Source organism: Pinus tabuliformis, chromosome X, assembly GCF_031772625.1.
Source record: "Pinus tabuliformis cultivar Carrire ecotype Pingquan chromosome X, CPIR1, whole genome shotgun sequence".
Taxonomy (NCBI): Eukaryota; Viridiplantae; Streptophyta; class Pinopsida; order Pinales; family Pinaceae; genus Pinus; species Pinus tabuliformis.
This window is the reverse complement of record NC_142308.1, coordinates 296,464,262-296,752,619: the sequence shown is the minus strand read 5'-3', so window position 1 is coordinate 296,752,619 and position 288,358 is coordinate 296,464,262.

The following is a 288,358-nucleotide window of genomic DNA, read 5'->3' as shown; positions in this document are numbered from 1 at the left end:
AATTCTTATCATTACCCATCCCTATGAGTATCTTGAGATCTTTCTCCTCCAAAGTATTTAACAAACTTTTGTCACCGGTCATGTGGAAAGAAGCTCCACTGTCAAGAAACCAACCACTTCCCACCATGGATGAAACCATGCATGCAAAGAGTGTGAAATCCAACTCAAACTGTGAAGCAAGTGCCTCACCTTCAGATCCTTCCCTGGATCCCTTCTTGGATTTCCTCCGTGGGCAATTTGCAGCATAATGGCCCACCTCATGACAACAAAAGCATCACACTTTCGATTTGTTAACCTTCTTCCCATCATTGGAAGAACTGGATTCAGAAAGAGAACCCTTCTCCTTCCCCTTCTTCACCTTACTCGCCAAGGCACAATTCTCCTCATCATGCATGGATGAAGAATTGTCTTTGGTGCTCCATCTAATCTCCTCTTGCACAAGATTCAACCAAAGTCTCTCCCATCCTGGCAATTTCTCCCGACCATTGATAGAGTCCTGATAGGAATGCCAACTCTTCGGAAGAACAAGGAGAGCCAAGCTCACCAAGTCCTCATCATCAACAGTCACCCCCACACTTCCCAGCTCATCTCGGCACTGGGTGAACTTCGTGAGATACCTGGGCATACTGTCTCCGTTCTCACACTTAATGTTTCTGAGTTTATCCTTGAGTGCCAACTTCCTCTGATCGATCTTACTTTGGAATAGATCTGTCAACGCTTTCCACATCAAGTATGGAGAAGCCTTTCCATGCAGGCTGGACACAATGTGATCCTTCACGCCCTCCAACAGAATCCTTCAACAATTTGCTGTCTTCTTTTTCCAAACCACAACTTGAGCAATATCAGTAGGCTTTGGGACCTCAGCCTCTATGAACTCCTTCAGCCCATTATCATCTAACACCGCCTCCATCCTATCTTTCCATGCAATATAATTCGAGCTGCCCTCAAGAGCATACTCCAATCGCAATCTGTTGAAAGACATTGCAACGTTGACACCAAGAAAACACTGCTGCAAATTTGAATTCCACCAGTTCAAAACTCAACCGCTTCTTATCTAGAATTCCTGAGAACAAAGTATTTCTCGTACAGAGATTGACTGTATGGGATTTTACCGGATATCTCACCTTCCAAACGAAGGATGAATCCAGAGGCTACCTGACCCGATTACAGACTCTGCTTGAAGAAATAAAATGTAAACACTTTCTGAATAATAGATCTGATGATCAACATCTCTAATACCATGTAGAAATTTTGAATAATATGACACTTATTCACAGATATTATCCCGATTATACACTATTGCGGAATACATGCATAATACATAACCTCCTCTACGTTGATCATCAATTTAGCAGCATTAAAAGCATTGAAACATCAATCGCATGCACACATTAACACAGTATGTAACCCGGGGAAAGCATACAGCTGAAAACCCCACACTATCTGTATATTATAATGATTGAGAACATGTAACAATACATAGTACATTACTCCTCACAAGTACTCAGTACTATCTCCACCTGTTACACACAAAACTAGCTTAGATCCGAACAAGTCGCAGCTTCAAATCTCCACCGCTGATTTTCCTACCTCCACTGCAGAATGCAAAGTGAAAATCACGTGAGCACAGGCTACAATTACCTTGGTATTGGCCGACACTGTGCAGTCCTCATTGGCATAACTCAATCCCATTGATTGTGCAAGAACTCATGCACAACTATAGTCACAACTGATAGCAATCTCAACCTCTAACACCTGTCTCCACTTAACTGTACATGCATTGAGTTAACTGATGTATTCTTCAGTTGCTTTATGAGTTAATAATTAGTGAATTAATTAATAATTAATTCACACAACTCATCACTAGTGTATTCTTTAGTTAGACTAAAATACAACTAGTTTAACCAAGTCAAACTGAACACAACTCCATCAACTCCACAATCAACTCCACCAAACTCAACCACATGAGTTCTAACTGAAGTCCTGCATGAAATAGCTCAACTGACCGACAACGAAAAGCGTATTTCCTTCTAACAGCTGCATGTGCCAAATCCGTAGCTCAAACTGAAGTGCTCCAAGAGGATAAGATAAAGTTTATAGTCCAAATATTATTATGAGCTAATAATATTCGATTGTTCTATTTTTAGCTTGGCAGTCTAAAAATAGAAACTGCCCATATGTCTAAAAAGAGAAGTCCATCTATTTTTACCAACATGACCAATCATCCACAAATAGCATGCTGCAACTCATAGACCATGATCCATATGTCTAAAAATAAACATAGTCTAAAATTAGACTTTGCGCCAAAAATAGCCTGCAGGCCCACTTAGTGAAAGCGACTCCTTTCCACTAAGATCCATCATCTTGTTGCATTTTCAACACTCCCTCTCAAAAAGATATGGATTATCTGCAACCCCTATCCTACAACTCTGGAATTTTCTGCATGCAACACACTTGCCCGGTTCATTTGCTCCAACAACACTTGGAACAAAAACACTCCCAACTGACCACTCTGTTGGGCTAGGAACATACTCTGATGCTGAATCTCTACCTGTTGCTCACAAGTGCTCCCTCTCTAACATCTGCACTACTAAAACATCTCCATGCATCTCGCACCATTGCACACTTCTCTGTGCCACCTAGCACTATGCAAAACACTTGTGCCTCTCGCATTGCTGCAACCTGGTAGCTATGCACTGTCCTGGGATTCCCTAAACTGTCGCTCTCTCTGCCACTCCATCCGCATCTATCTCTACCCAATCAGTTAGTTCCTGCTACTCCACATCGGGGCTCCCATAGCAAGGTCTCATCCAAGAGGTTGGGTACCTCAAGGATCCTGCCCCTCCTCCTTGGAATGATCAATCCACATTACCCCACCTCCTACCTGGAGGTATGGCTGCATGCGATCCCTCAACCCACCTGGCTCAAAGTTTCCCCCTATTGGAGGTCTCCGCATGATTAGATGTCTCTACTCTATCTCCTTTCAACTTCCCTTGTTGTGGCTACTCCACAACCTCCTGAAGCTGCTGCACCAATCGTGGCTCCTCCACAATTGTCTGAGAATTCTTCTCGCTCTGCATGTTGAGAGATAATATACGCTCCCTCTCAACCACCAAGTCTCCATCAGTTGCCTCACTGCTCAAGGCTTTGCATGCATCTTGAACCTAAAGAGCATACAGGTTCTTGACCCATGAACCAATCTGCTTCACCTGTCTAGTGATGATGTGTCTAAGGAAAACCTTTCCCTTACTGAAGACTACATCATAGCCTCTGTCTTCCAACATCGCGATCGACACCAAGTTTCTCTTCAGTCCTGGTACATACTTGACATAGGTCAAGGTAAGGCGAGCTCCATGCTCCCTCTAAAAAATAACCGTGCCTACACCTGAGACACTATACTTCTCATCATTACCCATCCCTATGAGTATCTGGAGATCTTTCTCCTCCAAAGTATTGAACAAACTTTTGTCACCGGTCATGTGGAAAGAAGCTCCAATATCAAGAAACCAACCACTTCCCACCATGGATGAAACCATGCATGCAAAGAGTGTGAAATCCAACTCAAACTATGACGCAAGTTCCGCACCTTCAGATCCTTCCCTGGAACCCTTCTTGGATTTCCTCCGTGGGCAATTTGCAGCATAATGGCCCACCTCATGACAACGAAAGCATCACACTTTCAATTTGTCAACCTTCTTCCCATCATTGGAAGAACTGGATTCAAAAAGAGAACCCTTCTCCTTCCCCTTATTCACCTTACTCGCCAAGGCACAGTTCTCCTCATCATGCATGGATGAAGAACTGTCTCTGGTGCTCTGTCTGATCTCCTCTTGCACAAGATTCGATCAAAGTCTCTCCCATCCAGGCAATTTCTCCCGACCATTGACAGAGTCCTGATAGCAATGCCAACTCTTCGGAAGACCAAGGAGAGCCAAGCTCACCAAGTCCTCATCATCAACAGTCACCCCCACACTTCCCAGCTCATCTCGGCACTGGGTGAACTTCATGAGATACCTGGGCATACTGTCTCCATTCTCACACTTAATGTTTCTGAGTTTATCCTTGAGCGCCAACTTCCTCTGATCGCTCTTTCTTTGGAATAGATCTGTCAATGCTTTCCACATCAAGTATGGAGAAGCCTTTCCATGCAGGTTGGACACAATGTGATCCTTCATGCCCTCCAACAGAATCCTTCAACACTTTGCTGTCTTCTTTTTCCAAACCACAACTTGAGCAGTATCAGTAGGCTTTGGGACCTCAGCCTCTATGAACTCCTTCAGCCCATTATCATCTAACACTACCTCCATCCTATCTTTCCATGCAATATAATTCGAGCTTCCCTCAAGAGCATACTCCAATCGCAATCCGTTGAAAGACATTGCAACGTTGACACCAATAAAACACTGCTGCAAATTCGAATTCCACCAATTCAAAACTCAACCGCTTCTGATCTAGAATTCATGAGAATAAATTATTTCTCGTACAGAGATTGACTGTATGGGCTTCTACCGAATATCTCACCTTCCAAAGGAAGGATGAATCCAGAGGCTACCTGGCTCGATTACAGACTCTGCTTAAAGAAATAAAATATAAACACTTTTTGAATAATAGATCTGATGATCAACATCTCTGATACCATGTAGAAATTTTGAATAATATGACACTTATTCACAGATATTATCCTGATTATACACTATTGCGGAATACATGCATAATACATAACCTCCTCTACGTTGATCATCAATTTAGCAGCATTAAAAACAATGAAACATCAATCACATGCGCACATTAACACAGTATGTAACCCGGGGAAAGCATACAGTTGAAAAACCCACACTATTTGTATATTATAATGATTGAGAACATGTAACAATACATAGTACAATACTCCTTACAAGTACTCAGTACTATCTGCACCTGTTACACACAAAACTAGCTCAGATCCGAACAAGTCACAGGTTCAAATCACCACCACTGCTTTTCCTACCTCCACTGCACAATGCAAAGTGAAAATCATGTGAGACAGGCTACAATTACCTTGGTATTGGCCCACACTATGCAATCCTCATTGGCATAATTCAATCCCATTGATTGTGCAAGATCTCATCTACAACTATAGTCACAACTGATAGCAATCTCAACCTCTAATACCTGTCTCCACTGAACTGTACATGCACTGAGTTAACTAATGTATTCTTCAGTTTCTTTATGAGTTAATAGTTAGTGAATTAATTAATAATTAATTCACACAACTAATCACTAGTGCATTCTTTAGTTAGACTAAAATACAACTAGTTTAACCAAGTCAAATTGAACACAACTCCATCAACTCCACAATCAACTCCACCAAACTCAACCACATGAGTTCTAACTGAAGTCCTGCATGCAATAGCTCAACTGACCCACAAAGAAAAGCATATTTCCTTCTGACAGCTGCATGTGCCACATCCGTAGCTCAAACTGAAGTGCTCCAAGAGGATAAGATAAAGTTTATAGTCCAAATATTATTATGAGCTATTAATATTCGACTGTTCTATTTTTAGCCTGGCAGTCTAAAAATAGAAACCGCCCATATGTATAAAAATAGAAGTCCATCTATTTTTACCAACATGACCAATCATCCACAAATAGCATACTGCAACTTATAGACCATTATCCATATTTCTAAAAATAGACTTTGCGCCAAAAATAGCCTGCGGGCCCACTTAGTGAAGGCGAATCCTTATGTCAATGGGTTATCCATGGTCATGTGTGATGTTAAAGTTTGACTCCATGCTTGAGGTGAAGGCACTAATATGTTGTTCTTAGTGCTCTTTCTTTTTAAAAAAACTATCCCCAGGTGGAGCCAGATGTTGTAACCTGTTTCCAATTTAATGTTCTGTACATATTAAATAAAATTGTAAAAGGAAAAAAATCAAATATTGAAAAGAGAAAAGAAAAAATGTGAAATACTTCTCATTATTTGATTAAACTAAAGTTACTTTGAGTTATCAAACTTTTTTAATACTAATATCTTGTCACTATAAAGTGTCTTGTAATTATTAAAGACAGATGGTTGACCTTGCGGTGACAGTCGGAAATGTTAAAGTGTGGGGAAGTCGGTGTTGAGTGAAAGGCAATGGAGATGGGACCCGCCTGATGGAGAAAACTGGACGACACAAGTAAGTTGAAGGATAACATGAGCAGTGCCCCCACAAATGCTTTTGTCCAACCTTTTGAATTTTGGATGAATGGCGCAAATTTACTATGGAGGTGTTGAGTGATAAAAAGGGTCTTTTTAACCTCTATTTACCCTACATTAATTATCAATCTAGGTACAATTTTTTATCTCAAGAGTGTACTCAGTCTGAGGTGGTCACTTGTTCAAGAGTAGTGCTTGCAGTATAGTGCTTTACAAAGGTAAATAAATGCTGGAAACAAACTCTAATTGTAATGGAAAGAAACTTAAATGCTTTGTAACTAGATCATTCGCTCAAGAAACTATAGCAATCATCAGTGAAGGATGTAGTAATGTTAACTCTTTCCCCTATAAACTGATGTAAATTAAAATCAATCAAAGACAAGATCTCCAATCTGAGAACTAGACAGCAATAATCAATGTTCATACAGTTCTATTCACACCAAAGCAAATACTGGAAATAATAATTCAATTAACAGAAAAGGAACAACAACTAATCTATTGAAGAGATCGAACAACAAAGCCTAATCTACAAGAATGAATTAAGCAACAATTTTAACCAAAAGGAATTGAACAACAATCTTTAACTAATAAAGGAATTGAACAACAATCTAAGAAAGGAACAACAAACCAAAGTAAATCTACAGAAATGGGATAGCAAACTTAATTAAGTATAAACACACAATGACTATAGAATTAGTAATCTTACTCTAGAAAAATGGGCATTAACCATAGTTATAAAGGAACGACAATTGCAGTTATAATGGAACAGTAATTGAATGAACAACAATCGCAATTGTAAGTAAACCGTAGCTAAATGAATAGCAATACCAATCAGTAAATGAACAACAATATCAATCTGTAAATGAACAACAATATCCGAATTAGATAGTGCGATATTATTTTAGAATGAACAACATAACATTTTCAGTTGCAAATAATAATCTTGCTATTTAATTACGAATTCGATATAACAGAGCAAGTCAATGAAATGTTCAGGAATAGAAGACTACTGAATAAAGCAAGTCAAGGAAATGCAAAGGAAATCAAACCACACACGACTGTAATCATAAAATAATGATATGGAAAGCAAGTAATCCACTAGGGTCGGGCCCTTAGCCACCAGGGAAGCACTGCTGTGCCTACTCTAGGATCAGATAATGGAACAACAACTGAGTTATATATTAATCATAAAGGCAGAGTTACAGCTATCGCTCTTTAAAGAGAGTCGATGATCAAAGTTCAAATTACAACAATAAGTTTTGCAAATCGAAAACAATATCCCCCCTTGGGCTAGCAGCGTTGTCCCTTTTTATAATGGTCAGGTAGAAGTATCAAAAATACAGATAATTCTTGAAGCAAAAATCCCTCAGGATCAAAGGATTGTGAGGGATTTGCCATATCTTTGGCCTTCAGTTATCTTTTTGTCCTCTTGTGCTGATGCCGCGTTTCCTCTTCCTTTTCCTAGTCCATGCGCTTTGATCTTGATTTCCTCGTCTGGAGGCGGTTTCCTGTCAAAGGGACAACTGTTGCTTCTGCTTTGTCTTTTCCTTCGGAATAGTGATTTTCCATTTTCTTCGCTTTCTGCATAGAAAAAGACAATAATTAATCATTTTACATCAATCACAAATCTCCTTAATTCTATCATAATCCTTTAACATATTACCATCTTAGAATGTAAAGGAGTTATGATTTAAAGGAAAAGATAAAGAAATAACTGGTAAATACATAACTTTTCTAATGCTCAACACACCCCCCTGCTTACCCTTTTTCATGCCCTCATGAAAACATTGTAATTGACATGCAAGGCAGTTAGGGAATAAGCTGGAGAGGGATTTTCATGCAATGGTCTAAAACCATGATTTCTAGCTAAGACTCCAAAACTATGCCCTGTCTGACCTTCAGGAAATTCATATAGTGCTCTATACCCTGGTGTAGGATACCAGATGATTGGAATTCGAAACCTACAGCCTAACCAAAACGGGCCCTCTCTCAGTATGAGGTTACTATAGGTAACTAGGCGATCAACAACTAGCTTAAAATTTTTCGTAATTGAATGGCTCTCTGTTTTGAACATTCCGATTGGAAGTCTTGTATTGGAGTTTGGCTACTGCTATGGCAAGGTCTTTGATGGCTAGGAAGTATTCTACCACTTGCTGGACAACTACTATGTGAATAGGTCCCAATGTCTGGATCACACCCTTCTTTCTCATTAAGCTTCTATGCTTATTCCACAATTGCAATGGGTTTCTAGGTTCATCCCTTACCCACAGATCTAACCGGTTCTCCTATCTCTGGAAGGTATTGTGGGCTTTAAGCCACTTTATCTAGTTAACAGCAAAAGAGATGAATGCGTGAAGTTGGATATCACCCACAAAAGGGCTAGGGTTCTTTTATGTTCCACTGTCCAATACAAGATTATGCAAATAAAACTCACATAGCAATCGCTGGACTTTCACCCCATAATTCTTACAACAGTTTATGAAATCATCAATAGTTTTTAGCTCTATAGGCACCCCTACCTTGACAGCCTTAATTTTCAATTGTAAATACCTTTCCATAAAAAACAAAGCATAGTTTTTGGCAGGTGCCCTACATGCTAGAACATCAGTATATAGAGAACATAAGGTATCCATTTGACTCATAATTGTGTCTAGTCTATTGGTTACCTTTTTAACTTTTTCCTCTACCCTTCGCCATCTATCGAAGGCCTCGCTCTCCGATGCATTGATGTTCTTTACCTGCTGCTGTAACTTCTGATATTTCTCCTGAGGAACAATTTCCTCTGTGAGCTTTTCTATCGTTTGTTGGGCCTGTGCCAGATCCTTTTGAAGTTTCACTATCCTCATATCATATCCATCATGACATTTTTGGGCTGGAGATCTACCTGGATCTCCTTATTGCGACATATTGTTCTTATAGTCTGTGTTTCCTTCTCATGAACTATCCTGTCGATTGTGATGCTAGAGGACAATGCCTCTGTCTGGACGTCCTTATTACAGACTGGTGTGTTTTCTATTTGTGCTTCTGCATTTGTAACAGCCACATGCTGTTCCTTGCAGTTGTGAATAATAATGGGTTTGACTTGAGTCCTTTTGGTCTTCATTTTATGGGGTTTCGCTTGGGTGGTTGCATGCTTTGCTCTAGTGGTTCTTTTTGAGATTTTCCCCATTTTTAGGACCCTTATTTGTTGTCTTAGTTGTTTAATTACATTTAGTAGTCTTTGATGTTCCTTTCCCAACTTTTTGATTTCATTTGTTTTCTTCAAAGGAACAACTGTTTCTTTTCTTGGGATTGGGTTTTGCTCTTCAGGGATTGTACCCTCGCCCTGGCTTATTTCCATGTTTTCTGATTAGATTTTTCAGGGGAGGAAACTTTGGTTTGATCTACTGTTTCCTGGCCGGCTTCTGCTTCTACTTCTTCTTCGACATTCATTTTTTTGGATGCACTCTTATTGTGAGCAGAGTGTTCCTGAGATTGTCCTTATTCTTCTTCCTCATCACACATCTCCTCAGATGCACTCTTACTGTGAGTAGAGTGTTCCTGTGATTGTCCTGCCTCGATATTGGGGTTGATTGGGTTGTGGGGCTGGACATACTCACCCATATTAGCCAAAATTTGTGCTAATTCATCTTCTTGTAGAGGGTTTTGTAATGGGCTTTCGCTGGGTTGCTCTGCTTCCTCCCCTTCTTCCTTGCCGGAGTGCTCAATTCCCTCTTCTGGTTTCTCTTCTTCATTTTCTTCTAATTCTTATTCTTCATTTTCCCCTCCTTCAAGTTGTGGGGGTTGCTCGTCCTCTGAGTCATGTATTTCTAATGGTTGGCTACTGTTTCCTTGGGGATTTCCAAACATTCCTCTGCTTCTCCCCAATCTAGTAGACTATCTTCGTTTCTGTGGTCTAATTGATGTGCTAGCAGTGCATTTTCATTTTGGGGCTGGCAAGGCCAATCCCCCATCTATTGAGAAAACCAATTCTTCCCAACTACTTTGCTGTTGGGCGAGACTGTAATTGACTATTAGCCGAATTAAACTGTGATGACTTACTACTGATTCTACATGACGATATTTTCTTATACTTTGGGCAGCATCATGCAATAAAAAATTTAAGTACGCGGGCAAATTCACAACACATTTTTGTTTTAATACAACAAATAGTTTGAGATGGCATGGTCTTACCACGTCTTTTCTACCATCACAGGTGATGTAGCTTTGCACAATTCTGGCTAATTCTGCCCAAGGCTCTCCCAGGGTTGCCAGCAGGACTCCTTTTCCTTTTATAGTAAGGCTTTGTCCTTTATCCCAGAAGATGGTTATAGCGTCTTGAAGTCTCATTTTTTTTCAGGATCCATACTGGTTCAACAGCTGGCAATCTAGAAACTTCAGCAATTATTGCATATGTTACTGTTATTTGCCTTCCCCTCACCATGGAATGATTTTCCTGCAAATTCTGCAAAAATTCAATTGCCACCATCTCGTTAGACTGCTGTAGTCGGTTAAGGTAGACAATCCATCCTGCTCTTGCTAAAATTTCGCGTGCAACGTCAAAGACCATTAACACCTGTGGTTTGCTGCGTATTGATCTGCCTCCCATTTTGTTCAAGCTTAGCACACTGTTAAAAAAAAACACAGAGATGACGATGGAACAACAAGCTGTTCAAGCTTTAGCTCACTATTAATTTTTACAGAGAAAAAACACAGAAATGGCGATGGAACAACAAGCTGTGCATATTGGGAAATACAATACCGTTAAACTTGCTATTCCCGAGTTTTGATGGAGTCATAATACCTCCAAATAAGGAGTTGACACGTATGCCAGTGCATTATGGAGGTCACCCGCACCCCCCTGAAATGTGATAGGCCATCCTCGGCCGGCAAATAAAGGAGTAACATGCTAGATTGCAGTCGTACAATAGAATAAAGGAATGACAGATAGATCCATGACATGTTTACAAAAATCAGCGGATTACTAAAATCGAGGCTTATGATGGAAATCGCAAATAAATATGGAAATGCCGTGATATGATGCGAAAAATAGAGCATAGGACAGCTAACATAAGTAAAAGTTCTTATGCGGTCATTATCCACTTTAGCCATTATGATTGATTTATAAATTATTTTCATGTATAAAAGGTTCAAAAGAGTTATATAACATAATCTCATTTGAAATCAATATAAAGATATAAGAAGAAGGGTCTATAATGACTATTGGTGTATGAAAAATATGACTTCAATACCATCAATAGAGCTCTATTGACCACAGGTGTCCATAACCTTGACAGAGTTGCTTATTTCACCCTTGGAACCATAATCCTTTGTGTATGCCTAGGAAAGTTTTGCGCAATGTCAGAATGAAGGCCATTGTGCTGGCTTGGTAACCAGATGAATCATAATGCTATTCACCAGGAAGGAGTGAAAGATGGGCACGCCGGCTCGTGATGAGACCTCTTGTTCCAAGGACTTTTTATTTTTCTGATATGCCTCTTGGATCATATCCCTAGTGTGGTGTCCATAGTGGGAATGCCACTTCACTTTCTTCCTTATGATCATGGTAGGCTGGCTCTTGGTGAGACCCCCTATCCTTCATCTAAAAAATCATGTTAGTAATCATATAGATATTTATTTTTCTTTTTCTTTTTTTCTTTTCTTTTATATAGCACTTTCCTATTTATATACAGAGGATGGCTCATCACTCCTTAAGAGTAGGGATGGTGGAAGAAGTATGAACATCTGAATAGAGAAAAATATGCCCTTATTCTTATTCAATAATAATGATCAAAGAGAATTATGAAGATTTAGAAAGAACCAACATGATAAAAATAATCAATCAAATTGGTTTTAGTGAAAATAAAGATAGCAAAGTGATATAAATAGTTGTGTCCTTTCCTCTTTTCTCTTATCGATTCAAAGCAATTTCTCTAAAGATAACGATTTTTCTTTGATTTGCTGATTTCAGTATCCTCTAGTTTTTGTATTCTTGCATAAATGTATAGTTATGCCCTAAATGAACCATCATTCACAAAAATCCTCTTAATGATGAAACACACATACACAAAAAACAAAAAAAATGCACTCAAAAAGTGTTGTTCCTTAAATGGAACAGCTGTTGTTCCTTAAGAGAGACAGCAAAAGAACATCTAATGCAAAAACCAAGGTTCCTTTAAGAGGATCCGCAAGAAAATGAAAAAAATACACTCGAAACTACTATTCCTTAAGAGGAACAACAACTATTCCTTAAACAGAACAACAAATAAAGGAAGCACGAAATAAAATACCAGTCCTTTGGTGGAACAACCTAAGATTATCTGAAGCCAAATGTGTTGTTCCTTTGGAAGGAACAATAGAAAGGGGAAAAAATGTGAAGAAGGGTTGTTCCTTAAAAAGGAACGTCAAAATAATCTACCGGAAGTGCTGTTCTTTCAGAAAGGAACGACAAAAATGAAAGTCCTGTTCCTTCAGAAAGGAACAGGAAAAATGAAAAAATGTTGTTCCTTCAAAAAGGAACAACAAAAACGAAAGTGTTGTTCCTTCAGAAAGAACAACAAAAAACGAAAGTGTTGTTCCTTCGAAAAGGAACAACAAAAAACGAAAGTGTTGTTCCTTTGGAAAGGAACAACAAAAAGGCGGAAATGTTGTTCTTTCGGAAAGGAACGACAAAATGTAAAAGTGTTGTTCCTTAGGAAACAAACAGCAAAAAGGTAGAAATGCTGTTTCTTCGGAAAGGAACAACAAAATGAAAAAGTGTTGTTCCTTTGGAAAGGAACAACAAAAAGGTGGAAATGTTGTTCCTTCGGAAAGGAACAACAAAATGCAAAAATGTTGTTCCTTTGGAAAGGAACAGCAAAAAGGAAGAAATATTGTTCCTTCGGAAAGGAACAACAAAAAGGCGAAAATGTTGTTCCTTCGAAAGGAACAGTGAAATGCAAAAGTGTTGTTCCTTCGGAAATGAACAGCAAAAAGGCGGAAATGTTGTTCCTTTGGAAAGGAACAACGAAATGCAAAAGTGTTGTTCCTTCGGAAAGGAACAGCAAAAAGGCGGGAATTTTGTTCCTTTGGAAAGGAACAACAAAATGCAAAAAATGCAGAAATGCGAAAAAAAATTGTACAGAAAGTAATTTATACAAGCAGAAAAGAAAAACTTATGTAAAAAATTTAAGAATAATGAAATTATTTAGTGAACCAATGCCGAGGAAGGATTATTTTCCTCAGCAAGAATCTGCATATCCGAATCTTCCCAGAGCTGCTGGTAAAAGGATTCCTGAGTAAGCGGTTTATGGTACAGTCGCACTCAGTGGCCATTTGCTTTAAAGGTATGTCCAGATCTGTCAATAGTAGTCAAAGTAATGGTGCCATTGTCATGCACTTTCTGGATTTCATACGGTCCAAGCCATTGAGTCTGAAGTTTTCCAGGAAAATCCTGAAACTTGGAGTCATATAGGAGTGCCCAATCTCCTTCGTGGAAGATTTTCTTTTTGATAAGGGCGTTGTGCCATTTTTCTCTTTGTTGTTAGATTAATGCTGTGTGTTGAAGAGCTGAGAGCTTGATTTCATCGAGTTTGTTAATTTTCTGTAATCTTTAGTTTGGGCTCATTTAAATCTAGACTGATATCTCGTGTTGTTCTTAATGTTTATTTTTCGAACTCTATTGGAAAGATGGGTTCCTTTCCAAATACTAGTTGATATGGTGAATAATCGGTGGTGTTTCTCCACATTGTTCGGTATGTCTACAAGGCCTCCGGCAATCTTGAAGCCCAATCATGCCTGTGTGATGCAATATGGTTTTTGTCAATATTGCCTCTATCACTTTATTCGTGCTCTTTACTTGGCCATTTGCCTGTGGGTGATACTGAGTGGTAATTTTGTGCTGAATGTCATAGTTTTTAAATGTTGCAGCGATTTTATTACCTACAAACTGTGGTCCTCCATCTGTGATTATGTCCCTTGGGAGGCCATGTTGCACAAATATTTGGAACATGAAATGAATCACAGAGTCCTCTGTAGCTCTTGGAAGTGCCTCTGCTTCAACCCATTTGGTAACATACTCTGTTGATACAAGAATATATGTTTTCTGATTTGATGATGGGTTGATCGGACCAACAAAATCGAGCGCCCAACGCTCAAATGGTTTGATTACTAGCTGTGGGTTTAAAGGCATTTTGTCAGACTGTCCAGGGCGTCCTGCTCTTTGGCAACTGTCACAAGCTTGAACAAATTTCTTAGCATCTTTAAAGATTGTGGGCTAGTAATAACCTGTTTGCAAAACCTTGTGACTAGTCCTTCGATCTGCGAAATGTCCGCCACATGGTCCATCATGACAAGCTTTCAGAATGTCAAATATTTCGTCTTCACGGACGCATCTTCTGATGTGCATATCTGCCCCTGTATGAAATAGGTAGCCCCCAATCCAAGAAAATCAGGTACTATGTTGCACAATCTATTTTCGTTCATTGGGGGTCAGATGCTTTGGTAATTTGCCTACTGCTAAATAATTTGCAACATCAGCATACCAGGGTGTCTTGACAGTAACAACAAATAAATGTTCATCTGGGAATTGATCTTTGACTGTTGTTGTGTCCACTGGCTTCAGCATTCATGAGAGAAAATCAGCTACAGGATTCTCTTTCCCTGGTCGATCTTTTATTGTGATGTCAAATTCCTGCAATAAAATCAACCATCTTGTTACTCTACCATTTGTAATAGGTTTATTTGCTAAATATTTTATGGTAGAGTGATCTGTATATAAAAGAACAGGATATCCAGTGATATAATGCCTAAATTTATTTACAACATGTATTACAGCTAAAAACTCTTTTTTAGTTACAGTATAGTTTAGCTCAGCGGGAGACAAATTCTTGCTAATATAATAGATTTCATATGGATTTTTGTCTTCTTCTTGCCCAAGGACTGCTCCAATAGCCGTGTCTGAAGAATTTGATGAAATTTGAAATGGAAGGTCCCAATTTGGGCCTCTGAGCACTAGGGCTGTTGACACAAGCTTTTTCAGATCCTCAAAAGCACGGTCGTATTTATCTGTCCAAACAAAATCAACATTCCCTGTCAGTGCGTATAGAGGTGCATCTATTTGAGAAAAATGTTCTATAAATATCCTATAATAACTAGAAAATCCAAGAAAACTGCGTACCTCTATCTGTGTGGTAGGAGTAGGTATTACAAAAATTATTTGAATTTTGGCCGGATCTACCTGTATTCTAGTCGCTGAGATATAATGACCTAGGATGAGCCCTTCAGTCATCATCATATATCACTTTTCATGGCTCAAGCAGAGCCTGGTGGCAATACATCATTGCAGTACCTTTTCCAATGTGTCTAATGCTGGCTCAAAATCATCTCCGTATGGTGTGAAATCATCCATATATAATTCGAGCCATTCATTTATTAAATCTTAAAAGATGCTGAGGATGGCCCTCTGAAATGTTGCAGGGGCATTGCATAGGCCAAAGGGTAGGACTCTATAAGAAAATGTTCCCCAAGGACAGGTAAAAGTAGTTTTGTCGTGGTCTTCAGGGGCAATCTAAATCTGATTGTATCCATTGAAGCCATTCAAGAAAGAAAATAATTTCTTTCATGCTAATGTGTCTAATACCTTATCAATGAATGGAAGGGGAAAGTGGTCTTTCTGGGTTTCTTTGTTTAATTTTCTGTAATCTACACAAATCCTCCACTTTCCATTCTTCTTTGGCACCACTACTAGTGGAGAGACCCACTTGCTATCAGAGATTGGATAAATAAAATTTACATCCAAAAGTTTTTGTAATTCAGCTTTCACAATATCTTTCAGGTGAGGGTTGAGTCTCCGTTGGGGTTGGCGAACGGGTCTAACATCCTTTTCTATATAAATGTGGTGCATACACAACTGGGGATCAATTCCCTTCATGTCCAGATAATCCCATGCAAAAGCTTCCTTATATTTTCTCAGTAGTTGGACCAGCTTTCCTTCTTGTTCAGGAGTCAGGTTATTGTTAATGTTCAAGGTTTTTCCTGGCTCAAAATCTATATTTTTGCTATTTGAAACAGAGGTGGTGGGTATTGATTGGTCATGAGTGCCTTTGAGGGGATCTTCTTCTAGTTCATAATCAAATGCTACCTCTATCATGTGACATTGTACATGGGATCTGGATTCAGATTGGTTAATGAAGTTGTTAATAACATCATCCTCTATTTGATCTTTAAAATCGAGGGCATCTTCTATGGTTAATGGGACCTAATTTTTTCGGTGAGGTATGATATAGGTTGTTTGTTAGTTTTTATTATTGTTACACTTGGTTGGGCTGGAGGGTATAGAGCTAGCTTATTGATATTACTCCATCTAGTTATGGTCATATTGCCTTGTCGGCAGCCAATGTAAGCATCAGTAGTCACAAGCCAAGGTCTACCTAAGATTAACGGGTTTCCATTGACTTGGGTTTTGGGGTTTAATATCAGAAAGTCGGCAGGGTATTCCCAAGAATCTACTGATACCATTACATCATGTAGTGTACCTTCTGGCCTAACTACTGAACGGTTAGCCAGTTCTAATAAGGTGGAGGTTGGTTCTACTGATGTAATGCCCAGTTTTTGACAAGTGGTGGTTGTTACAATATTAATTGTAGCTCCTAAATCAACTAGGGAATTTGAAAAGGTTAGTCCATTGATTTGCACGGTCACTATCGGATTCCCGGGATCTTCATATTTGACAGGTGCTTCTCTTCCCAATAATAGATCAGATAGGGTGCCAACTACTTGGACTGTTGGGTTAGTTGTTATTCTCTTCTTTGGCTTCCTTATACATAACTCTTTGATGGTTTTTGCATATATTGGGATATCTTGGATAGCTTGGAGGAGTGGGATTTTTATACACAAATTTCTAAGTTCTCCCAGAATATCAAAGTCAAGATGTTCTATAGGGTGTGGTATGATTAATCGTTCTGGGAATGGGGGAGAAGACGTGGTTGCTTGATCGTGAGTTTGTTGTCTGACCACATCCTCTTCTTGTAGTGGTTGTTCTGTGGGTAACTGATTTTCAACTTGAACATTTTTATCTCCCTCAATTTCTATTATGCACCCAAACCTTAATTGAAGGTCATTGCACTCCCTTAGATCAGTTTCTAGTTCTGGTGTTTCAATTATTTGAACAGATTGAACTGGTCTATTATTTGGGTTCGGGTTGGGTTGGGTTGGGAGTTGCGGTCTTAAGTTCGTCTGAGGATTTTGTTGTAGTGTATATGGCACTGGCAATGTGGGTTGAGGGAGTGGAATGGTTCCTACTGGTTGATTCATGGGTCTTTGCCAGTTTGTCTACCAGGCTCGACTCTACGAAGTGGGAGGGGACCATTGTGTTGGATATGCATTGTTTTGCCAAAATGGTGAAGAATAGGGAAAATTTAGCCAATTAGGTTGGCTTGTTTGATTTGGCCATGGTGATGAAGGAAATGGTTGTTGTGACCAGTTTGAAAAGGGAGGCTGATTTTGCCACATTGTATTATATTACTGAGCATGATATTACGGAGGCTGGAAAGAAGAAGATGGATCGGAGGGCATACCTGGTTGTCATGGCTGCCATTGACGGTGCTGATTGAGTAGGTACACTGGTTTTGATTCTTCTTCTACTTCTTTGTACACTGCTTTCAAACCCGAGATTGAGGGGCAATTCTCTGTGGAGTGATCTTTTGTACAAATAGCACAGACTTGAACTGCATCTAGTGGGCGCTCTTTATGGCTGTGTTTCTTTCTGCATCTAGGGCAGAATATTGCCAAGTTTTGCTCTGCTTCTGCTTGTTTCTATTTAGCTTGCATAATATCAAGCTGCATTGTCAGAGTCCCCAATATATCAGTTTTGAAATTCTCCAGTAAATTTTTGATTTCTGCACGGGTTACTCCTTCATCGGAGATCTTGTTGTCCCTTGTGAACCTGCCACGTTCCGCTGCTTTTAGTCTTGTACTGCCTCGTGAACTCCTGATGCACAAATCAATAATGTCACCAAAATTTTCTTGATAGATGCCACCTTTTCCGATAATATTTAGTGTTTCAACCCATTGTTCCTTCATTTCTTTAATTAATGTCACTTTTAATACATTGTAAGGTAAGGGTAATGATGCATAAGGAGATCTCTAAAGATTATACTGAAAACATTCAACATATTCTTCTAGTGTCTCATTAGGTCTAGCTACCATCTAATATATTTCATCCTTTAACTCTCTAGACCTACAATAATCCTGATATTTTTTTAGGAAAGCACCTTTCATCTGATCCCAGTTGTTTATGACACCTCCACCTAACCCCATAAACCATTGTAAAGATGCTCCTTTTAATGTGGAGGGAAATAATTTTAGCTTTTAGGGATAGGTGGTGTAGTCATATCCCCTGCACAATACATCGAATTAAAACAAAAATGTGTCTGGATCTTCCGATGTTAGGCCATGGAATGTAGGAATATGATGAAGAGGAATGGCCTTCATAGGTGCATTAACTGTAGTATCTACAATGGGATATTGTAGTGTGGAGGTTTGAGGTGTTTGCTGGTTCTAGGCCATTTGGTCAAATATGTGCCAATATCCTTCTGGCATTTCTAGGGGTGTATTCCTATGCTGGTTAGAAGGAGCAGGAATGGCCTTAACAACACTTCCTTTGTCTGGGATGATGAGAGTTCCTAGATAAACTAATGTCTGGGGGGATCTTAGCCCTTCAGGTTCTTCAGCTTTGTTTTGGATGATTTTGACAAAACTTCCCTTATCTGGGTTGCTTAATGGCTGAACTATTCCAAGAGGAAATCTTGGTTCTTCAGTTTCCCCTATTTCTCCTCCTCCTTTGCAGAGATTACTAAGGTTCCCTTCTTGTAACGATTTTGGGCTAGAATTCTCAATCTCTTGAAAATCTTTTTCCTCTGTTTGGCTGTGCACCTCAGCAAAGGCTACAGATGGTGATTCTATGGCATGAAGGGAACTAGTAGGTTGTCTAGAAGCAGCTTTTCTAGGTCCTACTGATGGCTGAGATTCTACTTTTTTAAGGATTTCGTCTATAAAGGTCGATCAGCCAAGGGTCACTGGCCCCTTAGCTTTATCAGGCTTGGGTAGTGGTTTAAGATTCTTTTCAGGATTTTTCTGCTTAGTCATGCACACAAATCAAATACTTATTTCTACCCAAAATAACAACAAATATGTAGGAAAGTGGGCAGGGGAGCAGGACTGTTACATGCTCCGTACACAGGTTCTTACCTTCCGTTTTTAAAACCCAACTCTCTCCTAGCAGGTACTTACACTGCTCTCTTGTCAAAAGAAATAAATGGCTATACACTCCCCGGCAATGGCACCAAAATGTTGAGCGATAAAAAGGGTCTTTTTAACCTATATTTACCCTACATTAATTATCAATCCAAGTACGATTTTTTATCTCAAGAGCGTACTGAGTCTAAGGCGGTCACTTGTTCAAGAGTAATACTTGCAATGTAGTGCTTTACAAAGGTAAATAAATGTTGGAAACAAACTCTAATTGTAATTGCAAGAAACTTAAATGCTTTGTAACTAGATCATTCACTCAAGAAACGATCGCAATCATCAGTGAAGGATGTAGTAATGATAACTCTTTCCCCTATAAACTGATGTAAATGAAAATTAATCAAAGACAAGATCTCCAATCTAAGAACTAGACAACAGTAGTCAATGTTCTCTATAGTTGTAGATATTTCTATTCACACCAAAGAAAATACTGGAAATAACAATTCAATTAACAAAAAAGGAACAACAACTAATGTATTGAAGAGATCGAACAACAAAGCTTAATCTACAAGAATGAATTAAGCAGCAATCTTAAATGAAAGGAATTGAACAAAAATCTTTAACCAATAAGGAATTGAACAACAATCTAAGAAAGGAACAACAAACCGAAGTAAATCTACAGAAATGAGACAACACACTTAATTAAGTGTAAACACACAACGACTATAGAATCAGTAATCTTACTCTAGCATAATGGGCATTAACAATAGTTATAAAGGAATGGCAATTGTAGTTGTAATAGAATAGTAATCGAATGAACAACAATTGCAAATGTAAGTAAACCGTAGCCAAACGAATCACAATACCAATCAGTAAATGAACAACAATATCAATCTGTAAATGAACAACAATATCAATCTGTAAATGAACAACAATATCCAAATTACACAGTGCAATATTATTTCAGAATGAACAACATAAAATTTCTAGTTTCAAATAATAATCTTGCTATTCAATTATGAATACGATATAACAGAGCAAGTCAATGAAATGTTCAGGAACAGAAGATTACTGAATAAAGCAAGTCAAGGAAATGCAAAGGAAATCAAACCACACACGACTGTAATCATAAAATATTGATACAGAACACAAGTGATCCACTAGGGCCAGGCCCTTAGCCACCAGGGAAGCACTGCTGCATCTACTCTAGGATCAGATAATGGAACAAAAACTAAGTTATATATTAATCATAAAGGCAGAGTTACAACTATCGCTCTTTAAAGAGAGTCGATGATGAAAGTTTAGATTACAACAATAAGTTATGCAAATTGACAACAATATCCCCCTTGGGCTAGCAACGCTGTCCCTTTTTATAATGGTTAGGCGGAAGTATCAAAAATATAGATAAGTCTTGAAGCAGTGATCCCTCAGGATCAAAGGATCCTGAGGGATTCAGCATATCTTTGGTCTTTAGTTATCATTTTGTCTTCTTGTGCTGATGTCGCATTTCCTCTTCCTTTTCCTAGTCCATGCACTCCGATCTTGATTTCCTCGTCTGGATGCAGTTTCTTGTCAAAGGGACAGCAGTTGCTTCTGCTTTGTCTTTTCCTTCGGAATAGTGATTTTCCATTTTCTTCGCTTTCTGCATAGAAGAAGACAATAATTAATAATTTTACATCAATCACAAATCTCCTTAATTCTATCATAATCCTTTAAAATATTACCATCTTAGAATGTAAAGGAGTTATGATTTAAAGGAAAAGATAAAGAAATCAATGGTAAATACATACCTTTTCCAATGCTCAATAGGAGGCGCCACTCGAGAATTAGTCTTGTACAAAGCAATCCCCCCACAGTGACGTTGGCAAGTGAGCCAATTCATTTTGTTTTCATTCACCATGTCACACGCCTTTATCTAGCTATCCCTCGAAATGTCAAATCCCTCATTAAAGTTGGTCATTTCCCCCACGATAGTACTTAATGCCATTTTCCCTCTTATATTTTCTCATTCTGTTGTAAAAAATTCTCTTGGTTTTTTCCTTAGTACATTATCCTATTTCTCGCTATTGAGAAATTCAAAGTCCAACTCATGTTTGAGTCATCCTCATGACCAATACCTGAGTCTTATTTGTCTTTTTCCAAAGAATCATGACTTTGTATTTTGAACATTTATCCCAACCAAAATGTGTTGTAATTCTCTTGTATTTGATGACTAAGGAGAAACGATTCCCTATATATTCCACTCATTTTTCCTTGGATATCGTTTCTCAATATGTAAGACCAATTCTTCAGGTGTTGGCAAGAATTTTAGGGAAAGAAGAAATTACAGTAATTGACAAAGAAGTTCTAGGAATGTTCGCTCTAATGATGAAACCGAAGTTGTATTGGATATACCAACATATTGGTAAAAAGTTATTAATGTCGAGTTCATGAATTTCACTCTTAGAGGTTGTTTTAGGTTTCCTTCTCTCATGACCTATCTATTCTTGTACTACAATGTTGAAAAATTCATTCATCTAGGGTTGAATATCATGGACACTCTCAAGCATAAATAATCAATGTTCTTCTAGACTGATGTAGTAAGAATTGTTCCTAAAAATGTGAGTCTGTCCTATTTTTCATACTCTTTCCCTTCACTTGTGTATTCATCATAAACAACGCACTTGCACTAGCTTGACTTCCTAAACCATAATCTTTCCTTCAAGTGATTCAAGATGTAAAGGTTGGAGATTGGTTTTCTTTCCAAGATCATGTTGAAATAAGATTGTATAGAGCTGAGGCCGAGGCTTACATATTACCAAATTTTGTTCCTATGAGAATTCTTGCTCTGGAATTCATTAGGAAGAGTCTAAATGTGGAATAGGTTCATTTTGTACCTACAAAGAAGGGACTCTTTTCGGCTTTCCTAGGATTGTTGGACCATTCATTGTGAATACTAGGCAAGCAGTAGATGAAGTCCATAAATGGTTAGAAGGAATGAATTTATTACTGGAGGAGAAATGGGCTTATTGTCCATATAATATAATTTCAAAGAGAAGAATATAAAATGGCTCTGCACCTTTTATGCATGAATCAAAACCAGAAATAGAGAAGTTGTCAAATGGAGGACCATCATCTCCCTTGGGAAATATAAAAATTGAGACCCCTCTTGCTACTAAAAAGAACTTGAGAAGAGGTAGATCACAAGTAGTTGATCTAGAGGAAGAATAAGACAGAGAGCAAAGAGGGCAAATATATCTAAAGAGACTAGTACATTAGCAGCTCCTGGTATACAATTGTAGTTGGGGGGAACTTTTTGTACTCCTTCTCCAATTTTAGGAGAATCTTCTCAATATTCAGTTTCCATGATTAAAAAAATATAATAGTATATAAAATATTGAATCATAATTAGAATGCCAGGTATCTTCTGAATATTAGACAAGGCTGCAGCAGCTATGGATCTAGGGAAAAGTCAGTTGAAATTTTCTCTCTCTCATCCATCAACAATGTCAGTGACATCTGCAGTAGGGTTCAAGACTATTAATTTAACAGTAGATGCAAAGGGGATTCCATTACTTGATAATATTAATTTACATATGAAGACTGGTTAATTAATCTTCCATGATTTATATAAATCTGCTTCAGCTACTCCTAAAGTTGAAAATATGCTAGAGAAAGTGGTAAACCAAATGAATATGGAGAAAGAAAATTCCAGAGCTCTTGATACCCAAAATGAAGAGTTGAAGAAAATAATTGTAAATATTGGTGTGAATCCAAAAGATAGGTCTTCAGTTTAGAAGTTACTACTGAGTCTTCAGATATAAATTTAGGTACTAAAGAAGAAATCGAAATTTCCCTCTGCAAAGCATCCCATGGATTAAAAGGTAGTGGGGGTTGAAAAGAGAAAGAGTTACTCGTCCAAGAGCTTCTACAAAGGGATGAATAAATAATGAAGTTGAAAGAGATGAATCTTTATTTACAACAAAAGATTGATTCACATGTATGCATGATTGTAGTGGAAACAAATTCAGATGAACCTACTCAGAAACTGACTCAAGTTAGGACTGAATTTCACATTTCTAAAAATGATTTGAAGGAGAAGCAAATAGATTTGGACAATGCTGTGAAAATTATCAAGGCAACTGAGCATGAGGTGTTTATGACCAAGGAAACTACAAAAAAATATAGAAGGGATTTCCAGGCTACTCAGCAAGAAATTTAAGAATTAAAGGAGAAAGTGAAAGGAAACATGTCTCTAGTACAAGCAAGAGAAATCTTGTGGAATGACATAATTAATACAGTAAAGAAAAATATAGAAGGGATTTCCATGTTGCACAACAAGAAATTAAAGAATTAGAGAAAATGAAAGGAAACATGTCTCTAGTAGAAGCAAGAGAAATCTTGTGGAATGACATAATTAAAACAATAAATAATGTCTGGGAATTCCTGGTTATCATTGAAATGGAGAAGATTATTATCAGAGATTTAGAAGAATTCATCCTTAGTAATAAACATAAGCTACATAATAGAGCCTAGGTTGCTAAGAAATTGATTGACTTCTTAAGCTCAAAGTTTTCACATGAAATAAAGAAGTTTGGAATAGAAGACAAGACTAAACATGTGATAGAAATAAACAAAATGATATTGAAAAATTCCAATACAAAAGAAGCAAAGAAGAAATTGATGTAGGAAGCAATGATGAAGTTCGATATCATTTCTAATAAAAGAACAAGGGTTGGTTTACCATCTCGTTGGGATCAACAAAATAATTTGTTATCCTGGGAACTTTATGAAACATTACTAGTGGAAGAAAAAAGTAAGATTAATTGTACACATGAAAAGACTGCATCATTAAAGGGAGATACAATTGTCAATTATCTTCATAAATATTTTCAACTTGTTTGGATGATGAAAACGCTTTTTATTGAGAATCCTACATATAGCAAATTCACATATTTTAGGACAGCACATGTTAAATTTATAAATTCCCCAAGTAAAAGTACATAAATATATAGGGAATACCAAGGAATGAATGTTGCCACAAGCTTCTGCAACAAAAGGAGAACCCTTTACTACTCAACAATTTGAGATTTATTTAGGATGAAATGTTTATTTTTAAAAGTTATTACATTTTTCAAGTCATGTAATTTTTATGTTTCTTTTAGACACATACATGAAGGAGGAAAAATATGAATGATAAACATGATCTTGCATATCTTATTCACAATGATACATATTTATAATACATAGGAGTGACCCTTGGTTTCATATTCCAAGTGGTCCCTTAGACTCCCTTTGCCTATTTAGCTTCCACACCAACCCTTAGAGGATTAGGTGTCCAACATTCCCCCCCTTAATCTGAAGGGGTATGTATGAGTAGAAGAAGAGATCTATAATACAAAATGTGCAAAAATGCATGGCAACAGTAGGCTGAATGTGCTCTCTAAAATTTTGGTTTAAAGGGAGGCGGTTTAAGGATGATCGCCAACATTGGAAAGCTTAGTGAAGTTCCTAGAACTCTTCCAAGTTTGGCAAGAAATTGAGGTCTTCTACTAAAGGAAGTGTTCGTGATCTCTTGAGGAGGGAAACCTTCAACCTTGAAATGGAGGTCTTACCCCACATTAAAAGGGAGAACCTAAACTTGTAAAGGGAGGTCTCAACCTATGATGGTTTAAGGATGACCGCAAACTCTGAAATACTTAATGCAATTCCTAAAACTCTTCCAAAACTGACAAGAAGCCGAAGTCTTCTGCTAGAGGAGGTGTCCCCAATTCTTTGAAGAGGCATCACCAACTGAAGGCATGCTCAGGGGCATCTTTGTCTCTTGCTACAACTCTGAATCTATTATGGCAAGTTGTGGCTTAGGCTTGCTTGATGTGGCTTTGAAGATTGTATATGACCATCACTTTCCCCCTTGTCGGATACAAGGTGATAAGATAGAAAAAATCAACTGCAAGACTACTCAACACTCTAGAAAAATTTCTAACATATTACTGAAATATCTTCTTGGATGTTGAGGCCTATTGCCAAGAAGCAATCCATCAAAGGTGAATCTTTGTTCTTGCAAGCAGTTTGTTTTTGAAGCATTTGTTTGAAGAATGAGTAGTTTTATGACAATGCTCACATGGATGAAGATCAAAACAATGATATTTTAGATGGCTAACTCTATCACAATGTTTGCATTTAACAATCTATTTTTGTAGAGGAGGAGGAGCAGGTGAAGATGAATCGTCCTAAAGAAATCCATCACTTTGAAATTAGATTGGCTTGGAGTAGTATGGAATATCAAAGGACAACTCCTTATCATATCCAAGACTTCTTCTGTCATTGTTGTGGACAAGCTCTTCCCAAGCTATAATCATGGGCTTGGGAAGTGTAGGCTGGACTTCTAAATCTGCATGCACATCTGCTCTTGAATCATCCTCAAATTTACTGTCTTGATTAGTTTCTCATGTTGACGGGAGTCAATTTTTTACTCAAAAAGAGAATTTTTCTGAACATAAACAAGTTTAGAATGATGACTACATTTTTGTAACTCCTCTTGCTGTAGTTGTGATTCAAGTTGAAAAAATCTATCTTTTCATGTGCATTTTTCAGAGAAGTTTGAATGTCTGAAAGAGAGGCTTTGCTAATTTTGATTGTGTTGTTAGTAGTGGACCTGATTAGAGTTTTCAGTAACTCTAATAAGCAATGAATTTTCACCATTATTCAACCAACTCAAGTCAACAAATTACCACAAATATAATTGCGCTAGCGACTTACAGTTTTAGAATGCCACTACAGAAAATTGAATTAGATAATTTGACTAGTTCACGTATTTATTGTTGAAATGCCCAAATATTTTATATTTTTCTTATTTGTGCTACATACATGAGTGTAACATATGTTCCAAGCACTCCATCTACTACAACACTTCTCGAAAGATTCACAGATTTTATTAGACTGACGAGAAGATTTACAAGACACCAAATAGCCTGTAGAACCTAGCTTATGGATCTGGAAAATCAATGGATCAATCTCCACCTGTAAGAGGATTGATCTCGGCCCAAATAGAGACTTTGGAATCTTCAATAAACAACCTTCCGAAATTGATAAACATGTCCCTCTTAAAAAAAATTCTCAAAACGTCGATTCCCAAAAACATGAATGTGATGACTCTGAAAGATAACACTACACAGCATATAGATTGCAGAAGCCTCAAATCAATAATTTTCAACCTGTACAGGAGGGAGAAATTACAAGAAGTTTGTTTATTAGAACGATTCAGATCACTAATCCTGGTGATGAACCACAAAGGTTGGTTCGAAACGTCGATTCCAACAAACATGCATGCGATGACTCTGGAAGATAACACTACATAGAATATAGATCGCAGAAGCCTCAAATCAATAAAATTATGCTCTTTTGAGATTAAATCAGCCTCTTGAAAATATCACTAATCCTTGGTGAACTTGACTGCCTTTCAATAGATAAATCTATCCTCAAACAATTCAGGAAAAGATAAACAAATTTCGTAGTCCAACCTTTACGATTCAGACCTTTCAACAAGTGTTATTGATCCTCCAAGAAAGTGTCCTCTTCCTTCAAGGAGATAGGATCTTGAACCCTTCAGAAAACATAGGTCTGATTTGTTAATATGGATAGAATACGACCTCTGGCAGAAGATTAATTTCGACCTCCTTGGTACCTGTTTTTTTAGCAATCTTGGTCCCTCTCTACAATGTGAATACAACCTCAAGAATAGTTATCCTAGCATAGAGAAATGGATCTTTGGATAGAGTGTTAACTCAAGAATTCCATCCTCGTGTTATAGATCAATGGTATAAACTCCATATGTTGAAAACGATGTGAGATATCTATTCAAGTGTTGGCCACCATATGTATAATTCGGCCCTTAATCAATGATCTCTTCCACCTCTAAACAATAATTAGTTTCTATCCTCCCAAATATCATGGACCAGATCCAACAAAATGGAAATTTGGACTGCTAAGCCAAATTTAAGGAAACTCCGCTTCTAGACACAAGCAATTCAACCCTCAAAACCAGTGAAACTTGCCTTGCTTCAGTGGGTGGTGGAGGTGCACCTAATTCTGCAACTGATGGTGTTATGCACCAGGCATGGTCAAGTTCTCTTAAGCCATGTTGTCTTTTCTCTAGTCTCCGTGATACATCTCATCCACACTCTTGTCATATTGATCCTACAAAGGTTAGATGCGAACTTGTTGATTCACATCATTCATCAATAGGGGCGTGAGAATCTTCACAAATATCAAGAGAACAATCAAAAAGGCTGAATATAAGTCAATCTGATTTGAGATATAGTCCTAGGAAGTTTGGGAAATCATGCACAACTGGAACGTTGAGGAACCTCATAGAGCTCCGAGAACAAGGACTATCTGTGGTCATTTTTAGCATATCGTAGGAACAACATTAGCGTCAGTTGGCCTTATCATCCTCTTGTGTAACAAAATAATTATTCAAGGTTGTTGAAATCGTTGTGTTGAATGCAATATTGAGGAAACGATGAAACTTGGGCTTGAAACTGGTCACACCTCACGAACCAATAGTCGGACAAAGTAATTTTCTTCCACTCAAATTGCATCCAGTGCTTCAATCTTCCACATCAACCAAATCATCTCTCAAAAAATCCCACAATGTTTCAAGCCTATCAAACTAGAGGCATATTACGAGTGTGCGTTCTACATTCCAGACTGTGTACATCCATGTGGATTGATTATATATGACAAAGACTATGAATGAATCGATTAGGAGTGGGCTTAGTCAAACCATGTCTAGTGGTTTTGATGGAGGAGCAGCTAACATGTGTTGGGAAATATAGAAAGCTCATAAAAAATTATAGGGAAATGCTCAGATAAACCAAGACATAGAGATTTGGATACCAATTGACAATCTTTGTACAGTATTACAAATAGTGTTCTGACATGATTATATTGAATAGGTTTCATTCGAAACGCTTACAACTGTGTCAGATTCTAAGTCGCTCCGTTGAAATGTTACAGTATTAATGGAATTAAATCTCAGTGATGGAAGAGCTAGATGGAGCTCAAGTGCATAGGGAGGATTATAGCTGCACTTAATGAATATAGTCTTCAATCTCCTAGTTTCGTTCTTCAATGTAGAATACAACTGCAACAATCGACTAAATGTTTCCACATCACTGATAGTAGATATGGCCACATAAAACAATCGCTCATATCAGGAATTACACATGCAGATCACCATGCACAAGGATGTTCAAAATTTTTAGAATTCGTTTAACCAATGTACAGAGACACAACACAAGGAAAATTGATTTTCCAACCCAAGACGCAGAGATATATGCATTCAAACATTTTGTATTCCTGTGAACTTCACTCAGACTTCAATCTCAATGCTAACACATGAATCAACTAACCAAAAATATCATTGCACCTAGAATTCACAACCCACATAACATTAATGGTCAATGCATAGTTCTGGTGACAGAAACACAACAAAAAGGCACAAGAAAACAGTGACTCAAATATGAGTAGGGCCAAAATTCGCCAGCTTTAATACCATGTTATATACATACATGGTGGAGGCAGAATATGAATGATAAACATGAGATTGCATATGTTATTCACAATGATACATATTTATAATACATAGGAGTGACCCTTGGTTTCAAATTCCAAGTGGTCCCTTGGACTCCCTTTGGTTGTTCGGCTTCCACACCAACCCTTAGAGGTTTAGGTGTCCAATAGTTTCAATGTAATGTTAGAATAGTGGGGTAGTTAGGAGGTTAACAGTTCTGATAACTGCCTTTTGAAAGTTTGTATAAATGTACTTGAGTAAGATGAAAAATTGTTTTGGATTTTTTCATACCTCAAAGAAGACTATTTTTTTACTTTGATCTTCACTTGAATAATGAATAAAGCTTTGCCTTGATTCTAGAAATTGTTGGGTGTGATTTTTTTTCCTTGTGTCATATTATGTATGTATTTATTCATTGAAACAATTGAAGAAAATTTCTCTTTATTTACAGTTAATGGTTATAAGTTTCTATAAATTTTGAGGTTAAAAATCCTTAAACAGTGCTCTTCTTTCAAATTTTCCATTTCTCATCAAACACACTTTCATCTAAGTTTATGGTAAAAGATTATGTGCAGACAACCTTTTATTATGAAAATTTCATGAAAAATACGCACATATTTATATTCATTTGTATCCAAAAGTTAAAGGCCATTTAAATTTATGTTCCATATATTTAAGGTCAAAGGGTTTAAAATTTAATATTCTGGGGTTTGAAAAATGATGAGACAAGAAAACAGTCAATCTATAATATTTAATGAATGTGTTGGGCACTAATTTATACTCATCCAGGAATTGTCTCTCAATGTACAACATTTTTTGGCATTGTTTCCAGGGAACGGAAATCTGAAGTTATTTTTCCCTGGGTTCAATAAGATCATTTCTTTGATTAATGAGCGAAGAAAGAGGTCAGGCTAATATTCTCATAAAAAAATTTAAACCTGGCTCCAAAATTGCCAACACGAGGTTAGACACCTCGCAACAGAGAAGTCCTTCTCTTTTTGATCTAGAAAAGTTGGTTTCCAGGAGAGTTTAGAAACCAAAATCACCAATAACTCCAAATCCCACTTTATCTACTCCTGGTACTAATTCCACACAACAAGTTTTGTCTTTCACTCAGAACAAGTAATAATGAATTTTGGTTTTTCTAAAGAAGTTCCCACCCCCTCTGAGACATTTTTTCCTGAATCATATTTGGAGGAAAAATCTTTCGAGAAAGTTTCATTTTTTCCCTGAATTTCGAGAAAGTCAAAATAACTGACCCTTCATCTACAAGTTCACCTGTTTCCATTGTAAACCAAGCGGTTCCCATATCATCATTTCCTCCACAATCATTTGTCTTTCAAGCATGTAACCCTTCTATAGTTAATTGAAATTTAACTATGGCTATCCTTTCTTTTATGTTGAATAGATATGCTCCCTTGAATCTCCCTCAACCTATGAATCCAATCCCTCAAGATTATCTCAAATTGTTATCTCGTTTCACAGGGGAAGATGAGGTAACTGCAGAGAATCATATTGCCACATTTTGTGCATTTTATGAAAATTTTAATGTAGAGCTTCTAAAAAGGGTGATGAGATTGTTTTTCGAGTCATTGGATGGAGAGGCCAGGAACTGGTTCAAAACCCTTCCTGCAAATTCGATTAATACATGAGAATAATTGGAAAATGCGTTTACACAATGGTGGGGAGATAAGAAAGATCATGGATATTTTCTAACAAAGTTTAATGCCATTAAAAGGAAGTCTAAGGAGAAAGTAGGTGAATTTATAAAAAGATTCAATAAATTATACAATAGTTTGCCTAGAGAAATTAAGCCTCCTCCTATAGGAGCAAAAGTAGTATTTGCATGAGCATTTGATTCTGATTTTGGTTTCACCATGAGGGAGAGTAGGTACCCTTGATTGGTTCAAATACGAATCGATTCTCTTGAAATTGAAGCCAATTTGTCTGCAACTGGAAAAATTAAACCAAAAGAAACTGAACAAGATAAGGGGAAAGGAAAATAAGAAGAAATGAAAATTGTCAGTCAAACACCTGATTATAATGAACAAAAATTAGAAGAAATGACTAAGGTTATTAAAAATTTGTCCAGTAAACTAATAAAGTTGGAGTTGGAAAACAAGAATAGACCTAGAAAATTTCAGTAGGGGAAGAAAGTAAATTTCAATCCTCAATTTAGAAAGCCACCATTGCAGATTTTGCAGAGAGATAGGAAAGATCAAGATTAGATACAACCTCCCTTATACATTGAGGATGAATCAGAGGATGTAGTAGAAGGAACTTCTAAGGAGCATGAAAATAAAATATCATCATTTTATGGGGAGGAGGAAGATGTGATTAGGAGAGAGGATTTGAGTTTTGAATTTCAGGTTTCTCTAGATGATAACGAAATTGATGATTATTGCAGAAAGTTTATTGATTTTATGCAGGCAGAATTGCACAAGAAATATGACCTTAGATCAAGAAAAAGGTAAATAATGCAAGAGGTTACTGATGAAAAATAGGATCCAATGTCTCAACATATGGTGACTCCACAGAAAATCCAAAAACAACGGGACAAAGGGAAGAAACATGGTTATTTAGGCACACAAATTTATTTTTAGCAAGGAGAAAATTCTAAACAAAAATCGGGTATGGGAATTTTGAATAGACCTATTTATGAGAAAGTGGATGATTCAAATGATGTTTCAATGCAGATGAAAAACAGGAAAATAATGGGAAGCAAAATCATTTTTTTAGCCTAACTAAGGAATTAGCGAAGATTAAAATCCAAGTTCCTTTAACAGAATTGACTAAAACTCCAACATATAAAAAATTAATTTATGATTTTATAAATCTCTCTCAAGATGATCGTGTGGTAGATACAGTAACTTTACAAGAGGAGAGAACAGTAGTAATGTTTCGACCCCATGTAGAAGAAGTGGATTCTTCCACTCCACCTTTATGCATATCTTTGTTGGTTCATTCTTTTATTCTGCATAATTGTATGTTGGATTTAGGGTCTTCACATAACTTGATGCCATTGTCAATCATGAAACAATTCAAACTCCAGATTACTAAACCTTATAAGGATATTTATTCATTAAAAAGGTTAAATGTGTAGGAGTAATCAAAGATTTAGTTGTTTCCTTGCCCCATATTCCAACTAGAAGCCTAGTGATGGATGTGGTGGTGGCAGATATTCCTACACACTTTGGAATTATCGTTTCAAGGTCTAGGGGAGCAAAATTTGGTGGTGTACTAAGATTGGATTTTACATATGCAATAATCCCTGTTTTCGGAGGTGAAGAGAGGAGGTTATACAGAGAAACCAGGTTTATTAAAACCATTACAAAGGAGGGTTCTAGTAATTCTCCTGTGTATAGTCAAGAAAATGATGACTTTTCTTGTTTTACGTTACAAGAAGCAGAGGAGATTGCTTAAGACAATAAAGTACAACTCCCTTCAGCAATTAAAAAGTAGGAGCTAATAGTTAGTGGAGTATGAAAACTTTATTTTGATGGTGCTTATTCAATAGATGGAAGTGGAGCAAGTATATTTCTGATTTCTCAAAAAGGTCATTTCTTTCCCTTTCATTATAAGTTGGAATTTGACTCCACGAATAATATCATTGAGTATGAGGCATTAGTTCTGGGATTACAAGTTGCTAAAGGTTTTGAGGTGCAGTGTATTTCTGTTTTTTGCAATTCTGAATTGGTACTAAAGAAGATAAGGAATGAATGTCAAACAAAACATGCAAGGTTAAGAACATATAGACATGAAGTATGGGATTTGATAGATAATTTCTTTGTTGCTTTCAATATAGAGTTTGTACCTAGAGGAGAAAACAGAATGGCTGATTCTTTAGCAGTTGCAGCTAGTACTTTCAAACCACCTTTAAATCCCAGATTGAGGTATGAAATTGAAATCAGGCGCAGACCATCAATGCCAGGTATGAAATTGATTTTTAGACCCAATTCATTTTCTACAAAAGCCTTGAATGTTTCAAAATTTCAAAATTCAAAACATTCTTGTAAATTCATTAATAAATAATACGAAATAATGTTCACCACAAGGAGAATTATTTATCATATGTCCACATAAATCGGTGTGAACAAGTTCAAGGGGTTTACTTGAAGTACCTTCTTTAGCCTTAAAACGAACACTGGATTTCTTGCCAAATTGACTTGATTTACAAATGCTATTTTCAAGTGGAGAAATGTTTGGCAAGTCACGTACTACTCCCATCCTTCTTGATTTGTATAATTGAGAAAATATGAGGTGCCCCAACCTTTTTTCCTAAAGCCAACTTTCTTCATATTTGCTCAAAAAAAATGCTCTGTCCTACCCTCTAGAATATAGACATTGCCTAGAGTTTTGGTTCCCCTGATTATGATACTACTTTATCCAAATTTCTTACCACACAATTATTTGATATGAAAATCGCACATTTGACTAACACTTAACTTGATATGTCCTAGTTATGAAAAAATAAACATTCTCAACCATGACTTTTTTCTTTAAAAGCCTAGATCATTTCCCTTTAATAACAACAGGTGGGTTATTACCAAAATTCACATTCTTTTCTTTCCTAATTTAATTAAAACAAACAAACTTATATCTGTCGCCTATCATATTATTTGAATAACCAATGTCAATGTAGCATAGATTCTCTTGATCTCCTGCATACAATTCTAAGCCACAATTTTATGAGGAAGTAATTTTATTTTTGCATTCCTTAGGTGGTATAGTATTATATTCATGTTGATAAGATGACTTAATCTTTATTCTAGTTTTATTTTATTCATGGCCAAAGTTTTTTTTCTAAGTAAAATTAATTCTATTATAGTAACAATAAAATTACAACGAGGCTCTGGCCTCTGCCGGTCTGGAACGGAGATATAGCAAGTTTAAACATGAAAAAAACTGAGTCAAGACTGCCCAAAGGGGAAACTGGTCCGAAAAACAGTGGAAAAGCCTACCCGAGCAAGGGTGCTATCGTTTAATTCAAAATAGTCCATTATATAAAGTTCCTCAAAATGACCACATATCTTGAGAAAAAAACATTAAAATAAACCATCAAAAAACCGAGCTGGGTGGCGAAACCTGTCTGCATGGATGTGCTAGGTCTCGATAGGCGATGGCGGCTCCTCCACTGTCAAGCATCTATAATCCTCCCAATCATACTCAGCTACCTTCTTGCCACCCGTAGTTTCATCAGTCTTCTTGCCTTTGCCTTTGCTGGTGTCACTGTTACCCGAGGCTTTCGGCTTGCTGGTTGCAGGCTACTCCTGAGCCATCTTCTAAGTGCTGGTGCTCGGCTTCTCCTGTGCAGAGGCAGGAGGTGTTTGAACCTGGGTCTTCACAATGTTGTGGGTTTGGAAAAATTGCGGGTAGGTCTCCTCTTTGAAGTCCACAGAGATGGTGGTTGTTATTGCAGGTATGTTCAAAGTGCAGAGGAAGCAGAATTGAGCATATTGATGAGGCTGATGATGGAGCATAGGGAGATTAACCATCTGGGTAGCAGCAGTGACCCTTTGAGCTTCGTCAAGGGGACCGCGACTTCTTCCGCTACGGGTGGCAGGGTAGTGGCTCGTGGATGGAATGGAGGATGGAGAGGATGAAGGGGAGGCCATTGTAGAGGGAGGTGGAGCAGATGGCTTGGCCTCGATTGCTACCACGCCTACTGCGCATGCGATGGCGGAGCCGCAACATAGTTCTATGGGTGGGGTGGTGCAAGCTGGTGTGGGCCGAGAAGACTAAATTGCTAGCTGTGAGCTGGGAATGGTTGGAAAACTGTACTCTAAGGATACCAGGATGTCCCGAACCAGAGACGGAAATAGGTGCTGAGGAATTAAGTTCCATGGTGCAAAGAACAGTATGGGAGAAGTGAATTCCATTCCCCAAGTTTACACAACTCAGGACACTGCATCACCTTCCTATCGTTGTGCGAAAGCTCAGCTGTCCGGCAACAGGGTGGTAAGAGCAGTTTAATGGAGGTGAAACAAGGTGTTGCAAATGATCCAGATCCATGGTTTTAAAATTGCAGGGGAGGTCTCGACCCACACACCAGATTAATGGTGCCTGCTGGGTGACAGAGGCACAACTTAAATCACTGCGGATGAGAACGTAGGTGATCCTGTAGCCGGGCCACCAACCAGCCTAACGTCTCATCCACATTAATGCGATCTTAAATACCCACAGCCGGGTTATTCATGGCCAAAGTTTTTGCAAATAGAGCATTCAATTTCACTCTCAAGAGGTAAGAAAACATTATAAGAACAATTCTTTATCTTGATTGCATTATGTTGTTTTCTTTCTTCTCTAGTCATAATCGTTTGATAAGCAACACAATGAACTCCTTTGTGACAAATGTTGTGACAAGTGAAGAATTTACCATTGAAGTAAGAATATCTGGGAGTATAATATCTTCTTAAGTAGCTTGCCCTTTCTTCATGGAAAGGTTGTTTCTCATGAGAAAGATTTGATCCTTCATTCTTTTGCTAGGTTCTATAATCCTTATGATTTCTTCCTTTTACCGCATTGACGTAGCTTCTTATACTTGTTTTAGAAGATTTTGTAGGTTTTGTTGTTTCACCATTTGGATTGTATCCTGTTAGAAAATTATATATTACAGTGAAATGGAACACATAGAATATTGCAGAAATATCAACACAAAAAATGCATAAAACAAGATAGACACAGATATACATGGTTCACCCAGTTTGGGCTACGTCCACGGAGAAACAGCCAGTCCTTCCTTTTATATTATCCAACAAACTAAAGAGATACAACCTACATTCAGATCCACTGTAATTCTCTCTTCGCTCTCAATCTCCTCTCTCTTCCTCACTCAGAATACAAATATATATAAATGCAGTACAATTCCCTCATATATAGCAAGGGGTTGCCTTCTAGGGAAGAAAAACCTTAAATTATACATAACTTCTAACGTCAGATCTCCGCCTAATGAACGGCCCAGATTGACTAGAAAAATACAACATTTTACAAGGCAATTTTACATCTATTTTACCCCCCCCCCCCCTCGAACCCCCCTGCAGCGTATATTTTACGGGCGGTGTTGCCACCACATTACGAATCTGGGTCCAATGTGGTGATACCTCTAAATAAATCAGGCTCCACACCCAACATATCCAAGACCCGTCTTGATTAATGGAGAATGTTGTACTTTAATGATTTCTTCTAATTTTTTAGATCCTTTAGCACTAGTACAAAATTGCTATTTAGTTACTAAAAAATGAGTAAATTTTGCATATAAATGACCAATTCTTAATCAGTGACCAATAGTAGCTAATTTATAATATCTTATAATGCAAAAAATGCTTAGTCGTTTTTAGCTTTGCCATTAATTGGTTGTCTCACTTTTATTATCTTTTAGTATATTTAGTCATAAATTTGGTCATAAATTTAGTCATTAATTCTCACAATTAATGACCAAATACCCAACAAAATATACTACTATATGATCACTTGAGAAAAGTAGTTAATGAAAAAATAAATATGACCAAAATGTTAGTTGCATTATAAGATACTATAAATTAGCTACAAATAGTCATATATATGCAAATTTTAGTCGTCATTTGAAACCAAATAATGACCAAAGGAATATGACTAAATTTTGGTCGTGTTATAAGATATTGTAAATTAGTTACTAATAGTCGTATATATGAAAAATTTAGTCATCATTTGTAATCACAAATTTATTATTTACAGTAGTCATTTATCTTTTTTGGTAATTTCATTCTATTGATATAAATGATTGATTTAGTAGTTTATATTCATTTCATTTACTTTCATTAATAACCAAATGTTTAAATGAATAATTTAGTCATTGTATATATATGAATTTTATTTATATTCATCATTAATCAATATAAGATACTAACTCAATAGTTTTATATCCATTTTATGTATTCATTATTAATCAGCATAAATGAATTATTATGATTTTGCGACTATATTGAAAAAATATTATACAATATTCATGCACATATAATATGAAAACACACAACAGAAATGTTCACACTAAAGTTTAATTGTCTCTTTAATTAAAATGGCCACAACCAATTAAAAAATGTCAAATAGTACAAGAGGTGAAAAGCAAGTGACTAAGTGTGATCCTAGGTTTTTGAAATCTAGAACTTTACAATTTGAGAACATCATAGTGATGCACCTAGCCTGTCACTCAATTTCCTACTTAACCAAACAAAGGGATGGGATATATAGAACTTAAAATTTTCAAACATATGTGTACCAAAGCTAACAGTAAAACATAACTCTCTTGAAATTTTCTTTCAGATCTGTTAATGGCTGAACACTTTTTCTTGTACGTACATGAATGCTCTGAGAACCTAAGCTAGATGTAATCATGCGATTACTAGGAACATCACTAGATAAGGAACCATTGTTTGATGTTTCTCGCTTCATATAAAAATGAGCCTAAAATGTAGCCAGATGGGCATAACACGCTTGGGGTAGCTATACATAATAGGAAATAAAATATATGTCAAGGACAATCCCCAAATATATGAACCAAGTATATATTTATGATTTAGCATTAGAGACCTACCTATAGAAATTAAGTGTGTACATATCACATATCTACCACAAACCAATCGATACAAGTCAATAGGAACCCAATAAAATATACAAGGCATTAATTTTTTTTCTAAAATTGTTTCAATTTAAGAACAAAAACCAACTCCCATTTTGGAACAAGATGAGTAAAACCATAATTTTTTCAAAATTGAAAAACAATCTGTGCTCAAGAACTAACATTATTTCAAACATTAATTAATATTTACCTTCAAACTAACTACAACTACATGTCTATTTATATTTTTCCATATAGAACTTCCAACTCTTATCATACTTCTTAAACATGAATTTTGCAACCTAAAACTATAAAATTTTCAATATACAACTCGGAAACCACTAAGCAAAGTAAAGATACAAACTAATAACAAACAGACTAAAAACTAATTATAAGATTTTGAAAATAGGTTATCTAATCTACGCAATGCATTAGTGGTAAAGAGGATGAGGTAGATATCTACGTGTAATGAAGATTGTTGGTTAAGGACTACAATCCATCGGTTGTGAATTTGTTTTCATCCCGAAGAACATGATAGTGGGTATATCTACTAGTTCCCTATAAACATCATAAACAAAGATCGGTTAATCTTCCAGTCAACATGTTAATTTTTGCTAAGTTGGACAACATAATAACATCTTACCCTCAGAATATATCAACCTATTATCCAACCAAATAGAAAATGCAATATCAGTGGTAACTGAGTACCAACATTGCTGCAGAGGTAAAAGTCAAATTCAGTCAGATGGAAAACTTTGGGGTCAACTACAGTGCCTAGCATATAATAGAAAATGACCATAAGCACTAACTCTTTTGTAAAAGAAAAGGAAGCTTACAAAAGAATTATGATCAATAGAGCATTATCATACATAGTATGTGACGACTGCTAGTTGTGTATTCCATAACAATTATCTTCTTATCTGGAAATATGTTTCTACTCTTTTTTTTTAGAATTTCGATTTGGATGGTTGTTTGCAAAGAGTTTGGTATGGTGACGTTTTTGAACCACCACAAAAGTAACTGGAGGTTGATAATTTGGTGTAATAGATGCACAGGCTTGAAGTTACCACCACAAATATTTGTCTCACTGCATGGAGATAGTCCTTTCAACATGGATAAGATGGACACAAGGATGTTCCCACAATTAGAAAATAAATGGTTTTTTAACCATGAATTTTAAATGTAACATTGCAAGGGTTCTCTTATAGTTATAGGTAAACAATGACTTTCTACAAAATAAGGAATAACAAGGATTTTAAGAGGATCTTCCTCAAACGAGAAACAATGAAATTTGATAATTTTCAAAAGGTAACCGTAAAATCATAATTCTCTTTGTGCATATCCATAACCTTATGAGGACACTTATCTCTCTCTAGGCGTTGAATCCAATAAATATTCATATTAATCCTACAATGAAAAAGTATGGTGCTTCCATTAATTACATATGGAATTTGGGGGTTCTTTTCTTGCCATTTTTTCACAAATTATAGTGCATGGTTACTTATTCATTATTTTAGATGGTGCATGAGCATGTAATCATCTATACCCAGCGTAAACAAATATCTCATTGGGCTGGGAAAGTTCATTGGTTTGGAAAGACACTACTAGTTTTGACAATGACAACTTAACGACTAACAATTAACTCTGCTCATGGAAGCTGACAAATTTATAATCTCCCAGCTTTCCCTATATTGTATGATACCTTTATCTCTACAAAATTTATCCTTTTTTAACTCATCTCTACATAAGGAAACCAAATTGCAAGTCATTATACCTTGTCTTGGTATGAGTTATAGACCAGTTCTGTCACAGGTTCCATAGTTATGCCCTCACATGCAGGGAGTATTATATAATTTGTATATTTCTAAAACATAAGTTATTGAATTATCTAGCAAGAATTAAAGAAAATAATAGGTGATACATATCTGAAATTCCATGAAGACTTACATGTCTTTTGGAGCAGTGGACTCATAAAAGTGTCCATACTTAATGAAAAAAAATGCATGACCAGAAAAAATTTGTGGAAGGGCAATTGATACCTCAGCCTAGTTAGTTTTGACTAGAAAAATCATCTTTTGAATATCCACATAAATCAAATTTCAACCTCTAAAGAAATTCAATTATTGAGAAAATATGCCATACCTTGGTTATTTGGAAACTTTGTATTCAACATTTTTGTCATTCTACTCACGAGAAACTTCTCAATAGATCGTAGAGACCAGGGAAAATTTTAGGATGGAAAACTATCTTGAAGTTCAAAAACATTGGCGAATCTCACTAGAACATAATATGCACACTATAAAAAATTTATTGATATATTTTAAAATTATTCAAATTTATAATGATTTTATATATAGTCTCTATGTAATGTTGGTAATTTTTAAGGTAGAATAATTTTATATTGTAAAATTTGGGCGAATCATTTTTAGAACACAATAGAAAATGGCGAATCTTTTTTTTTGGAAAAATCATGGAAAATTAGCCCACTTGTGAATATTAGCCCCTAAAATTTTCCATGCTAGAAACCCTTATAAACTTCCTATGTGAAAAAATCCATTCCCATCTAGACCACCTCCATTACAGGTAGTGAATGGTGCATTGAGTGGCATTGGTGGCTAGAGGAGAACATTTCAATACTAGGAACTCCATAATATTGATTGAAACTCATGTTTCTCATGGATGAGACATCCAATGAGGATGGTTGCATGAACATAGGCACTTCAATGACCCTTTAAACCTGACTAATGTAAACAAATGGGTCAATTTTCACTTGGTTGCTTCAGATGAAGGGCGTAAAAAGCATTGTATCACAGAAACATGTACATACTAAGAAGGAGAATGTAAGCTAGCTTTGAAGTCTTACTTTCCAAAATTTTCAAGTGAAAAACATGTGATTTGGTGTGTAAGTTGAGTAGAGAGCCCACTAGAGACAACACCATGTTTCTTTCTTGTTTTAGGATATGGTTGTTGAATATACAATGAGTATGAGTACACTCTTTCAATAATATTTTCAACACATTATTTTCTATATCATTAAAATTTTGTGAAAACTCAACTGAATGGAATTATGAAAAGCTAGTTCCATGTTAAATGCTCGTTGCAAAAATCAAATGCTTTGCAAAATTCATCTGTTCAACTATGGAAAAATGAAACATAATTAAGGATGGTTGAGTACTTATTAAGCTCCAATCTTGGTGCCTCTACTTTGTAAATAAATAGAGATAGGTGGTTACCTAGTGCCCTTTCCATCACTATGAGGTGATGTTTCTTTTCAAGAAAATGGTTGAATAATATGATGTTCTCTTTTACTTTAAACCATATGGAGTAATTCATGAAAATTTCACGATTTTCCCTCTCAAGTATTTACCACACTATAGAATTCAGTAACGATTTTCATGTCAAGTTTAATGACATAAGCATAACATTTAGGTTTTTTAGAAGACTGGAAATTTAATCGATCATGCCTTAAATGCATTTATCTAACTTGTTACTCATATTATTCATCCACATTAAATACTTTTTCACAAATTTAATCAATAACAAATATATCACTTCCTCAGCTTAAATCATGTTGGTTAAATTATGCACATTCATTACATGTTCTACTAGCCTTCCAATCTGTGTTTATGTTTGTTCCAATAGTTAATTTTTTGTAGGTTAGGTTCTTGTGATACTGAGCCTCATATGAGGTTATGGGAAAAGGAATTCCATATGTGACAAATGAAAAGGGAGTAGAGCTAGAATAGTTAAATGACTATTATCTAGACCAAAATAGATAAGAGATAGTTCAAGTTGTGGATAATTCATTGCACAGGTTAATAGTGTCTTTGTCCAAAACTTGCAAAGCATATTATGTATGAGTGCAAGTGTGTAAGCCTAAAAATTTAAAAAAAAAAAATCTAGAAAAAAATGAGATGATTGACAATTATTAGACATGCCACTTGACTGTGATCAACAAATTGAATATAATCCAAGCATATGCGGATTACATTTCCCAAAAGGAAATTAGTTACAACAGCTCCTCGGTCCATAATATCCAGTTAGAAAAATACATTAAAATCACATCACTTTCACAACTCCATACAAAACCATTACAATATTATAATATCTTCAACTAATTTTTGCAACAATTTCACCTTTATAAACACACCTATTGTTCGGTGCTCTGCTATGAAGATTTATGTTAAAAAATTAGAACATCCCAATTTAGTAAAAATATAATAATGGATATTTTTTCCAAGAAACATCCAAAACATCCATAAAAGAATACTTGTAAAAATGGAAACAACTAAACTCAGATCCCATTTTCCATCTCAAACACTCGATAAATGTACTTACCATCGGGATCGACAATTCTTGCCATAGGAAGGGAATGAAAATTTGACAAATCTGCATTTGCAAGTGAAACGGCTAGAATTATGCATGTTTCATGCTTAATGTATGATAAAATCATTCCTCTAATCTCGGCTTCAATATGAGAAGGTTTATCACTCAATGGAACCTTTGTTATACTAGGAAAGTCCAAAAGAGTTATATTAAGAACATTTGGAAAAGGATGTGTCATGCAACTCCACGAATCTAAAGGATGTGTCATGTAACTCCACGAATATAATGGATGTGTCATGCAACTCCACAAATCTAATGGCAATCTGGTTATAAAAAGGAATCATATGTTTTTACTAAGATTTATTTTTTTGTCGTATTACTTTAACCCTGGCATCATCATCATTGGTTTCGTGTAACTTAATCATAAGTGAAATGAGATTCGGGTCAAGCTTATGCATGCATTCAAGGAGACCTTTTGTACAAAATTTGATTTCAATCATTCCCTTTAGTTGTAGTACACCACCTTTTGTTGTTTTTTCTGCATACATTTTAACTTCATCTGAATTAATATTTCTATTAACTACCACCCATGGTCCTCCCCATAGTTCCCCTATTTTTGGTATGTAAACAAAAATAGGTTGCTTGTATGTGCAGAGATTCTCCACAATGGTAGATCCAACTTGAAGAATTTCTTCAAAAATAACCCTTTGACCAATAGAGAAACCTCTCTAGTTCTCCAAGATAAATAGAGGAAGCTCTTCCTTCTAAAAATATATCAAGGTTTGTGTTGTTTTACATGCTAAATATAGAAATCAGACCTGAACTACTTGAGGTACTACTCTCTCAGCAGAATCAGGTTGACCAGAGTCTACAAGAATCACCTACATCACTGTTTGGGTCTCAACAACAATAACACCCACAGGGATTCCCCCAAGCTTCACTTTCCCAGTAACCACTGTTTTTCCCACACTTCTAATGTATATGTGAAGAACTCTTTGACAAAGATTCCACCAAGCCACCTACCATTATCTTCTACACCACAAATAGTTGCGCAAGGATCACATAAAATGTCTAGATCATATTCAACTAATTATATTTGGAGGATCTAGAGGCTTCCCAATAGGAAGAGGTCCTCCTATATATGGAGGAATATATATAAGCCACTTCAAGATGACCGAGACACCTTCTAAATCATTAGAGATAGTTAGATGAACAAAACCATTTGTTGCCATGATTTTTGGGCCTCCTAATTGCATATGGGAGCTATGCACTTCAAGATTGGACTACTTGAATGGTGAGCACTGATGCTAACTAACGTCTAGGGAAAATTTGGGCAGACTAGCACACCTTCAAATTATTAATTCAATAAAAATGGGAAGGTAAAAGCCCTCATCCAAATGCTAAAAAAATACGAAATGAAGGACCTAAACAAAACCTCACCCATATCAAATACTAAAGAGCTCATTTAATAATCTTACCATTACCTAAAACCAAAAAATTTCCACAACTTTTCAACTAGATTGTATCTCCAACCAACAATGTTTGGAAACACCCATTTTCAAGAGCATATGCCTTAAACAATTTACAACATATGACTTCACAAAACTACATTGCTAATTAAGTCAAGGTGTTGTGCAGCTTTGTGCCTCAACAAAAAACACAGGCACTAAAATAATTATTCTAGAAGGAAAAACTCAAAAATTCAAATCAAAATTTGGCACGAACTTTTGCTTAAATCTATACCAAATAGTGTGTGTCCATGATAGATCCTTCAAGGGTGCAAAACTAGAGATAACCCCATATTTGCATGGTTAATAAAGGCTTTGGTTGCGACCTCACTAGAAAGAGTAACATAACTTTTAGGCCTACACTCATGCTAGAGGAGTGAAACTTCCCTTCCATAATTATTGAGGCACCCCTTAACTGTTGTTAGTGGGTCCAAAGCATGTTCAATGCCTATGGTGAACATATTTTCGTTCCTTGAAAAGTTATGTGATATATCTTCTCCAAAACCAGTCTTTATTAGAGGACTCACAATGTGCAAGTAATATTCCTTCAAGGTATCACCCCTACCAGTTCCACAAAGAATGTGTCACTCTCAATATGACAAAAGAAAACTTTCTATGCAATGCTTCATAAAAAAATTCACAATTGCCCCTATATTTTACCAAAAAACCCACTAAAATTCACTATTTCAGTTTACAAGAATGGAAAGGACCAAGTCTTAGAAGGTCAAATAAGAAACAAAATCAAGCTTTGAAATACTCAAGCCCACATCATATTTCAAGACGTTTCCCAATGTAATGTAAAAAGAAAATTCATCCCGTACAGAAAGATTCTCGTTTACAATTACTCTTGAGAATTGTGTTATTGGAGGTAGAATCAATCCAATGCTTGTACTGACCCTTACATAATCATGCATATATTGAATCTCATCCGGACAAATTTACAATATATAATTTAAGAAAAGTTAAAGTGTAATTCACGTCACAAAAATTTTACAAAAGTACCTTTATCACTATAAAGCATGAATAATGTTGTTAAGGATTGTGTTTATCACAACATACCAACATGAAAATTTACTATGTAGATAACCTTGTGACTATTGATGATCAAAATTAGGTGGCATGTTGAAGCCTGAATAATACGGATCTCTGAGTAAATGTCTACAATATTACAAAGAAAAGGCTCCAAAAAGAAACAAGAACAAGATGTTTTTGTTGCAATGGTTCTCACATATAAAAAACAGTTATTATTTTCATATCCTTCCAAATGGCTTATTTTAGACTGTAGAACTGGAAATTTGATCCCTTCTTAGGTGATACTAAGTTGAATATCACACTACAGATGAAAACTATAATACATTGCAAATATATACATTTATAAAAATGGCACAATTGACACAATTGTCTAATCACCTTAATTGACATGTCTTTCTAAATGGTAAAAAGGAATTCCACAATAAGTGAAAGAGTGTTTTAACTTATAGAATGTAGCAATGTTCCAATTAATAAAAAGAATTGCAGGCTATTACTTTACAAAAAAGAACCTACATTAAGCATGAAAATTGTTCAGAGCTAAATATCATGTCAAAGATAAATCTGATTTTGTAAATCCTACAATTAATAGACACGACACATTGCATAGCTAGGTTTTCTCTCTCAAGTTCTCTATTGTTAGGGGAAACAATGACTTCGCTAAGGAGGGGTGGCTCCCTCTCCTCCTCTAATCCATTCTTTGAGGAAGCCACAAAATATTTCAAATATCTTGTGACAACTTCTTTCTCAAAAGAAAAAGAGCCATAACATCATCCAAAAGATGGTTTGTTAAGAAATGGATTAAATTCTCAAACTCATTCCATCAATCCAAGGAGAAAAAAATTTCATTGCAACCTCTAAAATATGTGCTTCAAAATATAGATTCAATTATCTACTACAAACCCCAAAGTTACTTGAGTACATCACCTATTGTCACCTTGGTGATCATCATTCTCACATAAGGCTATATCTCCTTTAACATAAGGGAGGAATCCATGATAAGCCTATAGATTTGTCCTTCAAATACTAAAAAAATAGATTTGCAGAAGAATATTGCTTTTCCTTTTAAGATTTAAAATGGAAATCTAGGCAATACCCAATGCCTAGTCGTTGGGCTATAGACTCTAAGCAACAAACAAAAATTTAAAATTGATGAATAAGATGTGAATCATGGAAAAACAAACAAACAATAAGTTTTATCAGTCAATAATATATCTAATAAATATGTAACAATGTTATCTCCTAATAGATGGAACATTTGAAGACAATTTGCTCCCCCAACTTGATCTCTTATAAGTCACATAGTTTAAAATTACATTTGAGGTGTGTGATGCAGTGAGCTATATCAAACCAAAGCTAGTGCGAGCCCACTCTAAATGAACCAAGGGGAATCTTAAGGTTGTGCATACAATGTCTATTATTATAGATAGGCCTAACAATAAGAGTCACTTAGCTACATAAAACACTAAAAATAAAAAAATGACATATTCAAGCTAATTATGCCCTAAAGGAGGGAAATCCAAGTGATTTGGATGTAGCTTGAAGAAATCCTCTCTAATATCCTAGGTTAAGTCTTATTTACATAGTATGATATGGCCTACAATTTCTAAAGATTAGCTAAAAAGGGAATTGATAGAAATGGCCACTAACTGAAGCAATTAAGAAGAACCCACAACAATTGCACCAAGGAGGGGTCTATTGAAGTGATCCCCTGAACTCCACCTAGATGATAGATTGAGTAATTGCATGTTTGTAGTAGATGAAGCATCATAATATAAGGGTTTAGAATCTCTATATACTATCCCAATCAACCCAAATAAGCCTAGGTCCCCAGACCTTGAAGCCATAAAGGGTCATGGCTCTAATGATCATGTCCAAAGAGGTGCATCTTGAAAGAGATGTCCAAGAGCACTATCTCTTTATCAAGGAAAACCATATTCCTTATTAAGTTGGGGCTAGAAATCATGCCTCAAGCTAAGATACACGCCAAAGATCTAACCCCCAAGTATGTGTAGGTTGTAGTAATCTCAATCTCATCCCCTCCAACATAAAATGGTAGTCAAAGAGAGCATGTTGAGATATGTTGAAGATCATAACCTTAGTCATATTAAGTTCAAATGTGAACTATCAAAGATCGCAAGATTTGGGTAAGGAATCAATTTGTCTCTATAATCCCTTAGGTGAGGTGCCAAGAGGATCATGTTGTTGAAAACTAAAAGCAATGAGATCAAGGCATTGGGTAGAAGACAATAAACATCGTCCTATATGTGCTCCTAAGAAAGCAGTCCATCTTATTGATATAGAACCCAAATAGAGTTAGTGAGAGAGGGAATTCCTATTTTACCTTTATAATACTCATAAGGTAGTCTAAGAAGACATGGATAGTGAAGAAATGAGCAAGCATAGACTCATATAGTCTCGTTATAGAAACCAATTTCATATCACCTCTAAAACAAGGCCTCTCTCATGACAGAGTCAAATTCCTTACAAAAGTCAACAAATCAACAAAACAGTTTCAAAGAGAAATGATAGGACTCTCCAATAATGGCAGAAAGAGTGAAATATGTGGTTATTAGTTTGGTACCCCTTGTAGAACCCTAGATACATTATATCTCTAGGGTTCCTCCACTTTAGCTCATTTAATAACCATGTGGGGTATTTTACCATAGATCATGGAAAATGTGTGTGCAATCATGATGTTATGATAATTATTTTGGTCGTAAGAAACCCCCAACTTAAAATTAGAGTGGATTGTATGGTGGGCCCATCATAAAGAGAAACATAAACACACAACATGATTAAACAAATAAATGATGTGGGAGTCAAGGGGATGAATACCATTCTTGAGGAACTCAACCTAAGAGGCTTCCCCATCAGCAATGCTACTAGTGCTCATGATCTTGATGACCCTCCCAAGGTTGAACTAGAAAATATATAGCAATAAAAAGGAAGTGAAGCGATGCACACTAGAGGTTTTCCATAGACATCATAGAGGGTGGTAGTATGCAAGAACAAGTAATGACTCATGAGAGCAAACCAGATAGGAAAAAGAGCACTTAGTGGGTGGTGGAGGCCTTCAAGTTGTGAGGAATGGACTGATCATGAAAAATAGAAAAGTGGAGATGTCTATGGAGTTTTCCTTCTTTGTCAGACTAGTAGTTCATGGGGCAGAGGTCAAGAATAGGGATATGGGGTAGTGTTATATGGTGTTGGGGATTGAGGTAAGAGTTAAGGGAACCCTCTTTTTACTCCTAAAAATGGATCTACCTTTTGGGGCATTCATTCCAGCACTGCAGTGATTAGGATATGAACCTTGGAGGTGGAGACCAGGTTGAGATTTTTCAGAGGCTTTTAATGGCATCAAATATGGAATATGAACATGCTAAAATGGCTTCCTATAGGGCTTGATGTAGTGCCTTTGTTGGAGCAGCCAAGCATGCACTTTGAGACTTGTTCCTATCATGCTAGCTAATTATATCTACAGGTCTGAATGACTCCTAAAATGGGTCCAAAATCAAGTTTTTTTTTTCCAGCCCATCGCAGTTGATCAATTGAAGTTGAGTATTTTATGGGGTTGTACCACCAATTGTGCATCGTAGCATTAATTCTGCCAATATATTGTTAAACCATCTTATGAGAGAAACCATGGTAGATTTTGGAATTTCCAAAGAACAAACATTTTATGGTTGGAATTCAAGCCTCAAGGAAACATATGATGATAGTGACACTCACTATATATGTATAAAATTTTACAGGAAAACATGATATATACAAAACAAGATATATACTCCTATGAATATTAAACAACACATAAGTACTTCCTCATGGTGTGGTTTATTCATGATAGGAAAATTTTCCTCTACAACTATTATGTTATATGATGGGAAATCTTAGCTGGTGATCTAATACAAGGTTTTGAGGCCTATTTGGCCTAAAATTATTGCTATTCTAGAATGTAAAATGGAACCTATTGTCATTAGTTAGTATATCCCCTTCTCTAATGTGATACTCATAAAATTAAGAAAGTGTTAAGTGTAGATTTGAAAAGAAACAACCAAGAAGTAGTTTATTATTCATTGTGTTCACCTTCAATTGATTTATTTGTACAAGGAGGGATCTTTTCTAGAGAAGAATTTTATGTCATAAAAGACGTTGCGCCTCATTGTGTAGGGTGAAAACCCTTGCCATGGTCAAGAGGTATGTTTTAAACGGGATTCCACTTGGCACACAATCCTAGGTTGCTTCATTTCCTAACAAATCTAATTTTTTTATTTTTTATTTTGTGGTTGATGCATTTATGGGGGGAGGTAGTTATAGTAACCTAAGTTTATTTATTGCACCCTTAACCATTGTTTCCTATTCTTGGAGAGATAGTTGGGTCATTGGAGAAAGAGCCTTAGTTTCCTTTGCTATTTTGATCTTGTAATTGGTTTGCATTTAGGATGAGTGATGAATCACCTAGGTCGAAGGAGTGCTCCCCTAGTTGGCGCCTTAGCACATTATTTAGGTCACACCATTTGCTAGAGCTTGTTGTAACTTAAAATGGCCAAGTTTACCATCCTGCACACATTTTTAGGGTGTATTCTTAAGGGGTGAATTAGATACCTCGATGGAGAGCAGGGAAAATTTTAAGAACCCCACCTAAATTTATAAGTATAATAAATGGGCGAATCTCCATGGTATATAGGAAAAATGGAAGGCGATTTTATCAATAATATAATATGTATATATAATTTTTTGGCAAATCTCTCACGAGGCATGGCGAATATTTTACTCAATTATAAAATCTTGTAAGATCTTGGTATTACCATGGGTCAATACCATGGGTTATCATAAACTTGGAGCTTAAAAATTACTATTAGTAATTTATAAAAATTAATAAAATTAATAGTTGATTTTTATTTTATTTTTTATTTTAACCAACCTAAAATGTTTAACATACATTAAATTACAACATTTATCTTTACTCTTGACCCACCAAGCCCCGAGAGGGATCAAATATTTTTTCACTCTATGCTAGTTTACATATCACGATATTTGATACCTCTCGGGGGAAGTAGATCCAGAGTAAAGATGGATCTATGATGGTTTAATTCCCCCATTTAAATAGGCTACACTCCAGGTGAATACCATGGGTCAATACCATGTGCCATTTTGGTGAATACCATGGGTCAATACCATGTGCCATTTTGGTGAATACCATGGGTCAATACCATGTGCCATTTTTATTTTTATTAATACTAATATTAGGGTTAATAATGTTTTTTTGCATGGTATTAATAACAATCTAGTCCATGGTATTTGTCCCATAGTATTTTTCCCATAGGTTTCACCTAAATATAATGCATTTTTTGAGTGTTCGTAAATATAAGGTGACTTATGGAGTAAATATAAAAAAATGTTTTATTTGTTTACCATACCTATTGTTTATTTATATTTTTATTAATTTACCATACCTCTTTTACAAATATGGTATTTGGCCCATAGGATTCACTTAAATAAATCCTCTTTCTTGAGCCTTCATAAATAGAACGAGGGTTATGGACTAAATATAAAAAGAGGTTTTATTTATTTACCATATGTCTAGTTTATTAATATTTTTATTTATTTACCATACCTTTTGAGTAAGTATAAAAAGACGTTTTATTTATTTACCATACCTCCACTTTACTTATATTTTTATTTGTTTACACCCTTGCATGTATATAAGGTGACTTATGGAGTAAATATAAAAAATGTTTTATTTATTTACCATTCCTCTCATTTATTTATATCTTTATTAATTTACCATAACTCTTTTATAAATATGGTATTTGGCCCATAGGATTCACTTAAATAAAACCTATTCTTGAAAATGGGCGAATGGATTCACTTAAATAAAACCTATTCTTGAAAATGGGCGAATGGAAGGTTGTAACTCCTAATTTCAAGGGCTAAATTCACCTTTTTTACCCTCTCCCTTAAAATAAGGTGGGCTATTTGTGGTGATTTGTAAAAATGTACTATGATACAAAATATTCGCCCACTAAAAATTTAAAACCCCTTAATTTCCCCAAAGGGCGAACATTCGCCCCTAAAATTTTCTATGATGGAGAGTCTGCGCTAGTTCACCCTAATCTATTGGGGGTATGTCAACTTACTAACAGTGATATGGGTGAGAGTATGGCGAGATAGTTGGGTCACTGGAGAAAGAGCCTTAACTGCCTTTGCTATTTTGAGCTTGTAATTGGTTTTCATTTATGATGAGTGATGAATCACTTAGACCGAAGGAGTACTACCCTAGTTGGAACCTTAGCACATTATTTAAGGTCACTCCATTTTCTAAAGCTTGTTATAACTTACAATGGCCAATTTGACCATCTTGCACACATTTTTAGGGTGTATTCTTAAGGGATGAATTGAATTCTTCCTTGGCTACTTCCAATCTCAATGTCTTGTATGTTTGTGTTACATTATGAATGTTATCCTTTACTATGGTAAGCAACGTGAAACAATATGTTATCTCTTTAATTGTAGTTTATTTGTCTTTCTACTGTGTTCTCATTCATTTCTATATTTATATTATTATAGGAAAGAATTCACTCCTTATGGTGCAATGAAGTTGGTTTCAAAGGATTCATCACCATATAATGTAATATAAATGGGAAGCGAGGACAAGATAGCATCACTATGTGGACCACAACTAGCCCATGCCCTATTTTTATTTTTGATACGTTTTAGAGACATTAGTTGAACATGATAATTGGTTGGATGCCCCAATCCAACTCTAAAGTTAATGCTATGAGATTCATTATATAAAAAGCGTATCCCTACTTCATAGAACTAAGGTTTATCATCAAAATATGCCCATGCACTATCCTTACCCACTTCTACAACAATCTGCCTAGAAGGCTTAGGTACTATCATCTGAGGAAAAATATTTTAAAGAATTAAGACCACATAAAATAGGAAAAGCACATTGAATAGGAATAATTTTCCTATCTTTAAATAAGTTGATATTCCTAGCTTGCTAAATACCCAAGCTAGGATACAGGGAAGTTCTTTGTAATCCTTCACTCAAGATTTCTGACACCAACCTATTCGACCATTTTCAATTGTGCCACCAATTCAAACATTTTTCAACCTATTGAAATGTTTAATATCCCTCTAAAATTTCATAGTGTAGTTATTGTTGCTGCAATAAGAGGACTATTAAAAGAAACCTTAATACCTACATTAGTTATCAAACCAAGGTAAGTCTATTTATTTCAAGAGTGTTCAACATTGTCTATGCAAGTGAATTCTGAGGCTAATTCATAATGAAATGATTTAGAATTGTTGCAATGATTAACATCTAATTATCGAAGTTCAATCCAAAACAATTCTGAAAGAAAACCTTAAAGCATTTTCAAATCTATTTTAATCTATTGTACAAAGAACTGAATTTGAATGCAAGTAAAAAGAATCACTCTTAGCAGATTGACTAGTATCAATAGTAATTCATTCAGGAAGAAAGAAATCTACAACAAATGACCAACAAGCAACTATTCAAACTTTTAACTGAAAGAAATCAACTATACACTCAAGATCTCAGATAACACTACTTCAGAATGAACAACAATCAAATACTTAAACTAATCTAATAAATTCATCAAAGATTAACACGCAACTATAAACATAGAAAGATCTAGATTCTATTTTGAACGAAAAAGGTAAATCATAACAATCAATACGTACAACAATCATAATTATTCTAATTTCATGAAATAACAAGAATAAACAATTGCAAGAGTAAACAGAAATAAGTATGGCATAATAAAAGGAGTAAATCTCCTATCAACCAGGCCCAGAGTCTCCAAAAGTCACTGTCGAAAGATACTCATATTGTGATTACAGGTAAAACACAGGCTTCTTCATTAAACTAAATAAAGATACAACATCACCATAGTGAGGATACTCAGTGTCAAAAGTGAATAGTTACAATCTCTCAATTCCTCACTAACTTAACTTAGTTACATTCTACTTCACCCATTGGATTTATATAATTAATGAGAGATAAATGGATAGGAGTGAATCCTCAGGATCAGGATATCTTGAGGATTTCGCAACTGAGAATCTGATTTCATTACAAAATAAACTTGATTCTCCTGGTCTTCCACTAGTCTTCATGATCGAAACATTGTCCTTTTCTTTTCTTGGTCATTGTTGTTCCATCGTTTGAACAACAATAGTTCGGTTCATGTTCCTGCATATAAGAATAGAGAAAGTTAGCTTTTTATGCCTAGAATTACCCAATTCGTTAAATGATTGATTTTATGTAGCTTCTACAATCGTTTCTTCTATATTGTTTTCTAAAATGAAGATAAACATGTAAATATGAATGATTAATTAAGCTAATATGAGGATAAAACATACCTTTTCTACGACCCAACATACTCCCCTGATTACCTTTTTGCATGTCCTCATGCAATAAGATGATTGATGTGCAGTTGTGTCAAATAATAGGAAGGATAAACTTCTTCCTTATATAGCCTAAAACCAATTTTTTGTTTAAGTATTGAAAAAGCGTGGTTTACATAGTAATATGGGAAATCATAATCACAGTGATACCCTTCAGGGGGTTACTAGAGAATATGACATCTGTAACGACACCCTATCTAGTCAGGACCATATTGTTGTACCTGTGTAGGCGAGCAGCAGCCACTTTAAATTTTCTATACCCAAATGGCTCCCATTTCTTGACATTGTTAGTGGAAGCTTCCCATATTTTCCTTGCTGCCATCAAAGATTCCTCCTTAATTTCTTGAAAGTATTATTTTCCTGCCTGTATGATATCTATATTGAGTGGTCCTAATTGAGCCACGACTCCCTTTCATTTCATAAACTATTCATGTTAGACAGAAAGATGTAAGGGCTTCGTGGGTACTCCTCTGACCCATAAATCTATACCATATTCCATTTTCTGAAAAGTGTTATAGGCTTTAGCCCATTTAAGCTGATTGGTATAAAAAGAGAGGAAATCTTGAAATTGAATGTCCCCAATGAAGGGGCTAGGGTTGCTATCCAGTTCATCCTCCCAGAAACAATTATGCAGGTATAATTCACATAAAAGGCATTGTACTTGCTCATTTTGTTCCTTAAAACATTGGACAAAGTATGGAGTGATCTTGAATTCTGCTTACTTACCTGCCCTAACAACTTTAACTTTCAACAATAGGTAACTTTCCAACAAGAATAATGCATAATTAGTGGCAGGTGACCGGCAAGACAAAGCATCAGAGTAAAGAGAAAAAATAGTTTCAATTTGTTCTTTGGCCTTCTGAAGCTTGGCATGTGCTTTCTCTAATTTCTTCTGCTCATCTTTGAAGCTGGAAAAAGTCTCGTCTTATGTTACAGTAAGTTCATCAAATTTTTTCTGCAACTCCTGGTGTACTTGTAACAGTACTACTTCTTCCTTATGTTAATCCTACTCCTGCTGAGTCTTTATTAATTCATTATGAAATTTCATGATAACAACTTCCCTTACCAGAGGAACACAGTGAAAGGTTTCCTCTGTCTGAGTTTCACTATCATGTGTTGTACTAAATCAGTTTGAACAACAACTTTGGTTGTTTCCTGGGACATACAGTAGTCTACCTGGGCATTCTCCTCACAATCAGTTTGAATAACAACATTGATTGTTTCTTGGGGAATATGGAAGTATGCCTAGGCATTATCCTCAAAATCAGTTTGAAAAAAAACTTCTGTGATAGGAAAGTCTGTTTGGGTCACCATTGAATAAACACAAGGACTTCCAGTCTGAGTCCCAATATTATCCAAAGGACATTGTTCTGTTTGGGTCCCCATTGGACAAACAGAAGGAATTTTACTCTGAGTCTCAATATCCTCCTAAGAACTTTGTTCTATTTGGGTCCCTATAGTTTCCAATTCCACTTTCAATTTTCGAGTCTGAACTGCTTCTTTTAACCACTCTCTCAATAGTTAGACTATTTTCTTTTGTTTCCTTTATTTCTTAATAAACTTCATCAATCTGTCCTTTACGATTTCTTCTTCGTGGGGGTTTCTAATTGGAGATGGAACAGTCATGTTTATTTCATGTTCATGAGGAGTTGTGCCAATATCAGGGTTATGTTCCAATGGAAGAGTATATCCCGATTGATTCCTGTCTTCAAGGTCTTCTTCTACATGGACTTCATTCTCAAGGGATTCCAATGGAACAATATCTCCTAAGTGATTTTCGTCTTCAAGGACTTATTCTGTATGGGCTTCTTTCTCAGGAAAAACATCTCCTGATTGGCATTCATCCTCAAGGTCTTCTTTCATATGGGCTTCTTTCTCAGGGCATTCCAATGGAACATTTTCTCCTAATTGATTTTCACCCTCAAGGGTTCCTTCTGCATGGGCTTCTTCCACTGGAGACTCCAATGGAACAGTATCCCTTGGTTGATTCTCATCCTCAAGGGTTTCTTCTACATGGACTTCCTTTTCTGAAGACTCCACTTGAACAGTATCCCCTGGTTGATTTTCATCCTCATGGGTTTCTTCTACATATTGCCCTCTGGTCCTCCAAGTTATCAACATATGGCAAAGTTTCAGTATGGCTATAATTGTCGGTAGAGGCGGACTGGTTACGGGAATGATTTTTCCCTTCAAAGTTTCTATATGGATCCCTTTCTTCACAGTATGTACCCATATTCTCCAATACTCAAGCCATTTCTTCTTCATACTCCTGCATAAAATCATATTGCAGGCTCAGAGAGGGCATATGAGATGGTCCTGCTTCTTCTGTTGGAATTTGGGTGTGTTGCTGCGATTTTATCCTTACAGAACACCTACGTTTCCCTGTGGTGGAGGCAAAAGAAGGCTTCCTTATTTTTCTTTCCCCTTTTGGACCTATTACCTTTACTCTATGTTGTTCATTCTTTGTGTCATCCATGTTTCTGTCATTTATCTTAGTCTATGCATCTGGTTTTCCTTCTAGTGGGGTTAAGGTGAGATTTACAAGGTTATCCCAAGTTAATTGTTGTTGGGCCAATTCATGAATAATGATCAACTTACTCAAACCATGATGGATGATAACAAAATGTGGATATTTAGCCTTCTTAACCCAACTAGAAATGTCATGCAATCAGGAATTTAAATAGAATGGAAAATTAACCGTAATTTACTGCTTCAGAATAGCTAACAGTTTGAGTTGTCTAGGCTTTACCACATCTTGATGTTTGTCACAAGTGGTGTACCTCTGAAAAATGGTAGCCAATTCTTGCCATGGTTTCTTTAAATATGTGGGGTGAATCCATTTTCCTTTGCGTACCAATTGTTCATGTGGGTCTTGGAATACTGCTACTGTGTCTTGCAGGAGAACATGCTTATCAGTCCATTTTATGCCTTCTGCTGGAAGTCTATAGACTTCAGCTATAACTACTTCAGAAACTATTATATTTCTGCCCTTCATCATCATGCATCCATCCTGTAGATTTTGCAAGAATTCAAGTGTTATTTCATCATGGGATCCCTGTAATTTGGCTAGGCACTGAAGCCAGTTGGCGCACTCAAGAATTTCGCAAGCCTATTCTGATACTCGGAGTACTATAGGTTCACTGTGAATAGCTTTTCCTCCCATGGTTGTTTTTTCTCAGTAGTTGGTTCACTTCGTACTTTTGCATGCACTTTCTCACAAATTCTCAGTTTGGAACAACACAATAAACCATATACAAAATGTTAAAGCTATTAAAAGAGAAATGACATTGATTTAAAGTCGTTATTAATAGGCAATGATGTTGTTTGTCACATCTGCAGTTTTTGGCGTAGCTTAATAATTAATTCGCATGCTATCCATAATGATTACCTTCCCCCCTCCAATCAGAAAATAGTTTAATAATTATTTCACATGTTATTCATGATGCATACCTTCCCTCTCCAATTAGAAAATGGTTTGATAATTGTTACGCACGCTATTTATAATGCAAACCTTCCCCCCTCTAGTCAAAAAAGGGTGTCCACAACCATAATTCATGGGAAAAAAGGAAAGGGTGTTGACGAATCATAAATGCGGTGGTATAATAATTAGAGTGACACAAATACAACAGAAAGACGGTTAGAGCAATACTAGTCGTAAAGATTGGAAATGACCGTAAAAGGAATAAGACAGATAATGGATCATTATGCGAAAAGATATTTGCCTTAGTTGGAAAAAATGTGATGAAAGCATGATCAACAGTAAATGATAATGACTGCTAGTATTGATTGGTCAGACAATATTAATATAATGCATGTAAAAGTATAGTTTACCATGCGTGTTGGTTAATTTAGTTATAAACATTGTTCAAATGGTAAATTCACGTTTAGAAATGGATCAATAGGAAATAATGGGATAAAGAATAATGGGTAATGTAAACATAGAAATTCAATACCACAAGCAAAGCCACTGCTGCCAGCAGGAATTCATAGCCTCAACAAGGTTTCTTTTTAACCCAAAAATGAGCCAGAGTCCTCCATTTAGTATTTAGATGGTTTTCTTTTTCATTGCTATAAAGATACCACTATGTTGGCATGGTAACCAAATAATCATAGTGTCACTCACCAGGATATAGCAAAGTGATCAGGCTGGCACGAGATGAGACCTCATGTCCTTCTGATAGTTTTGACTATCTAGAAGGTCATTACCCTGTTGTGGTGGCCATAATGGAATGTCACTTGTTAACTCCTTATGATCATGGTAGGCTGGCTCGTGATGAGACCCCCTATTCTATTTATGAATATTTTTATTGTATTTTCATATTTTTATTGTAAAGGAAGGGAGGCTCATTTACTCCTTAAGAGTTAGGGATGGCATCATAAATAAAAAAAATAACAATGAAAGTTATGCTTTCATCCCTATGTCATCATACCAAAGGGAATTACCGATTGAGAGTATGAAAGATAAACCAACATGGTATTAAGATAGTGAATCATTTTATGATATTTCCATAGAGAAGATATTCATCCAGTCATTTTATAGATGAACCAGGTTAGTTTTACAATAAATATAACCATCAAAGGTTTTATAAGTCATAATGGCATTGGTCAGTAGAAACCAGTATGTAGGCCTTTGGTTTGATAGCTGATGAAATGGGCCAACAAAATCCAATGCCCATCGTTTGAAAGGTTCTATTACCAATTAGGGTTACAGTGACATTTCATCAAATTGACTAGGATGGGCCATCCTTTGGCAGCTATCACAAGCCTGGACATATTTCTTAGCATCCTTAAAAATGGTGGGCCAATAATAGCCCATCTGTAGTACCTTATGCCCAGTCTTGCAATCTGCGAAGTGTCCTCTGCAAGGCTCATCACAGAAGGCCTTCATGATGTCATATATTTCATCTTCACGAATGCATCTGCATATGCACATATCAAACCTTGTATGAAAAAGGTTTCCACCAATCCAAGAAAACCAGGAGCTGTGTTGGACAATCTGTTTCCTTTCCCTTGATGTTAAGTGTCTGGGCAGCTTTCCTACCGCCAGATAGTTTGCTACATCTACATACCATGGCATTTTAATTGCTATGGAAAACAAATGTTTGTCTAGAAACTCTTCATCCACTGCCAGCAGATAATTTATCTTTGGAACCTGAGACAGAAAATCGTGACTGGGTTTTCCTTCCCTGGACGGTCTTTAATAGTCATATCAAACTCCTACTAAAGTAACAACCAATGAGTCACTCAGTGATTTGTAATTGGTTTATTAACTAAGTATCTAATGGCAGAATGATCAATATATAGAAAAAATTGATAGACAATTATATAACGTCTAAATTTGTTTATGGCTAATGACAGCTAAAAATTCCTTTTCTGTTACTGTATAATTAAGTTCAGCGACAGTAAATTTTTGCTGATATAAGAAATAACATAAGGCTTTATGTTTTCATCTTGGATAAGGACATCACCTATTGTTGCATCTGACGTGTCCCTAGAGATATGAAATGGTGTCATCGAAACTAATTTCTTAAAATATGTAAAAGAATTGTCACATTTATCAGACCATTGAAATTCAACATTTCCTGTTAAAGCATATAAAGGCGCAACAATTTGTGATTTTTTTTTTTATGAACCTGTGATAGTAACTTGCATATACAAGGAAGCTATGTACCTCCGTCTGAGAACAGGGTGTAGGTAGTAGGAGAATTACCTATATCTTTGTTGGATCTACTTGTATCCCAGTCGCATAAATGTGGTGTCCTAGGATTACGCCTTATGTCATCATCCTCTGACACTTGAAGTTACTTAAACACAGCCTGGTGGTGAAGTATGATTCCAAAACCTTCTCTAATGCCTGTCACTCTTGATAAAATTCGTCCCCATACGAGGTAAATTCATCCATGTAAGCTTCACGTCCTTCATTTATCAGATCAACAAAAATATTGAGTATGGCCCTCTGAAATGTAGCTGGGGCATTGCATAAGCCAAACGGTAACACTATGTAAGTAAATATACCCCATGGGGAAGTAAAGGTGGTTTTGAATTAGTCTTTAGGGGAAATTTGGATCTGATTGTAGCCATCAAAGCCATCCAGAAAGGAAAAGAACTATTTTCTTGCCAGTGTATTAAGGACTTGATCAATAAATGGAAGAGGGAAGTGATCTTTCTGCGTGGCCTTGTTCATTTCCCAATAATCCACACAGATGCACCACTTCCCATTTTTCTTGGGAAAAGCTAACAGCGGAGAGACCCAATAACTATCCGAAATGGGATAAATAAAATTCACATCCAACAACGTTTGTAGTTCTTCTTTTACAATGTCTTCGATATGGGGATTTAGTCTCGATTGAGGTTGTCAGATAGGATGAGCATCCCTTTTGGTGTACATATGATGTGTACATAATTTTGGGTCTATTCCATTAATTTCTAGATAGTCCGAAGAAAAATCCCCTTTATATTTTTGCAGAACATGAATGAGATTTTATTGTTGGTCACTGTCCAGACTATCACTGATGTTTAAAATCTTGCCTGGTTTAATTTCAATAGGCTTACTGTTATGAACGACAGTTGTTTGGATATGCTGATCATTAGTATCTTTCAAAGGGTCTTCCAAGGCTTCATTGTCAAGAATTTATTTTAACATTTGACATTTTACATTATTCACAGTGGCTGGCTGATTAATAAAGTTATTAATTACATCGTCTTCAGTTTGATTCTTGAACTCAAGCGCCTCTGCTACTGTAAGTGGTGAACGAATACTTTCTTCCAGGTATGTGGGTGGTTGTTTATGTATTTTCAAAATGGGCAGACTTGGTTTGGCAAGAGGATATAAAACGAGATTCTTTACGACATCTCCCTTAGCAATGGTCATGTTGCCCTCACGGAAACCTATGTAAGCATCGACTATTGCTAACCAAGGTCGGCCCAAAATTAAAGGGTGCCCATCCAATCGAATTTTTGGGTTTATAACTAGAAAATCCACTGGGTACTCCCATGAATCAACAAAAATCATAATGTCCTGTAAAGTTCCCTCTGGGCTTACCACCGAACGGTCAGCAAGTTCTAGCAAGGTGGTGGTTGGTTCTAGAGCTGTGATACCAAGTGTCTCACAAGTTTCTGCTAATAAGATGTTAATGGCTGCGCCCAAATCAACTAGTGTGTTTGGAAAGGAGTGGCCATATATTTGTACTGTAACTATGGGATTCCCTGGATCTTCATATTTATTGGTGTTTCCTCGCCCAAAAGTAAATCAAACAAGGTTCCTATGACATGAATAGTTGGTGAAGCTTTTATTTTCCTCACAGGTTTTTTCACACATAGTTCTTTAATTGTTTTAGCATAAATATGAATACCTTGGATGGCTTGGAGGAGAGGAATTTTAGTGCATACATTTTTAAGTTCCCCTATGAGATCGAAGTCTAGATAAACAAATGGTTTAGGCATTGTTAATATTTCAGGGAACGAGGGAGAAGTAATTATGAGTTTTTCAGGATCTTTCTGCTCAATTGTGTCTTCTCCTTGTTTTATTTTTGTGTCAGTCACAGGCAATGGTATATTTACAGGTGGTGTTTCAAACTCATTTGGTGGTTGGTCTGTATCTTCCTGAGGAGTGGTAATGCATCCTAACCTCAGACTAAGTTCATTGCATTCTTTTTGTTCGGTCTCAAGGTCTGAGTTTTCAACAATTTGCACCAACTGAACTGGTCTGTTATTGGGGTTTCTATTTGGCTAAGCTGGTAGCTGGGGATGCAGAAAGGGCTAAGGATTTATTTGTAATGGATATGGGGCTGATAATGTAGGTTGAGGTTGAGGACCTATCCCCATAGGTGTATTGGTTATCCCTAGAGGTCACCATCAACTCAGAGAGTTGTTCGAAATTTGTGAAGTAGAGGAAGGCCACTGGGATGGGTATGGATTATTTTTCCAAAAAAGAGTAAAAGGAGAATTCAGTAAACCATTGTCTGGAAAGGACTTAGTTGGCCTTGGTGACATAGGAAACGATTGAGGCTTCCAAGTTGAGAATGATGATTGACCTTGCCACATTGTTCCAGAATTCTGCTGTTGATTAAATGGTGAAGAAGGAAATAACTGAGATGGGTCTTATGCCATACTTGTGGGTTGGCCTTTCCACTTTTGACGTTGGTTCATTAAGTATATTGGTTCTATCTCTTCTTTTGCTTCTTTAAAAATAGCTTTCAGCCTAGAAGTGATGGACATTGCTCAGTGGCATGGTCCTTGGTGTAGATAGTGCATGTTTGGCCCATGTCCAATGGACACTCCCCTTCGCTGTGCTTCTTTCGACAGTGTGGGAAAAAAATGACCAAATTATGTTTTGCTAAGGATTGTTTCTATTTGGCCTGTAGGACATCCAACTATGTTGTAAGGGTTGCTAGGATGTCTGTCTTGAATTCCTCGAAGAGGTTACTGATTTTCATTCTTGTTATGCCTCCACTAGGTGGTCTTCTTCCTCTAGTCACAGGATCTCGGCTTCCTGACACGGTGCATGTGCTACATCACGAACACCTGATACACAAGCGAACAATTTCATCATAATCCTCGTGAGAAATGTGTCCCTTCCCCATAAAATTTAATGTTTCTATCCATTCTTCTTTCATTTCTTTAATTAAGATGGCTTTCAGGACTTCTTTTGGTAATGTGGATTGAGGGGACCTATACCATTTTTAGTGAAACCATTCAACATATTCCTCTAGAGTTTCAATATCCTTCACAGACATTTTAATGATTTTGTCTTTTAATCCCATAGTCCTACAATAGTCCTGCTATTTTGTGAGAAAACAAGTTTTCATGTCATCCCAAGAGTTAATAGTGTGTCCGCCTAAACCCATAAACCACCACAAAGTTGCTCCATCTAGAGTAGAATGGGAGAACTTCAATTTGTGAGGATCGGTGGTGTAATCATATCCCCTATAGAGGACATCAAACTTGAACAAGAAGGCATCCGGTTCCTCTATGGTCATCCCATGAAAGGTTGGGAGGTTTTGCAAGGGAATAGCTTTCATCGGGGCATTGGCTCCTGGGTCGACTATGGGATATTCCAACGTCAAGGTCTGACCTTGAGGTTGTTGATTCACCATTTGGTAAAAAATGTGCCAATATCCTTTAGGGACTTCAGCGGGTGCTATCTCAGTAAGTGGCGTATTCTCAATCCGAGGTGGTTTTACAGCACTGCTTAGATCTAGGATCACAGGAGGTCCTAGTTCAGACAACTGTGACTCTGCCTTTGCAGTTCCACTGGTTTCCCCCTATCCTTTTCTTAGACCACACAATTTTCCCTCTTGTGAAGGATCATAATGTAATTTTTTTGTAACCTGAAAGCTCTGTTCAGATCCTCCAGTTTGGCTATGAATCTCAGCATAGGCTGCAGATGGTGAGCCTGCTGCCTGAGGGATTATAGTAGGGCTTTTTCAAATATATTCTGGGGTCCTACTGATGCCTGAGATTATGCTTTTCTTGCGATTTTGTCTATAAAAGTTGATCTTCCAAGGTTCACCGATCCCTTGGGTTTTGTGGATTTGGGTGGGGGGTTCTGATCTTTTTCTATCTTTTTATTCCTAGTCATTCATAAAAACTCCTACTCCTATTTAACCTCTGTGCATTTGTTGAAAATCATGCTTATGAGAAAGCACTTTACTTGTAGGTTACACTAGTTCTTACCTCTCGTTTTTAAAACCCAATTATTTTGCAACAAGAAAAATAAAAAGAAATCAGTTTGAAACACTCTCCCCCGCAAAGGTGCCAAAATGTTGGTGCACTAGGATGACTATTAAAAGAAACCTTAATACCTATATTAGTTATCAAACCAGGGTAATTCTATTTATTTCAAGAGTGTTCAACAATTTCTATGAAATTGAATTCAAAAGCTAATTCATAATGAAATGATTTAGAATTGTTGCAATGATTAATATCTAATTCTCGAAGTTTAATACAAAACAATTCTGGAAGAAAACCTTAGAGCATTTTCAAATCTCTTTTAATCTATTGTGCAAAGAACTAAATCCAAATTCAAGTAAAAAGAATCACTCTTAGAAGATTGACTAGTATCAACAGTAATTCATTTAGCAAGAAAGAAAGCTACAACAAATGAACAACAAGAAACTATTCAAACTTTTAATTGAAAGCAATCACCTGTACACTCAAGATCTTAGATAACACTACTTGAGAATGAACAACAATCTAATACTTAAACTAATCTAATAAATCCATCAAAGATTAGCATGCAATTATCAACATAGAAAGATCTAGATTCTATTTTGAACGGAAAAGGTAAATCATAACAATCAATACTTACAACAATCATAATTATTCTAATTTCATGAAATAACAAGAATAAACAATTGCAAGAGTAAACATAAATAAGTATGGCACAGTTAAAGGAGTAAATCTCCTATCAACTAGGCCCAGAGTCTCTAAAAGTCACTGCCGAAAGATACTCAGAATGTGATTACGGGTAAAACACAGTGTTCTTCATTAAACTCAATAAAGATACAACATCACCGTAGTGAGGATACTCTGTGTCAAAAGTGAATAGTTACAATCTCTCAATTCCTTGCTAGCTTAACTTAGTTACATTCTACTTCACCCATCAAATATATATAATTAATGAGAGACAAACAGATAGGAGTGAATCCTCAGGATCAGGAGATCCTGAGGATTTCGCAACCGACAATTTCATTTCATTACAGAATAAACTCGATTATCCTTGTCTTCCGCTAGTCTTCATGATCGAAGCATTGTCCTTTTCTTTTCTTGGTCATTGTTGTTCCATCATTTGAACAAAAATCATTCAATTCATGTTCGTGCATATAAGAATAGCAAAAGTTAGCTTTTTATGTTGAGAATTACCCAATTCGTTAAATGATCGATTTTATCCATCTTCTACAATCGTTTCTTCTATATTCTTTTCTAAATTGAATATAAACATATAAACATGAATGATTAATTAAGATAAGGTGAGGATAAAACATACCTTTTCTATGGCCCAACAATTACAGTCCATGACAATATGTTTATTTTTATTTTCACATACCTTGCATAAATTGCACATATCGAGTCTTGCTTTATTCCTACTCAGAAGATTATACCAAGTCAATTATTTTTGTTTAGTGAAAACCACATAAAACTTAATCCTTTGAGGGATATTTAAGTATCCAAACTCTCCTCCTTGACCCCACATGATTCCTCTTCTCCCCATCTAAACTAATAGAAATATATCTAGCTTTTGGGGTATAATCCCTAGAGGGGTTCTTTGACCATATGAGCTTGTCTATCTTCTTAGTCAATTTGACATGGCTAGACTTGAGTCTTGCCATAAAAACACCATAGGAATGAGCATCGTTACCTCTAAGATATAACGAAAGCCACCTTTGACCTCCAAATAGAAGTAATATTAGGAACTAAAATATGAGAAACATTAAATTATCTTGTCCATTAACATGTTGAAAAATGTGTAACTAGGTTCGGTTTTCATAAGTATGAATTGTATTCTTGTAAATTATAAAATGAAAAGAAATTTTTATTAATGAAGAATGGGTTTCATGCTCAAATTATTTTATTTTATAGGTCAAGCACCCATTGAGTTCTTCTAGGGTTTTTCCTAGGTTTAAAAGTCGATGTCATACATTGAAGGCCCTATCAACACATTGTATCGTGTAAAGAAAAAGTTGGTTTGTCTTTAAAGTGTCAAAATACCTCCAAGATCAAGTCAGCATAGAAGTTGTCAAGGTTAGCCTACATGAAGAGCCATGTCTACTCTTGAAGAAGCCTAAATATAGAGAGCAACTCGTCCTCCATTAGACACACTCATCTCCTTCTATGTGAAGAAGAGGAAAGAAAATGAATTTGAACAAGAAGGTTGAAAAAGAGAAAAAGGAAGTCAAACTACTTGGGTAAAGTCTCTCTCTCTCTATTGTACAAGTCAAAGCTAGGGTTTATGCATTGGAGCTATATTTGGTTCGACATTAGAGGAAAGAGAGAAATGAAGTCAAGCAAAGGTCACTTAGGGAATCTCAGTAGCCCTAAGTAACAAGGAGAGGCAAGCAAAGGGAAGAGAAGGACATACTAAGAAGATCAAAGTCTTCGAGAGGAGTAGTAGCAATTGAAAGAGTTGTGAGAAGACATAATTTCAAATCCATGGTAGGAGGTCGAATTTCATGCAATAGGAGGCCAAGTTGATCTTAATCTTGGAGGGTATTTGTCTAAATCATTAGGTCATGGCATTCATCAATTCAAGGATCTATAAGAAGAGAAGATATTTAAGGGTTTTCACCTCAAGAGGAGGGGCTTTGGCCCTGGCTTGCAGCCTATATACCGTGTCACTATTCTTATTATTTTGGTAGTTGTTTGATGTATCTCACACTATAATAATAAGGAAAAAGGTAATACAAACAATTATAAAATTAAATAGAATTAACATATTCACTTCCCTACTGAATTCTCAACATGATATCAAAGCTAAGGTCATTTAAGGGCATCCTGAAGATCTCCTCTATAGTAAAGAAGTTCATCAAAAATATTGAAACCCATCTCAAGAAAGGTATCAAGGAAGCATGGAGTTTCCTATTCTCTACAAAAAAGTCCCCAATGAAAGAAAAGGATGAAGGTTTCTTTTCGGCCTGGTGCATCAAGGCACATGACTGGCCACTCCAATCAGTTGAATACCTTATCAAAAGGAAAATACGCTTATTCAGTGGAACATGGAGATAACTAGAGCTATCCCTTGAAAGGTATTGGAACGACCTCCATAAATATGGGAGATGGAAGCAACTTTCTATTTGTTCCAGGTTTGTACAAAAATTCACTTTCCATTTCATGTCTAGAAGAAAAGGGTGATAGGGTAGCTTTCCTTGATGGTAAAGTCATTGTATGGTGTAAAGACTAAAGTATAGATAAAGCTAAAATCACTAGCATTTGAGAAGGAATACTTTACAAACTAATGCCTCTTGTGGCCCAAGCCCTAGTTCACATTGAAATTAACCCATGTGAACTTTGGCATAGAATATTTGGTCATCTACATTTAAAAATCCTTCCAACTCTAAGTTCCGTAATAGACGAAATTCCAAATATGAAAGAAGATCATGGAGAAGTTTGTAAGGGATTTGCATTAGGAAAAAATACCAAGAGACCATTTAGAAGCAGTGCTTCATGGTTAAAATAAATCTTGGATATCATTCACTCTGATGTATGTGGCCCTATGACTCCTAAATCTCTTGGAGGTAACCTATATTATGTTACATTCATCGATGATCATTCAAGAAATACATGGGTTTACCTAATGAAAATCAAGGATGAGGTATTTCCAAAATTTCAAGAATTCAAAGCTGAAGTGGAAAACCTTACAGGAAAAAGGATCAAGATATTAAGATCTGATAATGAAGGAGAATATACATCCAAATAAATTATAGAATTCTATAAATATTCTGGGATTAAGAGGGAGCGAATAGTCCCATATAATCCTAAGAAAAACATAGCTATAGAACGGAAGAATATTGAATAAAGTGTAAGAAAATGATACATGATCAAGACCTTCCTAATTTCCTATGGGGAGAAGCTGTGGAGATCATTGTCTACATTCAGAATTGAAGTCCCCATATATCTATAGGTACAAAAACTCTTAAAGAATTGTTCACTGGAAAGAAGCCATTTGTAGATCATCTCTAGATCTTTGGATGTACTATATATATCCACACACCCAAGGATAAAAGAAAGAATCTGGACCCTTCATGAGTGAGGGGAACATTTTTTTTGGTATAGAAACTCATCAAAATATTATATAATCTACATGAAACATGGCCATCACATAGAAGTTAGTTGTGATGTCATATTTGATGAAAGTATAGCTTTTAAGAAATCAAAGAAACTGTCCATAGACTGATGATGAAGAACTTCCCGTATTTGAAGAGGAAGTGGATAAGGGAGAAGAAGAATCAAACCATGAAGAAGAAGGTCTCAGTGAGCCAATTCAACCCATGGTTATTCCTGAAACAAGAAAAAGACCTAATTGGTTAAAATATACTCTACTTGATGCAAAAGGTTATTAAGCAATGAAAGAATCATTCAGAGAAAGCAAGAAACCCAAAAGATATTTTGGGTATGTTGCATACATGAAAAATCTAATAGAAGAAAAGCCATCCACTTTTGAAGAGGTTGTAAACAATCAAGAATGGAAGGATACCATGAATTGATAATATCACTATATGATTAAGGATGGAGTCTAAGAGATCGTACCTAGGCCTGAGGACAAATCTCTAGTTACTTCCAAGTGGATCTATAATATCAAACATGCAACAGATGGAGGTATAGATAAGCATAAATCAAGATTTGTGGCTAGAGGTTTCTCTCAAGTTGAAGGCATGAACTATGAAGAGACATTTTCTCTAGCAACAAGATATACAATGATTTGATCATTAGTATCTCTCGTAGCATCAATGGGATCGAACATCCATCGAATGGATGTCAAGAATTCATTTATGAATGGAACAATAGATGAAGAAGTATACATAGAACAACCCTTGGGATTTGAAGTTAAATATACGAAGGCATATGTTTTCATATTGAAGAAAGAATTATATAGCCTCAAGTAAGCACCAAGGGCATGGTATGCTAGAATGGATGCATACCTACAAAGAATAGGCTTCATAAAAAGTTTTATTGATCCGAACCTTTATACCAAGCTTGAAGATGAAGAACTTGTAATCGTTCTTCTGTATGTAGATGATATTCTCTTGATAGGTGTAGAATCTTGAATTGAAGAATGTAAGAAGCAACAAGGAGTATAATTTGATATGAAGGATCTTGGGATGATGCAATACTATTTGGGACTAGAAGTCTGGCAAGGATTTGATGAAGTCTATTTGGGTCAACGAAAATATGTGATCAAGATGCTGAAAAGGTTTGACATGATGGATTGCAAACCTGTGACTACTATGATGATCACAAAATTGAAGAGACTAAGGAGTTCTAAATCTAGCCCTGTGGGTCCTTCCAAGTATAGATAACTTATTATCTCATTGCTTTACTTGGTCAATACTCGACCATACATAGGTTTTGCAGTAAATGTTCTCATTCAATTCTAAGTGGAGCCGAATCATGATCATTGGGTAGTAGCAAAACACATTCAGAGATATCTTTGAGGAACCATCCACTACTGTCTAAAGTATGATAGAAGGAATGATGTCCAACTGATTGGATATATAGATTCTAACTGGGAGGCAGTGAGCAATATGGAAGAAGCACTACGGGAAGATGTTCCAGTTTAGGATCCTACATGGTCTCATGGATGAGCATAAAGAAAGACATTGTTTCCTTGAGTAGTGCTGAGGCTGAATATGTTGCATCCTGTAAAGTAACGAGAGAAGCAATATGGCTGAGAAAGCTACTATCCGACTTGTTTGATGGATCGATGAACCCTGCAGTGATACTTTGTGACGACACCAGTTGTATACCTTTTTCTAAAGATCCAATATTTCATGGAAAGACAAAGCATATAAACACCAAGTATCACTACATACGGGAGCTAGTGCAAAATGGTGTGTTGTAGTTATAGTATATCTCCACTGATGAGTATGTAGATGACATACTGACAAAGTCACTTCCCAACAAGAATCTTTTATACTTAAGAGACAAGATTGGGTTGCTTGATGTAGAGTCTCTAATTGAGAGGGAGATATAGACACATTATTCATGTATTCAATTAGGAAGATAGAATAGAGGATTGGGTAATCATTTGGCATCCGGTACCTTTCTAGGATGAGATATGGCATCCAAATTAAGAGGAGTCGTGAATGACCAATGTTATTTGAGGGTTGGCTACTGAAGATAAGAATAGTCCCATGGAAGGTCATACTCAGTGAACACCCGGATGGAGTATGTACCTTGAGATAAAATTGTTATGGTGTTTATACATCGTTGGTCTCGCCACCATTGTGCTCATATCTCGTGGATAGATAGAGTTGTTAGTCAAGGCATTGCTAGGTGACAATGCTTCCTGATATGATGCTATACGAATGGGTTACCGATCCAGCTCTTTTTATGAGATCTCTTCGGATTGAGAATGACCATGTACCGCTTATGAATACTTCCCTAGTTAAGAGGGAGTGTTGAAAAATGTGTAACTAGGTTCGGTCTTCAAAAGTATGAAATGAATTCTTGTAAATTATAAAATTAAAATAAATTTTTATTAATGAGCGTGGGTTTTATGCTCAAGTTCTTTTATTTTATAGGTCAAGCACCCATTGAGTGCTCCTAGGGTCTGTCCTAGGTTTAACATTCATTTTCATACATTGAAGACCCTATGTGTACATTGTATCTTATAAATAAAATTTTGTTTTGTATTTAAAGTGTCGAAATACGTCCAAGATCAAGTTGGCCTAGAAGTTGTCAAAGTTGGCCTACATGAAGAGCCACGTATACCCTTGAAGAAGCCTATATATAGAGAGGAACTCACCCTCCATTAGAAACACTCATCTAATTCTATGAAAATAATAGGAAATCAAAGGAATTTGAAGAAGAAGGATGAAGAACAGAAAAATGAAGTCGAATTTCTTGGGTAAACTCTCTCTCTCTAAATAATAGGAAATCAAAGGAATTTGAAGAAGAAGGATGAAGAACAGAAAAATGAAGTCGAATTTCTTGGGTAGTCTCTCAATCTCTCTCTCTCTCTCTCTCTCTCTCTCTCAATCTCTCTCTCTCTCTCTCTCTCTCTCTCTCTCTCTCTCAGAGAGAGAGAGAGAGAGAGATTGAGAGAGATTGAGAGAGAGAGAGATTGAGAGAGAGAGAGAGAGAGAGAGAGAGAGAGAGAGAGATTGAGAGAGAGAGAGATTGAGAGAGAGAGAGAGATTGAGAGAGATTGAGAGAGATTGAGAGAGAGAGAGAGAGAGAGAGATTGAGAGATTACCCAAGAAATTCGACTTCATTTTTCTGTTCTTCATCCTTCTTCTTCAAAGGAATTTGAAGAAGAAGGATGAAGAACAGAAAAATGAAGTTGAATTTCTTGGGTAATCTCTCAATCTCTCTCTCTCTCAATCTCTCTCTCTCTCTCTCTCTCTCTCTCTCTCTCTCTCTCTCTCTCTCTCTCTCTCAATCTCTCTCAATCTCTCTCTCTCTCTCTCTCTGAGAGAGAGAGAGAGAGAGAGAGAGAGAGAGAGAGAGAGAGAGAGAGAGAGAGAGATTGAGAGAGATTGAGAGAGAGAGAGAGAGAGATTGAGAGATTACCCAAGAAATTTGAAGAAGAAGGATGAAGAACAAAAAAATGAAGTCGAATTTCTTGGGTAATCTCTCAATCTCTCTCTCTCTCAATCTCTCTCTCTCTCTCTCTCAATCTCTCTCTCTCTCTCTCTCTCTCTCTCTCTCTCTCTCTCTCTCTCTGGTATCTCACACAAGAGAAGTCAAGAGAAGTTTTGGCCCTAACTTGCAGCCTATATATTGTGTCACTATTCTTATTGTTTTGGTAGTTGTTTAATGTATCTCACACTATAATAATAAGGAAAATGGTAACACAAATAGTTATCAAATTAAATAGAATTAACATATTCAATTCCCTATTGAATTCTAAAACACCAAAGGAATCATATGGAGTCATGGGTGAAAATGGGTAATTAATCCATAGGGGAGACCCTTGTTTCATTCAAATTAGAAGTTTGATGGTGGTTGAAGAGTTCTTAAATAATATCATGTGGTTGATTCACTTGTTGCATCGCCCTTCATATTTTATCCAATAGTTATCATCTATCCCCATCTTCTAAAAGTCCAATCTGTTGACCCCGAGATCAGTGCTCTTGGAGAGGAATAAAGTTAATAAAACTTTCTCATGACAAGAGGCATCAAAGGAGAAAAAGTGGCACATTCTAGGTTGGAAACATATAGTTGTGCCTAAATTTGAATGAGAAGAAGGGATAAGAAGACCAGTAAACAAAGCTCCATTTGTTTATCTCTGGCATATAGATTAACCTGATATAATAGTTATCAACTATGCCCATCTTCTAAAAGTCCAATATGTTGACCTTTAGGTCAATGCTCTTGGAGAGGGATAAAGTTAATAAAACGTTCTCATGACAAGAGGAATTAATGGAGAAAAAGTGGCACTTGATAGGTTGGAAACAAATAATTATGTCTAAATTGGAATGTGAAGTAGGGGTAAGAAGACCAGTAAGAAAAACTCCATGTTTAAGAGTATATTGGTTCTTTATCTCAGACAAAGAAAGGTCTTTGTGTCAAAATTTTAAGGAAAAACGATACATGGGGAATAGGGAACCTATCCACCTTAAGGAACTCATGACATGATTATTTCCCTAAAGGATAAAAAATAAGGAATAATATGATCAAAAATCATATAACAGATTGTTGGATTTCCCAAGATGTCAAACATGGAGAAAAGGTATAATTTTGGGAGTATGCATGGGTTAGACACTAGCCTCTCGAAAGCACCAAAACTATAGAAAAAATTTGAAAGGTTATGATCAATTTGGGGTCAACCAAAACAAAGGTTTATTGGATCGTCTCAACAAAATCTTCTGAGTCTATCACTAAAATCAAATGGAAATATCCTTTAGCATGGCCGAGAAATGTGTCGTCTCTCAAATGATGAGGCAAAGGTAATCAAGGAGGCTCTATGATTTAGATTCACTAAATTCCAAAGAAAATAAGATGTCTTTTGTCGAAATCCCACATCAAGAGGATCCTAATCACTTAAAGAAGGATATGGCATGGTTATATTACAAGAGAAATATATTCTTAGATTAAATATGGGAAGAAAACATGGAAAACTAATTATATAAGAAAATTTGAAGAGAAGAAGTGTACAATGCCCAACCAGGTATAATGGATCTCAAAGGGATGAAAAAACCTATGATTACATCCTAGCATAATATTTCTTTTCAAAATAAGTATGGGCATCGTGGACGGAAATGTTTAGAACTGTTTCCCCTTTGAAACAATGAGTTTAGGAGTTAATTTTAAAATGACTAGCCCCACATGGAAATCAACAGTTATTAGGAAATTATAGAAATGTATTGCAAACATCATATTATAGGAAGTCAAATGTCAATTTGGTTTATTTCAGGTGGTTAGGAGGAATGATTTTTATCCTCCCTTCCCAGGTTCAATTCCCAAAAGTGATATCATGAGCTCATATCAAGTGTAATTTTGTAATGGCTTCAAGCCTTCTTCTTGAATAGTCTTGAGCCTTGAATAATATCTTACCCTTTCTTACATGCTGGAGGGTGAGATGTTTTTTTACAAGGAAAGAGAATGATGGGAAGTCAAACAATGGAATAAGGAGCCCTAGAAGATGTAGAAGCCTCCTTATTTGAGGGGATAACCCTAATAAAATATTAAGTATTGCAAAGGATTGAAAAATAAGACAGACTCCAAATTTATAATTAACATCTTTCGCATGAATGCCAAAGTATATGCTATATTATGAGGGATTTACAATAAATTGATGTTTCCTTCTAAGTTCCAAGTTCTCACACACAAGGAAGTCACAGAGTAAGTTGGTGGATTGGCTAGCCAACCAAGCCATTGTCACATAATCAAGCCTTGATTTGATTAAGATTATCAATGTGATTAAGGAATTAAAGGGACTTAAGTTCCCCCTCACCTCCTTCATGATGGAATTTATTGTAATGTGAAACAACTCTCTTACAAAGATGAGATTAATAATAAGGGAGATCAATTCACTACAAGGTTGGGATTTCTCATGTAGGGAGAAGGATGGGAGAGGTGATAGACACACACTAGGTAGATGGAGTTCATTAATGGAAAGGGAACCAAGACATATATTAGATGTATAAACCTTTGGATTAATATGATTCAATATCAGTTTGAAGTGGTATGAAAAGAAGAGAAGTCATGAAGTCCTCACCATCATCTCATGGACATCCAATGAAGCTAGAAGGAAATTGTTGCAACTTTCTAGGATTAAAGCTTTTTCATGTTGGGAATCTACAAGAATGTTTGAAAGTGGTATGCACAGTGATAATAAAGCTCAGATAGAGCTGAATTTTGTACATTTTGAAACAAGAAACAGTGCCATAATGCAAAATTTTGAGAAACAAATGGATAAATAGGGGTAGGAAAAATAATGTTAGAAAGGAAATTATCTTATCATAAATGTTGATTCAAATATGTTGGATATATGGCAATATAAATATTCATTCTCTAATAAAAAAAATGGAGAACTGTTTAGTATAGATATATTATGAATTTTCCTCGATTCCAGTAAATGGTAAGTTTAATTGGAAATTTCTCATCAAAGCCATTCAGGCTTTTGGCTTCAATGAGTTAGTGGTGAACTAGACTTTTGAATGCATATTAATTTCTTTCTGTGTACTTTTGGTTAATGAGGAACATTCCAATTTTGACAAAGTTTTAAGAGGATTAAGACATGGTTGCCTTTTGTCCCGAATTTCTTATCATTCTACTAGATACTTTAAAAAATATAATCAAAGAAGTAAGAGAACCAAGTCTCACTTGAGCCTTTTCAATATTTGATATCTTAGGATTTTGATTCTGCCACTCAGCTACAGTTGGGGATTCCATATTCCTATTAGGAGAAGCTAGTGTGATAGAGTCTAAATGATTTATCAATACCATGCAGATTCAAGGGTAGTTTTGGCCTGTCTATAAACAAGGAAAATTCTAGTAATTTTTTATCCTTTAATGTTAGTTTGAGACTAAAAGTAAGAATCTTGAAAGTTTTATCATTCAAAGAAGATGTGCTCCTTGTCTTTCCAGTTATCACTGAAGGAAAAAATTAAAATCACCTGGAATTTCATCAAGAACTTCATGCATGAAAGCTACTCTAATATTAACATTTAACATTCCCAAATTTGCTTTGGGTGATGATACTCATGATATCTAGTTTTTTTGCGTCAATTTCCCACTCTTTTGGGTTCTGGGCTTCTAATTTTTCCCATACCTTGCTCAGATGTTTTTCTAAATTCATCAGATCAATATGATGTGTTATGAAAACACCACTGTTCTTTGGAATCACCTCCTTTCCCATTATTTCGAATTCACAGGACTTCCCATTGTTATTAACACCGCCCTTCTCAGCTTCCTTTTTCTCCTGAGGTTTCAAACCCCTGTCCATTGTTCATAGTATTTCCCTTCTCACCTTCCTTTTGCTCCTGATATTTTGAACCCTTGTCTATCATGAACAATCAATCCACACCTTCCTCCTGAATTTTTTAGTGGAATCCAATGTAGAAAAAGCATCGAAGTCCTCCTAAATTTTGCAACAAAATCAAATATAAAAAGAGCATCGAACTCATCTTGAATTTTGGAGTAGAATCCATTGTACAAAGAGCATCGAAATCTCTCCCAACGTGAGAAGGAAAGGAAAAAGAGTAGTGGGAAAGTAAATTCTAAAAGGGTATTTTTAGATTAGCCAAAAATTTCAATTACCATAGTAGCTTACATTTCCATTATTGCGGTTACTTTTTTTTTATTTGAGCATGTTGTCAATATTGGGGTTAAATTTTATTTTTTAATTTTAATTTTAATTTTTTAGCAAAAAGTTGTCATTGTAAGTAGAGGCTATATATAACAATTTTGAAAACTCGGAGAGTGAACATTTTGGCATGCCACATCAATAAAAATTATTGAAGAACTCCTTAATATAAGCAAGTATACTTATATAAAGAGGGCAAGAGATCATGAGGTTTACACATATGGGTAATATCTACTAATCCTTGAGGAGGTGGAAAATATGTTCAAATATGTCAATAATGTTATCAATAAACTCAAGTAGTTGTAGGTATCCCATTTCTTTTGGGGAACTTCACTTAGAGCTCATTAACATACTATTAGAAGCTAGTCATAGTTTAGTTTAAATTAGTCACTCACATTAGTCATTTTTAGTTGTATTACTTATTAGTTAGTCATATATTTTAGCGTAAGACTAAATTAGTCATTTACGTTAGTCATTTTTAGTTGGGTCACTTAATATTGCTCATTTTTGCTAGTATTTCACTTGGAAAATCTATGGTAGCTAACATTTTTAGTCCGCTAGTCACTAATTACTCATTTTCTACTAGTGTAGAAAATCTAAGATTTAGAGCCTTTGTTTTCTCTATTTCCTTTCTTAGACCCAAAATTTCAAGTTCTAAACTTTCACAGTGCCTCTCCTTTTCTTGGACTTGTTTCTTCAAACATTCTTCAACTACCTTAGTTCATTTTAGATAGATCTTTAGTTGAGTTATTTCTTTAGTAAGGGAGTTTTCCTTATACATACGGATTTCATTTTCTTGATTATTGTTTATGACCTTGATTCTATCAATTTTTTCTAGAGCATCCATAAAGACATCCTCAAATTTATCTATACTATTCTTAAAATTCCATAAGTAATTGAAAATCCTAATCTAATTCATCATCCTGATTATTGGAATAATATTCATTATCTTCATGAGTATAAAAACATTTCTTGCTATCAAAGTTTATTTTAACATTATTCTTTGGAAAATTCTTCCATTTCTCATGATTTTATTTATAAGTACATTTAGCAGCATAGTGACCTACTCTTCCACAGGAAAAACATTTAAAAGGAAGCTTACCTTTGAACCTGCTAGTTCCTACTTAGAGCTTCTTCACAAAATTCACTTCTTCTTCATCTTAAATATAACATGTTTCCTTAAACTATTATTTTTATTCCCCTTTATTTGTAGCTTTGAATGATGCTCCTCTCATACATGATGTAACCTCTTTTCTCATCTCAAAAGTTTTCAAGATCCCATGGAGTTGTTCAACAGTGTAATTCTTCAAATCCTACATTTCTTCAATAAAAGAGATTTTGGAATTGAACTTTGAGGTGAGATATATTAAAATATTTTCAACAATAATTGAATCCTTTATTTCGTTCCCAAGATTTCTCATTGAGTTAACAATATTGTCTGCACTAAGGAAACATCCTACAATAATTTAATCATCATGCATTCTAAGAGTCTCATACTGAATTCTAAACGTTTAAAGTTTAGCTCTTTTTACCTTAGTTCAACTTCATAGCTTTGGACAATATTATCCCATATTTATTTTGTTGTATGCAACTACATGACTATCGCAAAATAAAATTCATCCAAACTTCCCAGGATAGCATTAACATCCTTTGCATTGATCTCATCTTGTTTCTTCCCTGCATCATGTTATCACTTACTACAAAATTATTTGAATGGTGCCAAGTGATGTCAGAAGAATGCAAAAGAGCAGAGAATATTGTAGTAATTTTCCAAGAATTAAAAGGACTCAAAGCCTACATCAGACCCTGTCCATTATAAATTGCTTGGGACAAGCTTTGCAATGATATGTGGAGGTCCAAATACGGACTCCTGGATCAAAAGATATGGTATGCCGAAGCTTCAAGGATTCAAGCCTTAGGAAGGAAAGAATATCAGAGATCACATGTCAGAGGTCCAGAGGTATCAGAGATCGTATATTAGAGGTCTACAGATATCAATGATCACATATTAGAGGTCAAGATGTCAAAGGTCCAACTTATTAGCGACCAAATATCAAAGGTCCTGCATATCGAAACAATGACACATCAGAAGGTCAGCAAATCGGAGGATCAAAACTTCTTAAGATGAAAACCTTTACAAAGTTGCGATATGCATAATGTGTCGATAGTGTCAAAAACCATCAAGGAATGCTGATAAATATTAATAAAGGATTTCATCGCAAAACCAATGGTGGATGGGCCCTTTTCTCTCTCCTCTAGCGGGAAACATGTCAGCACATGATTGGTTCTGATAAAGCTATAGTCACATCCGACGTCAACATGATGTGGTGGTACAATAAGACACGTGGCAGGCAGGTTTGACATTTGGAGGGGCCTAAGGGGATAAATCTAGGTGACATGTGTCACCACTCACGAGGTGCCATGTGGAGTGATGACATCATATCGAAGATCGAATATTGGAGGTTGAGGATGTCGACACTTTATAAAAGTTTGCAACTGGAGACTTCCGATAAGGGAGCTTTGATTTTTGGATGGTGCACAATCATTAATACTTAAGGAACCAAGGGCGCTAAGCACTTAACAATGAAAAATGGCCCCCAACAGGAGCAAAATTCCCTAGCACCTTTAAGGCTAAGAAACAGGCCATAGCCCTCGGTCCTATGATGAAAAATACAAAAAGGGGCTAAACAAAAGGAGCCTAGTGGCATAAAAAATTTACAATTTCAAAAGACTTATAGCAACAACTTCTTTCAGGGGAGCCCAAATTTGCAGAGAAAAGTACTTTCTGTGGTTTCCTATTGCAGAAAGATTCCTGCCAGAAAATTGTTCAATAGAGGAAGATATCCTAAATTTTTCTCATCAGTTCTATTATCCCGTAGCTGAATACATGGCCTCTTTCTTTGGCCCGCAATAGTATATATCAATTCCAAGTCCAATTAGAAGGTTCATGGAGAATATTAAGAGAGTTGACCATCAAATATCATTTTGGGGGTAGTGGTGCATGCATGTTTTGGTAGTTGACTTTCAAGACAACAATGGCATAAGGTCTCGTACTCAGATATTGGGTTGGTCTCATAATGGTTTTCTTTGGACCCCATGTTGAATAACAAGATCCCTCCACAACACCTCTTTATGTTACTCTAGTAGTACATGACCTCCTACTCCATAACTGCATGTTGGACTCACGTGCTTCTCATAATTTAATGCCATTGTAAGTAATGGAGCAACTAGGACTGTAGATAACTAGACCATACAAAGATATCTACTCTTTTGACTCTAAGTGAGTAAAGTGGTTGGGGATGATAAAGGACTTAGTGGTGAATTTGGCCCAGATCCCACTAAAAAGTGTAGTGATGGACATTGTAGTAGCTGCTATCCCTGCAAGGATCGGTATTCTTTTGTCCATGTCTTGGGGATAGAATATTGGAGGTTCCATCAAGATGGATATTGCCTATGCTACCATCCCTATATTTAGGGGAGAAGAAAGGTGACTGTATAGGGAATCAAGGTTCGTTAAAATAGTTATGAAAGTCGATTGCCCAAATAAATTATGCTATTGTGTATGGGAAAGAAAGGGATCTCTCTTGCTTACTACTAGAAGAAGATGATTTTATTCTAGAATAAACATAGGTATAGCTAGCAGCCAAATTAGATCAACAACTCAGAGATTGTAGAAAAGTGTCGAAGTTGTATTTTGATGGCAAAAATTATAAGGAAGTAAATGGAGTAGGAGTGTTGTTGATATCTCCAGAGGGTAGCTTGATTCCCCTCTCATTTAAATTGAAATTTGAGGCAACTAATAATGTGGCATAGTATGAAACATTACTACTAGGCCTACAAGAAGAGAGGAATTTAAACATTGAATTCCTGATTGCATTTGGAGACTCGAAATTTGTGGTAAAAAAAATCAAGAACCAATTTCAAACTCAGCACCCTAGGCTAAGGACTTATATAAATGAGGCTTGGGATTTAATGGAAAAATTCTTAATAGATTTTAATGTCCAATTCTTAGCCAGGGAAGGAAATTTAATGGTCGATTCCTTGGATATAGCTACCAGTAATTTTAAGCCATCGAAAATCCACTTCTTAGATATGAAGTTGAAATTAGGTACAAACACTCAGTGCTCGATAATGTGAGACACTGGCACGTGTTCGAAGATGACAAACAAATCAATAGTTTCATGGAAGTCATTGGGGAATTCTCAAATTCTGTGATCGACCAAGAAGAAGAAGAAGTGAAAGAGGAACAACCAACTGCTTGGGAGGAAACTATCGCAGGGCATATATTTCTATAGTTCAAGTGAAACAACATTCCCCATGGCCTAGTTCCTTTGGAGATATTATTCAAATCCAATGATGTGGCCTCAAAACCTGCTGAATAGGGAGTCGATGAACAGGTTGAGGATTGCAACATCAACTCAAAGAACCAACCTAAGATGATCAAGTTTTCAAAAGGGATCCCCCATCAATATAAAGAAAGGTACTTAAATCTCTTTAAAATCCATAAAGATGTATTTTCTTGGTGTTATGATGATTTGAAGAATTTTGATACAAATTTTATTCAACATAAGATTCCCTTAAATAATGGAATGAAGCCTTGTAAGCAGAAACTCAGACAGATCAATCCCCTTGTACTCCCATCCATTGAGAAGGAAGTAAATAAGTTACTTGAGGCCAATATCATTGTACCCTTGAGGTACTCAGAGTTAGAAAACTTGGTTCCTGTCAAGAAAAAGAATGGAGATATAAGGCTATGTGTGGATTTCAGAAACCTCAACAAATCTTCATTAAAAGACAATTACCCATTTCCAAAAATGGATAGAAGGTATTTGGCTTAGGTCGGATTTCCATGATAGATGGATTTTCAGGGCATAATCAGGTAGCAGTGCATCCTGATGATTAGAAGAAAAATGTTTTCACTACACCCTGGGGGACCTTCATGTATGCCAGAATTCCATTTGGCCTGATAAATGGAAGAGAAACCTTCCAAAGGTAAATGTATATAGAATTCGTGGGAGAACAGGACAAACTTGTAGTGGTCTACTTGGATGATATCACATTTTTCTCTAAAACAAATGAGGAGCACGTTGAACATTTGAGACCCACTTTTGAGAAATGTAAGAAGTATGGAATATCTCTAAATCCAAAGAAATCTCAGTTCACTCTGAGCGAAGGTAAAATGTTGGGACATATAGTAGCACAGGAGGGGGTGAAGATCAATCCCAAGCGTGTGGAAGCCATTAACCACATTTCCCTACCTAGAAATAAAAAATAGGTCCAAGTGTTCTTGGGAAGCATTAACTTCTTGAGGAGATTTATACCCAATTATGTAGAGATAGTGAAGGGTATCACAAAGATGTTGAAGAAGGAGAATGAAGTGAAGTGGAACTGAGACTCCCAGGAATCATTCTATAGGAGCAAGAGAGCTGTTGCAGAAAACTATTTTACATATTTTCTTTTGCCTCCCCTCATACTATAGCCGTTGTGTTATTATAGAAGAATCATGAATGTCAAAATATGCCTATAGCCTTCTTCATCCAGGTGTTGCGGGAGGCTTAATTGAAATATAATATCTTGGAAAAACAGGCTTATGCCCTAGTCAAATATTTGAAGGCGTTCAAGTTTTATGTTTTGCACTCAAACATTGTAGCTTATGTTCCAACAATGGTCGTTAAATACATCCCGGTGCAAGAGGAGAGTGATGGAAAAAGAGTTGAGTGGATTGGCAAAATCTAAGAGCATGACATGGATGTCAATCCCACTAAACTTACAAAAGGACTAGGGTTGGCCAAAATATTATCAACGTATAATTTCTAGGGCTTGGGGATTAACCTATTAATAGAAGAACATGAAGAAGGGATGCAACAACCGATAATCAAGACAGCGATCCAAAAATTCATATCAAATAAGAAACATTTGCCTGGTATAAAGATGTCATCCACTATCTGCTATTCTTGAGGCTCCCAAATTCTCCGTTCTAGAGGCCGGAATTCTGATTTTGCAAGTTCTGAGCTCTGTTTACAGAGAAAGTGGTTCCACTTTGGTTCAATTTTCTTGTTCATGAGGTGCTCGGGCATATACAATGGTTAAATGTGATGGACTGGTGACTTGGACTCCATGTTTAAATATTAATGAAGCATTTTTGTTGATTCCAATCGGAGAAATGCGCAATATGTTTTCCACTTTGTATATCATTTCATGTACATCTTTCCTCTTCTGAAATTGTGTAAGGAAGTTGTCGGTTTCACTTTCTCATGGTTTTATGTATGCTTCTAAGTAGTGAGAAGTACTTGTGTAATCACAAATTTACTTGTGTTATTTGATAACCTACAGTTTTTGTATGTAAGCACATATTTACTTATGCTAATTGGTGACAAATGTATTCATGAGGCATAAAGCTTGAGACCTTAATTCACGCTCCATTTTTTCTACATTTTAACCTCCTCGCTCTTCCATATTTATGCCAAATATTGTTTCTTAGGAATTTGTGTTATGTCTAGCCCTCTACAACGATTTCCCTCCTTTCCTTCCTCTTGTTGATCTATACTATAATAACAATGTTAAACTATGTATTGTGGTGTGCCATCCACTATAACCAATGCATTTGTCTTTGAAATTTTCCATATCTACCAGTGTGTATTTTGATCTATGTGTTTACTTGATTTTACCTTGGTGAAGCGCTATTGAACCAAGCTCTGAATTATCCCTTTCCAATTATGTGACATATGGAGTGCAACAGAAAGCCTTTAGATAATCTTCAAAATAGCTCCTCTTGGATGCCCTAGCCATTGGTGTCCTATCAACCCGAAGGTTGTCTCTAGGAGCCTTCTGCATCTTCTGAAGCAATTGTGTGGCAGGAGATAGAAAAATCCACAACACATCATATGTGGGAATGGATTATGGGTATTGATATCCACCTTCAACAATTGTCCATACATAAGCTCCAAGTTCCCACAAATATGGTCTCTTTCTAACTTTCCAAAATATAAAGTTAGTTCCATTAAACAAAGGTGGCTTAATAGAAGTTACTCCATCTTGACTACTCATATTGATGGATCTCCCTGTAAGAAATCAAGCTTACTCAAAGGGACTTTCTCTAATACCAATTGTTGGGAAAATTATTGAAGGGGGAGGGGGGATCAACCAATATTTTTCATTCAATTTAATCTTCAATTATGTATGCTATTTTTCTTAAAGCAACCTCCTCGTGACATTAGTGAAGGAAAACAACATATATCCATTTTACAAATTTTTCATTTGTTCCATCATATGTTTATCTTTAACCATTGCATGATTATAACTTTCTAGTATGCAGTAAAGAAATAAAAAATCAAAACATATAAGAAACACACATGTAACACCAAGATTTTTGGTGGAAACCCAATGTGGGAGAGAACAACTACTTCCATTGTCTCTGTCTTTCTTCTTATTAAAAGAAATATTCATTACATTTGTGTACTAATACAGACTCTTACCAGTATGCAGGCACCCACCTATAGGAGGATACAACCTCCACTCATTTCCTAGCACCCACTAGAAGGGTGATACAACCCCCTCAACTTATTTACTGGCTCCTACCAGAAGAGAGATTCTACCCCCTTACTAAAGGTTGCAACCCTCAATTCCTTGTGGACCACTTTTTAGAATATTTCAAATTGGATCAACCTATCAAAAAATCGTCAAATAACATGTAGGCCACGTTTCATCAAATTTTCATGCTAGACCCCCACCAACAATACACCCAAACCATCATGACAAACTGAAATATTGAATCTTAATCACAGAAGTACTATAAACTGACTTAATATTTGAAGCATCAGACTATAGAATACATATTCAACCTAAAAAGAAAAAATAAACTTTAGAATATGTACGTGATTGTTCTTAAGAGAACGTACGTATATATGCTCTTCCTGAGCATAAGTCCTGCATACAGATCTCAAATCACTGACTGCTGAAAGTACAGTCAAAATGAATCATTGTGTCAGAAAATGAATCACCATAGATACATAAATATTGTCTCACTGAAAAATCCAATATCATGACTAATCAATATAGCAATGGATAGTACAATGAACCCAACCATTACTACGAGATATAGATCATGCTTATGAAGACAACATTGACAGGCAACAACAAATAGACATCACCAACAATTATCATCAAGAAACATAGCAAAACATACATAGAATATATATATGAAACTAATATTAAGTAGATATGCATATGTATGCACTTATACTTTCCATCACCCACGTACATATCTCAATATATAGAAGAATAAATCTTAGAATATATACATGACTCAAGAGAGATAGATCTACGTATGTACGTGCTTATCCAGAAGAAAACCAACATACATATATTTAAATTATTGAAGCATACATTTGATGCAACCCAAACACATACTACGCATACCCTACATTCAAATCACATATCACTTCATAGCTATTCATCCAAACCTTGCATCACTAGACACTTAAACATGGATACATTAGTCAAGTATAAGCATTAGAACTCAAATGCACTTTCATATCTCTCAGATATGAGCCTCCTCTATGCGCCCTGGTGTACACCTATTTTAGATTATATTCCACATGAATTCACCATTTAATATATATATATATATATATTTCCTTATCCAATACCTTTGTTAAATCCTTTGGTAATGTCGTTATTATTTGTTGAAGGGATCAAATGAACATTGTCGCTCCAATTACTATGGTCCAATACCATGGTACATTAGGGGAGTTTTGAGGTCTAAAATGGGTCTCCTAAGAAAAATTTACAACAAAAATAAACTTTATAAGAACCAATAGGATTGAACATGATTATTTCAACCATGGGGGATGATTCACCATTTTTGGAGTAAAAAGGTAAAAAGGCTAAAAAATAATAAAATAATAAAACTACTTTTCAACTCGTATTTTTAACTTAACTCCCTAAGGTTTTACTCAAATTTCGAGTGAGAGTACTCGTTGGATGCCAAATTTAATTCCTCATACAAGGAGTACCCATGTTGCATAATTGCGATTGACCCTGCTACACGAAAAATGAGAAATACATGAAAAACATGTTTACAGTCACATTTTTAATGTATTTCTCATTTTTCATGTAATAGGGTCCATTAAAAGTTTGCAATATGGGTACTCCTTGGATGACGAATCAAATTTTTCATCCAACAAGTGTTTCCACTCGAAATTTGAGTAAACCCATAGGGAGATAATTTGAAAATACGAGTTGAAAATATAGTTTTTTTATTTTTTCCCTCTAAAATTTAGTGATGTAATCTTCATATTATTTTATTATTTCCACTATTATTTTATAATTTCCTTAGGAGGCCCATTTTAGACCTCAAAAATCCCCTAATGATTACCCCTAGTATCCATATTTCCATGGTTCATATTATGTACGTGACTTTTACTCAAAATCCCTGTGTATGTACTCAACCATTCTTCATACGAACTACGTATACTTTCTCAAACTTCACTTTTGTCACTCATCTGTGACTGAACTTCCATTTCTCTTCCCATATCATTGGTATCAATTATATAATTCTGCATTAGTTCTACATTCATTAATCTTGAAACAAGTACATCTTTATTAAGCAGGTTGGCATCGAGGACAACGATTTAGCCATAATGGCAACACAATTATCATCCAAGAATTTAAAGAAGATAAGGTTCTTAAAAAAGAGACACTTATTGATCAAGAAAAGACTCCTCCAAAGGAGGATATTCCCACTCAATTATATGAAAACCAAATAAATCCAACTCCTACAATTCCTATAGTAGAACAACCTTCTATTTCCCTACAGAATCCTCCTTTTCCTAAAAGACTTAAAATTTATAAGGGAGTAGAAACGAATTTGTTTTTACCAGAATGTGACATGCTAGATGAATTAAAAAATGTTTGCATCAAAGTTCCTTTACTTGAAGATATAAATGAAATACCTATTTCTCTTCTTTGTAGATTCATTCCTGACGATGAGTCTTGTTCTAGACTCGAAACACATAGACATAAAAATGCAGATTGTGGAATATCCGAACTCACAATCTCAAAAACCACACTGCAGAAATATCCAATCCATTATTATTAATAAAGGAGTTGTACATTAGAAACCCATGAAGAAAAATAAGAGATGTTAAAAGAATTCAATTGGTAGGAAAGGTTGTGTTAAAAATATGAAACTACAATCAAATTACACTTTTTACAACTCATGTGATAGAGATAATGATTACATTGAATTAATCTTTTCGAGAGGACCCAAATCGACCTAAATATCACTCAAATAGGGTAAGTGAAAGTATTATTATGAAGAAAATCCCACATGTGCACATTCGTCAAGTTCGGCCTTAACAAATTCAACCACCTTGATAGGATACAAATACAAGTGTCATCTACTTCATTTGAACACAATGATGAGACACTCTTCTATCTTGCTTTTGGCTCACACAAGTCTAAGGCTCATCCGCGGAGGATGAGGTTTAATCTGAGGTGAAATTGTAAGGTCTGAATCTCGCATCTCTGATTTAGGGTTTTGGGCCTTAGTCACAGGCACAAAATAGGAAGGGTTCAACTATAGTCGCACACACAAAAGCCCATCCATGTGATTGGAGCCTTCCATTCGCACATACAACTCTCCATTCATGCGACTAGGGTGTTTAGGGTTTCCCCAGTCTAGATATGACCCTAGTCGCTTGCATGCCAGGCTTAGTGGAGTGACTGGGAAAGCTATAGTTGCTCAGATGACAGCTCCTCCATCCAATCAGGATCTAAAAGATAAAATCTAAGTGTTCCAAAGATTTCTCTTAGTGGTTGTAGCATTTGATAGTTGATTGCATACAGTGACAATTCATTACAGTCTTCAGAATCATAGTTTTGAGCATATACATTGTTGGGTTCATTTCATGGATGTTGTAGTTGTTTTTTTTAATGGATATTATGAGGTTGGAGGAGACCTACAAGAATTCTAGGGGTTTAATATAACCTTAGGAAATTTTTGTATTAGGGTTTGATGGATATTATGAGGTTAGGATTTGAGAGAAACCCTGTTTTATGGAAAGGATATGAGATATGAAATATAGTATGGTCAATGCGAATATGCTCAAGCACTTATGAAAAATTTGATGAAGCCCTAGATGGGATAGTCTCTAGTAGGAATGGTTTATAAAGTTGGTTGAAATAATGAAGGCAACATTGTTATATGGACAATGGAAAATGATGGTTCTTGAAGGTTGGTACAAGAGGGAGAGGATCACCTCCCATTGAAGATAAGTATATCTTGATTTATGATGCTCCTTTATGTCTTTAATTTTGTTTAAGACTTAAAGATATGATTATTGTTTTGACCATTAGTTATAATTCCTGCCTGTATATTTGAGTATTTGGATGTATCTAACCTCCTTGTTGATATGAAATAAGAGTATCCTTCTTGAGGATCATTTGAGATGAAGGAAATAAAATATAGAGCTGGAAAACATAAGGAGTCATTTGATGAAAATATGACAAGGTTCTACAAGCTTCTGATGTCAAATGAAAGGATGCATAGGTATTTGAATACTACATGGTATGCATGGTATATTGTTTCAATGTTATGGCAAGGTAAGTCCTAAGGTATGATGAGAATGTCTCCTTCTCAAATGGTTCATTCATGAATATGAAAGTGATTTGAATTCATGATTCTTATGATGAACTGGTGCACTTGATGTTGAACAAGTGTCTTACATAATGAACTTTTTGATTCTATGAGGCTGCTTAATGTTGATCTTTAATATAGTGGTATACTTGTTGTCTTGCCAACATCTATCATTTTGGATATATTGATTCCATAAAAGGCTAGCACCTTGATTCTAGTATATGGTAACTTGGCACTATTTGTTTGTGAAATGCATGGCAACCATGATGATATAAGTGTAACAATAAGATTGATATTCATGATATTTTTTTGACCATGGTTATGTTTTTATGTGCTTAGTGATTGTGGCATATGGTAATATTGAATTCCCTGACTTATTGGATTGAGTTACGTGACAAATAAGTATTGTTGTGATCATGATTCTTGAAATATAATCCTATTAGCTATTTGACACTAACCTTTGATGAAAGATTGATGTCGTGATATAATGGTGAAGTAATAATGCTAACATATATGACCATGATGAATATGTGGATATGGTATGATTATATGATCTAACAAATATTCTAATGCATGATAGAATTATAGACAGGTTGATCACATGATTGAAGCAGATTCCCATTCAGAGGGAGAATCTCTCCATACGATATCTTCTCCTATTGTCATAAAAATTATATGTATATTATTTACTATTGAAATATGATTTATGGGCATGAATAGACAAATATCTGAAATTATTGATCTGCAGCAAACTTTTGATCTAAGCAGAAAGAGTTTTTGCTTGCTCTAAGCATCAATCGAATGGAAGGAGGCTCACAGGTTCGACTGCAACCTCTTAGCCACATGGAAATGAGGTCAAGGGTACAAATTTAGTCTCCCAAACAGTTATGGGGAAGACCTATGGCTGTGACTATTCCTGTTGAACACAAAAATGAAGTTTTGTGCATGAAATTAGATGTCCAAATGAAGGATGCAAGTCCTACATATGTGGAGCAGACATCAGAAAGAGATGTGAGATGGAAGGTTTCAATGTTTTATATAATATGAATATATATAATGAACCTTTGTTTGCAGGTGACCATGACATGCATACAGATATGCCATTATGTTTAAAGTTTGTGTTACAAGAGTTTGACGTGATTTGGCTGATTGATATAGATGAGGAGTGTTTGGAGTTTTGTCATCATGCTTGATAATGAATTAAGAACTTTGACTTGATGTTGAGATATGTTATAGACTATAGATCTCTCTATGACAAAAAAATTGGGCTTGACCTAATGACTAATGAATTGATTTGACAATTGATGATTTTCCTTGATGAGAATGATATATGAACTTCCAATGACTAATATTGGTATTTGATAATGGTTTTGTATTGGCCTCCTCATTTCTAGCACATTGGTTGAAGTATTAACAGTTGTGATTCAACATGAAGCTATCTCCATGAATGGTTGGAACCTACATGACTTATCCTTGGTGTATGCATTTGCATTTGGTGACTTATACTATGATCATGAGGATGACTTGATGAAATTCGGTTTGATATTTCTTATGACAACTTGTTGCCATGATTATAGATGATTTCATGACTTGATGAGAGCTCTACCTGTCACTTGGTATAAAGAATCTAATATTGTGATATTATGATGATCTTAATATTGGTTCTGATCTGGCATCTAAACTTTGATACGCTCACTTAGTTTATTTCATTGTACAATATTGTTTTTCTCAACATATTAGATTGGAAAAGTATTATGTTTGGAGAGAGCACTATATGAAGCAAGCTCCTCAATCTAGATATGTCCACATTGACATTTATCTGGTGAAATCAAGATGATGTCTTGATCCAAACCTCTACTTTAGATGTGTTCCAAGTTACGAATTTGATTTTGGTTTTGGTTTTATATACCGATGGTCTACTCTTAACAGGAAATGAGCTTCTTATGATCTAAGTAAGATGGAGATGGCTTCTAAATCTCTAAATATTGAACCATTTCATGATGAATCGATTTCTCAAGTTGGGAAAGGTAAATCTATAATGTGAAGATATGGAAGAAGTATTAGAAAGTGGAAATCCAAATACTTAGACTCTCCAATTTAATATCAAGAAGTTGTGAAGAGATATTGTTGAACTTGACTTGGAAATAGACAGTTGATTGAAGCATTAATGTTCCATTTTGACATCCATCTCTATATATACATGATGTGCATAGAACGTGAGTCGATTCATGATTGAGCCACTTCATTCACAATGAGTTGTTTCCGAGAATCCTTAAAATTACTTGCATAGGACGATCCTCCTATGATATGTGACTACTTGAGTGTACCCATGATGATTAGGATCATCATTGATTATATGAGCATGTTTGGATGTTTCCTTAGTATGATATCTGCAATGATATCCTGGATGAGAGGTCCATAGTACGATCGAGGTTGAGTACGATGTGGCTAGCATGGCTAGCTATGACACATGATGAAGAATCTCCTTGGAGATTCATCTAAGAAATATATAGATATGACATGGATACATTAGGATGAGAAAGAGTTGGATCTGTTTGGCAGAGAATCCCATATATAGTTGGCACCGAGATACTCTCATATATTGAGACAATACAACTACATGAGACAAGCTCAGGCTTGTGGTTGGCACCTCCTTTAGAGGGAGGATGGATATGGTATCCTTTTGTGATATATATATATATATATATATATATATATATATATATATATATATATGTTCCAATATGCTATTCGATTTGATGTCCTGTTTGAATAGGCGAAAACTGTTAATGAGATATGATGATTACTAGATATGAGCACGATGATATGTTTTTGATATATAGAGAGCAAGACTGATCGAGAACATTGAGCCAACTCTTCCTCCCCTTTTTGAGCTCCCAAGGTGTGGAATTGAGATAGAGGGCTCCTGGGGTTGAGGGAACTTTGGATAGTAGGGTATCATCCCTATTTTTTACCCATAGGGTTGGAGAAGTAACTCACCCTATCTTGATCTTTGCAAAGTATACCCCCATTCGCATCATACCCACAAGCAGGGCTTGTTGGGATTGTCCCTCCCCATCTAGCCAATGGGTTGAGGAGGCTTAGAGGCATGTGATCCTTACCTCTCGGTAAGTCAAGTATCTCTTCCAAGCTCACAAGTGTTCTACGACATCACTATTGAGGGTAATTGTTGGGAAGATTAGTAGGAAATAGGATGGGTTCAATAGTATCTCCCCTATATCACCTATTCCTTGATATGGGGTCATATTAGTAGCTCCCCCATGAGATTTTTGGTTGAGTAGTAGCTCCTCGATGTGGTTCGAGGTTGAGATGTGTTCCTTAAGGTTATTCTCTCTTACATTGATGTGGGTGATAGATCTGACTCCCTGTCGATATTTCTGAGTAGTAGCCCGAAGAATAGAGGGTGGTAGCTTAGAATCCCCTCCAATGACTCTTCTTCTATATTCAACAATGTTAATCATATGAGCATGGAAAATCAATAGATAAGAAATAATGAGTGAGAGATGAATTGAGATGATTAGTCATGATACGAGATGACGAGATACTTGAGATTGGATATGATTTGATGACAGGATACACATGACATGATGCAGGTGGAATTCTCCCTAGTTGAGTAATTCGAATTAGATCCATAAAAATTATCAAAGTTCTATGACTGTATCAAATCATGACAGACTTCAAAAATTTGTAAACAAAGAGCTATCAGGAAGACATCTGGACAGTGGCAGTTTGTAGCTAGCAAGGAACGACAAGGACCTTGGTCAAAGCGCACTGACCGAGGCCCATGGAGACTGCGCAGGACACAAACTAGCAGTTAGGAAGTCCGAATCAGAAAACGAAGGCTGTTTCTGATGCGCGATTAGCGCTAATCGCGCATCGCTGGGCAAAACCCCTCGAAATGGAAAGGCCCCAAGCGCTCGATCATAAGGGAAGCCAAAAACCATGGGAAAAGTGCTAAACCAAAAGGCGGGTCCCACGCTCCAAAACTGGCGGAATATCGGAGGCGTGTTGGGCGGTAAGCGGAATTGTCAGGAGACCCAGCAATGCCATACAGTGAACGATGTGTGTCCGGTGGATGAGAGAGAAAACCACCTCTCATCGCGGGCTAACATCCGAGCAAGTCAACCACGTGATAAGAGTGAACACCGTAGGATCTGGGGGCTCCAGATATAATGGTGGAGATTGCGCCCAATGAGAAACCAGATCTGGAGGGAGAATTAAGCTGTGGCATATAAAATTCTGAATTCTGATTTGACCGTTGATTTGGTGGATGAATCATTACACAGCGTAACCGAAATACCGAACCGTTTGAGGAAGAGCTGGCACAGTTCATGAGAGGGCAAGTGGCCACTTCCCTGTGAGACATTACATGGTGGCGATGACGTAGAGGCAGGGAACTCCAAGCGAACAACAGCAGGCGATATGAAGGGGTGGAAGAGGAAGAGAACAATCATGAGACAAATTCGCTTTAAGCCATGAACAGAATAGAGAATAGAAGAGAGAGAACAACAAAAAGGAAGAAGGAGATAGTGAAGCAAGAAGCAGAAAACAGAGAGCCGAGCTGACCTGTAAAGTTAAGGTAGCATCGAGCAGAAAAAACCAGCCTTGAGAGGTTCAAGCAATCCCTGTGAGGATATCTTTCGGGAACTGAGTATCAGATTGGACTCATCCCATTAAGACCAATGAGGTCGAGACTTGGTAAGGAAGAGTCTGTGCACTATAGTGGCTTGGCGAATCCAAGGACCACCCTGCTAAGCATTATCTGTTTCAGGAGACTTAAATTGAGCTCCTCACTATAAAAAATCTACTTTAAAGACACAATAAAAGAAGGCCACCATTGAAAGCTGGATCAGAGACATAGCCCAGGAGGATTGGGTGAACTCCTTATTAATTTGTTGTGTTCTTGTATTTTCTTACTTTGTTTCTCTCACTGTTTTCCATTATCCAGTGTCTGTGTATTTTGCAATCTGATCAATCCGTTGCCTAAGATAACATAGACACACACCAGAACATGAGTCTGTAATACCTTCATTCATTAATTAATTAACTAAGATCACTCATGAGTGATTTTTAGATCAAGTGGTATCAGAGCTTTAGGCTACTAAGGTTAGACAAGCTTGTGTTGGGTTTAGCTGTTGAATGCTAACTAGATCAAATCTCAAATTAGGAGAAGGAAAGTTGGTCAAAGCTAATCCTAAAATTGGGAGAGTCTATCCTTAGAAGACAATGTCAGAGGAAGGTTCTATGGGGCCAGACCCTCAATTCATAGATAGTTTCCTAGCCATAAGGTCCATGTTAGAGGAAATGTATAGGGACTTTAGAAAACACAAGGATGAAGATTCATCTGCCTCCAAACAAGATAAAGGAGAAGAGGAGTCTCATTTCCATGACAAATCAAAAGGCAAAGGGAAAGAAGAAATCTTTCTCACACCTCCTAATAGCCCTGAACATAAAAAGAAGGAATCTTTGATTAAACTAGATGTTAAATTTGATTTACCTATATATAATGGAGAGTTGAATGTAGAAAAGCTGGACATTTGGATTAGACAAATTGATGTTTATTGCAGAGTGCAGAGTATCGACTCAGACAAGAGCAAGATTCATCTAGCAAGCCTACACCTTGGAGGCACTGCCTTGGTTTAGTGGGAAGGCAGGACCCAAGATGACATGAAAAGACATGGTAAGACTATCTCTGTCTAAAGTAAATTTGTTTCCGCAATCAAAAAATAGTTCTATCCATTGGTCTACATGCAATAAGCCATGATGAGCTGGAAAACTCTAAAACAGTTGAAAGGGAAAAGTGTACAAGGATGCACCCAAGAATTTAGAAAGAGAGCATTGATTCTAGGAATCTTATTAGACTCACCTGAGACTCTGTTGAAGTACATTGGTGGTCTACACAGCTACATGAGGCACACTATCCTCATGTTTAATCCCACTAGTATAGATGAGGTATCTGTTCAAGCTACTCATCAAGAAGATAGAGAAAAGAATGGAAGTCCAAAAGTTGGGGGATCATCCCAACCCACTGCAAGCAAGAATAAGGAGAAAAGAAAGCAGAAATGGAAAGCAAGGAAGGCTAACACTGCACAGAAGATCAAGTCTTCATGCACCCATTGTAAAAAGGAAGGGTATGATGATGAGCACTGTTGGATTCTGCCTCTGGAGCTGAGACCTAATAAGTTCGAGGGTAAGAAGAAGAAGATTGTTGTAGCTATTCAGAAATATTTGGGGTCAGACTCAGGAGATGAAACAGACATTGCAGCCACAGGTATAAAAGGTAAGAATTCTGAAGCATCTACTAGTAATTCTACACAATCTACTATTGATGAAGAAAATGAGAGAAAAAGGCATGAGCTTTTCCATATTCGAGTTGTTTCCAAACATCAAAAGATTGATACTTTGTTTGATAGTGGCTCACAAGTAAATTTAATTTCTGAAGCAATTGTAAAGAAGTTGGGATTAGTGACTACACATCACAAGAAACCATACCCATTAGGATGGTTAAATGATAAAGCACAACTACAAGTGACTAGACAATGCAAACTCAAGTTTTCTTTTGGGTCAGCATTTGTAGATGAGGTTGAGTTAGACATAATTCCTTTGGATATATGTGGAATTTCTTTAGGAAGTCCTTACTTGTATGACATAAAATCTATTTTCTATAGAGCTGGGAACAAGTGTCTACTTGTTAAAGATGGAATTGAATACTTTGTAAGATCTCATAAGCTGAAGAATAATTATACTCTCATAAACTCAGGGCAGATGAAACGAATGATAAATTCATGCAAACAATTCTTACTGATGGTTGTAAAGGAAAAGAAACCTGATAAAACCAATGTATTTGAGGGTTGTAATGCTAAACAGCAAGATGATTTAGAAAAGGTTGTTTCAGAGTATGATATCTTGTTTCAAGAACCTAAAGGTATGCCACCCAAAAAGGAAATAGTGCATGATATTATTTTGTAGCAAGATGCTCCATTGCCTAACATTGGAATGTATAGGTTGTCCGCTTTAGAGAATGTAGAAATCAAGAAGCAGGTGCAGGAGTTGCTCGAGAAAGGGTCCTTTAGACCTAGCACATCACCATGTGGGTCACCAATCGTTTTGGTGAGAAAGAAAGATGGCTCGTGGATAATGTGAATTGATTATCGAGCATTGAATAAGATAACAATAAAAAATCTTTATCCCCTTCCTCGCATAGATGATCTTTTAGATCAATTGAAAGAAGATATTTATTTTTCCAAGTTAGACTTGCATAGTGGATACCATCAGGTCAGAGTTGCAGAGCAAGATGCATGAAAGACTGCTTTCAAAACAAAGCAAGGATTGTATGAGTGGCTAGTTATGCCTTTTGACTTAACTAATGCTCCTACTACTTTCATGAGATTAATGAATGATGTACTCATACCTTTTCTTGATTATTTTGTTATTGTTTATCTAGATGACATTCTGATATTTAGCAAAACATGGTAAGAACATTTAAAGCATGTTAAGCAGACACTAGATGTTTTGAAAAGAGAAAAACTTCATGTTAAACTCTCAAAATGTGAATTTGGCAAAACATCTTTGAACTATTTGGGTCATATAGTAGGGGGTGGTGAATTGAAGATAGATACCTCTAAGGTGGCAGTCATTGTAAACTGGCCTAAACCCAAATCTACTACAAAAGTTAGGAGATTCTTAGGAGTAGCACAATATTGGAGAAAGTTCATTTCTAACATTTCCTCAATTGCAACTCCCTTACATACTTTAACAGGATTGAATAAGGTGTTTCAATGGGAAGGCAAACAACAGAAAGCCTTCAACACCTTGAAAGAAAAGATCAGTACAATACCTATACTAGCATTGCCTGATCTTCAAAGACCATTTGAGATCCAAACAAATGCCAATGACTATGCCATGGGAGCAGTGTTGACATAGCACGGTAAACCCATATGTTATCATTCTTAGACATTTAATTCTGCAGTATTTAACTATCCTACATATGATAAAGAATTGTATGCATTAGTACAAAGTGTGAAAAAGTGGAAAGATTACTTAATGGGCAAAGAGACAGTAATACATAATGATCATCAACCACTTCAATATCTACACTCCCAAACTAAGTTGCAGCAATCAAGACACTATAGGTGGATGGGTTTTCTACAACAGTTTCATTTAGTCATCAGATATAAAAAGGGCATACACAATAAAGTTGCAGATATGTTATCTAGACCCATTATAATTGCATCTACTATACTTAAGCATAATTCTGTGTTACATGAGAGTTACATTGAACAATATGCTCAAGATATAGATTTCAAAGATGTATATGCAAATTTAAGTCAAGGAAAACGAGTAGAAGAATTGGATTATCATGTAAAGGACCAACTCTTATATCATTGTGGGAAGCTATGCATTCCACAAACTGAAAGAGTAAAGATAATTCGAGAAGTTCACACTTCTCTAATATCAGGTCACTTTGGGATAAGTAAAATAGTTGCATAGCTGCAAAGATTTTGTTCTTGGCCAAAAATGAACGAGACAGTTTCTAGATATGTAAGAGTGTGTACTATGTGTGCTAAAAGCAAGCCCAGCAATAGTAAACTAGGCTTGTACACTCCATTACTAGTTCCTTCTCATCCTTGGGAAAGTGTTTCCATGGATTTTGTTGGAGGATTGCCTAAATCTAGGAAAGGTCATGATTATCTATATGTTGTTGTGGATAGGTTCAACAAAATGTGTATGTTGATACGTTGTAATAAACATATTACAATTGAACAAATTGCAAAGCTATCCTTTCAACATTTATGGGTTCATTTTGGATTACCTACTTCCATTGTATCTGATTGAGACACCCGATTTGTGGGAAAGTTTTGGTCAAGTCTGTGGGAACTAATGGACACCAAACTGAAGAAAAGTACAACTTTTCATCCAAAAACTGATGGTCAAACCGAAGTAGTTAACAGGAAAGTGATCCAGTTACTCAGGGGATATTGTAGCAAGCATCCTAAGCTTTGGGATGAACATTTGTGTTATGTGCAGCATGCTTACAACAAAGCAAAACAATCTTCTACACAGAGATCTCCTTTTGAGACCTGTTTTGGTTTCACACCAAGGTCTCCTTTGGATTTTGTCTTTGGTAAAGACACCACAGTTGAGGGACATAGTGATGTGGATAGGGAAACTAGGTTCATTGAACAAATCCAAGAGATCCACTAGGTAGTACAGGAACAGCTGGAAAAGAGACAAGCCAAATACAAGGCAAGGCATGACAAGCATCAGATGGAGCATAGTTTCCAAGTTGGTGACCAAGTCTAGCTGTATATCAACAAGGACAGGATACAAGGTGAAGGTGAAAAGCTAAAGCCTATCAGGTATGGACCTTTAAGGATACTTGAGAAAGTTGGTGAGAATGATTTTTGCCTTGATCTGCCAGCTTACATGCACATCTACTCAGTCGGGAATGTAGATTGCTTGAGATTGTTTGAACCTTCACTAATTGAGGATCTCGAAGAGTAGAGTGAATTGCCTTCTATTGATGACCTGTTCCCTGAATATCTTAATGAATTGCAAGAAGACACAGTTCTGGACAGGAAGGTGAGGATGACGTGCATGGGAGATGTTGCGTACCTCAAAGTTGGGCTCAAGGGTTGAAAGCCGAGCAGTGCAAAGTGGATAGAGAATGGACAAGTGAGACAATTGTACCCTCACTTAGTCGATGCTTGAAAACTACTTTTGGTGGTCCAAAAGCTTTTTCAGTGGGAAGGCCGTGATCTGAATTGGATCCATAAAAATTATCAAAGTTCTATGACTATATCAAATCATGACATACTTCAAAAATTTGTGAACAAAGAGCTATCAGGAAGACCTCTAGACAGTGGCAGTGTGTAGCCAGCAAGGAAAGACGAGGACCTCGGTCAAAGCGCGCTGACCGAGGCCCATGGAGACCGCGTAGGATGCAAACTAGTAGTTAGGAAGTCCGGATCAGAAAACAGAGGCCGTTTTTTATGCGTGAAACCCCTCGAAATGGAAAGGCCCCAAGCACTCGGTCACAATGGAAGTCGAAAACTGTGGGAAAAGTGCTAAACCAAAAGGCGGGTCCCATGCTCCAAAACTAGTGAAATATCGGAGGCATGTTGGGCAGTAAGCAGAATTGTCAGGAGACCCAGCGATGCCATACAATAAATTATACATGTCCAGAAGATGAGAGAGAAAACCGCCTCTCATCGCAAGCTAACGTCTGAAAAAGTCAACCACACCATAGGATTTGGGGGCTCCGGATCTAATGGCAGAGATTGCATCCTATGAGAAACCCAATATGGAGGGAGAATTAAGTTGCGGCATATAAAAGTCTGAAGTCTGATTTGACCGCTGAGTTGGCGGATGAATCATTACACAGCGTAACTGAAATACCGAACCATTTGAGGAAGAGTTGGTGCAGTTCGTGAGAGGACAAGTGGCCACTTCCTTGTGAGATGTTACACAGTGGAGATGATGCAGAGGCAGGGAACTCCAAGTGAACAACAACAAGTGATCCGAAGGGGTAGAAGAGGAAGCGAGCAGTCATGAGACAAATTGGCTTTAAGCCATGAACATAACAGAGAACAGAACAGAGAGTAGAAGAGAGAGAACAGTGAAACAAAAGAAGGGGACAGTGAAGCAAGAAGCAGAAAACAAAGAGACGAGATGACCTACAAAGTTAATGCAACATCGAGTAGACAGAACCAGGCTTGAGAGGTTCAAGCGATCCCTCTGAGGATATTTGTCGTGAATAGAGTATTAGATTGGACTCATCCCATTAAGACCAGTGAGGTCAAGACTTGGTAAGGAAGAGTCTGTGCACTCTAATGGCTTGGGGAATCCAAGGACCACCCTACTAAGCATTATCTATTTCAGGAGACTCAAATTTAGCTCCTCATTATAAAAACTATGCTTTAAAGACACAATAAAAGAAGACCACCACTAAAAGCTGGACTGGAGATGTAGCCCAGGAGGATTGGGTGAACTCCTTATTAATTTGTTGTGTTGTTGTATTTTCTTACTGTGTTTCTCTTACTATTTTCCATTATCTAGTGTCTATGTATTTTGCAATCTGATCGATCCGTTTCCTAAGATAACATAGACACACACTAGCACATGAGTCTGTAATACCTTCATTAATTAATTAATTAACTGAGATCACTCTCGAGTAATTTTCAGATCATTGAGAGGGAGTGTTAAAAGTGTGAAACTACATTAAAATTACACTTTTGATAGCTCACTTGATAGATATAATGATTTCATTTAATTCCTCTTTTCGAGATGACCAAAATCAACCTAAATATCACTCAAATCGGATAAGGGAAAGTATACTTTGAAGAAAATCCCACATGTGCAAATTCATCAAGGTCGATCCTAACAAATTGGACCATCTTGAAAGGTTATAAATACAAATGCCCTATACCTCATTTGGACACAATGATGAGAGACTCTTTTGTTGGCATTATGTTTCTGGTATGGCTATATGTTACAGATGTTGTACTTGATGGCAACTCCCATGGCAAGGCTCTCAATTTATTGAAAATTAAGAAGTACGTAGGAAATCAGTTCATAAAGTGCGTACCCGCAGGTACACCATGCAGGGACCGCGTCCAGAGACGCAGGCCAGCCGTTCAGGAGGTGCGTCCCCCCAGTGCACACATTTCAAGGCAGAGAAAAGCACACGTGGGGGTTTCTTGTGTTTTACTCTTGGTATCTAGCCGACGGTATTGTGTTATTATGGTGTCGGCTCGTGGTATTGTTCCATGATTTGGGGAGGAGCTTGCCTATATAAAGCAAAGGAGATCACTTGGCTAAGCATCTTTTGCAATTGAATATCTTTAGAGCTGAAATATTCGGTTATGGTCTTAAAAGCTTGATCTATATGAAAAGGAATTTGAAGGCGAGTCTGTGAAGGGTGATCTCTCGAGCGCATGATCAGATCTGAGCATCTGTGCCACTCTAGTGGACTGTCTATTCGGCCCTAATCAGAAGGCCGCAGGTGTTTAACAGAAGAACTGCGTGGGGACGCAGTGCAGTAACAGGCGAACTGTGTGGGGACGCAGAGCAGACTAAGGTTCAGGTGCGTCCCTGCAGTAAAAGTATGCGGCGCGATAGTGTTTTTGGGTGCGTCCCTGAGTAAAAGTACGCGACGCGATAGTGTTTTTGGGTGCGTCCCTGCAGCAACAGGACGCAGTGCAGTTGGAGGAACAGTGCGTGGGCACGCAGCGTAGCAGAAGGATCTCTGCAGGTGGACGCAGGAGAGCAGAAGGTGAACTGCGTCGCGACGTAGGCCACAGAAGGGAAAACTGCGTCTCTGTCTTAAGATGTTCTGTTGATTGAATTTCTCTGTTGATAAGGTGTTCTGGGTTAGTTCTGTTATTGTTGATCTGATAACTGTAGTGGACTGTAACTTTTATGTACTTAATGATCATTTGATGCTTTATGAAAAGAAGTAGGGGGTTGTAGCTCCCTTCCAGGAGAGACTGGAAAACAAGAGAGAGAGAGAGAGTTGTAGCTCTCTGCAGGTTGCAGCCTGCGTACTGGTAAAGGACTGCACCAGTACAAAATCATTGTAAAAGGAGTTTCTAATTTGAAAGAAGATAGAGACATATTGCAGCAGGTGGTTTTCACTCACATTGGGTTTCCACCTTACATCTTGTGTTCTTTGGTGTGACTATCTGTTTTCTTTGTTCATGCTCATTATTTTATGGTACTGACATGCAAAAATAATTCAAAGATCAAATAAGGAAGTTTTGTTTTAAAAGACTTAGATAATACTGATTCACCCCCCCTCTCAGTATTATTTCCAACAATTGGTATCAGAGCAGGTCCTTCAGAGAAGCTTGATCGCTTGAAGGTAGATCGTTCATCATGAGCAACTACGAGAGAGAAGCATCAATCAGGCCACCGGTTTTTGATGGGAAAAACTTCAATTATTGGAAGGTGAGAGTTACTACCTATCTTCAATCTCTTGGTACAGAAGTTTGGGACATTGTAGAAACAGGCTATGCTTTTCCTTCAGCTACTCCTACAGATGCAGCTGAGAAAAAGAAGTATGAAACAAATGCGAAAGCAGTCAGTACTCTATTGGGATGTATATCCCAAACGGAATTCATGAAGGTAATGCACTACAAATCCGCAAAAGAGATATGGGACAAAATTGTCACGAGCTATGAAGGAGATGAACAGGTAAAGCGTGCTAAACTTCAAACTCTCAGGATTCAGTATGAGACTCTCAAGATGTATAATGATGAAAGTGTGGCTAACTATTTTCTTCGGGTAGATGAGATTGTTAATTGTATGAAAAATTTGGGTGAAGAAATAAAAGAGGCTATAGTAGTTGAAAAGGTTCTAAGATCATTGTCCCCCAAGTTTGAATCTAAAGTATCTGCAATAGAAGAAAAGGAAAATCTATGAATTCTCACTATGTCTCAGCTACATGGAATTCTAACTGCTTATGAAATGAGAAAGGGAGGTCCATCAGACAGAAGAGAAGCTGCTTTCAAGGCATCAGGTAAAGAAGATTATTATGAAGCAAACCACGTCCCAGAAGAAGAGGAAGAAGAATCAAATTTTGTCAGAAATCTTCAAAGGGGTTCTGGAAGATTCAGAGGTAAGTTACCTTTTAAATGCTTTGCTTGTGGAAGAGTAGGTCATTATGCTGCAAAATGTCCTTATAAGGATAAAGGAAAGGAACCTGCTAGATGGAACAAGAAACAAAGTGCAAATAAGAAAAGCTACTACACCCATGAAGATAGTGATGGTCTATCGAACAGTGATGAAGATGAACGAGGTAATGAATATAAGTTGTTAATGGCATTTGAAGATGATGATTATATGGATGCTATAGATGTGGATAACCTTTATGAGGAAATTACTAGACTCAAGAGATGTATAGAAGAAAAGAATGTGATCATTGATACTCTACAATTTCAAATTGATGAAAAGGAAAAACATCTTGAAAAACTAGAAGGTGAAATTGTTGGTCTTAGAAAAGAGATTGAGAAAACAAAAGCTATTAATCTTAAGTTTGTCAAAGGATCTGAAACTTTGGATGAGATTATCAATGTGCAGTGGTCTCCTCTAAACAAGACAGGTCTAGGCTATAATGGAGAAACCTCTCAAGCATCCACCTCAAAAAGTTATCTTGATGCGGCAAGAAGAAATGGGCAAAAGAACAATGAAGATCATCAGGTAAAGCAGGGACGAATTACAAACAGAAACTATCAGGGGCAATCCATCTTAAGGGTGAACAAAAGCTACAACCAGCCACAGGTAAAATCTTCTCAATTTGGTTCAAGAATAGATGAAAATAGAAATTACAATCAGTTGGCTGGTAGATTCGATAACCGCAGAAGTTTCTTCAATGGACAATGCTTTTCTTGCCATAACTTTGGTCACAAAGCAGCTCAATGTGTTGCATATAAAACGATCATGACTAGGGAAGCTCAAAAACAAAGAAGTATGACAGGGATTACAAAAAGGACCTATAACAACTTTTCGGTTCTTGAAAATGAAGTTGAATGTTCTATTTGCAATAATTTTGGTCATGAAGACTCTGAACGCAGGAGCAGGTTTCAGCAGAAAAAGGAACAAGCCTCAAGCACCAAAACATGGAGAATAAAGGAACCTCAAACAAAAAGATGTGGAATAGCATTTTATGTAGAGGGACAGGAAAATCTATGGTACATTGACAGTGGATGTTCGAAGCATATGACAGGTGATAAAGAAAAACTTGAATCTTATTCTACTCTAGAAAAGGGAAAGAAAGTCTCTTTTGGAAATGATACTCCTGCAACCATAAAAGGAAAGGGCATTGCTCAGTTAAAAGAAAAAGTCAAGGCTGGAAATGTTTTGTATGTTGATGGATTAAAGCATAATCTTCTAAGTGTCAGCCAGATGTGTGATCAAAGAACCGAGGTTATATTCAGATCAAATGGATGTCTTGTTCGTGATCTTGATACAGGTAAAACAGTGATCAAAGGCAAAAGAACTCCAAATAATCTGTACATATTTGAAGAAGGACAACAACAATGCTATCTGAGCAAGGATGAAGAGCACTGGTTATGGCATCGAAGGTTGGGACATCTAAGCTTCTCACAAATAAGGAAAGCATGCAAATATCAGGCAGTTCGCGATCTTCCAGATATCAAAATTCCTGACAACACCATATGCAAATCATGTCAGTTTGGAAAACAAACCAGAACTAACTTTCCAGAGAAAGAAGGATCAGCTAGCATGCCTCTTGAGCTAGTACATACAGATACATGCGGTCCCTTCAAAAAAAGAACACCTCGAGGAGAAGAATACTTGATATTATTCATTGACGATTTCTCCAGGTTTGTCTGGTTAGGACTTATGAAGCACAAAGATGAAGCATTCGAAAAATTCAAATCCTTCAAAGCCTTGGTTGAAAATGAATCAGGTCACAAAATTAAGTGCCTCAGATCCGACAGAGGTGGGGAATTTACTTCAAATGAATTTTTCGATTTCTGTGAAGAACATGGGATAAGAAGAGAATTCTCTACAGCAAGAACTCCCCAGCAAAATGGAGTTGTGGAAAGAATGAACAGAACAATCCAACAAATGGCTCGTGCTATGCTTGATGAATCAGGAACTCCCGCAACTTTCTGGGGTGACGCTGCACATGCTGCGGTTGTTATTCTCAACAAAACAAATGTCCGGGTAAACAGCACTCAAACTCCTCATGAGCTTTGGAGTGGTAGGACTCCTTCGGTAAAGCACTTCAAAATCTTTGGGAGCAAATGCTATATCAAGAATACTGATGAGCAGCTTGGCAAACTTGAACCTAGAGCAGATGAAGGCATTCTTCTTGGTTACTCTCCATATAGCAAAGCATACAAATGCTACAATAAAAGACTTGGCAGAATTGTTGACAGCATTGATGTAGTGGTTGATGAGAAGGGATACATTCCTAGGCAAATACATCGTGAAGACATCGAAGAAGATGAAGGCTACCCTCAAAGACAGAATGATGAAGAAGAAGAATCTCAAGAAGAACCTCAAGAAGAACCAGAGGAGCAAACAAGAATAGAAGAAAAGACTCCATCCAGATATGTTCAGAAGAACCATCCAGAATCTCAGATTATGGGACAGAAAGAAGCAGGTGTACAAACTAGAAGAACAGTTGCAGAAGCTTCAAGCTATTTGGCATTACTCTCCTCGACTGAACCACAAAATGTGAAAGAGGCATGCAAAGATGAATGTTGGGTGAAAGCAATGGATGAAGAACTTGAGCAGATCGAAAAGAACAACACTTGGGAGCTGGTTCCTAGACCAAAAGATAAGAATGTTATCGGGACAAAATGGGTCTTCAAAAACAAATTGAATGAAAATGGAGAAGTAATTAGAAACAAAGCCAGACTTGTTTGTAAAGGGTATGCGCAGCAAGAAGGAATAGACTTTGAAGAAACCTTTGCTCCTGTTCTAAGACTTGAGGCCATCCGAATGTTTCTTGCTCTCTCAAGTTTTCAAAACTTCAAAGTATTTCAAATGGACGTGAAATCAGCCTTTCTGAATGGAGACTTGGAATAAGAAGTATACATTGAACAACCAGATGGGTTCATTCTTGGAAATTATCCAAACCTTGTATGCAGATTGAAAAAGGACCTCTATGGTCTCAAACAAGCTCCAAGGGCTTGGTACTACTGATTGGACAAATATCTTCATCAACAAGGTTTTTCAAAAGGTTCAGCAGATAGCAATCTTTATATAAAAGTTGAAAATGACAAATTGCTAATACTTGTTGTGTATGTAGATGACATTATTTTTGGCAGCAATGAAGAAGCTATGAGTCAAAGCTTTGCCTTCGTCATGCAGAAAGAATTTGAAATGTCCTTGCTAGGAGAACTGACATATTTCCTTGGTTTGCAAATCCAACAAAAGGAAGGAGGAATCTTTTTATCTCAAACCAAGTATCTCAAACAGATTTTGAAGAAATATGGCATGGAAGATGCAAAACCAGTATGTACACCCATGGTCACAGGATGTAGTCTCAGTGCAAATGATGAATCTGCAGCAGTACATCAACCAACCTACAGATCTATGATTGGAAGTTTACTTTATTTGACAGGTACCCGACCGGACATCATGCATGCAGTTGGAATAGTTGGAAGATTTCAGGCAAATCCGAAGGAGACTCATCTTCAGGCAGTGAAGAGAATTTTCAAATATCTTCAAGGGACTCAAAATTATGGCCTATGGTATCCTAGAGATACAGATCTTACACTTCATGCTTATACAGATGCAGATTGGGCCGGAAGCGTGGATGACAGGAAAAGCACAAGTGGTGGTGCGTTCTTTATGGGTTCCAGACTGGTATCTTGGTTCAGCAAGAAACAGAGTTCGATTGCCTTGTCTACAGCTGAAGCGGAATATGTTGCTGCTGCATCTTGTTGCACCCAACTTCTTTGGATGATGCAGACTTTGCAGGATTTTCAAATCACTTGTACACCACCTATCCCCATCTTATGTGATAACACAAGTGCAATCAGCATCTCAAAGAATCCTGTTATGCATTCAAAAACCAAGCACATACCAATCAAGTATCATTTTCTCCGGGAACAAGTGCTTGAACAGAAGGTCAAGTTGGAGTATGTTCCTTCTAAGGAACAAGTTGCTGATATTCTCACCAAACCATTGCCCAGGGACACGTTTGAATACCTCAGGCAAAAGCTGGGGGTTGTTGATGCATCATCTTATTGTTGAACCTTTTCTGATTGATGGTACAGGTTCAGGGGGAGCATATAATGCATTGTTGGCATTATGGAGGATGGTCAGAAGGAGATCTTGGAAATAGCTGCAATATGTCTCTATTCAGGGGGAGCATGATCTTAGGGGGAGCATACCCCTTTGCCCTTGATGTCAAAGGGGGAGAATGAAGCTGAAGTTTGTGAGGTTGCCATCAAGTCCAAAGGGGGAGATTGTTGGCATTATGTTTCTGGTATGGCTATATGTTACAGATGTTGTACTTGATGGCAACTCCCATGGCAAGGCTCTCAATTTATTGAAAATTAAGAAGTACGCAGGAAATCCGTTCATAAAGTGCGTACCCGCAGGTACACCATGCAGGGACCGCGTCCAGAGACGCAGGCCAGCCGTTCAGGAGGTGCGTCCCCCCAGTGCACACATTTCAAGGCAGAGAAAAGCACACGTGGGGGTTTCTTGTGTTTTACTCTTGGTATCTAGCCGACGGTAATGTGTTATTAAGGTGTCGGCTCGTGGTATTGTTCCATGATTTGAGGAGGAGCTTGCCTATATAAAGCAAAGGAGATCACTTGGCTAAGCATCTTTTGCAATTGAATATCTTTAGATCTGAAATATTCGGTTATGGTCTTAAAAGCTTGATCTATATGAAAAGGAAGTTGAAGGCGAGTCTGTGAAGGGTGATCTCTCGAGCGCATGATCAGATCTGAGCATCTGTGCCACTCTAGTGGACTGTCTATTCGGCCCTAATCAGAAGGCCGTAGGTGTTTAAGAGAAGAACTGCGTGGGGACGCAGTGCAGTAACAGGCGAACTGCGTGGGGACGCAGAGCAGACTAAGGTTTAGGTGCGTCCCTGCAGTAAAAGTACGTGGCGCGATAGTGTTTTTGGGTGCGTCCCTGAGTAAAAGTATGCGGCGCGATAGTGTTTTTGGGTGCGTCCCTGCAGCAATAGGACGTAGTTCAGTTGGAGGAACAGTGCGTGGGCACGCGGCGTAGCAGAAGGATCTCTGCGGGTGGACGCAGGAGAGCAGAAGGTGAACTGCGTCGCGACGCAGGCCACAGAAGGGAAAACTGTGTCTCTGTCTTAAGATGTTCTGTTGATTGAATTTCTCTGTTGATAAGGTGTTCTGGGTTAGTTCTGTTATTGCTGATCTGATAACTGTAGTGGACTGTAACTTTTATGTACTTAATGATCATTTGATGCTTTATGAAAAGAAGTAGGGGGTTGTAGCTCCCTTCCAGGAGAGACTGGAAAACGAGAGAGAGAGAGAGTTGTAGCTCTCTGCAGGTTGCAGCCTGCGTACTGGTAAAGGACTGCACCAGTACAAAATCATTGTAAAAGGAGTTTCTAATTTGAAAGAAGATAGAGACATATTGCAGCAGGTGGTTTTCACCCACATTGGGTTTCCACCTTACATCTTGTGTTCTTTGGTGTGACTATCTGTTTTCTTTGTTCATGCTCATTATTTTATGGTACTGACATGCAAAAATAATTCAAAGATCAAATAAGGAAGTTTTGTTTTAAAAGACTTAGATAATACTGATTCACCCCGCCTCTCAGTATTATTTCCAACATCTTTGACCTTGGTTTTGGCTTGCACAAGTCTAAGGCTCATCGACAGAGGATCGGGTTCACTCTAAGGTGAAATTGTAGTGTCTGAAGCTCACATATCTAATTTAGGGTTTTAGGCCACAATTGTAGGAATAGAACATGAAGGATTTGACTGTAGTCACATGCGTAGAGGCCCATCCATGTGATTTGAGCCTTCCAGTCATGCAAACGACTCTCCATCCATGCAAGTGGGGCATTTATGGTTTCCACAGTACAAATCTGACCCCATTCGCTCGCATGTCAAGCTTAAGGGAATGAATGGGAAAGCTATAGTCATTCACATGACACCTCCTCTATGTAACCATGATCTAAAAAATTAAATCTTAGCCTTCCAAAGATTTCACTCATTGATCGCAGGGTTCAACACTTGAATGCAAATAGTGAAAGATCATTACAGTCGTCAGGATCAGATTTTTGAGCATATACATTCTTGGGTTCATTTAATGGATGTTGTAGTTGTTTTCTTGGTTATTTGCATACATGAAGATACGGATCATTGTACTTTACTCTTCTAAACTATTTGATGACAATCTATGAAGAAGAACTTGCAAGGGTTTTCCCTATAGTGGGTTTTTCCCTGGTCTCCGACCAATCTTGGCGTCTTTATGTGTGAATTCTTTTCTTCTATGGTTCCTTTATGTTTCGTTGCATTGATGATGATGATATTGTTCTTTCCACATAGTTCCATATGATGATGAATAATGATGTGAATCTAAATAATGTTATGATGTTTTGGGGTGAAGTTAATGTGTTAATGAATAAATGCAATTATCTAAGAAAAGAACAATATATCCCTATGAAAAATTAATAGGTTGCAGATATTATGATGGGGGAAAAGATAGTCAACAAATATCTAGATCCTGGTAGCCCTATTGTAAAAACCCACATAATTGGTATTGAAATTCCAAACACTTTGATTGATTTATGAGTAGCCATTAATATTATGAGCAAAAAAGCTATGGATCAATTAAATTTTTATAATCTTCAATATACCCCAACTTTACCACAATTAACAGATAGATTTGTTATCAAATCAGATGGTATATTAGAAGATGTATTAGTATCTTTAGATTCATGGAAGTATCCTATTGATTTTATGATTTTAACCCCCAAGAATAATGTAGGAGGCCATCAATTTATCCTTGGTAGATCTTGGCTCACTATAGCTAATGCATTCATAAGTTGAAGATATGGTGATATGTATATTTTTTATGGTAGCTCTACTAAAAAATTCATATTGTACCCACCTACAAACACAATAACTGAAGTAGAAAGTGAATTTTTGATAAATAATGATAATGAAGTCTTTGATGACATTCAATTATTATTTACTCTTTCACAAACAGATGAAGAGTATCAATCAATAAATTTTATGAATAATAATGATTCTTCTTCATACTATGAGCAATATCAGTGTTTTCAAAATGTTGATGATGTTGGACCCGCCAACATTCAAGGGATCTCCCTGGTATGAATTCCAAACTAGACCTCACATCGTTTCGTGTACGAGTCCAATCGAGTATGATGTCCCGATTGCCATTATCTTAAATGTTTGCCTTAGCTATTTCTTGTCAGAACATGAGAGTGGTCTTCTTTGCCTTCGAACAATGAGGTTCATGTGCCTTGTGAGTGCTATTGTTACTTGTGTCAATGTTCTCTCACCGTAGAGAGAGAGAGTGGAAGTGAGTCTCCAGTTGAAAGGGAAGAGTCCCAACTCTGTGAGAGGCACATAACACAACAGGCCATGCACAGTTTCCGGAGGAGTAGTCCACACAGATGTGGCTGTCACAAACACACAATAAGGGATAACACGTACAACACCCAATAGAGTAGTTAGTGTGAGTGTGACAGTTGTTATAACAAGTTTATGGGAAAGGTTCTTTCTGTTGTCCAGCGAGGCCACCCACATAGGCAAGGTAACGTTAACAACTTATACAACACATTTTCATAAACATATGTATTAGAACAACCAAAAGGTTCAACTGTTTTAACACAGGTTAAAGCAACATGCATTACAAGTGTTCCAAGATTATTCTTACAAACAATTACAATACACGTGAAAAGGTGTTGGCTTGTTATCAGGCTTCTGAATTAAGCGAAAGTTCTAAGACACATAGGTACACCATACATGACTAACAGCGTAAGAGGGGAATTGGAGTCACTGCTCGCTCCTCAAAGAAAATACTACATACTCTCAAGGCTATTTGGGAGGATCCAAGGTGAAAAGTCTTTTTCATGTACAAATGAGGGGTATTTTTAGCCAAGGGTAAGACTGGCCATTGTGACCGTTCGACTTCCCTCATGATTGTTTGACTTATTTGACTTTTCAACTTTACATGACTCTTCATATTACATGTGGGTCTCTTGGACTTCCATGTTACATTAAATTGATTTACAATAATATGGCCCACAGTAGTGATGTGGCCGCGATGACTGATGACATGACTCGACATGACTGTGCTGGTATGTTCATGCTGGTGGTGGTGTCCATGTCAAGTTGCAGTGCTGCTGAGTGATGGATGTGCTCTTGGTGTATCATAGCTTCACCTCTGCATGTTCACTTGATGTCACATGTGCACGTCTCTCCTTCGCTTGTACTTTCGCATGCTTCGCATGTTCGTCCGTTCGCAAAAAATTCTCCTGACATGCATTCTTCATTCATTCGTTCGCGAACAAATCTCCTTGCACGTGCTCTCCTTATTCATCTCGTTCATCATCATGTCATGTCTTATCCATGTACCTATATCTACAGTCACTCATGACAAGATGACATCAAATCCATAAATATCCTAGTCTACCATGATGCATTGTCATTCGATTTCGGATGCTGGTGACTGGGAGAGATGGCAAGGATATGAAACCGAACAAGGTAGATTTCAAGATGGGATACGGGCTCTGGGCACTGCCGGTGAAAATTGCGCATAATTCATTGGGAGATTGAGATGGACAATTCGGATCAGTAGTGACTGTCCGTTGGATCTGGCTCAGATGGAGGCAATATCTGTGTAATTTCTTGAGGGAAGTAGTGCAGGCAGTAGAGGGGGGTTGTTAACAAAGAATGCACAATTCCTCCGGGGAGCTGTGATCCAAATTAGATCCTTAAACTCTCTTAAAGTTTCCCAAACTCTATAAAAACGCATGCCGAAGATTCAAAGTCTTATGGATGTCCAGCTTATCAGAAATAACCTCTAAACAATGGTGATTTGTGGTCAGCGCAGAGCAACGAGGACCCTCGATCAAAGTGCACAGACCATTGGCCCATGGTAACTGCACGGTGGCACAAATTGAGAAACGGGAAGTCAAATCCAGAAATAGAGGTAGTTTCTGATATGCGATTAGCGTTAATCGCGTATCGTACGGTGTCCCCCTCAGTGAAGGAAAGCCCCCAAGCACTCGGTCACGAGAAAAGCATAAAATCGTACGAAAATAGCTGATTCCGTCAGAAGTCGGGTCCTGTGCTAAAACAGGTAGGATATCGAAAAGGCTTCAAGCTGTAAGCAGGTTCGACTGAGTCCTGCCCGATGCCATACACTGGGTGACACGCGTCCGGTAAATGAGAGAGAAAACTGCTCACATTGGACGGGTAAAGGTCATGCTACTTACCCACCCAATATGGACGGAGACCATAGGATCTGGAGGCTCCAGATCAATGGCGGAGAAATGATCCGATGGATGACCGAATTCAATGGGGAAATAGGCTGAGTCATATGAGATTTGAGGTCTGATATGATCGATGAGTTGGCAGAGGAATCAGTTTCAGGAGCAATCTTGGAGCAATGGAAATAACAGCCATTCAAAGAGAACTAACACTCAATTCGTGAGGAAACAAGTGGCCACCTCTCTGTGACGCGTTACACAGTGCTGATGACATAGAGCAAGGGAATTCAAGCAAACAGAGGTAGGAGTTCCAGGGAGCCAAGAAGTGGAAACGAACAATCGGGGATCATATTGGCTTTAAGCCACAAACAGACAGAGAGTAAGACAGAGGAGGCAGAAAGAGAGAGAAGCAAAATTGCAGAGAATAAAGAAGCCGAGCTGACCTGCAGAGCAAAGGCAGCATCAAGCAGACAGAGATAGAGAGAGTCCAAGAGTCTGTGAAATCCAGAGAAGGCTTGAGAGGTTTAAGCAACTCTTCTGTGTATACCTATCAGGTATTGAGTACCAGATGAGACTCATACTGCCGAGACCAGTTGAGGTCGAGATTTTAGTAAGGGGAGTTTGTGTACTCTAGAGACTTGGGGGATCCAAGTACAATCCTATTGATCATCATCTATTAAGTGAGACTCAAATTGAGCTCATTATTGTAAAAAATCTGCTTTTAAGACACAATAGATAGGCCACCACTGAAGGCTGGACCAAGAGACATAGCCTAGGAGGATTGGGTGAACTCCTTATTAAGCTTGTTGTGTTTTACGTGTTTGCTTACTATGTTTCTCTCACTGTTTCAGTGTCTGTGTATTTCGCAATCTTATCAATCCGTTGCATAAAATACACCCCAACACATGAGTCTGTAATACCTTCATTAATTATCTGAGGTCATTTATGGGTGATTTCAAATCAAGTGGTATCAAAGCTTCTAGGTTATTAAGGTTAGACAAAATTGTGCTGGATTTTATGGTTGAATGCTAACTTGATCAAATCTTAGATTAGGAGAAGGAGAGTTGGTTGAAACTAAGCTGGAAATTGGAAGAGTCTATTCCAAGAAGAAAATGTCAGAAGAAAATCCCTTGGAATCAGATTCCCAGTTCATGGATAGTTTTATGACCCTAAAGTCAACGGTGGTGGAAATGTATAGAGACTTTAGGAAACATAAAGATGAAGATTCATCAAGCTCCAAACAAGACAAAGGAGTAGAAGAATCTCTCCTCCATGACAACTCTAAAGGCAAAGGGAAAAAAGAAAAATTTCTCACACCTCCTAATAGCACTGAAAATAAAAAGAAGACATCTTTGATTAAATTAGATGTTAAATTTTATTTACCAATATATGATGGAGAGTTGAATGCAGAGAAACTGGATAATTGGATCATACAGATTGATGTTTATTGCAGAGTGCAAAGCATTGACTTAGACAAAAGCAAGATTCAGCTGGCCAACCTACGCCTAGGAGGCACTGCCTTGGTATGGTGGGAAGGCAGGACGCAAGCTGACATGAAGAAACATGGTAAGATTCTTTCTGTCTAGAGTGAATTTGTTTCTACAATAAAAAAGCAGTTCTATCCACTAGCTGACATGCAGCAAGCCATGATGAGCTGGCAAACTCTTTGCCAATTGAAAGGGCAAAGTGCACAAGGTTACACCCAAGAATTGAGGAAAAGAGCTTTGATTCTAGGAATTTCATTACACTCACCTGAGACTCTGTTGAAGTACATAGGTGGTCTACACAACTACATGAGGCACACCATCCTCATGTTTAATCCCACTAGTATAGATGAGTTATCCATTCAGGCTACACATCTAGAAGCTAGAGGTAAGAATGGGAACCCAGAAGTTGGAGAATCATCCAAACCCACTACAAGCAAAAATAAGGAGAAAATAAAATAGAAATGGAAAGAGAGGAAGACAAACATTGTACAGAAGAGCAAGTCCTCATGCACTCACTGTAAGAAGGATGGGCATGATGATGAGCACTGCTGGATTCTGCATCCAGAGCTGAGACCTAAGAAGTTCGAGGGCAAGAAGAAGAAGACTACTGCAGCTATTCAAAAAGATTTGGGGTCAGACTTAGGAGATGAAGCAACAATCGCAACCACAAGAATAAAAGGTAAAAATTCTGAAGCATCTACTAGTAATTCTACACAACCTACTGATAATGAAGAAAATGAGAAAAAAAGACATGAGCTTTTCCATATTCGAGTTATTTCCAAGCATCAAAAGATTGATACTTTGTTTGATAGTGGCTCACAAGTAAATTTAATTTCTGAAGCAATTGTAAAGAAGCTGTGATTACTGACTACACCTCACAAGAAGCCATATCCATTAGGTTGGTTATGTGATAAAGAACAACTACAAGTGAGTAGAAAATGTAAACTTAAGTTTTATTTTGGGTCAGCATTTGTAGATGAGGTTGAGTTAGATATAGTTCCTCTGGATATATGTGGAATTGTTTTAGGAAGTCCTTACTTGTATGATAGAAAAGCTACTTTCTATAAAGCTGAGAACAAGTATCTACTCATTAAAGATGGAATCGAATATATTGTAAGGGCTCATAAGCTCAAGAATAATTATACACTCATAAACTCAGGGCAGATGAAACGAATTGTAAATTCACACAAACAATTTTTACTGATGGTTGTAAAGGAAAAGAAACCTGATAAAACCAATCTATTTGAGGGATGTGATGCTAAACAGCAAGCTGATTTAGAAAAATTTGTTTCATAATATGATATCTTGTTTCAAGAACCTAAAGGTCTACCACCCAAAAAGGAAATAGTGCATGATATTAATTTGCAGCAAGATTCTCCATTGCCTAACATCAGAATGTACAGTTTGTCTGCTTTAGAGAATACAAAAATCAAGAAGCAGGTGCAGGAGTTGCTCAAGAAGGGGTTCATCAGACATGGCACATCACCATGTGGGTCTCCAATTGTCTTGGTGAGAAAGAAAGATGGCTCGTGGAGAATGTGCATTGATTACCGAGCACTGAATAAGATAACAACAAAAAATCATTATCCTCTTCCTCGCATAGATGATCTATTATATCAATTGAAAGAAGCTGTTTATTTTTCCAAGTTAGACTTGCATAGTGGATATCATCAGTTCAGAGTTGCAGAGAAAGATGCATGGAAGACTGCTTTCAAAACAAAGAAGGGATTATATGAGTGGCTGGTTATGCCTTTTGGCTTAACTAATGCTCCTGCTACTTTCATGAGAGTAATGAATGATGTACTCAGACCTTTTCTTGATGATTTTGTTATTGTATATTTCGATGACATTCTTATATTCAGAAAAACATGGGAAGAACATTTAAATCATGTTAAGCATACCGTAGATGTTTTGAAAAGAGAAATTTTTTATGTTAAACTCTCAAAATGTGAATTTGGCAAAACATATTTGAATTATTTGGGGCATATAGTAGGTGGTGGTGAATTGAAGATAGATCCCTCTAAGGTTGTAGTCATTGTAAACTGGCCTAAACTCAAATCTACTACAGATGTTAGAAGCTTCGTAGGAGCAGCACAATATTGGAGAAATTTTATTTCTACCTTTTCCTGAATTGCAGCTCCCTTACATGCTTTAACAGGATTGAACAAGGTGTTTCAGTGAGGAGGCAAACAGCAGAAAGCCTTCGAAACCTTGAAAGAAAAGATTAATATAGCACCAGTACTAGCATTGCCTGATCTTCAAAGACCATTTGAGATTCAAATGGATGCCAGTGACTATGCCATGGGAGCAGTGTTGATACAACACAGTAAACCCATATGTTATCATTCTAAGACATTTAATTTTGCAATAGCTAACTATCCCACGTATGATAAAGAATTGTATGTATTAGTACAGAGTGTGAAAAAGTGGAAACATTATTTAATGGGAAAAGAGACAGTTATACATACTAGTCATCAACCACTTCAATATCTACACTCCCAAACTAAGTTGCAGCAATCAAGACATTATAGATGGATGGGTTTTCGACAATAGTTTCATTTTGTCATCAGATATAAAAAGGGCATACACAATAAAGTTGCAGATATGTTGTCTAGACCAATTATAAATGCATCTACTATACTTAAGCATAATTCAGTATTGCATGAGAGCTACATTGAACAGTATGCTCAAGATATAGATTTTAAAGATGTATATGCAACTTTAATTCAAGGAAAACAAGTAGAAGAATTGGATTATCATGTTAAGGACCGACTCTTGTATCATCTTGGGAAGCTATGCATTCCAAAAACTGAAAGAGTAAAGATAATTCAAGAAGCACACAATTCTCTAATATCAAGTCACTTCGGTGTAAGTAAAACAATTGCACAGCTGCAAAGATTTTGTTATTGGCCAAAAATGAATGAGACAGTTTCTAGATATGTAAGAGGATGTACCATGTGTGCTAAAAGCAAGCCCAGCAATAAAAAACTAGGCTTGTACACTCCACTACCATTTCCTTCGCATCCTTGGGAAAGTGTTTCCATGGACTTTGTTGGAGGACTGCCTAAATATAGGAAAGGTCATGATTATTTATATGTTGTTGTGGATAGGTTCAACAAAATGTGTATATTGATACCTTGTAACAAGTAGATTACAGCTGAACAAACTGCAAAGTTGTTCTTTCAGCATGTATGGGTTCATTTCAGATTACCCACTTCCATTATATTTGATCGAGACACCCGATTTGTTGGGAAGTTTTTATCGAGTCTGTGGGAATTGATGGACACCAAACTGAAGAAGAGCACAGCCTTTCATCCACGGATAGATGGCCAAACAGAAGTGGTCAACTGGGCAGTGATCCAGTTGGTCAGAGGCTATTGTAGCAAACATCCAAAACTTTGGGATGAATATTTATGTTATGTACAACATGCTTACAACCGAGCTAAACATTCTTCTACACATAGATCTAATTTTGAGACCTATTTTGGTTTCACACCAAGGTCTCCCTTGGATTTTGTCTTTGGTAAAGACATAGCAGTTGATGGACACAGTGATGTGGGCAAGGCAACCAAGTTCATGGAACAAATCCAAGATATTCACCAGGCAGTACAAGAACAACTGGAAAAGAGCAAAGCCAAATCCATGGCAAGGCATGACAAGCATTGGATGGAGCATAGTTTCCAAGTTGGTGATCAAGTCTGGCTGTATATCAGCAAAGACAGAATGCAAGGTGAAGGTAAAAAGCTAAAGCCAATAAGGTATGGACATTTCAAGATACTTGAGAAAATTGGTGAGAATGCTTTTCGCCTTGATTTATCAGCTTACATGCACATCTACTCAGTCGTTAATGTAGACAGCTTAAGACTACTTGAACCTTCATTAATTTAAGATCCCAAAGAGTAGAGTCAATTTCCTTCTATTGATGATTTGTTACCTGAATATCTCAATGAATTGCGGGAAGACACAGTTCTGGACAGGAAGGTGAGGACGACACGCAGGGGAGATGTTGAGTACCTCAGGATTGCACTCAAGGGTTCAAAGCCAAGCAGTGAAAAGTGGATAGAGATTGGACAAGTGAGACAGCTATGCCCTCACTTAGTCGATGCTTGAAAACCCAACTTCTGGTGGTCCAAAAGCTTTTTCAGTGGGAAGGCCATGATCCAAATTGGATCCTTAAACTCTCTTAAAGTTTCTAGAACTCTGTAAAAACTCATGCCGAATTTTCAAAGTCTTATGGATGTTGAGCTTATCATAAATAACCTCTAAACAATGGGGATTTGTGTTCAGCACAGAGCAACGAGGACCCTCGGTTAAAGCGCGCAGACCTTTGGCCCATGGTAACCATGCGCTGGCACAAATTGACAAACGGGAGGTCAAATCCAGAAACAAAGGTAGTTTCTGATATGCAATTAGTGCTAAAGCATTAATCGTGTATCGCAGGGCATCCCCCTCAGTGAAGGAAAGCCCCCAAGCGCTCTGTCATGAGGAAAGCATAAAACTGTATGGAAATCACCGATTCCATTAGAAGGCAGGTCCTACGCTAAAATCGGTAGGATCTCGGAAGGGCTTCAAGCGATAAGCGGGTTCGACCGAGTCCCGCCCAATGCCATACACTGGGTGAGACGTGTCTGGCAGATGAGAGAGAAAACCTCTCACATCAGATGGGTAAAGTTCATGCTACTTACCTGCCCGATATGGATAGAGACCGTAGGATCTGGAGGCTCCAGATCAACGACAGAGAAATGATCTGATGGATGACTGGATTCGACAGGGAAATAGGCTAAGTCATATGAGATTTGAGGTCTGGTATGATCGATGAGTTGGCAGAGGAATCAGTTTCGTGGGCAATCTTGGAGCAACAAAAATAACGGCCATTCAAAGAGAATTGACACAGTTCGTGAGGAAACAGGTGGCCACCTCTCTATGAAGCGTTACACAGTGATTGTGGCGCAGAACAGGGGAATTCAAGTGGACAGAGGCAGGAGGTCTAGGGAGCCGGAAGCAGAAACGAACAGTCAGAGAGCGGATTGGCTTTAAGCGATGAATAGACAAAGAGTAAGATGGAGGAAGCAGAAAGAGAGAGAAGCAAATTTGTAGAGAACAGAGAAGCCGAGCTAACCTACAGAGCAAAGGCAGCATCAAGCAGACAGAGACAGAGAGAGTCCCAGAGTCTGTGAACTCGAAAGAAGGCTTGAGAGGTTCAAGAAACTCTTCTATGTATACCTGTCAGGTATTGAGTACCAAATGAGACTCATACCGCTGAGACTAGTTGAGGTGGAGATTTAGTAAGGGGAGTCTGTGTACTCTAGAGACTTGGGGATCCAAGTATAATCCTATTGATCATCATCTGTTAAGTGAGACTCAAATTGAGCTCATTATTGCAAAAAATTTGCTTTTAAGACACAATAGACAGGCCACCATTGAAGGCTGGACTAGGAGACATAGCCCAGGAAGATTGTGTGAACTCCTTATTAAGCTTGTTGTGTTTTAGGTGTTTGCTTATTGTATTTCTCTTACTGTTTCAGTGTCTGTGTATTTCACAATCCTATCAATTCGTTGCATAAAATAGCATTGGCCACCCTAGCACATGAGTCTGTAATACCTCCATTAATTCTCTGAGGTCATTTACGGGTGATTTCAGATCAAGTTGGTAGTGGGATGTAGGAGGCTTGCCCGGAAAAAATGGACATTTCTTTCAGGGAGCTGGCAGTGGGCTGCGGGAGTGCTGGTGACAAAAAATGCGCAATTGGTGGGAGGATGGCCTGCTGAACATCCTTGTGCAGTTTCTAGGCTAAGATGGATATTGAGAAGCTTGGGGACTACTCATGAAATTTGCACAATTTTCTGGGTGAGCAGCAAGCCAGCTAACTGGGTGACTGGCTGGAAAAACTATGTAATTTTTTTAGGGAGATAGTGACAAACACTAGGTGTCTGACCGACATGTCTACGCAGTTTCTTCAGTCATCAAAGTGGGCATGCTTGGCATATTTTGCGCAAATGTTTAGGGGAGTGAGTCCCGGGGTCACTCCTTGGTCAAACTCTCTGGTTGACTAGTTGGAGGCTTCATTGATGTGCTTGTGGGATGTGCATATTGGAATGGCTTGTTGGGACATTTCTGTGTTGTTCTGGGTGACAGTCGGTTGATTTGATTCTAGGGTGGAGGTCTAGTTGTTGGAGGGTGATCCATTCGTCAGAATTTAAACAAAATGACTAAGTGTGTGAGCGAGTGAGATTGTGTATATGCGACCTTGTGAAAACACACTCAACATGACTCGATGACATGATGCCTCAAACCATCAAGACAACATATACTCAGTGTGACTGACCAACGGTGAAAACAAAAAGTGAGACACTTTTGATAGATCTTTGAATGACCGCAATGATGTTTTCACGATATTGCATACAACTTTGTGTGTGAGTGTGATGCATGTTTACATATCGAATAAAACTTGTCCACATGAAGCGAGACCCTTTGAGTGGCCAGAACATGACTACAAGCATGCCATTGTGACCAACATGAAAAAGATATGTTCATTGAATGGTCAAGCAAGGAGGGTGCAAAGGCTCACTAAGAGATCATAGGATGAGCCCAATGGCTTGTAAACATAAAGGATAAATCTAAGGAAGGCCCCAAAATTGAATGCAGGCCAAAATTTTGGAGGGTATTTTAGCTGCTACAACACTTTCCAACACACTGTTTGAATTCCAAATTCTCTGTTTTGGTCCATTAACAACACAGGGCCTTGGTATTTCAAGGAGTATTGAATCATTGTGTGGGTTACTTCAGTTTCCCCACTTACCCCATGGACATACATGGTTCACCTTTTTCCAATTCGATCGAACACAACAACAAGTTTTAGCTTCATCACAATGTTTCTAAATCGGGAAGGCTAGTTTCGCTCGCGAGTTAAAAAATTTCAGAGTACAATTTTTCATCACTAATGTTGCTCCCCTACTAGTAGGCCTGGACAATACTCCAATGGAGTGACGCAGAAACACACACATTACTCCACTGCGAGTGAGCCTGATCAGTACCCTAGTGGAGTTGCATGCTTCACCTCTCTGCATAAGAAGCTCTTCTATTCTTTTGCCTTTCTATTTTTCAAGAGGTCTATGCATAGGCACTTATTTATTTTTTGTTCGAAAGAGGGATCTTGACATATTGAGAGAAGAAGAGGTTGTTCCTTCAGAGAAGAATGTAAGACATCTAACATAGGTTTTTTCATTTAGATTTTCCCCTTCTCCATTTCTACTAGTTGGATGAGCCTGAACACACAGAGTAGAACGATGAGTACAGGCATGGGGTTTCCTAGTTTGGACATGGGTTCATGGTTGGACCCAAGCTTCCCTTAAAGGCAGCTCATATTTTCCATCAAGACTTCATCAACCGAAGCTTACAACCATGCACAGAGAAGACAAACGCAGGATAGGCCAAGTGCTACAATGTCACAAGATTATTTAGATCTCAAGCACATACTCATTCAAAATCCAGAACTCAGTAATGGAAACACTTATTTACAAAAACAAAAAATATAAGGATACTAAAGAAACAAAACAAAACGAAAAAAAAATAGTAAACAAAAGCGAAAAAGAAAAACAATAAGCAGTAAACCAACCATGTACATAGTGCGGAGTGCAACCCCAACTTACTGAAAATAATGTTTTGTATCTTGTTAATTGACAGGAAGATTGACAATCCTCCCGTCAAGTGATTGCAGATGGTAAGTGTAAGGGAAAATATTATCGTGGACTGTGTACAGACCAATCCACAGGGACTGGAACTTTGTATGGTTTCCTTTGTCTTCATGGGGTCTATCCCATTTGAATACTAAGTCACCAACATTGAAGTTAGATTTCCTTGCAGACTTTTTGTCGAACCATCTCTTGATACACTTCTAGTGGAGTGTAAAATTTTATTTTTCTTTCATTCTTTCTTTGTGTAATTTGTGCAATGTATCCATCCTATGCTGAACTAGCAGACAAGAATTTCCTTGGGATTGTTCAGACAATTGAAGCACAGGCAAGTAGATGTTGGGCAGTAGGATGTCTTCTTTCCCGTAGACCAGGAAGTATGGTGAGGTATTCAGAGAAGTTTTGGATGTTGCGCGGTCAGCCCATAAGGCATTCATCAAGGTAGAGTGCTAGTTACGCTGCTCAGAGTAAACGATATTTTTTATTATATGGATAAGGCTTTTGTTCATGGATTCTACAAGACCATTTCCCTGCGAGTAGTAGTTAGATGAGTGTTTCAACACAACACCATATTGCAACGCAAAATCATAGAGCTTAAATATGACAAGTAAGTTACATTATAAAACAAAAGTTATATCAGGATGCCAAAGTGTGAGATGATGTTCTGTTGGAGGAAGATGATGACCTCCTGGTCATTCACTTGCTTGAGTAGAACTACTTATGTCCAACGCCTAAAGTAATAAGTTGCTGTCAAAATGTAGTGGTGTTGTTTTGACAAATCTGGAAAAATTTCATTGATAATGTCTAGGCCCGATTGTTGGAACAGTTCAGTCACTACAACAGGGTGCAGTGGGGCTACTGACCTTCGTGTTCTGCTGGCGCATCACTGACAGATCGGGCACTTGCAGGTGTAAGCATGTGCGTCCTTGAATAATGTGGGCCAATAGAAGCTAACTCGGATAAATTTGTGTGTAGTGGTATTTCCCGTAAAGTGACCCCCAGCTGGTCTGTGATGCAAATATTGAAAAACCTTCTCTGATTCATGTGCCTCTAGGCACCTGAGAAATATTTCATTACTGTCCTTTCTCTAAAGAACTTTGTGCATGAACTGATAAGCTAAAGCTTTGAGGTGCAGTGCTCTCTTGTGTCTGATGGAGAAGTGAGAGGGTATGGTGCTGTACTCAAGGTACTAGTGCACATATTTGTACCAAGAGTTTCCTCTTGCAGTGGGTGGTGCCCACACTACATCATACATTTTAATTTCCTGCTCCTAGTTGATGAGCTCTGCTTCTTCCTCCTGTGCGTGTACTGTCTTAGCTGCAAGTCTGAAGAGACCATGACCCTTGATAGTGTCAACTGGCTTGATGTCAAGATCATACTCTTGCAAGCCTATCATCTGGTCTTCACGTCGTTCACCCAGCTCTTGTTGTATGAACAGTGAGTGGACCGTTAGGTGAGTTACATACACTATGAAATGGTTCGTGAACAAGTAGGGTTTGAAGTGTTTGACCTCCTTGTATACTGCATATGCTTGTTTGTCAATGGTGGGGTAGTTGAGTTTGGGTCCCTGCATGCTTGCGCTCATGAAGGATATGGGACATTCTTCGTTCAGTTCATCCTTTTCGGTGATTACTAGAGTGAGAAAGTTGACGAAGGCGAAGGTGTACACAAGGAAGTCTTTGTTAAAATCTAGCCTGTAGAGTGTAGGAACTTCTACAATATCCTGCTTGATACAGGTGAATGCGTACTTTTCCCTCTTGCCCCAACTATACATAGCATCCTTCTTGATCATGTCTTGCATTGGTTTACTATCTCTGCATATTCCAAGATGAACTTCTGGAGGAAGTTTATCTTTCCCAAGAAGGATTGCATTTCTTTCCTGTTGGTTGGGTGAGGGATCTCTGTAATAGTCTCTACCTGGTCTGGATCAACCTTGATATCGGTTTTGGCAAGGATGTGCCCAAGGAGGTTCCCCTAAGACACTACAAATATGCTCTTTTAGGGATTTAAGGATATCCCATATTTCCAGCATCGCTTAAAACGTTTCTTCAAATGGCGTATGTGGTCTTCCCGTTTTCTTTAAAACACAATCACATCATCGAGGTACACCACTACACTCTATCTGATGAGTCCACGGAAGGCGATGTCCATGGCACACTGAAAGGTTATCCCTGCATTCACAAGCCCAAACAGCATTTTTCTATATGCAAACATACCCCACTTGGCATGGAAGGTGTTTTTGAGTCGATTAGGTTTTGCTACCAAGACCTGATTGTATCTTGAAAACCCATCATGTAAGGAAAAAATTTGTGCCCCAAATACTGTCTGCAAAATGTTCTCCATAGATGGCATGAGGTAATTATCTTTGTCCGAGGCCCGGTTTAAGTTCTGGAAATCAACACACGAGTGGACTTCCCTGGACTTATTACGTACATGAACGAGATTTGAAACCCATGTGGAATGACGAACTCCATATATGATCCATGCATGCAACAACTTAGTGAGCTCTTTCTGTATGATGGGTTCAAATGATGACTGTATCCTCAGCTTCTGTTGATATGGCTTGAACCCTTCTTTGATCAGAATGATGTGTTGGATTATTCACATGTAAGTTTTTAGATCATCTTATGTCCACGCAAACACATCTTGGTATTGTTTGAACAAGCAGACAAAGGCTTGTCACTCCTGCTTCGCGCAACACATACCGATATTGACAAACTTAAAATATTGTTCTCTTTCCAAGTTAATAAGTTCATCATCATGGTAGAGCTCTAATTTTTTTTGTTCCTTGACCCCTGAAAGCATTCTTGCAAGTCATAAAGCTTTTCCAAAGATACCACACCCTTGGGGATGAGGTTTCCTTTCTTATCATCATCCCTGGCTTGTAGAGATTGTTCATGCTCGTCTTCATCTATCGTTGCATCTTTAAAGACATCATTGTTGGCCACGAAATCCAATATCTATTGATCATCGTCAAACATGCATAAATTACTTATGTTATCCAGGATATAAGGCCTATAAAAAATTTCAACAGTAAATCTATCCCTAAGCGGTGACATTCTAGAAGTTGTGTTTGCTAAAGCATTGGCAGCTACATTATGTGTTCTTGGTACAATAGTGATATTAATTACTTGGAAGTTAGAGATCAATCATCCTACTACTTTCCGGTAACTTTTGAGATGAGGTGATAAACATTGTATGGTGTTATGTATGTGTCGTACCACTATTTTCAAATCACCTACCACTTTGAGCGCTTCTTGGAAGCTAGAGATCAATCGTCATAACTATTGCCGATAACTTTTGATATGAGGTGATAAACATTGTATGGTGTTATGTACCTATCATACCACTATTTTCGAATCACCTACCACTTTGAGCATGACCACATCCAGGCTAATGGATTTTTGCAAGCCCAACATGAGTGCTTCATATTCAACAATATTGTTTGTGCACTCGAACTCCAAGAGGTTTGAAATCAAATGTTTCCTTTTTCTTGGGTTGACCTAGACACACGAAGCTCTAGAGCCATCCTATGTATTTGATCTGTCGAAGTATGTGGTCCACAACTCATCTATACATGGACCGTTCGACACGCTTGTACTACTGCTACTGGTACTAATGTTACAATGCACTGTGCAGGTTTTATTTCCTTCAGTTAGGCAAGGGAGGAGATCCAACTGGGTGTATGGTGGGGTCATAGTTGTGTATGCGAGATAACATCCCAATATTCTTTCCAAGAGGTAGTTTCCGAACATGAGCTCTGTGAAGGCCAATGGTTTGTTATCACCATTGATGGGAGTGACATTGTGCCTCATGTATCTCTTGAATAACACCCAGAATTAATTTCTTTTTCCCTTGTATGGAAGCCACATGTGTGACCAGTCTGTAGCAAATTATTTGTTCAGGTTGCTAGACCAGTCTCTACTGGGTAGTAAGCCATACGCTTCTGGTATGTCCACAAGAACAATGTCTATGAATTGGTGTTACACAAAATTTTGTCACTGTCCCTGTAATCCTCCTTCCTTGATCCTGAAAGACCTCTACAGTGAACCCTATATGCTTTCCCTTCATGAAGAAACTCCCATTGTGTCCGTCCTCATGAGCAAAACAATTCCCTTTTGCACCATTTCCCAAGAATCATATTTTTTTATTAGTTTACAAGACCGGCGCTAATGACCTTTGTCCTCCTCGCATCGATATGCATGGATTAACACTGTCCCTAGCACCGACCAAAGCGACTAAGCCTTATTCCAGTCACGTCGATCCTCTTTTGGAAGGTTTTTTAAATAAGAAGCTGAAGCTTACAACTCTAGACGCTTCGTAACGGAAGTCTGGTAAATGGTTGAGCTAGATGGAGTCGAGGATGTCAGTTTGGGCTCCTTTCCCCTATAAGGATGCAACTACCTCAAGAGATAAGACCTTCTCCCATGAAAAGAGGAACCATCTCCCATCCATTCATGATATATAAACCTCCCTTTTTGCCAAGCACAGGCTATTGTTAGTGTTGAAGTGTTAATGTTGTTGTGCTAGTGCTAATTAAGTTTGGAGTAAACAACAAGCTATTCATAGTTGTAACTCTCTAGTTGTATGAGGGATAAGTGTGAATTTGGTTTAGTGTGAAGCCTAAAGGGAAGAGCCTTAAAACTATTATTGTTGAGGCCATCATGGAATGCTAGTAGAAGTGTGTGGGAACCTAGTTTTGTCGAAGGAGAATGGAAACGTCAAGACAATGATTGTAATCTCTTCTTGATTCAATATATATGCAACTATTGATTGATTTTCTACGCAATGTGTCATCTCACATGTTTATGGCTTAATGTTTCTTGACTTGTTAAATAGGTTGAATTACAATTTGTCTATTATCACGGTTATTGTTTGTTGTTTCTTACTTGTTTTAGGTGTTTGAAAAAGGAAGCGAGAGTCAGATAGCTGGACCGAGCAATAAAGGACATAATCAAATGGGATAAGCGTACTAAGAGGTAGGCCCTCTTAATTGGTTCTAACCTAAGGAAATCTTCCATAGAATGTATCGATTGTGGCTAGACCCATTATCGAGCTAGAGGAATTGTTTGTGTCTGCACTCATAATTTTACTTCAGCACAAATTGGCGACCATACTAGAGAGACCAATCCTTTTGTTTGTTTGAGATTTCATGGTTTTATGTGAACGTTTCTAGTTCCACTTTTTCCCTTTGGTTCTGTTTGTTTTCCTTTGCTTACTGGTCTAAGTTTGAAATTCATAGTACCAAGTCTGGTCCCAGCTTTAAAAAAAATTATTTTTTCTTGGCTTCGTCGCTCAGCATGGTTAACTCACTGATAGTTGCATCAGTCAGTGCGATACACTGAGAAACAATCGCTCCGACCCCCTTCTGGCGCTTGTTGTCAATTAGGAAGTCACGCTAATGCCTGTAAGTGAAGATTAGGGTTTACCCCAAATATTGGCCAATCTTTTTTTGTCTCATGATTTCGACTCTGTAAGATTTTTAGAACGTCTTCTCCCTCACTAGAAAGCTTAATTTAGCTTGGGTTGTGTGCTTGCTTGGTTTACCCCACCCTCTGATGTGTTAAGTCTAGCCCTATGTGAAGTTCTTTTTTATTTTTTCTTTGAATCCCTCGATCAGCACTCTTTTTAGTTAAGCAGTCGCGTCGATCAGGCCATTAGTGCTAGTTGTAGTACTGGTCAGTCGTTCTGGTCGTGCCTATCGACGCTAGTTTTCAGTCAGGCAGTCGCTCCGGTCTCCGAGTTAAGAAAAAATCAGAATTTCTCCCATTCCAGTGCCAGTCTGTCTTGACCCTCGTACTCTCTTCTTCCTCCCAAAAGTGACTAGGATGCTTTGTTTTCTTCATTTTCAATTGAATGAGTGAAAGAATCTTGTTTTTTCTCTTATTTCAAGTGTCTATTTTATTGTTCCAAGCATAGATTACATTGCTTGGTTTGTCGATTGAAGAATTTATGTGATTGGTTTGTTCGATTCAGGGAAGAAGTTCATTTTATTTCATTTATCATGATTTGGATTTGATCGATGCTTGTTTGTTCGGAATTGTGAAATTTTTCATTAAAGTGCTTTATGTGAAAGATTCATTTTGCATTTTATGAAAAGAAGAACAACATTCTAGTTTACTTAAGCAAAAATATTGCATTATTAGTGTTATTGAGAAGCTACAATTGCATCGTCATATGCATGGAAATGAAACGAAACTTCTCTTGTTGTTAAGGGAATATTAATTGCATTTAGGACACGTATTCGTGAAAGTTTTCAGTCTTTGATTGTAGCATTTATTGTGTGCACTCTATCCCTCAATTAATGTTAGCTTTCATTGAACAAAGATCTCTTTTCTCATATAGTTGCATGTAGGAGTTTTGTCAGATGACAACGGTAGGGCCTAGTAATTGAGACCTAATTCAATATCAACCGTTAAAATTTATTGAATTAACCTAAGGAAGCATTGAAACTTAATGCTCACATTTAGTGGTCTAGGCTAGAGATATGTTCCAGCATCTTTAAACCTAGCAGTTGTCGTTAACTTCAGCACTAGACAATGCTAGTATGAACTTGTGCTCCCCATACCATTGTGTATATAAAGGGAGACCCCACTAGGTTTGTGATCCTTTATCCATTGGTAGTTGATTCTGCCGCCTTTTAAACGTGATACACCGAACACAACATTCGTGGAGATTTCCTGCACGTACTTCTCAATCCGTCGAGATGTATTCTATAGTTTACGGTTACTTGGTAATCCTTTATGCCTAGAGTACCCTGAGTAGTCATTTTTGATCTTTACTCACTCTTTAAAGTTGAACAGATCATCGAGAACTTGTCCTTTCAGGATCGTTAACTTCGAAAGTGACTAGAATCACCTATTTCCCTTTTCTCGACTCTTAAAACATGAAAAGACAAAGTTTTTTTTCAATGTTCTAAAATTAACTTCCGACGAAATATTCCTGGTTAAAGTTATATTCCTTAGTGTTTCTTTAACATTTGATTCCAAGGGAAATATTCGCAGAGTCTACTAGTCAAGGGTTCCCCTCGGATGGGAATCTTGGTCCTTTTCCTTCTTTTGGAAATGCTAGTGCTCCTTATATGGCAATGTTGTCCCTCCTTGGGTTAACCATTGGTCTACCTGTGTGGTTTTTTTTTACCTCGATGATCCCAAGTGTACCGACTCCTCTCCAAGCATCTCCTTCATTCGAATCACATCATGCTGATTCTAAGGTTGACTCCTCGCCTTCTTCCCCCATTTCTTCACCCTCCTCTTCTACTTTGCTTGGTGAAAGTTTTAAATCCAATAACCAGGAGGCTAAGAAGAAGAAGAAGAAGTTAGATAAGTGAGAGGCCAACCATGCAGCTATTGCTACAAATGCACTTACTGTCGACAAACCTTCCGATCCTCCATGGAAGGTCAGATTCCCTTGCAAGCTGTGTAAAGGTGAACATTTCCTTCTAGACTGTCCTGGCATTCCTAAAGTCTTAGAGGCATGGTCTCAAAATCTGGATCGACCATCCCCATCGACCTCTGGAGATCATGTCGATGCTACACCCTTGGCTAGTGATGGTAAGAAGAAGGGAAAGATTAGATTCCCCTGAAGGTTATGTGAAGGGAAGAATCTTCTTCACCTTTGTCATCTTATGGATAAAGCTTCCAAAGTTTTGGAAAACCTTACAGTTCCTCAACCCCAACTTCATGTTGGTTATGAGAGGCATTCTTCTGACCCTCTCTCAATTGGTAAAGAGATTGACTTGGATTCATCTCTTTCTCATCATGCTCTTCCTGAGCATGACTCTCTTATGTCTATTCCCGACTGACCATTGGTAGAAAAGAGTGTCGACTTGGCTCTGCCTTCAGTTGTTCACTCTGTTCCCAAAAAGAGTGGTGATCATATTGCCCATGTTCTTCTTGTCTCCTCCAATTCTCATGAATCTAAGAGTTACCCTCCCATTCCAGTTGTTCTCGAGAGTCCTTCGCCTATTCCTGTACAACATGGGGGAAATCATATGATGTCCCCACCAAGTAATTCTGTCATTTCTTTCAATTGGAGTTATTTGACTGCTTTCCACCTCCCATCTTATGTGCCTTTCCAGATCACAGTACAAACCTATAATATGGTAGTACATGGCACTATATTAGATGAAGGCACGTTAGTTAGCATCATGTCTTCTACTACTTGCCAAGCTTTGGGCTCCCCAGAGCTTGTGCCTGTCACCCAGAATCTGTTGGTTTTCAACAGAGGAACCAGTCAACCCTTAGGGATTCTTCCAAAGTCTCCTATTACTTTTAGAGGAAAGACCGTCTATATAGATGTGATGGTAATCCAAGGTCCCTTATATTTCAATATTCTCTTTGGACGCGACTATGTTTATATAATGGGAGCTCTTGTTTCTTCACTTTTCCATGTAATTTGTTTTCCACATGAAGGGATAATTGTGAGTCTTAATCAATTGTCGTTCATTAGTCACCAAGCGCCTCGTTTGCAACCATCATCCCCTATCTTCTCTTGTTTGCAAGCAGTACCTTCCCTACCATAGGTCAATTATGTGGCTACCCATTCTGTCTCCACATCTATTGATGATCACATAGATAGTATAGTACATTATGTACTAGGGGCATTGGAACCCGATCTGTATATGGTACCAATTGACATGTATTCCTTCTAGAGCATGGTTCTTTAGTCTAGTAAAGACATCTTGGGAGCCATGTTCTCGTATGGTTCATGAATAGGGTCATGAGGATAGTTCCTGGTCTTGTGTCAACCTCGTTAAAACATGAAACAAGGAGTCATGAGCATAGTTCCTTGTCTTGTGTGAAGCTCATTAAACAATGAAATAATTGGTCAGAGCATGGTTCCTCGTCTTGTGTCAAGCTCCTTAAAAAATGAAACAAGAAGTTTGAGGATAGTTTCTTCCTCTATCAACCTCATTAAAAATTAAATAGATGTCTGAGGACAGTGCTTTTACTGTGTCAACCTCGTTAAAAACTAAAACAACTCCCTTTTCTAACCTGAGTCTTTGATTACGATCTTGTAAAATCCTAGTAAAGTATTTCCTATATCTCGAGCGTGAACCTTCATTCCATCCACCTAGTTGACTGAAATGAATCTTGGGGGGCATGTACCTCGATTGGGTCATTATGTTGGGGGCATGAAAACTTATAGCAAGCATAGTTTGTCGTTTCAATCTTGTGTAAGCATGAAACCGAATTCAAGCAGAGTTCCCCATGGTTCAAGCTTATGTAAAAATGAACCCATGCCAAATGTACATCTCGTGATTGTTGCTTTTATCAGTTGATTTCTGCTAGATAAGCCTTGGTTGTTTCATTCCCTTGCCACCATCTCTTTGGCCGATCATATGCTTTCACTTGGCTGTTTTTCCTTTCTTGAGGGACCGTAGCAATGAGTGGTTTTGTTAGCTAGCCTCTTGACCATTACATGTTTTGAGAAGTTCTACCATTACCAGAACTAGTTGCTACCCTTTATACCACTCGTTCCTCCAGGATGAGTCACCTTTGAGCTCTTTTGTGACTAGTAAAAAATGAAAATATTGGCAAGTATTTTTCCCTTTTGACTCATAAAAGAGAATAAAATGGGGGGTCCGCTTTCAAGCTCTTTTCCAACCCTTTAAACATGAAAATATTGCCAAGCTCTTGTCATTTTGAACTTGTTAACGGATGTGAAACGTCATGCACCCAATATAAATTTACTCCCTTTTTTGGTTTGGGATGCACTATTTACGAAAAAGGTACTCCTTGACTCAAAATGGTAAAGCGATTCTCTCAAGTATTGTTTTCTACCTTTTCAGGCTCGAGAGACACAAATGTATGAAAAGGGACCATGTGGAGTTTTCTTTGCCATGTATTTTTCAAACTCTCTAAACATGAAAAAGATACCAAGTTATACCTTTGTTAGACTCATTAAAACGTTAAACGACATCAGATTTGTCACCATGACTGTTACAGGGAAAAGTGTCTACACAGAACTGCTTATCCCACTAAGGTGTGATAGTTCCTTAGAAACAAACAAAGTAAAGCTACTTTCGTTTTTCCTTTATGAAGTATAGATGAGAGAAGAAAAAAGAAGACCAACCTCTGTCTTGCGCTAATCTCCTAGTCCGATTCCTCTCTCTCTTGATAGTCTTTCGCTACTTGTTCCCTTGCACGCCCAGCTTCACAGAGTACCTGTAAGATCACAGTAGCATAGCACTATACAAGAACATGGATCTATAATCATAAACAATCTAGGATCAGATGTAAATTGACCATAAAAATGCATAAAACATAAATGACACAAGAGTATGGAGGAAAACTTGAATAACTTTTATTGATAAACAAGAAAGAGCCAAGGGGAGTTACAACCAGTTGTTCTGACCCAGCATCATCCTCTCAACAAGGAAGCCCCTCTTCACCTCATACAAAGGTTAGATCACCCAACAATTTGATGTTGTCTCAAGAAACCAACAATAATTCCTTACAATATGCAAAATTCCAGCCTCTGGATCTCTGGGATGAGGGATCCATATATAGATATCTGTAAGGGAGATGAGTCAGCTTGTGACTTGATTAGTGTCTTGCCTCTGATAGTTCTTGCTTCCACTTGGAGATTGATGATCTCTTACTCATCCTTGGTTGAATTCAGAGAGGCAAGTGTCACAGGAGAAGTTTCTGGAAGTTTCCATGCCTCTCCACCTCGCGGAATGACACTTCCATTTGTCACTTCTCGCTCATTGCACCCCATAGAAGGGCTTTTTGAAATGCAACGCATCCACACAGTGTATTTAGGTGAGATGCAACACACTTTTCCTATTGAGCAGCTGAAATGATCCTGTTTCGACCAGTTCTGAGCAGTTTTTCATGGAGAACTTCTCAGAGAAGCTGTAATCAGTTGACCTTGTTCCTTTAGGGGTTAGAAAAACACTTTTAGGGACTTAAGAGCCCTTGGTTTATGGACATTTCATGCTTGGGGTTGTAGTGCCCAAAAATGTCTATAACAGTTGCCCCCTAAAGCATGAGGTCGTTAATCTTTTAATGTCGGGTGAAATGCTTTATTATCAGGATCCGAAGTTGTTTCAAGCTGGGAGGAGACCTGTAATAAGATACAATACAATACATTATCTTCATAATATTTTCATGATCTAGCTGAGGTGGGCATTCCCATGCTCAGCTTTATAAATTCATTTTCATGTACATAGGACAGACAATCATCTGAGTGTAGACTGATGATTCTGGTAGAGCCATCATCCCTTTGATTGGATGATTATCTGTGCAGCAATGATGTACATTTGATGTCTTTATTTCCCTGAATATATATCGCAGCCCGGATGGATGAAACTAGATATGGGGTCTTCAATCTCGTTCGATCTTCACTCGAAGTACAAGTCTATCCATGTGAGAGATGTTCTGGAGTCGAACACGGAAAGACATCGCCTGATTACTAGCCAATGATGTAAGCTGTTAACAGGGGCCAGAGGAATCACCGATAATGATAATGACCCTCAAGGTACTGCAGTACAATTCACGTGGTGTGAATAAAGGACTTGGCGTCGAACACCATGCAAAATCTTTCGGTCGAAGGCCATTGATGTAAACCTGTTGCCGCAAGTGATAAACTTGCCATTGAGGCATGCAAGCTTCAAAGTACTGAACGGGGTGTTCCTAGATCGACTTCTTGGATAATGAGTTGATGTTGACAAGAAGCGATCCGTCACAGGAGGGCCTTAATGAATCCCACATCAATGACACGGAACGGAGCAAATGATTTTAATGGAGGTGAAAATGATCTGATGACATACGGTTCAGGGTGGAGGTCATGAAAGAATGGAGTGTAAATGTATTGTAGCGGGTGAGACACAGGTGAATTCTCTGAATGACTTCTCTTGAACATATTGGCGACACTGACATGATGGATTGGTAGCATTACCCCAAATGTGGATGGTGTGATGGGACCATGGTGATGTGACCGGTGAATGAAACGACCCAACCCGACTTGGATGCGGAGCGAAAGTGTCATGTTCAAGAGCGACTTGCTACAACAAAGTTTCTTCAAGTTTTCTTCCCAATTTTTCCCTAGTCATTGCTGACCAGTACCTCTTTATTTTTTTCAAGCTTGAGGAGGATAACATATGCTTGTTCTATAATTTTCCCTTCGGCCAAACCCATCGCTATGTTTTAACGAGCCTAGTGATAGTGAAACTCGTTCTTGTCTGCTATGGACAAGTTTGTCGCTATTAAGTTTTAACGAGTTTAACGACAAAGATAAATCGGTCCTTTTCAATTTTAGAGAGTCTGAAAAGGAACGTAAAGGAAACTCCAAAATTCCTTTTTCGTCATCTAATCCCTTAAGTCCGAAAAAGTATAAAACAATACAGAAGGGATGAATTTTCGATACTTTTAACGAGCCGAACAAAACAAGCACTCGATCTTTTTGTGTAATAATCCCTCAAGTCCAAAAAGATTAAAATCTAGAGGAGGGATAGCACTTCTGGTCCCTTTAACGAGCTGGAGAAGCCAATGGCTCGACAATCTTTTCATATTTTACGAGTCAGTTGAAAATAGCTTAAAGGAGACTCATCTTTTGAGGAACGAGTGATAAAATTGGGTAGCAGCTGATTCCAGGTAAGGTTTGGAATGTTCCAATCATGACAGTGTTACAAGGATGGCTAGTGAGATCACTCTTCGCAGCTGTTCCTCAAAAGGGGTAAACAATCAAATGGAGGTGAATGATCGGCCAATACAGAGTGGAGGTGATGATGAGAACACGACCAAGGCTTTTAAAGGCTGAAGTACTACATTCACGATGGTTATTTACCGAGAAATAGTTCATTTTTTAATGAGCTTAAACGCGGGGGGAAACATTTGCTCATGGCTTATGTTTAACGAGCTTGAACTATGTGCTAAAACTGCTTGATACAACGGTCACTTCTTGACTTTACCATAAATAGCTTTGTTCTTTCAAAGATTGTACTGCATTTTCAATTGCTTCATCAAACTAGTCAGAAATGAACAATATATGTTTGAAAAATGAGTTAGAACACTAATATTTTACTTCGAACTACGTAAAAAGTAATGTAAAAGTGCTTTTACCTCTCATTTTACCATTTCATTTGAACTTTGGTTTGTTGGAGCTTTGGAGGTGCTTTCCCCCCTTGATTTTCATCAGCTGATTTTGGGAGATTCTATGGACGATTCTCGGCGCCGTCTGGACTAGGTAGGAGCTAAACTTGAGCTCTTTCATTTCATGCTTTCCATTTTGCATTCTGAGCTTGATTCCTGGTTTTTCTGAGCCTCTGGGGTTTGAAAAACTCGCCCTGGCTTCAGCACACCCTTTGTGTATCGAAAGGTGCATTGGATGTTGGCCTGTCTACTGGCCATCTGACATGCAACGCACCCAGAGCACTACTGTAGGTGCGATGGGCGCAAGGAAGGAATTTTATGCACAATTTTTGATGGAAATTTTGCCTGTTTCTTACCAAAATCAGGATCTAACTCTTCTCTTGTTTGCTTTCAGAGATCTTTGGAGCAAGGTGACTATTACATGGCGAGAACGTGAGCATGAAGAAGAGGACATGCTTGCTTTACATGATTCGATTACAGTGAACGCACTGCGGAACTGTGGCTTGCTGAAGTTTTTCCGCATTTCTAGCATGAGACAACAGATCAATTTGCTGCAGTATTTTCTCGATGCTTGGGACCCTACCAACCAGGTGTTCTATATTAGGGGCAAATCCATCCCCTTGAATGTAATGGACATCTATTTCTTGACTGGCTTGTCGAGGCGGGGTGCCCCATCCCTTTATCAGGTTTGGCCCGAGGAGGTGAATCTGTGAGAGATTATGTTCGCCGGTATTGTAGAGAGGGATCTCAGCCGAGTAAGGACGGCAAGATCATCATCCGTGATGTCACTGACAGGTCTCTCAGGACTATTCTGTTCACTTTTGGTAGGATGGCTGGTGGTGCGGCTCTTCATGTAGCCAACCGATCTTATATGCAGTATGCCTTGGAATGTCTCCAACCGAAGGTGTTCAATTGGTGCGACACATTACTTCTTGTGATGAAAGAACAGTTAACCAAGGTGAAGAGTGGGAGGTTGAAGAACTTTGGTTATGGTTCTATAGTGACCGCCTTTGCCTTGGAAAAGATACCACTGATGCAGCCGCAGTATATTGCACTCGATTTACCTTCACCGACTGAACCATGTATGCAGAGATGGGTCGACCATATGTCTAGGCATGCTGGTCAGTCTCAGATTTCCTTTTCTGATACCTTCTTCGGGTGGTTTGATCGTCAGGAGATGGTTTATTCCGAGTATCCATATGCCGGTATGGACTTCCGGGGTGATCCAGATTTAGTACTGCCGGCTGGTGAACAATGGGGTGCCATTGGTAAATTCTTTGACCATATCCTTGTTTATCGTTTTTCTTTTATAATATCCTTGTGCTTTATTCTGTCAAGAATTAACCAAACTCATGTGTTCATGTAGATGTTGGTCCCGTTCGGCCAGTAGTACGCCTAAGAGTGCCAGCTGCCGCCCCAATAGGAGAGGCTATTGGAAGGGCTATCCTTTGCGACCTCGATGTGGCCGAGACTCTCACAGCATTACAGGAACAGGTTGAGGGCCTCACTCTTGGTATTCCAGAAGTGAGGACTGACGAGCTGCCCTTGTGGTTGCAGCGGCATACTACTGGTGTTCCAAGACGATGGACTCGGCTCTTACGCATGATCGCACAGGCTGTGACTTGCTATCACGAGCATCATTAGACTAGGGTGCCCCCTAGCGTTTTGAGTTTTTGGTCATTTGACCAATTTTGTCTTGGTTACAGAACATTATGTGTAAACCATAAACAGTTATATATATATATATATATATTTTTTATTTTTTTTTTGATTTTCGAAGCTTTATTTTGGTTAAGTTACATGATCCAAATGCAAATATTGATGGTATGCTTCTTTTTATAAATGTTGCAAATGTCTATCTAACACATAATTTGCCAATGAGTCAGTTAATGTGTTTAAGGTTCTGGAAATATGCTGATATTGAATAAAATCAAATTGTCTTTCCAAAATCTTAACCCTTAGGAACATGTGATAAATAGCTGGATTTCGGACAGAGTAGATACCAGTGAGTTGTAGTATGACGAGTTGTGAGTCTAGCCTGACAATCAGTCGGCGTATACCATGTGTGATGGCATCAGAGAGAAGTTCTATCAACGCGCTATATTCAGCGATATTATTCGTTGACCGACCAATACATACCCCTATGAAACTTACTAACTCGCCACTTGGATCAAAAATGGCCCAAGCCGCGAAAGATAGGTTCTGCGAACTATGACTCGCTCCGTCGGCATATCCAACACATGACTCCAATAGGTTTGACATCTGCAATAAATGTAAAAAGTGGATTACTTGACCAAAACAAACACTTTAGCGAAAACAAAAACATAACAAAAGCATACAGGTTACTATACTGAATCACACATAGTAATGCTTGAGGTACAACCCGTTACGAGGTTGTGCCAGTGGAATTCCGTCATAATCCATTAACTCATAGGCTCATTTTGCTAACACTCGCTTAACAATATATGGGCCCATTCATAAAGACTTGAATTTACCTACCCCTAATTTATCGGATTCTTGGTCATAAAGCAAGACCAAGTCACCTTCTGAGAAGACACAGGGTTTGACATTCTTGTCGAACTGCACTTTGACTCATTTCTTATGGGCTTCGTTAGCCAAAGCGGCATCACGACGGGTTTCATCCAAATGGATTAGTTCCAAGAAACGAGCCTCCTCTTCTAAAGTTCCGGGGAGAAGGTCAATTGCGAGTTTGAGGGACGATATTTCACACTGGATTGGTAAGACTGCTTTCAGGCCATATACTAGTTGGAAAGGTGTAAACCCGATCGCATTCCTTACCGATGTTCGGTAAGCCCACAAGGCCGAGTACAGGATTAGGTGCCAACTTCTTTTGTGAACTCCAATCATCCTTTGCAGCATGCGCTTCAGGACCTTGTTGATTGCTTCAACTTGTCCGTTGGCTTGCAGGTAATATGGAGTAGAGTTGTCGTGAGACAACCCTAGTTTGGCAGCTAATTCGACCATCATGTGATTGCGAAAATGTGATCCATGATCTGTGACTATAGTTTGTGGGACGCCGAATCTGGCGACTACATGATTGAAAAAGAAGAGGGCAGCTGTTTCACCAGTATTATCTAATGTAGGCATCGCCTCGGCCCATTTGGTAAAATAGTCAACTGCGACTATGATATACCCATGCCCCCTGGTCGAGGTGGGGTTACATGTCATTAAATCGATGCCCCATTTCGCGAATGGCCCGACAGCAACTATTGGCTACAAAGGTGTGGGTGGTCTTCTGGTTTTGCTATCGAAAATTTGACAAGCATGGCAACTTCTGACTGCGGTTATGCAATCTTTGAACATTGTTGGCCAGAAGTATCCTGCTCGTAAAAATTTTTGCACTGTAGCATAACCGGATTGATGCCCCCCACACGCGCCTAAATGGCAATCATTCAGGACTTTTTCGGCCTCCTCATGGGTGAGGCACCTTCTCAGAACCGTATCGATACCACGGCGGTAAAGTGTATCACCGACGATCATGTTGTCTTTTGCTTGGTATCGAATACGTTTTTGTTCGGAGCGAGAGGTATTTGGACTATATTTTTGGGTTTGGAGATAAATGATTATATCCCCATACCACAGATTTCTTGAAGATATCAGAAACAAATTTTCATCCATGATTGTTTCTTCGGATGTTTCATCGTTGGACGACGATGGGAGATCGCATAATAATTCCGCGAAAACCAGAGCTTTCTTTGACTTGGATTTTACAAATTCCATATCAAACTCTTGTAGAATTGCTATCCATTTTGAATATTTGCCCCCCAGCAACTGTCGTGACAATATATAAGTCATGGGGTTGCAATCTGACAGAATGGTAGTTTTTCGAAAGAGGACATAGTGTCGAAATCTCTGTATCGCTTGAACAGCCGCGAGCGCTAGCTTTTCAACATAAGAATATCTGCTTTCTGTATCATTTAAGTTCTTACTTAAATAATATATAGGATGTTCAATTCCGTTGTCTTCTTGAACTAAAACCATTGCGATGGTTGTATCCGCTGCAGCCAGATACAGGTTAAAGTCTTTTTGATAATCAGGAGCGTACATTAATGATGCTTTCATTAGGGATTCTTTTAAAGCATCAAAGGAAGCTTAAGCAACTTGATCCTAGACAAAGGGTACTTCCTTTTTCAAAATACGCGTATAACCTTTAGCAAGTTCGGCGTAATTTGGAATGAATCTCCTCAGAAAGTTTGCTTTCCCTTGGAGTTTCTGAATCTGAAGAAAATTTGAAGGTGGAGGCAAATTTATGATTGCCTGAACCTTACATGGGTCGAGACGAATCCTGTCTTTTGAGACTACAAAGCCAAGTAAACGACCAGAACTAACACAAAATACACATTTATGTGGATTGTGTCGTATTTTGTAGTGTCGTCCACGTAGAAATATCGCTCTTAAATGCCGCGGATGATCATTCGTGTTCAACGATACTTGAGTCAATGCCTAGCATTTCACTATATGACCAAGCAAAGACATCTCTGAATTCGCAAAAAAGAGCGTTATATATTTCCAGTTCTGAAGGAGAACAACATTTGCCAACATAAATATTCTCTACAACATCTATTTTGGTTGAGATATTTATGGCGATAGTCTCTTCAATGTTGGACAAGTTTCGCTCGGAATCCACCGTGTTTACAGTATTTGATAGAAAATCAAAAACTGAAGGATGATAAAGGTCATTAGGAGTGTTTTCTTCACAATCCGGAAGAAGGGAACGATGGTGGTAATCATCCCATGGTGCCCCTTCAATTACCATTGATTGAACAATTCGTCGGTGACATGCACTCGCGACCAAGGATCTGAAGGGTTACCATATTCCTTAGACCTATGTATCCAAACGCTTGATGAGCGTTGATTTGGGTTTGCCTCCCATGCTAGGAACATTGATTGCTACAATATTTCTGTTGGGCTTGGAGGCAAAACCTGCGCATGATCCATGTCGATACCGTTTTCTGAGATCTTTTTAGAAGATATCATGTTGTAGGTTCCTACCGATGTTACTTCCGCCAAATTGATTGGAGGTGGAAGGGCGAAATTTCCCATTAATATAGGATCTTTTAGTAGGCCTACTCTGATATTTTGAAGCGAATGGGGGCTTCCATGGATCATTGGAATGCTTCCCGTAACTTGAGAACCATTGGGGAGGAAGTTTTGTTGATCGACAATTGTAATCCCTCCTTGAAAGGGAAATGCAGTCTTCCTAAAATAGGTCGACACAATAGCAGCCATGGCATATATCCATGGTCTTCCCAGTAGGATGTTGTAATCGAGATTTCCGTCGATTACCTCAACATCTATTTCTATTGTTTTCCCTCCTAGTTCAACCTTCAAATTACTTAGAATACCATATGGGGTATATGTTCGTCCGTCAAATGCTTTTAATGTCATCGAAGATAGCGACAAGGTTGGAGATCCTAAATTTTTCCAGCAACTCATCGACATAATACATATAGATGCCCCCTCATCAATAATTGTTCGATGAACAGTTTTGTTGAGGGCTTTCACTTGAACGAGGAAAGATAGTTGAGCTGGTAACTGAGGATCATATCCTTTATGATCGAAGGATACAAGATTGGAATCCTTTGGATCTATCCCACCAATGGCTGATAATAAAGCCTGCTTTTGGGATGGGCAATTTTGTAGTACCTCAAGAGTCGACATAGCGGATGGCGATTGGGCCAAATCTTCCACTATATTATAATGTTGTGCCGCTCTAGCGCGGGGATTAAATGTCGACTTGTGTACTACTCCCTTTGGCGGTTTTATTGTCAACTTGGGAATGATGGGTGGCGCAACTTCTGCCGAAGTTGTTGTCGAACTACTAGGTTGATCTTTATCCATGTCGTTCGACAGCTGTGGATTCCCATAATCTTTGTTTCTTGTCGATATCAAAGCATCATTTTGCTGTTTGGAAACCGACAACATTAGCACTTGAGACGGGGAAGCATTTCCACTGTCAACCATATTTGTCCTTAGATTTGGAAACGGATCAGTTAATACTGCCGAGGTTTTCGAATTCTTGAAGAATTTTTTAAGCTCAGCTCTGTGTGGACAATCTGCGGTCCAATGATCCTCATCGCATATAAAGCATGTATTTTTTGGTTTCCTATTTCCAGGAGGGTTTGCAGAAGATTTTTCAGGTGATGATTCTTCCTGTTTCTTCTTCTTCCCTTTGCCTTTCTTCTTGCCCCCTGGTTGCTTGGTTTCTTTGCCTTTATCTGTCGATACGGCATTTACTTCCGAGGCAAGAAGTTCTTCATTTGCATTTTGACCGAAAATCCTACGGGCCTTTTTAGATGTAGCCTTTGTCGATTTCGTGTCTGTTGCACCAATCACGCCATCGCCGGCATGAGAGCCATTGTTTGATTTAGGAGGAGGAGGAACTGAGAATTCCGGTCTAGGAGCGTCAGGTATTTTATCGTAGAGTGTGCCAGACTGAGTGTAAATCAAGTCCAAGTATTGCGCACGAGCGATAACTTGCTATTCGATGACGACTCCCCCTTTTGCCACATCTTCCGTGATGGAAGGTAGTAATGACTTGATAAACCATTCAGCTAAGAGCTGATCGAGAACATACGTTTTCACCATTCTACGACGACGTCACCACTCATGTATATGATCAGATATGTGAGTGGCCGTCATTTGTTTGAAGTTGGTAAGAAGTTCCGTTCCCATTTCGTACCTTATCGGTAACTGAAAATGGGTTAAAAAGGTTGTGGCTAGGGTACTGAAGTTGTCGAATGAAGCTCTAGGCAATTTGATATACCATTTTGCTGCCAGACCAGTTAACATCCTCTGAAAAAAGTGAAGCCTAATTGAATCATCATTTAGGGTGTTTGATGAACACCATAGATGAAAGGTCATCACATGATTCGACGGATCTTCACCCGGATTTCCACTAAATTTAGGAATATCTGATGGAAGTTTATGTGGAATCGCTAGCCACCAAGGGGCGTAAGCGATTGGATCGTTTGTTAACCGATTTAAATCCGGTAACTCTAAAGTTGCCACGAAGGGTAACTGTTGATTCAGGTTAGGTGAAGCATACCCAGGATAAGATGGGATTGCCTGAGTAGTTGGTCTTTGCAGACCAGCATAATGCATTTGATGCTGGTAACTTTGGTAAGGTTGGTGGGCATGACCATTGTAAAATGGTTGATTTTGACCATTTTGAATATATGGTTGCCCACTATTCGCAAAGATTTGTTGTTCAGAACCTTGGTATACTTGTTGGAACTGTGGTTGTTGGTATTGCACTAGCCATGGTTGTGAAGCCATGTGCTGTTGCCCGATACTAACTGTTTCACCAATATGAGGGGTAATTGTACCTGTTTGAACCTATGTTATTCCACCAGTCGGCAATTGTGGTTGAGTTGCAGGGTCAAGGGGCTATTGCATTACAACCTGAGAAACCTGAGGTTGGCATACAACAGGCAGTGCTTGAACTTGCGACACTATCACAATAGCTGGCGTAGTTGGTATACTTGACATAGGAAAGCATTGTTGTATCAAATATACAACTCTTGGTCATTGAGGTAGTATCGGTACCCAACTGCTTGAAGTAATTCTAGCATAACCCGAATTTTGTTTTGAATTGCCGTATGGCTGTCCTCCTGGAGGGGATAATGAAAGGGCATACTGCCCCCCATACGGTGGTAATCCGGTACTTAATGGAATGGTTTTCCCTTGAGGGCTGGACTGCCCAAATTGACCTCCAAATGGATCAATTTGTTGAGACTCAACATAATAGTTTCCGGATATTATTCCGGATGAACAAACAGGAACAGACCATACCGTCGAAATGGCCCCTGAGTGGGCTCCTTCTAGCGATTGAGAGCTAGTTGGGACAGATGGTATACCGGCAAACATTGTTGGAGTGATAGCAGGGAGTTCTGCCGTCACTGTGTCAGACGACACAGTCCCAGATGTTGACGATTGTTCAGACATTTCTTGTCTATCCAAAAGATTACCTAGCGTTTCTACAGGAGCTTCTGCTAGCGATAGACTAACTTCTGATGAAGAAGGATACAGAGTGATCCCAACCCCAAATTGCGATGGAGTACTAGATGGAGGATCTTCCACAATCTCTTCTATAGCAATCAGACCAGGTGGAAGGGGTAGACCGTTAGGTCTGTAGAATATTTCTAGTGCCGAAGAAGGTATGGAATCTGCCGCGACAGATGTTTGGGGAGCAACACTCTCCGAACCGGTTGTAGATGGAACTGGTTTAGTGATACAAGTGTTTACCCTCTGACTAGGATGAATACCACTGTCCTTCTGTGGCTGCTGAACTTCTTCTGTAAAGGCTGGGATACCAGAAATGTTTGGAGTAACCGGAATCTCTGATGTTGTTGGAACACTTCTTCTAACTTTAACAGGAGATTTGGAACCGGTTAAATGAGTTCGCTTTGTCCATACTAGCTTCAATTCCGGAGACAAAGACGGTTGACTCATAAGCCTCCGCGAACGACGGGGTTTCAATTGACTTTCTTCCACGATTGTGGATTACTCGCTCAACTAAAAATAAAGGGGAAGTATGTTTCCGAATTAGATGAATTTTAGACGCTTTGACACAACTTGTTTTTTCAATTTTTAAGAGTTGAGAGAAAACAAAATATGACTCTAGTCGCCTTCGATTTTTAATGAGCCTAAAGTGACAAGTGCTCAGATGGAACTTTTCCGTTAAGGAGTCTGAAAAGGAACGAAAGGGACTGCTCTAGGAATCTAGGTAGAGGGATTACCAAACCAATCGCAAAACTGCAGAATACTTTTTATGGTACGGCAGTCAATCTTCCCGAATGCTGTGTTCAGTGCATTACGATTGATAGGGCCGCAGACACGGCTTCCTATGGATAAAGGATTAAGCCTATTGTGGTCTCCCAAAATATACTCGACGGTACGTGGGAGCACAAGTCCGTACTGGCACTTATCGTCTCAAAGTGGAGGAATCACCCAACCATCAGTGAGAACAACAGTTACCAGGCTTTACGACACCGGAATACGTCTCTAGCCTAGACTTCTAAATGTTGTGCGTTAGGTTCCAAAGCGTTGTTAGATTCATTGAATTTATTTTATAGTTGATCTTGTTTATGAAGTTTTCCTTTCAGGTTCACCGCGAGATGTAGATGTGTAATTCCTAAAATGCAATCTAAGATGATAAACAGTCTTTTATCTTCTTTGTGCAATGAAAATCCTAGCTACTAAGGAAAGAGAGACAATATTCTTTCACAAAGAGCAAAGAGCACACTCTAAATGCACTTTCCTAAATCAAACCAATCAAACAGTCTAAATGCAAATGCACATGCATGTATTTGTTTTCGGCTTTCTTAGTATGTGAATGGAGAAAAGAAAGCTAATGCACAAATCTGAATTACTTTTCAAGCGACAATTACCAACAAGTTTCTTTTCGAAATAAAAAATGGAGACAATCACAACACTTTACGATTTGGAAATGAATACTTGCTTTCGACACTAGAAAAATTACAAATTCAGACCAAATACAATAGTAACAGGATAATCGACTATCTACAACAACCAAACTCTTTCCTATGACTGAAAACAACACTTGCGACACTTTCAAATCAAAGGACAACAGTACGATTACGTTACTTTTGCAAAGGAGAACTGAAAATGACTCAACAAATACACAAAAACATTTACAGTTCTTTTGTACAAAGGAGGCGGAATAACAACAAGGAAAAGGGGTTTCAAACAGAGATATACTGATCACAGGCAGCAAAATTCATGAATAGAACTGGAAAGAATGAATCACAGAAATCAAAACTGAACAATGCCTAGTTTGATCAGCGCACCTGTAACACAGGGAATTTGAAATGCAGCGCACCTACTACACTCGAGAAGTGCGCTGAATTTCAGATTCACAAAACAGTACCTGCGCTGGGCTAGAGACGAGACTTTGCTTGGGTTCTGGGTCACAGTTTGCAGTTTAGTTCATGGGTTTTGGCCGAGCAAATGGTAATTAGTAATGCAACAATCAGGGGTAGATCTAAGGAGCATCTAAGAGCTATCACAAGGGGCAATCAGAGAGTTCGTAAATCAGTTGTTTAATTTATAAACAAATCCCGGAGATTGACTGAAGCGGCATTTATCTACTTTTTATTTGCATAGCAAATGCAGTTCGAAAGCTACCTGGCTCGACTTCAGGCTCCGTCTGGGAAGAATTAGTTTGTTTGTTCATCTTCCTTGTTGTGGAGTCGCCATTTTGTTACAGGGAAACGTTTCTACACAGAACTGTTTATCCCACTAAGGTGTGATAGCTACCTTAGAAACAAACAAAGTAAAGCTACTTTTGTTTTTCCTTTATGAAGTATAGATGAGAGAAGAACAAATAAGACCAACCTCTGTCTCGCGCTAATCTCCTAGTCCAATTCCTCTCTCTCTTGATAATCTTTCACTACTTGTTCCCTTGCACGCCCAGCTTCACAGAGTACCTGTAAGATCACAGTAGCATAGCACTATAAAAGAACATGGATCTATAATCATAAACAATCTAGGATCAGATGTAAATTGACCATACAAATGCATAAAACATAAATGACACAAGAGTATGGAGGAAAAATTGAATAGCTTTTATTGATAAACAAGAAAGAGGCAAAGGGAGTTACAACCAGTTGTTCTGACCAAGCATCATCCTCTCAGCAAGGAAGCCCCTCTTCACCTCATACAAAGCTTAGATCACCCAACAATCTGATGTTTTCTCAAGAAACTAACAACAATTCCTTACAATATGCAAAATTCCAGCCTCTGGATCTCTGGGATGAGGGATCCATATATAGATATCTGTAAGGGAGATGAGTCAGCTTGTGACTTGATTAGTGTCTTCCCTCTGATAGTTCTTGCTTCCACTTGGAGATTGATGATCTCTTACTCATCCTTGGTCGAATTCAGAGAGGCAAGTGTCACAGGAGAAGTTTCTAGAAGTTTCCATGCCTCTCCACCTCGCGGAATGACACTTCCATTTGTCACTTCTCGCTCATCGCGCTCCATAGAAGGGCTTTTTGAAATGCAATGCACCCACATAGTGTATTTAGGTGAGATGCAACGCACTTTGCCTATGGAGCAGCTGAAATGATCTTATTTTGACCAGTTATGAGCAGTGTTTCATGGAGAACTTCTCGGAGAAGTTGTAATCAGTTGACCTTGTTCCTTTAGGGGTTAGAACAACACTTTTAGGGACTTAGGAGACCTTGGTTTATGGACATTTCATTCTTGGGGTTTTAGTGCCCAAAAATGTCTATAACAATGACGAACATGAGCTTCACATTCCTAGGGCTCATTAAACTTACTAGGTCAGATTCTTCCAAAGGATGAACTTACACTGCAAGCATATGCTATACCCTTGAAGCTTGTGATAAAAAATAATTAGGGTACCTGCCAAGACTGGTGGGGGGAAATTTGGAAATCTAATTAGTTATGTCAGTACCTCACTCTTGGACATGACACTTTCTGCTTCGTGTCAGGATGGGATATCCTCCTTTGTATCGTTGACCTCCCTGGGTTGGGCCATTCATTTCTACCTTCCATTTGATCTCTACCATGCCATCATGACCACCAAACCTAAGGATCCAAAAGCTACCAAAATTCCAGTCATGTCGCCGATATGTTCAAGAGTTATCCTTCTACAGTTACAATTATGCTCATTCTCTGTATCATCCAAAATCATTTTTCATTCCTTTATCTAATGTCAATGATCTGGGATACATTATGGCCCTCCTTCGACATGGTTGCTTCTTGTCGACTTCATCTCATTACCCGGGGAGTTGACCGAGAGACTCCCTTCCAGTACCTTAGAGCTTGCATGCCCTAATGGTAGGTTCTTTGCACTCGATGACAAGTTCACATCATTGGCTTTCGATCGGGTGATTTCATGGTGTTCGACTTCATTTCCTCTATTCACATTTCGTGGATTGTGCTGATAGTACCTATTGGAAAATACTGGGGGGGGGGGTGAAACAGTATTCCTTAGAAATTATCACTTTTAAATATTTTAAGATCATTAGTTAATCTTCAATTATCATTAATTTTTATGCAGTAACAACATTGAATAAAAGCACACAGGAGGCAAAAACAATTTAGGTGGAAAACCCCCTCCAGGTCAAAAACCACTGAATGTTTTTCTAATAATTCTTTAATATTCAACTCCAATTGAAAAGAAAGCTCTAACTTCCTAGAATATAGAAAAGAATACTTCTACAGCTCCCACTGGATGGATGCTCCAATGCCCGAGATTCTTCAGTAGTCAACTGAACGGATGCCCCAACACCCAATGAGCTACAACTCACCCTAGGACCACCCTACCACCCTGACGTTTTCACAGGATTGAACCTATTGGTGACTTCATGCACTATCCTAGAACCACCCTATATAATAATAAATGAAGAATGGACTCCTGTACCAGGGAAAATGGTCCACTTTACAATGATATAGAATGATGTAGAAGAAGAAAACACACTAGACCATAACATGAACTATGACACAACCACCTAATGATGATCCTAGACCTCCGACACTGCCTCCTCAACTCTTGGCAGATAGACACTTATACAACTTTTACAAAGATTCTTTTACAATGAATTTGTACAATGATAGTTTTACAATGTTTGTATGCAGTGCTGCCCACTTGAAGACTTCATGTGGTGAACTTCTTGATGTTGTTTTGCACCTTGATTTCTTCTCTTGTCATGCTACCCTTTCTCATTCTTCAGAAAATTATATTATGCATTGAGTATTCTCTTGATGAATATATAATACCTGCAAAATGTCTTCAAGGAAATACCCATGACATGATAATAGCAAAACTTACCTCATCCTGCAGAAAATATGTCAGTGTTAAACCAAAACCACAAATTAGAATAAAAATAAACTAATGCAATTAAGATATGAACATGCATATATAGAAGATACTTACCTATATCTTACCTCTGCTACATCATTTTGTTGCACCTTTCTCTTTGATGTCCTAGAAAGTCTGGTCCTTTGCACCCATTGACAACACTTGATCTAGTTTTTCTTGCCTTCTAAGAGCATGATATTTAATCTGATGTATCTCTGCGATTTCCGATCCCCAACATGTGATATTCGGTCCTGTATAAGCCCTTCGAGTCTTCTTTCCAATGCCATAGGTCTGACCCGATTTGGACTCTTCAAGGCAAAATTATGCCCAATCTCTCACAATGACCTAATTATGGACTAGTTCAGTAGAGAAAACTTGTACGACATGACGCGTGTCACTGTTTCCTCCTTCGGCTCTAAAATTGATACACAGAAAACTAAAATCCATGCACTATCCACCACTTTTTACAGAATTCCAATCCTCTTCTCAGAGAGACATTTATGATGATTGTCCCAAGGTCACTTCTTTGAGATGAAATTCAGCAGCCTACAAAAACCCAAAATTTCATAGATCATATCTCCGATAATATAGCGAACCAAGATCTGAAATTCGGTCACAACGTTCATCAGGATTGCGAGTCAAATGGGTTTTAATTTCAGAATGTAATACTCAGCAGAAATGACGTTATAGTGAAAATGACACAATCACTACATTTGTAGGATATATGAGATTTCTTTTTATAGAGTTGAGAGGGGCTTCTATAGAGAATGTTGGAGGGATTTTAGGGGTGTTACACAAAAATATTATCACCATGATTATTTGCAGTCAGTATGGGTCTATCATCACTTGTACTGTCCTCCTAAGCAAGTCTCAGACCTCAGCTCTTCAAGTCAAGCTTTGAAAATGAGAGAAAGACATTGAAAATCAACAAAGCTCTGGTTTCGCACTTTCTCCCACTATTACCTGCGGTCCCGCACCTTCTGTTTACAAAAACTGCGGACCTACCCGCTCTATCCCTAAAGGTGTGGGTGCGGACCCCTGTGAAAGTCAAAAAGGCGCAAGTTTATTCTAAAAAACTCACTTTGGGTTAATTCTAGATGATTCTAGAAGGAACTTTGACGTGGATTGGCCGCTCTTAGGTGGTTCATGCATCCCAAAAGAGAAGGAGCTAATCCCTTGATGAGAGGAGCTATCCCTTTGAAGGAGGGCTTTATCCCTTTGAAGGAGGACCTAGTAACTTCCCTCCATTGCACTATAAATTAAGGCATTGGGCTGGTTGCTAGAGAGGTTAGAAGCTGAACATTTTTTAGGGTAAATGCTAGTGGAATTGAGACTTCCTAGTTGAGCTTGAGAGAAGAGATCACATACCTTTTTGGCTTCATTGGGAAGATAGTGAAACTTGTCAAAGTAGAGGAGACTTCTTGCTGGACCCTGGGAGGAGCTTGTACAACGTCAAGGCACAGGTTGTAAAGTTCTTCTTTGATTTGAATTAATACAATCAGATTCATTTTTCTCAAAAAATTGTCTTATGTCACTTGTTTCATGAATTCCTTGACTTTCATGTTAAATATGTTTTATGATATTGGCTTTTCAGGTGCTATTTAATTTGTTTGCTTGTTTGTGTTTGCAGATTCGCGACAAGGAAGCTCATTCGGATCAAAGGAGTGAGGCTTCCACAAACTTGCATTGGACCCAAGGTAGGCCTAAAACACTTGTTTGCCTTTGTTTATAAATGCATATTTAGAGAAATATAGTTTGTGATTGGCTTGCTTGTCACTAGGTCTTCTTTAGATTCTAGGAAGGTCTATCTTGTCCACAAGATCGACTCATTCCATGTGACAAGGGGCTTAAAAAATGATTAATTAATGACTATTCAATTACCAAAACCAATTATGAGTGCCATGCCATAACCCCATAGGGTTTTAGCCCAGTAACTGGTGTTACTAACTTCAGACATGAATATCTCTCAAACCGTGAAGAATTACTTGGCATGCCATATATCAATGGAAACATCTCGACGAGTAAAATCTATCTAGAAGATCCTTGACTCAAAATAGAGTAAGTCAAAATTCCCTTGCAAGATCAGGGTAGCCTCTGGTTCTGCTTGGGTTGACATCAATGACAACCTCAAATCATCTTTAGATCAACAATCTCCCCCTTTGGCATTGATGGCAACACAAGTACTCCCCTTGCGATCAGGGCAGCTCTTCCTACTACCTTCTCTCCCACTTTGACATCAATGGCAAAGGGTAACTCCCCTTGACACACAACCATCCTACAGCCATGTACACACTTCCACTCCACCCTTATTTTATGAATAAGGAAAATCTAATGAGAACTTGGGAGAATCCCAAGCTTCTGGTGAAGATATTCAAATGCTTCATGAGGTAAAGGTTTAGTGAAGATATCAGTGATTTGTTCTTCCGTACCAACATATTCAAGTTTGATATTCTTTTCAGCGATTTTTTCTCTAACAAAATGATATTTTATCGAAATGTGTTTTGTTTTTGACTGCATGACAAGATTCTTGGAGATGTTGATGGCATTGGTGTTATCGCAGAAGATGGGAATAGGCTCACTGAATTGTACTTGAAGATCTTGCAAAGTTTGTTTCATCCAAAGGACTTGAGTACAAAAAGTTGTTGATACAATGTATTCTGCTTCTGATGTAGATAACAAGATTGAGGTTTTCTTTGTGCTCAACCATGATACAATACAACCACCTAGATAGAATGCTGCTCCACTAGTACTCTTACGATCATCAATGCTTCCTGTCGAATTTGCATTTGTAAAGGCTTGAATATCGAGCTTCTTTCCCTTGGGATACCACAAGCCATATTATGTTGTGCCCTCTAGATATCGAAGAATTCTTTTGACGGTAATAATATGTGATTCTTTTGGTGCTGCTTGGAATCTTGCTACTTGTCCAACTGCTTGCATAACATCTGGTCAGGAGGCTGTTACATATAGAAGACTACCAATCATAGATCTGTACAACCTCTAATCCACATCCTTAGATGAGTCGTCTATGCTCAATTTGCAACCTGTTACCATCGGAGTAAGGACAGGTTTGCATTTTTCATTTTTGAATTTCTTGAGTATTTCCTTGATGTACTTGGCTTGACAAATAAATATTCCTTTCTCTTGCTGAGATATTTGAAGCCCTAAGATGTATGTCAACTCACCAAGTAAAGACATCTCGAACTCACTTTGCATCTTTGTAGAAAATTTCTTACTTAGTCGATCATCATTTCTACCAAAGGTTATACCATGCACATATACCTCAATGATTGTATCCTTATCTATTTGTACGTAAAGATTGTTATCAACAGTACCTTTCTTGAACCCTTTTTGATGTAGATATCCATCAAGATGAGCATACCATGCTCTGGGAGCCTGCTTGAGACCATAAAAAGCCTTATTTAACCTGCAAACATAGTCTTCTTTTTCTGATAGTAGAAAACCTTCATGTTGTTCGATGTAAACTTCTTCTTCTAATTCTCCATTCAGAAATGCTGACTTAACATCCATTTGGTAGACTTTTATTTTTCTTGAACATGCATAGCTGAGAAACATCCAAATTGCTTTCATTCTGGAAACTGGTGCAAATGTTTCGTCGAAATCAATTCCTTCCACTTGTGCATAGCTTTTGCAAACCAATCTTGCTTTGTTCCTGGTAGCCTGTCCATCTTCATTCAATTTTTTCATGAACACCCATTTAGTCCCAATGACATTTTATATTTTTGTCGTGGAACTAATTCCTAGGTGTTATTCTTCTCGATTTGATCCAATTCTTCATTCGTAGATGCTACCCAATGTTCATTATGGCTGGCTTCCTAAAAACTACTAGGGCTCAAAGGTTTCTAGAAAAGTAATGTGACCTTATTGTAATGAACGAATCTGTCGACCTTTTCTTGTTCCAATTCCTTCATTTATGTCACCAATGATTTGATTTGATGGATGGTTCTCTTGAATCCTTTCTTTTGTTCTCTTTGGACGAGCTTCTTGTTGTTGTTCCTATATATCTTGTTGACCATTATTTATTTCTTCCTGGTTCATAGTTGCTTCTTGTTCTAGAATTTATCTGTACCTTTCTTAGCCTCTATCTCAAGTTTTGAAGATTCTAGGTCCTGATCATTATTCGTTAGAACACTATTTTCGTCAAATGTAACATTTATGCTCTCCACTATATATTTTCGTCTTAGATTATAGCATTTATAGGTCTTTCTTTTATGTGAGTAACCAACAAAGATACCTTCATCAACATGCGATTCAAACTTACCCAACTTTTGATCTTCTCTTTTGATATAACATTTTCTTCCGAAGATTTTGAAATATTTTACATTAGTCGGTTTTCCTTTCCATAATTCATATGGGGTCTTATTGCAGTTATTTCTGAGAAGACTTCTATTGATAATCAAGACTGTCGTATCAATTGCTTGAACCTAGAATTTTTCATCCAATTTTGAGTCCTTCAGCATTGTTCTACCCATTTCCTATACGGTTTTTTCTTTCTTTCAGCAAATCCATTTTGCTGAGGCGTTCGTGCTATTGAAAATTTTCTTTTTATTCCATTTTTGTCACAATATTGCTGAAATAATTTGGAAGTGAATTCTCCGCCATTATCTGATCTTAGATACTTTATTTTTAAATCAATTTCATTTTCGACCAACTCCTTGTAGATCTTAAAGTACTCAAATCCTTCAAATTTTTTCTTTAGGAAACTGACAGCTGTCATCCTGGTATAGCTATCTATCATTAACATGAAATATAATTATCCATCTAAGCCTTTTGTTCCCATAGGACCACATAGATCAGTATGTATCAATTCCAATGGGTGTGATGCAAAGTGTTCTTTTGTTTTAAATCCGCATTTTGTCTACTTGTCATGCCGACAAGCCTCACATAGTGTGTTGGAAGGTTTTGATATTTTCGACATTTATCGTACTGCTTCCTTTTTGCTAATCTTGACAAGATTGTCAAGGTTTATGTGACCCATTTTTTTGTTCCATAACCAGCTTTCATCTTATTTAGCTAGTATACATGCTTTAGTTGCTTCATCCAGAACATATATGTCGTTTGAAGCTCAACTTGTTGTAGCCACAATTTTACCATACCCGCCTTTCCTAATTTCACATTCTGTGGAGTTGAATAACATTTTGTGTCCTTGATCACACATTGTCCAACACTGAGCAGATTGTCATTCATGTTTTCAACCAATAGAACATTCTTTGCTAGAGCATCTTTGCTTCGGAGACTGATGGTACCTGATCCTATAACATTTGAAGATCCATCATTTCCAAAGGACACGGCTCCATCCTTCTTCTCTTTCAGAGATACAATTTTCTTTCTATCTCCAGTAATATGCGTTGAGAAACAACGATCAACATACCACACATATTTGTTGTTTTGAGCCTTGAGAGTGAGAGCACAATTATCAGTGTTCTTCTTCTTCCATGTTCATTCATTCTGTGGCTTCGAAGATTCTTCTGGAGGATTTTCAAGTCTGCAGTCTCTGGCTATGTGTCCAAAGTTTCGACATTTGTAACATTCAATATTACTTCTTAAATGTTCAAATCTATTGATGTTTCATTGAGCCGTGGGAGGTTCATATTTGACAGATCCCCTAGAATTTTATTGGTTCCTAGTGTACATGCGACATTCTACAGCTTTATGACAAAATTTTCCACATGAATAACAATAGCCATGAAAAATATGCTGGTACCTGGATGGAAATCTTCGTCGAGGAATTGTCTTCCAAGGCCGTTCTTGCGAATCTTGTTCAATGAAGTCTACATGCCTGTCAGATCTCATAGGTTCATTGTATTTTGTTGTAGATTGTCCTACTTCTTCTTCTTTGTAACCGCGGCCAGTTCTATCGTTGTAAGATCGTTGATTGTTGATGAGTTCTTCCAATGCCCTTGAGCTGTTGGCATAGTTTTGGATAGTTTTTCCCTTCTTCACTTCCTTATGCAACGAGACTACTTCAGCTTCTAATGATTCCCTTTCTCGGTTTCCTTCTTCCAAATTCTTTTCAAGTGACTCTGTAATACATTTGTGTTCTTCAACTTCAATTTTGAGACCTTGAACTTGTTCTTCAAGAGTATTGGAATAGATCTTCTTAGCTTAGAGATCTTTTATAAGCTTGATTGCCTCCTTAGAAAATTCTTCTATGGTCAACCCTTCTTCTTTGTTGTTTGATACCTATTGTGTATTATGCTTGGCCATAAACAGTACTCTCTCATTGGCTTCTTCTTCACTCTCACTCTCTTCATCGGATGGTGAGCTATCTTCTTTAGAGAGTAAGTTCCTTTTGAATCCTTTCTTCTTGCCTTGCTTGTTGAATTTATTAAATCCTTTCTTTCCTTTTGACTTTCCATCACTTCTGTTCGGACATTTTGCTGCAAAATTCCCAACCTCACCACAACCGAAACATATCAATGGAAGTTTACCTTTGAATTTTCCCTTACTAATTTTTAGTTTTCTCGTAAATTAAGCATATTCTCCATCTAAAAAACCTTCTTCATCATCTTCCTTGTCTTCACACTTGCAGGTGCAGGTGCAGGTCATTTCCTTTGAAGGTGGTCCTTATTGGTTTTCTTAGATGCAGTGAACACAGTTTCTAGATGTGAAGTACCCTCTTCTTCATCAAGTCTCATTTCATATGCTATGAGAACTCCATGTAATTCCTCTTTTTTGAGTTTGTCCATATTTGCACTGTATTCTAAGACCAATACCTTTAGGTTGAATCTTCCTGGTAATTTTCTAAGAATATTTCGTATAATAGTCTTCTCATCAACGAGCTCTCCTAATCCTTCCAGAGTTTTGGTTATTTCATCAACGTGTTGGAAGTATGCAGCAATGTTGTCATCTTCTTTCATTCTGAGTTGCCCAAATTTTTCTCTGTAGATTTTAAGCTTTTCTTCTTTGACATTTGAGTCACCTGCATATATATTTTCAAGCTTGTCCCATACATTTTTGGCAATTTTACAACCCAACACCTTATGATAAGCAAATTCAATAAGTCCACTCATAATAATATTCTTTGCTTTTGCATCATTTACCAAAATTTTCTTACCTTGTTCCTCCGCGGTTGATGTAAAGCCATTTTGAACAGTGTCCCATACTTCGTAACCTTGCACAAAGAGATAGACCTCCATTCTTCCTTTCCAGAGTGCATAATTATTTTCATTGAATAGTGGTACACCATTCTTGGTATGCTCCATGATCCCCTTCCAATTGTTAACTTGCTATTGAAGGAACCAATCTCTGAAACCAATTGTTGGAAAATACTGAAAGGGGGGGGGTGGGTGAATCAATATTCCTTAGCAATTAGCACTTTTAAATATTTTCAGAGAATTAGTTAATATTCATTATTATTAATGTTTATGCAGTAACAACTGTGAATAAAAGAACACAAGAGGCACAACAATTTTAGGTGGAAAACCTCCTTCGAGTCAAAAACCACTGAATGCTTTTCTAATAATTCTTTAATCTTCAACTCCACTTGAAAAGAAATCTCCAACTTCCTAGAATCTATAAAATCATTCTTCTCCAGCTCCCATTGGATGGATGCTCAAATGCCTGAGATTCTTCAGTAGTTAACTGAATGGATGCCTCAACACCCAATGAGCTACAACTCACCCTAGAACCACTCTACCACACTGAAGTTTTCACAGGATTGAACCTGTTGGTGACTTCATGCACCAGCCTAGCACCACCCTACCACCCTATAGAAGAATAAAAGAAGAATGGACTCCCGTACCAAGGAAAATGGTCCACTTTACAATGATATAGAATGATGTAGAAGAAGATGACACACTAGACCATAACCCCAACTATGACACAACCACCTAATGATGATCCTAGACCTCCCGACATTGCCTCTTCAACTCTTAGCAGATAAAAAATTGTACAAATTTTACAAAGATGCTTTTACAATGACTCTGTACAATGATACTTTTACAATGTCCGTATGCACTGTTGCCCACTTGAAGACTTCATGTGGTGAAATTCTTGCTGTTGTTTTGCACCTTGATTGCTGCTCTTGTCATGCTACCATTTCTCATTCTTCATAACATTATATTATTCATGTTAAGAAATTTACTACATAACATAAATACTTACTAAGAGGAATGAATATAAAAATAACCAGCAACGACCATAAACACATAAACAAAAATGTTTATCCAGGAAAAACCCAAATCTGGGGAAAAACCAAACCTAATAAGATCTCATTAGCATTGGCCAAAACCCTGGCCAGTCTGACCAAGTGAGCCTTCACCACTCACCTCCAGGTCATGCATTACAATGAAGTCCTTCCAGCCTTTTATAAGCTCCATTACATATAATACCACGGGCAGAATACCATGGGTGCACAATACCATGTGCCCCAAAACCATCACTGTTTAACCTGGTCAACTTTGACTCTATCCTGAGTCAAGTTTACCTAACAATTCCCCCCTTAAACTTGACTTGGGGTTCCTTGACTCTCTCCAGCCAAACCTGCTAAATGAGACAGTCCCGCTCACTCTAGCTCTTACCCCCCTCAGAGTTTTTACCTGAGGTATTGTTAACCCGACATCCCCCCTATCACCTAGGTCTAACCCAGACTTTACCAGTGATCACTGAGGGGTACACATGCTTTACTAGGTCTTACAGTAGTATGCCCATTTACATGCAATAATTTTGACTTCATTAATTTTTTTTTGTTTATTGCTGCTACGATTCTAATCCATCCTCTCTCAATTTGATTTGCTCAAAAATTTCTATCAAACCGCTCCAACTACGAGCCCGATGAGAACCTCATAGATTCTAGCACCAGTGGCCTCACATAGCAGAAAACAAACAATTTTCGATGCTGCATGAATCCCAAACAATTCGTCAGCATCTTCCAAACCAGTAAATATCGCAAATGCACTGCAATCCATGGAAGTTACAGCACTATCTTCCACACATTCTCCTCAAGGTTCTTCCACGTATGATTGTTCCATCATTATTTTCAAACCCAGATCTGTAAAAAAGGTTGCATTGATCTCATCAGGCACTATAAACCCTTGGTATCAAAGAATCCCTTTGAAGCCAATATCTAGCTCTGATACCAGTTGTTAAGAAATTTACTGTAGAACATAAATACTTACTAAGAGGAATAAATATAAAAATAACCAGCAACAACCATAAACACATAAACACAAATGTTTATCCAGGAAAACCCCAAATCCCGGGAAAAACCAAACCTAATAAGATCTCATTATTATTGGCCAAAACCCTGGCCAATTCGACCAAGTGAGGCTTCACCACTCACCTCCAGGTCATGCATTACAATGAAGTCCTTCTAGCCTTTTATAAGCTCCATTACATATAATACCACCGGCAGAATACCATGGGTGCACAATACCATGTGCCCCAAAACCATCACTGTTTAACCTCGTCAAATTTGACTCTATCCTGAGTCAATTTTACCTAATGATGCATTGAGTCTTCTCTTGATGAATATATAATACCTGCAAAAATTCTTCAAGGAAATACCCATGACATGATAATAGCAAAACTTACCTCATCCTGGAGAGCATATGTCAGTGCTAAACAAAAACAACAAATTAGAATACAAAGAACCTAATGCAATTAAGAGATGAACATGCATATACAGAAGATTCTTACCTGTAGCTTACCTCTTCTACATCATTTTGCTTCACCTTGCTCTTTGTTACCCTAGAAAGTATGGTCCTTTGCACCCCTTGACAACACTTGATCTAGTTTTTCTTGCATTCTAGGAGCAAGATATTTAATCTTATGTATATCTATGATTTCACATCCCCAACATGTGATATTCATTCCTGTAGAATCCCTCTGAGTCTTCTTTCCAATGCCACAGGTCTGACCCAATCTGGACTCTTCAAGGCAAAGTTATTCCCAATCTCTCACAACGACCTAATTATGGACTAGTTCAGTAGAGCGAACTTGTACCACGTGCCACGTGTCACTGTTTCCTCCTTTGGCTTTGATATTCATATACAGAAAACTACAGTCTGTGCACTATCCGCCACTTTTTACAGAATTGCAATCCTCTTCTCAGAGAGAGCGTTATGACGATTTTCCCAAGGTCACTTCTTTGAGATGAAATTCGGCAGCCTGCAAAAACCCTAACTTCGATAGATCATATCTACGAAAATATAGCGAACCAAGATCTGAAAGTTTGTCACAACATTCATTAGGATTGAAAATAAAATGGGTTTTAATTTTAGAATCTAAGACTTCACAGAAATGAAGTTATAGCGAAAATTACATGATCACTACATTTGGAGGATATATGAGATTTTTTTTTATAGACTTGAGAGGGGCTTCTATAGAGAATGTTGGAGGGATGTTAGGAGCTTAAAAAATTATTAATTCATGACTATTCAATGACCAAAACCAATTATGACTGCCATGCCACAACCCCATAGGGTTTTCTCCCACTAACTGGGGTTACTAACTTCAAACATGAATATCTCTGAAACCGTGAAGAATTACTTGGTGTGCAATATATCAACGGAAACATCTTGACGAGTAGAATCTATCTAGAATATCCTTGACTCAAAATAGAGTAAATTTTCAAGTCAAAATTCCCTTGCAAGATCAGGGTAGCCACTGGTTCTACTTGGGTTGATATCAATGACAACCTCAAGTTTTCCTGATCGCAGGGGGAGTACTTGTGTTACCATCAATGATAACCTCAAATCATCTTTAGATCAACAATACCTTGAGGACCATTGTCGGTATTGGTGGTTTCTCTCACACTTGTTAATAGTTTACATCATTGATTGGTAATCAAGCGATTTTCTAGCATGTTCGACGTCGACACATCTATTCACATGTTAGAATTTGTACTTTGATCGGGTCATGTTGGAGCGCAAGATCCACGGCTCAGATTACAAAAGTCTAGGTTGCAAAGCGATGTGAAATGGTTATGTCGACATACATGTCTCTTTTAGATGGAAGGCTATGACCATACCATGAGTTATCATATGTGATCCTTCTCATTATTGGACGGTTGCGACCATACATTGGTTTCGATATGATCCTTTTTACCATATGGCAGTGCCCATGCCTAGATCCATTTACATGATCATTATCTAGATGGTTGCATCCACGCCATGATTCATGTATCATTTGACAGAGCTTTTAGTTATGTATATATATTTGTACTTGCTTGTAGGTTTTCTGACAACAGACTCTGGTTCCCCACACTGATTCATAATCATTTCATCCCTCAATCTAGTTTGGCCTTCATGCTTTGGGGGGCATCTGTTACACATCATTTTGTCACTGTCCTGTACTCCCCATTCCTTGATACTAGAGGACCTCTATAGTGAACCCTATGTGCTTTCCCTTCATGAAGAAACTCCCATTGTGTCCATCTTCATGAGCAGAACAATTCCATTTTGCACCATTTCCCAAGAATCTTCTATTTTTCCCAGTTTACAAGACCAGTGCTAATGACCTTTGTCCTCCTCATGCCGATATGCAAGGATTAACACTGTCCCTAGCACCGACCAGAGTGGTTGAGCCTTGTTCCAGTCGTGCCAATCCTCTTTTGGAATTTTTTTTAAATAAGGAGCCAAATCTTCCAGCTCTAGAAGCTTCGTAATGGAAGTTTGGTAAATGGTTGAGCCGAATGGAGTCGAGGATGTTAGTTTGGCTCCTTTCCCCTATAAGGATGGAACTACCTCAAGAGATAAGACCTTCTCCCATGAAAAGAGGAACCATCTCCCATCCATTCATGCTATATAAACCTCCCTTTTTCCCAAGCACAAGCTAGTGTTAGTGTTGAAGTGTTAATGTTGTTGTGCTAGTGCTAATTAAATTTGGAGTAAACAACAAGCTATTCATAGTTGTAGCTCTCTAGTTGTGTGAGGGATAAGTGTGAATTTGGTTTAGTGTGAAGCCTAAAGGGAAAAGCCTTAAAACTATTATTGTTGAGGCCATCATGGAATGCTAGCATAAGTGTGTGGTACCCTGATTTTGTCGGAGGAGAATGGCAACGTCAAGACAACTGTTGTAATCTCTTCTTGATTCAATATATATGCAACTATCGATTGATTTCCTACATAATGTGTCATATCACATGTTTATGGCTTAATGTTTCTTGACTTGTTCAATAGCTTGAATTACAATTTGTCTATTATCACGGTTGTTGTTTGCTGCTATTTACTTGTCTCAGGTGTTTGAAGAAGGAAGTGAGAGATAGATGAAACAAGCAAGAAAGGACATCATCAAACAGGATAGGTGTACTAAGAGGTAGGCCCTTTTAATTGGTTCTAACCTAAGGAAATCTTCCATAGAATGTATCGGTTGTGGCTAAACCCATTATCGGGCTATAGGAATTGTTTGTGTCCACAATCATAATTTTACTTCACCATAATTGGTGAGCTCGACTGTCATAAGATAGTCGAATGATCACATCCCGAAGTTCACCAATGGCTGGTATGTATTTCCGATCAATTTGTATGATTTGCATGTATGTCTTGCTCCATTGAACATTGATCTTTTTGGAAATTGAGAGCGGCATGACGTTGGATGCCATGCCAGAATCAACCAAACAATTATGAATATTACTATTAAAGATTTCAAATGAAAGTAGGAATGGACGGAAAACATAGTTTTATTCTTCCATTTGGAGTGTGTTTAGCACAGTTTAAAGTGGTCCGGTAAGTGTGGTTACTCCCTTTCTAGTAGAGGTTGTGATGTCTATAGATGTCTACCCCAATGTGTGCAGCAAGATGTCCCGCTGACTCTGAATCTTAGCTAACTCGAACAAACTAATTTTTGTGTGAGATTTCTTCATGTCTTCTAGAATGTTTTCATCCAGAGAGAGTAGACTCACCGAGATTTTCGGGGTGAGACTAGTGTTCGTGTTGTCTGTGAGAGTGTTCTATATTTTTCTTCTCATGGACATACTCTTGTCCATCACTGTGTGCCCTGGCTTGTTTTAGGATTTATACTTTTGGATGGCTAGTGGATCAACCTTCGTCAATAGGTTGAGCCTTTTCCCCAACTGTGGGGGGAGCCCATTGACTCCTAAGATTGTAACGAATATTTTTGCTTTTAGGGCTCCTTCTTGGTGTTTGTCTTCTATGCTACTTGTGGGCACTGATACATTTTAATCACTTGCCCAATGCTTGAGGTCTCATCAAGTGCAAAATCTTCATCACCATCCATGTCTCCCAACTGTCTCTATGCATTGCTCATCATGTTTGGCATGTGATCACATACTGATCCTCCAACTCGTTTCCAGTCCGAACAAGACCCTTCATGGTGCTCATCTTCATGAAATGAGCAAAATTCATTGTTCACGCACTATTCGATCGGGAACACTAAGCTAGAGATTTGTGCTGCTTTAGTCAGGAAGTGATTTCTACCTAATGACCTGCTTCCTTGTCTTTGTCTCGGCGACCGAATGCTCGCAGATGTGTCAACTGTTCGTTGTTTGAGCTCGGACACTTATGCTGTCAAGTTTTTGACCAGACAAGTAATGCTTTCAATATCACTCACTTCGTTGTCTTCACCCTTGCTCGTCGCAACCTGGGGTTTCCTGCTCGTGTCTATGGAGTCCTTCATTGGTTCGTCATCCTTGATGACTCCAATCACGTGCGGATGTTTTTCAACAATGATTAACTCTTCGAAATTTTCTAACAATGTTGGCTTCGCAACTCGCTTGACAAACTGTGCAATGTTGGTTGGCAGTGCAGATGTGTAGTAATTGACAGTGATGGAGTCATGAGGTTTCATGTCCACTGCAAACTTATTCAATATGCGTAGAAAACTATGATTGAAATCTTTTACCTTTTCTTTCCCCTTCATCTTGAGGCTTCCCAATTATTTGAGTAACATGGTTGGGGTCTTGTCATCATAAAACTTTTCTAGAATCAAGCATTTGAATGTACCCCAGTGGGGATGCAGTTGACAGGAAGGCTGTGATACCATACTATTGCGCACGCATATAAGGTACATGGAAACAATCTGCATGAAATGTCGTCATATCATACATCGAGTGTCTGCATCTGTAGGTAGAATTTGTCCAAGTCATCTTCTTCCTTCACTCCTCTGTCAGGTTCGTAGCTTGTGAGAATTCTCTATGAACACTTTGGCATCTTGTGCAAAGCACCTGGGAGAGCCAATGGTCCCTGAGTCATCCATTCCATATTTTTGTCAACCATGTCTACTTCTTCTTTGTCCTCCTCCTCTTCTTTGGAATCTGACGGTTTCGTCTCTAAGTCTATTGGTTTGTCTCTGCCTCCACCTCCTCCTCTGCCTTCCCCTCTGCCTCGTGTACAGGAATGTGCACCCAAGATCATGAGGGTTTCTCATTCTCCTTGTTGGAAGACTGGAGTCTCCTCTCTCTTCTCAATATCTTCTGCCATACCTTCAAGTGTGGAAAGAACTGCTTCTTCCATCGATGATACAAAAACCTCTGTGGGAGTGGTTTTTGGCTTTCTTAACACATGTGGAAGATGTGTATTCTTGGTATCAGTCCAACTGCTTTTGCAAACTGATGAGTGATGGGATGGACAAAGCAGAGGTGTTGATACGAACTTTCACGCTCGTGTATGGGAGGTGAGGAGTAACCAACTTTAGATTACCACGTAGGTGAGAGGGAGTAAAATTTACCACCTTGACCATATGATTGATGTGTGGGGGTGAGAGAACATCAACCATAAACAATTTGCAGCCCTCCTTCTAGCACGAGAAATGTTGATGGTGTTCGACCTGCCAAAATTTAGGGGATCTCCCCAGTATGAAGTCCCAACTAGACCTCACACTGTTTGGTGTAGGAGTCTCATCTGGTATGATGGCTTGGTTACCATTAACTTAGATGCTTTCCTTAGTTCTTGATTTTCATCACATGACAGTGGTCTACTTTGTCTTCGAACAACGAGCTTTGTATGTCTGGTGAGTGCTAGTGTTACTTGCGTCAAGATTCTTTCACCACAGAGAGAGAGGGTCGAAGTGAGTCTCCATTCAAAAGTGAAAAGTCCCAACTCTGTTAGAGACACACAACACAACAGGACATGCGCAACTTCCGAAGGAGTATTCCACACGTATGTGGCTATCACAAACACACAAGAAGGTATAACACGTACAACACCCAATGGAGTATTCCACGCGAGTGCGATGATCGTTATAACAAGTTTATGGGAAAGGTTTTGTTTGATGTCTAGAGAAGCAGCCCACATGGGCAAGACAATGTTAACAATGTATACAACAAATTTTCATAAAAATATGTATTAGAACAACCAAAAGAGTTCAATTTTTTTAACATAGGTTAAAGAAACATGCATTACAAGTGTTCCAAGATTAGTCTTTCAAACAATTACAATACACGTGTGAAAATGTTACGAGCTATTATCAAGCTTCTGAATTAAGTGAAAGTTCCAAGGCACATCGGTATGCCATACATCACTAACCCTATAAGAGGGGATTTGGAGCTACGACTCGCTCCTCAAATAAAAGACTACAGACTCTCAAGGCTATGTGGGAGGAGCCAAGGTGAAATGTATTTTTCATGTACAAATGAGGGGTATTTATAGCGAAGGGTAATAGTGTCCCTTGTGACTGTTCGACTTCCCTCATGACTATTTGAATTATATGACTCTTCAACTTTACATACTCTTCATATTACATGTGGGTCTCTTGGACTTCCATGTTACATTAAATTGATTTACAATAGTATGGCCCACGGTAGTGATATGACCGCGATGACTCATGAAATGACTCAACACGACTGTACTGGTATGTTCATGCTAGTGGTGGTGTCCATGTTGAGCTACAGTGATGCTGAATGATGGATGTGCTCTTCATGTATCATGTAGGTTCTAACCCCATACAAAAATTACCTACATATGAATTCTAAAACAAAGAAAATAAACAATGCGAGAGCATAACACATAAAACACATATACACATAGATTTTCCCTTGGATCCCAAAACCGGGACTAGCAGCTTGATTTTTCATTATGTTTCTTTCAATGTTACAATACATATTTATACATGCCGAAGCATCCAATACCATGGACCAAAAACCATCGCATCCAAAACCATGTGCAAAAATCATGCACAAAAACATAGGTAGGTCCCCCAACCTAACATAGGGTCCAAAACCAAACTTTTTCAGGGCGTTGTCCCAAACCCCCTGTGACCCCCCCCCCCCCCCCCCCCCCCCCCGCTACGCAATCAGCGCAACGAAGGGGGGGCTCCGCCCCCCTTCTAACCCCCTGGTTAACTACATGGACTAGTCGTGGAAAGAATATAACACAACCCAACATTCTCCCACTTGTTGTTTTCTTTCCAAAGGGGGCCACAAGAGAGCTTAGTCATTTATCCAGCCCTGCAACACCCATTGTTTCTCTACACCAAGAGAACTTCTTAGAGCCCACAGATTTTGTCAATGCATCTGTAGTCTTCTTCAAAGTGTCCACCTTTACCGGCAACACCTTTTTGTCTTCTATGATATCCCTCACAAAGTGATACTGAACATCAATGTGCTTTGTCTTTGAATGATATGCAGGGTTCTTTGCCAAGAAAATTGCACTTTGGTTGTCACAATCTATCCTTCTAAGTCCCTGTACTAACCCCATATTTGAACACAATCTCTGCAACCAAATTGCTTCCTTCCTTACATGAGTGGCTGCCATTTATTCTGCCTCTGTAGTTGATAGTACCATTATAGATTGTTTCTTACTCATCCAACTGACTGCACCTCCAAATAGGTTAAACACATACCCACTTGTAGATCTTCTCTAATCTATATCTCCAGGCCAGTCTGCATCAAAAAAGCCACGAATATCCAACACTCTCTCCAATCCTGGTCTTACTTGGTAGCACAAACCATAATCGCTAGTGCCACCCAAATACCTGAAAACCCGCTTCACTACTGTCCGGTGCTCCTTCCCTGGTTCGACATAAACCTGCTCAATACTTCCAGTGCATGTGCAATTTCTAGTATATTACAGACCGCCGCATCCATCAGGCTACCGACTGCACTTGCATATGGAACACAGGACATGTCATCTTCCTCTTCTTGTGTCTTGGGACATTGTTCAACAGATAACTTTACACCTACAGGAATAGGAACCTTCACCCGTTTACTATCCTGCATATTAAACCTCTGCAATATTGTTTCGACATACTTCCTTTGGTTTAACCAGAGCTTCCTCCTTGTCCAATCTCTTTTAATTTCCATGCCCAAAATATAGTTTGCAGCACCAAGATCTTTCATGTCGAATTTGGAGGATAAACGGGTCTTTAAATCCTGGATAATTTCTTTGTCATTTCCAACCAGCAACATATCATCCACATACAAGATCAGATAAATAACATGGTCACCAATTAATTTAAAATACAAATAGTGATCTTCTTTGCTTCTGGTGAAGCCAAGTCCTCGTATAAATGTATCAAATTTATGGTACCACATCCTTGGTGACTGTTTTAACCCATATAGAGACTTCTTTAACATGCATACCAATTCTTTCTTACCCTTCACCGCAAAGCCTTCAGGTTTCTTCATGTAGATCTCCTCTTCTAGATCCCCGTGAATAAATTTTGTCTTCACATCCATCTGTTCTACCTCATAATCAAAAGCAGTAGCAATAGATAAAAGTAATCTAATAGAAATTACCCTGGCAAGAGGAGAAAAAATATCACCAAAATCAATTCCTGGCACTTGGGAATAACTAATTTTGCTACCAACCAAGCTTTGTATTTCTCCACGTTTCCTTCTACATTTGTCTTCTTCTTGAACACCCATTTGCTGCCAATGGGTTTTCTTCCAGCCGACAACTCCACCAGATCCCAAGCCTCATTTTTATGCAAAGATGCCATTTCATCAACCATGGCCTCTTTACAGAGTTTTCCATCCTACTACTTCCTTCACAGTTCTGGGATCATCATCAGTAATAGATAAAGAAAAATTTGAACAGAAAGTAGAGGGACTTTACCTTTCTAGCTTCCTTCTTTCTCGAACTGATCTTCTCACACCCAGAGTTTGTGGCTCCTCAAATTATGATTCCTCCTCTGCTGTAGAGTATGATTCTTCCTCCTTTAGATCAAACTCTATCTTCTCAGGTTCCTTTGGTTGGACTTCATGTTTAATAACATCTTTCACCTCTCTGAACACTACATCTTGGCTGTACACAACCTTCCTTGTTACTGGGTTCGAAAGCTTATAACCCTTTAAACCATCCATATACCTAATAAAGATGCACTTTTCAGATTTACTATCCAACTTGGTTTGTTTCTCCTTTGGAACATGTACATATGCATCCCATCCAAATACCCTCAAATGTGAAAGAGAGGGTTTCTTACCAGTCCATACCTCTTGTGGAGTCTTACCTTCCAACGTTGATGAAGGTGATATGTTGACTAGGTAACATGCTGTCTCCATTGCCTCTACCCAGAATTCTTGTCCTAACCCAGCACAACTTAGCATGCTTCTTTCCCTTTCCATCAACGTTTTTTTCATTCTTTTTGCAACTCCATTTTGCTAAGGTGTACATGGAGTAGTCTTCTGTCATGCTATACATAGTTCTTACAAAATTCTTCAAATTCCTTAAATGAAAAACTCTCCACCGTTATATGTCCTCAGCACCTTTATCTTCTTCTTTGTCTAGTTTTCCACCAGAGCCTTAAATTCTTTAAACTTGTCAAAGACTTCAGATTTCTTCTTAAGGAAATATATCGATGTATTCCTTGAGAAGTCATCTATAAATGATACATATTACACAAACCTACCCACTGATGGAACCTTCACAGGTCCAAACACATCACTGTGCATAAGCTCTAATATTTGTTTTGCCCTCTTACCACTAGAGGGGAAACTCACCCAATTTTTCTTCCCATATACACAATTTTCACGGAAATCAAAATCCAGAGAGCTATTACTCATACCTTCTACCATACCTTTACCATGAAGTATTCGAAGGCCCTTCTCTCTAATATGTTCAAGCCTTTGATGCCACAACATGATCTTCTCTCCAGAGACCACTAGATTTTCTGCTCCACATTCAGGAACCATAGAACTATTGCACCAATCAACAACAATGCTACCTTACAACATGTACAAAGTTCCAATCTGAACAACCCGCATCAATACTAGTTCTCCCGAACCATCTCGCAGGTATCCTTCTCGAACACTATTTTTACACCTGCATCATCCAACTTGCTCACAGAAATCATATTTTTTCCCAATGCAGGAATATGAAGGACACTCAAAAGTGTTCTAACCCTTCCACATTGCAACTTCAACTTTACTTTTCTACGACCAACGATTCTAGCCTTCCTATCATCCCCTAAGAAGACATCACCACCATCGTATTTCTCATCCTCATAAAACCACTCTCTATGGGGAGTGAAGTGAAAGGATGCACCTAAGTCAATCAACCATGCCTCATGATCTACATGTGTACTTAAAGAAGCCAAGTACACATCCCCACCTTCATCTGAGGTGGTTTTCGCCTCTGTAGAAGGAGCATCATCAGATCCCTTTCCTCTGTTAGGAAATTTAGATTTATAGTCCCTTTTGTAGTGCCCTTCCTTTTCGCATTTCCAGCACACCACCTTTACATTTTTTCCTGTATATTTAGATCTCCCACTCGATGACTTATGTTTCTATTCTGGGACCGTCCTCATATAGACAAGGCATCACCATTCTGGCTCTCCATATTTTTCTATCTCATCTGCTCCGTCAACAAGGATGAGACTATTTCATCAAACTGCAAGGCAGTTGCATTGCTACCTATTGCAATAACCAGACTATCCCACGAATCTAGTAGAGAACACAACAAACTAATTCACTTATCTTCATCTAAAATTTTGATATCAACAGATGATAACTGACTTACCATAGTATTAAACGCATTCAGATGCTTTATCACCGAGTCTCCATCTTTCATCCTCAGGTTATACAGCTTTTTCCGTAGGAACAGTTTATTCACCAAAGACTTAGATTGGTACAAAGTCCCTAACTTGTCCCACAAAGCCTTCATCATAGCTTCCCCTGATACATTCAATAATACTGAATCTGAGACACACAATTCTATCATGCTCTTTTCCTTCTGATCCAACTTCTTCCATTCTTCATTGGACACTCCCATTGGTTTAATACTTGGATCTACTACGATACACTGATCTTTATCCACCAACAGATCCTCCATCTTGAGCTTCCACAACTCAAAACTCTGACCATTAAATTTCTTGATCTCTATCTTTCCACTGCTTGCCATCTTCTTTCACCACCAGAATCGATCTCGCAGATCTTCCACTGAACAGGGTCTACCACAGGCCTAAGCAAAACCCCTCATCAACAAAGGAGTCCCCTTGAAGCCAAAATAGCTCTAATACCAAATGTAGGTTTTAAGCCCGTACAGAAATTACCTAAATACGAATTCTAAAACACAAAAAATAAACAATGCGAGAGCATAACACGTAAAACACATATACACATAGATTTTCCCTTGGATCCCAAAACTAGGACTACCAGCTTGATTTTTCATTATGTTTCTTTCAATGCTACAATACATATTTATACATGCTGAAGCATCCAATACCATGGATCGAAAAGCATCGCGTCCAAAACCATGGACCGAAAACCATCGCATCCAAAACCATGTGCGAAAATCATGCACAAAACCATAAGTAGGTCTGCCCAACCTAACATAGGGTCCAAAACCAAACTTTTCCGAGGCACTACCCCGAACCACATAGAGTAAGGTTACCTGCAACCCTCAAACCCCCTATGACTCCCCCTACTACGCAATCGGCGCAACGAACGGGGGGCTCCACCCCCCTTCTAACCCCCTGGTTATCTACGTGGGCTAGTCGTGGAAAGTATATAACACAAACCAACATACCATAGCTTTACCTTCGCATGACAAGGTGTGTGGAGTCGTCGATGGTCTTGATGTTCGCTTTATGTCACATGTGTGCATCTCTCCTTCATTTGTACTTTGGCATGCTTCGCATGCTCGTCCATTCGTGAAAAATTCTCCTCGCATGCATTCTTCATGCGCCCATTCGTAAACAAATCTCCTTTCATGTACTCTCCTTGTTCATCCCGTTAGTCATCACATGATGTCTTATCCATGTGCCTGTATCTCCAGTCACTCATGATGAAACGTCATCAAATTCGTAAATCTCCAAGTCTACCATGATGCATTGTCATTCACTTTTGGATGGAGGTGACTGGGAGAGAGGACAAGCCTATGAAACTGCACATGGTAGATTTCAAGTTGAGATTCGGACTATGGGCACTATCGGGGAAAAATGTGCAGAAGTCACTGGGAGACTAAGATGGACAATCCGGATCAACAGTGACTATCCACAAGATCTGGCTTGAGTGGAGGAAACATCTGTGCAATTTCGTGAGGGAAGCAGTGGAGGCAGCAGAGGGGGTTTGGCAGCAAAAACTTCACAATTCATCTGAAGACCTAGCAGCGGGCTACAAGAGGCTTGCTGGGAAAAAATGCACATTTTTTTCAGGGAGTTGGCAGTGGGCTGCAAGAATGCTGGTGAAAAAAATTGTGCAATCGCTGGGAGACTGGCCTGATGAACATCCCTGCGCAGCTTCTGAGCTGAGCGGGATGTTGGGCAGCTTGGGGACTGCTCTTGAAATCTGCACAGTTTTCTAGGTGAGGAGTAGGTTTACTAACTGGGTGATTGGCTGGAAAAACTGCGCAATTTTTTGAGATAGATAGTGACAGACAATGGGTCTTTGTTCGGCATGTCTATGTAGTTTCTTTAGTCACCGTAGCAGGCATGCTTAGCAAATTTTTTGCGCAATTTTCTAGGGGACTGAGTCCTGGTGTCATTGCCCAGTCAAACGCTATGGTTAACTAGCTTGAGGCTTGGTTGATGTGCTTGTGGGAAGCACAGATTGAAATGGCTTGTTGGGGCACTTCTACACTATTCTAGGTGATAGTCGGTCGAGTTGATTATAGGGTGGATGTTTGGTTATTGTAGGGTGATCCTCTCTTAAAAATTTCAGCAAAATGAATAAGTGTGTGAGTGAGTGAACTTGTGCATACAAGACCTTGCGAACACACACTCAACATGAATTGACGATAGGATGCCTCAAACCATCAAGAAAACATATGCTTAGTGTGACTGATCGATGGTGCAAGCGACAAGCATGACACTTGTGATAGATCGTTGAATGACCGCAATGACGCTTGTGCGATAGTCCATACAACTTCATGTGTGAGTGCAACGGATGTTTACATAGTGAATACAAATTGTACACACGAAGCGGGACCTTGTGTGTGGCCACAATATGACTGCAAGCATGACATTTTGACCAACATGCAAAAGACAAGTCCGTTGAACGGTCAAGTGAGGAGGGTGCAAAGGCTCACTATGAGCTCAAGGGATGAGCCCAAGGGCTTGCAAACATCAAGGAAAAATCCAAGGAAGGCTCCAAAATTGAATGCAGGTAAAAATTTTGAAGGGTGTTGCAACCACTACAACACAAGAGAAATGTGATATTGAATGTTTATCATCTCAACATATAGCTTTACATTATATGGAAAAGTTTGGTAATTCCCTAGTAGAATTTTTTCCAGGAAAAACATTGTACACTAAAAATAACTTGGAAGAATTCCAGAATGGGAAACTGATAAATATGCTACAAAAACACTCTTCTACATATTCATGGGAATATACTTATATGAAGGAAATTTATCCTAAAACATGTATGAATCACATTAACATTCAAGAAAATGTCAAACCAGTTAGACAACCTCAAAGAAGGATGAATCCAAATCTAAAAGAAATTGTTAAGGAGGAATTACAAAAGCTACTGAATCTAAATTTCATTTATCTGATATTATATAGACAATGGGTCTCACCTTTAGTGATTGTTCCAAAGAAGAATGGAAAATGGAGAGTGTGGATTGATTATAGGGAAGTGAATAAGGCTACTTTAAAAGATCATTTTCCACTACCTTTCATTGATAAAGTACTAGTTACCTTAGTAGGGAATATTTTTTTTTTCATTTATTGATGGTTTCAATGGATATAAAAAAATCTAGTCGACACTAGAAGATGAGATAAAACAACCTTTACATGTCCATGGGGAACATATCCTGATAGGGTACTTCCTTTTGGGTTATGTAATGCACCTACAACATTTCAAAGAGGAATTTTAGCTATCTTTTCTAATCTATTTCATGATTGTATAGAAGTTTACATGTATGATTTTATTGACTATGGAAATACTTTCGAAGAAGCCATTGAAAAATTTGAAGAAGTTCTAATTGGTTGTAAGGAAAAAAATGTTTAATTAAGAAATGAGAAATGTTTTATGATGTTTAATGAGGGAATTGTTTTAGGCCACCACATTTCAGGTGATGGAATTAAGGTGGATGCATCTATGGTAGAAGTAATTTCTAAAAATGTTGGAAATAATACTGAGAGGGGGGGTGAATCAGTATTATCAAATTCTTTTCAATTTATACAAGGATTTGCAGATCTGACTATTGAAACTTGCATATACCTTCCATACTTAAAATTTAATTTATTCTTCAGATGTTGATCATTAATATCTGTGTCAGAACCATATAACAGTAAGCAGGAACATAAAAGTAGAACAGATAGTCACACAAAAGGAACACAAGATATAAGGTGGAAACCCAATGTGGGTGAAAACCACCTGCTGCAATATGTCTCTATCTTCTTTCAATCAGAAACTTCTTTTTACAATGATTTTGTACTGGTGCAGTCTTATACCAGCACATAGGCTTCAACATGTAGAAGGCTACAACCTTATCTCGTTCTCCAGATTCTTCTGGAAGGGAGCTACAACCCGCTTATCTCTTGTACTAGCTGAGGTACTTCTCTTTTCTTCCAAGCACCACGTTCAATAAATTTTCAAACTGGATCCATGAATATCAATCAAACATCAAATAGATCTGCAATCAACCAACTTCCTTGTGCAAATACTAAATCAATAACCTTTCAGAACACAGTACCAGTAACCAGACACCAATTCAGAACCTTGAACACTACAGTAATAGACAAAAGCAGCTAAAACATATTTCAAGAAAAAGTCCGCAACTTCACCAATAGAAACCTGTGTATGACCGCGCCTTCTCTGTGGCCAACCTGCGGGTATCCGCACCTCCACTGTGTTGGTCCTGCGAACTTCGTGTCTACGCTATGTAAAACCTGCGGATATCCACGCCTGCACTGTGACGATCCTGCGGATCTCTGCGCCTGCACTGTCTCGGACCTGCAGGTATCCGCGCCTGCGCTGTGTCGAGCCTGCAGATCTTTGCGCCTAAGCTGTGTCGGACCAGTCAGTAGATCCGCCTTGTAATGTTCAAGTTTCTCCTTGATTTAGGTCCAGATATAACTCCCAACCGATCACAGAATTTCAGATCTTACTCTTCTTAAGATATTCAACACATCGGTGCCCAAGCCAAATGATCTCCTTTCCTTTTTATAGACTAGGCCTTACTCAAACCATGGTCCAAAACCATAGAGATCCAATACTAGGGACCAATACCTGGGTTCAATACTTTAGATGCAAAACCACAGACCAAAACCATAGGATCAAAAATGTCAGACTAAATACCATGGACCAACCATAAGATTTCCCACGTGTGCACATTTCTCTGCATGAAAGTGCGTGTACTTTACGTCCCCACTTTTTGTTCAGAGCACCTGCATACATGTCCGCAACTATTGTTCAGTGCACCTGCGCATATCCATGGCTTGGTGAACAGGAACCTATTCTTATTTTCTACTATTTTGAGAGCTTGAACCTGTGATCTACTATTTGAGTGAGTTTCCATCAAGGACAACACTGATGTCATCGAGCCTGTGTCAGTCCTGTGTCATAATTCCAACAATCTCCCCCTTTGGACTTGATGGCAACCCAAGGTCACTCAAAGTATTTCCTCCCCCTTTGACATCAAGGGCAAAGGGTTATGATCCCCTTGAGTACATGCTGAAATCTCTGCTCTGTTGTGTTTTCCAAGCTCCCCCTGACATATAGACAAGATCTGCAAGAAGATATTCTACAAAAGAAATCTGACATGATACACCATAACAGACCTTCCTATCACCAAAGACTCATACATACAACTTCCAATCAATTGGGAATATACCATTTACTCATCCACCCAACCAAGTGGGGATACATAATAAGCACATTACATTATCCATCCCAGGCATAGTGGGGCAACCAAGATAGGCCGTTACATGACCTTGACAAAAGCAATATAGAGACAAAACATCAGCAGCATTTGTCAATCATTATTCAGATCAACATCCATGTTCTCCTTCGGTACTTGCTCCTCCAAGATCTTCTACAATAATGCCAACAATGCATTATTAGGAGAATATATGCTCCCCCTGAACTTGTGTCGGTTGGTCTCTGACAGATCCATAATGGACTCTTCTCATCCTTGCTTTTCCAGCGAATGTATGTGTATACCCCATATGAAACTCGTGTACAACCAACAATCTCTTAAACAGACAAGATTCAACAACAAGATGATGCATGAACTACCCCCAGCTTTTGTCTGAGGTATTCATAGGTCTCCCTGGGCAGAGGTTTGGTGAGAATATCAACAAATTGCTCCTTAGAGGGAACATACTCTAATTTGACCTTTTGTTCAAGCACTTGTTCCCGGAGAAAATGATACTTGATTGGTATGTGCTTAGTTTTTGAATGCATGACAGGATTCTTTGAAGTACTGATTGCACTTGTATTATCACAGAAGATGGAGATAGGTGGAGTACAAGTGATTTGCATGTCTTGTAATGTTTGCATCATCCAGAGGAGTTGTGTGCAGCAAGATGCAGCAGCTACATATTCTGGTTCTGTTGTAGATAATGCAATAGAGCTTTGTTTCTTGCTGAACCAAGATACTAATCTAGGACCCATGAAGAATGCACCACCACTAGTGCTTTTCCTGTCATCCACGCTTCCTGCCCAATCCGCATCTGTGTATGCATGAAGTGTGAGATCTATACCTCTAGGATACCACAAGCCATAGTTTTGAGTTCCTTGAAGATACTTGAAGATTCTCTTAACTGCCTGAAGATGAGTTTCCTTTGGATTTTCCTGAAACCTTCCAACTATTCCCACTGCATGCATAATGTCTGGTCGGGTACCTGTTAGATAGACCAGACTACCAATCATGGATCTATAGGTTGGTTGATGTACTGCTACCGATTCATCATTTGCGCTGAGGCTGCATACTGTCACCATAGGGGTACATACTGGTTTCGAATCCTCCATCCCATATTTCTTCAAGATCTACTTGAGATACTTGGTTTGTGATAAAAATATGCCGTCTTTGTTTTGTTGGACTTGTAAACCAAGAAAATATGTGAGCTCACCAAGCATGGACATTTCAAACTCTTTCTACATCACCAAGGCAAAATTTTGACTCACGTCTTCTTCATTTCTACCAAAGATGATATCATCAACATACACAACAAGTATTAGCAACTTATCATTGTCAATTTTTATATATAGATTGCTATCAATTCATTTTATAAAACCTTGTTGATGGAGGTACTTATCCAACCGATAATACCAAGCCCTTAGAGCCTGTTTAAGACCATAGAGAGCCTTTTTGAGTCTGCATACAAGTTTTGGATCATTTCCAAGAATAAAACCATCTGGTTGTTCAATATATACTTCTTCATCCAAATCTCCATTCAGGAAGGCAGACTTCACATCCATTTGAAATACTTTGAACTTCTGAAAGCTAGACAGAGTAAGGAACATCCTTATAGCCTCAAGTCTAGCAACTAGTGCAAATGTTTCTTCAAAGTCTATGCCTTCTTGTTGCGCTTTTGAGCTACATAACCTTGACGAATTCTAATTGAGATAGACTTCCTAATAGAGTATTGACAGATTTTGCATTTGTTTCATACTGCTTCTTACCAACTGCATCTGTAGGAGTTGTTGATGGAAATGTGTATCTTGTTTCCACAATATCCCAAACTTCTGTACCAAGAGATTGAAGATAAGCAGTGATTCTTACCTTCCAATAGACGAAGTTGCTCCCATAAAAAATTGGTGGCCTGATAGATGCTTCTTTTTTGTAGTTTCTCATGATGATAGATCTTCCTTCAAGCGATCAAGCTTTTCCTGAAGGACCTGCTCTGATACCAATTGTTGGAAATAATACTGAGAGGGGGGGGGGTGAATCAGTATTATCAAATTCTTTTCAATTTATACAAGGATTTGCAGATCTGACTATTGAAACTTGCATATACCTTCCATACTTAAAATTTAATTTATTCTTCAGATGTTGATCAATAATCTCTGTGTCAGAACCATATAACAGTAAGCCGGAACAGAAAAGTAGAACAGACAGTCACACAAAAGGAACACAAGATATAAGGTGGAAACCCAATGTGGGTGAAAACCACCTGCTGCAATATGTCACTATCTTCTTTCAATTAGAAACTTCTTTTTACAATGATTCTATACTGGTGCAGTCTTATACGAACACGCAGGCTTCAACCTGAAGAAGGCTACAACCTTCTCTTGTTCTCCAGACTCTTCTGGAAGGGAGCTACAACCCCCTTAGCTCTTGTACTAGCCGAGGTACTTCTCTTTTCTTCCAGGGACCATGTTTCATAAATTTTCAAACTGGATCCATGAATATCAATCAAACATCAAATAGATCTGCAATCAACCAACTTCCTTGTGCAAATACTGAATCAATAACTTTTCAGAACACAGTACCAGTAACCAGACACCAATTCAGAACCCTAAACACTGCAGTAATAGACAAAAGCAGCTAAAACATATTTCAAGAAAAAGTCTGCAACTTCACGAATAGAAACCTGTGTACAACCGTGCCTTCTCTCTGGCCAACCTGCGGGTATCCGCACCTCCACTATGTTGGGGCCTTGATTTAGGTCCAGCTATAACTCCCAACCGATCACATAATTTCAGATCTTACTCTTCTTAAGATATTCAACACATCGGTGCCCAAGCCAAATGATCTCCTTTCCTTTTTATAGACTAGGCCTTACTCAAACCATGGTCCAAAACCATAGAGATCCAATACTCGGGACCCAATACCTGGGTTCAATACTTTAGATGGAAAACCACTGACTGAAACCATAGATGCAAAGATGTCGAACTAAATACCATGGACCAAACATAAGATTTCCCACGTGCGCGCTTTTCTCTGCATGAAAGTGCATGTACTTTACGTCCACACTTTTTGTTCAGAGCACCTGCGTACATGTCCGCAGCTATTGTTCGGCGCACCTGCGTATATCTGCAACTTAGTGAACATGAACCTGTGGGTATCTTATTTTCTACTATTTTGAGAGCCTGAACCTGTGATTTGCTATTTGAGTGAGTTGCCATCAAGGACAACACAGATGCCATCAAGCCTGTGCCAGTCCTGTGTCATAATTCCAACAAAAAAAATTGTTCCTACTTGTCAAAGAGATGTTAAAATTTTTCTTGGTTTTACATGATATTATAGAAGATTCATGTAAAACTTCACAAAAAATAGCCTCTCCACTTTTTAAACTTCTTACAAAAGATTGTAACTTTGTTTGGAATTCTAACTACCAAAAAGCATATGAATCATTGAAGCACCAATCTTAAGAGGACCTAATTGGTATCTTCCTTTTCATATTTCAATTGATGCTGCAGATACAACTTTAGGAACTGTATTGGGACAAAAATATCTAACTCCTTATGTTATTTGTTACACAAGTAAAACTTTGTGTCCTACAGAATTAAATTACATTTTAACAGAAAATGAGTTTGTTATGAAACCAGCTCACAAAAAGATAGAAAAGATAGATGTACGCCTTAGAAATAAGCCTCTTCGAGGGGGCAACCTCCTTTAAATTACAAAAATGAACAATTCTTGGATGATACAAATGACAAGACCTCCTTTCTATATATAGGAGTCTAAGGGGTCATAATATAATCAGAGCCAACATAACAATAATAATGTAAGGGCACAATAATAACAATAGTGGGCTTCTATGGGGCACAATAATAATAATATGGGGACTACATGGGCACAACAATATAATAAGGGGGTTGTACTAATAACAATAATGGGTTAGACTAGTAGTATAGGGACCTAACATGCCCCTCTCCTTCAAAAAGTGTTGTCCTCAATGCTTGAGTAGTTCTTGATGCTTTTGTATAAAATTCTTGTCCTCCCATGTGGAATCTTCAGCGGGTAAATTCTTCCAGTTGATGAGATACTCTAAAATTGATCGATTTCGTAGCTATCAGGTTCTTGTTTCTGGGACTGCTCCAGGTTCCAATATTATTTTTCCTTCCTCGTCAAGTTCTGGCAGTATTGTTTGAACTGGGATCTTCTGCAACTTTTGAATGAGTGGCCACACTTCTTCATCCTTTTTCCATTCATCCCTTCCTTCATTTATCCAATCCAGTTGGATAATAGAAATAGCATAAAAAAATTCTTCCACATGCTCATACTTTCTTGAAAGTGCATCTGCAACAACATTTTGCTTCCCTTTTTTGTAGATGATTTCAAAGCCATAACCCAACATATTTGTGATCCATTATTTCTGTTCTTCTAAAGATAATCTTTGTTCTAAAAAGTATTTAAGATTATCATAATCCATTTTTACGTTGAAGTGTCTTCCCATTAAGTAAGGTTGCCATTTCTTAAGTGCGTGTAGTATTGCCAACATCTCCTTATCATAAATAGCTTACTTGAGATGTAGCCGTAAAAATACCCAATCGCCTACATCAAAACTTCTTTCTCTGCGATGTTTATATGCCGGTTGTTTCATTCGATTATGCACCAAAGTGGCATTATCCTTTAAAAGTTGGAGAACTTGTTGTTGATGCTCAATGTTCTCTTTCACTACTTGAATCTTTTTCTTCTTGATATGTTCTTCTATCTTGAGAATTTGAGGAGTCGTAATTTCCTGCAATGCATTACAAGATATGGTTGGATTCATTTCTTGATGCTCGATGTGATCTTTCACTTCTTTAACATTTTTCTTCTTGATATGTCCTTCTATCTTGATAGTTTGAGGAGTGCTAATTCCGGCCAATGCATTACAAGATATGGTCGGATTCATTTCTTCTTTCTCGATGTGATCTTTCACTTCTTGAACCTTTTTCTTCTTGATATGTCCTTCTACCTTACGAATTTGAGGAGTGGTAATTCTTGCCAATGCTTTACTAGATATGCTCAGATTCATTTCTTCTTTCTATGGGGTTGGTTCTTGGAGTATATCCTCTTGTTTTGATGTTTCTTGATCCTTTTCTTCCTCCTCTTCATAATCTATGTAAAATAATTTCTTCTCAGAACACTTATGTGTTGGAAATAATACTGAGAGGGGGGGTGAATCAGTATTATCTAGCAATTAAATAAATCTTCCTTATTTGATCTTTGAATTATTTTTGCATGTCAGTACCATAAAATAATGAGCATGAACAAAGAAAACAGATAGTCACACCAAAGAACACAAGATGTAAGGTGGAAACCCAATGTGGGTGAAAACCACCTGCTGCAATATGTCTCTATCTTCTTTCAATTTAGAAACTTCTTTTACAATGATTTTGTACTGGTGCAGTCCTTTACCAGTACGCAGGCTGCAACCTGCAGAGAGTTACAACTCTCTCTCTCTCTCTCTCGTTTTCCAGTCTACTCCTGGAAGGGAGCTACAACCCCCTACTTCTTTTCATGAAGCATCAGATGATCAACAAATACATAACAGTTACAGACCACTACAGATATCAGATCAGCAATAACAGAACTAACCCAGAACACCTTATCAACAGAGAAATTCAATCAACAGAACATCTTAAGACAGAGACGCAGTTTTTCCTTCTGTGACCTGCGACCAGACGCAGCTAACCTTCTGCTACCCTGCGTCCACACGCAGATATCCTTCTGCTGCGCTGCGTGCCCACGCACTGTTCCTTTAACTGCTCAGCATTCTGTTGCTTCAGGGACGCACCCAAAAACACAATCGCGCCGCGTCCTTCTGCTCAGAGACGCACCTGAAAACACTATCGCGACGCGTCCTTCTGCTTCAAAGACGCACCTGAACCTTGATCGCTCTGCGTCCCCACGCAGATCTACAGTCACTGAGCTGCGTCCCAGACGCTCCTAAACTTCGTCTGCCCTGCGTGCCCACGCAGATCTCCGGACTCTGCACTGCGTCCCGGCGCGCTTTCCTTTCACTGCACCTGCGTCCCTTTGGGTATGAATGATTTCAAGACCTTAAGTGTAACCCAAACAGTCAGATCTACAGATCTGATCTTGCGCCAAAGAGATCTCAGTCCTTCAGTAGATTCGCCTTTTAGATCTAGACCAGATCTCACCCAATAAGATATTCCACAAGAAAAGACATGCTTAGCCAAATGATCTCCTTGCTTTATATAGGCAAGCTCCTCCTCAAAACATGGAACAATACCATGGGCCGACACCATAGAAACACAAAACCGTCGGCTAGATACCACACAAGAAACCCCCACGTGCTTTTTCTCTGCCTTGAAATGTGTGCACTGGGTGGACGCACCCCCTGAACGTCTGGCCTGCGTCTCTGGGCGCGGACCCTGCATGGTGTACCTGCGGGTACGCACCTTCTGAACTGGTTTCCTACGTCCTTCTTAATTTTCAACAAACTGAGAGCCTTGCCACTGGAGTTGCCATCAAGTACAACATTTGTAACATATAGTCATACCAGAAAACATAATGCCAACAATCTCCCCCTTTGGACTTGATGGCAACCTTACAAACTTCAGCTTCATTCTCCCCCTTTGACATCAAGGGCAAAGTGTATGCTCCCCCTAAGATCATGCTCCCCCTGAACCAAATCTATAACAAAGAACCATAATCCTCCATGAAAGAGATAGAGACATATTGCAGCTATTTCCAAGATCTCCTTCTGACCATCCTCCATAATGCCAACAATGCATTATATGCTCCCCCTGAGCCTGTACCATCAATCAGAAAAGGTTCAACAATAAGATGATGCATCAACAACCCCCAACTTTTGCCTGAGGTACTCAAAAGTGTCCCTGGGCAATGGTTTGGTGAGAATATCAGCAACTTGTTCCTTAGAAGGAACATACTCCAACTTGACCTTCTGTTCAAGCACTTGTTCCCGGAGAAAATGATACTTGATTGGTATGTGCTTGGTTTTTGAATGCATAACCAGATTCTTTGAGATGCTGATTGCACTTGTGTTATCACATAAAATGGGGATAGGTGGTGTACAAGTGATTTGAAAATCCTGCAAAGTCTGCATCATCCAAAGAAGTTGGGTGCAACAAGATGCAGCAGCAACATATTCCGCTTCAGCTGTAGACAAGGCAATCGAACTCTGTTTCTTGCTGAACCAAGATACCAGTCTGGAACCCATAAAGAACGCACCACCACTTGTGCTTTTCCTGTCATCCACGCTTCCGGCCCAATCTGCATCTGTATAAGCATGAAGAGTAAGATCTGTATCTCTAGGATACCATAAGCCATAATTTTGAGTCCCTTGAAGATATTTGAAAATTCTCTTCACTGCCTGAAGATGAGTCTCCTTCGGATTTGCCTGAAATCTTCCAACTATTCCAACTGCATGCATGATGTCCGGTCGGGTACCTGTCAAATATAGTAAACTTCCAATCATAGATCTGTAGGTTGGTTGATGTACTGCTGCAGATTCATCATTTGCACTGAGACTACATCCTGTGACCATGGGTGTACATACTGGTTTTGCATCTTCCATGCCATATTTCTTCAAAATCTGTTTGAGATACTTGGTTTGAGATAAAAAGATTCCTCCTTCCTTTTGTTGGATTTGCAAACCAAGGAAATATGTCAGTTCTCCTAGCAAGGACATTTCAAATTCTTTCTGCATGACCGAGGCAAAGCTTTGACTCATAGCTTCTTCATTGCTGCCAAAAATAATGTCATCTACATACACAACAAGTATTAGCAATTTGTCATTTTCAACTTTTATATACAGATTGCTATCTGCTGAACCTTTTGAAAAACCTTGTTGATGAAGATATTTGTCCAACCGGTAGTACCAAGCCCTTGGAGCTTGTTTGAGACCATAGAGAGCCTTTTTCAATTTGCATACAAGATTTGGATCATTTCCAAGAATGAACCCATCTGGCTGTTCAATGTACACTTCTTCTTCCAAGTCTCCATTCAGAAAGGCTGATTTCACGTCCATTTGAAATACTTTGAAGTTTTGAAAACTTGAGAGAGCAAGGAACATTCGGATGGCCTCAAGTCTTGCAACAGGAGCAAAAGTTTCTTCAAAGTCTATTCCTTCTTGCTGCGCATACCCTTTACAAACAAGTCTGGCTTTGTTTCTAATTACTTCTCCATTTTCATTCAATTTATTTTTGAAGACCCATTTTGTTCCGATAACATTCTTATCCTTTGGTCTAGGAACCAGCTCCCAAGTGTTGTTCTTTTCGATTTGCTCAAGTTCTTCATCCATTGCTTTCACCCAACATTCATCTTTGCATGCTTCTTTCACATTTTGTGGTTCAGTAGAGGAGAGTAATGCCAAATAGCTTGAGGCTTCTGCAACTGTTCTTCTTGTTTGTACACCTGCTTCTTTCTGCCCCACAATCTGAGATTCTGGATGATTCTTCTGAACATATCTGGATGGAGTTTTCTCTTCTATTCTTGTCTGCTCCTCTGGTTCTTCTTGAGGTTCTCCTTGGGGTTCTTCTTCTTCATTCTTCTGTCTTTGAGGGTAGCCTTCATCTTCCTCTATATCTTCATGATGTACTTGCCTAGGAATATATCCCTTCTCATCAACCACTACATCAATGCTGTCAACAATTCTGCCAAGTCTTTTATTGTAGCATTTGTATGCTTTGCTATGTGGAGAATAACCAAGAAGAATGCCTTCATCTGCTCTAGGTTCAAGTTTGCCAAGCTGCTCATCAGTATTCTTGATATAGCATTTGCTCCCAAAGATTTTGAAGTGCTTTACCGAAGGAGTCCTGCCACTCCAAAGCTCATGAGGAGTTTGAGTGCTGTTCACCCGAACATTTGTTTTGTTGAGAATAACAACCGCAGCATGTGCAGCTTCACCCCAGAAAGTTGCGGGAGTTCCTGATTCATCAAGCATAGCACGAGCCATTTGTTGGATTGTTCTGTTCATTCTTTCAACAACTCCATTTTGCTGAGGAGTTCTAGCTGTAGAGAATTCTCTCCTTATCCCATGTTCATCACAGAAATCGAAAAATTCATTTGAAGTAAATTCCCCACCTCTGTCGGATCTGAGGCACTTAATTTTGTGACCTGATTCATTTTCAACCAAGGCTTTGAAGGATTTGAATTTTTCGAATGCTTCATCTTTGTGCTTCATAAGTCCTAACCAGACAAACCTGGAGAAATCGTCAATAAATAATATCAAGTATTCCTCTCCTCTAGGTGTTCTTTTCCTGAATGGACCACATGTATCTGTATGTACTAGCTCAAGAGGCATGCTAGCTGATCCTTCTTTCTCTGGAAAGTTAGTCCTGGTTTGTTTTCCAAACTGACATGATCTGCATATGGTGTTGTCAGGAATTTTGATATCTGGAAGATCGCGAACTGCCTGATATTTGCATGCTTTCCTTATTTGTGAGAAGCTTAGATGTCCCAACCTTCGATGCCATAACCAGTGCTCTTCATCCTTGCTCAGATAGCATTGTTGTTGTCCTTCTTCAAATATGTACAGATTATTTGGAGTTCTTTTTCCTTTGAGTACTGTTTTACCTGTATCAAGATCACGAACAAGACATCCATTCGATCTGAAAATAACCTCGGTTCTTTGATCACACATCTGGCTGACACTTAGAAGATTATGCTTCAATCCATCAACATACAAAACATTTCCAGCTTTGACCTTTTCTTTTAACTGAGCAATGCCTTTTCCTTTTATAGTTGCAGGAGTATCATTTCCAAAAGAGACTTTCTTTCCTTTTTCTAGAGCAGAATAAGATTCAAGTTTTTCTTTATCACCTGTCATATGCTTCGAACATCCACTGTCAATGTACCATAGATTTTCCTGTCCCTCTGCATAAAATGCTATTCCACATCTTTCTGTTTGAGGTTCCTTTATTCTCCATGTTTTGGTGCTTGAGGCTTGCTCCTTTTTCTGCTGAAACCTGCTCCTGCATTCAGATTCTTCATGACCAAAGTTATTGCAAATAGAACATTCGACTTCATTTTCAAGAACCGAAAAGTTGTTATAGGTCCTTTTTGTAATCCCTGTCATACTTCTTTGTTTTTGAGCTTCCCTAGTCATGATTGTTTTATATGCAACACATTGAGCTGCTTTGTGACCAAAGTTATGACAAGAAAAGCATTGTCCATTGAAGAAACTTCTGCGGTTATTGAATCTACCAGCCAACTGATTGTAATTTCTATTTTCATCTATTCTTGGACCAAATTGAGAAGATTTTACCTGTGGCTGGTTCACCCTTAAGATGGATTGCCCTTGATAGTTTCTGTTTGTAATTCGTCCCTGCTTTACCTGATGATCTTCATTGTTCTTTTGCTCATTTCTTCTTGCTGCATCAAGATAACTCTTTGAGTTGGATGCTTGAGAGGTTTCTCCATTGTAGCCCAGACCTGTCTTGTTTAGAGGAGACCGCTGCACACTGATAATCTTATCCAAAGTTTCAGATCCTTTGACAAACTTAAGATTAATAGCTTTTGTTTTCTCAATCTCTTTTCTAAGACCAACAATTTCTCCTTCTAGTTTTTCAAGATGTTTTTCCTTTTCATCAATTTGAAATTGTAGAGTATCAATGATCACATTCTTTTCTTCTATACATCTCTTGAGTCTAGTGATTTCATCATAAAGGTTATCCACATCTATAGCATCCATATAATCATCATCTTCAAATGCCATTAATAACTTATATTCATTACCTCGTTCATCTTCATCACTGTTTGATAGACCATCACTATCTTCATGGGTGTAGTAGCTTTTCTTATTTGCACTTTGTTTCTTGTTCCATCTAGCAGGTTCCTTTCCTTTATCCTTATAAGGACATTTTGCAGCATAATGACCTACTCTTCCACAAGAAAAGCATTTGAAAGGTAGCTTACCTCTGAACCTTCCAGAACCCCTTTGAAGATTTCTGACAAAATTTGATTCTTCTTCCTCTTCTTCTGGAACATGGCTTGCTTCATAGTAATCTTCCTTGCCTGATGCCTTGAAAGCAGCTTCCCTTCTATCTGATGGACCTCCCTTTCTCATTTCATAAGCAGTTAGAATTCCATGTAGCTGAGACATAGTGAGAACACAGAGATTTTCCTTTTCTTCTATTGCAGATACTTTAGATTCAAACTTGGGGGATAAAGATCTTAGAATCTTTTCAACTACTATAGCCTCTTTTATTTCTTCACCCAAATTTTTCATACAATTAACAATCTCATCTACCCGAAGAAAATAATTAGCCACACTTTCATCATTATACATCTTGAGAGTCTCATACTGAATTCTGAGAGTTTGAAGTTTAGCTCGCTTTACCTGTTCATCTCCTTCATAGCTCGTGACCATTTTGTCCCATATCTCTTTGCTGATTTGAAGTGCATTACCTTCATGAATTCTGTTTGGGATATACTTCCTAATAGAGTACTGACTGCTTTTGCATTTGTTTCATATTTCTTTTTCTCTACTGGATCTGTAGGAGTAGCTGAAGGAAAAGCATAGCCTGTTTCTACAATGTCCCAAACTTCTGTACCAAGAGATTGAAGATATGCAGTAACTCTTACCTTCCAATAATTGAAGTTTGTCCCATCAAAAATCGGTGGCCTGATTGATGCTTCTCTCTCGTAGTTGCTCATGATGAACGATCTTCCTTCAAGCGATCAAGCTTCTCTGAAGGACCTGCTCTGATACCAATTGTTGGAAATAATACTGAGAGGGGGGGTGAATCAGTATTATCTAGCAATTAAATAAATCTTCCTTATTTGATCTTTGAATTATTTTTGCATGTCAGTACCATAAAATAATGAGCATGAACAAAGAAAACAGATAGTCACACCAAAGAACACAAGATGTAAGGTGGAAACCCAATGTGGGTGAAAACCACCTACTGCAATATGTCTCTATCTTCTTTCAATTTAGAAACTTCTTTTACAATGATTTTGTACTGGTGCAGTCCTTTACCAGTACGCAGGCTGCAACCTGCAGAGAGCTACAACTCTCTCTCTCTCTCTCGTTTTCCAGTCTACTCCTGGAAGGGAGCTACAACCCCCTACTTCTTTTCATGAAGCATCAGATGATCAAAAAATACATAACAGTTACAGACCACTACAGATATCAGATCAGCAATAACAGAACTAACCCAGAACACCTTATCAACAGAGAAATTCAATTAACAGAACATCTTAAGACAGAGACACAGTTTTTCCTTCTGTGACCTGCGACCAGACGCAGCTAACCTTCTGCAACCCTGCATCCACACGCAGATATCCTTCTGCTGCGCTGCGTGCCCACGCACTGTTCCTTTAACTGCTCAGCGTTCTGTTGCTTCAGGGACGCACCCAAAAACACAATCGCGCCGCGTCCTTCTGCTCAGAGACGCACCTGAAAACACTATCGCGCCGCGTCCTTCTGCTTCAGAGACGCACCTGAACCTTGATCGCTCTGCGTCCCCACGCAGATCTACAGTCACTGAGCTGCGTCCCAGACGCACCTGAACTTCGTCTGCCCTGCGTCCCCACGCAGATCTCCGGACTCTGTACTGCGTCCCGGCGCGCTTTCCTTTCACTGTACCTGCGTCCCTTTGGGTATGAATGATTTCAAGACCTTAAGTGTAACCCAAACAGTCAGATCTACAGATCTGATCTTGCGCTAAAGAGATCTCAATTCTTCAGTAGATTCGCCTTTTAGATCTAGACCAGCTCTCACCCAATAAGATATTCCACAAGAAAAGACATGCTTAGCCAAATGATCTCCTTGCTTTATATAGGCAAGCTCCTCCTCAAAACATGGAACAATACCACGGGCCAACACCATAGAAACACAAAACCGTCAGCTAGATACCACACAAGAAACCCCCACGTGCTTTTTCTCTGCCTTGAAATGTGTGCACTGGGTGGACGCACCCCCTGAACGTCTGGCCTGCGTCTCTGGGCGCGGACCCTGCATGGTGTACCTGCGGGTACGCACCTTCTGAACTGGTTTCCTGCGTCCTTCTTAATTTTCAACAAACTGAGAGCCTTGCCACTGGAGTTGCCATCAAGTACAACATTTGTAACATATAGTCATACCAGAAAACATAATGCCAACATTATGACCTTTAGTGTATTTGCTATCACAATTGTAACAAAGCCCTTTTTCTCTTTTTTCTTCCAATTGTTTTCATGTAAACCTCATAGGTTGTGGAAAGATGGGAGAACAAACAATTCCATAATTATAGTCGTGAGTGATGGGATTCGTTTTTCCATAATTTAACTTTCAATTTTTCTTGCCAACCTAAATGCCTTCTCCAATGAATCAGGTTCCCAAAGACGAACCTCATGTTGAATGTTATGCTTTAAAGTCCCTATCAAGACATCAATCCTTTTCTTCTCTGGAATATCATTCAACCTTATATTCAATTTTTTTAAGTCCTCAATATGCTCTGCCATTGAACCCTTTTGTTCGAGATTTATCAATTGGTTAAAGAAGGTGTTACTCTTTGTATCCTCATAATGTGCTATCATTTCTTCCATGAAAATTGACCAAGTGATAAGTGCTTTACGAGAAAAAAGCCCTTTATACCATAAAAATTGATTTGGTTCTAAAATAAAGATTCAATATGTACCTTCTGTAATAGTTGAACCTCATGTAGATCAAAATATTGCTCCATCTGTAGTATCCAATATACCAGATCCTTGCCATCAAACTTCCTCATATCGTTTTTTCTTGATTTTAGGAGCTTGATCTTGAAATGTCTGTAACTCGGTAATTTCAAATCTCCATGTTCTAAAATTGCACTCTACAGTAGCCCTCTAAGTCCTCTATCTAACCCTGCAAGTCTGATCAACATTTGATTCTCCAAGAAAGAGTTATGCCTAGTCTCCTAAGATGACCTAATTATATAATGTTTCAGTAGAGAGAACTTGTACGATGTGCCACATGTCCCTGTTTCAACTTTCGGATCTGAAAAATATACACAAAAAACTAAATTTTGTCCTCTTTCTATAACTTCTGATGAAATTTCAATTTGTTGCTCAGAGAGAAAGCTATGATGATTTCCCCAGGGTCACCTATTTAGAATGTAATTCATGAGTCTAAAAAAACCCTAACTTCCTCATATTATATGTCCGAACGTATAGTGATAAAAGATCTGAGATTCAAACCCGAGCTTTACCAAGATTTCGGCTCAAATGGGTTTTAATTTTAGAGTTTGAACCTTTGTAGAAAATATATTATAGCGAAAATTACATGATGACATGTTTGAGATGAAATTATGGAGCTTGAAAAAACCCTAACTTCCTCAAATCATATCTCCGAAAATATAGTGAGACAATGTCTAAAATTCAGATCCACGGTTTAGACCGATCTCTTCTCAAATGGGATGTTTTTAGCTTCTGAAACTTCATAGCAAAAAATTTATAGCAAAAATTCCACGATGACCTATTTGGAGCAGCGAAACCCTAGAATCCAAAGCTCTAATACCAAATGTTATGAAACCAGCTCACAAAAAGATAGAAACGATAGATCAACACCTTAGAGATAAGCCGCTTCAAGGGGGAAACCTCCTTTACAATACACAAATGAAAAATTCATGGATGATACAAATGAAAAGACCTCCTTTCTATATATAGGAGTGTAAGGGGTCATAATATAATGAGAGCCGACATAACAATAATAATGTAAGGGCACAGTAATAATAATAGTGGGCTTCTATGGGGCACAATAATAATAATATGGGGACTACATGGGCAAAACAATATAATAAGGGGGTTGTACTAATAACAATAAGGGGTTACACTAGTAGTATAGGGACCTAACAAAGTTTTTAGCTGTTGTGCGTGCCATTAATAAGTTTTGACATTATATCACTTGTTATGAAAATTTCATTCATACATATCAATATGATATTAGATATTTAACGAATAATCCAATTACTAATGGAAATATTATTATATGGTTGATATTGTTACAGTAATTCAATATTACTATTCTAGACATGCTAGGAAAAGAAAACATAGTTGTTGATTTCCTTTCTAGGATACGCAATGATAATAATGATACTCATGTGAAGGACCATTTTCTTGATGAATATATTTTTGCAGTGTCTACTAAAACTCCTTGATTTACATATATTTCTAAATATTTGGCTACAGGAATGTTTCCCCCACAGTTATCAACTAATCAAAAGTAGAAAGTCATCAAATCCAATGCACCTTACTCATGGATAGATGGAAAGTTACATCGAAATGGACTTGACCTAATCATCTGAAGATGTGCTCGAGAGGATGAAGTACCATATGTATTGAAATATTTCCATTATGAACCATGTGGAGGAAACTTTGTTGATAAAATAATTACTTATAAGTGCTTATTTTGCGATATTATTAGCCCTCTCTTTTAAAAGATTCCAAGGAATATCTCAAAAGATGTGAGAAATTCCAAATAATGGGAAAATCCATTCCATAGGATGAGATGCCTCTACAGCCTCAAGTACTTGTTGAGCCATTTGAAAAATGGGCTCTAGATTTTGTTGGTACAATCAATCCTCCATCTAGGTAGAAAAGGAATATACTTGTTTGTACGAATTATGTTAGAAAATGAGTAGAGGCTAAACCAGTTCCTTTTTGTACTGAGAATGTTGTAGTTATGTTTCTTTTGAGGATATTTTTACGTTTTTTTGTGTCTTTTGATGCAGGCATTGACACTCTTATGTCAACAAAGGAGAAACAATCTAGACCAAGTCTCTTCACACAACCCCAACTATTTGGGATGGTCGTTCTTGATGGGTTTTAAAGATTTGTTAGCCATTTTCCTCCTTCTCCTTATGAAGAAGAATATTGATAAACTATTCTAAACTAAAACCTATGTGTATCCTAAGTTAATTTCTATGTAAATAAACTAATTTAAGTGAGGATAAATGAATTTTTAGAATCCAAATTAAGGAAATATTCAAAATCCTAATCTAAGTAAATGTAGATAAACTGCTAGCTTTCTTTAATGAAATCAATATTTATATTACAACATTTACAATATAATACAGAGATAAAAATAAGGCTAGAATGTTAATTTAACTAACGCTATAAAAATAATGAAATATAATCAATTGTGTTCAAGAAATTATGATTAGTCTAACTACAAAGAGAAAGAATAAATATTTCTTCTCTTAATGTGATAAAGAATAGAATGAAAAAAAGAATTGAAGCATGATACTCATATTGTTATATAAACCTAGCATTAGTAAAATATAAGAAATGTTATAACTAGACTACAGTTAGCACTTGGCCAAGAGTTATGGGTGAAAGAGAATCCAAAACATATGATATCCTTTTAAGTAAAATGCATCCTTTAACTGATAATTAATGATTCAAATCAATTAGTAATCATTCAAAGCTAAAATAAGTAATTAGGATGGAATTTAGAATGAATAATCTACTACAAATTCGTTAAAAAAAGATGGACAATAGAATTGGCTTGAAAAAACCCTCAAACGAACTATCTATCGAAATCAAATTGTTCTTCTTATTACATCAGTCACTGAAGACTGAACATTTGATTAATCAAACAGACAAATATCAGTAGATGGAATTTTAAACAACAGAGAAATAAAAGTAAGACAATATCATTCATTCGACAATCAAGCACTTCTCTATTTTGAAGATAATCCTTCTTTAACCCTACATGATCCCTCCTTCTTTGTTTCAAATTGAGAAGTTTAAATGCAAAAATATTATAACCACAGTATCATACTTAGGACTGAATTACATCATTACAAAAAAATTAGTAATTTTGTGTTTATTTTGGCCTCATAGATCATAAAAAATCAACAGATAATAAAGGAGAACAACTAATAACAAAATTAATGACAACAAGTTCCAGTTCTAGGCAGATGCATCCTGTGAGCAAAGAAACAAAATATTTCATCAACAAATTCATCTATGATAAATATAAACAAAAATTAAGAGGATAATATAGCATGATATAAGAATGTTATAGAATGGAAATTATGTAACATTTCATTTTATTTTTATAAATTATGAAATAAAAAAAAATCATACCTTATTAATAATTCAAAAGCAATAACTATAACTTTATTTAGTACCATCTGACTATGGAGAAATTACCAGTTTTACCTTGGCAGATTTCACTATGACCTGAGTATTTGACCTTGGTGATATTTCATCAGAATTAACTGATTCTTACTTCCTTTGATCTTCATGATGGTTGCATGCTTCCCTAAGATGGATATTTTCCCTAGTTAGTTGTTCAATCCGGTGAGTAAGCGGTGGGACTTTCATAAGATACCGTTGGTGCCAATAAAGGCCCAACAAATTCTTCACAGGAAACTTTATCTACCTTACAATTTGACTCAGGTGTAATATTTAAATCACGTGGAGTGTCATGGCCGCTAGTGGATTCTAACTTAACATTGTTGGGTTGAGACTCCTCGAGCTCAATAGTACTATGATCAAAAGGTGGTTTTTTCTTGTTATGTCGCATTCGAGAAATCCTCCAATTTAATAATTTTACATTTACATGTGAACTCTTATACTGCCTTGACTGATCATCTATATGTTCATTTACAGGTTATGGATCAAAGGAGACCAAGTAGGGTTTTTATTTAATAGTCTCAAAATTTCCCGCTGAGTAGACCTCTTTCGTACCATGTTCTAGTTTTCAAGAACATTTTCACGACATAATTTAGTGGTCTCGGACTTTAAAACCTTATCCCCTTTCTCAATAGAAATGACTATTTCGGGTGTTGACTCAGGGTTACTAAACTATATGTCATTGTCCAAAGGGTCAACAAAATCATTACCTAAGAGTGAATTTCCTTGATGGGAGGGTTTCCACGAAAACCATTATTTAACATAAAATCTTCCCAGTCTACCCCTAACTTATTCAACTAGAATTTAACCAAAATAGAAATAAGACTGTGATGAATCAATGAACGATGTGCATATGTGAGATGTTTTTTATACGTTGAGGACATCTTAACTAGAGACATATAAATAAAGTGTAGCAAATGTAATGGATACCGAGGAAAAAACCATCAAAATTCTAATGTGATACATAAAAACAAGGCTAAATCGACCTTCATAGGTGATATAGTTGCATATAAACAACATCATATTAATCCATTATGGTTTTAAATGGGGGTTAGACATATCTTTAGTATTGTAGGTTTAGCCCTTTTTTTCTAGTAGCTTCTTCCATGGGATATGCTTAATCCTCCAGGTTTTCCACCATATTTCCCCTTCCAAAGGTAGGGAAATAGCCTATGCAATAAATTGGACATCCATTGTAAACCCTAGGTCTCCTACCTTGGCCTTATGACCATTAAAGGAGGCAACAAATTCCATGAAAACTAACTAGTTATAACCCTAAAATAAATTGAGAAATTCAAACCAACTTGCTACCTGAAAAAGGCCAACATAGTCATCATAAACATATGACACATCAATTCCACTTACCTCAAATCGTTTCACATGAGACATGAATAGATACAATCTAGATTCAAACTAGAATCTACATCACGAGGTGATAGTGCAACTATGAAATCCTAAAAACCCTAACCCATCATTTCAAAATAATAGGAAAATAGAAGAGAATAATGGTGACACGGGTGGAGTAACCCTCAAAAATCTAGGTGAAATTACACTTTCAAAACAGGGGAGGATCATGGAATATCTCAATGGTTTTCATCTCTCAAATTATTACAGGTGCGAGAGATTAACCACAAGAAGGACAACACCAGCTTTGGTAGACCAACCGTAATGGTTATCCGACCTCCAAAATCTGGACACTATCCACACTTGTTAAGTTTAAGTTTACGTTATACAATCATTCTATGCAACCGGTAATAGCTTAGGCTTAGATTGGTAAGGTAGTTCCAAAAGGATAATCCATCCATTATAACTAATAACTTATTCAATCAAGGCCTCAATTCATAGGTTAACACATTAAGTCTAGGTATTTGGAAAAAAAAAAAATAGAGAAATTGATTAATATAAATAAATAAAGACTATTACAAAATTTCAAATTATATAACAGCCTTTTTCTTCTAATGCAAATTCTCGAATTCAAAAGAAACATTGAAACCTTGAGGATGAAAAGTTTGAATCATAAGGGCGTAGTAAACAAAGCAATATCCTGAAGTTGAAATCATAAAATGTAACTAATATTCATGGTTAAAAGAAGAAAATTCTCCAAATTAGAAGATATATATATCAGTAATCTGAAATCAAAAGCAGTGTAAAGAAACAGAGAGGGGCCCATATCATCAAGTAGTGAATTGGAGTGGAGGTAGTTGGCCTGCCAACAATGTCCCAATGGAATTGTGATAGATCTAGGTACTCAATCCACATCTAAGATGATGCAGAAAATAATGGATAAATACAAGATCAAACATCATAATTCTACTCTATATCATCCAAATCCAATGTGAAAGTGGAATCTACCAATAAGGTACTTGAAGCAATATTGTTAAATAACTTTCGACATATTGTACCACATGTAGGAATACTACTAGAAACACTCTTTATGAGCTTGTATATGGGAACAAGTTTTCCTTCCAACTGAATTCCAAGTAGAAACTTTCAGAACAACAATAAAATTGGGCCTTGATCTATCTGAAGCTAAAAAACAAAGGAATGAGTTAGATGAGATCTGGAAAGATATTATCAAAAGAACCAACATAGTCCAGCATCAAAGATCGAGATGGCATGACAAATTCATCAAAGTTAAGAAATTATATCCAGGTGGTTGGGCTATTCTTTTTTACTCTAAATTCAAAAATTTTCAAGAAAAATTTCAGGCTCACTTTCTTGGTCATTATGATATAGATATTGTCTTTGATAGCGAAGTAGTTAGAATCAATACTATTGATGAAGAAAACATCATAGCTCAGATTAAATTTCTCAGCTAGGTCATAGACCTACAAAAGTAAAATCAGTCAGCATTCAAATGACATCATATAATGGAAAAATGGCTACAAAAAAAGCTACAAAAGGTATATACAAAGGATATCAAGTCATTTTAATTAAACAAGAATAGATTTACGAGCTTGAATAATAATTTTATATACAACTTTATTTAAAATGATGACCGTGTACTTCAATTCATCATGTTTTTTCCTTACCCTTTACTGCAACATATTTCATCGTGACAGAATCCTTCCACCAAATGTAAATGATTTCAAAAATCCTAACAGTCCTACAAAAATGGATCGATCGAGCTAGTGGGAAATTATTAGAAAAGGAGGTATCTTGTTCAAATTCAATCACTTGCCTATTTTATCCATACCCTACTTCCACCAGTGTTATTCAATCATTGCCTTATCCATCTCCATTCATCCCTATCAAGAAAGAGGTAATTCGAGGGTTAAAATTGTCTTATGCTATGGGTGTTATTGTCAGGATTTTTCCACAAGTAAAAAAAAATCTTAGTGTCTATTCAAAGGTAAGTTATCAGTTGCAAAAAGTGGGATGGTGTTAGGCCCCTATACTACTAGTGTAACCCCTTATTGTTATTAGTACAACCCACTTATTATATTGATGTACCCATGTAGTGCCCATATTGTTAATAATGTGCCCCATAGAAGCCCAATATTGTTATTATTGTGCCCTTACATTATTATTGTTAAGTCAGCTTTGATTATGTTATGACCCCTTAGACTCCTATATATAGAAAGGAGGTCTTTTCATTTGTATCATCGAAGAATTGTTCATTTATGTAATGTAAAGGAGGTTGCCCCCTCGAAGAGGCTGAATTCTAAGGCGTTGATCTATCTTTTCTATCTTTTCTTGAGCTGGTTTCATAACATTTGGTATCAGAGCTTTGGATTCTATGGTTTCGCTACTCCAAACAGGTCCTCGTGGAATTTTCGCTATAACGTTTTTTCTGTGGCCTTAGAGAAGTCGCAAAACAAACCCATTTGAGAAGAAATCGCACTGAACCTTGGGTCCAAATTTCAGAACTTTTTGCGCGATATTTCCGGAGATATGATCTGAGGAAGTTGGTCTTTTTGCAGACTCCTGAATTACAGTCCAAACAGGTGACCTGGGGAAAATAGTCATAAATTTCTCTCTGAGCATTGGATTGAAATTTCATAAGAAGGTACAGAAAGAGGACGGACTGTAGTTTCTTGTATATCTTTTTCAGAGCCAAAGGTCGAAAACTTGACATGTGGCACTTCATACAAGTTCGCTCTTCTGTAAAGGTCTATAATCAGGTCATCTTGGGAGATTGTGCATAACTCTTTTTTGGAGAATCCAATTTCGATCAGACTGATGGCATTAGAAAGAGGACATAGAGGGCTACTACAGATAGCAATTTCAAAACTTAAATATCCGCAAGTACAGAGTTACAGTCGTTTCACGATCGAGGTCCTAAAATCAAGAAAAAGCAAGATGAGGAAGTTTGATGGCAAGGATCTGATAAATTGGATACTTCAAATGGAGCAATATTTTGATCTACATGGTGTACCACTGTTACAAAAGGTATGTATTGCATCTTCATATTTAGAACCGTATCAATTCTTATGGTATAAAGGTCTTTGTTCTCGTAAAAAAATTGTTACGTGGTCAATTCTCACAGAGGAAATGATAGTACATTATGAGGATACAAAGAGAAACACCTTCTTTAGAGCAACACCACAACAATTGGAAAGAGTAAAAGGGCTTTGTGACATATTTGAAAGTAAAATTATGGCAACAAGGAAGTCTACCCCTCACAGCTTTAAAGATGGACGTGTTGTTTCTCCTAGCCTTCCACAACCTACAAGGGTTACACCACAACAATTGGAAGAAAAAAGAGAAAAAGGACTTTGTTACAATTGTGATAGCAAATGCACTAAAGGTCATAAGTGTGTTGAGAAGAAATTATTTTACATAGAGTATGAAGAGGAGGAAGAAAAGGATCAAGAAACATCAAAAGAAGAGGATATATGCCAGGACCTGACCCTAGAGAAAGAAGAAATGAATCAGAACATATCTTGTAAACTATTAGCAAGAATGACCACTCCTCAAACTCTCAAGATAGAAGGACATATCAAGAAGAAAAAGGTGCAAGAAGTGAAAGATCACATCAAGAAAGAAGAAATGAATCCAACCATATCTTGTAATTCACTGGTCGGAATTACCACTCCTCAAACTATCAAGATAGAAGGACATATCAACAAGAAAAATATTCAAGAAGTGAAAGATCACATCAAGCGTCAAGAAATGAATCCGACCATATCTTGTAAAGGATTGGAAGAAATTACCACTCCTCAAACTTTAAAGATAGAAGGACATATCAAGAAGAAAAAGGTTCAAGCAGTGAAAGATCACATCGAGCATCAACAACAAGTTCTCCAACTTTTAAAGGATAACGCCACTTCGGTGCAAAATCAAATGAAACAACAGGTAGATCAAAATCATAGTGAAAAATGTTTTGATGTAGGCGATTGGGTATTTTTACTGCTGTTAGCTACCTATACCAATAGGTTTCATATTTCATGATTGGCAAAGAAAGTTCCAAATATGCTCTGCTTTGGTGATGCAAAGATCCCATATTTTCAAGAGGAGACAATATGTGTACATAGCTTGATGTTGACTCAGTTTTGATGGATGGTCCAACAGCTTAATCTGGATCATGCCATGTTTCAATTTTCTGTTGTAGAATAGAGAAAGAAGTCTGTCCAAACTGTTAAATCTTGGCAGACTAGTAGTTAGGTAGAGAATTAAGGTTCCCAACTGCTTAATCTGGGACCTTGGAGGCAATAAGGGTAGTTCTAGATAGAAAATCAAAAAAAAAAGCCAAAAGAAAAGAAAAGGCACATAAGGGTCTGCAAGTCTAAGTGCACCCTCCATGAAGAAACAAAAAATGCTAGGCAAGTAGATGGGTAGGCAGATGGGGTTGCAGAAATGTCATTCCTTTCAATTTGATTGTTTGCTAACCTAATATAAAGGAACATCAGTGGATAGAGAAGGTCCTCTTCTCCATCACCTTACAGCAATACAAAGGATCATGTCTAACTTCCTGTTTCCCCCCCTCACATTCATTGCTAACATCCCTACACCAGTTGTGTTCATGAAAGAAAGTCAAGGTCTTATGGTGGTTCTTGTTTCTTTAAAAGCCACATTTCTTGTCTAAAATTCTTTTCATTTTGATCTACTTCCTAAACTAAGTTGATTTCATATAAAACTTAGTGTTTTTCCCCCTCATCCCATTCCTCCACTCATACTAACTTCTAAATTTCTTATTATCTAAATCCCCTATGTTCCCCTTTTTCCCTACTATTATAAACACTATGGTGTATAAATCCCAAGCAACGTATAAATATTCCCTTCCCCTTGGCATTATAGCCATATGTCCAAAGTCAGGGATTAAATTGACCTCTGGTCAGTTTAACAACCTAAGCCCTACCCCTCTTTTCCCTTCAGAAACCATTGAAACCATTTACCCACTTCATTTGCAAAAATACCTTGTAAAAAACCCACTATTACCTCTGACCCGCTTTATTTGCAAAATGCACTAAAAAACCCATCTTTCTGGTTTACCCAAAGTTTAGCCCAATGCGCATTTTCATTAAAAATTCATTGAAAAACCCATACAATTCACCAAAGTCCTAAGTCCCCACCGAGCACGCATTTCAAAGGAAATATTAAAATATTCCCGCCCGCTGACTGTATCGTCCGGACAACTTGATGACCCATCGACCGTTGGATCTGGGCTTTCCCATCCGGCCCACATTCATATCGGGTCGGCCCCGATGACCGTAACTTATCGCCCGAGAAACTGTCAGAGGGTGACGTCAGGCCTCTGCCACGCGTCACCCCCATATTCTCTCGGGTCGCCCTCTGACAAAACCACGACCGTATCTAAGGCGGTCCGAGAAAATCCGCTTACCGCTTATGGTTTTCCACTGATCACGTCACGTCCTCGTCACCACTAGTCATGCCTACGTCATGCCACATCGCCGCCGCATCAGCGCCCCTGGCCGCCACTGCTCCGACCTGTCCGCCACCTCACCATCCCCGTGGACCACTCACAGGCTGCCACGTCACTCGATGACGTCATGCTGACGTCATCCGACCCTGACCCCACCTGATGACGTCATGCTGACGTCATCCAAAAAAAGCGCCAAAATCCCAAAAAGTCCATATTTTCGCCGAAAATCGTGTTTTTTATCACTTTTGTTAAAACAACTATTGCTCTGCTTTGCATGCATTTTACGACCAATCCATCGCCAACCTGCAGAAATCGACCCAGAGACCATGGGCGCGTCCAATCCACCTGCATTCGTAGCCATTGCCGGCAATTGAAGAGGTATTTATCAAAATCACTTCCCCCGCGCCTGGTTTTATCCATAATTGTCCAGATGATAGCTTAAAAAAGAGTGAAGAAGCACTGTAACTACAAGCAAACCTCCAGTAACCTGTGTCTATTTCCAACTGTTGGGTCGCAATTCCTCTGCAGAGCCTGCATTTAGCAAAATTTACCTAAATTCACAGTTAGTTCGCGCATTCGTGAACTAAGAACCTGAACTGTAATAATTCACCTTGGAGAGAGTTTACCAGTCCCGACGTTTGCTCTATCAGTCCTCTGCGCAGTATTTCAATTGCTGCTACTACCAGTTACCCTCTGTTCTCTGCAATTCGCCTCTCTGTTCTTGAGATACCCCCCTGTGTTGCTCTGTTCAGTAACACCAGTTCACATACAAATCAGAGGCCTTATTAGCCATGGAAACACCAGTAGCCCTGAATATTCAACCTCTGAATGCCCCACAGAGAGAGTTAGAATGGAAAGCTCTAGGTGATAAAGATTATCAGATGATAGACTCATTTCCACTGAATTCCAAATTTAACATCCATATGCTGAATGAGTTAAAGGCTCAACACCTTAGTGGAGCTGATATATTAGGGATTTGGGACTCCAATTTGCCCATTTTTAACCTTCCTCAAGTCAATTCACTTCCAGACTTGATCCATAGATGCTGTGAATGCTATGATCCATGTCAGAGAGCTGTTGTCAGTCCCACAGGCTCAGTCTTGTTCCACATCACCCCTGAGGCCATAAATGAGATGCTGCACTTTCACACTGCAAGACCATTGACTCCTCTTTCCATGTTGGACTTATTAAAGAAGGGGGGTAACCTGTCCAGTGCCCAGATCATCAAAATCAATCAGTTATTCATACAGCCAAGCTCTGAAACTGTGAGAATGCCTCCTATTGGAAATCCATACCTCAATGACTTAGGCAAAATGCTTGTAGATTTGATCAGCTATGTCCTGGGCTACAAGGGAATTGAGGATGTTGATGACACAATTATGGCCATGCTGTCCATATTTTCTCCCTGAAAGCCTCCTACTGTGCACTATGACTATGCTACATACATTGCAAACAAGATTCATGAGCAACTAATGAATCTAGAAAGGGAAAAGGTGTTTAGATACACCTCATACATATATCATTTGTTCTTATTTTATCAACCTGACAGTTTCCCTATTCCTCTCAAGAAACTTGATGCCCAGGGAAACCCAAGGTCAGTTGTGTTTTGGACTTCAGTTTTTCATCATACTTCTTGCTCACCATACACATACTGTGAATTCATAGACCTTTTCATTCATCCAGCTTTGACCTTGTTATATGTTGTTCCTCCTCCAAGATAGACTGATGAAATGCAAAGAATTCTCCATCTCTCCAAGACTTACAGCATTGGTGATTGGTAATTTTACCAGCACCATACAGTGATCAGAATATATGGCTATGAGTTGGACCCTTATAGGCTGCCAAGATATGTCCCTATGAGACTATTTGCCCTGGAATACTTCAGGCAGTTTGGAAATGCAGACCAGATCCATTTCCATAGTAAAAACAAGAAAGTGCAACTAAAGGTCAGGAATCAGCTAGGTCCTTTTCTGTACAACATAAGAGAGGAGGGATGGAAGGAAGCAGATGGCATGCTAGAGGCCCTTCGATTGGAAACCAGTTTTCGCTGGGTACCTTATGATCCTAATCATTTCATCTCTCTCAGGAGGGTAAAACATAAATTGGGAGGCTATGCTCATGTCAGATTACCTCACATTGAGAAGTATGCCAACTTATTGAGTTGGAAAGAGGGCACCCTAGAAGAGGCAGTAACTAGAGAGAAAATGATACAAAGAAATGCAAAGAATATTGAAAAAGAGGCTGACTTGGAAATTTGTGGACAGGTTTCCTCATCATATCAAAGGCAACTTGGAGCAGCTGCTTCATCTTCTACAACACATCAGCAAGCAGCCAAAACTGTTCATCAGGCTTCCAGCAAAGGCAAAGAGAAACAGATGGAGCAAGAACAGGCACCTCCTATGGAGGAGCAGCAACAACAAGAAGTACAGTAGAAAGAACAACAGGAGCAGCCAGTACAGCAAGGACAAACAGCTGAAGCCCCAATATCCACTGGGCAGCAGCCACAAGAAAATGTGCCTCCTAGGCAGGAAACAACAGTGGAGGCCTCGATCCTCCAGACCCCACAAAATGAAGACAGAAATAGAAAGAGGGATAGAGAGCAAGAGACCCCCCTCACCGCATCTACAACTCAAGGGAGAAAAGACAGAGGCTAAATCCCCTTTCAGAAGAAGAAATGCCAATAGGGAAATCTTTGGGCATGGGCCCACCAAGCATGGAAGCATCTGCAAGTTCCTTTCAGCAGGAACAAGAAAGGATAGTTGGAGGAGAAGTCAGCTCCTCAAGCCACCAAAGAGGAGCTTAAACAGGCATCAAACAACAGTTTATTGATATCAAAAAGAGAAATGAGCCAATAAGGATACAGTTGTACAACCACCTATTGAAGATGGCTCCTACAAACCAGCAGAGATTGATGTCTGCATATGATGTGTAAGAGGGAAAAATGATAATGAGTCATTTCATGCCAACCATGCTGCAGCCACAGTCAGCTGCAGACTACTTAAGGACCAACCTTGAGGTCCTTGCAAAAGACATCCACCCAATGGATCAAATAGAATTGCACAAGCAAACGGGTGAGATGGTATATGCCACCCTGGCAGACAAAACATTGGTGAATTACATGCTGGAAAATAGCCTAAACAACACAGCTGCCCAACTTGAGTTGGAGAAAGCATCCTCCCAGGCAAAGGACAACCGAATCAAAGCATTGGAGGATATCATCATAGAGCTTGGGCATGATCCCAAGGACATCAAGGCTGTACAAGCGCTATTGAAACTAAGGGATGCAGATATGGCAGCATTGAGAAAGATGATCAAGATCCCAACAACTCTTCATCCTCAAACAGAAGAGGTTGCCCAGCTAAGGCATGACCAAGATGCAGCAGCAATGCTGGTATCATTATACAAGCAGCTGATCCAGACCGAAGAGAAATTGGGACAGCCAGAGGCTGCACTGCAGGCAGCCCTACAACAAAAGGAGGGAGGCCAAACATCCCAGCCCCCTCCACAAATAATCAACCTTGAGGAATCTCCTCAAACTACTGCTCCTCCTACAAAGCAGACGGCTCAAATATCGCCATCTACATCAGCACCAGCACCAACAACAGAGCAGGCTCCAAGCCTTGATATGCAGAAGCTGAAGAATGAAATTCAGGCCTTAGAAACCCAAATGGCAGAGTTAAAAGAAGCCAGGGAGAATTTAGCTAAGATGAATGAAAAATATGACAAATCAAAGCAAAGCATAGCTGAAAAGGGAAGAGAAGTGAAGGCTCTCAAAGAGAAGATAAAGGAGCTGGAGAAAGAGCTCACCCTTGACAAAGTGGTGGCTGAGCTTAAGGCAGTTTTATGGGCCAACATTGGCCAATCAATCACTGATCAGTGGCAGTATATTGAGACCATTCATGAGCAAATGGAACTCATAGGAAAAGCACACAAGGAAGTCCAGAGAGCAAGGGCATCTCTAGGCAATATGCCTGAGGTGGCCAATAGAATGATTAATGTGCTCAATAACCGTACAGGTGCTCAGCTGGCAGCAATGGGAATCTCCAATAGAACTGAAACTATCCTGCTGATAAAGAGGGTCCTTACATTGAGAAGCCTGGTACAGACACTGGAAAGAAGAAGCCAGGACATGCAGACAGAAGTAAACAAATTCATGGACAAGTTTGTAGCATTACAAAGCAGAGGTCTTCCTAGCTTACTGAACAGCGCAGGGAGACTACTTTCACATGAGAATTATGCTAAAAGGGTCAATACATTTGCTACCAATCAGATCACTGAAAGACCAAGTACTTCAGAAGAAACAGGGCCAGCATCTAGGCAAAGTCTCTATAATAGGGTGGAGAACTTATTTTTCATTATGAATGAGATCAAACATTTGTTTGAAGTGCCTCCAAACTTCTACAAATATACAGAGGCAGATGAGACCTTAGAGGCAATTCTGAGACATCAATTGCCCACACAGGAATTCTGGACCAAAATGATACAGTTAATACTGTAAACAAGAGCCTGTCATCAAGCTTTTTCATTAAAAAACATAAGTTATCATGTACAGGAAAATTTGATGCATTCAGTATGCATGAAGAAGAATGGGCTGAGCCAACTCAGCAAACCTACTCGGCCACCAAGGCAGCACTGACAGTTACAGATGACAGGGCCGAGAAAGCTACAGCATGACAAAGCCATAAAGACACATCATCCAGCATTAAAACAGAACGCTCAACCGACTCAGTGGCCTCCAAAAGTCAAAAAGTCTTCTGACAGAATTAAAGAGCATTCATTTTGTATTCAAAGCATTAATAACTTCCTTATCTACTATTCTGTAAAAGTTGGTGAGGGTATTTAATTCATGAAGTGACTCAGCGGTTCAGATATTTTGTATAACCGATTGTATATATTCCCCCTCGCATAAGCTTGCAGGGGTTGATGATTTTCTCTTCTAAGAGATCTTATGCTGTAAATTTTCAGAGGATTAATACAAAGGCTGATGGAATTTCCAAAGTTCTGTGTTGTCTGAGGCGTTGTAGTGTGTTTGCTGAATGCTACAGGATTCCTGCGTATTTCATGCTTCAATAAGTTTCCTTTAAACTTTTCGTTATGTTGTTTTTATTATTTTCTTCATAACCCATCCATGGTCTATATTTCACAGTTAATGGCAAAGAAAAAGAATAGTTCCAGGTTTTATTAATAGAATACCCTGAACTCAATCTATGTTGTTATAAATGTTTTCTTCAGTTATGGTTATAAAGGTGTAATTCTTAATTGCTGCACCTCCAGACTATATCTTTCACAGTGGTTATTGTTCATGGAATTCAAATCTGCTCCTATACAATATATCTCTTTCTCACACCCCAGCTTAGTGGAAAATTCTTAATTGCTTTTCACTGGTTAAACACACTTCATCATCATAATTTCAAGTTTGTTTCATGAGATATTTGAATGGCCCTGCAGTTTCAGCAATCCCAATCTACCTCTCAATCAACCTGTAGCCACAGACTCCATTGCCCAATGGACTAATACTGTCTAAAGATTTCCACCTTAGATTCTGAAAGACATCACTCAACCAAAATATAAAACCAAACCCCGAACTCATAACTAGCCTAAAATCTTCACAAAGCAAAGATAAATCTTAAAGAGAGAGCCCTCTCTGATTATAGGTGGGCTAGAACCTATAATCCAAAGCTTGGTTAGTGGTTACCCCGGCCGTATTCCCTTGGGAGTCAAAGGGAACAACCTGGGTGTTAACATAATTGGCGACTCCACTGGGGAAAGCATATTTTTCAACTGTTGTCTATCCCTAGACAGTGGTTCTAAAAGCTTGAGCAGTCCCTTGAAACAGTTCTAAAAATATCCTAAAAATACCAAAAAGAAGTTCAGAAGCTGGCTCCTAAAAGGAAAACTAGGCACACTAGGTCAAATCCCGACCCAAATCCTCCTCCTGTTTTCAATAACCCCAATTTGATCCATAAAACTCACAAAAGCCAAGAGGAATGGGAGCAGTCTCCTGAATCTAGCCCTGAGGCAGTTCAACATAGTTTTATCCCCACCCCTTCTAAACCTACTATTCACCTCCATACCACTCATTCCTCCCCCTCTTCATCATCCACTTCACAAAATATATTGGCAACACCTAACACACAAACTGCTATCGTTGTTCCTGTTATTCCAGTTGTCCCACTTATCCCACCAAATATGGCGAATCGTTATGCACCCCTTCAGCTGCCTAACAACCCTGGGGCCATGCCTCAGGATTATCAGGGAAAAATAACTTATTTTGATGGAACGAGTACATACACTGCCTTACAACATACTAAGAAAATGCAAGACTACTTCGAAAACTATGAGATAGATGATGATGATGTGAGAATGAAAATTTTTGTACAAAGTCTGACAGGTGAAGTGAGAACATGGTTCAGGGCACTGGCTGCAAACTCTATAGCTAATTCGGGTGCCCTTTATCAGTCCTTCCTAAACAGATGGGAAAAGAAAAAGGACCCTCTACACATTTTATCTGAATATGACACCATAAAGAGGGGTCCACAAGAAACTGTCTCGGACTATTGCACTAGATTCAATTCTGTCTATAGTGCCATTCCTCAAAACCTCAGACCACCACCTGATTTAGCATTAATTAAGTTCCCTGATGGATTTGATGCTGATATGGCATATCAATTAAGAGAAAGAGCCCCTGCAACTTTGGCAGACATGCAAGACATAGCAGTAAGTGTAGAGGCAAATTTGATTGCCAAGAGAAATAGGGCAAGAACTGAAAGAAGAACTACCTTTAAGGAAGAACCCTCAGCATTTGAGCAGAAGTTAGATGCAATCATCAAAGGTATGGATAGACTTGGGGACAGAGTGGAAACCATAGAAAGAAAGTCATCATGGGAAGGGCAAACAAGCAATGTAAGAAACCAAAACTTTAGAAAAACTCAAAATCCTAATGTTGGAAGGACTGATCCTGACCAACATGTCAAACCCCCTTTCCAAGAAAATTATGCTGAGGCTTCTACTTCTAGAGAACCTAATGAAGACCCTCACATTAATCTAATGGGTTTGGATGGTGAAAATCAAGTCTTTTTAACACAAGAAGATCATAAGGATGATGACATCAAGCAATTCCAAACCAAATCAGGTGAGTCATTTGATTTCAAACAAGGATATGATACAGCTGTTTTTGAAGTTCATAAGCAATACAGATTGAGGAGTAGAACAATAAATGTGACACAGCCTGACAAAACAAAGGACACCCCACAGCCTAAGAAAGCTATTGTCACAGAACCAAGTGACAAAACTGGCCCAATTACAAATGAGGTAACAGTTGAGGAAATAACTGAAGCATCTCCCTCAAATCAACAACCAGTGGATACAACACCCTTCCAACATAAGCCAAGCAACATTTCTCAAAAGACAAGTAAAAAGGACAAGCCTCAAGATCAAAAAGAGAATCAGGAGGAAGGCATTAAGGATTCCATTGAAAGGGAAAAGGCTGTTAACCAAAACACTAAGACCCAATCTGAAAGACCTTTTGACCTAGAAGCTGAAATTGGAAAATTGAAGATAGCCATTCCTCTCTCAGAGTTGGCCAAACATAACATCTACAAACAACAAATCAAGAGATCCCTTCAACTTAATAATAACAAAGATGATGTTAATGTGTTGGATGATACTCCTGAACTACTTTTCGGCTCAGAAGTTGATGGAAAGACAGCAGTTACAGGAATCTTACCTTTTTATGTCAACCTGCACGTTCATGATAAGATATTACACAATGCAATGTTTCACTCTGGTGCTTCTCACAACCTGATGCCCAAATCAGTCATGGAAAGATTAAATCTAGATATTACAAGACCGTATAAGGACCTATTCTCATTTGACTCCAGCCAAGTTAAGTGTTTAGGCCTGATAAAAGATCTCTGTGTGTCACTTGTCCAATACCCCAATAAGACAATCTTGATGGATGTTGTAGTTGCTGATATCCCACCCAAGTATGGAATGTTGTTATCAAGATCATGGGGGGCTAAACTTCAAGGTTCCTTGCAGTTAGACATGTCATATGCCACCATCTCTGTCTTTGGGCAACCAAAGAGACTATACAGAGAAACACTCATGAAATACATGGTCAGCAGTGAAGAAAAACCTCAAAACTTTCCCATATATGCTGTCCATTCTGACATAGACTCATATATTCTCTTCAATGATAACACAGATCCTACAAATGATGAAACCAAGACACTCAAACAAGATCAGGACATTAATCAACAAACTGTTGCTCTAGAAATAATGGTTGAGCAATCAATAAACAAAACTATCCTAGAAGACAAACCAGATGAAAAACCAGAACTTCAACTCACAATTCCAGCTTACAGAGAAGCTATTGAATCTCCCCTAAAACAAGAGATCCTATGGTTTCTTGAATTTGATGGGTCAGTCAACAAATTAGGGGCAGGAGCAGGGGTTTGGATACATAATGAACCAAGCAATCATGCAGAGGGCCAAGCCTATAGGCTAAACTTCAGGTGCACTAACAATATGGCAGAATACGAAGCTCTTTTACTAGGTCTCAAACTAGTAAAATCCTTACAAGCCACAAAAGTTTCAATCATGGGAGATTCAGACCTAATTATCCAACAAGTAAAGGGGAATTTTGTCACTAATGACAAAAGATTGAGATCTTATAGGTCTGCTGCTGCTGAAATACTAAACTCCTTCACTGAATTTCAAATCACCAAAATCTCTAGAACCCATAATCTTCATGCTCATAGTTTGGCCACATTTGCAAGCACCTGTAAACTACCTTTTGAACCTAAGCATTGTTTTACAGCCGAGATAAAACACAGACCTTCTGTCCCAAACAATGTTAAAGATTGGCAAGTGTTTGAGGATGATACACAAATAAATAATTTCTTGACCTTGCAGCAAGAATTCTCAGGACTAAACATTGATACAGAGGCTGCAAGTGAGTTACAAACACTAAATGAACAGAACTACAAGGCAATGTCACCCAAAACAGCTAACCAAATGCTACATCCAACAACTTTTGACAAAGATAACATACAAGAAATTCAACAAATCAGTTGTGAAGAAGCAGCTGGTACAGAGGATGAAATCATAGAGCTGAAGGATAACTTTTTACCAACATGCCTAACTCCATTGGAGGACATTTTTGACTCAAATGATGTCCCTAGAAAACCAAAAATGCAGCCCCTTAATGCTGCCATTGAGGAATGTAACATTGGAACTATAGAGAAGCCCAAGATAATAAAATTGTCTGCATCCTTACCTCCTGATCAAAAACCTAAATACATTGACCTCTTCAAAGAGTTTCAAGATGTCTTTGCATGGAGTTATGAGGATTTAGAATCCTATGACACCTCTGTTATCCAACACACCATCCCTCTCAAGCCTAATCAAAAGCCATTCAAGCAAAAACTCAGAAGGATAAATCCTATGCTCCTCCCTTCAATTGAAAAAGAGGTACAAAAAATGTTTAAAGCTGGCATCATAGCCCCAATCAGGTTTTCAGACTGGATTTCAAACTTGGTGCCCACAAGAAAGAAAACAGGTGAGATAAGACTTTGTGTTGATCTAAGGAATTTAAACCAAGTATCCCTCAACGATAATTATCCCTTACCTAAGATGGATCACATTCTCCAAAGATTGGTAGGGGCTTAAAGGATCTCATTACTTGATGGATTCTCAGGCTTTAATCAAATCCTAGTGCACCCTGATGATCAAGACAAAACTGCATTCACAACCCCATGGGGAACTTTCAAATATGTAAAAATGCCTTTTGGATTGAAAAATGCAGGGGCTACATTTCAAAGAGCAATGGATATTGCTTTTGCCAAGGAGATTCATGACTTCCTTGTTATTTATTTAGATGACCTCACACCCTTCTCAAAATCTGACCAAAAGCACTTGAAACATTTGAGACAAATATTCTTAACATGTAGGAAATATGGCATTTCCTTAAATCCCAAGAAGTCTCTATTTGGCTTGGAAGAAGGTAAGCTGTTAGGGCATATCATTTCAAAGGATGGCATTAGAATTGACCCAGACAGGATACAGGCTATCTTACAAATGCCCCACCCAAGAAACATCAAAGAATTACAAGCTTTCTTGGGTAAGATCAACTTTTTAAGGAGATTTATCCCAAACTTAGCAGAATTGATCAGATTACTAAATAACATGCTAAAGAAGGATTCAAAAGTGAAATGGACGGTAGAAGCAAATCAAGCTTTTGAAGGTATAAAATTGGCCCTTACCCAAACCCCAGTCTTAACAAATCCTCAATTTGACAGAGAATTTATCATTTTCTCTTTTGCCTCCCAGCATACCATTGCTGCTGTCTTGTTACAGAAAGATGACCAAGGAAGTGAAAAACCCATTGCTTTCTTTAGTAGAGCTCTTAGAGATGCACCTCTGAAATATCAGATCATGGAGAAGCAAGCTTATGCTTTGGTCAAGGCCATTAAAGACTTTAGGATTTACATCCTGTACTCCCATGTCATAGCTTATGTGCCAAGTCCCATTGTGAAAGACATACTCACTCAAGAAAACTTAGAGGGTAGAAGAGGAAAATGGATTGCCAACATCTTGGAATTTGATATTGAGATAAAACCTACAAAACTGATAAAAGGGCAAGGTTTGGCCAAATTAATGACCGAGGCAAACTTCCAAGCCCTAGACATAAACCAGCTGGACAATGAACCGGAGCTGGCGACTCCAAAGATCAATGTAGCCTTTGAACAATCTCCTTGGTATTCTAATATATGTTATGTGTTGCAAAACCTGTGTGCTCCCCCAGGATTGTACAGAACTAGATGTAGGTTCCTAAAAATGAAAGCTTCAAGATTTTGTGTCATGAATGGCAATTTACTTTGGAAAAACCATGAGGGTATACTGCTAAACTGCTTGATTGAGAATGAGACTAACAATGTTATGAAAGAATTTCATGCAGGTGATTGTGGTGGACACTTGTATTGGAAGTCCACTGTGGATAAGATATTGAGGGCTGGTTACTATTGGCCCACTGTTTTCTCTGATGTCAAAAAACTTACCACCTCATGTCATAAATGGCAAGTGTTTGAGGGAAAAAGAAAGTTACTATCACTTCCTTTAAGGCCTATTGCAACAGAGAGACCTTTTCAACAATGGGGCTTGGATTTCATTGGGGAAATTCATCCCTCATCTTCAGGCCAACATAGATGGATTTTAACAGCTACAGACTACTTTACTAAATGGATTGAAGCTGTTCCATGTAGACAAGCAAATGATTCCACCATCATTCAGTTCCTTGAGACCAATATCCTTTCTAGATTTGGTTGTCCTGATAAGATAATAACAGACAATGCTGCTGCTTTCAGATCTAAGAAGATGGTGAATTTCTACCACAAATTTCACATTACCTTGGGCCATTCTACTGCATACTATCCCCAAGGAAATGGCCTAGCAGAATCATCAAACAAAAGCCTTGTAAACATCATAAAGAAGGTGTTGGAAGAAAATAAGAAGAATTGGCATAAGAAGCTGGTCAATGCCTTATGGGCAGATAGACTAACAACCAAGAGATCAATTGGGGTCAGCCCATATGAGTTAGTCTATGGATTAGAAGCCAAATTTCCTTCATCACTAGGGGTTCCTGTTATGAAACTACTTCAAGAAAGTCAAGCTGAGCCCAATGACATGCAAAGAAGGATCAATCAAATAATATGTTTGCAGCAAACTAGAGACCAAGTTTATAGCAGAGTTCAAGTTTTACAAGAAAAGTTAAAGAAAGCTTTTGATAGAAGGACTAAGGCTGAAGATTTCAACATTGGTGACAAAGTCCTCAAGTGGGATTCAAGAAGGGAAGATAAAGGAAAGCATGGAAAATTTGATTCCCTTTGGAGAGGACCATTTGTTGTTCAAGCAGTACAAGGAAACAATACTTACTTCCTTAAAAGTCTTGATGAAGCTGATTTGGAGGAAGGTCCTGTGAATGGCAGGATGTTGAAGCACTATTTTGACTACTATCCATGAGTGAAGCCTAATTCCCCCTTGTACATACTCAGGTGTATATATTACTTTCTGTTAACATGTAAAAAATGCAGTTTTCCAAGTTTTGGGAGTTATCAGCAAAAGGGAAATAAGTTCAGAGATCTACCAAGATGGGAAGAGCACAATTTGGGATTTCAAAGAGGAATACTCCAAGATTTGGTAAAAGAAGTCAAGGGCCAAGGCATTCTGACCTGCTATTCTTGGTCTTTCAAATGGAAAAACCATCCCCATGTGGAGCCACTATTAGCTACCTATACCAATAGGTTTCATATTTCATGATTGGCAAAGAAAGTTCCAAATATGCTCTGCTTTGGTGATGCAAAGATCCCATATTTTCAAGAGGAGACAATATGTGTACATAGCTTGATGTTGACTCAGTTTTGATGGATGGTCCAACAGCTTAATCTGGATCATGCCATGTTTCAATTTTCTGTTGTAGAATAGAGAAAGAAGTCTGTCCAAACTGTTAAATCTTGGCAGACTAGTAGTTAGGTAGAGAATTAAGGTTCCCAACTGCTTAATCTGGGACCTTGGAGGCAATAAGGGTAGTTCTAGATAGAAAATCAAAAGAAAAAGCCAAAAGAAAAGAAAAGGCACATAAGGGTCTGCAAGTCTAAGTGCACCCTCCATGAAGAAACAAAAAATGCTAGGCAAGTAGATGGGTAGGCAGATGGGGTTGCAGAAATGTCATTCCTTTCAATTTGATTGTTTGCTAACCTAATATAAAGGAACATCAGTGGATAGAGAAGGTCCTCTTCTCCATCACCTTACAGCAATACAAAGGATCATGTCTAACTTCCTGTTTCCCCCCCTCACATTCATTGCTAACATCCCTACACCAGTTGTGTTCATGAAAGAAAGTCAAGGTCTTATGGTGGTTCTTGTTTCTTTAAAAGCCACATTTCTTGTCTAAAATTCTTTTCATTTTGATCTACTTCCTAAACTAAGTTGATTTCATATAAAACTTAGTGTTTTTCCCCCTCATCCCCTTCCTCCACTCATACTAACTTCTAAATTTCTTATTATCTAAATCCCCTATGTTCCCCTTTTTCCCTACTATTATAAACACTATGGTGTATAAATCCCAAGAAATGTATAAATATTCCCTTCCCCTTGGCATTATAGCCATATGTCCAAAGTCAGGGATTAAATTGACCTCTGGTCAGTTTAACAACCTAAGCCCTACCCCTCTTTTCCCTTCAGAAACCATTGAAACCATTTACCCACTTCATTTGCAAAAATACCTTGTAAAAAGCCCACTATTACCTCTGACCCGCTTTATTTGCAAAATGCACTAAAAAACCCATCTTTCCGCTTTACCCAAAGTTTAGCGCAATGCGTATTTTCATTAAAAATTCATTGAAAAACCCATACAATTCACCAAAGTCCTAAGTCCCCGCCGGGCACGCATTTCAAAGGAAATATTAAAATATTCTCGCCCGCTGACCGTATCGTCCGGACAACTTGATGACCCGTCGACCGTCGGATCTGGGCTTTCCCATCCGACGGCCCACATTCATATCGGGTCGGCCCCGATGACCGTAACTTATCGCCCGAGAAACTGTCAGAGGGTGACGTCAGGCCTCTGCCACGCGTCACCCCCATATTCTCTCGGGTCGCCCTCTGACAAAACCACAACCGTATCTAAGGCGGTCCGAGAAAATCTTCTTACCGCTTATGGTTTTCCGCTGATCACGTCACGTCCTCGTCACCACTAGTCATGCCTACGTCATGCCACATCGCCGTCGCATCAGCGCCCCTGGCCGCCACTGCTCCGACCTGTCCGCCACCTCACCATCCCCGTGGACCACTCACAGGCCGCCACGTCACTCGATGATGTCATGCTGACGTCATCCGACCCTGACCCCACATGATGACGTCATGCTGACGTCATAAAAAAAAAGCGCCAAAATCCCAAAAAGTCCATATTTTCGCCGAAAATCGTGTTTTGTATAACTTTTGTTAAAACAACTATTGCTCTGCTTTGCATGCATTTTACGACCAATCCATCGCCAACCTGCAGAAATCGACCCAGAGACCGTGGGCGCGTCCAATCCACCTGCATTCGTAGCCATTGCCGGTAATTGAAGAGGTATTTATCAAAATCACTTCCCCCGTGCCTGGTTTTATCCATAATTGTCCGGATGATAGCTTAAAAAAGAGTGAAGAAGCACTGTAACTACTATCAAACCTCCAGTAACCTGTGTCTATTTCCAACTGTTGGGTCGCAATTCCTCTGCAGAGCCTGCATTTAGCAAAATTTACCTAAATTCACAGTTAGTTCGCGCATTCGTGAACTAAGAACCTGAACTGCACTAATTAACCGTGGAGACACTTCTATCAGTCCTCTGCGCAGTATTTCAATTGCTGCTACTGCTAGTTACCCTCTGTTCTCTGCAATTCGCCTCTCTGTTCTTGAGATACCCCTCTGTGTCGCTCTGTTTAGTAACACCAGTTCACATACAAATCAGAGACCTTATTAGCCATGGAAACACCAGTAGCCCTGAATATTCAACCTCTGAATGCCCCACAGAGAGAGTTAGAATGGAAAGCTCTAGGTGATAAAGATTATCAGATGATAGACTCATTTCCAATGAATTCTAAATTTAATATCCATATGTTGAATGAGTTAAAGGCTCAACACCTTAGTGGAGCTGATATATTAGGGATTTTGGACTCCAATTTGCCCATTTTTAACCTTCCTCAAGTCAATTCACTTTCAGACTTGATCCATAGATGTTGTGAATGTTATGATCCATGTCGGAGAGTTGTTGTCAGTCCCACAGGCTCAGTCTTGTTCCACATTACCCCTGAGGCCATAAATGAGATGCTGCACTTTCACACTGCAAGACCATTGACTCCTCTCTCCATGTTGGACTTATTAAAGAAGGGGGGTAACCTGTCCAGTGCCCAGATCATCAAAATCAATCAGTTATTCATACAGCCAAGCTCTGAAACTGTGAGAACGCCTCCTATTGGAAATCCATACCTCAATGACTTAGGCAAAATGCTTGTAGATTTGATCAGCTATGTCCTGGGCTACAAGGGAATTAAGGATGTTGATGACACAATTATGGCCATGCTGTCCATATTTTCTCCTGGAAAGCCTCCTGTTGTGCACTATGACTATGCTACATACATTGCAAACAAGATTCATGAGCAACTAATGAATCTAGAAAGGGAAAAGGTGTTTAGATACACCTCATACATATATCATTTGTTCTTATTTTATCAACCTGACAATTTCCCTGTTCCTCTCAAGAAACTTGATGCCCAGGGAAACCCAAGGTCAGTTGTGTTTTGGACTTCAGTTTTTCATCATACCTCTTGCTCACCATACACATACTGTGAATTCATAGACCTTTTCATTCATCCAACTTTGACCTTGTTATATGGTGTTCCTCCTCCAAGATTGACTGATGAAATGCAAAGAATTCTCCATCTCTCCAAGACTTACAGCATTGGTGATTGGTACTTTTACCAGCACCATACAGTGATCAGAATATATGGCTGTGAGTTGGACCCTTATAGGCTGCCAAGATATGTCCCTATGAGACTATTTGCCCTAGAATACTTCAGGCAGTTTGGAAATGCAGACCAGATCCATTTCCATAGTAAAAACAAGAAAGTGCAATTAAAGGTCAGGAATCAGCTAGGTCCTTTTCTGTACAACATAAGAGAGGAGGGATGGAAGGAAGCAGATGGCATGCTAGAGGCCCTCCAATTGGAAACCAGTTTTCGCTGGGTACCTTATGATCCTAATCATTTCATCTCTCTCAGGAGGGTAAAACATAAATTGGGAGGCTATGCTCATGTCAGATTGCCTCACATTGAGAAGTATGCCAACTTATTGAGTTGAAAAGAGGGCACCCTAGAAGAGGCAGTAACTAGAGAGAAAATGATACAAAGAAATGCAAAGAATATTGAAAAAGAGGCTGACTTGGAAACTTGTGGACAGGTTTCCTCATCATATCAAAGGCAACTTGGAGCAGCTGCTTCATCTTCTACAGCACATCAGCAAGCAGCCAAAACTGTTCATCAGGCTTCCAGCAAAGGCAAAGAGAAACAGATGGAGCAAGAAAAGGCACCTCCTATGGAGGAGCAGCAACAGCAAGAAGTACAGCAGAAAGAACAACAGGAGCAGCCAGTACAGCAAGGACAAACAGCTGAAGCCCCAATATCCACTGGGCAGCAGCCACAAGAAAATGTGCCTCCTAGGCAGGAAACAACAGTGGAGGCCTCGGTCCTCCAGACCCCACAAAATGAAGACAGAAATAGAAAGAGGGATAGAGAGCAAGAGACTCCCCTCACCGCATCTACAACTCAAGGGGAGAAAAGACAGAGGCTAAATCCCCTTTCAGAAGAAGAAATGCCAATAGGGCAATCTTTGGGCATGGGCCCACCAAGCATGGAAGCATCTGCAAGTTCCTTTCAGCAGGAACAAGAAAGGACAGTTGGAGGAGAAGTCAGCTCCTCAAGCCACCAAAGAGGAGCTGAAACAGGCATCAAACAACAGTTTATTGATATCAAAAAGAGGAATGAGCCAATAAGGATACAGCTGTACAACCACCTATTAAAGATGGCTCCTACAAACCAGCAGAGATTGATGTCTGCATATGATGTGCAAGAGGGCAAAATGATAATGAGTCATTTCATGCCAACCATGCTGCAGCCACAGTCAGCTGCAGACTACTTAAGGACCAACCTTGAGGTCCTTGCAAAAGACATCCACCCAATGGATCAAATAGAATTGCACAAGCAAACGGGTGAGATGGTATATGCCACCCTGGCAGACAAAACATTGGTGAATTACAGGCTGGAAAATAGCCTAAACAACACAGCTGCCCAACTTGAGTTGGAGAAAGCATCCTCCCAGGCAAAGGACAACCGAATCAAAGCATTGGAGGATATCATCATAGAGCTTGGGCATGATCCCAAGGACATCAAGGCTGTACAAGCGTTGTTGAAACTAAGGGATGCAGATATGGCAGCATTGAGAAAGATGATCAAGATCCCAGAAACTCTTCATCCACAAACAGAAGAGGTTTCCCAGCTAAGGCATGACCAAGATGCAGCAGCAATGCTGGTATCATTATACAAGCAGCTGATCCAGACCGAAGAGAAATTGGGATAGTCAGAGGCTGCACTGCAGGCAGCCCTACAACAGAAGGAGGGAGGCCAAACATCCCAGCCCCCTCCACAAATAATCAACCTTGAGGAATCTCCTCAAACTACTGCCCCTCCTACATAGCAGACGGCTCAAATAGCACCATCTACATCAGCACCAGCACCAACAACAGAGCAGGCTCAGCCTTGATATGCAGAAGTTGAAGAATGAAATTCAGGCCTTAGAAGCCCAAATGGCAGAGTTAAAAGAAGCCAGGGATAATTTAGCTAAGCTGAATGAAAAATATGACAAATCAAAGCAAAGCATAGCTGAAAAGGGAAGAGAAGTGAAGGCTCTCAAAGAGAAGATAAAGGAGCTGGAGAAAGAGCTCACCCTTGACAAAGTGGTGGCTGAGCTTAAGGCAGTTTTATGGGCCAACATTCGCCAATCAATCACTGATCGGTGGCAGTATGTTGAGACCTTTCATGAGCAAATGGAACTCATAGGAAAAGCATACAAGGAAGTCCAGAGAGCAAGGGCATCTCTAGGCAATATGCCTGAGGTGGCCAATAGAATGATTAACGTGCTCAATAATCGTACAGGTGCTCAGCTGGAAGCAATGGGAATTTCCAATAGAACTGAAACTATCCTGCTGATAAAGAGGGTCCTTACATTGAGAAGCCTGGTATAGACACTGGAAAGAAGAAGCCAGGACATGCAGACAGAAGTAAACAAATTCATGGACAAGTTTGTAGCATTACAAAGCAGAGGTCTTCCTAGCTTACTGAACAATGCAGGGAGACTACCTTCACATGAGAATTATGCTAAAAGGGTCAATACATTTGCTACCAATCAGATCACTGAAAGACCAAGTACTTCAGAAGAAACAGGGCCAGCATCTAGGCAAAGTCTCTATAACAGGGTGGAGAACTTATTTTTCATTATGAATGAGATCAAACATTTGTTTGAAGTGCCTCCAAACTTCTACAAATATACAGAGGCAGATGAGACCTTAGAGGAAATTCTGAGACATCAATTGCCCACACAGGAATTCTGGACCAAAATGATACAGTTAATACTGTAAACAAGAGCCTGTCATCAAGCTTTTTCATTAAAAAACATAAGTTATCATGTACAGGAAAATTTGATGCATTCAGTATGACTGAAGAAGAATGGGCTGAGCCAACTCAGCAAACCTACTCGGCCACCAAGGCAGCACTGACAGTTACAGATGACAGGGCCGAGAAAGCTACAGCATGACAAAGCCATAAAGACACATCATCCAGCATTAAAACAGAACGCTCAACCGACTCAGTGGCCTCCAAAGGTCAAAAAGTCTTCTGACAGAATTAAAGAGAATTAATTTTGTATTCAAAGCAGTAATAACTTCCTTATCTACTATTCTGTAAAAGTTGGTGAGGGTATTTAATTCATGAAGTGACTCAGCGGTTCAGATATTTTGTATAACCGATTGTATATATTCCCCCTCGCATAAGCTTGCAGGGGTTGATGATTTTCTCTTCTAAGAGATCTTATGCTGTAAATTTTCAGAGGATTAATACAAAGGCTGATGGAATTTCCAAAGTTCTGTGTTGTCTGAGGTGTTGTAGTGTGTTTGCTGAATGCTACAGGATTCCTGCGTATTTCATGCTTCAATAAATTTCCTTTAAACTTTTCGTTATGTTGTTTTTATTATTTTCTTCATAACCCATCCATGGTCTATATTTCACAGTTAATGGCAAAGAAAAAGAATAGTTCTAGGTTTTATTCATAGAATACCCTGAACTCAATCTATGTTGTTATAAATGTTTTCTTCAGTTATGGTTATAAAGGTGTAATTCTTAATTGCTGCACCTCCAGACTATATCTTTCACAGTGGTTATTGTTCATGGAATTCAAATCTGCTCCTATACAATATATCTCTTTCTCACACCCCAGCTTAGTGGAAAATTCTTAATTGCTTTTCACTGGTTAAACACACTTCATCATCATAATTTCAAGTTTGTTTCATGAGATATTTGAATGGCCCTGCAGTTTCAACAATCCCAATCTACCTCTCAATCAACCTGTAGCCACAGACTCCATTTCCCAATGGACTAATACTGTCTAAAGATTTCCACCTTAGATACTGAAATACATCACTCAACCAAAATATAAAACCAAACCCTGAACTCATAACTAGCCTAAAATCTTCACAAAGCAAAGATAAATCTTAAAGAGAGAGCCCTCTCTGATTATAGGTGGGCTAGAACCTATAATCCAAAGCTTGGTTAGTGGTTACCCCGGCCGTATTCCCTTGGGAGTCAAAGGGAACAACCTGGGTGTTAACAACTGCTACATCTAAAGCAAGCTATTTATGAGAAGGAAATGTTGGCAATACTACATGCACTTTAAAAATGGCGACCTTACCGAATGGGAAGACTCTTCAAGGATGAGGATGTGGAAGCATTGTTTTGTGCTATTTCTATTATCCAACCAGATTGGATAAACGAAGCAAGGGATGAATGGAAGAAGGACAAAGAAGTATGGCCACTTATTCAAAAGTTGCAAAATATCCCAATTCAAACAATATTGCCAGATATTGAAAAGGAAGGAAAAATCATATTGGAACCTGGAGCAGTCACAGAAACAAGAACCCGACAGCTACGAAATCGATCAATTTCAGAGTATCTCATCAAGTGGAAGAACTTACCCGCTGAAGATTCCCAATGGGAGGACAAGAATTTTATACAGAAGCATCAAGAACTACTCAAGCATTGAGGACAGCGCTTTTTGAAGGAGAGGGGCATGTTAGGCCCCTATACTACTAGTGTAACCCCTTATTGTTATTAGTACAACCCACTTATTATATTGATGTACCCATGTAGTGCCCATATTGTTAATAATGTGCCCCATAGAAGCCCACTATTGTTATTATTGTGCCCTTACATTATTATTGTTATGTCGGCTCTGATTATTGTATGACCCCTTAGAGTCCTATATATAGAAAGGAGGTCTTTTCATTTGTATCATCAAAGAATTGTTCATTTATGTAATGTAAAGAAGGTTTCCCCCTCAAAGAGGCTGAATTCTAAGGCGTTGATCTATCTTTTCTATCTTTTCTTGAGCTGGTTTCATAACAGATGGATTTAGTTTTTTGAGAAATTTAATGGGTATGAAGTAGAAGCTACATGAGATTTTGATAAAGCCTCTGATGGTGTAGAAGCTGAGATGAGCGATATTACACTCAAAATTTCTGATTCATTCATAGCAGAGGTAATAGGACTGCCTCGAACTGGAGGATGTTGGTTCAAAACTAAGAGGCTAAAGGATGAATAATGGAAACATTTCTTGCATAATCCATGGATGGACACATCAACATTCAATAAAGGGATACCATTCACTACAATAAAGACCAAATGGAGAAACTTATTTCTCGTCCTCCAACAATTTCTAACTTGTGAAGGTAGGTTTGGTACTATGCTTTTTTACCGTGCTCGATTTCCCATGCATTTTGTAGAAGGAAAATAAATGAAATTGCATTATTTTTTAATGCGGAGTTTAAACAAGATGGGTTTTAATATTTGGAGAGAATCTCAAAATATTGATAGAGCCCTATATCAGCATGGTCTGATATAAATTCTTGTAGAATCTCACCTAGATTCTATCAATGATAATTGGCAAGATTTTCTACTTCGAAATATTTTTATAGAAGCTTCAGAAGAAGTAGAATTTCAATAAGAAAAGAAGAGTTGAAGATGGTCATCACAAAACCATAGCCATGAAGTTGTTGTTGAAGAAGAGCATTTAACTACTGATGAAACAAAAACAATGGAAAGTCCATCAAAGGAAGAAATATCACCCAGTCAATATTTGGACAAGGTTATATAGAAAAATAAGAAACATAGGATGAGAAGAGAGAAAGTTAGTGAAACGATATAGGAGCTTGAGGCCAAAAAAGAAAAGAAAACAATTGTGCATCAAGAAAAGAAACAAAGTACAATTAAGGGAAGGACTGCACCAAAAAAATTAAAGTAAATGAATTTCCCAACAACCAATCGAACCAACAGAACGAAAACCACACCAAATTGTTAATCTTGAAGAGAAATATGATGTTTACATGGAAACCAAGGCATACTTCTTATATCATCAGGATCCGATAAGAAATACTCCAGAAATGAACCTAACTCGACAATAAGTTTATGAATATATAGAGAATTTAGAGAAGAAAGTGTAAGAAAAGGTAAAATCCTCTGAGAAAACTTCATTTCATGAAGAATTTTTATATGATGATGATCCTTAAATTGGTCTAGAAAATCATGCAATTACTTCTGAAGAGAAGCAAGAAACCATTCATAGTTTGAAAGAATATATTTCTCAGTTAGAGGTACTAAACAAATACATCAAAGAAGATAATGAAACGGTCAAAGAAAAAAATGAACTCCTGAAAGAACAAAATGACACTATGTTGTTAAGAATATGTTTCTGGTATAAGAAGAACAAAAAGTAAAAATCTAACAACAAAGTGCTCATAAATAAAGTCAGGGATCTACAAGAAAAAATTCTTATGAGAAAACCCATTTGTCCTATTAAGATGAGAAATAGGGAAAGGCTAAGTAATAAGGATTTACTGTTTCAAGCCTCATAACTAGTAGAGTGACAGAGGAGGCTTCTACAATTATGAGCTTTTGTGCATGAGGATATGAAACAACCTTACCGTGGCATAATGTTGGACTTTCAAATTGTCCTCAATTTTGACATCCTTTTTCATTATTTTTCATCCACTTCATATATATATATATATATATATATATATATATGTATGTTATAAGGTTGTGAATGCTATTTAAACCAAAAAAAGGGTATCAAATCATTTAACTCCCATAACCTATAACATCTTTATGAAAATGATTATAATATCTCTTTGGCTATCAAATTGTAACAATTTTGTAGGTGACTGGATTTTCCGTAGCTCAATCCATGGTTATACAGGATGAAGATAATTTCAAAATAAACATAGGGTATGGGAAATTTCCAAATGTAAAGGACATTATCATCAACCTATTTTTCCAACTCAAGAGATCGATTGGATTGAGGATCCATTTTGTCAAGCATCACAGTCAACACCATTCTATTCATATGAAAAATTTTAAGGGAGTGGTTTCGACATCAAGCAAGTGTGGCAAAAAGGTTTTCAAGAGAATGAGTTTTATGTGGCTAACATGTAGAAGAATATTTCCCCTATTTTCTACAACAGAGTAAATCATGTCAACTCAATTTCACAATTAAAATAAAAAAACTATGTCATTGATCTCTAAACTTGCCTCTCGACATTTATATCTAAAAGTTGTTAATTCACAAATGTATAAATATCGCCTTACTCTGTGAGTGGAGATAAGATATAAATATGATAATTACTCTATTTTAAGTGGTGCAAACACTCTGGTATTTTAGCAATGCAAATACTATGTTCTTGAAAAGTGAATGCTTCCATAATAGATTTGATTTCAAGTTTATAACGCCTTACAATCAACATGAGGGACCCCTGGAGAGTTGTAAGATAGTTTAGATGTTTTAATTTGATTTTTATTTCAGTTAGTGGAAATCGAATTTTCATTTAGCTTTCCATTCTTCATTTCTATTCAATTACTTACCATTGATTTCATTGTACAGGATTGAGCGCTCACTAAAAACTAAAAACAACCAAAAAATATTTTGAATTCTGAGTTTTCTTCAATTAATATTTCCACTTAGTCTCATATTTAAATGTTTGAATCAATTCAGTTTCCCATTGAACACATTATTAATGTCTCATAAGTTGAAATTTCATTTTGAATAGTTGGGTTTTGATTCATTACAGAGGATTAAAATTTCATTCCAGCAATTAGATTAGCTCTTTCGATTTAATGCCATTAGAATAATTTTTTTGACTCAATGCAATTTGAAATAGATATTTCCATTTGATGCAATTAGATTTGTCCTTTCAATTTCCTGCAATTAGATGGTATTTTACTTCAATACCAATAGAAAGTATTTTATTCAATTTCATGCAAGTAGAATGATCTTTTCAGTTTAATTTAATTTTCAAAAGCATAGTTTGTCTCTTCAAGTTTTATATAAAGAACATGAGCGTAAAGTTGAAATAACTTAATCTTGATTTAGTCCATCTTTAATGATTTTCTTTAGTTGCTTAAAATAAAAAATAGAACTCCTAGCATGTATTGTGGACATGCACTTCATAAGTACAAAAACCCTGGATGACAATTTATGAAGTAATTTAACCACCAATTAAATTACCTAACACCTTGCAAGTATGTTTGAGCATCACTAACATGGTGAAAGTCTTCAAGATAGTGAGGAGTCATTTCAGTAAGCAGTGATTACAAAGCGGCACCATGTCAACAACTCAACCAATGGTGGAAGTGATTAACAATTCCTTCTCGTATTTCAACTGAAGTATAGAAGAAGTGAATAATAATAGAAAAAAAATCAAATATATAGTCCACTAGATAGTAGGACAATTGTTGCAATCTATATAAATTGAATCTAGATAGCTTGTGATAGTTTTCATGTAAGTTTGACTCATTCAGTGCAAAAGCATTTTTCATCACCATGTGGTCCGACGGGAGAATATGGAAAGTGTCAAATTCAAGATTGTTTTACAATGGAGAAAGCATGAAATATGTTGAATAATCAACTAATAAGTACCATTGAAGTACATTATGAAATTTTCTATATAGGGTTTAGTCTCATTTCTTTTTTATTCTTGTTCACCACTTAGCCAAACACGAGTACCTAGCTCTCGGAAAAAGAAAATGAAGAAGAAGTTGTAAAGAAATTTGAAAATGGATTTGCTTACATGTGATTAAAGACACGAAAATATAATAGTATAGTTGAACAAGGAAAATTGTTTACATGCAAGAATTTTATATTAAGCATATAACACTAAATGCACAATGTAATAACATACATAATTCAAAGATAGTGTAAGTAAATGATAAGTTTGCATGAGTTACTAATTCAGATTTAAAAGGTTTTCAACTATTGAGGAAGACTTATATATTTTTGTCATACTTTCAACAATATGCTTATTGGACACGAGTCTAGGAGGCCTAGACTATTTACAAAAATTAAAGCATGGTTGGAACTAAATGAAAGGAGCTAGGTAAAATAATGAAATTAAGAGGGCCAAACTTAAGGATTCAAGGATGGTAGAAGTATTATTACAAAATAAAATAATGTTAATAGGAATAAATCTCGAATAATACTATAAAAGCTCAATTGTAAAATTCGTTATAAAAAAAGGTGAAATCCAATGCTATCAAAAATTATTTATATTTGCTTTCTTTAAATTTGGAGATCTAAAGATTCTATAAGAACTCATTTCTTAAAATTAAAAATTAATTTAAACTGAGAATATATCTAGGTCTTTGAACTTTTGTTTTTGTCTTTAAAAAATAGTTGTAAAACTTCTTAGTTCATTTTAGTTTTCATGTGATAATATATGATGCAATAGTTCACCTTACTAGATGAGAGGAAAATGTTGGAAAATAGGCCCTAGGTCTGATAGAGCAGGTATTTTCTTTGTCCATGTCTCCTAGAATCCCAAAATTCAACCCAACTATCATGATTGTCTCTCCATTCCCTCTGGTTTTGACGAGACTATCATAAGTGATAGTTAATCTCTATGAAGGAGTCTTGAAGAAAATAACCTACTCTATATCTCCAATTGTTTAGGTTTGTCTTTAAAATTTAAAGTTAGAAATATACTTGGTCTTTAGGGACCTTTTATCTCAAAATCATAATTGAATTTAGGCTAATAATTCAAAAAAATTATTAGTTTTGTATTTAACATTTAAGATTTTGATTTTGTGGTTTCTATTGTCATGATTTTGATTTAGTTTAATTGTTATACTAGATCATGGATGGAAGGTAAAATGATAACTTGATTGTTCATATATGTTGTGGGCCCATTGAACAAAGATGTTGTTCTACACTCATTTCATGATTTCCTAATTATTTAAAATGAATGGCAGAAAAGCATATTAACATAGATAAAGAAAATGAAAAAATGACGAGTTAACAACCCTAGACTCCTTGATGTGTGTGTGTGTGTGTGTTTGTTGAGTGTGGAGCCTAATTATCTTCTTAATTCAGATTTCTTCGTTTCAACCGGATGTATACCCCAGGAAGACTATACACCCCTCCATATGGGGAGGTGCAGGGGGGACTGCTCCCCCCCTGTGAGGTTTCAGAGGCAGTGCCCCCAAAGAAAAAAATAGATGAAAAATTACCTTGCAAAATATTGTAATTTCGTAGTTAATCTGGGTCGTTCATTAGGAGGATGATCTGAAGGTAGAAGCTATGTTAATTAAGTTTTTTTCCCTGGAAGGAAACCATTGGTTTATATGAGGGAATCATATTGTGTTAATGTTAGGTTAACATGTTCTTTGCTTAGGAAAATCACTTCAAAATTCCATATTATCACATTTGTTAGTTTATTTAATTTCCATTAGAAATCACATGAATCATTATCAAATTGAAAGTAATTGAATAAATAACATAAATGATAGATGTAGAAGACAAGAAAAGACAAGAGTACACAAGGATATGGCTCAAGACAGGGAAAAATCCTGAGATGGGGAAAACCCTATATCAATTCTTCTTATTATTAATATCAAATTTTCAGTAGAGAGAGAGAGTACAATAATTGAAAGTCAAAATTACTTTTCCATTTTGAAGATCCAATATATTAAACAAGTGGATGGCTCAAAACTGTAATACCAACATCATGTCAATAGTCGTTAATCAAGGTTTGATTAGAGTTCCTTATTATCCACTATTGTTTCATTAAATTGATCCAAAAACCCTCCTATCAAGTGTGACTTTCCCTGGCATGAAATAAATTGTCCTTAGCTAGACCTTAGGACTACTTTGGACCCATGATAGGACACTCTGCCCCCTTGACTGTGCTAGTTTACACCTGCGACCGCCTGCTGTAGTAGATTTGAAGTGTGAACTAAAATTCTTCAGCAAACCGTCTACAAACTAACCCAGAAGCAATACATAAATTTGGCATGCCTTTCTCTTCTTGAATTTAAACTTGCAAGGACAAATTTAGCCCATACAAACTATCCAAAAGTTTCTTCAAAGCCTGTAGCTACCGATTTGGAGTATCTTAGCCCTTTTTAAGAAGAAATACCTAAAAAAAACAGCATTATGTCCTCCTCCAAGAACTCGGCTACCTCAGACAAAAACTTGCTCTGAGATGAAGCCCTTCGATGTCTCTGAGATGTGTCTAATGAGTTTGGAGGGCCCTTCTTTTTATAGGAGATGGAGAGGTGTTTAACTTGGTTAGTTAACCCCAATATGACCTTGATGAGTTACCCATGGGTGTTTCATAAATTCAGAAACACATTTTTCCTTCTGCAAATTTGATGCCTTTTAGGTCGATATTGGTCCTATTGAAAAGAGGAATTTAATGCAATCATCGCCTCCATAAAATGAGTTGACCCAAGATGTAATTTGTCCCTAGTTTCTAATTTTAGCAGTCCCTCTCAACTAGGGATAATTCCACCTCCCAATCCATTCATTACTATCAGTCATCATACGTTATGTACCATCTTTGTAACTCATCAAACCTATGCTAAACACTGATATTGATAATGAAGAAGAATTGATCGAGAGTGAGGTAGAAGACCTTGTCACTCTCCACTAACTAAAGTCAGTTGACATAACCAAATGTAAAACCACAATCATACTAGACCCTAAGTGATCAATTTTGTTGAACATCATTCATCTTATACATAGGGAGTACGATAGTACATGATGCAACCATTGATAGTGCTATGGTTGGAAGCCACTTTTCCCAACTCATTGGTCAGATGGGAGGTACTTCCCATGTGTCCTAGACTACATGGGTAGGATGATGCAAAAACACTAGCAGATAACTAATACACATCTTTCTCACAACCACACGTATGGAAAGGAGAAACCACATCCTACAAAAAAATGCCAAAACCATACGTAGGGAAAGGATAAACCGCATCCTACATGCATGCAAACCAAGAGTAGGAAAATGATGAACCACGTCCTAAATGCATGCCAATCAATAAGTGTAGAAAGGATCTTACACATGGGAAAGGGTGAACCACGTCCCAGCGACATGTCAACCATCAATTGTAGGGAATGAGAATCCTACGTGTGGGGAAAGGATGAACCACCTCCCAATGACATGTCAACAAGGAGATTCCTGAATGAACCTCTCACTAGGGTATTCGCAGGAGAAGGTGAACCACTCATCCTGCTCATATACCATAGGAGAAGGTGAACCACTCATCCTATGCATATGTCATCAATAGTAGGGGAAGGTGAACCACTCACCCTACACACATGTGATCCATCACAGGGGAAGGTGAAGTTCTCACCCTGTATATTGCGCACCTATAAGGGAAGGTGAACCACTCACCCTATGGCCGCTCATAGCTGAATAATTACCCCATGCCTTCAAGAGCTCCCAAAGCTCAAGGTTACATCTTAACCAAATATCCCTTCATATAGGGGCTAGATCTAGGCTGCATCTAAAAATCAAGACTAGATCTAGGTGATGAAATTGCTGAGTGAGTCGTCCATGGAAGCCTCATAGCTTCACCCAACATCATATATATTAACACACGACCTTTTAATAAACATATTGATTTATAATTATCCATCATAACAGCAGAGATATTAGCAGCACTTAGCAATCCTCTTCTTCCCACATATCTAAATAAAGAAAATATTTAACTAGCCTTACTCCCTCTTGCTTTGGGAGATCCTGTTAGGCCCCTATACTACTAGTGTAACCCATTATTTTTATTAGTACAACGCACTTATTATATTGATGTACCCATGTAGTGCCCATATTGTTACTATTGTGCCCCATAGAAGCCCACTATTGTTATTATTGTGCCCTTACATTATTATTGTTATGTCAGCTCTGATTATGTTATGACCCCTTAGACTCCTATATATAGAAAGGAGGTCTTTTCATTTGTATCATCCAACAATTGTTCATTTATGTAATGTAAAGGAGGTTTCCCCCTCGAAGAGGCTGAATTTTAAGGCGTTGATCTATCTTTCTATCTTTTTCTTAAGCTGGTTCCATAATATTTGGTATCAGAGCTTTGGATTCTAGGGTTTCGCTGCTCCAAACAGGTCATCGTGGAATTTTCGCTATAACTTTTTTCTGCGATGTTTTAAAATCTAAAAAAAAAAACCCATTTGAGAATAAATCACGCTGAATCTCAGGTCAAAATTTCAGATCTTTTCGCGCTTTATTTGCGGAGATATGATCTGAGGAAGTTGGTCTTTTTGCAAACTCTTGAATTACATTCCAAACAGGTGACCTAGGGAAAATCATCATAACTTTCTCTCTGAGAATCAGATTGAAATTTTGTAAAAGGTACAGAAATAGGACAGACTGTTGTTTCTTGTATATATTTTTTAGTGCCATAGGTCGAAACAGTGACACGTGGCACTTCATACAAGTTCACTCTTCTGGAAAGGTCTATAATCAGGTCATCTTGGGAGATTGTGCATAACTCTTTCTTGGAGAATCCAATTTGGATCAGACTAGTGGCATTGTAGAGAGGACATAAAGGGCTACTACAGGTCACAATTTCAGAACTTAAAGATCTGAAAATACGGAGTTACAGTTGTTTCAAGATAGAGCTCCTAAAATCAAGAAAAGCAAGATGAGGAAGTTTGATGGCAAGGATCCGGTAAATTGGATACTTCAGATGGAGCAATATTTTGATCTACATGGTGTACCACTATTACAAAAGGTATGTATTGCATCTTCATATTTAGAACGAGATTAATTTTTATGGTATGAAGGGCTTTGTTCTCATAAACAACTTGTTACGTGGTCAATTTTCACGGAGGAAATGATAGCACATTATGAGGATACAAAGAGCAACACCTTCTTTAGAGAAACACCACAACAATTGGAAAGAGTAAAAGGGCTTTGTGACATAGTGGAAAGAAAAATTATGGAAACCAGGAATCATACCCCTCACAACTATAAAGATGGAAGTGTTGTTTCTCCTAGCCTTCCACAACCTACAAGGGTTACACCACAACAATTGGAATAAAAAAGTGAAAAAGGGGTTTGTTACAATTGTGATAGCAAATGCACTAAAGGTCATAAGTGTGCTGAGAAGAAATTATTTTAAATCAACTATGAAGAGGAGGAAGAAAAGGATCAAGAAACATCAAAATAAGAAGATATACGCCAGGACCCCACCCCAGAGAAAGAAGAAATTAATCAAACCATATCTTGTAAAGCATTGGCAAGAATTACCACTCCTCAAACTCTCAAGATAGAAGGACATATCAAGAAGAAAAAGGTGCAAGAAGTGAAAGATCACATCGAGAAAGAAGAAATGAATCTAACCATATCTTGTAATTCATTGGTCAAAATTACGACTCCTCAAACTATCAAGATAGAAGGACATATCAAGAAGAAAAATGTTCAAGAAGTGAAAGATAACATCGAGCATCAAGAAATGAATCCGACCATATCTTGTAAAGGATTGGAAGAAATTACCACTCCTCAAACTCTAGAGATAGAAGGACATATCAAGAAGAAAAAGGTTCAAGCAGTTAAATATCACATCGAGCATCAACAACAAGTTCTCCAACTTTTAAAGGATAATGCCACTTCGGTGCAAAATCAAACGAAACAACAGGTAGATCAACATCGTAGTGAAAAATGTTTTGATGTAGGTGATTGGGTATTTTTACTGCTACATCTCAAGCAAGCTATTTATGAGAAGGAAATGTTGGCAATACTACATGCACTTAAAAAATGGGGACCTTACCGAATGGGAAGGCTCTTCAAGGATGAGGATGTGGAAGCATTGTTTTGTGCCATTTCTATTATCCAACTAGATTGGATAAATGAAGCGAGGGATAAATGGAAGAAGGATGAAGAAGTATGGCCACTTATTCAAAAGTTGCAAAAGATCCCAATTCAAACAATATTGCCAGAAGTTGAAGAGGAAGGAAAAATCATATTGGAACCTGGAGCAGTCACAGAAACAAGAACCCGACAGCTACGAAATCGATCAATTTCAGAGTATCTCATCAAGTGGAAGAACCTACCCGCTGAAGATTCCACATGGGATGACAAGAATTTTATATAGAAGCATCAAGAACTACTCAACCGTTGAGGACAACGCTTTTTGAAGGAGAGGGGCATGTTAGGCCCCTATACTACTAGTGTAACCCCTTATTGTTATTAGTACCACCCACTTATTATATTTATGTACCCATGTAGTGCCCATATTGTTACAATTGTGCCCCATAGAAGCCCACTATTGTTATTATTGTGCCCTTAAATTATTATTGTTATGTCGGCTCTGATTATGTTATGACCCCTTAGACTCCTATATATAGAAAGGAGGTCTTTTCATTTGTATCATCCAAGAATTGTTCATTTATGTAATGTACAGGAGGTTTCCCCCTCGAAGAGGCTGAATTTTAAGGCGTTGATCTATCTTTTCTATCTTTTTCTTGAGCTGGTTTCATAACAGATCCAAAGCCTAATATTGTCTTTCTGAAGTGCAAAGATTCCATGTAGGCATACTGTCTCATTGTCCATAAGCATCACTGGGATATTATTTTGAGAGATTATTAACCTTCATCAAGGACTCTTGACATGAGTACAATTGATGGTCTCTACTATTACTAGTGTTGAACAGTTTCAAAATTGAAGATTATTTTTGCATAGGATAGTGAGTAATTTCACTACCCTTCTCAAAATTTGATAAATCATTCTCCGAGTCCTATAGCTTCCCTGGGATGGCAGGCACTACCTTATGCAAACTTTCAAAGAAACATGGTGCACTTCCCAACTTCACATTATTGTATGTCAATTCTATGATTCAAACAAGACACAATAGCTCCTTTGAAGATACAAAAACACTTAATATCTAGTGAATCATCTGAAGAATTTCCTTGCTATCGATATGCACAAACTTATGGACAAATGCAAGAAGTGAATTAATAAGAGAGCTGTAAAAATGATAATTATCTAGAACATATATTTTCCACTGATCATTAGATCCATAACAACTAACGATCCCACGATGTTCATAGATAATCGTCGATTCTAATCCCTAAGCATCTTATTCTTCCTTCAAATAATGATCCTCTTTGAGAGCAGGCTTGATTCACCTTCCTATCCAATATTCCAAGGTTGTAAATAATACAACCCTATATCATTACATATATTATCCTTTTTTTGACAAGCACCTACTGGCCAATAAATAAAAGCTTATAATATAAACCTATGCAAAGGCCTCATTAGTAGGCACAACCAAACTGCTCGGTGGAAAAGAAAATGACCTCAATCTTAAAGTAACTGTTTTTAATGCACTTCTCTATTAAGAATTCAACTCTACAAAGTATTTTTTACATAATTGACTAGTATTCTCACATCCTCTATGATTAATAAACTAGGGTTCACTGTGGTTCAGTTTATGCACCTTTCTCTTTTGTAATAGTATGAGAAAGAAGATTTACTCCCATGCAAGAGTAGAAGTGGACATTAAAACTTGAATATGGCCATAACAAAAAATGTCTTCTACAAAAGATTGAAGACACCATTACAAAATAAATGGGTTTACAGGTTGAAGGAAGAAGATGGAGGAAAATAGAGGTATAAGGCTAGACTTATGGTGAAGGGATTTGCACAAAAGAAAGGTATAGACTTTGATGAAATTTTTTCTATTGTTTTTAAAACAATTTTAATCAGAATTATTTTAAGTCTAGTGGTAGAAGAAGATTTGGATCCTGAGCAGTTAGATGTAAATGCAACCTTTATCCATGGGGTTTTGGAGAAAGGAATATATATGCAACAACCACAAGGGTATGAGGTTAAAGGGAAGGAGAAATTAGTGTACCTGTATAACTTAATACAGGACCCAAGGCAATAGTATCTAAAATTAGACATTTTTATGTCTGATCAAGGTTATACTAGATGTCACTCTCACCATTGTGTTTATATTAAAAATAAAAATCATCCAAGCTATATTATATCGTTATTGTATGTAGATGGCATGCTTGTTTCAGAGTCTAACATGCAGGAAATAAATGTTCTCAAAGGAAAATTCGAAAATCCATTTACAATGGAGGATTTAGGTGCTGAACCACAAATCCTTGTTATGAGAATAGCTAGAGATAGGAAAAATCACAAATTAATGTTGTCCCAAAGTGAGTACATACAAAAGGTGTTGGAAATATTTAATATGCAGAAAGCAAAACTAATTAGTACACCTTTGCCTTATCATTTCAAACTAAGGAGATGTGTCCCAAGACCTAGGAAGAGATGGATTATATGTTTAAAGTTCCATATGCATCAATAGTTGGAAGCTTAATGTATACAATGGTCTGCACAAGACCTAATATTGATCATGGAGTGGGAGTTGTAAGCATATACATGAAAAATCCAGGAAAGAACATTGGACTGCAGTAAAATGGATTCTCATGTATTTGAGAGGTACCACAATACAAGCATTATGCTTTGGTGGTTCAAGCATTTCTCTACAAGCATATGTTGATGCATATATGGCAAGTTATAGATATAATAGGAGGAGCACCACATGGTATGTGTTTACTCTAGGTGGAATAGTTGTCATTTGGGTTTCAAAAATGCAAAGTGTTGTTGCACTTTCAACAATGGAAACGAAGTATGTTGTTGCTACATAGGTTAGTTAAGAAATTATTTGGTTACAAAGGTTTATGGATGAATTAGGTAAGAAGAACAAAATGGGAAGGTTATAAAATGACAACTAGAGTGCCATTCATCTTGCAAAGAACACATAATTTCATTCTAATACTAAACATATACAACTCAAGTACCATTTCATACAGTTAGTGTTGGAAGATGGACAGTTGAAGCTGGAAAACATACACACTAGCGAGAATCTTATAGATATGTTAACAAAAGTTGTAACCAAAGAGAAATTGAGATTCTCCTTAATTTCAATTGGTCCTCAAGTAAGATGATGAAGATGAGAAACAAACAAGTCCAAAGTGGAAGTGTTTTCCAGCAAGTGAATCAGTGGTGGAGTTGCTATAATCAGTCTCTAAGTGGGAGATTGTTGGGTTGGAGCCCAATTATCTTCTTGATTTAGAGGTCTTTGTTTCAGCTGGATGTATACCCTAAGAAGATTGTACACCCCTCCATGAGGGAGGGGCGGGGAGGGTGCAGGGGGGACTTGTACCCCCTTCGGGGCTTCAGGGAGGACCATCCCTCTCAACTAGGGGGTCTTGGGGCTAGCAGGTCTTCGGGGGCAGCACCACCGAAGATAAAAATAGATGAAAAATTTCCATGTAAAATATTGTAATTTCGTAGCCAATCTGGGTCATTCAATAGAAAAATTATCTAATTATAAAAGCTATGTTAATTAGGGTTTTTTTTCCCTAGAAGGTAACTCTTGGTTTATATGAGGGAATTTTATTGTGGTTGTGTATTATTATTCAAAGTGAGAGAGAGATAGGAGGTTGTTTGAGAGTGAAGAGGAAATTCCAGCGGATCTACTGTAGGTTGTATCACCTCATTTTGCTGGATAATAGAGAGGAAGGACTAGTTTTTTCTCTATGGACATAGCCCAAATTGGGTGAACAACTTTTTTCTATATCTCTCTTATTTTATGCATTTTTGTATTTTTATTTACGTGATATTTTATCTATTTCATTGCTCTGTTAATTAATTTCTAACAATTTGTCCTTGCTATTGTGAACATAGGCCCATATGTAAAGTGAGGTTGGCATAATTTTTGTGTGCACAAATGCTTGTGATGTTGGATTTAGAGGCACTAATGATGCGATTTCATCAATGTAGACCCCAATCATTGAACCACAACCAAGGGAGCACCAAGCACAGATTCATCATACCCCCATCCTATCTAACTTGCATTTGGACTCGACTAAGGTTAGTAGATTCATGTATATGTAATTAAAAATATGGTTCAAAATCATTTATATTCATATTTTTTATTTTGTAAAAATATTGATTTAATTAGTTTTAATTTGAATGTGTTATATTGCAGTACCATCTTATGGACACTTACCTTGTGCAGCAGAACTCACATAAGAGTTGTGGTGGTACTTAGAGGGGATAATTTGTATGTATTCACACTCATTTCATAGGGCATGTTTAGAGGTGATAAAAACTTCATATATTTTCATACATGGATAGTTTATGGATGTAGATGAACATTATTTTAGTTTATGGATGTTTATTATTTCATTTTATGGATGTTCATGTCATATTTGTGATTTGTATATATTCTCATATGGATAGTTTATTAATAGACTCACTATTTATGTTTATAAATTTGTAATAATATTGTTTATTGATGTTCATTAATTTTTGAAGTTTATGGATCTGTTAAAATTATCTCCCTAATTTAAAAAAGAAAAATCTATATACTATAACTTTTATTAGTAAATATAACAATTTTTATTTAGAGTTTCATAGACTAAGAAAATAAGTACAATCTTAAATTATGATGCAAGTCACTTTTATATTTAAAATGGCCTAAAATATGTCATGTATCTATTTAATATTGAACATGGAAAGGATTACAATCATGCTTCATATTGTCTTGTAAAAATTGTCTTTTAGTGCAATCAAAATGTATGTTATTACAATTCAGTTTTAAAAATAAATTATTTGAGTTATAAAGTCATCCATATTATAATAAAAAATATATATATGAAAATTTTTTCTGATCCACCCATATGCCATTGCATGAACAATTTTTTTAAGTATTTAAATCAATTTATTATCTCAAGGTTCAGTTAGAAAACACAAATAGGATTGAAATAAGTTTTATTCAATTTTAAAAGATGTCATCTAAATGACAAATAGGTTTTATTCAGTATTATTTATTTTGAGATTATCTACAAGAGCTTAGTTGTACCATGATATAAGTCAATCATATTGAAATTTAATATATAGGTCAAAAACCAATATATGACGACATTTCTATAATTTTATATAATTTTATCAACTTTCCTAAATGTACAAGTAGTTATCCAAGTATTTCAATTAATTCCTTATCATTGAAAAAAGTTTTATTCAGTTTCAAAAAAATCAAACAAGACTGAATTTTAAAAAATGTGGATACGTAAATGTTACAAATACAAGTTTTATTCCATTTTATTTTTTTCGAGGTTATCTACAAAAGCTTGGTCATAATGCACACCATCAATAATTTTTTTGTGCTTACATTAAATCAATACATCTAATGCAAACAATCAAATAGGATAACAAATCGACATCTACCCTTAAATTAATGCATCTAATGCAAACAATCAAATAGGATCAGAAAACAACATCTACATTGATATCAATGCATCTAGTCCTACAAGCAATCAAACAGGATTTGAAATCAACATCTACACTAGAATCAACGCATCTAGTGCTAGCAATCAAATAGGATTAGGAATTAACATATACGCTAAAATAAATTCATATAATGCAAGATCAATCAAACAACATTAGAAATTAACATATTTAATGAAATTAATGCATCTAATGAAAGCATTGAAATAGAATTAGAAATTAATGTCTACACAAAAATCAATGCATCTAATGCAAGAAATTAAATAGGAGTAGAAATCATTCTCTGTACTCTGAAATCCATGCATCTAGTGCAAGCAATTTTCTTCCCTTTTGTTGTAGGGAAAAGTATCCGACTCGGATGACCCTATCCCACTCTAAGGGTGATAGTACCTCAGCAACAACTGTAAGGAAAACTACTTAAGGTTTACTTCTTTATGAAAGCAAGAGAGAATGAAGAAATGCACTAACCGTTGCCTTGCGCTTAATGTCGAATCCAAACTCTTCTCTTTGCTTGCTTACTCCCAGCTCCTTGCTCTTTTGCTGGCCCAGCTACAATGAGATCCTGCAAAATGACAAAGAAGGAAACTACAAACAACATGCAATCATAACTGGTTCAAGGATTAGTGTAAACCAAATATACAATTATCACAATATATCATTGGAACAAGAGCATATAGAAGAACCCCAATAGCTTTTATTAATGAAGAAGTAAAGGTTCTGAGAGTGTTACAACCATTGAAGGCTCCAACCCAGCAACACCTCCCAGCAGAAAGAATTTCTCCTCTTCACCTCCCTCAAGCAATCACCCAATAAGTCAATAGTGAAACCAACAGCATATCATTACTTTGCACAAAATTCCAGCCTCCCTGAGCTCATAGGAGAGAGCTCAATATATAGATGAATTGAGAAAGGATGAGTCAGCTTGCAACTGATGTGTAGCTGCCTTGTGTCCTCTCTCTCTTCAGTTAATCTTTAGTTGATCTTCAGTTCTTGAGTCCACTTGGAGAACCTTGCTTCCACTTGGAGAAACAGAGCCTCTGACTCATCACAAGGCGAAATCCCTGATCCAAGTGTCATTTTGGAAGATTCCAGAGCAATGACTCAGTGTGCCACATGTCCAAACTCGCTCAGCGCAGGTGGCCTTTGTCCTACTTGCATTGCAACGCAGGTACACCATGGAGCAGTTGTGTTTCAGCGCAGAAGCCTAGTGGAGCACCTGCTTTGATTTCAGGATTGCTTGTTTTTGAGTGTTTTCAGGTGGAGAATTGATCTGAGAGCTGTTGGCTTGCTGACCTTGTTCCTCTAGGGGTAGGAACATCATGTTTAGGGACTTTGGATCCCTTGGATTATTGACAATTCATGCAAGGCACAAAATTGTCTATAACAGATGCCCCCTAAAGTATGAGGTCGTTTATCGGGTGAAATGCTTTATTAGGAGGATCCGAAGTTCATTCAATTTGCTGAGAAGTGTCCTGTAATAAGATACAATACAATACATTATTTTTCATACTTTTTCATGATCTAGCTGAGGCGGGCATTCCCATGCTCAGCTTTATAAATTCATTTTGGTACATAGAACAGACGATCGTTTGATAATTTTCTGTTGAAATTATCATCCTTTGAGAAGGATGATCATCTGCTGCAATGATGTACATATCAAATGTCTTTATATCCTGAATATATATCGCAGCCCGGATGGATGAAACTAGATCCGGGGTCTTCAATCTCTTCCGATCTTCACTCGATGTACAAGTCGATCCATGTGAGAATTTCTTGAAGTCGAACACGGAAAGACATCGCTTGATTACCGGTCAATAATGTAAACCGTTAACAAGCGCGAGAGGAATCACCGATAAGGATGATGACCCTCAAGGTACAGCAGTACAATTCACATGGTGGGAATAAAGGACTTGGTGTCGACCACCATGCAAAACCTTCTGGTCGAAGGTCATTGATGTATACCTGTCGCCGGAAGTGAGAAACTTGCCATTGAGGCATGCAAGCTTCAAAGTACTGAAGGGGTTGTTCCTAGATCAACTCCTTGGATAATGAGCTGACGTCGACAAGGAGCGATCCGTCAAAGGAGGGCCTTAATGAATCCCACATCAATGACACGGAACGGAGCTAGTGATTGTGATGAGGTGAAAACAAACTGTGATGTATGATTCAGGGTGGCGGTCATGAAATGGATGAAGGACAATGTATGGCAGTGGATGGGACCCGGTTGACTCTCTGCAGACCAACAACTCTTGAACATATAACGACACTGATGTGATGGATTGGTAGCATTACCCCAAATGTGGATGGTGTGGCGAGGACCATGGTGATGAGACCGGTGAATGAAACAACCCAACCCGATGTGATACGGAGGACAAAGTGTCATGTTCAAGAGTGACTTGCTACCATTAAAGCTGTGAGGTTCTCCCAATTTTTCCCCAGTCATTGCTGACCAGTACCTCTTTATTTTTGTCAAGCTTGAGGAGGATAACATATGCTTGTTCTATAACCTGCCCTTCGGGCAAGCCCATCGCTATGTTTTAACGAGCTTAGCGATAGGGAAACTCGTTCTCGTCTAAAGACAAGTTTGTCGCTATTTAATCATTTTAACGAGTCTAACGACAAGGAAAACTCGGTCCTTTTCATTTTTAGAGAGTCTGAAAAGGTACAGAAAGTTAACTCCAAAATTCCTTTTTCGTCATCTAATCCCTTAAGTCCGAAAAAGTATAAAACAATACAGAAGGGATGAGTTTTCGATTGCTTTAACGAGCCGAACAAAACAAGCGCTCGATCTTTTTGTGTAATAATCCCTCAGGTCCAAAAAGATTAAAATCTAGAGGAGGGATAGCTTTCCGGTCGCTTTAACGAGCTGGAAGGCCAAAACTCGGCAAACTTTTCATATTTTACGAGTCAGTGAAAAGAGCTCAAAGAAGACTCGTCTTTTGAGGAACGAGTGATAAACAGGGTAGCAGCAGATTCCAGGTACAGGTTGGAATATTCCAATCACGGCAGTGTCACAAGGATGGCTTAGTGAAATCACTCTTCGCAGCTGTTCCTCAAAATAGGTAAAGAAACATATGGAGATGAACGATTGGCCAAATGAACTGATGGAGGTGAGACTGCAAGAACACGACGAAGGGCTTTAATATGGCTGTCAAAGGTTACATTTTCCAAGGTTATTTACCGGTTCATTTTTTTTTCCGGGTGAGCTTGAACTCTAGGGGAAGATTGCTCACAACTTATGTTTATTTTTTAACGAGCATGAACTATGTGCTAAAACTGCTCGGATCTTGCGTTTATTTTTTAACGAGCATGAACTGTGTGCTAAAACTGCTCGATGATAGGTTCGCATGCCCCCAGCATAATAACGCAAATCGAGGTGCATGCCCCCCAAGCTTCATAATAATCCAAAAAACAGATAAAATGACCGCTCTTTGCTCACACTCCAAAAGGTTTGCATGCCCCCAGGTATAAAGTATAATTTCAAAGCTGCGCCTCCTCCGTCTCACCCCTGTTTTTCTACTGGTCGCCTTGCTATATTTTTAACGATACTTGTCTTCTCGTTATTCTTCGGTGCCGATGGTACTTGTCTTCCCATCAGTTCACTTTCAGATTTTTGCAAGATCGCCACAGACAAAACATTGGTGTTACGGAGGGAGGGTTGCCTTTGACTTATTATCCGAAAAATGGTTTTATTTTTTAACGAGCATGAACTGTGTGCTAAAACTGCTCGATGATAGGTTCGCATGCCCCCAGCATAATAACGCAAATCGAGGTGCATGCCCCCCAAGCTTCATTGCATTCAACTTTGTTGGTTGGAATGAAGGTTTACCATTGAGATCTGGAAAGGGGATCGTTTCATTTTTTAATGAGGTTGACATAGTAAAAGAACTATCCTCATTGCCCACTGTATTTACAGTACTCGATAGAAAATCGAAAACTGAAGGATGATAAAGGTTATTTTGGGTATCTTCCCCACAACCCGGGAGAAGGGAACGATGGTGGGAATCATTCCATGGTGCCCCGTCAATTACCATTGATTGGGCTATTCCTTTGTCGGTTCCATGAACTCGCGACCAAGGACTTAAAGGGGTGCCATATTCTCTAGACCTATCTATCCAAACGCTTGATGAGCGTTGATTTCGGGTTGCCCCCCAGGCCAAGAAAATTGATTGCTACAATACTTCCATTGGGCTTGGGGACAAAACCTTTGCATGATCCATGCTGATATCGTTCTCTGACATCTTTTGTGTGGAAGATATCATATTGCAGGTTCCTACTGTCGCCACTTCTCCCACAATGAACGTTGGCGGAAGGGTGAAAGTTCCCATTAATGTAGGATCTTTTAGTAGGCCTACTCCGATATTTTGAAACGACCGGTCGCTGCCATGGATCATGGGAACGCTTCCTGTAACCTGTGAACCATTGGGGAGGAAGTTTTGTTGATCGACGACCGTAATCCCTCCTTCAAAGGGGAATGCGATCTTCCTAAAATAAGTCGACACAACAGCTTGCATGGCATAAATCCATGGTCTTCCCAGTAGGATGTTATAGTCAAGATTGCCATCAATAACTTCAACATCTATTTCTACTGTTTTTCCTCCTAGTTCAACTTTCAGATTACTAAGGATACCGTAAGGGGTGTATATCCTTCCGTCGAATGCTTTTAATGTTGTCGATGATCGCGACAAGGTTGGAGACCCTAAAGTTTTCCAGCAACTCATCGACATAATACATGTCGATGCTCCCTCATCAATAATCGTTCGATGAACTGTTTTGTTGAGGGCTTTCACTTGGACGAGGAAAGCTAGTTGAGCCGGTAACTGAGGATCATACCCTTTGTGATCAAAGGATACCAGATTGGAATCTTTAGGATCTACCCCACCGATTGCTGATAACAATGCCTGCCTTTGGGATGGGCAATGTTGTAGTACCTCAAGAGTCGACATAGCAGATGGCGATTGCGCCAAATCTTCCACTATGTTATAATGCTGTGCCGCTCTGGCACGAGGATTAAATGTCGACTTGTGTACTACTCCCTTTGGCGGTTTTATCGTTAATTCATGCGTGATGGGGGGAACAACTTCTGCCGAAGTTGTTGTCGAACTGCTAGGTTGATCTTTACCTTTATCGTTCGACACCGGTGGATTCCCGTAATCTTTGTTCCTTGTCGAGATCAAAGCATCATTTTGTTGTTTTGAAATCGACAACATAAGCACTTGAGACGGGGAAGCGTTTCCGCTATCAACCAGATTTTGACCTGGGTTAGGAAATGGATCATTTGACACAGTTGAGGTATGAGGACTCTTAAAGAACCTCTTCAACTCAGCTTTGAATGGGCAATTCCTTGTGGTATGATCCTTCTCATCGCATATTTGACATGGATTAGATTTCCTATTCCCAGGAGGGTTTGAAGAATTTTTCTTAGGGGATGACTCGCCTTGTTTATTCTTCTTCCCTTTGTTTTGCTTCTTCTTGCTCCCTGGTTGATTGGTTTCTTTGCCCTTATCTGTCGATACGGCATTTACTTCCGAAGCAAGAATTTCCTCATGCGCATTTTGATTCGAATCCTTACGGGCCTTCTTTTTATTGGCCTTTTTCGGATTCGAGTTTGCCGTGCCAATCACGCCATCGCCGGCATGAGAGTCACTATTTGATTTAGGAGGAGGAGGGATTGAAAACTCTGGTCTAGGGGCGTCTAGTATTTTGTCATAGAGCGTGCCGGACTGAGTATATACTAAGTCCAAATATTGCGCACGAGCAATAACTTGCTCTTCTGTTACGACTCCTCCCTTCGCCACATCTTCCGTTATGGCCGGAAGTAGCGACTTTATAAACCACTCAGCTAAAAGCTGATCAGGAACATACGTTTTAACCATTCTTCGTCGACGTCGCCACTCATGTATATGATCTGATATATGAGTTGCGGTTGTCTGTTTGAAGTTGGTCAATATCTCTGTTCCCGTTTCATACCTTATTGGTAATTGAAAGTGGGTTAAGAATGTCGTGGCAAGGGAGCTAAAATTGTCGAACGAAGCTCTTGGCAATTCTATATACCATTTTGCCGCTGGACCTGTCAATGTCCTCTGAAAGAGGCGAAGCCTTATCGAATCATCATTTAAAGTGTTCGATGAACACCATAGATGAAATGTCATCACATGATTCGACGGGTCTTCACCTGGATTTCCATTGAATTTAGGAATGTCGGATGGAAGTTTGTGCGGGATCACTGGCCACCATGGGGCGTAAGCAATTGGATCATTGGTTAACCGATGTAAATCAGGCAACTCTAAAGTCGCCACGAATGGTAATTGTTGATTCAAGTTAGGGGAAGCTTAACCAGGGTACGATGGAATTGCCTGAACAGTCGGTCTTTGCATACCAGCATAATGGAGTTGATGTTGGTATGATTGATACGGTTGATGGACTTGGCCACTATAAAGTGGTTGATTTTGACCATTTTGGATATATGGTTGTCCAGTATTCGCAAAGATTTGTTGTTCAGAACCTTGGTACACTTGTTGGAATTGTGGCTGTTGGTATTGCACTATCCACGGTTGGGATACCATGGGTTGTTGTGCTACACTAACCATTGGACCAAGATTTTGTACTTGTGTCACCCCACCAGTAGGCGATTGTGGTTGGGTCGCAGGGTCAAGGGGCTGTTGCATGAGAACTTGCGAAATCTGAGGTTGACATACAACAGGCATCGTTTGAACTTGCGACACGGTTACAATAGCCGGTGTAGTTGGGATGTTCGTCACAGGTACACACTGTTGCATAGAATATACAACTCTTGGTGGTTGGGATAGCATAGGTACCCAACTGCTCGTTGCAATTCCACCATAACTTGAATAAGGTTGAGAACTCCCGTATGGGTACCCTCCCGGAGGGGGTAATGAAAGGGCATACTGCCCCCCATACGGTGGTAATCCAGAACTCAAGGCAATTGATTGTCCTGGAGGACTGGATGGCCTAAATTGATTCCCGAAAGGGTCAATTTGGTGAGTCTCACCATAAGAGTTACCAGACATTACTCCGGAACAAACAGGAACAGACCATACTGTCGAGATAGTCCCTTGGTGGACTCCTTCTATCGGTTGAGAGCTAGTTGGGACAGATGGTATGCCGGCGAACATTGTCGGATTTGCAGCAGGTAGTTCTGCCATTGCCGTGTCATTCGACACAGTCCTAGATGTCGACGGTTGTTCAGACATTTTGAGTCTATCCAATTGATTGCCTAGTGATTCTACAGGAACTTCCACTGGTGATGGACAAACTTCTGTTGTAGCAGGAAATAGAGTGACCCCTACTCCAAAATGAGTCGGAGTGGATACTTGCGGTTCCTCTATAATTTCCTCTATTGCAATCAGACCAGGTGGAAGAGGAAGACCATCAGGTCCGTAAAAGATTTCCGGTGCCGAAGAAGGGGTTGTATCGACAGCGACAGATGTTTGAGGAACAAAACTCTCTGGACCGGTTACAGATGGAACTGGTTCAGTTATACAAGTATTTGCCCCCAGACTAGGATCAGTATTACTGTCCTTCTGTGGCGGTTGAACTTCTTCTATAGAGGCAGGGTTTCCAGAAATGTTTGGAGTAACCAGAATCTCAGATGTTGTTGGAACACTTGTTCTAACTTTTAAGGGAGATTTTGAACTGGTTCGACGAGCTCGCTTTGCCCGGATAGTTTTCGACTCCGGAGACAAAGACGGTTGACTCGCAAGCCTCCGCGAACGACGGATATTCAATTGACTTTCTTCCACGATTGCGGATTACTCGATCAACTAAAATATAAAGGGGAAAATTTGTGTTTCCGATTTGAATGAATTTTATTAGACGCTTTTAGACATAACTTTGCTTTTTCATGTTTTAAGAGTTGAGAAAAAGCTAAAGATGACTCTAGTCTCCTTCGATGTATTAACGAGCCCGAAGTGACAAATGCTCGGTTGGACTTTTTCAGTTATAGAGTTTGAAAAAGGCCAAAATAAACTGCTCTAAAGATCTAGGCAGAGGGTGTGCCAAACCTTTCGCAAAACCACGGAATACGTTTTACGGTACGTGTGGTCAATCTTCGTGAATGCTGTGTTCACTGCATTGCGATCAGTAGGGCGGCCGACACGGCTTCCTATGGATAAAGGATAATTGCCTATAGGGGTCTCCCAATATATACTCGACGGTACGTGGGAGCACAAGTCCGTATTAGTGCCACCGACTCTCAGGAGGAATCACCCACCTTCGTAGAGATCGACAGTCACTATGTTTAACGACGCCGGAACACGTCTCTACCTAGACCTCTAGATGTTTGCGTTATGTTTCAAATGCGTTGTTAGGTTCATTCAGTATATTTTAAGTTGATCTTTTTAAAGTTTGCCTTTCAAGGTTCACCACGAGATGTATATGACAATTTCCTAAATGCAACCTAAGATGAGAAGCAAGCTTTTTCAAATCTTTTTGACTGATGAAAATCTTAACTACTGAGGGAGAAGAAAGGTATATCTTTTCACACAGTTCATACAGCACAAACTAATGCACTTTCTCCTAAATCATCATGCAAACTTTTTCAAATGCAAAATGCACAATGCATGTATTTTCTTTTCCCTTTCTTAATGTGGATGGATTACAAAAAGAAAGTTGTTATATAACTTTGATTTCGATTTAAAGCGAAAGTAAACAAGCTAGTCCAAAATCAAAAGACACCTTAAGATTTACTTTTTTAATCACTGGAAATGCATGAAATCAAACCATAATGACGAAAGTAAAATGACTAATCAGCTATGGACAGCAAACAAGCTAACTCTTTAGACCAGCAAAATGCCTAACACAGGTTCAGATCTAAGAGGCCAAAGCAGTACTAGTTCACTTTCGTTATGGGAAATTGTAAATGAAGTAAGAAATACAAAAGAACAAGTACAATTTCGGTATATAACAGAGGCAGAACGATGGCAAGTAATATTGATTTCAGAACAGGCACAAGACTGACACCTAGCAGCAAAACTAAGTGAAAACAGGCAAGAGAAAGGAGGAAACCCCAACTGCACTAGGCAAATTTGGGTCAACGCAGGCTCTACACAGCCAAACTGGCTCTCAGCGCAGGCAGCCCTTTCGGGACCTGCGTTGCAATGCAGGTAGCCTGTGTACTACCTGCACTGGAAAACGAGAGTTGCGTTTTCACAGTTTCCGGGTCATAATTTTCTCAAAAATGCACGGTTTTTTCTCAAATCAGAAGCAATCAGTCAAGCACACTCAAAGGGATGATTAGGAAGGTGAAAAGCTATCACTAAGAGCTTACAAGGATCCTTGTAGATCAGCTCTTCAAATCATGAACTTGCTCAGAAATGAGCCAGAGTAGCTGCCCTCTACTTCGCTTTTGATATAGTCAAAAGCTTTTCGATTTGGTACTCTTTGGTTCAGGAAATGAATAGCAAAGATACTACAAACACAATCAAATGGACACGATCCCCAGTGGAGTCGCCATTTTGTTGTAGGGAAAAGTATCCGACTCGGATGACCCTATCCCACTCTAAGGGTGATAGTACCTCAGCAACAACTGTAAGGAAAACTACTTAAGGTTTACTTCTTTATGAAAGCAAGAGAGAATGAAGAAATGCACTAACCGTTGCCTTGTGCTTAATGTCGAATCCAAACTCTTCTCTTTGCTTGCTTACTCCCAGCTCCTTGCTCTTTTGCTGGCCCAGCTACAATGAGATCCTGCAAAATGACAAAGAAGGAAACTACAAACAACATGCAATCATAACTGGTTCAAGGATTAGTGTAAACCAAATATACAATTATCACAATATATCATTGGAACAAGAGCATATAGAAGAACCCCAATAGCTTTTATTAATGAAGAAGTAAAGGTTCTGAGAGTGTTACAACCATTGAAGGCTCCAACCCAGCAACACCTCCCAGCAGAAAGAATTTCTCCTCTTCACCTCCCTCAAGCAATCACCCAATAATTCAATAGTGAAACCAACAGCATATCATTACTTTGCACAAAATTCCAGCCTCCCTGAGCTCATAGGAGAGAGCTCAATATATAGATGAATTGAGAAAGGATGAGTCAGCTTGCAACTGATGTGTAGCTGCCTTGTGTACTCTCTCTCTTCAGTTAATCTTTAGTTGATCTTCAGTTCTTGAGTCCACTTGGAGAACCTTGCTTCCACTTGGAGAAACAGAGCCTCTGACTCATCACAAGGCGAAATCCCTGATCCAAGTGTCATTTTGGAAGATTCCAGAGCAATGACTCAGTGTGCCACATGTCCAAACTCGCTCAGCGCAGGTGGCCTTTGTCCCACTTGCATTGCAACGCAGGTACACCATGGAGCAGTTGTGTTTCAGCGCAGAAGCCTAGTGGAGCACCTGCTTTGATTTCAGGATTGCTTGTTTTTGAGTGTTTTCAGGTGGAGAACTGATCTGAGAGCTGTTGGCTTGCTGACCTTGTTCCTCTAGGGGTAGGAACATCATGTTTAGGGACTTTGGATCCCTTGGATTATTGACAATTCATGCAAGGCACAAAATTGTCTATAACACCTTTCTCTCCCCCATCCATATATATCGATATCTCCCTCCACATATCCTTATTTATCTCTCTATCTCACCCCCCAGACACACATGCTCTATATATATATATATATATATATATCTCCCTCCCTCCCTCTATCTCTCTCTTCTTCCCTCTCTTCCCCTTCCATCTTTATCTCTCTCCCTATGTCTCTCCTTCTTCATCTCTCTATATCACCTTGCAAGCATACACATTGTTTCTCCACATATATCTATACCTCCCTCCCTCTCCCTCTCCCTCTCCCTCTCCCTCTCTCTCTCTTCCCCTTCTCTCCCTCTATCTCCCCTTCTATCTCTCTTCCGTCCTACTCTCTTCTCTCCCCTCCTTTTCTCAATCTCTCCTTCTTTGTCTTACTATCTCACCCCCAAACATACACACTCTTTATCCATATCTCCCTTGTCACTCCTTCTCTCCCTCTCCAACTTTCTCTCTCTATATGTCTTGAACTTATTCCTTCCCTATCTTTTCCTCCAACCCCATCTCTCGAGCTCCCTCTCTTTCTCCTCCACTCTCTCCTCCTCTCCCTCTCTCCATATTTGTGTCCCCCTATCTCTCTCTTACCCTTCACTCCCAAACTCTCTCTCCTCTTTATTTCAAAAATTTTAAAATACTTTGACAAATAAAATATTATTTTTAAATAATTTATTTTTATTTTGACGTCATACAATATATATATATATATATATATATATATATATATATATATATATATATATATATATAATATTTAAAATGTGAGATTTCAAACGTGTGTTGTACATTCAAGTGGAAGGAAAATGATAATTTTCCATGGACATCTTATTTAAAATTTTCCAAAATATTACAACTACCTCCATCAGAGATACATAGAGTGCTTCATGTATCAATTCCTTCTACATGTAACAATTCCTTCTCATATTTCAACTGAGGTATAGAAGAAGTGAAGAAGAATAACAAAAAATCAAATAGATAGTTCCCTACATAGTAGGGAAATCGTTGTAGTCTATATAAATTGAATCTAGATAGCTTGTGATTAGTTTCTTGCAAGTTTGACTCATTCAATGCAAAACAAGTTTTCATCGCCATGTGGTCTGATGGGAAAATATGAAAAAGTTTAAAATTCAAGATTGTTTTACAATGGAAAAAAACATGAAATATGTTTAATAATGAATTACTATCTACCATTGAAGGACATTATGGAAATTTCCATATAGTGTTTAGTTTCATTTATTTTTTATTCTTGTTCACCACTTAGCCAAATACAAGTACCTAGTTCTGGGAAAAAGAAAACGAAGAAGAAGGTGTAAGAAAATTTGAAAATGGCATTATCTACATGGGATTAGAGAGACAAAAATATAACAATATAGTTGAATAGGGAAAATTGATTACATGCAAGAATTTTATATTAAGAACATAGCACTAAATGCACAATGTACTACCATGCGTAATTCAAATATAGTGTAACTAAATGACAAGTTTGCACGAATTTCTAATTTGGATTGAAAAGGTTTTCAACTGTTGAGGAAGGCATGTGTATTTTTGTCATACTTTGAACAATAGGTTAATTGGACAAGACAAAGGGCATAAACATCATCAATGACAATCATCAAATTGAGATTAAACAACCATAGAATAAATTATTAAAACAAAAACATAACATTGAAAGATAAACTAAATGAATACCAACCCTTATCATGGCGACATGATTCTATAAATGTGGTGCAGTATAACTTGATAAGCCAAAGAAAAATATGTCCAATGTTTTAGAGTAGAACATACCTCTTTCTGACTTCCAAGATCCCATAATTCCACCCGACTTACATGCCTACCTCCATATCCCTAGTTTGGGAAACATTGTCAAATAAAAATTCATCTATGGGAAGAGGAGGTTAAAGAGAAAGTAGGCAACTCGGCAACTCCAATTTTTTATGTTTATTTTTGGAGTTTTCTAAGTTAGAGATCTTCCTCAAAGAATTTTATTTGGGAATTGATCAAAGAAGTTGAGTTATGTAGCTCAATGATGAAATTTCCCAGCTCAATTTAGATTTTGTGGGACAAAAGATATTACAACACTTCAACTCCTTAAAATGAGTTTAATCCAAGAAGATAGGAAGATAATTTTCTAGTAGACAATGCCTCTTCCTGACTCCTTCAATATCAATCCAATTATCACGACTTTTGACTCCTCATTCCAAGATTGTCAAGATTGTTGATTTTTTAATATTTTGTTTAAAGTTCAGGTATGAAACTTTATAGCTAAATTTGGTGTTTGCAGAAAAAAATATGCTACAACACTTCAAATTATCATGATTGAATTAAATTATCAAAGATGATGGGTTCTTGATATTTTATTTCTGTAGATAAAAAGTTTAGTTATACAATTTCCTAGTTCATTTCACGTTTACTCCAACCTTGTCTAAATGAAATTCCAACTTGACCATAAAAATTACAACAATGAACCCAATCACATTCATTGGAGGTGCTTTTGTACATACAAATAAAACTGGTCTAATTTACCCACACAAAATTTGACGGAAAATAACTAATAAACTGTAAGCTTACTAGCCTCAAGTTATCATGTTGGAGTCGTTGTCGATATGAAGTTGTTTCCTCTTGTAAATTCATCCAATCCTTCTTTGTTTCCTTCTTTGTATTCAAAACAGGTCATTAATTTGTCATGAATAAAGATTTATTTGCGTGGAAACATGTATATTTAAGAATATAAATTCTCATAACATATATCCAAATTGGGTCCCTTTTCAGTTTGTAATAACTAAAAAGAGTGTAATGAGCGCACATATTTAGACTATATGAAATTATAAACTTAGATTCCTACACACTCGATCTTGACACACGCTAAGTATACCTTCAAGTTAGAAATCCAATTCCATTTCGAGCATACCTTTCAGAATTGACACCAAAAGCTTTGTCCATTTCCGAATCAAATCATGGGAACAGTAGCTATTACAAGACTGTGTGGACATCTCACGTTCAATTGATTGTTTGAAAAAGATTTCTTTATTCTATTTCAAACACCCGGATAGATTATGAGACCCACTGAACACATGAATGACTTCAAGGTCAAGCACATAAGGGGGTCATAAGACCAATGCAAAATTTTCCAGCAAATTGGTTGTAACAATGTTCTAAAAAATACATGCATTCCAAGCCCACTAGACAACACACCAAATGAAAAGGGGGTGACTTCAAACAAGACACAAAATTCTCCATGAACCAATATAAACTTGGTACCTTTGTAGTACTGTAATAACAAAAAAGAATGTAATGGACGTGCAAACACAGGCGACTACGAATCCGCATGTTGTAATAAATATGATATGGTTTATTATTTATCCCTCACACAAAATGTTAAGTTCGTAAGATTTTATTTATGTCGATAAAACGTTTAGTTAATAAGTTTCCTAGTTCATTTCGCCTTTACTCAAATCTGGTCTAAATGTAACTCCAACTTGATTATACAAATTCCAACAACCATCCCAAGCACTTTCATGGGATGTGCTTGTATATATACAAAGTAAAGTGGAATAATTTACCCACACAAAATTTGAGAGAAAATAACTTACAACCTATAAGCACACTAATCTCAAGTTTGCACGTTGCAGTTGTTGTGGATATGAAATTATTTCCTCTTGTAAGTTCAACCAATCCTTTTTCGCTTCTTTCTTGTCATTCAAATAAAATCATTAAGTTCTCATGAGCAAAGATTTATTTGCATAGAAACATGTAGATTTAAGGATATAAATACTCAAAAAATTCATGAAAATTAGGTCCTTTGCAGTACTATAATAACTAAAAAGAAGTGTAATGAACATAAATATTTAAACTCTATGAATTTATAAAGATATTTCAATGAATCCTTCTTTTCTTCCTACTTTCCATTCCAAACCGATCATTAAGTTGTCATGAACAAAGATTTATTTGCATGGAAACATGTATATTTAAGGATATAAATTCTCATAACATACTTCCAAATTGTGTCCCTTTGAAGTACTGTAATAACCAAAAAAGAGTGTGATGAACGCGCATATTTAGGCTCCGTGAATTTATAAACATACATTCCTACACATTGGATCTTTTTGAGCGCTAAGTATGCCTTCGAGTTACAAAGCCAATTCCATTTCAAGCATACCTTTTGGAATTGACACGGAAAGCCTTGCCTGTTTCTTAATCAAACCATGGGAATGCTTTTGCTTGGAACGGAAGGGATGAAAGTTGTCTCAACATTAAATTTCGTATTGTTTCACCTAATTCTTTCCACGTCTAGTTATTAGGCTACATTCAAAGTTAATGCATTTTCCATGATGGAGCATAGCGTTGTAGTACTAACATCATGTGTAGCATATTAAAGAAAAAAATGAGACATAAGACAACACAAAACAAGGTCTGGAATTAAATTGCTAGGGCGTTGTTGACAAGAAACCTTAAGCATTGGAGCCCCACTCTGGTGATGGGGTGACATATGTAAGAAATTATATCTAAAACAAAAGATAACATTACATAAAAACTTAAAATATTTGGTATAAATGAACTAATTCAAAAACATTGTCACTGCTATAACAATGTCATAATAAAACCTTTCAAACCTTCACTTAATGGTGGATCGTGGCGGCTATTCTTGGCAACAAATCTAAAGGTCAAGGTGATTAGTCTTTGATGAATTGACGGGTGAGAGCTGCAAATCAAGGTATTTGGCTTTTCATGGATGGTTGAGCCAATTTTATTGTAATCTAATGTCTAATATGTTTAACTTCGGGTTTTTTACTCTAATATTAATGTATTTGATTTAGATTTATTATTATTATAATAATATTTTAATTACAGTATAACCTATCAAAATATATTATTATTTTTAAATTCCTATAATCTAGAAAATATTAATAATAAAATCAATTTATATTCATAATATTAAAAATAGACACAATAATTTTAATTTTAAATTATTAAATATAAAAGAATATATATATATATATATATATGAGAGTTTACAAGGGATATGAATCTCAAACCAATACTCAAATTATTTTTTTAATTACTCGATAAACATTTATCTTGTGATTACTAATGGGGAGAATTGTAATATAACACAGGAGGGAACATTTAGTAGACAATAATGGCATATACACTGTTATTTAACTCTCCACTTGCAATAACGTTTTAGGGGCTAATATTCGCCCATCAGGGAAAATTTTAGGGGCTAATATTCGCCCATGGGCTAATTTTTTATACCTTTTCCAAAAAAAGATTCGCTAATTTCCATTTTTTGTTTAAATGATTTGCCCCAATTTTATAGGACGAAATTATTTTACCCTAAAAATAGCCAAAAAATTATATATATATATACTATATAAAAATATTATAAATTTGAATATTTTTACAAAAATATCTCCAAACATTTTATAGATTTCTTATTATAGACTAGTGGGATTCGCCAAAGTTTCTATATATTAAGATAAATTTTCATCCTTAAAATTTTCCGTGCCTTATATATATCACATACCATTTCCTCTAGACTCACACGATAGACATGGTTGTAGCCTATAATGAACTTTAAATTCACATCAATAAATATGTGATTGTCATCTCATTTTAATCTCAAAGATGAGGGAAATGTAAGCAGGGACTTGCCAACCTTTAGTTAATATTTAAACACCTCTCAACTTAATGAATAGTAGTATTATGCTTCATGTACTAAACTCGAAGTCCAAAATACCTATCAACCCACTGAACTGTAACGTGATAGTTAAAGTTGATTCTTTATGCACTAGTGGTCAAGTAGCTTCATATCTACTGAAATTGGGCATTGGTATGTTACTATATATTAAATTTTACCTTAAAAGTAAATCTAAATGCTAAAAATAAATTATTTGGTATGTGACTCTATATTAAATTTTACCTAAAAAATAAATCTAAATGCTAAATGCTAAAAGTAAATTATAAAGTTATATAAAGAAAATTTAAAATTATGATAAAAAAGAATGATGTTTTTTCAATAACCCTTAAGATTGATCTATATAACATGATAATGACATTATTGTGGAATTTAGACTTGTGTGATCCATATTAATTATAATAGCATTTTCGGTAAAAATCACATAAAATAAAATACCGTCGACGCGTTTCGAACCAACGAGTGTGGTTCATCTTTACGACAAGATAAGGAATCAGATCTAGGCAATGGAATAAATAGATGATGAGAGCAGCTAACTAGACATTAGAAAATAACAGATAGTTTGACTAAAAAACTAAAATAACTAATTAAGCTTTGACCAAGAATTAAAAAGAATTTTAATTAATAATTAATATTATTTTTTAATTAAGTTAAAATATTATTTATATAATAAATAAAATCACTTTAAGCTATAAAATTATATGAAAAAAAAACTTTGGGAATAATCTCATTTTAATATTAATTAATACTAATATTATTAAATTAAATTACATTTTTATTATAACAAAAATCGATTTTATAGAAGTATTAACCGAGAAAATATATTATTATGGAGATACTATTGATAAGAATTAGTATTCTAATAGATAATTAAAAACAAAGTTATATAATAATAATAATAATAATAAGGAAAACACGAAAAATTCTAGGAAGAAAGAGCAGGGATCCAACACCTGCTGATACTCCAACCATCGTCTCTGTTCAGATTGACGGGCCTTTTTTCGATCTCTAAAGCCTCTCTAAATTTCTGATGATGAAAGTGGTCAATCCTAGCAATGGCCCTCGCCTCTTCTATGCAAATGTGATGATTGGTTTTTTCTGCATGTTCTACCATAGCGGAGGAGCGAGACCTTCCATGCTTGATGTTTGCAGCATGCTCACAAATCCTTTGATTTATTGACCGACCAAACTCACCAATATAAGGAGCCCCATAGGAACAGTGAATAATATAAACACCCTTCCCATCCTTGGGGTTAACAGGGTCCTTGACCGAACGAAGACAACTTTGAATAGTGTGAAGGGGTCTAAAAGAAGAAGGAATATTATGCTTTTTCAGGATCCTAGTGATTTTATCTGTGGTCCCTTGAATAAAAGGAAGATGAACTCCGGAAGATCGATCCTTGGGATCAATCCTATTCTTAGGACCTCTTTCCGCATTAAGGAAAGCTCTACGACCCTGGGACTTACTATAACCATTCTTAATAAATACCTTAAGGAGGTGGGCCTTTTCATCATCAATGTGATATTCATCAGAAACTCTCAGTGCCCGAGTGACTAAGTTGTTGAGAACACCTAGTTTTTTAGCAGGGAAATGATGGGAATTAGCATGAAGATATTGCTCTGTGTGTGTTTTCTATTGAAAAACCTGATGAGAGAAAGAACTGTCATTGTTTTTTGAAATGAGAACGTCAAGGAAAGGCAGGCTGCCATCAACCTCAACTTCCATGGTGAACTTTATGGAATTCGATTGATTATTAAGATGATGGTAAAATAACTCCAACTTCTCTTTCCCATGAGACTAGACGACACAAGTGTCATCCACAAACCTTTTCCATAGCTTAGGTTGAAAAAGAGCTGATGACAAGCCTTATATTCAAAGAACTCCATAAAGAGATTGACAACAATGGGGGAAAGGGAAGAACCCATGGCAACACCACAAGTTTGTTCATAAAATTCACCTTCAAAACTAAAGAAAGTAGAGGTGAGGAAAATTTTAACTAAAAAATAAGTATCGGGATCCGTGATACGATTAATAACATCAATGGACTCATTAATCAGGATATTCGTGAATAACGAAACCACATCAAAACTAACTAGCATATCTTTTGGATCAATTTTGATACGCTTTAATTCATCAACAAAGGAGGATGAATCTTTAACAAAGGATTCAATTCGACCAACAAGAGGGTTGAGCCTGTTAGCAACATATTTAGCAAGAATATAAGTCTGCCCTCCTATAATGTTTACTATGGGGTGAAGGGGGGCCCCTTCCTTATGGATCTTAGGAATACCATAAATCCTAGGAGTGAGAGGGTTGATCTCAATAAGTTTCTTACTGAGGGAGCTAGCAGTGCTACTAGATTTTATGTCTAGTGTAGTTGTTTTTTATCCGAGTTGGATCCATGAAAATGATCAAAATTCTATGACTGTATCAAATCAAGAAAGACTTCAGAAATTGTGAACAAAGAGCTATCAGGAAGACCTCTGGATAGTGGCAGTTTGTAGCCAGCAAGGAAAGATGAGGACCTCGGTCAAAGCATGCTGACCGAGGCCCATGGAGACCGCGCAGGACACAAACTAACAGTTAGGAAGTCCGGATCAGAAAACAAAGGCCGTTTCTAATGCGCTAATCGCGCATCGCTAGGGAAAACCCCTCGAAAAGGAAAGGCCCTGAGCGTTTGGTCACAAGGAAAGCCGAAAACCATGGGAAAAGCACTGAAATGATAGGCGAGCCTCATGCTCCAAAACCGGTAGAATATTGGAGGCGTTTTGGGCGGTAAGCAGAATTGTCAGAGGGACGAGCGATTCCATACATTGCACGACGTGTTTCCGGAGAATGAGAGAGAAAACCGCTCTCATCGTGGGCTAACGGTCGAGAAAGTCAACCGCGTGATAAGAGCGAACACCATAGGATCTGGGGGCTTTAGATCTAAAGGCGGATATTGCACCGGATGAGAAACCGGATTTGGAGGGAGAATTAAGCTGCGACATATAAAAGTCTAAAGTTCGATTTGACCGTTGAGTTTGTGGATGAATCATTACACAGCGTAATCGAAATACTGAACTGTTTGAGGAAGAGCAGGCGCAATTCGTGAGAGGACAAGTGGCCACTTCCCTGTGAGATGTTACACAATGGCAATGATGTAGAGGCATGGAATTCCAAGTGAATAGCAGCAGGCAATCCGAAGGGGCGGAAGAGGAAGTGAAGAGTCATGAGATGGATTGGCTTTAAGCCATGAACAGACAAAGAATAGAACAGAATGAGAAAGAGAACAGTGAAGAAGAAAGCAAGACAGAAGAGACAGAAGCAGAGAACAGAGAGCCGAGCTGACCTAAGGCAACATTGAGCAGATAGAAGGCTTGAGAGGTTCAAGAAATTCCCTGTGAGGATATCTGTCAAGAACTGAGTACCAAATTTGACTCACCCCATCAAGACAAGTTGAGGTCGAGACTTAGTAAGGAAGAGTTTGTGCACTCTAGTGGCTTGGGGAATCCAAGAACCACCCTGCTAAGCATCATCTGTTTCAGGAGACTCAAATTGAGCTCCTCATTGTAAAAACTCTGTTTTAAAGACACAATAAGAAAAGGCCACCACTGAAAGCTGGACCGGAGATGTAGCCCAAGAGGATTGGGTGAACTCCTTATTAATTTGTTGTGTTCTTGCATTTGCTTACTGTGTTTCTCTTACTGTTTTCCATTATCCAGTGTCTGTGTATTTTGCAATCTAATCGATCCATTGCCTAAGATAACATAGACACACACCAGCACATGAGTCTGTAATACCTTCATTCATTAATTAATTAACTGAGATCACTCACGAGTGATTTTTAGATCAAGTGGTATCAGAGCCTTAGGCTGTTAAGGTTAGACAAGCTTGTGCTGGATTTAGCTGTTGAATGCTAACTAGATCAAAGCTCAAATTAGGAGAAGGAGAGTTGGTCGAAACTAATCCTGAAATTGGGAGAGTCTATCCTTGAAAGACAATGTCAGAGGAAGGTTCCATGGGGCCAAACCCTCAATTCATAAATAGTTTCCTAGCCATGAGGTCCATGGTAGAGGAAATGCATCAGGACTTTAGAAAACATAAAGATGAAGACTCATAAGGCTCCAAACAAGATAAAGGAGAGGAAGAGTCTCACTTCCATGACCACTTAAAGGGAAACGGGAAAGAGGAAAGCTTTCTCACACCTCCTAATAGCCCTGAACATAAAAAAAAGGCATCTTTGATTAAACTAGATGTTAAATTTGATTTACCTATATATGATGGAGAGTTGAATGCAGAAAAGCTGGACAATTGGATTAGACAAATTGATGTTTATTGCAGAGTGTAGAGTATCGATTCAAACAAGAGCAAGATTCAACTGGCAAGCCTACGCCTTGGAGGCACTGCCTTGGTTTGGTGGGAAGGCAGGACCCAAGCTGACATGAAAAGACATGGTAAGACTATCTCTATCTGGAGTGAATTTGTTTCTGCAATCAAAAAATAGTTCTATCCATTGGCCTACATGCAGCAAGCCATGATGAGCTGGCAAACTCTTCGACAATTGAAAGGGCAAAGTGTACAAGGATACACCCAAGAATTTAGAAAGAGAGCATTGATTCTAGGAATCTCATTAGACTCACCTGAGACTCTGTTGAAGTACATTGGTGGTCTACACAGCTACATGAGGCACACTATCCTCATGTTTAATCCCACTAGTATAGATGAGGTATCTATTCAAGCTACTCATCTAGAAGCTAGAGGAAAGAATGGAAGTCCAAAAGTTGGGGGATCATCCCAACCCACTGCAAGCAAGAATAAGGAGAAAAGAAAGTAGAAATGGAAAGAAAGGAAGGCTAACACTGCACAGAAGAGCAAGTCTTCATGCACCCACTGTAAAAAGGATGGGCATGATGATGAGCACTGTTGGATTCTGCATCTGGAGCTGAGACCTAAGAAGTTCGAGGGCAAGAAGAAGAAGACTGCTGCAGCTATTCAGAAAGATTTGGGGTCAAACTCAGGAGATGAAACAACCATTGCAACCAAAGGTATAAGAGGTAAGAATTTTAAAGCATCTACTAGTAATTCTGCACAATCTACCATTGATGAAGAAAATGAGAGAAAAAGACATGAGATTTTCCATATTCGACTTGTTTCCAAACATCAAAAGAATGATACTTTGTTTGATAGTGGCTCACAAGTAAATTTAATTTCCGAATAAATTGTAAAGAAGTTGGGATTAGTGACTACACCTCACAAGAAACCATACCCATTAGGATGGTTAAATGATAAAGCACAACTACAAGTGACTAGACAATGCAAACTCAAGTTTTCTTTTGGGTCAGCATTTGTAGATGAGGTTGAGTTAGACATAATTCATTTGGATATATGTGGAATTGTTTTAGGAAGTCCTTAATTGTATGACAGAAAAGCTATTTTCTATAGAGCTGAGAAAAAGTATCTACTTGTTAAAGATGGAATCAAATACTTTGTAAGAGCTCATAAGCTCAAGAATAATTATACTCTCATAAACTCAGGGTAGATGAAACGAATGATAAATTCATGCAAACAATTCTTACTGATGGTTGTAAAGGAAAAGAAACCTGATAAAACCAATGTATTTTAGGGCTGTAATGCTAAACAACAAGCTGATTTAGAAAAGGTTGTTTCAGAGTATGATATCTTGTTTCAAGAACCTAAAGGTCTGCCACCCAAAAAGGAAATAGTGCATGATATTATTTTGCAGCAAGATGCTCCATTGCCTAACATTGGAATGTACAGGTTGTCCGCTTTAGAGAACATAGAAATCAAGAAGCAGGTGAAGGATTTGCTTGAGAAAGGGTTCATCAGACCTAGCACATCACCATGTGGGTCACCAATCATTTTGGTGAGAAAGAAAGATGGATCGTGGAGAATTTCCATTGATTACCGAGCACTGAATAAGATAACAATAAAAAATCGTTATCCCCTTCCTCGCATAGATGATCTTTTAGATCAATTGAAAGAAGTTGTTTATTTTTCCAAGTTAGACTTGCATAGTGGATACCATCAAGTCAGAGTTGCAGAACAAGATGCATGGAACACTTCTTTCAAAACAAAGCAGGGATTGTATGAGTGGCTGGTTATGCCTTTTGGCTTAACTAATGCTCCTGCTACTTTCATGAGATTAATGAATGATGTATTCAGACCTTTTCTTGATGATTTTGTTATTGTGTATCTGGATGACATTCTGATATTTAGCAAAACATGGGAAGAACACTTAAAGCATGTTAAGCAGACACTAGATGTTTTGAAAAGAGAAAAACTTCATGTTAAACTCTCAAAATGTGAATTTGGCAAAACATATTTGAATTATTTGGGACATATAGTAGGGGGTGGTGAATTGAAGAGAGATCCCTCTAAGGTGGCAGTCATTGTAAATTGGCCTAAACCCAAATCTGCTACAAAATTTAGGAGCTTCTTAGGAGCAGCACAATATTGGAGAAAGTTCATTTCTAACTTTTCCTTAATTGCAGCTCCCTTACATGCTTTAACAGGATTGAACAAGGTGTTTCAGTGGGGAGGAAAACAGCAGAAAGCCTTCGACACCTTGAAAGAAAAGATTAGTACAGCACCTGTACTAGCACTACCTGATCTTCAAAGACCATTTGAGATTCAAATGGATTCCAGTGACTATAACATGGGAGCAGTGTTGACACAGCACGGTAAACCCATATGTTATCATTCTGAGACATTTAATTCTGCAGTAGTTAACTATCCTACATATGATAAAGAATTGTATGCATTAGTACAGAGTGTGAAAAAGTGGAAACATTACTTAATGGGCAAAGAGACAGTAATACATACTGATCATCAACCACTTCAATACCTACACTTCGAAACTAAGTTGCAACAATCAAGACACTATAGGTGGATGGGTTTTCTACAACAGTTTAATTTAGTCATCAGTTATAAAAATGGCATACACAATAAAGTTGTAGATATGTTATCTAGACCCATTATAAGTGCATCTACTATACCTAAGCATAATTCTGTGTTACATGAGAGCTACATTGAACAATATGCTCTAGATATAGATTTCAAAGATGTATATGCAACTTTAAGTCAAGGCAAACGGGTAGAAGAATTGGATTATCATGTAAAGGATCGACTCCTATATCATTGTGGGAAGCTATGCATTCCACAAACTGAAAGAGTAAAGATAATTCGAGAAGCACACACTTCTCTAACATCAGGTCACTTTGGGGTAAGTAAAACAGTTGCACAGCTGCAAAGATTTTGTTATTGGCAAAAAACGAAGGAGACAATTTCTATATATGTAAGAGGGTGTACTATGTGTGCTAAAAGCAAGCCCAACAATAGAAAACTAGGCTTGTACACTCCATTACAAGTTCCTTCTCATCCTTGGGAAAGTGTTTCCATGGATTTTGTTGGAGGACTACCTAAATCTAGGAAAGGTCATGATTATATGTATGTTGTTGTTGATAGGTTCATCAAAATGTGTATTTTGATACCTTGTAATAAACATATTACAGTTGAACAAACTGCAAAACTGTTCTTTCAACATGTATGGGTTCATTTTGGATTACCCACTTCCATTGTATCTGATCGAGACACCTAATTTGTGGGGAAGTTTTGGTCAAGTCTGTGGGAACTGATGGACACCAAACTAAAGAAAAGCAAAGCTTTTCATCCACAAACCGATGGCCAAACAGAAGTAGTCAACAAGACAGTGATCCAGTTGCTCAGGGGATATTGCAACAAACATCCTAAGCTTTGGGATGAACATTTTTGTTATGTGCAGCATGCTTACAACCGAGAAAAACATTCTTCTACACAAAGATCTCCTTTTGAGACCTGTTTTGGTTTCACACCAAGGTCTCCTTTGGATTTTGTCTTTGGTAAAGACACCACAGTTGAGGGACACGATGATGTGGACATGGCAACTAGGTTCATTGAACAAATCCAAGAGATCCACCAGGCAGTATAGGAATAGCTGGAAAAGAGCCAAGCCAAATACAAGGCAAGGAATGAAAAGCATCGGATGGAGCATAGTTTCCAAGTTGGTGACCAAGTTTGGCTGTATATCAACAAGGATAGGATGCAATGTGAAGGTAAAAAGCTAAAGCCTATCAGGTATGGACCCTTCAAGATACTTGAGAAAATTGGTGAGAATTCTTTTCGCCTTGATCTACCAGCTTACATGCACATCTACTCAGTCATGAATGCAGATTTCTTGAGATTGTTTGAACCTTCACTAATTGAGGATCCTGAAGAGTGGAGTCAATTACCTTCTATTGATGACCTGTTACCTGAATATCTTAATGAATTGCAGGAAGACACAGTTCTAGACAGGAAGGTGACGACAACGTGTAGGGGAGATGTTGAGTACCTTAGAATTGGGCTCAAGGGTTCAAAGCCGAGCAATGCAAAGTGGATAGAGATTGGACAAGTGAGACAATTGTACCCTCACTTAGTTGATGCTTGAAAACTAACTTTTGGTGGTCCAAAAGATTTTTCAGTGGGAAGGCCGTGATCCGGATTGGATCCATGAAAATTATCAAAATTCTATGACTGTATCAAATCAGGACAGACTTCAGAAATTTGTGAACAAAGAGCTATCAGGAAGACCTCTAGACAGTGGCAGTTTGTAGCCAGCAAGGAACAACGAGGACCTCGGTCAAAGCGCTCTGACCAAGACCCATGGAGACCGCACAGGACACAAACTAGTAGTTAGGAAATCCAGATCAGAAAATAGAGGTGCTAAGCGCTAATCACGCATCGCTGGGCAAAACCCCTCGAAATGGAAAGGCCCCAAGCACTCGGTCACAAGGAAAGCCGAAAACCATGGGAAAAGCACTGAAATGATAAGCGAGTCCCGCACTCCAAAACCGGTGGAATATCGGAGGTGTTTTGGGCGGTAAGCGGAATTGTCAGAGGGACAAGCGATTCCATACATTGCACGACGCGTGTCCGACGAATGAGAGAGGAAACCGCTCTCATCGCGGTCTAACGGTCGAGCAAGTCAACTGCGCGATAAGAGCGAACATCGTAGGATCTAGGGTCTCCAGATCTAACGACAGAGATTGTGCCCGATGAGAAACCAGATCTGGAGGGAGAATTAAGCTGCAGCATATAAAAGTATGAAGTCCAATTTGACCGCTGAGTTGGCGAATGAATCATTACACAGTGTAATTGAAATACCGAACCATTTGAGGAAGAGCTAGGGTAGTTCATGAGAGGACAAGTGGCCACTTCCCTATGAGACGTTACATAGTGCCGATGACGCAAAGGCAAGGAATTCCAAGCGAACAGCAGCAAGCGATCCGAAGGGGCGGAAGAGGAAGTGAACAGTCATGAGACAAATTGGCTTTAAGACATGAACAAACAGAGAACATAATAGAGCGAGAAAGAGAACAGTGAATAAGAAATTGAGACAAAAGAGATAGAAGCAGAGAACAGAGAGCCGAGCTGACCTAAGGTAGCATCGAGCAGATAGAAGGCTTGAGAGGTTCAAGCAATTCCCTGTAAGGATATCTGTCGGGAACTGAGTATCAAATTGGACACTCACCCCATCAAGACCAGCTGAGGTCAAGACTTAGTAAGGAAGAGTCTATGCACTCTAGTGGCTTGGGGAATCCAAGAACCACCCTGCTAAGCATCATTTGTTTCAGGAGACTCAAAGCGAGCTCCTCATTGTAAAAACTCTGTTTTAAAGACATAATAAGAAAAGGCCACCACTGAAAGCTGGACCGGAGACGTAGCCCAGGAGGATTGGATGAACTCCTTATTAATTTGTTATGTTCTTGCATTTTCTTACTGTGTTTCTCTTACTGTTTTCCATTATCCAGTGTCTGTGTATTTTGTAATCTGATCGATCCGTTGCCTAAGATAACATAGACACACACCAGCACATGAGTCTGCAATACCTTCATTCATTAATTAATTAACTGAGATCACTCGCGAGTGGTTTTCATATCAGTTTTAGAAATATTTTTTAAGGGATTCTTACCAAGATTTCTGTATCTCCCGCTATTACAAAGTTTATCTAACATCTTATCCCAGTAATCCTCGCTATTAAGAATAACAGCTGCACCTCCTCATGTTTTCAGTATTTTGGAGAAGGGTTTAAACTTTGTGGTAGCTCTGAGGAGAATCCCCGTTCATGATATTATTTGTGACATTGAATTTGGGATAAGGGATTTACTGAAGGCCTCTAAAGACATTATTAGGAAAGATTGTGCATTTATCCTAAGAAAGGCTAAACCGCCTAAGAACAACCTTAACAAACTTTAGTTCAAAGCTCTCAAAGCCTTGAACAATAAAAAGGACATAGCTGTTCTAAAAGCTGACAAAGGAGGTGCAGATGTTATTCTTAATAGGGAGGCCAGGATAAGATGTTATATCACCATTGTAACAGCGGGAGCTACAAACAACTTTCTAAGAATCCCTTAAAAAGATTTCTAAAACAGTTGCGCTACCCATAAAATCTAGTAGCACTGTTAGCTCCCTAAGTAAGAAACTTATTCAGAGAAACCCTCTCACTCCTAGGATTTATGGTATTCCTAAGATCCATAAGGAAGGGGGCCCCCTTGGCCCCATAGTCAACAGTATAGGAGGGCCAATTTATCTTCTTTCTAAATATCTTGCTAACAGGCTCAAGCCTCTTGTTGGTTGGACTGATTCCTTTGTTAAAGATTCATCCTCCTTTGTTGATGAGTTAAAGGGTATCAAAATTGATCCAAAAGATATGCTGGTTAGTTTCGATGTGGTCTCATTATTCATGAATATCCGATTAATGAGGCCATTGATGTTATTAATCGTATTACGGATCCTAATACTGCTTTTTTAGTTAAAATTTGCCTCACCTCTACTTTCTTTAGTTTGAAGGTGAATTTGAACAAACTTGTGGTGTTGCCATGGGTTCTCCACTTTTCCTCGTTGTTTCCAATCTCTTTATGGAGTTCTTTGAATCTAAGGCCTTGTCATCAGCTCTTTTTCAACCTAAGTTGTGGAAATGGTTTGTGGATGACACTTATGTCGTCTGGTCTCGTGGGAAAGAGAAGTTGGAGATGTTTTAAGATCATCTTAATAATCAATCGAATTCCATAAAGTTCACCATGGAAGTTGAGGTTGATGGAAGCCTCCCTTTCCTTGACATTCTCATTTCAAAAAAGGATGACGATTCTTTCTCTCATCAAGTTTTTTGGAAGAAAACTCACACAGAGCAATATCTTCATGCTAATTGCCATCATTTCCCTGCTAAAAAACTAGGTGTTTTCAACACCTTAGCCACTCGGGCACTAAGAGTTTCTGATGAATATCACATTGATGATGAAAAGGCCCACCTCCTTAAGGTCTTTATTAAGAATGGTTATAGTAAGTCCCAGGGTCGTAGAGCTTTTCTTAATGCGAAAAGAGATCATAAGAATAGAATTGATCCCAAGGATCGATCTTCCAGAGTTCATCTTCCTTTTATTCAGGGGACCACAGATAAAATTGCTAGGATCCTGAAAAAGCATAATATTCCTTCTTCTTTTAGACCCCTTTGCACTATTCGAAGTTCTCTTCGTTCAGCCAAGGACCCTGTTAACCCCAAGGATGGGAAGGGTGTTTATATTATTCCCTGTTCCTGTGGGCCTCCTTATATTGGTGAGACTGGTCGGTCAATAAATCAAAGGATTTGTGAGCATGCTGCAGACATCAAGCATGGAAGGTCTCGCTCCTCCGCTTTGGCAGAACATGCAGAAAAAACCAATCATCACATTTGCATAGAAGAGGCGAGGGTCATCGCTAGGATTGACCACTTTCATCATCGGAAATTTAGAGAGGCCTTAGAGATCGAAAAAAGGCCCGTCAATATGAACAGAGATGATGGCTAGAGTATCAGCAGGTGTTGGATCCCTACTCTTTCTTCCTAGAATTTTTCATGTTTTCTTCGTTATCTTCTTATTCTTTCCTTATTATTATTATTATTATTATTATTATTATATTTTTTATTTTATTTTTATATGACTCTGTTTTTAATTTTCTATTAGAATACGCCTACGGGGCTTTGGATTGACGGTGAATGAGTGCGCTGTTAAGACACTCCTTGCGATAGGTCACTGGTTCAATTCCCCGTGGGTACTTAGTTTAGTCTTAGCCTAGAAAAAAAAAAAAATTCTATTAGAATACTAATTCTTATTAATAGTATCTCCATAATAATATATTTTCTCAGTTAATACTTCTATAAAATGGATTTTTATTATAATACAAATATAATTTAATTTAATAATATTAATATTAATTAATATTCAAATGAGATTATTCCCAAAGTTTTTTTTTTCATACATATAATTTTATAACTTAAATTGATTTTATTTATTATGTAAATAATATTTTTACTTAATTCAAAAATAATATTAGTTATTAATTAAAATTCTTTTTAATTCTTGGTCAAAGCTTAATTAATTATTTCACTGTTTTAGTCAAACTAGTTGTTATTTTCTAACCTCTAGTTACCTACTCTCATCATCTATTTATTCCATTGCCTAGATGTGATTCCTCATCTTGTCCTCAAGATGGACTACACTGGTTGGTTCGAAACGCATCAATGATTTTATTTTATATAATTTTTACCAAAAATATTATTATAATGACATTTTTTTTTTGTTATTTTTTTTAATGAAAATTAATATATATGAAACAATAGTAACAACTTCATGTTCATATTCTAAAATATATGTACGCGCATCGTGTTAGCTTCCTTACATTAGATAAACAATGTAACATATAATTCAAGGTTTATCAAACCGTTTAGAATAAGGATTAGAGTTTACAAGGATTGTGAATACAAATTTAGGAAATGTGTTATATATTTCTCTCTCAATCGTAATGCGACAATGTAAATTGAAATGTTAATAATTTTATAGTTTTCAACGGAGATTAAGATGAGCCATTAAAATTAACTTTTCACGCTATTCATTTTAAAATGATTCTCATACTCAGAAAATGAGTATGATGTTAATAAAATTGGCTAATTCTTAGTACTCAAAAAATGAGAATGATGTTAAAAAATCGGCTACAAAATATTGAGTATGAAAGACAAAATTTGTATGTTAAATAATTTTATTATCTATTTTTTTTAGTTTAAAAGGAAACGCGATTCAGTAAAAATATCTAAATACTCTTTAAAAAATGGGCCATGTCAACTCGAGGATTTTTAGTTTAAAAGGAAACGCGATTTAGTAAAAATATCTGAATACTCTTTAAAAAATGGCCATGTCAACTGAAGGATATTTATAACTTGACGAAGATGGTAAAATGGCTTGTAAATCACATCCACAATCTTCGTAACAATGTTTTTAGTAAATGGTCCTACTTTGCAATTACAAATAAGACCATGCCTTCGACAACAGTAAAAGGTTAACGACGGAAACTCACCAAAGGGAAATGTCACTACAAGTACAAGTTTGTTGAGATAATGTTTGAGAAGGAATTCTAGTTCTTTAATGTTAATAATTATATCTTCTAAATTGATAAATTAAATTTGAGAGAGGATAAGTAATAATCTAGAAAATAAGGTTAGGTAAGAGTGTGATTTATAGAGAGAAGATTGAATAGATAATATTTTTAGTGACAAAATATGTATTTTGAAATAGGAGAGAATTAGGGAATAAATCATGGATTGATTTTAATATTTAGAAAATTGAACTTTGTTTTTAAATTTTATTTATCATTGTAAGCTCATGGGTATGAGAATGGCCAAAAGGAAGTGAAATCATGGTATAGAACCATTGTTTCTATGTGTATGTACATACTTATTATATTAAATGAAATGAAATTTCATACCTTATGGGTATAAATTATCTATGTTCATGATCATAGAAGAATCCTCGTCTGTGTGAAACCTCAGATTGGTATGGTTTCCCTGAGCTTAAGTTGATTGTGGATTCATAGAATATTCTAGGATGAGATGGACATGGGTCAAGGCAAATAATTAACCTGCCCATGTCCGTAGGATCCTAAAATATTTCTGGAATGTAGATACCCATAAAATTCAATATCGGTGTGCATTTAAAATTGGTGTTAAATGAAAATACGCCTAATTTCAAATTTACGTCATGGCATGGATTAATGTTTTCGATCAGTTGAAGATAAATGTTGCTAATGTAATTGTGTTGAGATATGGAGATTTCATTATGTTATCACAATTGTAGTGGTTAATTTTTAAAAGCGTTGACAGTTTTAATGTCACGCGGAGTTGTAAATAAAACAGTGTTAAAGCACTAAGAACAAGAGTGTCAACGCCGATTTGTAATAAACATGAGAATGTTGATAATGGGGTTATCAACATTTATCAGCTGCAAAAAAATGATTAACAGGATTACATTGACAACGAGAGTGTCAGTGTTATCAGGTATTGGTTGATAGTGGGAATATTAACGCCAAAAACAAAATAAAACAAAAATTTTGAAATGCACTAACACATTCCATGTCAACAACAAAATAGTCATTATTAAAATTAAAAAAGGAAAATGCTTTGACAACGGGAGTAGCTGCGCATTTCAGTAAAATTGGCTAGTGAAAACTCTGATTTTCCTCTACAGCACAGTAATTTCAAGCACGCTTTCTAGACAAATGAGAATGAAGTTTTCAAAACTGAAAGAGGTTTTTGTCCATAATTGACACATTTAGAAAAATTTCTCTCATTTTTCTAATAGCTATCATGGTTTTGGATTTTCGAAGGGATCACTGGGCCCTATTTTTCAGGATCTCGTGAGGAAAAAAGCTCATGGACATTTGCTGACCTGGATGCCACCTCACCAAATTTGACTTGTTGATCCTTATCTCGATCCATGACTCCAATAAAAGCACATTCTTTAGATGCGTATATGATTGGAAAGTTTTATATGGATGTATTTGAGATGTGTGATATGATTATTTAGACTTTGTAATTAAAACTTTACTAGAAACTGGGTTTTAGTTAGTTTGTCTTTTCTATAAAGACAGGGACTGTGTAATGAAGAAGGGTCGGGAATACTTTGAAAGATCAAACCTGGTGTATATTATTTTGATATTAATAGAACTTGTTGCAAGTAGTATACAACATTCCAGAGATTCATGTGTTGAAGGTTTCTAGTCAGTTTCTTATGGTATTTTTCCTCTTTCATAGCCAAATCTTGAATCCATTGATCTTATGTAATTTGAATAAAGGTTATGAAATAGACTTGTTTCTAAATGATCTATTTCAAGTTATTCATATTTCCTATATATTTTTCAACTTAAAAGTCAATTGCAGATTTCACATGATTGATCTGTCTTTTGATGTTTAAGTTTCTACCTTGTCCTACCATCTCTCATTAATGATTTGTCTAAGAAACCTGCAACTATCTTTCCTCTGTTAGATTGATTTATATGGCCTACAACTAGTGTCTTTGTATATGATACTCCATTCAAAATGGTAGTATTTTTCACATATCCCAACCAAACTTCATTTTTTGATAAATTTGGCCACATAACTCAATTGCAAAACCTATTACCACTGTGACCTAGAGTAGTTGATTTTTAGGGCGAGATCCCTCTCGAGGTCGAAGGGTCATCTTTCAACCTCAAAAGGGTTCAAGGTTACCTTAGAGTTTTTCTCGCATCCATGTTTCCTCTAAGAGATAACATTTTGGTGTCGTTGTCGGGGAGCTAAAGAAAGATTTCTGAGGGAAAACAAAAATTTAGATATCAGTTTTGGTTGCAAATTGTTTTCTCTGATGACTCCATTTTAAAGAATCCAGACATAGAAGCTTCCATCGCGACCCCATTGTCATAAGGATGCATAGCTCAGATGATTCAATGGTTATTTCACAAGGCCAATGAAGAACTCAGACGTTGCTACTATAGTTTCAAGGTATACAAGTTTAGATTTTACAGTTACTCTTGGTTTTCTGAATCATCTACCTAAACATGAATATTTTCTAAGAAATGGACTAGAATATAGTGGTGATGATTTGAGCATAACTTTGAAACATATCGCAAATTTTCATGACTTTATTGATCTTCTTAAATTCAAGTGTGAAGATGTATACATGAGATTATTTTATGATTCACTCGAAGGGAAGTGCAAAAATTGGATTGAATGTTTGGCTAAGAAACCTGCAACTGTATTGCCTTTGTTAGACTGATTTGTATGGCCTGTAGCTAGTGTCTTTGTATCAGAGAATCCATTTCCAATGGTAGTATTTTTCACATATCCTAAAAGAAACTTCAATTTTTGATCAATTTGACCACATAACTCAATTACAAAACTACTACTATAGTTACTTAGAGTAGTTAAGTTTTAGGGAGTGATCCCTCTCTAGGTTGAAGGGCCATCTTTCAACCTCAAAGAGATTAGAGGTTACCTTAGAGGTTCTCCCGCTGTCAATATTCCTCTAAGAGATAACACATTATAATGTGAAAACAACTCAATTAATGTTAATAATGTAAGGTGAAAATTCCCCAGTCGATGTTGATAATGTAATCGTGTTGAGATCTGGAGATTTCGTCGTAAGGAGAAAATGCCCAAACCGAACCATTGAAGAAGGTGTGGTCAAATATTCACCAAATCATCGGATAACTTTTAAATATTGTGTTGAGTCTACGAAAACATGGTGTAGAGCTTGAAGATCTTATGTGGAATCTGTGGAGCCTACAACATGAATAGGGGAAACCATTGATATGTGAGCAAACCCGTAAGGGAAATATGGGAATTTATAGTTTGTGAATTGGTTGTGAGCATTGATAGGTGACCATTATAATGCAGATCTAGCCTGCCATGGCACCATACTGTGAAAATGATCTCATGAATTGATTGAGCGAAATTTCGATTTTGAAATTGATTTACGTTCTTTGTGATTGTGTAATTGAGTGAATGAATGGAATTAAATAGATCTTTGACTTTTTCTTGGTACCTGTATGTGTGGTTAGATCTTTTTTGGGAATGGGTAGTATTATGATCTTTGGTTGTAGTATTAAACTACAAACTAGATCTAAATCCATTATAAATTTAACATTGAGCCTCGAACATATATTAATGTAAATCATGATCAATTGAGCTCAAGGTAATTTGGTAGCATATGTGTTAAAAAAATCATGGTTGTATAGATAGTGTTAATTGCTGAAATGTAATGCAACGTTGGATGATGTCATATGGTCATTGTTTGAATGAGTAAGAGGTATGAACAATTTTGAGTCTAAGGTCTAAAATTTTTCAACAATGGAAATCATCAATTGGGATTCAAGCCAATCAAGCCAAGTGTTTGTGGAAACTGATCATTACAAGGACTCAAATTCCATATACAATGTGCATAACCCTCTTTGAGAAGCATTCATAACATAAGATTTGTATTTCGGGTCATATTTCCATTCGTCTTATCAAGAGTAGACCAGATTAATCGAATAGGACCTTTTTGGTAGCAACCTAGCTACCAATGATTGCGTTCCTGCTCCTGTAGATGATCAAGAAACAATTATGGTTATTTTTTCGAAGCCTAATCAAATTGGTTAAAGGTCAGATGTGGATTCATTCATTTATCGATTGTGTAGTGAGATCCAAAGCTTATAAAGGCTAGCAATGAATTGTGTCGCAAGCCCGACAATGCATTGCAATTGTACTTTGCAAGCGAAGATGGAGAGATGTTTCCAGAAGAGTTTGTTTGGTTATTTAATTGGTAAATCATGGTTTGTGAGTCAACACTTCACCTAGTCTTTGATATAAATTTATGGTGCAAGGGCGTCACTAAAATCATAGACACAAGAAGTTGAACTTTGCAGTAATAAGTAAAATGTTAAGGAAATTGATAATTGCATGGATTTAGCTCTTGGTGAAAGAGAAATAACAATGATGTTCTTTGAGGATACAGAGCGAATATTTATTTTGGATAGAAGGTAGTACTGTGTTCTTTGGATGAGGAATAATAGCAAAAGATTGCAATAGTGGAGTCAGCACAAGTATTGCAAAAAAGAACTGCAATAGTGTATGTTTGCATGAGGTTGAATGAAGGGTAATTTGGTATTTTTGTCTTCAACTAATTTAAGGAATAAATTTTTTATTACAAGTGGCAGTGATGAGATGATTACAACAAGAATATTGTAACCAAGAATAGAGTAATTTTTTGGATGATTATGGGAAATAACCTTTACAAGTTCCATCTGAAGTTGGAGGGAGGAGAATAGGTGGATGTTCTAAGACCAAGTTAAGATATGTAGAAGCCTAAAAGGAGTAGAGAAGGTTAAGAGGTTTTATAGGAGAAAACCAAGGATACCAAAAGGTTAGCCTCAGAGATAGCTTATCGAGGTATTGTAATAGGTTAAGGAATAACTTGTTATTGAAGAATATTGGATGTAGTATACAAGTGAACAAGATAAAGTTCACAAATGAAAGGAGAAGATCACCACTGAAAGTCATGAGAAAGGTTTAGGTGTGTTGATAAACCAAGATTCTTGTATATTAGGATTGATTTATTTTACTTGACATTTACTTGTGAATGCTTGCTTTCTTCTTATTCAAATTAAATTCTTCTTCATCAAGAAATTACCAAAAAATATAAAACATGTAGACCACAAAGAGACAAAGAACACAAAGATGTAGGCTCCAAGCCATAGAAAAAACCCACAAGGTGGAAAACCCAAGAAATCATCTTCTTATATAATAATATCAAAGTGAGATATCCAATACCTAATACCAAAACCAAGACTGCCACAAAGACCCCAAGTCATCCCTCATCCAAGTCTTCTTCCAACAAGTCAACGTCAACAAGGGCAATGTTTGTCAAACCTTTGTAATTTTTTATCAAACTTATAAAAATTTTGGACATGTAATGATGGTAAAAATTTGGCCTTGTAACAACCATAGAAGCCACAAAAATTTCACATGTGTGAGCAAACATTAGGGAAACAAATAGAAATTTCTCTTTCCTTTGACTTCACTCTCTCTCTCCTTTAAATTTTTCTATTTTTTCTCCCTTTTCTTGCATATAAATCAATGTGTTTGGTTGAGTGCTGAAATGAGGTCAAAATTGTCTTATTTATATATGCCTAGGAGGGTCGAATACCCACTCTTAGGGACAACTTATCTAAGGAGGGAAAACATGGTCTAATGGGTAAAGTTTTGACTCTTTTGAATCAGGATAAAATAATTTTATTTTCCTTATAAGAAGTACAAATGGGACTTTGACTCAAATACATTTACTTGACTCATTATATATATATATATATGTATATATATATGCATATATATATACATATATACATATATATATATATACATATATATATACATATATATATATATATATATATATATATATATATATATATATATATATATATATATATATATATATATATATATATATATATATATATATATATATATATTTACTCAATTAACCATATATGCATGAAGAACATGCTTTGACTAGAAAATAAATAATAATAATGAAAATTAATAATACATTGAATTACATTATGAACACTCATGCTCATTAGATTTTCAATACTCACTCTTAACTAGCAAGGTATCCATAATGATACAACACAGTACTCTCAAATGGAAATATTATCATAAGAAGGATTCAGATTGATCAACATCAACACAACGAACTTTGCCAAAAATATCAAGACCTTAAATAACAATCTCTGTCACTCCAATAGATTAGAGTGCAATGTTGGGAGGCATAAATTTGGACAGCACCACCTCTCTAGGCACATATCCTACCAAAATTTTCACCACATATGTCCTAATAGGTCAATTATTATCTTGGATACCCTATCCTCAAAGAATATCATTCCACTGGAATATTCTTATCTTGGATACAAATCCTCAAAGAATATCAATCCCAGATGCTTATCGAATCCACCATTCTCCCTACCAATGCCTTCACTATGATTACGACTATTAATCCTAGCCATAGGGCATGACACATGGAGAATACAATGTCCACCTTGACTCTCTCTCAACTAGGGAGGAATAACCATAAGCCTAATCTTGTATAAAAAATACTCATCAATGTATGAGATACTTCTTCTTCTATGGAGACTTTTTGTATCTCCTTAGCTCCTATCTGTATAATACTCTTAACCACATTGAACTTCCTGGTTCTCTTATAATATTCATGCAACTTTGTATACAACATATCATTAAGTAGTTCATCAAAAACTTTATGGATCCAAACTTCTTCACTGTTGATTTCATAAGCTTTCATATCTTCTTTCATCTAATTTTGATTTACGCTCTTCCAAGAGATCATATCTGCTCCCAATCATCAACAGTATCTTTATTAGCAACAATAATTTTCAAAACAATCAATGTAGTACTAATCATACCTCCTCTATTCATCTGAGGTAAGTGAACTTCTTCTTGATGAATATTGAATCCAACATATCATAAAGTGATCAATAAATTGCATCATGACTTATTATGTCATTTCACCACCTTTTTCTACCTCTATAGTGTACAAACCTCTGTTATATGTTCTTCCTAGAAGCCATACCATATACCAAAAATTATTGATGTCATTCATCATTATCATAGTTCCCAAAAGTAATTGATATACATTCTTAAGTCAAGTTGTAAGATCATTTATGTTCATCCTAGTTTTTGGACTGTTGGGTTGTGTTATATTCTTTCCACAATTAGCCCACGTAGTTAACCAGGGGGTGGATCCCCCCTTTCGTTATGTAGCTGGGGGTGTTAGCCCCCCCTATCCAGGGGATTTGAGGAGGGCAGGTAGCCCACCTCTACGGGGTTCGGGGCAGTGCCCCGGGAAATTTTTTTTTGGACCCTATATTAGGTTGGGCGAACCTACCTATGGTTTTGTGCATGGTTTTTGCACATGGTTTTGGACACGATGGTTTTAGGTTCATGGTATTGGATGCTTTGGCATGTATAAATATGTATTGTAACATTGAAACGAACATAATGAAAAATCAAGCCGGTAGTCCCGATTTTGGGATCCAGGGGAAAATCTCTGTGTATATGTGTTTTATGTGTTATGATCTCACATTGTTTATTTTCTACGTTTTAGAATTCGTATGCAGGTAATTTTTGTATGAGGTTAAAACCTACATTTGGTATCAAAACTCTTTTGGCTTCAAGGGGACACCTTTGTTGTTGAGGGGTTTCACTTGGGCCTATGGTAAACCATGTTCAGTGGGAGATCTGCGGGATCGATTTTGGTGGTTAAAGCAGATGGCGAGCAGTGGAAAGATAGAGATCGAGAAATTTAATGGTCAGAGTTTTGAGTTGTGGAAACTCAAGATGGAGGATCTATTTGGTGATAAAGATCAGTGGATCCCGGTAGATCGGGGTACTAAACCAACAGGAGTGTCTTATGAAGAATGGAAGAAGTTGGATCAGAAGGCAAAGAGCACAATACGATTGTGTGTCTCAGATTCAGTATAGCTGAATGTATCAGGGGAAGCTACGATGAAGTCTTTGTGGGACAAGTTAGGGACTTTGTAACAATCTAAGTCTCTAGTGAATAAATTGTTCCTACAGAAAAAGCTATATAACCTAAGGATGAAAGATGGAGACTCGGTGACAGAGCACCTGAATGCATTTAATACTGTTGTAAGTCAGTTATTATCTGTTGATATTAAAATTTCAAATGAAGATAAGTGCATCAATTTGTTGTGTTCTCTGCCAGATTCGTGGGACAGTCAGGTTATTGCAATATGTAGCAATGCAACTGCCTTGCAGTTTGATGAAATAGTCTCATCCTTGCTGACAGAGGCGTTGGGACGGAAAAATATGGAGAGCCATAACGGTGATCCCTTGTCTATACGAGGATGGTCCTAGGACATAAACAAAAATAAGTCATTGAGTGGGAGATCTAAATCTAGAGGGAGATCTAAATCTCCAGGAAAACCTATAAAGGTGGTGTGCTGGAAATGCGGAAAGGAAGGGCACTACAAAAGGGACTGTAAATCTAAAGCTCCTAACAAAGGAAAGGGATTTGATGTTGCTCCTTCTGCAGAGGTGAAAACCACCTCAGATGAAGGTGGGGATGTGTACTTGGCTTCTTCAAGTACACATGTAGATCATGAGGCATGGCTGATTGACTCAGGTGTATCATTTCACTTCACTCCCCATAGAGAGTGGTTCTGCAAGTATGAGAAATATGACGGTGGTGATGTCTTCTTGGGGGATGACAGGAAGGCTAGAATCGTTGGAGTTGGAAAAGTAAAGCTAAAGTTGCAAGGTGGAAGGATTATAACACTTCTGGGTGTTCTGCATGTTCCTACATTGGCCAAAAATCTAATTTCTGTAAGCAAGCTGGATGATGCAAGTGTAAAAACAGTGTTCGAGAAGGATACCTGCAAGATGGTTCAGGGAGCACTGGTATTGATGCAGGGAGTTCGAACTGGAACTCTGTACAAGATGCAAGGTAGCACTGTTGTTGATGGGTGCAACAGTTCTGTGGTTCTTGAAAGTGGAGCAAAAAAATCTAGTGGTCTCTAGAGAGAATACCATGTTGTAGCATCAAAGGCTTGGACATATTGGAGAGAAGGGCCTTTGAATACTTTATGGTAAATGTATGGTAGAAGGTATGAGTAATAGCTCTTTGGATTTTTATTTATGTGAAAATTGTGTATATGGGAAGCAGAATCAGGTGAGTTTCCCCTCTGGTGGTAAGAGGGTGAAACAAATATTAGAGCTGGTGCACAGTGATGTGTTTGGACCTGTGAAGGTTCCATCACTAGGTAAGTCTATGTACTATGTATCAGTCATAGATGACTTCTCAAGAAATACATGGATATATTTCCTTAAGAAGAAATCTGAAGTCTTTGACAGGTTTAAAGAATTTAAGGCTCTGGTGGAAAACTAGATAGAGAAGAAGATAAAGGTGTGTAGGTCAGATAAAGGTGGAGAGTTTTGCAATAAGGAATTTGAAGAATTTTGTAAGAAGTATGGTATAGCACGGCAGAAGACTACTCCATACACACCTGAGCAAAATGGAGTTGTAGAAAGAATGAACAAAACGTTTATGGAAAGGGCAAGAAGCATGCTCAATGGTGTCGAGTTAGCACAGGAATTCTGTGTAGAGGCGGTGGAGACAGCATGTTACTTGGTCAATAGATCACCTTCATCAACATTGGAGGATAAGACTCCACAAGAGGTATGGACTGGTAAGAAACCCTCTCTTTCACATCTGAGGGTATTTTAATGTGATGCGTATGGACATGTTCCAAAGTAAAAAGAACCAAGTTGGATAGTAAATCTGAAAAGTGCATGTTTATTGGGTATAAGGATGGTTTAAAGGGTTATAAGCTTTGGAAACTAGTAACAAGGAAGGTTGTGTACAATCGAGAAGTGGGGTTCAGAGAGGTGAAAGATGTTATTAAACATGAAGTCCAACCAAAGAAACCTGAGAAGATAGAGTTTGAGCTTAAGGAGGAAGAATCAGACTCTACAGCAGAGGAGGAATCAGAAGATGAAGAGCCACAAACTCCGGGTGTGAGAAGATCAATTCGAGAAAGAAGGCAGCCGGAAAGGTATAGTCCATATGCATTTTGTTCAAATTTTTATTTATCTATTACTGATGATGATCTTAGAACTGTGAAGGAAGCATTAGATTTAGAGGATGGAAAACTCTGGAAAGAGGCCATGGTTGATGAAATGACATCTTGGCGCAAAAATGAGGCTTGGGATTTGGTGGAGTTGTCGGCTGGAAGGAAACCCATTGACAACAAATGGCTGTTCAATAAGAAGACAAATGTAGAAGGAAAGGTGGAGAAATACAAAGCTTGTTTGGTAGAAAAAGGTTATTCGCAAGTGCCGGGAATTGATTTTGGTGATATTTTTTCTCCTGTTGCTAGGATAGTTTCTATTATATTAATTTTATTTGTTGTTGCTGCTTTTGATTTTGAGGTAGAAAAGATGGATGTGAAGACAACATTTCTTCATGGGGACTTGGAAGAGGAGATCTACATGAAGCAACCTGAAGGCTTTGAGGTGAAGGGTAAGAAAGAACTGGTATGCAAGTTAAATAAGTCTCTGTATGGGTTAAAACAGTCACCAAGGATGTGGTATCAGAAATTTCATACATTGCTGGTTGGAAATGACAAAGAAATTATCCAGGATTTGAAGACCCAATTGTCCTCCAAATTCGACATGAAAGATCTTGGTGCTGCAAACTATATTTTGGGCATGGAAATTAAAAGAGATAAGGAAAAGAGGACGCTCTGGTTAAACCAGAGGAAGTATGTGGAGACAATACTGCAGAGGTTTAATATGCAGGATAATAAATCAATGAAGGTTCCTATTCCTATAGGTGTAAAGCTATCTACTGAACAGTGTCCCAAGACACAAGAAGAGGAAGAGGATATGTCCCGTGTTCCATATGCAAGTGTATTCGATAACCTGATGTATGCAATGGTCTGTACTAGACAGACATTGCACATGCAGTGGGAGTATTGAGCAGGTTTGTGTCAAAACTAGGGAAGGAGCATTGGATAGTAGTGAAGCGGGTTTTCAGGTATTTGCGTGGCACTGGTGATTATGGTTTGTGCTATCAAGGAAGACCAGGATTGGATAGAGTTTTGGATATCTGTGGCTTTGTTGATGCAGAATGGGCTGGAGATATGGATCAGAGAAGATCTACAAGTGGGTATGTGTTTAACCTATTTGGAGGTGCAGTTAGTTGGATGAGTAAGAAACAATCTATAGTGGCACTATCAACTACAGAGGCAGAATACATGGCAACCACTCATGCAAGCAAGGAAGCAGTTTGGTTGTAGAGATTGTGTTCAAGTATGGGGTTAGTACAGGGAGCTATAAGGATAGACTGTGACAGCCAAAGTGTAATTTTATTGGTAAAGAACCCTACTTACCATTCAAAGACAAAGCACATTGATGCTCAGTAGCACTTTGTGAGGGATATGATAGAAGACAAAAAGGTGTTGCTAGTAAAGGTGGACACTTTGAAGAATACTACAGATGCATTAACAAAATATGTGAGTTTTGAGAAGTCCTCTTGGTGTAGAGAAACAATGGGCATTGCAGGGCTGGATAAATTACTAAGCTCTCCTGTGGCCCCCTGTGGAAATAAAACAACAAGTGGGAGAATGTTGGGTTGTGTTATATTCTTTCCACAACTAGCCCATGTAGTTAACTGGGGGGTGGAGCCCCCCCTTTGTTGCGCAGTAGCCCCCCTTGTTCAGGGTGTTTGAGGGGGGCATGTAGCCCCCCTCTACGGGGTCTGGCGCAGTACCGCAGGAAAAAAAAATGGACCCTATATTAGGTTGGGCAGACCTACCTATGGTTTTGTGCATGGTTTTTGCACATGGTTTTGGACGCTATGGTTTTCGGTCCATGGACGCAATGGTTTTCGGTCCATGGTATTGGATGCTTCAGCATGTATAAATATGTATTGTAATATTGAAAGGAACATAATGAAAATCAAGCTAGTAGTCAAGGTTTTTGGATCCAAGGGAAAATCTCTCTGTATATGTGTTTTATGTGTTATGCTTTCGCATTGTTTATTTTCTATGTTTTAGAATTCGTATGCAGGTAATTTCTATACGGGGTTAAAACCTACAGCATGTTAGGTCTTCCTTTATTGAATAATAGTTATTAGTAATGTCAACTTAGGTTCTTCCAATAATTTGTTCTGCCACCATATGAAAACAATAATTTGGAAGAGTCTTGACTTTCCTTTTCAAATATATGACCAAGACATATCATGCTTTTTCTATTAACTTCCAAATTATATTTCTGATGCAACATGTTCTTCCTTCAACTCCCTCTAAATATATGAGTCTTATAGTTGATTGCAAGATGATTATGAAAAATTCTTTCATAGTAATTTTACTTCTTCCTTCGATGCTTCTTTAGACTTATTTGACAATGATTTCCATGGAATGTAGAATGATGAGATTCCTTCTTTGATAAGTGTAACCTTATTTATGCTTCCATGCTTCTTCTAGATTGTTCTTCAATGCATATTAATGCATTGTCTACTCTTCTTATAGAATAGAATTTTGCATTGTTGCTTTGATTCTTTCATTCAAATGTTAAATTAGGTTGATTCTTGGAACAAAATACCATGTTGGTGCATAATGACCTTGATTCTTCTATTGTTGTGCTTCTATTGTAAATCTTTTAGTCATTGCTTGCTATATCACTGCTTCTAACTCTTCATGATGAAACTAACTACTTTTGTGACTGTATAGTACTTGTTACTATGGAATGATGTGTATACAACTGTGATGATCCAAAGTCTTCTATTCTTGCTTACTATATTTTAAGATCATTACTTTCAACTCCTTTTAATGAGATGCAACTAAGTTCTCCTTCTAGAATGCTATGTAGACTCTATCTTTTCAAATTTTATATGCTTCTTCAATCATTCTATAATTTGTGAGTCCCAAGAATCTTCTATACTTCAAATGTAACTATATATGCTATTGTAACTTCTATCTTCTAATAAGAAATGAAAACAAATTTCTTGCTAACCTGGTACTCACCAAATTATTCAGTAGTAAAGGTCCTTGTTGTCTTCAACCTTAGGTTTCTTCTCGACTTCTTCTTCTTTTGTAGTGTGAGCTTCACTTCTCTCTTTCCTCTTGTTGTTCTTATTGTTCCTATTATATTTTGGACAATTTATTTTATAATGCTCATATTCATTTCAACCAAAACATTATACTTGAGACAAGTCTCGATTTCTACATGGATTATTATTTTTGTTTTTGTTGTATCTATGAGAAGGTTCAAATCTTCCAAGTCTTCCAAACATCTTCCTAGATCTAGCCACAAATTATTGATAATTTTCATTGTTAGGTTCTGTGTCATCCTGGGATTTTAACCTTGATTCTTCTAGAATGCATTGTGCCCAAATTTCTTCAAATGTTGGAGTTTCGTTTCTTGCATAGATGTTGCTTACAACACCACTCCAATCTAGAGGTAGAGAATTGAGTATCGAAGTGATTAATTCATAATCAGATATTGTTTCTCCAAGCCCTTGAATTGGATTTTTTAACTTTGAAACTTTCATAAGGTATGTGGCCACAAATTCATCTTTTGATATGTTTGTTCTATAAAGTTGATTCCTTAGTGAAATTTTCTAACCAATGGTATTGACAAAATATAGTTTGACCAATTTGTCATAGACTTCTTTGGATGTGGATAGATCTGAAACAAAGGAGATAATATGGTTTTTTATAGACTCAAAGAGGATCCTTTGATCCCTAACTTCTCCCTTATTGTACTTGGCCACTTCTTGAGCCTTGCCCTTGTCTAGTTCTAGAACTTTTCCTTGAATGAAATCCATGACTTGATTTTCTATGAGAACCAAATCAATTATATTTTTCCAATACTTGAAATTAGATGCTACATCAAGCTTGTTTCCTTCCTTACAAAAAGATGTCATCTGACTCGGGGGTTAAGACATAGAGTATAATAAAGTACCTACTTTTAAAAGGAGAAGACATTAATGTAGGATTTCTTCCAAGAATGTTGATGATTCTTCCAAGGGTCTTCAAAGATGTTCTTGGGTGGTTGTTGCTATAGTGATGTCTCCAAGGATGTTTTCTATGACGACTTCTTCAATGATGGGTGATGAATAGAGCCTTGAATGATATCTTCAAGTATCTCTACTGCAAATAGTGTCCTTCAATGTAGCTGATATAAATGTGTCTTAAGAGTTAAATAAATATTGTAGAAGTGTCTTCAAATGTGAAAACAAAAATTAATCTTCAATCTTCCCTTCCTTGACCTTAGCTCTAATACCATGTTGAGAAACCAAGATGCTTATAGATTAGGGTTGATTTATCTTACTTAATAATTACTTTTGAATTTTTGTTTTCTTATTATTCAAATTAAATTCTTCTTCATCAAGCAATTACCAAAAAACATAAAACATGAAGATCACAAAGAGACAAAGAACACAAAGATGCAGGATTCAAGCCTGGGAAAAAACCCAAAGGGGGGAAAACCCAAGAATTACTCTTGTTATAGAATCATATCAAAGTGATATATCCGAAACCCAATACCAAGACCAACACTGCCACAAAACACCCCAACTTCTCCCTCCTCCAAGTCTTCTTCACACAAGTCAAAGTCATAAAGATCAACATTGGTCAAACCTATGTAATTTTTGGTCAAACTTCTGAAAATGTCATACCTGCAGTGATGGTTGAATTTTCTACCCTGTAATAGCCTCAGAAACCACCAAAATATCACATGTGTGAGAAACAATTACGGTAGAAAACATAAATTTATCTTTCCTTTGACTTTGCTCTCTTTCTCTCTCCCCTTTGACTTTGGTTGAGTGATTAAATGAGGTCAAACTTGTCTTATTTATACATGTCTAGGAGGGACTAATGGCTACTCTTAGGGTCGATTTGTCCAAGGATGGATGACTTGGTCTAGTGGGTGACATTTTGACTATTTAACTCAAGAAAAAATAATTTTACTTTTCGTACAAGAAATCAAAATGGGACTTTGACTCAAATAAATTTCCTTGCCTCATAGTAAATTTTATTTTTGAATCAATCAAACCTATAAGAATCAAGAACATTCTTAACTAGAAAAATAAATAATAATAATGAATATAATAAAAGAATAGTACATTTGAATTACATTATGAATACCGACACTATTTACATTTTTGTTGAAATATGGCAATAAGAATATCCCAATTTAATTTGTCCTTGAATTAAATTGTGAATTAAAATAGAATTTAGTCTTAAGAGCTACTTGGAAATAGTTAATTTATTTATTTTAAACTAATTAGTTGGAGAAATTCAAGTTAGAAGTCTTTTTGAAGTCATGCAAAAGTTATCCCTTAAATTAAGGAGATAAGATTGAGTTATATTTGAGTTGTAATTAGTTAACTTAGTTTACTGAGTTAAGTTCAGTTAAATTAGTTCCAAATTGTTTGAGGAACTAATAGTGAGTTAAGGGTCAGTTGATGCATTAATGTACTCAACTAGTGCTACTCCAGTTACCTGAAGATTCCCTCATCAGAAACTCATGTATGTATATTCTGAGAAAGGCCCAGTTGAGATTAATGTTCAAGGACAATGTACTATCAGTTGCATGTGTTTTCTCATGGAGAAAACTCATGCATGCAGACAAGAATTCATCCTTGAGGATTGTGTAGTTTCAAAAGCTTGGTTTTCCACTTGGTAATAGGCTAATCATCCACAAGGAACAACACAAGGAAATAGGAGCTTGGAGGGCAGAGAGAAAGGCTAGAGAGAAGCCAAGATTGCCCATGAGCATCTGTGAGGATTGTACTGAGAGCTGGCTAGCTGTGAGAGCTAAGGCTTTGTATAATTCCTTTGTATTTCCACCATGTATGATAATACAATAATGTGCGATTTTTAGCTGAGACTTTACCCAAAAGTATTTTCATGTGTATTGTGCCATTGATTCTTCTTCTTTTGGTTATATTGTTCAGCTTGGTTTTTAAGCTTCCGCAAATTCATAGTGGAAGTAGGTTATAGTATTCTACTTTGATTTATATTGCATTATCGGGTTAACCTATCACAGATTTTCTACATGGTATCAAAGATGTGAATAGTATACTGAGAAGAGAATTAGAAGTTTGAAGTTTGGGGTTACACGTGAAAATCAAATTCATATCATACTTCAAGGTTGGGTAATGGCGTTCTATGGCTTGAGACTCGAGTATGCCTTGGAAGGTAGCTCGAATTACATAGCATGGAAAGATAGAATGGAGGCTTTATTAGATGACAATGGCTTGAAGGAATTCATTGATCAAGAAATCCCAAAGCTAGCTTCAACTATTGCACAAGAGTTGACTGAGTGGAAGAAGTGTGTGGCGAAGGAAAGACGGATCATCCTTGAGGGAGTTCGAGACCATATTGTCTCGAGTCTCCATGGGAAGGATACTCCATTTTTCAATGTGGAAGACATTGAAGAACCTGTACCAGAACAGTAGCGACCAAAGGAAATTGGTGCTCAAGGATAAGCTTCGAAGAATCAAGATGGAGAAGGGCGATACTGTTTCCACATATCTGAACAAGTTCACCACCTGCAGAGATGAGCTTAGCAGTGTGGGAATAACTATTATCGATGATGATATGGTGAGCCTCTCTCTCCTCGGCCTTCCAAAGAGTTGGAATAGCTACCAGGACTCTGTGAATGGAAGGGAGAAATTGCTAGATTGGGAAAGACTGTTGTCAGATCTTATGCAGGAGGAGATCAGGAGGAGCACACGAGATGGTTCTTCATCCAAGAATGATGATGAAGAAAATCTAGCCTTAGCAAGTAAGGCAAGGAAAGGGAAGGGAAGGCTTCCCATTTGAAATCGAATTCTTCTCATGGAGGGAAGAAGGGTGACATGTCTAAAGTAAGATGCTTTAATTGTCACAAAATGGGACAGTATGCAACTAATTGCCCATCAAAGAAGTCCAAGAAGGGATCTTCAGAAGGATCGGAAGATGAGGCATTAGCCTCTCAGTTTGAAATGGACTTTAGCCTCATCGCATGCATGGTGTCATCGATGATGGGTTGTTTCTGGTATCTTAATAGTGGAGCCTCATTCCACATGACTGGTGATAAAAATTTATTTAGTGCCTTGCAGGAGAATCACCTCAAGATGCGCATAGAGATGGGTGATGACAGAAGGTATAGTGTTTCAGGAGTGGGCACGGTTTCTTTTCAGAGGGAGCATGGAGCTCCTCTCACCTTGACAGATGTGATGTATGTTCTTGGACTGAAGAAGAACTTGGTATCAGTCGCAATGTTGGAGAACAAAGGCTACAATTTTGTCTTCAGTGAAGGAAATGTGTTCCTAAGACAGATAGCCACGGGTCAGACTAAGAGGATAGGGATTCGGGTGAATAATCTCTATAAAATAGAGGTATATGATTGTGCAGCATTAAGTACAAAAGTAGAATTGTTGCAAATCTAAGACATTGGCGAGTTGTGGCACATGTGGCTGGGCCATTTGCATCATGCGGCTTTGAAGATAATGTAGCAGATACCTACAGGACTTCCCAAAGGTAAACTTGAGCAATTTGACACATGCAAAGGTTATACCTTGGGAAAGTACACCAAGTCTTCCTTTCATGATCGAGACAATCAAGAAAAGGCTATCTTAGAGCGAGTTAATACTAATTTGTGTGGACCAGTCTCGACAACATCCACAATGAAGCAACAATATTATGTGATTTTCATTCATGACTATTCTCGTAAATGTTGGATTTATTTCATGCAGAAGAAGGACCAAACTTTCACAAAGTTTTGTGAGTTCAAATCTTTAGTCAAGAAAGAGTCAGGGAAGAAAATCAAGGCCTTAAGAAGCGACAATAGTGGAGAATATTTCTCTCAATAGTTTAAGGACTTATGCAGCAGAAGGAATTAAACGAGAGTTGACGGCACCTCATAACCCACAACAGAATGTGGTGGTTGAGAGGAAGAACAGAACCATTGTAGGGGCAGCACGAGCAATGCTGCATGACCAAGGCCTACCACTTCACTTGTGGGTTGAGGCATGCAACACATTAGTCTATTTGCAGAATAGAAGCCCGCATCGCATACTTCGGATGAAGACACCAGAGGAAGCTTTCTCCAATAAGAGACCAGATGTGGGTCACTTCAGGATCTTTGGCTCATCGATATATTGCCATGTGACAAAGGATGCACTGAAGAAGCTGGAGCCGACAATAGAGCTGGGGATATTTTTGGGGTACACTGATACACCTCACAACTATCAGGTGTACTTTCCTACCATTCGGAGGACAGTGGTTCATAGAGATCTCAAGTTTGATGAGGAGAAGGCCATGTCAGTTTCCCTTGAGAGGGAGCTCCAACTACAGGCTGTGGAGGAACTGTTGGTTCCTAAGGAGGAGGAGCCTCAGATGGATGTGGAGCAACCACATGCAGAGGTTCCAAGAGTGGAGACATCCACTCAAGTAGAGTCTTCTAGAGATGGACGGAAGCACACAAGAGAAGATGACATATTGTTGGAGGATACGAGAGACAATGTGGGAGCACCATCTTCTCAGCGCAGATAGAGGAGGTCACCTGATAGGTACACTAGATACATGTCCCTTGTTGGGGAATGTGCTGAGACCAAGCCATCTTCCTTTGAGGAAGCAACACTGCAGCCGATTTGGGTTGATTCTATGGTGGAGGAGTATGACTCCATAGTTCGTAACAGTGTTTGGGATGTGGTTCTGAGACCAGAGAGCAAGTCAGTTGTGAGTTCCCGTTGGATTTACAAGGTAAAGCAAGTTGTTGATGGTAGTGTGGAGAAGCACAAGGCAAGATTTGTTGTCAGTGTACTTTCACAGGTCAAGGAGGATCATGTTGCTGCAGTATATTTCGACAGAGGAGCAAGATGTTGACATTTTGACAAAGGCATTGTCAAAGTGTAAACTCGAGTTCCATAGAGACAGGATCGGGGTGGCAGATAATCCCTTTCTTGCTGAGAGGGAGTGTCGAAATACGGCAACAAGAATATTCCAATTTAATTTGTCCTTGAATTAAATTGTGAATTAAAATATAATTTAGTCTTGACAGCAACTTGGAAATAATTAATTAATTAATTTTAAATTAATTAATAGTTGGATAAATTCAAGTTAGAAGTCTTTCTGAAGTCATGCAAGAGTTATCCCTTAAATTAAGGAGATAAGATTGAGTTATATTTGAGTTGTAATTAGTTAACTCATTTTACTGAGTTAAGTCCAGTTAAATTAGTTCCAAACTGTTTGACAAACTAATAGTGAGTTTACAGTCAGTTGATGCATTAATGCACTCAACTAGTGCTACTCTAGTTAACTAAAGATTCCCTCATCAAAAACTCATGCATGTCTATTCTGAGAAAGACCCAGTTGAGACTAATGTCCAAAAATAGTGTACTATTAGTTGCATGTGTTTTATCATGGAGAAAACTCATGCATGCAGTCACAGATTCATCCTTGAGGATTGCACAGTTTTGAAGGCTTTTTTTTCCACTTGGTAACAGGATAATCATCCACAAAGAACAACACAAGGAAATAGGAGCTTGGAGGGCAGAGAGGAAGGCTGGAGATCAGCCAAGATTGCTTGTGAGCATCTGAGGATTGTATTGGGAGCTGGCTAGCTGTGAGAGCTAAGGCTTTGTATAATTCCTATGTATTTCCACCATGTATGATAATACAATAGTGTGGGGCTTTTATCTGAGACTTTCCCCAAAATTATTTTCATGTGTATTGTGCCATTAATTCTTCTTATCTGGTTATATTGTTCAGCTCGATCTTTAAACTTCCACAAATTGATAGTAGAAGTAGGTTATAGTATTCTTCTTTGATTTATATTGCATCGTCGAGTTAACCTATCACATATTTTCTACATGGTATCGGAGCTGTGAACAGTATACTAAGAAGAGAATTCGAAGTTTGAAGTTTGGGGTTGCAGGTGCAAATCGAATCCATATCATACTTAAAGGTTGGCCAATGGCATTCTATGGATTGAGACTCGAGTATGCCTTGGAAGGTAGCTAGAATTACATAGCATGTAAAGATATAATGGAGGTTGTATTAGAAGACAATGGCTTGAAGGAATTCATTGATCAAGAAATCCCAAAGCTAGCTTCAACTAATGCACAAGAGTTGGCTGAGTGGAAGAAGTTTGTTGCAAAGGTGAGACGGATCATCCTTGAGGGAGATCGAGAGCATATTGTCTCAAGTCTCCATGGGAAGGATACTCCATTTTCAATGTGGAAGACATTGAGGGACCTATACCAGAACAGTAGCGACCAGAGGAAATTGGCACTCAAGGAAAAGCTTCGAAGAATCAAGATGGAGAAGGGAGATACTATTTCCACATATCTGAACAAATTCACCACCTGCAGAGATAAGCTTGGCAGTGTGGGAATAACTACTGCCGATGATGATATGGTGAGCCTCGCTCTCCTTGGCCTTCCAAAGAGTTGGAATAACTACGAGGACTCTGTGAATGGAATGGAGAAAATGCCGGTTTGGGAATGACTGTGGTTAGATCTTATGCAGGAGGAGATCAGGAGGAGCACACGAGATGGTTCTCCATCCAAGAATGATGATGAAGAAAATCTGGCCTTAGAAAGTAATGCAAGGAAAGGGAAGGGGAAGGCTTCCCATTTGAAATCGAATTCTTCTCATGGAGGGAAGAAGGGTGACATGTCTAAAATAAGATGCTTTAATTGTCACAAGATGGGACATTATGCGACTAATTTCCCATCGAAGAAGTCCAAGAAAGGATCCTCGAAAGGATCGAAAGGTGAGGCATTATCGTCTCAGTTCGAAATGGACTTTACCCTCATCACATGCATGGTGTCATCGATGATGGGTTGTGTCTGGTATCTTCATAGTGGAGCCTCATTCCACATGACCGGTGATAAAAATTTATTCGGTGCCTTGTAGGAGAAAGACCTCAAGATGCACACAGAGATGGGTGACGATGGAAGGTATAGTGTTTCAGGAGTGGGCACGGTTGCTTTTCAAAGGGAGCATGGAGCTCCTCTCACCTTGACAGATGTGATGTATGTGCATGGACTGAAGAAGAACTTGGTATCGGTCGCAATGTTGGAGGACAAAAGCTACGATATTGTCTTCAGTGAAGGAAAGGCATTCCTAAGACACATAACCACAGGTCAGACTAAGAGGATAGGTATTCGGGTGAAGAATATCTATAAACTAGAGGTGTATGATTGTGCAGCATTGAGTACAAAAGTAGAATTGGTGCAAAGCAAGACATTGGCGAGTTGTCGCATAGGCAGTTGGGCCATTTACATCATGGGGCTTTGAAGATAATGCAGCATATATCTACCGGACTTGCCAAAGGTAAACTTGAGCAAGTTGACACATGCAAAGGTTGTACCTTGGGAATGTATACCAAGAATTCCTTTCATGATCGAGACAGCCGAGCAGAGGCTAACTTAGAGTGAGTTCATACTAATTTATGTGGGCCATTCTTGACAGAATCCACAGCGAAGCAAAGGTATTATGTGATTTTCATTGATGACTATTCTCGTAAATGTTGGATTTATTTCATATAGAAGAAGGACCAAACTTTCAAAAAGTTTTGTGAGTTCAAAGATTTGGACGAGAAAGAGTCAGGGAAGAAGATCAAGGCCTTGAGAAGCAACAATGGTGGAGAATATGTCTCTCATGAGTTTAAGGACTTCTGTGCAACAAAAGGACTTAAACGATAGTTGACGACACCTCATAACCCACAATAGAATGTGGTGGTCGAGAGGAAGAACAAAACTATTGTAGGGGCAGCATGGGCAATGCTGCATGACCAAGGCCTACCACTTCACTTGTGGGTTGAGGCATGCAACATAGCGGTCTATTTGCAGAATAGAAGCCCACATCGCATACTTGGGATGAAGACACCAAAGGAAGCTTTCTCCAATAAGAGACCAGATGTGGGTCACTTCAGGATCTTTGGCTCATCTGTATATTTCCATGTGACAAAGGATGCATGGAAGAAGCTTGAGCCGACAATAGAGTTGGGGATATTTCTGGGATACACTGATACACCTCACAACTATCAGGTGTACTTTCCTACCAGTCGGAGGATAGTGGTTCGTAGAGATCGCAAGTTTGATGAGTAGAAGGCCATGTCAGTTTCCCTTGAGAGGGAGCTCCAACTACAAGCTTTGGAGGAACTGTTGGTTCCTAACGAGGAGGAGCCTCAAATGGATGCAGAGTAGCCGCATGCAAAGGTTCCAGGAGTGGAGACATCCACTCAAGCAGAGTCTTCCAGAGATGGACGGAAGCACACAAGAGAAGCTGACAAATTGTTGGAGGATGCAAGAGAGAATGTGGGAGCACCATCTTCTTAGCGTAGACAAAGGAGGTCACCTAAGAGGTACACTGGATACATGGCCCTTGCTAGGGAATGTGTTGAGATCGAGCCATCTTTCTTTGAGGAAGTAGTGCAGCAGCCGATTTGGGTTGTTGCTATGGTGGAGGAGTATGACTCCATAGTTCGTAACCTGTGTTTGGGACATGGTTCCAAGACTGGAGAACAAGTTAGTTGTGAGTTCCTGTTGGCTTTACAAGGTAAAGCAAGCTACTGATGGTAGTGTGGAGAAGCATAAGGCAAGATTTGTTTCCCATGTATTTTCACAGGCCGAGAAGGATCATGTTGCTGCAATATATTTCAACAGAGGAGCAAGATGCTGACATTTTGACAAAGGCATTTTCAAAGTGTAAATTTGAGTTCCATAGAGACAGGATCGGGGTGGCAAATAATCCCTTTCTTGTTGAGAGGGAGTGTTGAAATATGGCAACAAGAATACTCCAATTTAATTTTTCCTTGAATTAGTTTGTGAATTAAAATCGAATTTAGTCTTAATAGCTACATGGAAATAATTAATTAATTTATTTTAAATTAATTAGTTGGAGAAATTCAAGTTAGAAGTATTTCTGAAGTCATACAAGAGTTGTCCTTTAAATTAAGGAGATAAGATTGAGTTATATTTGATTTATAATTACTTAACTCAGTTTACTGAGTTAAGTCCAGTTAAATTAGTTCCAAACTGTTTGAGGAACTAATAGTGAATTAACAGTCAGTTGATGCATTAATGCACTCAACTAGTGCTATTCCAATTAATTGAAGATTCCCTCGTCATCAGAAACTCATGCAAGTCTATTATGAGAAAGACCCAGTTGAGATTAATGTTCAAGGACAGTGTACTATCATTTGCATGTGTTTTCTCATGGAGAAAACTCATGCATGCAGTCAAGGATTCATCCTTGAGGATTGCAGAGTTTTGAAGTCTTGGTTTTCCACTTGGTAATAGGCTAATCATCCATAAGGAACAACACAAGGAAATAGTAGCTTGGAGGGTAGAGAGGAAGGCCAGAGAGAAGGCAAGATTGCCCATGAGCATCTGTGAGGATTGTACTGAGAGCTGGCTAGCTGTGAGAGCTAAGGCTTTGTATAATTCCTATGGATTTCCACCATGTATGATAATACAATAGCGTAGGGTTTTTATCTGAGACTTTCCCCAAAAGTATTTTCATGTGTATTGTGCCATTGATTCTTCTTCATCTGGTTATATTGTTCAGCTCGATCTTTAAGCTTCCACAAATTGATAGTAGAAGTAGGTTATAGTATTCTGCTTTGATTTATATTGCATTATCAGGTTAACCTATCACATATTTTATACATGGTATCAGAGTTGTGAAAAACATACTGAGAACAGAATTCAAAGTTTGAAGTTTGAGGTTGCAGGTGCAAATCGAGTTCATATCATACTTCAAGGTTGGCAAATGGTGTTCTATGGCTTGAGACTCGAGTATGCCTTGGAAGGTAGCTCGAATTACATAGAATGGAAAGATAGAATGGAGGTTGTATTAGAAGATAATAGCTTGAAGGAATTCATTGATCAAGAAATCCCAAAGCCAGCTTCAACTAATGCACAAGAGTTGGCTGAGTGGAAGAGGTGTGTGGCGAAGGCGAGACGGATCATCCTTGAGGGAGTTCAAGACCATATTATCTCGAGTCTTAATGGGAAGGATACTCCATTTTTAATGTGGAAGACATTGAAGGACCTGTACCAGAACAATAGCGACCAGAGGAAATTGGCACTCAAGGATAAGCTTCAAAGAATCAAGATGGAGAAGGGTGATACTATTTCCACATATCTGAACAAGCTCACCTCCTGCAGAGATGAGCTCGGCAGTGTGGAATAACTACTGACAATGATGATATGGTGAACCTCACTCTCCTTGGCCTTCCAAAGAGTTGGAATAGCTACTAGGACTCTGTGAATGGAAGGGAGAAACCGCCATATTGGGAATGATTGTGGTTGGATCTCATGCAGGAGGAGATTAGGAGGAGCACATGAGATGGTTCTTCATCCAAGAATGATGATGAAGAAAATCTGACCTTAGTAAGTAAGGCAAGGAAATAATTAATTTATTTATTTAAATTTAATTAGTTGGAGAAATTCAAGTTAGAAGTCTTTCTGAAGTCTTGCAAGAGTTATCCCTTAAATTAAGGAGATAATATTGAGTTATATTTGAATTGTAATTAGTTAACTCAGTTTACTGAGTTAAGTCCAGTTAAATTAGTTCCAAACTATTTGAGGAACTAATAGTGAGTTAACAGTCAGTTGATGCATTAATGCACACAACTAGTGCTACTCCAGTTAACTGAAGATTCCCTCATCAGAAACTCATGCATGTCTATTTTGAGAAATTCCTAGTTGAGATTAATGTTCAAGGACAGTGTACTATTAGTTACATGTGTTTTCTCATGGTGAAAACTCATGCATCCATTCAAGGATTCATCCTTGAGGATTGCACAGTTTTGAAGGCTTGGTTTTCCACTTGGTAATAGGGTAATCATCCACAAGGAAAAGCGCAAGGAAATAGGAGCTTAGAGGGAAGAGAGGAAGGCCGAAGAGAAGCCAAGATTGTCTATGAGCATTTGTGAGGATTATACTGAGAGCTGGCTAGCTGTGAGAGCTAAGGCTTTGTATAATTCCTATGTATTTCCACCATGTATGATAATACAATAGTGTGGGGTTTTTATCTGAGACTTTCCCCAAAAGTATTTTCATGTGTATTGTGCCATTGATTCTTATTCTTTTTGTTATATTGTTCATCTCGATCTTTAAGCTTCTGCAAATTGATAGTAGAAGTGGGTTTTAGTATTCTTCTTTGATTTATATTGCATTATTGGGTTAACCTATCACAAATTTTCTAGAATTTTCAACAAGGTGCAAGCCACAAAAAAGTAAGGGAAGATGCCAAAGCAAATGGAATAAGAAGAAGAATGAGTGATGAGGAGTTTGATAAGGAGCTCGCTCAGATGAAAGTGCAATTGAGTGTATGAATGGAGTTTCTATAGGAAAGTGAGGAAGCACAAAGATGCAAATTGGTTATATGGAAGAAGGTGGAGTGGAATATGTTGCAGGTAAAATTGCGACAAAGCATGAATTCTCAATTAAGGAATGAGAAGCTCACAGGATTTGAGCTTAAGCATAGGTTGATGAAAAAAGGAGGCTTTCATTTTTGTGAATAAGTGGAAAGGTTATTCACTAGAGATGATGTTGATAGGAAACCCATTGAGCGTCTTGTGAACTATGTGGAATGTTCCAAGTAACATGAGGAATATTTGATGATAGAGGCATCAAATGAGGCTAAAAATCCTTGTGTTTTTTAAATTAGAAATTTGTGTATCATTGAAAGTTTATCATAAGAAATACAATCATTTGAAGTTGTCATAAAGATGAAGGAGGATGAAACAACATTGTCTCACAAGGATAAACAAATGGAGACTCATACACAATTGTGTAATGTAATATATGGAGGAAAAGTGCAAGAACCTGTTTGTGAAGATAAAAAAACAAAGTTGGCAGATGGAGATAGCCAATGGGATAACAAAAATAAAGAGAAGGACTCAGATGAAATGCTCAAGTAGTATCATGAGGAGTTAGAGTTACTGGAAAATTTTATGAGGGACCTAAGAGAAGAGAAGAGATTTCATCCAAAGATTAAACATGTTCACAAGTTCCTAGAAATGAAGGGATGCTTACAACATATAAATAACGAAAGGTAAATTTCAATTTTTAAATTGACTATAAGGCTATAAGGAGTGTCAATGAACATGAAAATGTGATTAGAGAAATAGAAAAATTGAAAATTGAAGATGAAATTGATCCTCAAGTAGAACATTCAAAGCAAATGTTTAGATATTTTTAGGAAGAAAAAATGTACTTAGAGGAATGGTTGGAAAAGGATACATGTAGTGAGGACTACATAGAGTTTTAGTCTCAAACAATTTGGAGCATTCGATCAAAGTGTTATACAATAGTGGCATAAATGTAGAGGAAATGGAGTAATCAGTGGCCAACAATGACCAAATCACGAGACATTAAGTCTACACAGACCTGGTATTGAGTTTGAAGAGACTACATCAAATCTATGGAGCTTGAGGCAAGAGAGGGGGGAACCATTGAAATGTGAGTAGGCCCATAAGGGCGAAAAGGGCATCTATAGTTTTTGAATTAGTTATGAGCGTAGATAAGTAGCCATTAGAGTGGAGATCTAGCTAGCTGTGGTGCCATAATGTGAAAACAACCTCAAAAATTGATTGAGTGAGGTTCCAATCTTGAAACTGATTTTTTTTTATGTGATTGTGTAATTCAATGAACGAATGGAATTAAAAATATCTTTCACTTATATTTGGTACCTATGTATTCGATTATAATTGTGTTTAGAATGGGTAGTATTTTGATTTGTAGTTGTTGTATTAAACTATAACCCAGATCCAGATCAAATATAAATTTAATATTGAGCATTGAACATATGTTAATGTAAATTGTGATCAATTAAGCTCATAGTAAGTTGTAGCATCTAAATTAATAAAATTGTGGTTGTGTAAATCATGTTGATTGCTAGAATGTAATGTAATGTTGGATGGAGTTTTGTGATCGTCATTTGAATGAGTAAAAGGTAAGAATAGTTCAGATTTCTAAGGCCTACATTTTTTTATAGTGGAAATCACCAATTAGGATTCAAGCAATTGACCCAAGATTTTGTGGAAACCAATTATTGTAAGGACCTAAATGCCATCGACAAGGTGCATCACTCACCTGTAGAATTTTTCATAAATCTAGATTGAAAGGGTGGATCATATTTTCATTTGACTTATCAATAGGGGATTAGATTAGTGTAAAGGATTCTTGTTGTAGCAACCAAACTACAAACGGCTAGGTTACTGCTGCTATAGATGATCAGGAAATGGTTATGGTTGTTTCATCGAAGCCTATTTGAAGCGGTTAAAGGTTTGATGTGGATTAATTCATTGATTGATTTTGCAATGTGATCCAACACTTAAGAAGACGAGTGATGATTTGTGTCACAAGCCAAGCAAAGCACTACAATTGTACTTTGTGAGTGAAAATAAAGAGAAGTATCCATAATATTTTGTTTGGTTAGCATGTCTTTTGAATCAACACTTACCTAACCATTGATCCCTTGGCTAAAACACTTGATACTTAGTCCTTGCAAATCAGTTTTCTCATCGTAACAAAAAGATCATGCTAGCACTCCCCTTGGTTGAAGCTCTAACTCAACCTTATGTTAGCACTCTCAACACTTTCCTATTCCTCCCATAGGAAATGACAATTATGCATCATGCACATAATCCCTAATTCTTATCACCCTTGGTGCTCTAGATGTTAGGCCCCTATACTACTAGTGTAACCCCTTATTGTTATTAGTACAACCCCCTTATTATATTGTTGTACCCATGTAGTCCCCATATTGTTATTATTGTGCCCCATAGAATCCCACTATTGTTATTATTGTGCCCTTACATTATTATTGTTATGTCGGCTCTGATTATACTATGACCCTTAGACTCCTATATATAGAAAGGAGGTCTTGTCATTTGTATCACCCAAGAATTGTTCATTTGTGTAATGTAAAGGAGGTTTCCCCCTTGAAGAGGCTTATTTCTAAGGCATTGATATATCTTTTCTATCTTTTTGTGAGCTGGTTTCATAACATTTGGTATCAGAGCTTTGGATTCTAGGGTTTCGCTGCTCCAAACAGGTCATCGTAGAATTTTCACTATAACTTTTTTCTGCAACGTTTCAGAAGCTACAGAAAAAACCCATTTGAGACAAAATTGTTACCAACTTTAGGTCCGAATTTCAGAGCTTGTCTCGCTATATTTGCGGAGATATGATTTGAGGAATTTAGGGTTTTTGCAAGCTCCAGAATTTCAACTACAACATGTCATCGTGGGACTTTTGCTATAACTATTTTGCTACGAAGTTTCAGAAGCTAAAACAAAAACCCATTTGAGAAGAAATCGGTCTAAATCTCGATTCCGAATTTTAGATCCTGTATCTCTATAGTTTCATAGATATAGTCTAAGGAAGTTAGGGTGTTTGCAGACCCCCGAATTACATTCTAAAAAGGTCACTTTGGGAAAATCGTCATAATTGTCTCTTTGAGCATCAAATTGAAATTTCGTAAGATGTAACAAAAAGAGGACGGATTATAGTTTCTTGTGTATATTTTTCAAATCCAAAGGTTAAAACAGTGACACATGGCACTTCATGCAAGTTCGCTCTTCTGAAAAGGTATATAATCAGGTCATCTTGGGAGATTGTGCATAACTCTTTCTTGGAGAATCCAATTTTGATCAGACTTGTGGCATTGGAAAGAGGACACAGAGGGCTATTGCAGGTCACAATTTTGGAATTAGAAGAGACAAAATTACAGAGGTATAGTTGTTTCAATATTGAGCTCCTAAAATCAAGAAAAGGCGATATGAGGAAGTTTTATGGCAAGGATATGGTAAATTGGATACTACAGATGGAGCAATATTTTCATCTACATGAGGTGAAACTATTACAAAAGGTACGTATTGAATCTTGATATTTAGAACTGGATCAATTTTTATGGTATAAAGGGCTTTGTTCTCGTAAACAGCTTGTTACCTGGTCAATTTTCACAGAGGAAATGATAGCACATTATGAGGATACAAAGAGAAACACCTTCTTTAGCCAATTGATAAATCTCAAACAGAAGTGTTCAATTGCAGAGCACATTGAGGACTTTCAAAAATTGAATATAAGGGTAAATGATATTCCAAAGAAGCAAAGGATTAATGTCTTCATAGGTACTTTAAAGGATAACATTCAACATGAGGTTTGTCTTTGGGAACTTGATTCATTGGAGAAGGCATTCAGGTGGGCAAGAAAAATTGAAAGCGAAATTATGGAAAAAAGGATTCCCACCACTCATGAATATAATTATGGAAGTGTTTCTTCTCCTAGCCTTCCACAACCTACAAGGTCTACACCACAATAATTGGAAGAAAAAAGAGAAAAAGGGCTTTGTTATAATTGTGATAGAAAATGCACTAAAGGTCATAAGTGTGCTGAGAAGAAATTATTTTGCATAGAGTATGAAGAGGAGGAAGAAAAGGATCAAGAAACATCAAAATAAGAGGATATACGCTAGAACCCAACCTTAGAGAAAGAAGAAATGAATCCGACCATATCTTGTAAAGCATTGGCAAGAATTACCACTCCTCAAACTCTCAAGATAGAAGGACATATCAAGAAGAAAAAGGTTCAAGAAGTGAAAGATCACATCGATAAAGAAGAAATGAATCCAACCATATCTTGTAATTCATTGACCAAAACTACCACTCCTCAAACTATCAAGATAGAAGGACATATCAAGAAGAAAAATGTTCAAGAAGTGAAAGATCACATCAAGCATCAAGAAATGAATCTGACCATATCTTGTAAAGCATTGGAAGAAATTACCACTCCTCAAACTCTCAAGATAGAAGGACATATCAAGAAGAAAAAGGTTCAAGCAATGAAATATCACATCGAGCATCAACAACAAGTTCTCCAACTTTTAAAGGATAACGCCACTTTGGTGCAGAATTGAATGAAACAACAGGTAGATCAACATCGTAGTGAAAAAAGTTTTGATGTAAGTGATTGGGTATTTTTATAGC